At 32.1% G+C, this 242349-nt stretch overlaps 3 protein-coding genes across 4 annotated transcripts; 2 read left to right on the top strand and 1 right to left on the bottom strand.

The window, feature by feature from the left end:
• Positions 1-581: 581 nt before the first annotated feature.
• On the top strand, positions 582-4611 carry LOC111003801 (chromobox protein homolog 1). The gene is made up of 6 exons (XM_022274494.2): positions 582-1167; positions 1445-1628; positions 1938-2035; positions 2334-2475; positions 3090-3183; positions 3339-4611. The coding sequence occupies exons 1-6, from the start codon at positions 947-949 to the stop codon at positions 3413-3415; spliced, it is 816 nt and encodes a 271-aa protein (XP_022130186.1). The 5' UTR covers positions 582-946; the 3' UTR covers positions 3416-4611.
• Positions 4612-14450: 9839 nt separating this feature from the next.
• LOC111003798 (tektin-B1-like) lies at positions 14451-23033 on the bottom strand. Its single transcript, XM_022274485.2, has 7 exons — positions 22875-23033; positions 20270-20394; positions 19518-19734; positions 18710-18924; positions 17854-18076; positions 17184-17407; positions 14451-14647 (listed from the first exon to the last, which is right to left on the bottom strand). Exons 1-7 carry the CDS (start codon positions 22953-22955, stop codon positions 14455-14457), a joined length of 1278 nt encoding a protein of 425 aa, XP_022130177.1. The 5' UTR covers positions 22956-23033; the 3' UTR covers positions 14451-14454.
• Positions 23034-31703: 8670 nt separating this feature from the next.
• On the top strand, positions 31704-160979 carry LOC110993956 (angiotensin-converting enzyme). 2 transcript variants are annotated; one of them, XM_045631884.1, is made up of 13 exons: positions 31704-31965; positions 100109-100133; positions 139424-139619; positions 146577-146744; positions 151393-151477; positions 153869-154009; positions 154777-154953; positions 157206-157303; positions 158020-158308; positions 158630-158786; positions 159120-159296; positions 159507-159620; positions 159815-160979. In XM_045631884.1, exons 3-13 carry the CDS (start codon positions 139428-139430, stop codon positions 160371-160373), a joined length of 2157 nt encoding a protein of 718 aa, XP_045487840.1. In that variant the 5' UTR covers positions 31704-31965; positions 100109-100133; positions 139424-139427; the 3' UTR covers positions 160374-160979. The 2 variants fall into 2 exon arrangements, with proteins under 2 accessions (XP_045487840.1, XP_045487841.1); XM_045631885.1 differs by lacking the exon at positions 100109-100133.
• Positions 160980-242349: the final 81370 nt, after the last annotated feature.

Here is a 242349-nt window from a genome sequence, read left to right as displayed (position 1 = left end):
CGCACTAAAATGTACATACTATATGGTGTAGTATTTTCTATACGATTTTGATGTATGTGGCAATATAAATACAGGACACTTAGAAAAGAAGAAAACAGACGTCACTCAGAACAGACTTTTAAGATGAGTGAGCATGTATTTTTTCCTATGAACTTTTCTATAAGAATATAAATTAATTACCGTTGTTTGTGATGAAATATATCAATTTAACAAAGATAAAAATGGGTTGTGATTTATAAAAATATAGAACATCCCATAAACTCTTCCTAAAATTTAGTGATCCATTAAATCAAATGCCTTGAAATAGTCTACATGTTATTTAGTTTTGTTTAAATGATGACCACTAACAAAAAACATTGTGTGTACTGCCGTTTTACTTTAGCGAGATTATATTTTTTTAAACCTGGCAGATTTGGCAGGCAATCATGAAAAGTGATATTATTACTTAGATAAAGAGTTATAATTGTAGGTGTAATTAATTAGGATCGTAATATTTTTGCTGTGTAGCAGCTTTAATTATATGACCAGTCTATGAGTTGTACGTAGCTGACAGTTGTGAACAAAATTATCTTGTCATAAAGCCGGCCACATAGTCTATGGACCACATAACACTAACAACTAACAACACAATTAGATTTTCTTAAATATTATAGATTTAGTAAAATCGACCTCTGAGCTTAATTGTGTTAATAGTTTTTGTTTTTAGTTCTTATTCCTTACTAAATATAATAATAATTAGCACCACTTACAACAAAAGTCGAAATAGACGTCCACTAATCGCTACATCGGATTCCAGCAAATTTATTATTAATTTCACTTTTATAGATAAAAAGTTTTATTTTCATCCATTCAAATTAACTCGGGTAACTTCTTGAAGTACTGAATTTCTAATACCTATCAAACAAAACGTAGACTCATCAATAAAAATTCACTCAATTCATCAGTCATGGATGTACCTATGGTGTCATTTCCGCAATCTATGGATTTTCCACCAGATCAAATAGCAATGGATACAGCAGAGATTGTTGAGAAACCCACCTCACAACCTCCAGAGATAACAGGACCTCAGAGTGGAAGGCATGAGGAATTTTCAGTTGAAAAGGTTTTAGATAGGAGAGTTAAAAATGGAAAAGTTGAATATCTTCTAAAATGGAAAGGATACTCAAAGTAAGATAAACATTAATATTACTCCAAAAAGAAATTGTCTTTTTTGTTTGTTATGATTTTTATCTAAGGTATTTTATTACTCTTTGCAAAGTATAAATTTATCTTGTCTATTTTTCTGAGATATTTCTTTAAAACATTTAAAATTTTCTTTAATTCATTTTATGCATTTGTTTAGTTTGATTATGTGTCAAATGTGTCTGAGTGAGACACAATTTAATAATGCATTCCTGTTACTCACTATGTTTTGCATAGTTATCATATATTTATATTTCTTCAGTGAAGATAATACATGGGAACCAGAAGATAACTTAGATTGTCCTGAACTGATATCTGCTTATGAAGACGCACGGTTAAAGAGAGAGCGGGAAGCTCCAGCTCCAACAGAGGCTGTTGATGAAGGTCAAACAACAAGAAAGCGGTCAAAGAGAGGTGATAAGAAGACAACAAAAAACAGAGTAGAGGTAATTCCTAGAAATGAAACTTTAATTTAGATTATCACCTGCTTCACAGATCTAGTAATCAGCATGCTTGATATTAGAGATCTCGAGTTTAAACTTCAGGTGGAGTTTGTATTTGTATAAAATTTACAAGAACATATGTAAATTTACTAGAAATGCATGTATAAACCTTGTTTTTAAAATTAAAGTCTAGAATATAAAAAAAAACAGTATTTGACAAAATATTGTTTAGTTTAAATGTCAGTAATTATTAAATAATATTTCAGACTTTGTGTATGTTTCATTTTAACACATATTTCTTGCTAATTCCAGGAGATAGAAAAACCCAGAGGGTTAGCTAGAGGTCTGGCTCCAGAGAAAATCTTGGCTGGACAACTTTTCCATGGAACTCTTTTTTTTTTAGTTCAATGGTGAGTTAAATATAATCAAATCACTGGATTTAAAATTTCAATTCTGGTGTAATGTGGGAGATTTAAAAAATCCAGTATAATCTTTCTAATTTATACTGCCTGTATGTCTTTGTAGTTATACATATGGCATATAATGTTTGGCATACAGTTAATTATTCTCAATCCATGACTTAATATATGAAGCCCTGCTGATTCCAGGTTAGAAGATATGCCATGAACATAAGTTTGTTTACTCACTACACAATATGAAAATGCATAGCTAGCCTTATATTCTAAAAATCATGTATAATTATTTCAGGGAAAACTGTACTGAAGTGGATGTAGTCCCAGGCCATGACCTAGGTCAAGCTTACCCTGACTTTGTGATACGGTATTATGAATCTTGTGCACCATTTAGTGTGAGGCACCCAGTTGGCTTAGTGCCTAGGCCTGCCCCCGAGGTGAGAATTTTTGTCTAATAAATGTAATATCAACATTAAAAATTACTGAAAGTATTAATGAATGTTAGAACATTATGCTATCTCTCAATTTAGTTATAACCAAAGACTTTTGATGTGAAACATCTATAGCCGCACGTAAAACCGATTTCTGGCGTGGCGACGCATGCCGTGGCGACGCGTCGCCACTATCTCTCAATTTAGTTATAACCAAAGACTTTTGATGTGAAACATCTATAGCCGCACGTAAAACCGATTTCTGGCGTGGCGACGCATGCCGTGGCGACGCGTCGCCACGCTAAATGATATACAGTCTGAATGCAGTAGTAAATTTCACATTAAAATTATTTAATGAAAATAATGTTTATTCAACAAATAGTCATCGTTATCTGGAAAAAAATCGTAATATTTTATTTTATCATTATGACATATTTAGTTCCTATCACAGTCTGTTCTTTTCTGCATATTACTTTTACAAAATAATGTCGATGTTTGCCAAGCGTCCCGTGACAGCTCTAATTTTTTTTAATGTTACTCGAGGTGACCATTTTCTGCAGTCTTTAAAATTAATTTCTGCTGTGTTTAAAAAATAATTATTCAAACCACTATTTTTATAGCTTCCAATAGAAGAGCCGGAACCAAATTCTGATGCTCCAATGGAGGTGAATGAACCCTCACAGGAGGTCAATGACCCCGTACCTGAGACTACAGGTAAGTGAAATTGAATTGCCTTATGTATATAATACCAGGAGTGGCAAAATTATAAAAAATGTCCTTACATAATGTCTTTAAAAAAATTAAACGTTTTAAATTATTTTATTTACTTATTCATTAAGTAATTTTATTTATCGTTTATTTTATTTCAGAATTACCCACAGAGACAGAAGAAACACAACCAATTACAGAAAGTGAATCCCAACCGTTAGAAGTTCCTGTTAACTGAGACTTTAGTTTAGACTATTTGTGTCCGTTTTTCGTTGTTGCCTCAGTTTATTTGTGAATGAAAAATGTAATAATTAATCTTAGGTAGACAAGTTTAGTGTCAACATAATAACATTTCATTAAAATATTTGTTTAGCTGCTAAATCAGAGCCTATATGTAACAACAAAACTGTAACTTCATATATCTAACTAATAGTTAACGCAATAATACATGTGCCTATTTGGAACAATATGCATCGCTTTTGAATAGTATTTGTAGGTGAGCGTCCAATACCTATCATATAATATATAGTTCATATTTTACTTCCTATTTGCTTCTTCCTAGGTTTTTCAAATTATTAATAATCATGGAAATAAGATATCGAATAACGTTATCATTATTCCTCCCAACACCTGGTAAAAATATACAGGCAATATTTTGTTAAAAATAGGTTTATAAAGGAAGGTAGGTAGTAACAGAACGCCTAACTGTATGTACTTTATGTTTATCGGTACAAAGTGAAAGAATAACATAATTGATTTTACATTGAGTACAAGAGAAAATGCAAAAAAAAAGAATTGGTACAATACAATTGGGTATTATACCAATACTCATTCATATTAATATTTTAAATTTATTTTATATTATTCCTTTTAACGTATACAATAATGTGTGGAATTAATTGGGAAGTAATTTTTAAATGATATTTCAACGTTCTACACAAATGGTGACCATCCATTCTGACGCTGACTGTAGTACCTATACCCAATGTTGAAAAAAAAAACAAACATGATGAAATTTAGGAATGATTTTATTTTATTTCAACATGATAAAATAAAATAAAATAGATTTTAGTTTGGATAAGTTCCTTTAACATAGCACCAATTTAAAAATTGGCAGAGCTTGCTTGATAATGTGCCAAATAAGGCCATTCTGCTATAGAGGGCGCTATATTCATCTTACAAAGGCTGTTCTGATTTATTTTAGTGTAAATATACAAATTAAGAATTATATTGAACATTTTTAACCGACTTGAAAAAAGTAGACGGTTATTAATTCTATGTATATTTTTTATAAAGGTACTAAGACATTGTGTATAAGAAGACATGTTTTGGGTATAATCAAAATAAATCATTCAATTAAAAGGCTAATTGTGCTATTCAAATAGAAACCAATACAATTATGAGAATCATATTTTTAAGTCTCGGCTCCGTATCGTGTTAAGTGAACCGTTGTTCAAAGCAAAGAAATGGACATTCCTAGTATTAGTTTCTAAAATATTTTTAAGGTTTAGGCTTCAAAATAATTATATATCGAAAAGGAAAGAAATAAAATGTTATTAAATATGCATCGTTTTATTTACACTTAAAAATAATCCCTGTATAAAAACTAAACAATAAAAATATCAATACAATGCTTTGGCATTCGTCATTTTTTATTCTGTAATATGACAAGAAAAGTATTTGTAATGAAAATCAAAAAGATATTTTCTTTTTTATAAATCTAATACTTCTATACAAACACAGTCCATACCGATTACATTGTCCAATTCTCGGTTGTGCTACTGGAGAAGTATCTTAATTTTGTGTGTAGTGCTGACGATAGATGGCGCTGTATCAATTCAACAAAATTAATATTGAATGTTCTACCATGGTAGAACTTAACAGACAATTTATCTTCATAAAAAAAATATTTTTTGCAAGTAGAATTTAATTTAAATTTAAACTTTTATTTTCGTCCTTATCCCATTAAACAGATTTCCCGTGAGGTGATTAACTAAAATCATCTGTGATGATTTCTTGAGTTAACCGCAAAAGTTTCTAAAATTTAGACGAGATGGCGTTGATTTTAAATAAAGTAATCTCTAGTACATATAATAGTTACAAAATACATAACACAACAGCAACGATACCTGTTTGTATTTAAACTTAAGCAGTTAAGTGGGTGTATTCACAACCATCCAGATAGTTTCCTTAATATGTACTTACGTAACCCATATCCTAAAGGCAAGATAAATAAATCTTAAAATAGATCGCATGTATCAATGATTACTTAATGATTAGGTCCATATGAAGCTTAAGTGAGCTTAATCGTTTGACCGTTCGTGCCATAATCTTTATAAAATCTTTGCGATTCATAATCTGTTGATAAATGGCGCGATAGAAGCAAAATTTTCACACTCAGGGATGCGTTTCCCTTTCATTTCAAGACAGGATTCAGCACATAGGTGTCCCTCAAACCAAGCACCGAGCATCTTCTTACATTGTGCACAGTTCTCGATACACACTTCTAAAGGGTCATATCCAGTTGCTGTGAACAAAACTTGTTACATTATTATATAAAAACTTGAAAGTCTAAAAATAAGCTTAAAAAGCTTATTATCTGTAAAAACCAATGACAATAAGTCAAAATATTTATATATATCTTTTCAATGATAGATAAGTAGATGTTTTTCTGCACTTGCTGGCAGTGTAAATGCAGGTAATCATAGTTAGTAAAGCTTTGAAATGTATTACCATTTTTTTTCGTACTTATCCATGTTATAGGTTACGAGAAACAGTTATAAGAAACGAAGAATCGTGTCGTAGAAGCCTTATGAATGGGAACTAAATGAGAAACGTCTCTGATTTTTGTCGAATCATGCATAGATTTTTGATAATTCACTCTCACCTTACTTGCCATTTCCTTATTATAGATAAAACTCGCAACTCTTAGGGTCTATTTCACAATGTATGGATAAGCTATGCAACACATAAATTATTCGGAAGATAAAAGTTCTAAATAAGAAACTTCGCGTTTCATGACGAATAGCGCTATCTGACAGTCGTGAAATGCGACAATATTGTTTACCAATAAGTAATAAATAGCTAATTTGGAACTTATCCGGACATTGTGAAACAGATCCTTAATGTTAGGAAACGGAAGCCAGCAAATTTTGATTTTGTTTTTTGTTTGGTTATAAAAATCAAACTAAGGGTCATTCACCTCTCAGGGTTCATGAAATTAAAACTACTCAGCTACTTATTAGCTATGTAATTTACATCGATGTGTAAGTAATTTTGGTATATATGGAAGTAGGCTATTATATATATATATATATACGATATCGGTATCTACATTATTATAAGTTTATTAATCTACTTAAAAATAAATAAACATGCCGAAATTTTATAACAATTGGGATTTGTTTGTTTATAAATAACTCTACAAAACATCTTAGAAAATTTAACGATTTTAGAGACTATATTATAAGAAGAGAATGAAAATAAAAATAAGGTGAAAGGTTCTAGGATTTGAAGCAAAAAAACAAAGTTTGACAAACCATTGCGTAAATGAATTTATAGATTTCTCGCAAAAATCAAACACCGATCGCACGAGGTCAAGTGCAAGCAATAAGCATTGCGTAAGGATTTCGGTGAAAGTGATGTTATTGGGGTCATTGTCTTTGAACGTCCCTTAAAATTGTGTCTCGGTCGAGAAGCTTAGGACACTGTTTTGCAAGTTTTCGGGGGTAATAGTATATTTCATTACAAGTGCGGAAAGCCTGTCATTGCAAAGAGTTCCGACAAATGTCTACCCGAGCCGAGGCGCAGCCGAAGGTGAGGGTTGACAGTCGGGACAAGTTGCAATGACGGTACCGCACGTGTACTGAACGACTATTTTTAATACAGTTGCGAAAAAATTAAGCAATTTAATTAAACTATTTACTTTTTTTCTCTTCTATCTACGGAATAAATTCATTGCACTTAGATATGTTTCCGGTAAATTGTTCTCCGAAGCATTTTATGCAATTATACTGCGTTCGGGTGGTATTCATTCAAATAAAATATCGTCAAAATTACTCATTTTGTGCAACAAATAACTCAACTCGAAGGAAAATTTTTGGAAAATGGCGCCATTCTGGGTAGGCAAAGGGAACTTGGCCCATACAGCCAATTCTTCAGTAGACTATTTTTATTGAAAGAAAACCAAATCTAACTCATTGAGTCCAATCATTAAATCTGATATTTAAACAAATAGTAGCTTCTTTTTAAAATATTTGCATGAATCATAAAATCTTCTGTGATTTTTTTTAGTAAAAACTTCATGGTTAGTTTTTTCTTTTTAATATATTTTTTATTGATATGAAATATAATAAACCTAACCTAACTTATTGAATCCAATTATTAGTAAACTTTTTAAAAATACGTATTTGCATATATTATAAAATTCTTTTTAATATTTTTTTCATTGATATGAAATGAAAAGAAACCTAACCGAACTTATTGAATCCAATTATTATAATATTTAGAAATCATATATCATTAAAACTTCTATGAATGTTTTTTAATAAAACCTTCGTGATTGGTTTTTTCTTTTTAATACACATTGTTTTGACAGTTGGCAAAGAAAACGCACGAGTGCGGGAATGGCAAAGAAAAAGCACGAGTGTGTAATAGCCCACTTTCCGAACGCTATACCTCCCTGCAATATGCCACTTTTTGAGCAACTGTATTAAAAAATACTTTATACACTTAGACCAATGTAAGATCATTTCACAAGAATTTAATTGCGAAAGATTTGTTTTGAGTGGCAATTAAAAAAATCGACAAGCCCGATCCAAAGATTCAGTAGTTAGAGAAACATTGACTGTACTCCAAGCGAAATACTTAACTCAAAAGATGAATTTTGAAACATGCTAGCAGCTTGTAGCCATTTTAATTTACGGTTATAAATCCTTTTTATTTCCACGTTGATTTGCAGTACTTAAAGTTACAAGAAACAATTTCGCTACAGACCGTAAAGTCGTCCATTCAAGTAATTTAATGGTAGCTTAATAATTATCGTGTTACTAAGGGAATTTGAACAAAGGGCTATATTACACAATAATCAAAGCAGTACGAGTATTAACAAACAATTAAACCTTTCCCTATTAATATTAGTATAAATATTACTTGGTATAATCATAAGCGGGGATTTTTATTAAAATTATACCGACGTATTAATTATTAGATTACTCTTCCGGCATTAGGTTTACATTCTTCCTACATACCATATTTGAATATGGCAAAACTGGATTTTTATTTTTAACTGTTATAACTACTTAATTTTGTGTGTTAAATTTCCTTTTAATTTAATCTCCTAATATTATAGATGCAGAATTGCTTTTAACATTACTTCTAGTTTTCACGCCTTGACGGGAAATTGATTATATTCAATTTCTGTATAGTGACAGATAGAACCGACAAACGTAGGGATATATTTTTTTGTATGAAACATTTTATCGTCCTCCAAATGACCTCAAACTTTGATTATTTGTTTACACTTATATATTCCCGTGAGATATATTTCCATTTGCATGATTTGGAATTAAAAGTTAGTGTATGTGGAAAAAGTAAAAATTCGTGAGCTAGGGGCTTGCAACACTTTATTGCATGTATTATTTGACTTACAATTATACTTCCTACATTCTTTCAGAAGTTAAATTAACTGATTTCTTTACACCGTTTCGGCTTATTGTAAACTTGTGTAATAAAGGTCAGATATTCAGGCGTCGGGAAGCGACTTTGTTTTTACGAAGATTTTTATCGAAAATAAGCGAAAGTTATATTGTAAATTATAATAAACTCACCAATTGCAGGGTTAGCCACGATGTTAATGACGCAGATAATTAAAATTGCAACAAAAGTGAAGAGCGGTGAAATGTGGCCAGTCATTTTTGGTTAGGCTGAAAAATATATTTATTTAGCAACGATTCAAAATCTAGTTTTATTTGACAAAATTATTAATCCCTTTCTTTGGTGGATATGATGAAAGAGAAAACCTCACTCTTGAAATCTGGAAAGAATCAGCATGTGATTGAAGAACGGAGAAAGCTTGGAGCCCCATATGATCTATATGATCCCTAAAGACCTGATATAATATAATATAAAGAAGCTCTCTTAAATGTCTAGTGCAGAAAAACCTTGCTTATTGCTTCGTAATAATCAAAATAACATTCTTACCGATGCGTTGTCCTAAGTATTTGATAAAACAGAAATAAATTAATAATTATTGTATAAGGCACGTGCCTATGTACATTAAACACCTAATCTTATGAATAAAACTCACTGTATTCATGTTTTTATCATTGGAGAAGATACTAGTAATGTTGCGTAAAAATCATAAATCTAGACTTAATCAGAATAGTTCAATAAATAATAAGGTTTAAATAGGAAGCCAAAAAGCTTTTTTTTTTTAAATCACGAAATCATTATTGTAATTATTGTATCGTTTAGTTAGTCTTTAGATTAATTTAGAAAGACTCTGAGTACGGCCGCTAGTTGTATAACCTTATTTTAATAATGGATGATAAAGGTCTAACAGGATTATAGCAGATAAAAGCATAAATAATCGTTGGAACAGAACATACCCCATTCAAGTTATGACAAAGCGACTTCCGCGTTGCACATAGAACGGTTGAGGCATGCGTCTGCGCAAGTTTTCCTACAGCTATTCATTTCCGTACACTACCAAGTTTATCAAGTTCTTTATGTGGAATTTTCTCGTCGTTTATTTTATTTATATTTTAAATTTCGGCACATTGTAGGTATATATGTACTTTCGTATTAAATATAAGAATTCATAACAAAATAACACTATAAACAAGACAGAAAGTATTTGTTTTTAATTTCAATAGTTCCCCAAAATTTAAAAACGAAGACTTTTTTGGGCCATATAAATTTAAACTATCGGACCACACCTGTAATTTAAATCGTTAAATACTTCGACTGTTTAAAAATGGAATAGGTCGAATTTAATGTGCATTAATTAAAATTACTCAAGTAATTAAAATTCCATACTGACCTACATTGAAATCCTGTTACCGGTTTAGAACTAACTCACAATCACTTAGATTTGGTCCAAATAAATAATTCAAATCTGGCAACACAATGAATTTGACCACTACCCACTCGCAGTACATTAGTACTTAAAATTTTCGGAAAATTCGGCTTTATCAACGACCGATCGTAAATGTATCGAGTTTAAATATGAAACAAGTTGACTATCTTACGTTAAGTGGAGGGGCGACATACTCAATATCACAGGAAATGTTTGGTTTTTTTTCACCAAAAGTCAGCAACAACTCACATAGCAGTTTACTACAGCCCATGAATGTTTTTTTCATTTCGCATTTAAAATAAACGACTCGTCTACCAATGCAATAGCTTATATAATGCTCTCACGAGCTTCTATACAATACATACACAAATTCCGACTTAGAGCTTTTCTATCGTATGTGGGAATATGACATTTGTGATTTCGTTTTAATTATATTATTACTTTGGTTTAATTGGTTAATACAATCCACCTACGTAAATAAAATTTGCAAAAAGCTCTTTGTATCTATGATTTACAACTTAGGTTGTTAACTTGGTTCTAAAACTTAGTAATTTAGTGAGACTGTCCATAGCATTCATAAAACACGTGTAGTATACGACTATTAACGACTTACGCCCAAACCCGATAATTAATCCATAATCTTAGATTGAAAACAAACTGAGATCAGACCGTGACAGTCGATCGATCTCCTATATATAACCTCCCAATAACCAAACCATACGAAGACAATCTATTCTTTGCGATAAAATGCATCTCTTCGCTCTTTACACTTATATTTGATAATCAATATAAAGTAAATAAAACCGTACAAATAATATTAAAAAAAACATGCCTATGTGTAAAACATATCAAATAACTTATTATTTTTAAAACTGGTGTAAGTTAAAATCTTAAGATATGATATGGACACAGTTGAACTGTCATTTTCATAAAAAGCTCTATCCACGTACACCGATCCGACCTAACAATGGATAATTGTATCGACAGATGGCTATTACAATCCGTAAATTAGTTAATTTACGTATTTTACGTATAAAATTTATTTATTAATAATCCAACTTCTCACTAAGGTTGTAAAGTGTACAGACAACATTATTGTGTAGTTTGCGTTATTGCAAGCGGTGATAATTTTTTTATTATTTTAACATCGAAACAGAGGCGTAGCAATCCAATCACTTAGATTATTAAATTTTTATTTTATGCTCTTGATTTTTTAATATGTATTTCAGCAGCGTAACATAAATATTGCATCTATGATAACGACCGAACTGGACTTCCTTCGAAGGTTGCCCCCGGGATCTACAATGTATTGATGATATTGTTGGGGCTACTCCATAACAGTGACAAATATCGTAATATATCGTGCCAAAGTTCCTTTGTGCTATATGAAAATAGGTCAGAGTATATTTATCATCGTTTACCAAAAAGCATAAGCTTTCGTTTCGTTGCTTTATTATTCTGTTCGCGTCATATTTTGTGATTTGATTGAATCATTCATCATTGGTTGAATGTTACCTAACATTTCTTGAAAGCATTAGCATCAAAACGTTATGAAACACAAGGATAATATACTCCATAGTTTTGACGAAACACAGAAAAAAGTTTACAATTCAGTATTCCCCTTTTAAACATATTTTGTTCCTAAGGAATTTCGTATGTTCAAAAGTCTACGTATAATATTCACGATCAATGAAATCAGTGTGTTTAATTCAAGGTCGCATCTATAATAGCAATATCTCTTTTTCCGCCGAAGCCTGAATGCGTTATTACGCATCAGTTATTACTGACACACTTATGGAAAAATATTAGCAAGTTTATAATTTAATAAGTTACGCACAAAGCTTTATAGTACTCTATAACATAGGACAAAGGCACCAACTTCCGCACTCCGACAAAAAGTCAAATGTAAATAACCTGTTGATATCGCCTTCTACCACGTGATCAGTCGCGTCAAGATCGTAACACTGCATTATATTACCCGCTTACGACCACTTGTATTACTCTAGAACTGGTTTACACAGGTAATGGTTAATAAAAAGAAACACAATAAATACTCACGCAATGTTTAGACGGCTTATCAGTTAATCTGCTTAAACTTCCTAAAAGATTCTATAGGTGCCGGAAAATAATGCTGTGCTATGATCGATTCGTGTGTTTCCGCATATGAAATCATACATCGAAATACTCGTTACGATACAACGTAAAATTAAAGATAATTTTGGCCTGGGATTGATTTAATTTTATTGCTTCGATGGTTCGTGGTTATTAAAATGCGCTTATTACACAGCTTTATTGAGCGCCTTTGTGCTCGAAAGGTGAAATTAAATTAAGGTGTAGTGTGGTTGATAATTCTGACAGACAATATAATATAAATTATTATTAGTTGCATTTAAAACTAACGATGTTTTCATGGACTTCTATGACGTATATTGCGAACCTGTTTAAATGCGTACATAAAACTTCGTCAGATATCTTAAAACTTTGTATTTTTTATTGGTATTCATTATATTTTTAGAAGCAAATCCTATCTATATATCTGATTTGCTACTATTGTTATATATAACATAGATATTTTTAGTTTATTCACATACATTTAAAATTTTAGCAAATTATATTAACAAACATGTTATAAGATTTTCATTAAAGTGCTTGTGTTGTTTAGCCATGAATGTATACCAGGCTTGCGTAAACGTTTATTAGCGACTTACGCTTATTATTATTATTACATAAATAAATAAATTTATTTATGTATTTATCCTTTATTACCTTATACAAAAACATACACATAACAAAAATAAAAATAAAACGTTCGTTTTTTACGAAATTTTAATCAGTTTTAAACAATTATATCTCAAACTAAACAAACAATCTAACTTTGCACCAAAATAGCACCACGAGAATTTATTATATTAGGAATTATTTTTCGTGAAACAAAAATGCTGTTGCCTTGTGTTATCTAGTAATATTACAATTAAAAATTTATAAAACTGAAATTGGAAATTAGCAACATTATATACTAACAGCTTCTTGTTAGTGCCTTGTAGTCGAAGATTGAATTGTGAGGATGACGGGAATCCCCGAGTTAGTAATCCCGGCTCAGTCTAACAAATGAACCGTGTCTTAAAGCTTCGAGGGTGGCTTTCCGCCCATTATCCACACCAGTGTTTTATTTGTAAATACAGAACGCGTCTTGTTTAATTTTAATCTGTTCAATTTTTTAAACATATACATATATCTATATATATCTCGCTATAAGCTTAATAATCTACGTTCTTCTATTTCACCGTACGCACGGCTAAAAGACGTTGGTTTCCCATTACGCTTCATTCGATGTCAACGGGATGGCGGGTGTTCCACATAGTTCTTTTCGCCCGATTTATGCCCTTCATTTGAGAACTGGTGGTTTATAATTTATATAAATTTAGTTATGCCATGATTTTTAACCTTTATAAGTGTATAAAAGTCGTCTAACAGAATAATATAGTGTGATATTAATTTGAGAAGTAAGACCGCCCTCTTCTCGTTTTTTTTTCGTGTTATATTATAAATAATATTTTGACTATGAATTCCTTTCGCATTTGATTTGGATCATCTTAAATCCAGCGTAATGAAGCCGAGGCAACTTCATGTCCCGAGTTTTATGCAAGTGCTTTAAAAATAATCATTTTAAAAACCTTTATTTAAATGTGGAGAGCTTGTGAACAATATGCACAGATTTCGATTTATTTTGACGGCTGTCGTAAGCTTTTGTCTATATCCGTAGTCATGCCCAAACATATTGAAAGTTTGGAAGTACATAGTTTAGTGATTGTTACACAGTGGTGATGCACGGAAAAAACTGCTTTACGCTTAGTAGCGGAACGACGCACGTTGAGCGACGCACATTTGGAATTTCGCATTCTGCCTTGATTTCCAATGAAGAAACTCAGCTATAGATAAGAATTTATGTACCAATTGGACTTAGAGATAAGTGTATGTGTTCGGCCCTTAAAGATAAGTGTACAAATTCTTAAAAGGCCTGCGGACTAGCGGACCCTTTGATTTTGAGTGTTCATGGGCGGCTGACAAATATCAGAAGAAAAAAAGGGAATTTCAAATAAGCTACTAAGTAAAACAAGTTTTTTTTCCAGAACAATTATAAAAAAACAATTTATAACAAAATAAACATTCCAAACAATACAAATATTTAAAATTGCAATTTAATTTTCCACTTTCGGCACCTCGTCTTCCATACTGGCCAGAATCAGGTTCTTGTCAGTCCCGGTCGGCTTTTTGGGTTCCAGCGCTGCCCTCATTTCCAACGCCCGAGTATCAGTCTCCAGGGACTGTTCCTTATCATTGAGGTCTATCGCAATCTTGATGGAAGCAGCCTCAAGAGCGTTGTATGTGGCTCTGAAACAAAATACAAATAATTTTCTTTGATAGCAGAAAGTAAGTTATACCTTGTATACCTCGCGATTGCGAACACATTTCGAAGAGTTAATGATACTATATGACCCGAGCAGACGTGGTTTGTTTACACACGTAGATATAAAAAATCATCTTGTAGTAAATCTTAAACAATCCAATCACAGCCAAAAAGTCAAAATCGGGCTGGCCATTTAGAAGAAAATCTACATGACGATATTAAAACTTTTAAGAGTAAATTGTATACAGCAAACTTCCCGATAATTTTTATTATTATCTCAAACAAGAATTTTCTTGCTATTTAAATTCAAAGCGCCCGGATGAAGTTTCTGATCAGATTTTTTTTAAATAATGATGAATGAATACTACTTTATGGAACGAGCTGCCATTAACCGAAGGGTTCCGGCCAGGATCACACTTGCAAACCTTTTTTTGTTGCAGGTGTCCATGGCGGCGGTATTCACTTAACTTGTGAGCTTATCGTTTGCCTCCTTTCCCATAATTAAAATATATAATTAAATAATAGTACAATACAGACAATATGTAAAATTTTCGTATGAATATAATAAGTTAAGTCAAAATAACTTTATTCATAACAGGTTAACAGGTAAACAAGTAATGAATGTCAGAAAATAGGTTAATCAATTCTGTTCGCAAGTCAAGGGCGTAGAGCGGGCGAGAAGAACTGGCCAGAAACTCTTCGTCATTCTTTTTAATCGGCAAGTTTCATTCATACAAATTGTTAGAACTTAAGCAATACAAACACTAGAATTATTAGGATCATTTTAAAAATTGTCAAAATTATAAAAAAGCTTTCTTAATTTTTTTTCTTTTAACGAGAGTTTTGAATTTATTTAGTGATCATTCTCTAATTTCGTCTAGAAGTTGTTGTCAAAATGAATACAATTATCATATAAAGGGGGGTTCATCTTTTGGAGCCTGGTTGGTCGGACGCTTAGATTTGTGCTATTTCGAGTATTACTGATGAAAGTCCCCATTTGTTTTAAAATGGTTCAAATTTTTTTGTACATACAAGTATACAAGAACATATTATATCGTAAAAGAAATAATAGAAGAAAGTTTGCATTTGGAACTATTCCAGAAAACACATAGTAACCAGCAACTAAGAAAATTCATGAAAATTGTAAAATTAAACAACCTATAAGAACTTGTTGAGAGTATGTTAACAATGAAGTGAAAATTTTTCCGAACACTCATATAGAGAATTCTCATTGTAGCAAAGTTAAATAGGTTTCTTATAAAGTTGGTGCGACCCAAATAATCTTAAACAGAATGTACATTGTATTAATAAAATTGGCCAAATGGTGAACATTTTTCATCTTAAAATCAAATATTTCAAGGGGACAAAAAGCTACTATTATTCATCTGTTTTATTATTTTTTGACAAAGTGGAATTGGTACACGGTAAAACTTCGAGAAAGTTTATACACATACTCGTATTTAAAAAAATGACCGAGGAAATATTTGAATAGAAAATCTCAGTAATGCCCTTGTAAAGATTTTCCACAAACATATTTGCCTCAATTTTATATGTATTACATATTTACTAGCTATTCTTTTCGCTGCTAGGGAAAATCAACGTTCTTATTAAATTAACTCCAAATATTAGCAGAAGAACTAAATATTATCTAAAACTGATAGTATAAACAAAAACTTCCGTACCAAGAACTAGAAAAAGTAAGGAATTACTTTTTTAAGTTATATGATCTACATCTATTTTATTATGTTGATACGTTATGTTTTACGACGCAATTTCACTATATAAAAGTATAATACTAGTCTTAGAAGCATTTTTCACCAGACGAACAGATTCATCAACAGCTGTTCCAAAATAAAACAAAATGCGGCGATTGTCTTTTGTTTTATCTATTCTAAATCCTCAAATTTTAGCAATTTGAAAGTTGAGTCATTAAGAGCAACGCTTTCAAAGAATGAAACCTCAGGCAGGGCAGCTCTTGTTACTTAGGAGTTTGTGTTTTAATCCGCGTAATTAAAGTATTGAGCGCATCATTTTACAATTATTAAACATGTTATAACTATCTTGATGTTTACGCTTATTTTCTTTATGCTATCGAATTTTAAATAATGACCTTTCATCTCTTTAACTTCATTGAAATATTAATATAAATGTATAAGATTCCTGGACATTGCAAACTGATTTGCGAGCAAATTGTTGTTGCTACGTTTTCATAATTTTTTCATTAAAAAATGTTTAGAACTTCAATAATAAACATTAAATGTTGTCAGTATTTATAGTATTCTGTTAATTTTAAAAATAAAGTAAAGAACACGCATATGCCAGAATTTTCATAAGTTTTCTCTAAAAAGGTATTGTTTAGATTCAATTACACGCTTAAATATGTGAACACCCGTTTCGAGTTGCTAAATAGATTCAGCAAGTTGGTTTAAAACACACCAAATATCTCTGCCCCATGCCCCATTAGGGGCACATAGCAAGGAACTAGAGAAGCAAAGGAGATTTATTTTTTGTGAAGCATACTTAGCGCAATCCTGTTTCTCTTGAAGCTGTCGTATGGTTTCTCTGAGATTGCGAACTTCCTCCTTCATGCCAATATCCGCTTCATCAGAGGCTAGTTCAATCCCTGGTCGGTATCCACGAGTCTCCAGACGGGTTTCTGCTACCTTTAGGGCGTTTACTTTGTCTGCAAACTGTTCGCCTATTGTCTTCAATTCTGTAGCTAGTTTGTCCATGTTCTCTTCCATCTGGAAATATACGAAATATAAGTACCTTATAGAAATGGCACGGGTCAGGTTGGTCAAAGGCAATTTTGAGGCTTCCAAAAAAATACATTAGGTTAGTTCTATTCATTACCAAATGTATATATATGTATATATAATAAACTTAATATTAAATACTATTTAAATTTCAAATATAGATTTCTTAGTTATTTGGTATTATATTACAAACTAAGTCATATTAATTATATATTAAATAAATAAAATAGATTCTGTTTGGTTTATATTATTCGTAACAATTTAGGTCTCCATATATTAAAAACAAATATACTACAGGTAATTTTTAATATTAATTAAATATGGTATACATTGATAGGTCCAAATACAATTTAAAATCCTATATAAAAAGTTATTTTGGATATACACAATAGGTGATAGCCATAAAATACATATTTTTAAGAGTAAAAAATTACCTTCATTTTCTGCCACTGCAATTCATTCCTCGCTCGTTGAGTATCATAGATCCTCCTCCTCATCATATAGTTGGTGACGTCAGTCTGTGCCCTTAGGGCGTTCCTGGCTCGACCACGAGCGACAAACAAAGACTCGCGCAAGCGCAGCGTGTCTTGCAATTCGTCTACTGCCATTTTCTTTGTCGCTTCGCACTTTTGTAGCCATTGGTCGTATGTTATCATTCTGAAAAGGAAAGCAAAGTAATGGTCATGAAATATTATATATTTAACACACATTAGTATTTTAGCTTAGCCATGTGTGTGGTATCATTTCTTTTACTCTATGACAAGTATGACTATGAATTTACTATGACTAATGTATTCAAAAATCGAAACAGATGCAAGGGCATCACGTCTATCTGTATGTACCTAAACCAGATTGTACGGTTTTCTAAATATGTCCTAGCAAGTCCTTGCAAGTCCTTCTAAAATGGAATGTTATATTACAACTACCCTCTATCAAGATGTAGAATTTCTCAGCTGTATATTGGGTATATTATTTTTATCCAGAACTTCAGACGTTTGGCCACAATTCTACCAGATGTAAGTTAACTACAGCCAATCTGAGGAAAGATATGTCCAGAAGGTGCCTATTTAATCATCGTTCAAATGAAGATATCTTAAATTATCTAGGGGAAGATGGATGGTAAGGAGATCAACTCCTTTGCAGTTTTACAAGAAACGACCCATACTGCAGTGTGGCACAAATAGATTTATGTATTTAGCACAGCTAATGATTATTGAAAAGGTCGCCAGAAATTTTAGTAAAATCAAATAGACGCTTCGACTTAAGACGGAAGCTCTGTATAAAGTTTACCGCTTTGGAGTTTTCAGTGAGTCGGTTTTGTATGTAATGTTGGCACAGTCTTTATCTAGGTTGAGCATATCCTTGTCAATCTGTAGACTTTCATTCTTGTCGTTCAAATCGAGCTGTAGCTTAAACTTCACTACTTCCAGCTTGTTGATTTTCTCCCAAGCGGATTGACAGCGGTCAATCAACATTTTCTTATTGCTCTCTGTCACGCAAAGTTCCTGTAATTACACAAAAACATTCGACATGTAGTGTGGGAAGTATGTTTAACAAACGACTCCTTTGTTTAATACGGCGTTCTCACTGTATTGTCCAAAGCTTTATTTTGGAGTGTTAGCCACATGATTTAGGCGTAAGACCCCTTTCAGCCTTCTTTATATCGTGTTAACATTAGCTCATCAAACAGTGATGGCATATGTTAGGCCTGGAATGTTTACCTATTTGCTTAAGACAGAAAAATAAATAATCATGAAAATGATATAGAAATTGGTGGCCAAAACCAAGGGAATCTGTAGCACACAGTTTTTTTTATTTTTGTATCGATGTTTTGTGTGATAGTGTGTAGTTTCTTTCAAATACTATTAATGAAACACTTCAACATTAACTAAAACCAAATACTTCTATATTGGATTATTAAGCCCAATTATTATTAAAATCAGAATACCAAATATTTCAGCGGTATTGGCATATAAACTAGTACATATTTTGTACAGATTCGTTATGATACAAATTAAAATTATAACGTCATTAAAATAAATCATTAGAACGATCCCGGGCTTTTAAGTTATGTGTGTGAAAAATAGTTAAATTGGACCTTTTTTAATTCTGTATCTGCCAGATCATATGTGAGTTCGGAACTCATTCTTCCATCTCTGTTGGAAAGACACTCTGAACAAACAAGGAGAGGCATATTCAGTTGTTCCAACTCTCGCTCTGTAGATGCTTTCTCTTCTTTTAATGCTGCCATTTCTCTGTCTATCCGGTCCAGCAACTCTTGTAATGTAGATTTCCATTGCTCTATTTCATATACTCTGTGAATGGGATACTTTTATTACCATCCTCTCGAATTTCTTTGCTATAGCAAACAAGTAATTATTGACTACTTTATAGTAATAAACTCTCACCCCACAAGTCGTAGGTTCGATCCCCAGATGTGCATCAATGGATGTTGTATACGTACATAAAACTCGCCCGTACAGTGACGGAAACAATCGTAAGGAACCTGGCATACTTTAGACCCTAAAAGGACCACGGCGTTAGGTACAGAAAGATGATCTCCTACTTGTCTATAAGAGAAAACAAATACTACGAAGCAGATGCCGAAATCTGAATTCAGGCCTAAAAATACGGTTGTAGTGCATCTTGCTTTATTATAAAGTAAATTATGTAATCATAATAAAATTTAATTACAAAAGCATTGCTTTGGATCGCTAGCCCCCACACGAATATAAGAAATCAATATGAAAATAAAAATATTGACCATTTAAAATGTATATAAACAAATATAGGACAGATTTGTAAGGCATTACACGTGCACTTATGAGTTAGTAAAAATAGCGTCCTTACCTTGCGCGAAGTCTATTGTTATTATGGTAGCTGTCCCAATCTGTTTTGATTTTCGTTTCATTTCGTAGCTGGTATGAACTGTATCGAAGGTCGAAAGCATCGGCCCGTCTAGTGTCCGCGGTGACCTATAAAAAGTGTTTTCTGCATTTGTTTACATTCCTTTTAAATTCGATCGAGCAACGAGGGGTCACTCACATTTTTCGCAAAAATTTTCTATTATTTACTACGCTGAATTTTTACTGCTTCTTAACTTTAACAATCCATGTGATTATAATACAATAGTATTTTTTGTATAATTAGTATTGATCACTTGTTTTAAATACCAAAGAAATATTCTTTGGTATTTAAAACAAGTGACGAACTATGTGGCCATACGAGTCCACCAAATGGTTCTGCCTAGTGAGAGTTTGTCTCTTGGCTGCAACTCGACTTATTAAAAACTGACCCATTTATTTCAACACCAAAATCATACTTACATTTCTAGGTTCAAGATTACAAAAGCTTTAAAATAAGTATAAAAGAAAAACCTTCAAACATTTTCATTTGTAAGCGTGATAATTTGTGCATTGTCTCTGCTCCAATTATTCCGGAACTAATGAGGGAAAAAAGTGACTTAAGATATTTCACTTTGTGGGCGCGGTGTTTTCTTTAATTACAGCGTTGCAATTGTGAATTAAAAATTCTTTTTAACCGTTAAAGCGGGACAAGCGAAAACAATTATTTAGCCCGAGTGCAAACAGAAGACCCTTTGTATTTGAGGTTGTTTTTATCCTTTGCGTGAATATTTTGTGGAAACATTTTTATTTGGTGTATTTTAAAAGTGCAGGCTTTAAAGGGTATAAAATGAAAGACTACATTTATTTTTTAATAGTATTTTTTCTCTATCTAAGGGCCTCCTTTAGGACGAAAAGTAAACGGCCAGTATAAGATTCTAATAACGGCTAATTAATTCTTTGCTCTTTTTGAATGTCGTTAATTAAAGGTACTCGTAACTTTACCTAAAGGCCCTAAATCTAATATATAAATATATCAAAAAAAGTATTTAATCAGATATTAATTGATATATTTTAAATGTCTTTCTACCTCACCTAGAAAGTGTATGAAACAAATTGAGATCAAAAACGTTTTTACACAGCAATAAATATTCCAGCCAATAACATAGTAAATGTATGTCAACAGTACCACTTCAAGTTTCAGACGAAAAACTTTGGGAATGAATATTTACGACGTATTTGGGTTCGTGCTAAAAGTGATATCTTTTGATCGAAAACGCTACACATCTTCACTGAAGTTACGACGTAGTCTTTGTTATATGAAAATGAGCTTTCAAATGTGAAACTCAAGGGAATCTTCGACATGTTTTCAGTTTCAGTTACAATTGTTAAGTCGCTGCTTAATTAAGTCAATATTTTATATGATTTTTCCATAGGTCACAAGATGTAAAAGCAAAATAAAAAATGAGATAGTGCAATCAATTAAGATTAGATAAATGGATCATAACGTATCCGCGTGTTGAACTAAAGGTGCTATTGACCAATCACAATGAAACGGAACGCACCATTGTTTGGTATTATTATTATTTATAGTTATTATACTTAGGGTCTGTTTCACAATGTCCCGATAAGTTCCAAATAAGCTATTTATTTCTTATTGGTAGGATAAACAGTATTTGTTTTACATCTCACCCCCACACCGTCCTAAAAGGGGCAAGGCATACATTTTTTAAAACAATTGAAAAAATGTATGCTTTGCGAAACCGAACGATCACTAGCTGGGCGTCGAGCCACAAGTCTAGTTTTGCCTTTAAATAATCAACATAATTGTGAATACAAATTTGAGAGTCAAAATAATTAGCGGTTTTCGGATCAGCTGTAATGCGGAACGTTTATCGAAAACCAGCTTTTGTGGCGGCATCTTGTCAAAATAGGCTTAGCAACGCGTCCTGCGAGGGACAGGCAAACTTTTCCAATTTACAAGCAAACTAGGCGGCGTAAAATTATAGTCAATGTTTAAATTTGCCATTTTATCTGAATAAAAGCTTTGTTGTATGTTTAATAGCTTTGTATGCGTTTCAATGCAAGAGCTTCATATTAGTTTGTTTTAGCATGGATTAGATTATATTCTAGTTGACTTTATAAAGTTAGTATAGGAGTTAGCTTGTCGATATATCATATCTAAATTTACATGTTTCTCCTGCGTGTTTCACATGCTTTTAACAATGAAAATAAATAATGTTATAGGGTTTGGGAAATGCAGTGTTATAATTTAAATCGCTATAATTTAAATTTTGCGTTGCGTATTGATAAAAACTACAGTTAAAACCGTTTACGACGATATCGTTTAGAACAATATACCGGTTATATTGCCCAAAAACAAAAGTCTCGGCTGAATTCTATTGTATTAGATACTTAATAACAACATCATCGGCTGTTACGACTATCATTTTTACGATCAAATATGAATACTGATGTCGTTATAACAGGTTTCGACTAGCGGTTAGAGCGAACGGTATTTTGAAGTACAAGCAAAATACATTGTTCTTTCGAAATTGAGTAGTTCCACAAACTATGTTCCTAATAAAATATGATACTCGAACTAGAATTACCTGCAATCCATACAACCTCGCATCCCAATCAGGTAGAGTTAGATGTGGCAAGGGCTTTTCATAAGTCACCACGGACTGCATCCTGATGATTTATTGCACATTAATGCACTGAAAATGTGAATTAAAGTTTTTACGGAAAATGAGTGTCAAAATGACAAATGTGAAGCGCCGACTGACGCGCAGCGCGCTAAATTGTTCGAAATTTAAACATTAGTTTTTCCATCCAGAGACGAAAGAGGTTTTACTGAATTTATAAGTAATATTATAGATTATCTACGATCTTAATGTTGTAAGTTGTAGGCGAACATGAAATTTATGATGATTATTAAGGATATGATGTTAATGATATACAATGCATGTCTTGTTTACCATCAGTAGGTATTTCTTTTATATTTTTCCATACTACTGTTGCTTGGAGAAACGAACGAGATATAAATAAATAAACTTATGGAAATATTGACGAAACAGGAAATCGATAGAAATATAATAATAATTTTCGATGATTTCGATGAAGACACTCGATGACGTGACCTGTAAATGTCAAATTCCAGGCATGTGTAACTGCATACAATAGTCCAAAATAGATACTTCTACGAGATTTAAAAAAAATGTGCTACACTCAAGGGGAATTTCTAAACACAAGACTTATTTAGCTTTATATATATTTATATATAGAAAAATATTCATTAGCCTTATGTAGGCACATTGAAAGAATGACATAAAGAACGACTTCGCGGCGAGGGTCAAAATAGTAAAGTAATATACATGTAACATATTATATATTACATAGTACTTATGTCGTTTGTAGACATGCTCTGTTTACCAAACACGAGCGGCCAAGTTAACTGAACTTCGGAATTATACCAGTAAGACTGACCTAGTTTTTGTTAAGGAAAAAATAGAATATTTATAACGTACGAAAATAATATGGGAATGAAATGGACTGGAAATGCCCTTTGGCATTTTTTGTAATGATTTAATCCCATACGCCCCCGTTTTATTCATTGGGTTTTCAGATGAATGTTCAATTGCAGTTTTTTACAGGCCTTTCTTCGTACCATGATAAATTTTAAATTTATTTGTTTGATACATATTTTGTATGGATATAGAGAAGGAGGTAAATTTGGTTGGTTAGATTGTGCTCGTTCCACACTCACGCTTGCACTTCAAGCCTTAAATGGAACGCCTCAGAACGAGGTAACGCCGCATGCTTCATTTTTATTCGTGCGTGCAGCCGGCTCCATCGAATTTAAGACATAGACACTTCAAAAACTACTTCAGAAAACTCCTAAGAAAGAGTGAAGTTGAAGGTGACTAGTACCCAGAGAGCAATGGAGCGAGAATCCTAAAAATTAATAAAATTTACAAAATACGAAGTGACCACAGTAAGTCGAAATGTCACGTCAAAGGTCACTGACGACTTAGAGCTGAATATGGCTTACAATGGCAGGCTATACTGCAAGGTGTGCCGATAGAACATGGATTTTTGTGCCATATTCTTGCAATAAATTATTAGTGTGGACCGCCGAAGTCACCCGCTGTATGAGACCTCCAGGCAAACCTAATTGTGCAAATGGAAAGTTCATGAGGAGGCCTTTATCCAAAATGCGTCCCTACTGCAGAACACGCACACACATTAATGTAAATTACCATAACTAACGTGGACTACGTAACACTAAAAATAACACCCATTGATTTGAAGATATTTTTATTAAAATAGGGAACTTAAATTAAAACATTAATTAAACTAACATAACCATTTTATGGATTAAACTAATTCTAAATTTAACGACACAAAGCCACAATCGAATCGGGCTTTTTACAAAATTTGGCTTAATAGGTCAATTGAGCCATTGCCATTATGCCCTAAGCTCTGTATCAAATATGAAGTTCGCCTCATAAATTTCCTTGATATTTCTTTCTGGAAGATTGCCAGCTCTTGTAGGCTTCAACGCTGACCATATGAATCAGGAGGAATGCATTAAAACAGTACAACTCGTAAGTAGGGTGATTTATACGCATTAAAACAAGAACGAAATACACGCGTATATTATAAAAATGACGGTAGTTGCTTTGGCAGTTTTCGAGCTTTGCATTTTTGAAAAATTGGCATTAATAATTTGGCTTCTCTTATTTGTTTTCTGGAATAACTCATCAAACAGATACCACAATGAAAATAAATTAACTTAAGTAGAAATGGGCTGCACATGGTAATAGAACAGAAAATTGAAGCAACATAGTAATATACTCGTGCCCAAGTTACAATAAATGTTACACAGGAAGACAATTTAAAAGGGAGTAACACCAGATTGAGGAAACGGCAGGTGGCACATGGTGGAAGATAGGAATAGCGGGATTTGGAGGAGGCCTTTGCGGAAATAGGGCACACAAATATCTAGGAATGAATTATATACCAAAAATATAAATGTATGTTAATGAAAAAGGATTTTGTTATTATTTGTTAAAAAAAAATTGTTTCGTTGTCAGTGAAATACAGAACAGACGGACAATTTGTATTACTATCAAATTGTCTCTATGTCTATTTTATCTGTCTTATTGTGATAATATTAAGTTTATATAAATATATAAAAATAAAAATAATAATAACATATCTTTGTTGTTTTTACACCATACGCCATAAAACAATACTATGAAAAAGTAGGCAAATTTTATTTTTACTATACTTATTAGATTCTAATCAAGTCGTTAGTACGTTTAATTAGGTCTGAAAAAAAATACCACTGAGTTTTTAAACTTTAAATAATAACCTGTCAGTCTTTAGTCTGCGATAATCTAGTTTTGTCAGGTTCTTTAGTTCTTTCTGTTTCTTATAGATTATTACAAATGTCTCTGGTGTGGGCTCACCAAATTCTATTGTATACTTAGAGAATACAATAAATGTAGTTCATAACTATCAATCAACGGGAACTGGCCCAACATAGCTGAGATATAAAATATTCCCATTTATTCCATCTCTATAATAATTTTCCATAAGCGCACAGTAGTGTTTATGATATTAGAAATATTCCGGGCTCTATCTACATTCCAACGACGGAATCCTATTGAGAACGCTGTCTTCGTATTATCTTTATTATGTGCTGGGTTAGCGGAAGCGCAATTTTTAGTATTTTTCTCAGGAATTTCATTAGAGTTGTCAACAACAGGCCAACTACACGAAGTTTCAACTAATTGGGGTAGCTTTCAAAATATCTGGAAATTCGATGTATCGATGTATAATATATTTATATAGCAAATTTTTCCTTTCTACTTTATGAGTCTATCCAAGTCACACAATTTACTTCTAATTAACAATATTGTTCTCGAAAAAAAAACTATTTTCGTGTCTTTTAGATATTATATTAAAATTTTATATTTTTATATACATAGTTTATGCATAATTTCGGTTAACTTAATGTTTGTGCAATTGATTATATTGTCAATCAAATTACAATAAGTATTATTTATTATATCTACTTCAAAATGATACCAATAAATTTGTATACACTATATGTACCTATACCTATATGTATATGGAAATTTTCCATTAATACACATTGTTGCATCTGTTTTAAAGATTATAAGCCGGTACTTTACGGTGTTTCCTTACGGTGTTTTCCTTCACCATTTACCGTTATAGAAAAAAAATCGATTGATGCACAGCCGGGGACCAAACTTACGGGATGAGAGTCGTACGATGCAGCCATTAGCTGCCATTTGCTCTAAGAAGGTCTATCTATAGAAATAAGTCTAAGTTAAGAAAGTATCAACATGGAGTTTTCAAACTAAATCTGAGTAACAAATTGATTGAAGTAATTAATTTGAAGTGTCGAATTTCACTCGCTCCCTTGTTCGTATTAATCTTTATTAATTTGATGTTATGTACTTACTTAAGTGTGACTATAATTTAGTGTGTTAAACCGAGTATTAAACTCATACAGTACGTATAATGACAGCAATATCTTGGTGTAGTTATGTCTGAGTGGCAGTTAAAATAACAAAACATATAAAGAAAAGATCGCTCCTGCATTCTACTGAGCCTCTTTGCTCGCCCTCCTAACTCTAAAATATAGTCTACTTCTTTACTAGCCCTGGAGGGCCTGGCTTTCATAAAATAATTATTTCTTCATCCCTAGGCCGAAGCAATCACGAAACTCTGCTATGAAAAAGAAAATCGATGAGAAAATTATGAAAAATATTTATAATTTTCTCATCCAAGGATCGTCACTGGTATTACTCGTATGGCGTATTTGCCCCTTTTCGCTGTGTTATTTTTAATCTTCAACATGAAAGGTTAATACATGCGATGGTAAGTAAGCAATATAACATATCGTGAGAAATATAATAGATACAAAACGTTGTTGTTATTTCTTTGCTAAAGTCACTAACTGTACTGAACATAAGGCGTAATGGTTAATATAAATTAAATGAAAAACTCTCAAACCTTTTATCAATCATTCACATTATAACAGCCTGATTGGAACTTTATATCTTTAACAGAATTTAATGGTCCTGGATTCAAATCATAGACAATTTCCGTTACAACTAATACGATAGAACGACACAATGATATCTACATCGATAATTCTACAATTAAAATACTTAAAACAAAAGTATATATAGTATATACTAGATCTTATAAACTATTATCACACGTATCGCTCGCGTGAGTGGCGCTTCTTTAACCAGGATGGAATATTCGGGCGTTATATCCAAAAGTTTTGACTCGTGTTCTTGCTTGGATCCCGTGGACCCAGTTTCACAATGCACCCGACTCGATCAAATCGATCAAAAATAAGTACACTAACACAGCAAGCACTCTTCTGTGGCGTTACTGGTCAAAATAGAGAATACCAAGAACGAACGAGTGGGTTAATAAGCGGATACAGTCCATAGGATACTCTTGAAGAGGTAACGGGTTGGCCTCATATGGAGCCCACACCATTGCGTTGCACTTCAAGTGAAACCTGACTTAATTTAATTTTATTCAGAAATATGTCTGCTTTGTACCACAGTTGTGGTACTTAATTAAATTACGCTCACGATTCAAAAAGCTTTATAAAGTAATTGACACAAACCGCAGCCAGAATGTAACCTGATTACTTTGTGATTATGGAATTGGATAATTTGACTCGTTTCAGATAACAAACAACTGTGAAAGTTACATTGTTGAAGTCGACGCTTTTCAACGTCTGCAGTACTCAATTAATACATTAATCTGTTTATATATTTATACTTCGTTACATTTAAAGAAAATCAACATAAAAATTATAAGAGATGCCACAGGTGGCATAACCGATAATAAGCGATCTCTTCCAGGCAACAATAGTAAGAAAAGAAAAAAAAATTGAAATTCCCATCATAATCTAAAAAAAAAAATTAATAAACTAAATCATCCAATAATAATATTTATATATATTATAAAATCTAATAATGCCAATCTCATTAACAGGGATGCAATGCAACAGAATTATTTTGTGTTAAAAGTAATTAAGTTGTAAGATTTTTCTAAATGAATAATTAAAAAGAAACCACGAAGTAAACGTCGAATTAAGTAAATAATTGGATTCGTTTGTATATATTAAAGAAGTTTGTTGTATAGAACTCGCGTAGACCAAAGCTAATACAGTTATTGCGTTGAAACTGTCTTATGTTTGCGGAAAGAGTTACATGTTATGTTCCACTGACGATCTTATAATTAATAAATTTAATAGTGTAGTATACAGTAATAGTAGCAGGCGCAACCAAGTCACAACAATATGGGTCCGCGAGTTTAATTATTTTAAAAATCAGTTTACGAGAGGTTTATAGTTTAAAGTTATATTGACTTGAAGTGAAAAACGTTTGACATCTGTGTAAAACAATATGCAAAATTTTTGGGTGCTTTCCTCAAGATTCTATTTTGACAAGTATTAATTTAAAATGCAAATTAGTTATGTGCAACGTGATTGTATTTAGTAATTCCTGAGTAACTGGAAAATGTTTTGTGTAAAGAACGTTTCTTGAACATTGTAATGTCATCTAATGAAATATTCAAAACATCTAAGTTTTTTTTTATAGAACAGGGTCAAACGGGCAGGAGGCTCACCTGATGTTAAGTGATACCGCCGCCCATGGACACTCAATGCCAGAGGGCTCGCGAGTGCGTTGCCGGCCTTTTAAGAATTGGTACGCTCTTTTCTTTTCTTCAGTGTAGTTAAAATCTTTAAGGAATTTAGTACTGATATCGGCAGTTGTACCAGCATTGTTTCTATACATTTTCAATATAATAAATTTATCATCTTAAGACTGTTCGCTTGCAACTTGTGGTTGTATTTAATTTACAAAGAGTATAACATAAAGCATCTTAATGTTAACGTCTCACTTGGGGACATTCTATCTTGTTTTATTAATCAGTGGAGTTACGCCAAAATCGAAATTAGCGCTGTTGTTGGGGGAATTTAAATAATTTTAGTGCTGGAGCTAATTAATGACAAGCGCGGTTTTGATACTTTTGTTGCACTAAATAACACGATATATTGTACAGTGTACTCATTTTTATAAAGGAAAACATAAAATTTATATGCTGTTTTAATTTTTGTCACAAAGATAGAGATGTCCTATCTCGCACCCACTCCAAGTCTTCGTCAACGTGGCCTTGGCATCTACTGTCCTGTAAAGATCTCTAACGAACAACTTTGGTAGCACAGCCGAGAAACCCTGATCAGCCAACAGATTCCGAAGGATCCCAATGATATTTCCAAGCAGGCGCTTGATTGGGATCTGCAAGGAAATCGGAAGCGTGGCCGTCCCAAGCAAACCTGGCGCCGTACAGTTGCAGACGAGGCAAATAGAGCCGGAATGACTTCAAGCGAGGCTCAAGTTCGAACGCGATGGAGACGCCCTGTGCCCTAAGTAGGGGTTACAGGGCATAAAATCAACCAAAGGGTGTGGGGCGTAGGTCCAACGTTGGGATGACTGGTCTGAAGTAGCCCATAGACACCCACTAAAATGAGTGTCTATGGGCTGCGATGACTGCCTTTTTGGGCGTCCCGCAGGCTCGTTTGCCCCCCTATTACATTAAAAAAAAACAAAGTAATGAAATCTATATCTTATAATTCAGCTTCTCAAATTGTTACTACAAAATTTTTCATAGATCGTAAATTACTTGATAATTAATGTTTTTGATTATAATTTAATAATACCTTGGCAGGTTTCAAGTTACCTTCGTGGTATAACTAGCAAAGTACTCAAGTGAAGTGACCGCAAAGATTGCTTATATGAAGCAAGCAGGAGTATTCAATAAGAATATTAATATTGAAACAAAAGTCTAGAATATCTTTATTAGTAATCACAACAAACAAATATACAGTATTTACAATTTTATGAACCGGCATAGTAATAATAAAAATCATTCAAAATTAATAAAATTATAAACAAATTTAAAAAGTTTGGTCCCAGTGGGAGTGTACCTTTGACGCTGGCAGCATTTTCTCGCTGTATTGCGATACTTATTCGTTGATCCAGGAAAGTGTTAGCTCTGGAGTCACCAGGCGCCAACTTAAATCTTTAATTAGCGCCTCTTCACTTGCACACCACGGCCCAAGAGTCAACTACAAAGGGAACAAAATCGAAGTCGGAGAAAAGACTCTTGTATGGAAAAAATAATAATACATTTATTATTAAAACGAAATATGTTATATTTACTCTAATCCTGTACGCCAATTACTTGTATGTCGAAACTGGCATGGTATGAATAAGTAAACTGTTTCGCGGATTGCGGAGAAAATTACATTTATTAGAAACACAGAATCCACAAAATTAAGCCTTCATCTTATTTAACACTTTTTTTTTTTTTTTTTTTTATAGAACAGGGGGCAAACGGGCAGGAGGCTCACCTGATGTTAAGTGATACCGCCGCCCATGGACACCCTCAATGCCAGAGGGCTCGCGAGTGCGTTGCCGGCCTTTTAAGAATTGGTACGCTCTTTTCTTGAAGGACCCTAAGTCGAATTAACTAAAATAAACTCATTTTCATTATACCTAAAATAGGAATACATAATAAACAAACTGATGTGAAATTTCAAACTCAAGTTACGCGCTCGGCTTGCCTTGGCACGATTGTGAAACAAAAAAATATTCTACTCTTTAGTATTTTTTGTCTTTTCCAGAAAGAAATTCCACCCGTACCACCTCGACGTCCGCCGTTCCACAACTGCGCGTTTTTCAAGGCAGTTTTTCCCGCGCACCACCATTTTTTGGAGCTGTCCACTGAAGTATTTCTGATCCAATTCGACTTAAAGTCCTTCAAGAAAAGAGCGTACCAAATCTTAAAAGGCCGGCAACGCATTCGCGAGCCCTCTGGCATTGAGAGTGTCCATGGGCGGCGGTATCACTTAACATCAGGTGAGCCTCCTGCCCGTTCTATAAAAAGCGATTTTTACTCGTTGCCTTCCTAATTATTTTTTATATTACAGTGTTAATATAAACATTAAATTAATATTCTATATATAATACATTGAAAATAAAATACTCATTCTGTACAGAATGATCAAAGGCAAGTTCTAAATTTTCTGTGCCTGCCAATATGATATTATTACTTTGCTTTTCGCTGGGCATTGAACTTAAGTTGGGCATTGTGCCTAAGTTGTAAGTAATGTGCCACGTGCCGATGCGGTAACCGCTAAGCCACCCAGGAGATTATTCTATATTTCATTGGGTGTGAATAAACTATCATTGTTATATTTTTCTATTCCGATCTGAACTATAATGACTGCTTAGTGGAAATGAAAACTGTTTAACTGGCAACACAATATATTCGCGATTTGAAATTCGAAGGCGAATAGCGAACTATGTAGTCTCAAGTCAGTCCGCGAGAGATCGCCATAGGTGTTGGTTGTGTAAGTGCGCCGTTAGCGATCACGTTTCGATTCGAAATAATTTAAACTTTTCGGAGTGATGATTATCGTTTTTTGTGCAAAATGACTATAATAAGTGGTAATTTTTAGTGTAATATTAGCATAAAGTGCAACTGTTCTGTGTAAATAAAGTTTTATTACATTTACGTCATATCCTTTCGAATTAGTGGATTTCAAGTTACCGGCTTTTAACCATTGTGAGTACACTAATAAGTACCTGTATAAGGCCATTGCTTAATTTATTTAATCATCATTCATCATTCAACATTCCTTAATAGAGGTAAAAAAACGTCTTATCACTTAATTGATCATGGTTTATCAGTGTTTTTATGATCCGGTATCGCTCATGTAAATCAAATCTTGAACTTAGTTTTAAAATTAACAACAATATCTTGAATATCTTATATATTTAATATTAGTTAATGGAATAATGAATTAAACGTCGAATGTTTTGGCATAGTTATTATTATTTTGTAAGATTGACTTTAATCTACTGTTATATAGTACTGTCCCATAATATTGACCTACACAAGATAACCTACAATCTTAACTGCATACTATAGCCCCGAATTGGGGCTATGGGCAAACTTTTGCATCTATTTGGTTGGTAATTTTCCTTTTATCGTAAGTATATCTTGCTGTACCTAAGAATAAGAAATAATTATAAGCCTTCCTGGAATCTATTCCAGGTTTATATGGTATGTACGTTTAGCAACGAGTTCAGTCAGTCACACAATACACTAAAACTTCTATATACATAATATATATGTATATACATTTTCGATAGAAACTACATAGTAAAACATCAGGTTTAAGGCAGGTTTAAGGTATTATTACTGATTGATTATTGTTATATTATTATTATTGAATCCTAAACACGTTTCTAAATAATTGAAAGATTGCGTTAACTAAAATATTTAAAGCACTGTTTAAGGTTACCGTCCATGGAAACCAACCTAAATACTACCTTCCTCTATTGGAATACGTTTCTTAATAAAAGTATTTTCTCCGTCCATATATCTTTTAAATTACGACCTTTTATAAAGATAATGTGTGTGAGAGATTCACAGTCGAAACTTAACCCAAGAACCACTACGTCCCGATTTGACAAACGGGAGTCATACTTAGCGCTATAGTTGTCCCTTATTCTTACCCTAAATTTTGACATTGAATGTGAGGGCATGTATAGATATACCCTCACCGGTAACTATAATTTTTACACATATATTACAAACATGGTATTACTGAAGAGGGAAACATGTTCAAGGTTATGAATTAATATAACAAATGAGTGCGAGATATGAAATTTTACGACAGTCATAAAGAAAACATGCCTAGGCTTCAACGCCAAATCACATAGCGTCTGAAAAATTTCGTACAACGTACGAGAACAATAAACAAGAAATACTTTAAAAAATCGGTTACATTATTAATTTAAATCACTAAGATATAATATGTGTTTAACATCATATTATCAAAGACTAGCGGCCCATCCCAGCGTTGCACGGGCGGACATTTATTTTTTAAATATTTTAGAAAAAACGTGCAGTTTTGCTTAACCACCATACAATTCAAACTTTTTTGATGTAATCTTATGGCGTTTGACATAACATTGACAGAATGCGTGCTGCAAATATCGTTAGATGATGTAAGAAAATTATGTTGATAAATTAATTAAAATAATAGTCAATAAATTTATTTGAAAAAGGTAAAATATGTAATAGACTTTAGTTATATAACTAGATTAGTACACTACATCAAAAAACTTTTAGAAGGAGAGTCAATAAACTGTATGAGCCAATATGTAGGTATATAATATCTTTATATATATATAAGTACATATAATATATAAAGATATTCAAGACAATAAGACAATTCTGCTGAACGCGTGTATGTCACTGAACTCCTTTTAAACGGCTGAATCGATTTGAATGTTTTTTATTGATATGGTTGGATGGTTAAGATTCATAAATTAGGCCGGTAGATGGCACTGCACTTGGTACTCTCATACTTTGTTTGATATGCTAATCGCTTGAAATATCATGCAGGACAACATCTGTCGGGTCTGCTAATATCGAAATAATAATGTATTTAGCAATAGTCTATCGCTGGCTCCTTTTGTGTACGGGACTTATAATTAAATAACAGAATAAATGACATCAACGGATAATTAAATAAATTAAAAAGATTTCACTGAGGTTTAGAATATATAAACTTATTTTTTTCTTGCAATAATAATAGTATTATATAATCAGTGATAATGTGGCAATCAAATGTTGAAAGAATTTTTAAAATCGGTCAAGTAATTTTGAGTCAATTCGTTATAAACGTACTTAAATACAATTCTTAGCTTAGCGAGCAATATTTTAAATATAAAAGCAATTAAAAGTATGACTTTAATTCACAATCATAGAATAATTTCAGCCTAGGTTAGCGTGTGATAAAACCCGAAACACATTTAAGATTTCTTAAAAACGCAATTTTTAAACTAGTCTAAATTCAAATTCTAATTAATCTGTATATATAATTCCAATTATCTTTTATAATAAGTTAATCAGTCTCAGGCTATTAATTAAATGTAAGTACTTAATGATTATTTTCTTCATAATTAAATGCCCTAATTATCGCTACTAACCGTTTTATCTTTATTTATACAGATTATTTCTAATTCAAAGTATTGTATTTATTGGTATTAAAAATGGAGTTTTTAATTATTAATTTCATAAGCGTTTCAAACTCAAATAAACTTTATTTATGTATAGGTAACCAAGTACTCTTGTAAACGTCAACAGAACAGTTAAGTAAATTAAATCAAAATTTACATTTACTACCAGTTCGCAAGTCATACCGCAGGGCGTTGAGCGGGCAAAAAAACTGGCAAGAAATCGCCATGTGTTGAATCATACAAATTGTTTGTAAGGCAGAGGTTTCAACCGATGATTTTGTATTTTGCTATTAAATTAATATAACATATAGATATTATGATTATTGAATATATATATATATATATATATATAAATTCTATAGTTAATAATTTAGCAATTAGTGTAGTTTGAAAGACACCTCAATCTGAGGTAGGACCCCGGATGTACACCAATGGACTTTCTTTCTAGGATCTATTCTAGAATCGTGATGAAAGCGACTTGTCTTAGACTCAAAAAGTCGATGGCATATTTCAGGCACAGAGGCTGATCACCTACTAGCAGACTCGGCCAAGCGTTGCTGTCTGTGGCTAAGGTTTTTGTTATATTACATAGTAATAAACTCTTCAAGGGAAACGGAAGGAGAACTTATGTGAAACGTAGTTGCCTTTAACACAGCGCCATCTGTTAGAATTGTATAAAATAATAAACAAATAATTTCCAATAAAATAAAATTGCGACTATAATTAAAGATCAAAGCTATCATATCTCTTAAGTTAGACCAGACTGCCAATTTAATTTAAAACCGGTAAGAAGTTTAGGAGTCCATCGCGGACAAACATCGTGACAGAGATACACATCGTGACAGATTTATATATATTAAGATAGTCATTTAATGATAAGATAAATTTCGTTTATAACTCTTTTGTTTGCTAACATTGTGCCAAAAGACCTACTTCAGCTGTATAAGAATAAAAAACTCATTAACAAGCACGTTAATTGTCCTTATCCTACGAGCTGGATTAGTGAGTTTCGCTTGAAGTCAAAGCAATTTAGCACGGACAGCTTAAACTAAAAAATGTTTTGTCTCTCTTGTTGGGGTTTTTGACTTTTCAAGTTAATGGCTTGAAGCACGCTTTGACTTCCATTCTCTTTTGCTGGTTAAATGCTCTTATAGTTGTGCTTACTTCATTTTGAAGTTTATTATAAATTGTGGCGTGACCGTTACGGGGATTTACCCATATTGGTTAGCGATATATTTATCGAATGACACACAAAGATATTTTTTTAATTTATCTTTTGTGTATCTGTACAATTAACGTTCGTTTACTAAAATAATAGAAGGTTAGTAAAAGACCATTTTATCATTAATTGTAGATTAATAATTATAGTATTAATGAACAGTGCAACTAACTACAACTACAACTACAAAATATAATATCAAATTATTGGGACATATATTGTAACTTATGAAATAGTTAAACTCTATAAATAAATAAAATAAAAATAAAATAAAAAAAATTATTTATTATCCAGCCAAAAATATAACAATTTTCGTTGTTATATTTTTTTGTTATTGATTTGAACTATTCTAAATATTATACATTTTATGTCATTTTCCTGAACCGGCTTATCAGATAAGATATTGCAAACTAAATTATGTTTACGCTTTCTGTTTCTAGAGATAACAATAACCATATTAACTATATATCAAAAGTATCTTATCAAATGACGTGTGTAATCGACGTAAATTTTTAACTTAATATATATGTTGCAGATTCAACGCGAGTTATAATTAAAATTTGAGTCACTACCGTCGTCCGAAACTTTTACTTTAAATTTTAAACAAACAGAGCACACGTCCCTCGCAGGCGCCGATCTAAGAGCAACCCATACCTACTGACTAATTGACTTTATACATTGACATCTTACAACCTGTATGATGTCTATTTTTTTTTTTGGAGTTTATGGCCTGGTATCTAGACTTTTAGGCCATGTATGATGTCTATGATATTGCGTGGTGTTGCGATTCTAATGAAACAAATGACATCGAGTTATTATTTCTCATTTGTCTGTCTGTGTCATCTGTAAAGTGGTGTAATGTGCTTGTTAATAAAGAAATAATCATGTAAAGAATAAAATCTCGGACCAATACTTTGAAAGGTATCACGGTACATAGAACGTCGCTGCTGCTTCTAATAAGAACTCTCTTGGAAAGTTTATAAATATTTCAGCACCTTTATGTAAAAGTATTAACAACAGGAAATCTTTACAAAGCTTAGATATTCCCCGTTGAGTAAACTTAAAGTAGGTTTACCTTGTCGAAGTTAAGCCGACATATCAGTAGTGCTGTCAGGCACCTGGCCCCTGGGTTATTGATAGACCCAAAGGATTAACCCGTAAGTTCAAAGTTTAGTGATAAGTTGGTGTTGGACTAATCTTAGAAAGATAGGCCTTAATTCAAACAAATCACGGAATTTGAATAAAGCAACTAAATATGTAGTAATCAGTTAGGTTGTGGCCGTAGTCCATAACTTCCAGTAGCCCAAGGATTTTCTGTGCAAGTTGTACGTGCTTGTTTCCTGTTTCATATACATATATTGTTTATCTATGAAATCTGTTTTTCCTTTCTGTATTATCTTATAAAATGTATAAGGTGTAAGATTTCTTATAATTAAATAAATACATAAATAAGTTAGATTTAGTTCTCTCAATAGCGTAGCGCAAACATCGTTCGGCATAAGACGGGTACAGAACCTAAAAACAATATTAATATTAAAAATATTGATTTTATTGTGACTGAGATTTCGTAGTAAGTCTTATTTGCTGTATGTTTTAAAATGCACTAAACATTAAAACTAGGCAATCAGGCTTACTATGAAACCCTATATAAACCTTTAAAATTTTTTTTTTAAAAACTAAAATCCTCCTCTTGTAGTGATTTATAGTTGACGTACCCAGTGATGTTTATGTCTTTCATCGTAACATTGGGAGATAACAAGATGGCATATTGCATTACCTAAATTTTAACTCAATCTATGGCACTGTTCAGTATACTTTTATAAGTAAAAGAAAAACAAATATTGTATTGATTAAAACACAGTATTTAAACGTTCATCTAGAGACAGCTATATTTTTGTAGTGTAATTTGCCAATATTACAAATTAACATAGAATTCCATTTAAAACAAAAGGTAAACACGACCGACACATTTTTGGTATTATTTCATACACTGCTAGTAACTGAACAAAACTATAATACTAGTAGAAATGAACATTGAAGTGTCTTTAATAAAACAACGCCATTTTAATTACATATGACTTCAAACATTGTTGACAGTTTTCGTAAAACAATTGTAGCCTGTTTAATTAAGAATCTTGTGCGTTTGTTAATTTGTTCGTATGTGTCGCAGCTTTGTACATTGGCAAACTCAGTACATTGTATTGTATAAAAGTTTTACTCTATGTAACTGTGTAATGAACATTTCCATTTATTTTGATATGTGCCACTATTGATGTGCCAAGCCTTAGTTTACAAATTTTGCCATATTCATAAAGTTTAATATACCTAAACGCATCATTTCGTAGTTTAGGGGCGACGAGAATCTAGAGAATTGATTGATTGGTGATTGTGATTGGCAACACCGACAGGCAAAATATCGCGTGAACGTTCGCTAACGAGATGGGCAAATTATTCAAAGACTTGTCGTTCTCTAACTTATACATAATATTGTAAAAGAGGTGGAGAATCAAACTTATACAAAAATTATTCGTGTAAAATTTATTTATTCCACTACATTATTATACCTTAACAGTTACAACTAATTCGATAGTACGCCGAAATAATACCCACACCATTAAAAATTATACTTATATGCCTATATTTTATAACTAACAATATAGCAATCTTGTGAACTCAGCCAGTGTACAAACAAATAGGTATACCTCCATAGAAATTTCGTTAATTATTTGTATTGCTCGCGTGAGTGGTGCTTTGCTAACCAAGTTGCAATGTGCGCGCAGATCTTACTATATAATACACCTGACTACGATAGGGAGCGTTCAAGTATGACGTCACGCATTGTTTTGGAGATTCTTCACCCCCCCACCCCCCATTTAACCGTAACGTTATTCATCCAATAATAAAATAAATACACTCATAACTCTTATCTAAAATACTACAAGAATTGCGTGCTTCAAAGTATTTTTAACCTACAAGTCGACATATATTATATTGTAGTGATAAGACTGATTTCATGCATAAGAAACTATTTAGTTCCCTTAGTTTTAGTGTAATACACGTTTTTAGTGATTTTACATGAAATCATAATTTTTAATGTGTTAAAAAAGCAAATTATAGCTCATACAGACGCTAACAATACTGTCAACAATCATATATTCGTGACCCTGACTTTAAAAAAAACATAATAAATATACAAAAACAATGTGATGTAATCACCAATTAGGTTTCGTTCGGTAGAATCCAATAATATGAACATATTAGGCTTGAATTTTTCATTGCTTGCTTTGAATTGCTTATATATCTGCTCAACACAATCGAATTCAAACGGAAGACGATAATTTGAATTGTATCAATAGCGGTATACGAGAGTCAAGTGTTAATGCTCTGTGCGGACTAGACAATAGAGTAACGGTACAGCATCCGTGTTGCAGGAGTATTTGTGCTGATACAATATTGTTACTTTTTGCCAACGGTGTACCAGGACTTAATGCAAATGGCAATTGGAATGACATCTGGTGATCAAGTCTTCGTATTCTGCCAGAATTCGAACTCTTCGTATTCTGCCAGAATTTGAAGTGAAGGCGATGTTAACGTCGACACTAGCCTAAGCTTTCCTTAGTATTTTTCACAAATTGTACAAAAATGCGTTTCGTTATATGTACATGCATTTATGTTTTTAGAACGGGTCCTGTTTTAGTAAAAGACACCTGTGCCGGGGTATAAAGCTCTTTTATTGAAAAGAACATAAATTGTAGGTACTCACAATAATATGTACGTTTTACAAAAATACACTTACAATTTAATTATATTTATACAAAATACTTTATAAGTTACCAATAAAACAATTAAAAATCTATTAATTTTCGTATGTATATCAAACTAAACTTTGTTATGTATAACGAAGTATTTCATTCAAAACTATATATCATAACATTATTGCATTAATTGGAAAATATATTAACATATATACTCCCTTAAAGGCACGCAACGCACCCAGTAAGAATGGATGTCTATGCAATAAGCATAAGCAAGATGTCTAAGCAATGACTGCCCTTTTTGGGCGTCCCGCAGGCTCGCCCCCTATTATATAAAAAAATACAGCCGTAGTCTCCCATAAAGATATGTGCAATGGTAGGTCAATAATGATAATATAATACGAACGGCACTCTCAGCTGCGGAATTGCGACTCTCATCCTTGAGGGCGTAGGTTCGATCGCCGGCTGGGCACCAAAAGACTTTCTGTATGCGCCATTATGCTCGAGCGGTGAATAAAAACATCGCGAGACAACTGGCTTGCCTCTGACCTAAACTTAACGTTGAAATTATCAAGAAACAGATACAAAAACCTGAAGCCCAGAGCTATAAAGGTTTTAGTTCTACTGTTTTTTTCTTTGCTATTGATGAACTAAAAATAACTTTGAAATCGTAATTAAACACGCTATGATTTGATTTTCGATAGTTGAATTGTACTTATAATTCGACACTATTAACACATTCGATGTACTAAGTTGAATAATAGGGCATTTTAATTTATGATAATGAGGTCAATGTTAGTATTATTATACCCTATGTACGGTCATATTATTATGCAACTATTCAGTCGTCAGCATTTTATATATTAAAATTAGAAATGAAAGAAAATTTTATGAAAATATATTCTTAAACTTCTTTTGTTTAGATTCTTTACATAAACTATTTTAGTATATATTTACTTTACTATTATTTAAATAAATAAAAAAACGAAAATTAAACACTATCAATTGAATTGGTTTTGTCCTGAGACCAGAAATACTGAGAAGGCTTCAGACACAAGTAGCATCCATTACGGAAGGACAGAATATGACCTTTGATGTGTAATATAAACTAATATGTTTATGTATCTTATAGAACAAGGTATTCTTTCTTCTTTTTCATGCTTGTTTTTATTATTTACTTAGATATAAATTTTTATCTGTTGTTTTTCCGTAAACTCGCTTAGGTTCGCTTTTCCTATTTACCAACATATTTAAATCGTTTCAGAGATATATACATACCCTCGGCGGTCTCTGTCTTCAAGCTGAAGGATGTTTCGCTAGTATTCGAACCGTAAACTCCCGGTGAATGACTTTCGGTAAACTGTGTGTTATCACGCGGCACACGTCCGCTGAAGGGAAGAAGTACATAAAGCTATTTGTGACAGGACCGCACACGATAATATAGTCGTGTTGAATTTTAATTAGTATACACAATATTTTAAAATGTACAATCAAGGTTCAGTACTAATCGTTCAGTGTATCACAATCAGATAATAATGATGTTGTTCGATAAGAACATTTGACATTAATCTCACGGACATCGATATATTATCGCTACGCAGTCGTTACGTTATAATTTTTCATATGACAGTACGTAAATGAGTTAGGGCTGCGACCAAGCAAGAAATAGACATTTAATGTTTTTTTTTAATAATGACTATTTAAAGCTATGTACGGTTTGAGAATCTAAATAAGTCTGGAATCAATTTGCGAAATCCATCGTTTAAACGGTTTTGAGTTGATGAAAATTATTCTGTTTTTATAACAACTAATTAAACCTGAAACAGTATATGGTACATACTAAATGGTGCTAATTTGTATAATCCCGAGCAATATTATTATCAAATTAATGTTCAGTCGTAAGAAACTTGAGCGTTTCGTTTCCACGAGAATGAGTAATTGATTGAAACAAAATCTTTCTTCTTTATGCTTAATAAGAAGTTCAGTATAGATAAATCCATTTAGCCTTACTTCGAGCTTCGTTCAAGCAATTCAATATCTTATTCATCATTGGGCAAACACGTCTTCTTAGAACTAAGATAAAACAAAATGTTTAGTTAATTTAAGATGCCGTAACCTGATGACCTCCTGTTCCAAGAAAAAATTCCACGAGTTTGCATATAATTATTATTTAACGTGTGTGCGTATAACCCGTACAGGTACGCGATTTTATTTGATAACGTGTTATTCATAGAATTAAGATAAAGATTATCTGTTAAATTTGATTTTCGAAACTTCTTTAAACTATTTAATATTTTTTTAAATAAACAAAAAGAAGGGTATGAATATGTGAGTATTTATTTGTCTCTGTATTATCTCTTTTTAAATAATCAGTGGGCCGAACAATGTTTTGGCCTGTGCTCCAGATTTCTGTAAATATTTCATAATAATATATCAGACCTCAGTCTAAAGCGAGTACGCCTTTTGTGCACACGCCGTCGACAGTCGACATGCTTAGATCCGGCAAGCCGGTTTCCCCACGATGTTATATGAAAAGTCCATTGATGCACAGCTGGGGATCGAACCTATAACCTGAAGCCACTAGGCCAACACTGTGCTGTAATTACCATTAATATTATATAGTTATCGTAGTATATCTATATACTTAACTTTTATAATACAATTACTAAAAAAGTACTAGTTTTTTGTTACTAAAAAAAAAATATTATACATTTACGTCCAAACCCAATAAACATATCACAATCCATTTTTGACCATCCGAGGTAGACATCTTAATCTAAATATTGATAAAAGTGTGCCAATAACTAAACGACCGATTGTAATACCCATCTGTCGATACAAGCTATTCCATGGTAGGTCGGAAATGAAGATCAACTGTGCCAATATCCTAAGATTTTAACTTACACCAGTTTTTAAAATAAGTAATTAAAAAGCTTTTTGATATGTTTCAAACATATGTATATTTTAATATTATTTATACGGTTTTATTTACTTTATTTGGTTTATATTGATTATCAAATATGAGTGTAAAGAGCGAAGAGATTGCATTCTATCTGTCGCCAAAAATGGATTGTTTTTTAGTTAATGTTTGGCTAATGTGATGCAGAAAGGAGATCGTTCGACTGTCACGTTTGGACCTCAGATTGTTTTCAATCTGAGATTGTGGATAAATTATTGGTTTCGGGCGTTAGTTTATTTTCCTAAAATGACTCAATCTCAATTCTGAGTTCGGGCGTTTGACCACCGGCTGTGGATTGCTCAGATTGAAACTGGTATGTGCCTTATGATATGTTTCAAGCAAAACAGGCTCATCGCCTTGTATAGAACATATATCACGGAGCAGAAATGAATAGTTATTACCACAGGTTGTAGCGCTAATGGTTTTTATTGTTTGTAACATAGTTTCGTAATCATCTTAGAACATTATCATGTTAAATACATTATGTTTATGGTTTTACAAAAAGGGAATATTTTAATACTAAACGCGTATTAGCGTCTATTTTATATTCACATAATATTGTCATATCACGTACGTATTTAGATTCAAACTTGTCTAACGGTTCACACTAGTTATTTTTGTAAACATACATACATACAGTGGTCTACAAAGCGAGCGAGTCTTATGGCAATGTGTGGCGGCAGTATCACTAATTAGTAACTACCACTATAACAACTTAAAAACAATTTTATAAGACTCGCGAGTGTGATACCGGCCTTTAAGAATCAGCACACTTTTTCTGAATTATTGACTGAATTGGGCCCTTAGCGGTTTAAACCTATTCATAAACATACAATTATGCTCAAATAGGCAAAAAGTATCTTGACACGTTTTTGCAAAGATATATATCTTTTATTATTTAAAAACATTCAATATACAGTATTGAGGCTTATACTACCTATGTTTGAGATCAGAACAGGGATATTTGTTTGTAGTGAAAAAATGGATTAAACAATTAAGGTATAATAAATAAACTCAGAAATAAACTTTTTTTACACTAATCTAGATCATCTGTTGTTTTTGTTTGTAGTTTTTTTTATTTCAGTGTATGACGCACCCGTTGTCAATTTCGGGGTATCTTTTTTACATCACGACCAAATATTATAAGGAAATCCATTTCCATAATGATGCCATGATCAAAAAAGTACGCTTAACCACTAAAATAACAGAAAACTAACGGTTTATTGTCGTTTTATAAAACGCTGGATTATTATTGGTCGACAATTAAGTGTCCCATTAATATTCGCGTATTCAAATATCCGCTTCCGAAAGTCATAATGTCTATAATTGTTTTAACGTGGAGTATTTTACAATGAGTTCTGTGTATTGTACTTATATTTGGTCAACGTTACGAAGATACTAGAAGTAGATTGAAATCCAACAGTTTTAATCATAAATACCTCTAAAATTGATAATTTTTCACCAGAATTATATGTGAGTGAATAGGTGGTAGGTAATTCGAAATTACCTACCACCGAAATTCAGAGTACATCACTACATAGTATAAAACAAAGTCGCTTTCTCTGTCCCTATGTCCCTTTGTATGCTTAAATCTTTGAAACTACGCAACGGAGTTTGATGCGTTTTTTTTAATAGATAGAGTGATTCAAGAGGAAGGTTTATATGTTACATAATAACATCCATTAAATAGTGGAGAAGTACTGTTATTTTTGAGGTTTCTAATGATGTCGTAAATAATTACATTTTTCCGCTTACATTGCCAACGCAGGCTGAACCCTACAAGTTGTATCAAAATAATGTACTAAGTATTGTACACATTGAAAAGGTCTACAGAAAAGTCCGTGATGGTATATGTCTATCTCTTATGGATAACCCACATTTTATATACAACGTTCACAGATTATCTGTAGAGTATTTTGTATCAGCATTGCACCTGTGCGAAGCCGGGGCGGGTCGCTAGTAATACATATTATACGGTAAAAATGGCGCCAAAACCTAACATCATCGCGCATGCAAAAGTCACTACCACAGATGAAACCAAAACTTTAACCTGTATTTTGTAACAGATTATAAAATCATTTTGCAATTTTTTTTGTAACGTCTTTTTTTAATTTAGGCATATGTCGTTTTCGCATTTTTATAATTTATTTTACCGCTATAGATGCTAGAAATGTATTAACAATTTTTTGTATTTCAGTTACACAATGATACACATAATATACTCTCCGTAGGTTTTACTTTATCTATAGCCACTTTGTCCTGGATTGTGTTTTATAGTGATTAAATCAAAGCCAAAGATTACATACGGATGTGTGTTAATATGAATATCGATAATTTTATGTCCGGCTCATTATCTTATTACTATGTAGAAATAAAACTTGATTGTATTATGAAGTTTTAGATTAGTTGTGTTCTTCGAAATAAAAGAAAATTATTGCAACAAATAGTATTGTCTTTTATTAACATAACTCTTACACATTTAAAGAAAAACACTTTTTTAACGGATTGAAGTTATGTATTATTGTAAACTTATAATTATTTAAACATAATTTGGTGGTCACGGTGACCACGCACGCTGTAAAGCACGCGAAACGTCGGTTAAATTTAAAACAAATTTATTTTAAAATGTGCATTTCAAGACAAAATGAAAAATACAATTAGTATAAATTTATATCAGTTTTTAATTAAATTTTTATTAATCAGCTTTAAGGTTTTATTAAAATTGTGTTTTTATTATAAATAAGTGAATATCTAATTTATAAGCAATTTTAATCAAAATCCGTTTCACACAAGTATCGGGTGTTAAATTTTTTTTTCCATATAATAAACAATTGTATTAATAATTTTCCATTACTTTTTGTTTTGGAATGTTCTCTTTATTAACAACTATGTACCTTTTAAATAAATTATTATACACAAATAAGAGTAAAATAAATTTACAGATAGCGCGGGATATAGATAATTATTATACAGGCCCCCAGCGTAATCATAACCATTAATTATGAATATTTGCTAATGTGTTAGAATTAATTTCAGAGTTAAATATCGTCGGTATATTTTATAAGCGACTGGCTCCAGCTTTGCTTGAAAGTTAAAAAGGTTATTTATGCTTGTTTGGGCTTGTTTGAATCATAAATACACTTTATTATATACATTTATACAGGTTTATATAGGTATTTTTATTTCTATACATTTTGTTTAATTTAAAAATGCATTCACTGGAGGATATAGATTTTCTATCAATAGATTTTATCGCGCGCTTTGAGCGCGGAACCGAATTAAGAAATTCCGTAACGAAAATTTAAATCTAACACACGATACGTAATATAGGTGCAGCCAATACGCGTTAGAGCGGCACAGAACATATACTGCGTCTCACATCGGTCTGGCGTGAACGGTGTCGTAGAGCAGATGTGTTAGAGTGGGACAGAACGCATACTGCGTATTCACATCTCTCTGACGAAATCAGTCACGAAACGTAAGCGCGGCCGGTGCAGCCGGGACGTGTTAGAGTGAGACCAGACTATTTAGGCATGTTAGTATGAGTCTGGTACAGTTGTAGATTAAAGTAATAACTTCATTTTATACTGTGTAATTGGACAGATTTTTTTATGTGGACTACTTCAGAAGTGAGAGAATTTAAAGCAAAGTACTGTGCTATTGGACAACAACGTGCCTAGTCACGTTGACATCATACGTCATGTTACTTAACATGACGTATCATCAATTGTGTACTTACACAATTGAATGCAACGTTTTGCTTTGAGCGTTTCGTTTTGTAGGCTCATGCCAGAACCTACTGATAACGGAGATTCGTTATTGAACTACCAACAAGGTCATGTTCCGCGTGTTCATATCATGTTTGTGTAATAGGATTGGCAAAGTTAGCAGACGAAGCGGTTGACAGGTTTAAGTTAATCTTTATTGAAGTATTTGTGTGAGTTGTCGTAAATGGTATCATTATGGTATTTTGGGACAATTGGCCAACTAAAAGTGTACTCCTTGATTAATATTTCACAACAGACCACATTTAACAACTTCAATTTTAAAGAGAGAATAAAATCTTGTGGCTCTCAAATTGATTATATCGTAACATGTACCAGGAAAGGGTATCTAGTAACCCAAAACACTGGAATGTGGATTCCCATTATACAATAAATAAAAATGAACGCAAAATAATATGTTACTTACAAAACTTTTTTTTTAATTTATTCCTTTAACTGGGGGAATTACTTAATGGGGAGAAAAGAATTTAAAATAGTCCTTGTATTAACCAGTTTTCAGTCTGTAAAGCGAACAGTCTCTATGCTAACCATAGCAAAATGTTCCATATGTTGGTATGTGGCTACTCAAAAGGAATCATCTATCATATCAAGGCGAAACTAACTTCGCGGTTATTCTTATAAGAACATTCTAACCTAAATTCGAAATTCGAAAGATATTCAAATAAGGCTATATTCGAATATCTTTCAATTGATCAAGATAAGTAATGTAAATAGCATATAACCTTTGTTTAGTGAATAATATAGACCTTCACACATTATAAGCCCCTAAAGACCATAGTAAGGATACTAATAGACGCAATTATATCGTTACTAAAAGCCACAATGACGTCACGGTAATCCTATTATACGGCCTTTGGGATCAAAATAATTGCCTCATCATAGAGCTTAATATACTAATCTATACTTGTTAAGACCTTTATGGAACCTTATCAAATTGTTGACGTTTATTGAAGTGGAAATCATCCAATTAGGTTTAAAAATTTATAATTCCAGAAACGTTTGAAAAATTGAGGTTATTTTTCGTCGGTTGATTTGAAATGAAGATGTAAACATGCGCATGCGCAGGAGAAAAATACATGCATAAAGGATATTAATATGCTTGAAAGGCTTTAAAGAAAATATACGAAAACGGTCAGAGCACTTAGAAGCAAACTTAAAAATGAGCCTTTGAAAGCACTTCATAATGATTTAGGAAGAAAGCGATGAGATGAGAGTTCTATAAAAAAAGTGAGATCACAAATTTGAGGAGTAGTTCTTAAAAACTGAAGACCACACAATATATACGTATTACAAAATGCATTATAAACCTCTCGCCTCATTACTTTTATTTATTAACATTTCGTTATATTGAAAGAAAGACAAATAACAGAAAATATAAGGGATGCTATCGCTTACAAGCCTCCTCTTTCAGGCAACCCAAGTAAGGAAAAAACTAAAAAAAATAATACTAAGGGTTCAAAAAGCATAACTAAATTACAAGAAACACAGAAAAAATCCAAGAATCACCTTAATAAAAAATAATACAAATAAAAAAACTAAAAGTGAATCTCACTTATTCATGAATTACAATGCAAATAGGAAATACAAGAATTACAAAAGTCAGTAGCAGCATTATGCAGACTAGGATAAATATGAAAATGAATTGATGATTAAATATGTATTAAATTAGACTATGACCGCTTGATCAATTCAAACAAAAGAAAACAATGAATGACCCCTAGAGGTCGCGTGAATCATACATTTTACAGTTAAAATTAAAATGAAACGGAAACCTAATGCGTCTCTTTCTGTAAAATTGTGTGTGTGCTGTGCTAAATAGAGACAGCTATATAATTAAAGTTAACAGTACAATTGTACTGATTTTTTTTTGTTTAAATATTTAAACGAATAATTAATTTAATAGGTTTTAAAGTATATCATTAATGCATACGTGTATTAATTAAATGTACAAAAACTGTTTAATGTTTCATAAATTATTAAGTAAACTGTCTATCACTCTACTGCGTATGACTGTATATAATTAAAGACTTTGCCAATCTAAATATCATAGAAATAGTCGTGTCGTTGTGTCGTTTGCCCTCTATACTTAAAATAATAGTAATAATAAACAATTACGGTGACTATAAAGGAGAAATATACTTCTACAATTAGGTTCAGCTTGATGGCTGGAATTCTGCCACAGTCCGTTTCACAAGGCATTTTCTTTTGCGAACTAGCGAATAAAATTTCAATCTTGGTGTATTTTTTTAATGTATCATTTATAGCGACGTTTGGAGTGTAAATTATATTTGTTGTGTTCTGTTCTGGGTGTTATAAATTGAATATAATTTTTTTTTAATAAATCTCGTGTAAGTGACACAAGTGACCATAGACATAGGTTCTGCATTAATTTAGGGGGTAGGCATTACTGACTCGTGTGCTAGCCACTCTAAGCTAAAACCGTAGCAAGGTCGCATTTGCAGACCGCAGCCACTCAGGAATTTGAACAGAAAACTTTACAAGTTTTGGCCTGATGCAAAAGCTAAATGACATATATTTAGATCGCAAAACAGGAATTTCATAATTAGTCCATTGAAATGTTACATACGTTTTCAATAAACGAAATTTAACAAAAATCAAGAGGAACGTCTTCAGAAAGAGATCCTCTATAAAATTGTTCTCACATAGTTTTTTGATAAATTATAATAATAATAATAATCTTTATTTCTTCTCTCACATATACATACAAGGTTACAATGATTAAAACTAAGATGATAACATTTGAAAGTGTATGTGAGAGACTGGTCTCTGTAACGGGAGACCTGAGTGACAGATAGCTAGCCTCTCCACCACCGGACCGGAACACGTACAATAGGTCATTGTATATACATTGTATATATACAATAGAAGTAAAAAGTAAACGCTAACATTGCAAACAGAGATGTAAAATTAAATTTAGTGTGTGTGTGCGAATGCGCTTTGTGTGTCTCTATGTGTGTGTATGTGTTGAGGGTAAATGTTAATTTTTCCATTTAATTTATTATATAGGTAACAGCCTAAAAAGTTATTAAGCAAAATAGGAAATGGTTTTCACTTTTTTACTTATAACTTCTTGAATTTTGGATATATGATAAGAATTCACATGGAAATAATAGTAGGCACTGCGATTTGCTACAAAATGTGTCTTTACAAAATACATACGATAGATTAACGTTTATGAGATATTTCCAAAAACGTGTTTTCTCCCCCTTTTCCAAGATGGCGCCGGGGGACAAGCTAAGTTCAGCTTATATTCACCCCTATATATCCAATAAAATAAAATTGCGTCCTCTAACAAATGTTCAGTTCGACCCTCAAATTGTAACATTTCAGTGGACTAAATTGGATTTTTGTTTCTGTGTTTTAACTGGAAAATTAGTTTTTTTGAATATTATATAATAATCATTTGATGAAGTCATAAAATAATATAGGTGATTCAGAGTCGTAATATTTTGACTATAATTTCATTTTAACCACATCTCGTTTTACTCAATTTTTGCGTTCTTGACTAAGAAAATGTTAAACGACACCATCTAATTGATTGATCTCGTGAATTTCTTTCACGCGATATTTCGTTTATTTAGTTTAATATAATTAAGTCTTTTCCGTGGTAATTACAATGAATCTACGTTGCCCCGCCTCAGAATGTCAATTAGTAAAAAACCCAATAATTTTGGGTGAGTTTTCACAGACTTAGCTAGTATAAAGGTAAATATGCAATTTGAAGTGTGCTTTGACGTGTCCGCATGCTGAAGGTAAAGAGGTATACTGTATTTAGAAAATTAATTAATACTCTAATGTACAAATTAATACATTTTTGGCATAGAAGACCATGCAAATATAATATAAAATTATAGAAGAAATGTTAATCATTCAAAATAACTTTCCCACGCGAAAACTGCTGTAAAATTTTAACAGAATAGAAAAATAAGGCCAACGTTTTTATTAATATTCAGATGTATCTAAACAGACGAGCGCAGTACGTTCTTAGCACTATAAACTAACTCCTGTAAGAATAAAACTGTACTATTATTTTTTACAGAAGAATAGACAATAAACATTTTACAGATAGCATAATAGATGATTAAAAAATAGAATAGATGATTGAAAAAGTAGAATAAAAACAAATTGTAAAGCTTTGTAACAGGACCGTTACGGATCGAAATCTCGGCGGGATTATACTGAGTTTATCTGAATACGCAATTGCGTCTAATTCCTCTCACTCCGGCGGGATTACTGCGTGGAAACGAAAACCTTGATTGTTCGTTGATTATTAATTTGGTCAATTCGAATTTCGAATTCCGTTACAGACATTGTGATACAGATTACTCAATAGATTTACAAAAGTTCGAATTTCGAATGAAGTTGCCAGTTGTCATCGGTTTTAATGAGGTCGATTTGTGTATTGAAATAGTTTTTGTAAATTTTGATTTGTGTATTTGGAATAAAACTAAATGTGTTATTTTATCTTAATATATATATTTCTTGTGTGCGTGTGTATGTGACTGAACTCCTCCTAAACGACTGGACCGATTTAGACGAAATTTTTTGTGTGTGTTCAAGGGGATCTGGGAATGGTTTAGATTCACAATTTTGTCCGCTGGACAATGTTTTTTTAATTAATTTTCAATTTATTAGTTGTTGTTGATTTTGGAATGTTTTACATTGGATCCGACATACGGCGCTACCATCGCAGTGTCAAATTTTAAATAATATTCGAATTTTAATTTTAGTCTGTCCCGACAGCGCTGCGATCAAATTAAAAAAAAGTTTTGTTATCATTGTGTTATTGTAGACCATGTGCTGGATCGTTAGATATTGTCATAACATTTGAATAATAATTTTCATCAAAATGGTCCAGAATGTTTTAGCTTATTAAAAAAAGTTTGCAATTTTCAAATTAAAGACGTGTAGACAGGACAACGTCTGTCGGATCCGCTAGTATATATATTTTATTCGATGTCAAAAGTAAACTGAATAATAATTTTTTTAAACTTAAGATATGGACAATGCAACAAGTATGTAGCCTTTAAATTCTGTTAAGCAAATTTACATATGCATAATTACTTGTTCGTTTCAACAGTCACTCTAGTTTTAACCTTAAACACTGCGAGTCTTTTTCTATATTGATATTAATTCAAAGATCATACAAACATTTTTTATCGTTAATATACTAAAAAGATCTATGATTTTTTTAATTAACGAAGATATATAAAATATAAAAAAAATATTATAGGGTAGAATAACTATCTTATATTAAAATCCACTGAATTATCTTATATGAAAAATAACATGCATTTGTTATTATTTATATGTCTATGTTGTTATGACTTAGACTTCTTACATACAAATAAAATACACGCCCAATTCATAAACTCCTTAGCTGTGTTTGAAGCCGGTTAAAAGTATTTTAACTACGTCCTTGTAAAGTTTAATGTAATGTATGTAATAAAATAAATTTAGTGTTTATGTTAATTACTTGTAAAAGTTCTAGGTTATTTAGGTTTCATCCTTAGATGACAAATACAGTTGACGACCACAAAAACTAAAACTATATAAATAATGTATTAATATTATTAGTATTTACTAGATATCTATATTTATTAGATAATCGATAATACTATGGAGGGCCATAGTCTATAAGTTTGACTCCAAATGTCAGTTCCCAATTGACACTTGACACATGAGATCAACTTTATGAATATAGAATGTTTAAGAGAACTTCTATTTTTAAATACATTTTACTTTACGTGATGAATAGTCTAGGGCTGAATAAGATTTTGTGCAACTCCTACATTGCTTGAATACAACATTCAGATGAATACATATTTAATTTTAATTTTATACGTTTCTTAAGATTTTTTTTAAACTAGATAAAGATAAAACTATGAGCTAGGTTATGAATAATTCGGTTGTTTTCATTGAAATACTAATTTTGTTATGTATTACTTAACGTTGTTAATATATAAGAAAGTTATGGTACAATCTTTAAAATCCAGTATATGTGGGTTTTTTAACTCCTGTATAAGTTTTCCTAAGGCTACAAATACTCGTGTAGTATAATGCAAATTATACCCAAACGAGAATATTATTTTATTTCTTGCCTCTATTAAGTAGTAGTCATAGTCTATAAGTTTGGTCGATGATTTCGATCAGAATCTCAAGAGCACCTCGTCTATTGAAAAAACGGCCCAGAGCTAAAAGATTTTTAAATATTTTTATGACATAAGCTGTGTAATATATTGTATGTATTTATGTACGTTTATGACTTCACTGACACACTCGGTACTTGGTACTCGGTACTCAGTACTCGGTACTCGGTAACTCGTATTCTGTTAATTCTGGCAACACTTACATATATATTTTTCATTTGAATTGAATACAACAAAATTGTCTTTTGCTAGTGGGTGATGCATAATGCAATTTTACCTTGAATAGTGAAGGATTTGGCTCCTAAGCTCCAGTCAGTTATTATTTAAAGGTTTACATTCTCGTCCTTCGTACGTTTAAATTACACATAAATTAATGTTGTTATTTCTATTATGTTACTAGCGTTTTGTTTGACAAGAATTGTTGGATGATGTTAAAAAATGTATATGAAGTGCAGTAAATCTAACGGGGCATGGGACATACACTTTTGTGTCTGTGACATTGATGTGGACCGTGCCTGATATATGGCATTGGTTTTTTGACCAAATGCCAGTTTTTAACAATGTTACTTCACCTCACGGGGGATTGTATACAATAAACCCAGTGTAGAAGCATTCTTGTAGAACCGTTTTTTTACAATTTAAATACTAAGAACACGTATTTAATAAAGCTATTTTAAGTTTCTTTTTATAACATCACAATTGAAACGAGTTCAAATTTTAGCAAAACTAATTATGGCGTTATTATAAATTTCACTCTACAGGAATATAACTAAAGAAATATCCGCGTTATACAATGACAAACCGCGTATGTCATATGTTATACGAAATTCTGTTGTTATACGAAAATGCACTATGAGTACTTTCATTAGTATTGATATAAATATAATCCTATTTGTTTCCAAGATTTGACAGCACGGTTAGGAACTGCATGCTACCATATCTGAATGTTGTAAACAAATTAAATGATAAGCATAATCTACCATACCATTTTACGATAAATATCCAAGTTTTTGTATGCCATACTAAGTCTCCCAAAACAATTTATTTTTCTAACGTACCGAGACATGTACATTACATGTACAATTAAAAATTCAGGAAACAAATAGAAAAATTATTTTATTTTATTATTATTGCAGTTACTTAAAAATCTAAGTTTTAAAAGACACCCTTCAGAACTTATCATTTATTGGTTCACTAACTTGCTTAACCTTTACCAATACCACCCAATAACAAAACTTACAAAATACAAGTTACAAAAATGTTGCTAAATAATTTATTCTAAGTTCCTTTTTCAACTGTTTAATAGTTGAATGAAGAAAACTTTTAACTTTAAAGGTTAAGAATAACGAGAAATAGTTTGAAAGTATTATAGATGGCTTGTTGACCTTGTTATGTGTCCTGGTTTTCGAGAGGTGACCCTGTGAAATAGTCGTTGAAAACGCTCTTCCGATGCTGTTACTTCCTTGTATGCCAAGGAACAAGGGCTTTTAGAAAAAAATGTTTACATTCTATATATCTACAAGCTGACCCGGCGAACTTTGTTCCGCCTTAATGGCAATAAATAAGCAGTTTTTTTTTATTGGAACAAAATACAAAAAAATTAAATACCTACATTAATCATTCATTATTATTTCTGTATTTTAGTACATAGGTTACTCTTCACTTAACAAACAACGCAGATGGTCTTCCGACCCGTGAACATGCCACGTATAATTGACCATGGGAAAAACATGAATGTTCTAGATTTAAACCACAAACTTTTAAGGATTGGCCTTGTGATTTGTTGATGGTCATGGCAAATGCAAGACGTATCGGAAATTGAAGTCTTTTAAATTCAAACGGCATATCGGTTGGGATCATCGGGATCCTCGGAATAAGAACTTCCTCACCATTACCGATAGTCAGCAATTGCTCCGAGAAATCTTCAGCAGATGTATCATTAAGCAATGTAACTCTCATGTTTGTTGTCAGCTGCAGTTTCTTCACATAGCGCCATAGATTTGACGATTTGAGGCAAGCGTTTATTTCGTCGGCAGTCGTAGATCTTGGAATTACTGGCAGTATTTAGCAGAAATCGCCAGACAGTAAAATCATTGCTCCTCCAAAACATCTCGAGTCATTGCGTAAATCTGTTAATGTTTTGTTAAGTGCTTCTAATGCACGTTTATGCGCCATTGTGCATTCATCCCAGATGATGATTTTCGATGCCGCTAAAACTTTGGCCATTGCTGAGTGTTTTGCAATATTACACGTTGGTTCTTCAATAGTTTGAAGATTTAACGGTAATTTTAATTCTGAATGAGCCGTACGGCATCCTTCTAACAATGTGGCTGCTATTTCAGAAGAAGCAACTGCAACCGCTATGTTGGATCTCGCCCGAACAGTTGCTAAAACTAATGACATGAGGAATGTCTTGCCAGTTCCACCAAGGGCATCTAGGAAATATAAACCACCATTTTCATCATCGTTTGCCTTCATTAAAGTATCATAAACTTCCTTTTGTTGGTAATTCAACAGGGTTACATTCGTTTGAACTACTAAATCTAATTCCTGGTGATCATATTCACGTTCCCGTTCCAATACTCGATTAAATGCGTCTTTCGACAACAACAACAAATAGAAACATTCATCATTCTTTGGACGAACTATATATTGTATACATACGACCATATCGAGTTTTATAGTTCTCTTCACTGTTTATACGAATGGGCAATGGCACTATCATTACATTTAATTATTTATTTAATAGAAATATTTTGAATATTGATTTCTTACAAATATCAAATTGTCATATATACGTCATTACATAGCTGTCATTATACGTCAATTACATAGCTATCATTTGCGTTTTATTATTCTTTTTTGTTATACCACGTTTTATAGTGACTGACGTTTCATGTCAAGTCCTTCGGGAACGCTGTCGAACGGGATAAAAAGTATCCTATGTCCGTCTCCTGGCTCTAAGCTACCTCCATTCCAATTTTCACCCAAATCTGTTCTTCCGTTCTTGAGTTATAAGTGGTGTAACTAACACGACTTTCTTTTATATATATCTATATTAAAGATTTGATTGTTTGCATTGAATACGTTCCAAAACTACTGGCCCGATTTGGAATATTCTGGCGAGTGGTTTTCAGGTGTAATATATAATATTTTATAATACACACATTTAATATTTTTTATAATATTTGAACTAGGTGATGAACTACAATTTCATAGAACACATCAATATCGCGTATCATATGTAGAAACTTATAGATTTAAATATCATTAAAAATAAATCACAAATAATGTCGTCCAAGACGGCTGGACCAATCCGAGTATATTTTTATTTATTTCTTGACAGTTTTTATGTCAAGGTAAATTTAAAGAAACTTTTCTTTGGTACTTAAGTTTTGTCTGGCAAAGCGAATAGTCACAGATATGTAGCTGTAACTAAAGACGTAGATGAAGTAAGGCGAAACGAAGTTCGCGGGGGCATATAGTAATTATTTAAGTCCGTGCGAAGGCTTAACCGAACGCTAGCGTCTATAAATATTTTGATTCGTCGTTATTTTCGCATGCGATTTATACGTCGATGTATACGTTTCTGATACCATAAAGGCATATTAATGAAATTCAAACGATCTATTATTATATTTCCTTTTCACGGTTCATATTGATTTTTATCAATATTAAGCCAGTATTCAAAACAGAATTTATAGTTTATTTAGACTTTCATATTTATTTTCAATTTACACTTCGCTTTCTAAATTCAGTCACCGTAAGGTATCATTTCAACCATAAATATAATTTTTTTATACATATGTTATTTGATTACCACAATGTAAAAGCGACAAGCACAAAACAAATTCAGCAAGCATACTACGTAATTTTGATTTTAATATTAAGTTTTCGTACCATGCGATAGCTGGGTTAATTGCATTTTCACAGGTTTCTTGTGGTTGGTTCCTTTCTCTTTTCTTCGCACTGGGCCATTCCTAGTAGGGGAATTTTTGCCATACCTGTGTTTAAAAAAAATATCATTAGTCGCCTAAAATATTGACCGAGATTTTATTAATCAAAGAACATACTTCAGTTGTTCTAAATTACTAAGCTTTAAATGTGAATTATTTTAATACATTAATCTTATACAGATGTCTTATATATTTCAGGTGTTGACTTATTATTTGTGCCTTGATATGTTTGCGGGTAGTGCTGAACGCTTGGCGTACGGCCAAAATTTTTATAAACGCTGTCCGAGCAATACAAGGGGCTGTTTCAATATTACCTTTGCTTCAATTGCTTTTATGCAGGTATCGGGGAACGATTTCGATAAATTTTCGTTTGATTGGCCTATTTGAAAGAAAAATATTTAATTGTATAAGAAAAATATAAAACACACTAGCTGCCCCCGCGAACTTCGTTTTTCCTTGATGTGATTTAATAAGCCTATATTTTTAGTACATACCAACATGGAACATTTTGCTATGCAGAGATTGTTCGGTTTTCCTGTGATTTTTTCTCTATATAAACCTCAGAGTTAAGGCATAAGTTTTTAATTAACAAATAAAAACTAAGGTAGAGGACGTAGAGGATTGAACATTTAGGGTTGTATGTATTTTTTAATGCTGTATCTTAAAAAAAAAAATATTTTTTTTTATCTAAAATTGAAAAAAAAATTAGGGGTGGATTAACATTTAGGGGGATGAAAAATAGATGTTGTCCGATTCTCAGACCTATCTAATATGCACAATATGCACAATATGCACAATATGCACACTAAAATTTCATGAGAATCGGGAAAGCCGTTTCGGAGGAGTTTAACCACAAACACCGCGACACGAGAATTTTATATATAAGATTTACTTTGACCAAAAACATATACCAACTAAAAGACGTTCCAACAAAGTTTCGAACACAGCCCACAGCTAGGAATTTAAAATAAATTTCGCAAGATTATTTTTCGTTGATTTAATGATCATCTTCACTATAATACTTGAAGATAAAGGTAAAAAGTAGACTACCGAGCTGGCTGCCTAGTTTAAAATATATTGATTCTAAATTTGAATTTTGTAATTTACTTTTAAGTCGTAATTTTCTATGAATACGTAAACGTAAGCAAATAGGGGACTGGTGTTAAATAAATTAGTGGCGCTACAACCTTTTCAGGTCTGAACCTTAGATTTCTATATCTGTTTGATAATAAGTTATTAATCTAATAAGGCAAGTTGGTAATCAGCCCCCTGTACCTGCGACTCGCCGTCGACTTTTTGGGTCTTAGGCAAGCCTATTTCTTAACTGTTCCTTCACCGTGATTTCGAAAGAAAGTCCATTGGTATATAGCCGGGGATCGAACCTATGATATTAGGGTTGAAGTCACACACTGGCCATTTGTCCAACACTGTTCTAATAAGTATGGTTTCATAGATAGATAGTTATATTGTATACATGGTTATTCGTAATTCTATGCGTTTCATCTCATTCTATCTCATATTAATCACCAATGGATATAGAACAAGTGAACCATTATTTGCTTCAAAATAAGAATAAAAGTAGTTGATAAAAACTGCGAAAAAAGAAAGTACTTCTTTATAGGAATTCAACTTGACGTTTAATAAAATATGTCAGCTAATCTTTGAGCGTTCGTAAGGGCTCAGCATTCTTTTAGCCCAAAATCTTAGGCTTCAAAAGAACTTATCGGCTTTACGAAGATTTATAGTTCGAATAAGGGGATTTATTTGTTAAACAACTTGACACTTTGCAAGGTTTCATTTGGTAAAAAGATTGTCTAATAATCAGACGTCTCGGCTATCAAATTTTCTTGTTCATATTTGATGGCTTAACACGCTTGTGGGGCAGATCGGGTGGCGCAATAGAACGTGCATTTGTTAAGTATAGGCTTAAAAAATAAATAAAAAATGTATAGTTGAAATCATATTATATAGGATGATTATTAAATGTAGTTTATTTAAAAAAAATAACATCATCTAAATATAGTATGTTTGTTGTGTCACCACGAAAAAAAGTCAGGAGGCGCCAAGTCAGGGCTACGTGGGGGCCAAGGGATATTTCCTCTTTTGGAAATCAGTCTTGCAGGAAACATCTGACTCACAACCGCCGTAGAGTCATTTCATGTGTGACATGTCGCTCCCTCTTGTTTGAACCAAATCCTCGTATTCACTATATCTCGCAAGTTCTGGAGTCAAATATCCAGTGTATTTTTTTAATATTATAATTTGGTTAAGTCTTTGGTTAGTAATATTGGACTAGTGGCTACAGCGTGCGACTCGCTGTGCACGAATAGACTTCTATGTAAAACACGAAAAAGGTGGAGGAAAACATCGCGAAGAAATCGGATTGCCTTAGACCCAAAAAGTTGACGCCGTGTTTCAGGTGTACAAATATTCAGTATTCTAGAGTGAGACGCGTAAATCTTCTTGATTCTATTAGGTAACTAAAATGTCGTTAATATAACAACATGAAAGACAGCGGGCATGTGTATTTATCATGAACCAAACAAATGAATACTCGAATCGTGTTGATTATTCTTCCTTTAAATTTTATTAATTAATAAAATTATTTATAAATATCAATTTGTTTAATATCACGTGCTATGAAATATGTAATACGACGCGGGTAATAATGATATCTATCTCTACGGGATCCTTGAACCGCGTAATTGACTCCACAGCTATTCGATTGTATCTTAACTACGAACGATCATGTGATTTAAAATAATGGCATGTGTATAGCCTATATAACTATAAATTGAGTATTATATCAATTATCTCTGATATTACTCTGATAGACTAGAAAAATGTTTGAAAAATGGCTATTTAAATAGAAATGAAAATGTGTTACACTAAAAATATTCCTTCTATTCTTATTTCTCTTAAATATACAGGTTCTTCCACAGATAACGGCACTGAAATTACATAATGCACGTTTGAAGCGACGTTTAATTGTAAATCAATAGAAGCTAAATCACTTTCTCGTGCTTCATTTGCGTAAAAAATATTAAGGAGCAGTGTTAAAATAAATTTCCTTAGACATTCAGTGAAAATTATATCTACACTTGTAAATTTTTTTTGTTCATTTGATGACGCAATTCTTGGTCTTTCTCCTTAGTATTTCGTTTTTGTTCAGATTTACTATTTCTTTACAAGTTGCAGGGCCGATCGTTGCATACTGAACGTTATTTTAATTTGTGATTGAAGCTTAAATACATACACAGACAATGAATTACTGAATATACATGATTACTATATCTGTCTCTCTCTTTTGAAAGTAATTCTTTATAAAGGCTTTTCACATTACGTGACAAGTTCAAACGCCCTTTAGTGTAAGGCACACATAACCTCTGCTCATGGAATGTAATACATTAATATGGATAATCAAACAATGCGTGTTCTAACACGTGGGGAAATACATATATTAATCCTTATTGTTACATAACCAACAGTGACTATTGACAAAATATGCTTCTTTATTTGTTCAAGTGATACAATTTACATTTGATTTGTTAGTTTTTGTTAGTTATTGTTAGATATTGTTAGTTTTGACGTGACAACTCATAATTCGACGGAGCCGACTGCACGCACGACAAAACATAACGCCGTCGGCGTTACCTCGCTTATGACGCATGCTGCGTTACCTCTGTTCAATTTAAGGCTTGAAGTGCAAGCGAGAGCGCGGAACGAGCGACAAGGAGGCACATCGGCAGCGTTCGTTCGTTAAAAAATTGACATAATTGTATTTATGAGTACAAATGAATGAACTTGATCAATTCAATTGTGATTTCCATTTATTCTATCTCTATACATATATGTATATACATACAAAATATATATCAAACAAATAAAATTACAATTTTCTTTTGAAAAATGCAACCATTCTATCAGTATTTTCTTATGACGTTGTCACGTTCACTGACGATATCAGTAAACCGACTTTACAGACAACCGTTTTTTTTTAATTAATTTGATAATTATTTCAGCAATTTGCTCTTATTTTTCTCGTGTACCATTTATGCCCATTGTTGCCCACTGTTGCCCGTCAGTCTTGAAGCGCGTGTGTGGTGAGCTAGAATTTTATTATCAAGACACGAATGACGTATTAAGTAAGCTGTACTTAATACGTTGTGTACTTTTTAAGTACACAGACGCAAGATGATGTAATTTTTACCACACGTTTGACACATTTTGATAAGACAAGGTTTTATGGTTCGTTTACGTAGACTTAAATTGTATCAGCGAAATGTCTGAATAACATGGCTGTTTTATATTAAGGGAAAATTGCATCAGTATCTTTGACATATTTATCTAATACGTAATAACTTTTAATATTTTTAATACTTTTTTATTGTATCCTGTGCATTTTTTTATGTATGATCTAGGTAGTAGTATACTAGTTAGTATAGCATTTTAATTATTCAAAACTATTGGCTCAGGTCTGGATAGCAACAAGTTCGCCCGATTACATCATTTCCTTTACTGTGATATGTAAAGTGTTTGACATTTTAATAAGCTGTATCAGACAGGTGGTAGCTTTTAAAGTAGATATGAGTTCGCTTGAAATCTTCAATATTGTCTGGATATCATAGAAAGTATCCATTCCATGCATCCCAACATTTTCCAATACTGGAAAAGTATACGTTCTTCAATTTGGTTGAGTGTATATGTACACAGACGCCTTTATGTAAAAACTTGATTGCTTGCTAGTTTACTTGATAAGGCAATCCAAGAAAATTAATTTCCTATGCCAATGAGTTGTTCTTGAAATATCGCTATTCAATCAAACAACTGTTTATAATTCAGGCACAGATCCCTCTAGTTTAACTTTCGATTTATTTATAATGCCTAAGTTAAAATAATTGCCTTACCACTCCCTATGTTGAACCAGGTGCCCACTGAAGTTTTTATGAACTAATTCGAGTTGGGGTCCTTCAAGATAAGAGAGTACTATTTTTTAAAAGACCGGGCAACGAGCCTTTTGGCAATGTCCATGGGCGGCGTATCACTTAACATCAGACTAACTGATAATTATATAACAAAAAAATATTTATGGTTGCTGTAGTAGAAATGAGAAATTTTTCTGCCTCATTCCGAAATAATATGGTAAAATCCGTCGATAGATTGAAGCAGCCTCTTGTCTATTAGAATGCCTTATTACCATAGATTTAAGTATCATCTTGAGCTGACTGATCTATTGTGAACCCAATTAAACCGCAGTTTCAAACTAAGCTTGAGAGTTTTTGATTCAGGTTAAGTACCTACATAGGTAATATAGGAATCGTTTTCTATACGTAAAATATTTTGTAAATTGTATTCATTTAAGTAATTGTGTGTATAAATTATAAGCGATTACCAGTTTTATATTTTTTGTTACAAGGTAACCTTTGAACCTTTAAAACGTTTTAAAAAATGTGTTCGGAAAATCTTCATTAATTAAAGCGGTAACCAAAAATATTATAATTACAAATGGAACTTTATTTTAAAGTATAAAAATGATTAAGTTTTTATTATAAGAATTGACGTCTTAGGAATACAGATGAAGAGACGGTGTTACATGACCTGACCGACTGTACAATATATGGATACGATAGGTAAAATCTAAACAAGCTATGGGAATAAAAATGACAGAGTCGAACATAAAATAAATAATATGCATCAAGAGGCATCTTTCAAGGAACAAAAGATGCCTCATGTTAATGTTATACAATAAAATGGTTAAAAGATTTAAGTAGATTAAATTATTTAAAACCTCCTACAACAAAATAGTATATAATTTGTTCGTACTGTCGTGCAGTTTTTTCCATTCGAATACTTAAAAATAATTTACATTTTGCTAAGTTACTAGTCTAAAAAATTAATTATTTTTTTAAAGTAAGGAAATGATCGATTTAAATTTATTAAATTTCGGAGTAAAATTATTATTGCTTAAATATGTATCAGTTGTTGTCTTAATCCATGTTGTTTTGCTGTAAACATCATTTGACACAGTTTCCAGTAAATTAGGAACTCTTGCATCAATCGTCTTGATGACATAATGATAACAACTGATGCATTTTGTAATTGACCTACATTGTTCAATCAATATTTGCTTAATTTGATATGAAAGTAATGAAAAAGACTGTTTGGAAATGAATTTATGTTAAGATGTAACTTTTGTTAAAAATCATAACCTTTCTGTAAATGAGTGCAGAAATATCACAAATTTATTATGCGCCTTTTAAGAGCGTACAAATTCTTAAATGGCCGGCTCCATGGGCGGCGGTATCACCTAACATCAGATGAGCCTCCTTCCCGTTTGCCCCCTGTTCTGTAAAAAAACTCAAAAGCAAACGGGCAGGAGGCTCACCTGATGTTAAGTGATACCGCCTCCCATGGACACTCGATGCCAGAGTGCGTTGCCGGCCTTTTAAGAATTTGTACGCTCTTTTCTTGAAGGACCCGTTCAAGAAAAGATTCTAAACAAAGTAAATACGGAACGCATGTAATAAATATGTTTGTGAATGCATGCAAGTTTATGTTCCTAAATATATTTTAGTTTTTAAGAGTTTCGTAACTCTACTAGAAGCCTCGCAAGGGCGTTCATATCTTATAAAAATTGTGACGCTCTTGTCTTGAACACACTTAGCCGAATTGGTTTTAAAATAGATTTGTACGGCTGCTATTTGTACAAATGAATAAGACAACTGGTAGTCTTTTTGCTATCTAACAAACGTCTAGACAACCAATGGTAAAAAACTTATATAGAAAAATTATAAGACTTAAAGTAAAGTAAAGTGAAAACTGTATTAATTATCTCCTACGGGCTTTATAAGTTTGATAAAAATACAAGGAATATACTTTAAATTAGTGTACAACTATTTACTTAATTAATTAAAGTATGAAGAAAAGGCAATGTGAATTGTTTGAGCAGTAGTATAATTTGTCTTTCCTGACATGGCTGTTGAAATATTATCACATTAAAAAGTAAAATCGAGCACATAAAAAATAAACGAAGCACGTGAAAATAGCCGAAAATGAGATAAAACTTTGTGGCGTCGAGTTTTCCGGCAATGCTCACGGAAAAGTTTAATTTACTTAAAATCTGTTTTATTTGATTTTTTGTGTTTTATGAAGTTAGGTAAATTCTAACGCGTGCCCATGTTTTCATTTCAATAAAGCTTAATAAAAGATTATGTTCGAATACTTAATTGAAAGCAGTAAGGAGTTGGTATTTTATGAAACGTGATGGCTTAGTGGCTTCATGTTCTATTGGGGCTTTTACCTTAGTAATAATTAATTTACAAAGAAGTTTCACTTCTGACATGTGTACTTTGTACGCGCGCATTTTTTTTAAATTTAATTTTATTTACTTTTACAACGACTCCACTCAATATGTATTAAAAACTCAGCTACTTCACAGACGAAGTTCTTTTTGTTGTTGGCTTTTTGTTCTTTATTCAAAAACTCCGAAACCCATCTCTTACAATGAAAAAAACGATGACAGAAAATGACAGTGACATCGACAAATGTTTACAGCGACATAATCAGAAATGACCTCAACGAATAAAGATTATAATTAACACGTAATTATTTGTTTCAGGTAAGTGCTTTTAATTATTATGGCTTCTTAATCAGCAGGTAAGTATCCTTTACAAACATCTTTAAATATCTAAAATAAGAACGATATTAAAACTGAACGAGTCAGAAAATGTATTTCATAAATCGTAATTTGAAAGCGGAATATTATTTTATTAATATTAAAAGACTTATTTCAAAAAACTGGAAAGTTTTAATAGACTTTTCGGAATCACGAAGTATTCAATTAGCTTAATTAATAATCATTGATCGGTCCTAAATATATAGTATTATAATTTGAGGTTGGATCAAGTTTATTATTTACCTCAGAGATTCATTCAAACGTTTTTCATTCATTCGTCAATACTTCTGAGTTATAACCAAAGCGATTTCCAAACTCAATACATAGTAATTAAATGTAGATAATAGTCAATAAGTTGTCGGCACTTATTTAATTATTAAAATGTATTTAGTGTATATTACATAAATCTTGTCCGTGGTTACATAACTGAGCTCTATTTAAAGAACTTTTGGCGCGCTATGTGGAACAAGCAATTCGACTTAGGGTCCTTCAAGATAAGAGCTTACTAATTACTAAAAAGCCGGCAACGCAGCGCAAATTTGCACAAGTTATCTGGCAGTTTAGTGTCTATGAGGTAACATTACAGTTTGTGCACAAAACTTTGATATATAGGATAAATGCATTTCACTGTATGATTGATGTAATATCCAAAGACATGGATAGGTCAAAATAAGTTTTACAATACAAATGAGGTTTACATAATGTCTAGAATCTAAAACGATACCACATAAGATTTCTCTACAAAAACTAACTTTAATAAAGAACTGTAACTCAGAATGTCATCTTCACTATTTGTACGCTTGGTCTATTTGACAAATAGTCTTTGACACCCTAAGACACATAGACGCTCCCCAAACATATACTTTTATTAATCTTTGTGCTTCCTCAAACACGGTGACATGTGAGGGCAGTGGGTCAACTCTTATACAACTGCCTTTTGATAAAAGTCTTTTCATTTTATGATAATCTGTGCCCCTCAGGTGAAACGCGATAATTTAATGGTTACATGAAACTATATGCCATAAATCTCCCGTAATGCATATTAACATATTTTTTTCAAACAATGTGTATTGGTTTGGTCGTTGACGTCATAGATGCTTTATATATAATTAATTGAAAAAAAAAATTAAACAGATATGAAATTTGAAAGTATATTGCAATATAGGTGGTGTACGTATCTTCCCTACTCCTCTTCGAAGGCAATTGAAGAGGAGTGGAAATACGCTTAGCTTGTTTTAAGGGGTTATGAAAACATATCACATTAAAATTATCAATCATTATTCAACAAATTGAAATTAAAATTATAACCCGCGTTTCTCGTGCCTTAGACTTATGCAATATGAAAATAGTAAAGTATGTAATATTCTATATATCAAAGTAATTTGAGTAAATATTACCGTGAAAATTCACGTTAGTCAAAGTCTTATTATATTTTATTAGTAAGGTCAAGTCACTTATAACAGTGTTAATAAACGTCAAAGCGTTAGAAGTGTCCCATGGGCGGGCATACCCAGAAGCAAACATTTTAAACGTATTTGTGAAAATTAGGATGGTTTACTCAATAAACTTAGGTATCAAACGGTATCAAATAAAACAGTTTCGTTATTTACAACATACCTCTAAATGTTTATATGATCGCTCAGTTTATAGGCCCTTCTGTTCGCAGTTTGTCGGGATATTCAGCAATCATTCTGACTATTTTACGATATTTCAAACCGCCGTGAATTTGGAAAAGGTTCTTTGCTCTCTATTATGGGTGTTCTCTTAAAATTCGAAATTTAAATGCGTGTGATTGTTGAGCCGTTAGAGCAGTGTTGGCCTAGTGGCTTCAGATTGTTACTGTCATCGCTGAGGTCGTAGGTTCGATTCCCGGATAATCTTATCCAATCTTAATGAGCGCATTTAACATTCGCTCAAACGGTAAAGAAAATCATTGAAAGCAAACCTGCCTTAGTAACAAAAAGTCGGTTTGTGTCAGGCACAGGAGGCTAATCACATACTTGCGTATTAGATTGACAAATGATCAGGTAAATAAATCTGAGACATGAATGTAGCGCCACTGATTTAAAGTAACTCCACCGTACTCATAAATAATTATAAGGATTTGGCTAACTTGAGTTTTCGCGGTAATCTCTACTCCATTTTTTTGTAATTTAAACTTTGGTTTATTTAGAGTAAAATATGGTTATTTTTCACTTATTCGAGTATATACCGTTTATGTAGGTCAAAACGTAGGTATTAAAGACCCGCGTTTCTAGGTAATAATTTTAAATTCAAATTCTAGAATATTGATTGATAATTTTAATTATTTAAATATTCAATTAATAATTGTCATAGCCGAGTCGTCATGACATCTTGCAGTAAGTAAATTTTGAGATATTATACCTATAATTGTAAAATCAATATATAAATAGTACATAATATATGTAGCGTGGAGATATATTATTTTGTTACTTCGATGTAGTACAATAATATATTTTTGTCAATAACATACAAGCGTAACTTTTGTGTATTGATATTTTTAAAACGTAAAAAAATGTTAAAAAACATTATTAGGTAAGTATATATTTTTTAATACTTTTCAAGGATATTTATATTGAAGTTAAAACTTAGATTAACAGTTAGGTACATCTCTCAAATATGCCGTGTCTTTATTTAAAGTAAGTACGTAAAAGTTGGCACAATTATTGTCAAAGTAAATAATGTATTTATTAGGTATGTATTATACGCCTATATGAATAACTTCGTTTTATATATCCGTCGACAGCTGGCGTTGTGTTCACACTAATTTTAAAACATGATAAAAAAACCTTGCGGTACATTAAGGATGAAATTCGTTGTTAATTGCGAGTCTCGCAAGATATTCCCTCTCGCTAGTCGTTGGGGAGACGCCCATTTCCGGTAGAATCACGATCGCCAAAACAGCCAGAGCTAAGCTGTCAAAGCTTCAGGGCTTCCCTTCCATTAAAAAGTCCTTGTAAAGAATTTTCTAGAAGTTTAGAAATGTTGATAAGCGTCCCTCTCTTAATAAATATTGTATAGAAGTGACTAGTGTGATTATAATGACTAATTCAGTAAGTTAGTATATTTTTTTATTTTAATATATTTTGAATTTGATTTTATTATATTTGTCTTTTATTAACATAACTTTTACACGTTTAAAGAAAATCACTTTTTTAACGGATTGAAGTTATGTATTATTGTTGAAACAATTGAATTATTGAAACGTCGGTTAAATTTAAAATAATGTTTAAATAATTATAAGTTTACAATAATAGATAACTTCAATCCGTTAAAAAAGTGTTTTTCTTTATTATATTTTTTTTATATTTTGAAATGTCATATAATAGTTACGGTTTCAATCGATCTTCGTAATTCGGAAACTTCGCGCGGCAATTTGGCGCGTTGTGTAATAGACAAACTAAATTTTAGGTGATCGAATTTAAGTGGCTATAAAAGATATTATCATACACTTAACTTATTTAGGTTAATGTATCTAGGTGCGGTTTAGAAGTAGGTTATATTTCTATTTATTAATATTATTGTAAGGAATGATTTATAGTGTTTATGCGTTGGTTTCACAATCAATATTATATAATTGTACCATTTACACGACTTAAAGCAATAGACTCTGGCACTCTGGCATTGGGAGTATCCATGGGCACTAATCACTTAAGATCCAGTGAGCCTCCTGCTAGTTTGACAGTTTGACCCTGTTCTATCAAAAAAATGGGGATAATCACTCTACAAAAAAACACCTCTCTTCTTTCTTTGTTTTTCACTGGCATAGAAATAATAATAGGAAATCCTTATATTTCCAAAAATGTAGCAATAAGTCTAATAATACAAATTCTTTTGCGCTTCGACTTTTGCGGTCGATGGACTTACGCCGCGGGCGTCATACGTTAGGTATATATGCGACCTTAAATCAATTGTTTAGTAAGTAAGTCGCATTCTGTATATAATATATCTCTCACATGTAATAAAATGGATTATTATGAGTACGTCTGACATAGATGATACATATTTCCCTTGAGATTTTAGTTCACTTCAGTTACTTTGACCGTTTTTCGCTTTCGGGGCAACCTTGATTTTATTTCTATTTTAATCACAAAGACTTTCGCTTCAAAGGTGACAGTTTGCGAATTAAATCGAGGTTAATATGCAAAGTCGCAATTAAGACAATGGTCTTTGACGCGTTAATATAAGGTCCGTATATCAGAGAAATTTTAAGTAATTTTTTTTTAATACTTTAAATTAATATTAAAATATCATCTACTGAGTGATCCTAATCTATGGAAATGAAAGATAATCTAAGTTCTACCAAGTTTTTTTTTTAAATTGTAACGTTAGCATAAAGTCCATGTGACTAATGTCTATTATGAGAATAAATGTATTTAAACCTAATTTTTGTTTTTCTATGAAAAAACAAGAAAACATTATCCCATTGTGTTCAGTGGTTTTAAATAAGGTTTACCTATTAGTTATTTAATATTCCCACTGGGGGTTGCAAAAATTAAAAATATGCAAAGCAACAAGAGTTCCCTTAAGACTTTTTACCTTATTTATTTAGGCCAAACCTTATTTACCAGCCATTCGGATTCAGGGGCGGTGTGTTTACAATGAGATAGGATTATCTAAGATCGCGTTGGTTAAATATCCACCTTTTTTGCTTACCAATAATCTTGATTTGGGAAAGTACGAGCTGATTTTCGAGGAATAACATAAAAGGAAGATTTTATTCATCTATGTTAGTAAAAATAAATAATGTATTTTAAATTTAGCACGAGAGTATTCTTAGTTATGTATTATATAATTCTATGAATTCGTTCCAGCCGTTTAGAAGTTTCATTACAATAGCACAGAAGATATATTAATTCGTGCCCGATTTTCACATTTGCCACGTTGCGTTTCTTTGATTATAAGGTTATATACCAATTAATTCAATTGGTATGGTTTTGAATCGAATAGGACAATAGATAGATATATTTTTTGTTTTATTTTTAGTTTCTACTCCAGTTTTATTATTATTTTTCCTTTACGGTTCAGATGTTTACTTTTTATATATTTTTTTTGTATTGAAAACGTGTGTACAGAACATCTGGGGCACCTTAAGCGGATGGACTATAATAATAATAGACTGAGTGGAGGAGGACCCGCATCAGCTCAAAGCCAGCAATTAGCGCGAAGTGCACAGCACAGATCAAGGAGACATTCAAACATAAGACCAAGACACTTGTCACAGAGTCAGTGTGTAAAGAATCTATCATTCCAATTATACATTGTATTAATTATTAACGTGTATCTACATTTAAGGGATCACACAAAAGAAATCGCAAATATCACATACACGCCAAAGCTATTCACAAACGATGCAATTCATACGTAATAAAGGTAATTATCTGAATTAATCTATGGTTTAAATTAATTGATTTATCGCGGCTCGTTGAAACGATTTAACCATAATGGTTCTAATAAGCAAATCGCGGTCTAATTATATCTCTAATCAACTTTATTAATGTTATAATCTCTTTAAATGTGGAGCACTGAAACGTAAAGGAATCGGAATATTTTCTTTTCTTTTCTGGTTAACCCTTAATGTTTAATATTCATAGAAAAACAATGAGGTAGATTGCCCTTGATGTCAAACATGGAAATACATTAATGCTACTTAACTAGCTATCTGTGTAGTAACCAATAATATCCAAGAGTGATAGTCTTGGATGTTATTCGTTTCAGATTCAGTCAGTATGAGGCCCTCGGTGATCCTCTCATTACTAGCTGCTTGCGAACAAAAGAACAAAAGAATGTTGTTAAAATGTAGTTGTAGTATTTAAAATTTAAATAGTATGATACCATTAGGGACCTATATTACACTTAATTAAAAACAGAATATTTTAAATGATCGTTGAGATGAGATAAGACTAGTATAGTCTCGATAGACTATACTAGTCTATTCAATATAACTTTTAAGGTTATATGTTTTGCCCAGTATCCACGATAAAGGCCTCAAAGCAGTTGATAGAGCCTTATACTTTGTTTAATTTTTTTCCTTTAAATTGTTTCAGCTTACATTAAGTAAGTTTATGCCTAATTTATTTTTCGTAGCTCTTACAAAGTTTGTAATGGCACTTTAGACTAAATCCAATACAAATTATTACCGGAGCGTCTCAGATGTTTGAACAAATAGAGAAATTCAAATATTAGTTTGGTATATTTGGATTGAAATTCAAGACTTCAGTTGCTTTATGTATTTATTGTAACATTGAGTACTACTTATTGGCTTTACTTGAAATTTAATACGTCAAAATTTAATCGTTAACAATTACATAGAAATTTTAATATAGGTAATGATTACTACATTCAATCAAGCTTCACGTGTTCGTAGGGTTCTGGTCGAACTGCATTCCTTTTAATCAGTAATTTTACTGTTGTTTTGATACCTTGCCTTAATCTGTGTCGAAGTAAGATTTTTAAAAGTTTTCAAACTTTATTCATTACGGGACCAAACAAACACGTACTATACGTGTATCAATCAGATAAACACTGATTATTGAACGAGTGAAAGAAACTTTTGATATCGCTTCTCATGTTTCAAAAATTACTTCTCTCAAACAAAGTAGAAAACTTTACTTTACCTGTGCAGACAAGGTCGCACTGACTTTCACCTTTTAGTGGGTTTAGTGCATTTTAATGAAACAAAAGTAATATTTTCATATGCCTAAATATGGTTTTAGTATGTATGTGTGTAGTTTATGTGCATTTGCAGTACATACACAAACAATATAAAGCTTTTTATAGAACAAACGAATTTTCACTTAATTCTCTTGTTAAATGACAAAACAGCTCGTAGACTATTCAGAATGACAATAAAGACTCGCTCGAGCTGTGCCTTCAAACTTACAGGTTTAAATTAATAATCACTATTTAATTAATAAAATTAAATAAAAATTCAAATAAGAACTGGATTAAACGTGAGCATTTATATACGCACTGTAATTTAATAAAGAAAAGCTTTGAAATTAATGGTTGTTATTAAAATAATCAGAATTATTATAGAGAAGAGCCTTACTCTTAATTACAATTTAATTATGAAATTTCTTTATTTTAGCAATAATGCTTTAGCTATGCGTGATTTTAATGACTACACTGTCGGAACCATCTTCTAGTAATTTCACAATTGACAACAAGATTGACTAAAAACTTAACATCTGTAATACTGTAATTGTATTTCTATTATTAAAATATTGAAGTAAAATTATTTCTGTTCATTAAAAATATTAAAAAAGCTGTAAATTAAAATTTGATTCACAATGCTGGATACAATAATACTTTGTATTACATCCAGAATTAATAAAAAAATGCTAAACTCTTGACCCAGTTGTCCGAAAATAACTCAGGTGCTGAGATTTTCTTGTTATAATTCGTCTTGAAAGGTTTCGCTCGAAAGTAATTGGATGGATGACATTTTATGAATTTCACTTTTGCTTAGTGACATTTTAAGGGGATCTCCCGGACAGGGTGATAACTGGTAAATAATAATTGAGGCAGGTAAAAATACTAAAGCGTCTTATGCATTTCGTGTCTTTAGGTTAACGTTGTGTGCATCCTTTTTTTTAAAATAAATAACTATACATAAACAAGGCCCAATATATATACATTTTTTTTATAGAACAGGAGCAAACGGGCAGGAGGCTCACCTGATGTTAAATGATACGGCCGCCCATGGACACTCAATGCCAGAGGGCTCGCGAGTGCCGGCCTTTTAAGAATTGGTACGCTCTTTTCTTGAAGGACCCTAAGTCGAATTGGTTCGGAAATACTTAACATTCATAATAATTATGTTAAGATAAATAATAAATCGCTAGATCCCTAAATGGATCTTGGCCTCAGAGTGCATTCATTTCCATTATCATTTTTTTATAAGCAAGTAGGTGATCAGCCTTTTGTTCCTCACCCTAACGGTTTGTGGATTAGAGACATGCCAGTTTCATCACATTAGACACCTTCACCTGGAAGGTCTTCAAATTTAACAATAGTGCACAGATCTGATTTAAACAATAACTCAGGGTTATACAGCAATAAGCCAAATACTAATATCATTAAATGCAATTTTTTATAATTTGCATAAAGAGTTCGAAATTCGAAAGAGGAAAATTAGGCATATCCTTTAAAAGGGGGGCTGGAGGTTAATATTTTTGGGTTTTGGACACCTTTTTATTATGAAATTCTCTTTAACTTAGTTTAAATGTTTAGGTTAATTAAACTATTCCATTCATACAAGTTTCACGTTATACCCAAACGTTTGCAATGTAGCACAGCCCTATGCCCGTCCATACATTTGCCAAAATTTCATACTTTATAAATTATTATTATTAAATGCTGCAGGACTTGGGGAATATTATACCTTTAAGTACAGTTTTAATACAGTTGGCTTTCTCAAAGTGCCAGCTGTGTTCCACTTACTAAAACTGATTACACAGCGACTCAAAGTTAAAACAATGGGTAGGGCTGTCAACATCTAATTAAATTTTTATTGTAATATTCAGAGTTCAGCAAAGTTCATGATATTTCTTATACATTCAGATTGAAATCGTTGAATTGGATTGATTTTGATCGATTGAATCGTGGTTATTCAGAAAAATACAATTTCATATCTCCAACGGTTTCAACTGAATTTCATTATGATAATATAGTAACTGAAATAAATCTAAAATACATTAATAGTTCTATTCACTTTTCAGCACAAATCTTGTTAATTTTAATGTCATGTAATTTAAATAGATAGTGAGTTAAATACGTTGTAAGTGGCTTCCTTTGTCTTTGTTATGCTGGCTTATTCTAATTGCATTCTAATATAGTAGCTTCCTTGCTTAATTTTCAGCTTTTATCACAATTCAAACATACCCATACATTGGTATGTGTAAGTTGAACATTACTGAATTGTTTATTTTTCATCCGTAATATGTTTGTCTAAAAGCGACGTTTATAGATAAAAATATGTCGCTACGGAGTCAACGTGTAAAAATCCGATTTGACGGTTGCACTTGTCCTAAAGCCTTTCTAAACAAGACGTTTAGAAGGGATCTGTTTTATGATTTTATGGACATGATGTCATCAAATTAGACATCGAACACATGTTCGATTATCTTTGGTTTAAGTGACCATGGCCCAATCGTTAAATTGAACATTAAGAAGCCATTAATATCAGCTTCCCGTGGTATAACATAAATTTGTTATGGTTTATATTCAAGAGGCATTTCCAACAAAGATATTTTTGTGGTTTATTTTTATGGCGTCTATTCTTTAGTCTATTTATACAAATGTTATGCATATGACCTGTTTAACTGTTTTAATTTATACATTACGAAGATTCTATAGGCTTTTTATTTTCATTTTATTAAGTTTTAATATCCTTACGCAATATAGAAGCAAGTAGCTTAAATCGAAAACATAACTTGGACAATATATAAGAAAACAAGATATGCTGCCATTTATAATAATTATTTCGCCGCTTACCTACTTTGCAAATATGGGGAAATTAATCGATATTTTTTTTTAATCTACTATAAATTAGAATTAAAGTTATTAATTATTCTTTTGATGATTTGGTCTGTAATTGGATATGACGTGTCCAACATTTAATATTTAAGTAATAATCTTTTCTTGAAGGGCCATAAGTCAAATTGGTTCGAAAACACTTCCGCAGGCAGCTGATTCCACATTCTTGTTCACATAATTATGGAATGACGGACGTCGAAATGATACGGGTGGAATTTCGTATTCCGCCTCGACGTCCGATGATGAAACTCAGCAGGCATTTATCCGGACAAATGCTCTGATTGAATTAACAAATACTTTATGGTAAATGCGGTAGAAGATGCAGTAACACATCTCTACGCTAGGGATGAAACCGCCCAGAGGTGAAACCAGTACTCCATGTGGGGCTGGATTTGCGCTTTATACAATTTTAGGGTTGGCCTACAGTGAAGGTTCTTGTATTTTTTTTTATATAGAACCCAGTTCTTGATTGAGGTATCAAACGAATAAGCTCAGCCGCATAATTATGTCACATTTTAATTTATTTCGTGTCCCTAATTTTTTTTATAGAACAAGGGGCAAACGGGCAGGAGGCTCACCTGATGTTAAGTGATACCACCGCCCATGGACTCTCAATGCCAGAGGGCAATTCTTGGATTCTAATTTAACCTTTCTATCCAAATGTCTAGTCTTGTTCTACCAGTCATGATTGTGTGCCTGTAATTGTTTACTCCAAAATTAATGAAGCTATCCTCTAATAAAACAAATTCGTTATCAACGGTGCCAACTCGAACCAATATTTGTTGAAATGATTATTTTTGATTAATGATTCAACTCTGAAAATTGCTTTTTAGTTCCACGTTGAATTAATGAAGTGAGTTTCACAGTTGTTTGCTTTAATTTCAATTTACTTACGAAACAATAAGACCTTATTTGTTAAATTAATGATTTGTACTTCAGTAGACATGAAACCTATTATTTATACGAAATCACCCCTATAACATTGTAGATTGGTTGTGCGTTATATATATGGCATTACGCGTTTGTTCGACCCCATAGAACGCGTTATGTAGATACAAATAATAAACGTTCTACTTTTCTAGATAAAGGGCATTTAAATCGTTTATTAAGAAGAATTGAAATGTGTGTCATCTCATTATAAATTTCACAATACAGAAATGTAACGTTTAATCTGCGCCTTATGCTGCGACTCGTGTTGTGCGAGGTACTGAAATCGCGCAATACGACTACTGCATTATAACGGCGATTAATGTATTAATAAGTTCTTAAGCGGTCAGAACCAGACTTGTAATCTTGCCTCTTATGAAATCAATAAAAAAGGTGCAATTTTATCTAGGAATTTTATTATTTAAAAATAATTGTTATTTAAAAAATAAAATTTTACTCCCGCTTATCAAAAAGGATATAAAAATTTTTTAATAGCCGCATCCACACCGGACGATCATAGCGCGGCGGACAGCGCGCGCTCCACATCGCGTGCGATCCATTTGTTGTCGGTTTTTTGTTCATGCTCAAAGAGGCCTCACTCGGTTGGCGCGCTCGGCTCGCTCGGTTGGCGGTGTGGATATGGAACTTATATGTATTTTTAAGTATTATTATTTCGTTTTCGTAATTTTTGTCTTTAATATATTAGTACAATGTAGCTTGTTGCTGCTACTGCTGTCGGATCACATGTGACTCCATAACCAGACAAAGTTCAACTGAATTAGTATGGATCGGCTGGAGCTGGTTGAAGCAGTCAGGATCGCAAAAAAATTCTGTTTGATCGGCCTAGTGCGATCCACGCTTTACACATCGCGATCTTGGATCGTCCGCTCCGCGACACAGCTGTTGGCATCAGCTGAAAGAACATTGCATGACATTTTTGAATAACTTTAATATGAACGTCCTACAAAGAAAAATTCGCCAGTTTTATTTCAATGCGTGATTAACTCACACACGACTGAATGAATGAAAACTGTACCGCGTAGGTTTCATTGAATGAAGTCCCATTCAGCGTGGAATTTTTCATTTACGTCAATACGCTGCGCTCGATTTAATATGATGCGTTTTTTCTTTAAAGACATTGTAAAGCGTTCCTGTACCCAATAGTAAAACGTTTCGTTAACACTCAGTGACTCATTATACCTAAGAGTTACTATTTATGTGGTGTAAACTATCGTATTAGTCGTATTATCGTATAGTATAAACAATAACGCATAATTCAATCTCCGCTCCGCATCGTACCATGTGCATGTCTATGGGCGCGGTATCAGATTCATTTGTATACACGCGTATGTGCCTACAAATATTAACATTGTATACTTAAATGAAAGATAAGCTTGTCTTTGCTAGTTTAATTTAATTTTAAAGATTATTTTTGCGCAAGGTTTAAGGCCCCATGTAACAGGATATATAGAAAACACCTCAAGGTGTTGTCAGGTTTCTTAAAGCCATGCGGTTTTTCAAGATTTTGATCCCACTTCTATGGTTTCATGGCATATGATACATAGGGTGACTGTACTACATTTTTACACACGGGTTGCGCTATTATTTGTACTTATAGTTTTAAAAAGCACGGACCAAGACAGCCTCCTTAACGTTTAGATAGTGCGATAACGCAACTTTGTATTTCATTTTATAGAACAGGGGGCAAACGGGCAGGAGGCTCACCTGATAATTAATATTGTTTCCTAAATGCTTGTAGCTCGTAGTGAATTTTAACGATTTCCCTCAATCATTTTTATTTATAAATTAAACGATACAAACGTGTGTATATACGGTCATATTCATAATGATGTAAACTTTTTATGACGCTCTTGATGCGAACCACTTACCAAGAAAATCTGTGTACAAATATGTATATATATATATAACAGTGTTGGCCTAGTGGCTCAGCGAAATACTCTCATTCCTGAGGTCATAGTTTCGACCTCCGGCTGTGCACTAATCGACTTTCTTTCTATGTGCGCATTTAAAATTTGCTCAAACGGTGCAGTAAAACATCGTGATTCGTGACAAAGCCGGCTTGCCTTAGACCCAAAAATTCGCCGCCGTATGCATGTGGCACTGGAGACTGATCATCTTCTTGCCTATTGGATAAATAAAAAAAGAGATACAGGAATCTGGGGCCAGATATAAAAAGGTAGTAGTGACACTAATTTTTATATAGTTTATTTAACATGTGTCTACATGCGTAGCTTTGCAAAACAAGCGTATTTTCCTTATCTGTGCCGGTTTTAACCATTCATATCGTGTATCTATAAACCTTATATGTATTGTATGTCTGTGCGTAATCTACATTTTATGTTAACCGGGTTACTGATGTCAAGGATTCGTGAAGTCGTGCAGAAGGAATTTAATTATGAATATGATTAATTGATTATATTACTATCACGTCTGTATATAAGTCTTTAACATGGAATCCGTTCTTTTGCGAACTAGGGAACTGTGGAATCGACTCCCGGTGGGGGTCTTCCCTGAGAGATGCGACTTCCAACTGTTGATGTGAAACATCTATAGCCGCACGTAAAACCGATTTCTGGCGTGGCGACGCATGCCGTGTCGACACGTCGCCACGCTATATGATATTAATTCTAAATGCAGTAGTAAATTTCACATTAAAAATATTTAATGAAAATAATGTTTATTCAACAAATAGTCATCGTTATTTGGAAAAAAAATCGTAATATTTTATTTTATCATTATGACATATTTAGTTCCTATCAGTCTGTTCTTTTCTGCATATTACTTTTACAAAATAATGTCGATGTTTCACATCTACCAGGCGTCCCGTGACGGCTCACATTTTTCAAAATTCGAGTGTACTCCTCCCTCAAAGTCATCGCACCCCATGGCCACCCATTTTAGTGACTGAGTTGTCGGCATTTAAAATAATTGAATTGTATATATATCAAATAGGTTGACATTTGAGACTTATTTGTACAGGTGTTCTTGATTTATTTAATAAATAAGTAAAACTATTCCTTATAAACAACATATTGATTAATACATTAAAGTATACTGTTTAATAAAAAATCAGTATACCGTGTGAATGATACCTTATATTTTTATCGTTAAAAAAGCAGCAAAAGCGTTTCCGTATTTTCTTGTTTAAAATAAAGCACGTGTGTAGTAAAATGTGCGACACTTCCTACACTTCGATTCCTTAATCTACTCTCGTAGTATCTTTGGGATTTTTCGCAGCGTCCGCATCTTGGCATAACTCCAAACGGAGGCCCCTACTGCCTGAATTGCAAACAATATAGGAATATTAAATTTCTTTACATGACATGAAATGGAGTAGGCGGTCTTGCCACTGCGTATGAAAAAAGCTTAAATCTCCTATTTGTTGAATATAATAATAAATACTTTAGATTTATAAATATTATTGAATTACTGCTAAACAGTATTGTAAATGATTAAAATATACACTTTTAAATAAAAGTTCAAATAAAATTAAAAAAAAATATATTTTTATTATTAAAAAAAATAGTACATTTAATATTTTAATATCTAAAATCGTTTATAAAGTTTTCGGCAACGCACTCGCGAGCCCTCTAGCATCGAGAGTGTCCATGGGCGGCGGTATCACTTAACATCAGGTGAGCCTCCTTCTCGTTTGCCCGTTGTATAAAAAAAAACCATCTTACATGTTGGACTAAAAGTCAATAAATGTCCCACTAATTTGTATTTCACTATCTTTAATCGTGATAAAACTACATTTCTTTGGCAGTAAAGAAGAGTTACAGCTCGTCTCCCCTTTGTTTGTCAATTAACGACTTCCTGAAAATATTTAGACCATTAAATTCCAAAAAAGACCATTCCGTGATCATAACAAGAGTAATGTGGAAGAAAAATATCTATTAGCTATGTACGTAGCATTTAGGCGAATTCAACTTCGTTGCGCTTTCAAACTCAAACTCAAAAATATCTTAATTCATATACGTAAACATGTACACTTATGAACGTCAAAAAAAACCAAATTAAATTAATTTTAATTTTACATTTACAACCAGTTCGCAAGTCAAGGGCGCAGAGCGGGTAAGAAGAACTGGCACTTTTGAAACGCGGAGTAGATACCAGTTTTAAGAATTGGTACGCTCTTTTCTTGAAGAAACCTTAGTTGTATTAGTCCAATGGGCAGCTGGTTCCATATAGTGTTGGTAAAAAAACGCAAAAACTGCCTAAAAAAATATTAATAAGTACAATAAAGTACATGGGAACGACGGAAGTCGGGTTCATACGTGGTATGATATATGATATTTGTGTTCTGATGATGAAATTGAGCTGCAGGTATTCCTCCGCTTATATCATAATACATATGTACATGTATATATAATCAACGCAATAAATAAGAAAATGGCATCGCAGTTCCTGAATTTTTCATTTCGTTTATATACTTTATGTCTTTGGTCTTATTACTTAGGTCTTTGTTGGGTTTGAATAAATAAAATATAAATATATATATAATAAGTAGACGACCTTTTATAATACAATTAAAATATCCTCTAAAAATATTGTAAAATATTGTATTCCCAAAATACTGCACAAATATTGACCGATATTAATTTCGAATATTGCAGGCCACCGAACAATAACTGTTAAATTAGAAAAAAACCTAGCAGTAAACTATGAACAATGTGAACGCAGCCAAAAATATCTACACAATGTTGCCATTCAGTTTTATCCCTACAATACATTTCGTTTTTGCTTTTTTATGTCAAATGTTTAGTTCTGACAATGGACGGAGGAATGTCCTGGTTCAGATAAAATAGAACAATTAGTATTTTCACACTTCAAAGCACTTAAATATCGAACTTTACATTTTGAATTCGAAACTGAGCATGGTTTGAATTCAATATCATTATGCTATCGAGTTAACAATGTAACATACTCTGTATTATGGAAAATATTGGTTTAAATTTAGAATTGAAAATAAACGATTACGAAATACAATAGGCGAAAACATTAAGGCGATTTTAAAGTGATTTCAATACTGGTATAGAAACTAACCATCATGAATTTCATATAAAGCTCCTCCGACGTATAAGATTTCTTTCAATATAACATTAGTTTTTTGTGCTAGAAAGAAGGATCGTAAAACTTGATACAGCACCTAGTGCTTTGAATAAGAAATTTTCTTATTCTATAACTTCTATTATGTTTAGTAACATATTATATTATTTATAACTAATTCTCATATGTGTATTGTGACACAAATACTTTGTCTGGTACGCATATACAAAGGGATACATTTTTTTTATAAAGTTGTAATAATCGTTTATCATTTTTTATAACGTTTCATTGATTCTCACAGTCTCACAGTCCAGTGGAATTTTGTATTTTGCCCGTCAAAGCTTAGTAATATGTGCGTGTAAGCACAGTTATATATATATATATATATATGACATTTAGAATTCGTATTCATATCAATTCATTTTTTTTCCATAGTTTTTGATTTAGGTGTTGGTTTTAAAAACAAAAACAATCATTTAAATGGTAGATAGATAGTAAAATGGTCAACCAGTCCAACTACTGACTGACCTGAAGGATTCAATGCCTAAGGTTATCCTAACGCGATCGCTGGATCCGCTCTTGATCATCATCACCATGCTATACGAATCGGTTTCGTTTGATAGAGTTATCAAGATGCTATAAGATATCTTCTGCTGACATAAAATGAAAAAAAAAAATAGCTTTGTAAAGATCAATTGATGTTTGTAAACTAATATGTTCTGCTAGCAGCAGCTGTTGCTCAGCTAATCAATCAATTTGTTCGATGACGGAAATCGAAATTGATGTCATAGGATGATTAGCATTTGTTTTTATTTTTGAATCGCGTATTTAAAAAAATGAATGTGCGATATTATATCTGTTAAAGTATGAATCGTAGCAGTAGTCAGCGGTTATAAAAATATACTATACTATATTTTCTTAAAGTACATTTTTATCCGGTGTCATTGGCCATACTGCTTTACAGCTGATAATGTAGTTTTCTAATATTGTAGTTAAACAAAATCTCGATACCGAAACAATGCAATGCAGAATATCTGTAGCAAAGGTAATACGACTTTATTTCCACAGAATAAACATCGTAGCCCACAGTTTCATTAGTTCATTCCGATTTGGATCCATTTTTTCGAAACAGACCGCTCCAATTTACTACTGAATTCGTGCTATGTAAATTAACGTGCCCTAAATAAACCGAACGTTCACTAAAAGTATTGAGGGACTAAATTTCAATGGATTCAAGACATTTTTAAAGTATTCGGTTTTAACGATGCCTCCAAAGTTTTCGATTCGAATTTCAAAAACAGGTAAAGAATTATTTTTAATCGCTGTTATTATTCGGCGAAAACTTATTTTTGGGCAAATTTTAAAATAGTTTTACGGAATCCAAATGCATAATTTTAAATTTGTCTAATAATTCAAATTATTGTATTAATGTTAATAATAATCTATCTATTATAGTGATTGAGTTACCAAACGGATGAGCTCGGCTACAAAATTATGTCACATGCTATTATTTATTGAGTATTAATTTTAACTGTAGTGAAATTGTAATTGGTCTCTTTTCCCTGAACGGAGTGATTATAATAAAACTTTGAAAGATATAAACACTAAATTATTAATAATAATATAATAAATTCGCGTACCTTAATAACTGTTGGTCATGGGCCAATTTAAGGTACTAAGACCAAATAATATTAAATGACAAGAAGAACTATTCATTATATGGAGGGAGGATGTTGCATAGTTTATCCGACATGCAGAGAAACCACTGGTTAAGGCCGAGAAGTTGTTATCTATATAAATTTTGTACCCTAAGCAGAATAACGTTTGTTAGCGCGTTTCAAGGTCAACTAAGAGATGCTTAAAATACTAATAACAAAGAATATTAAATTACATACATATGTAATTTCTACATAGAAATAACTATTAATGTATTGTGCTTTCCGCGAATTTATCGGTCTGTTTGAACAACATCCGGTCTGAATAATAAATATGTTATCAATATATAACTGGAGATATCACGTTTTGATTGATACGTCATTACGTAGACTTCGTGGAATGTTAATTCGATCAATGAGTTTATTCAAGTTATCGACACAAACCTTGGGGTCAAATCTGTATCAATATAATAGCAGTCGTTCATACAAAACATATACTCACGTATAGTTATAGCGGTTGCATGCTCTTGTAGTCGCTGAGGTGAGACATCAAACCCATCCAAGTAAGAAAGTTGTGGAAAAGACGTCATTGGAGTCTGCACACCCGTCGACTGTAATATTTCAAGGCTCTGCAGCTTATAATAATATACCCTCCGTATTCATAAAAACTAAATCTTTAAGCACTCTAAACTAAAGTAATATTTCGTATCTCGGAATAATATATCTAAAGGAAAGGGTAAAACTTGCCGTCTCATTTAAACGCGATTAAATTGATGGATTGACATTAACCTATTCAACTTAAAACGAATTTGAGTTAAGACCTTTTAATATTTAAAAGCCAGCTTCGCACTCGCCATTTCTCTGGCATTGAGTGTGTTATCGGCTTTACCATTTGGCATTAAAAAATGAATTAAATATCGTTAAATGAGTCTAAAAGTATAAGTATTGATTTCGTTAAATACCATGTGTATAGCGAAAATAACTTCATACTAACAAACTACCAGAGTTTTAGCTAATACTGTAACAATAACCTGTGTCATATTATTAGTGATGTATCGATATTTGCTACTCTATACATAATTACTTGTACTAATTAACTAAATGTATTTCCTAATTATCCAAACTATTTCACATTTAAACCTAATCGGATTGACAATGTACAATTTGTGATGGTCTATTTTGCAATACTCAAAGAGCTGTTACACCAAAAGCACGCTTTCATTTGTAACATTTGTTACAATGTATGAATTAATTTGTATTAAATATTCAATACTATACCTACCCATAAATAGGTTAACACTACGTTAACCCAGTTATTTATACAGGGTGTCTCATAAGGAAGTTCATATTAAGTGGATCGATAAAACGGAAAGTAAGTCGTGTAATTTACTTCTTACAAATAATATCGTACAAATGTAGATCTTCGCGATCGCGACACTCATTGAATCGAAAAATAAAATTAGTTATGTCGGCTCAGCAGGTGGACTCTGTGATGGCTGCCATTTCGTGATGGATATTTTCTTTCAATGGCGCCAGAGAAGTCGGCTTATGGGCGTCGACTTTAGATTTAACCTCATAAGAAAAAATCCATAGTGTCACCTCTCCTGGACATGAATTGGCCTGAAAAAAATTCACGAACTTATGGCCAAGACGTATTGGACGAGTGTGATGTTGCTCCGTCCTGCCGGAACCATGTTCTTTGGTTATAGCCAGAAAAGTTTTGTTCAGGCACGAAGAGGTCGTCTAACATTTTTTCATAACTCTAAATAAATAAATGTAAACTTTCTTTTATATAATTTGACGTAAACACACAAAATGCTGCAATGGCCTGAAAGTAAAATAGTACATAGAGTTTCATGTACTCCAAATAAAAATTACATGCATCTATCGGCATGCATGCATATATTATATCGGGGCATTATTTTGTCCTTCCTTTCCGGAGAAAGCGGTTCGGTCAAAACTCATGATATCCAGATTGAGCAGTCTGATAAACGAGCTGGGCCTGGTAATATGGATTATATTTGCTACCCTCATTTTAAAATCGATTTTCATTAGTTTTAATGGTTTTATTATTTTGTTTAATTTTTTTACTATCTCTTCGTGTATGTTATGTTTGCCTATAGTTGTTTGTGACATTAAATTTGTATTTTATTGTTCTTGTATCATTGTATGTGTGCCTAACGTTAGCTTTTATAAATTAATAAATATTAACAATTAAATAATATAAAATACAATCCAATGTTGGACATGTGATATAAAAAATTACAAAAAACGAATCGTATAAATGAATTTGTGCCCTATTGAGGATCACGGGCCTTTGGTAACAATTTCTTCCTAATAATAATAATAATAATAATAATAATTTATTTATTTTCTCCCTTAAACATTAACAATAATAATTCTTAATATAGTAACAGTATTGGGAGACTGGTTTCCAAACTAGGTAAGAACCTGTAATATGGATAACCAGGCTTCCATTCCATAGCATATACATAACAAAAAGGAAGTTAGTAAGGGATTGTGTATGTGAGTGTGTGTGATAGTGGGGAAGGGTACGCATGCGTGTGTTAGTGAGTGTTAAAGGGTGTTTGACATGACAAGAACATATTATGTGAAAATTATTATTTTATTACTTCTAGAAGAATTTCAGTTTCATCATAGCTCAAAGTAAGTTGTCCCTTATCCGACATTCAGTCAGTATAATGACATCCCAACTTGTGCGTGACCTAACTAACAAAGTTTGCAAACCTGCAAAGTTTGCTGATATACCAGGAATATTCTGATTTAAGACTTTAGTAAAATGATTTGGGTTATGAATTAAACTATGAACGTCCTCAATATTACATTCTACACAGTCAGAATTAGAAAAGGAGTCAATATTGGTTTGTAATTGTAATTGTGAGCAGAGGGTTGAGGAGAATTTTGATGTTTTGTCTATATCATCAGAATATCTATCCATATCTGGGTTTGGGTAGGTCCATGGGGTAGAGAGGTGTATTTAAATATGGCGTTTTCCATAAGCGAGGAACCAGTAGGGAGTAAGGTAGGATGAAGCAGGATAGGGTGTGCATTAGGAATTGGCGATCAAGTAATTTTATTTTGAAGTGTTTATGCAATGGTAGGTATAGAGGCACGATTGTACAAGAGTAAGCAGTTATGTGTTGTGGTTTAAAACTATTTATAGGGAAAGTAAGATAGGAGTGTGAGTTAGTACATAACATAAAAGAGGCAAGTTGACTAGCCAGTACATGTGAGTTATATAAACTTAAGTAACAAATATTAGAAATAATTACAATACCTGAATTCAGCACGCAAGAGAGTGAGATACAATATGGTTTAAATAAAGGTTGGAAATGAACTAATTTAACGATCAGTCAGTCCATGTTCATTAGGCTTTGAACTTGGGCCTCATTTGTTATTTGTATTATGGTAGACGTATCGTCTTTTCGCAGATATACTAGTCCTATGGCCGTCCAGCAATACTTGTAGTTCTTCACTCTTTTCAAGTCCCGAGCTAGGAAGTAAAGCCTGCTTGCCTTTTGCGTTAAAGACTCTGAGATGAAGATCGGTACATCAGGATCCTTTTTAAAACCGAGGTGTTTAGCAGACAGTTTGTTGTTTGGACCAGTATTAAACTTCTTAGCGGCGTGGAGTAATTTGTCTTTTATAACTGTAGAAGTTAGTTCAACAACTACTGTTTTTGTGGAAGATTTTCTCTTTGTTTTGTATATGTCCCTTATGTCCTCTTTGTTAAATTCTGAATTTATATTTTGGGCAAGGTTTGCCATAAGTTTAATGAGGTCCTCTTTAGATTCTTTACCTTCTAGAGGTACATTTCTCATCTCAATGGTTGTCTTCTTTTGTTGTCTGGCGGTATCTTCTAGTTTTTGTTCTAAAATCAAAATTTGCTCATCGCGCTTTTTTAAATCCATTTCCAATGATTCAATTTTATTTTGAAACTCTGCATTTTGTTCTGCCAAGAAAGTAATAGACTTTTCTATATTGGAGTTACTCAGATTAAGGGCTGAAATCATTGGAAATAGCTTGTCCATTTGCTTCTGATGGTTCTCTCCCCACAAAGTAATAATATTTTTCATTTCTTCCCTAAAGTCAGAAATTTCCTCACTGTGAGTTTTTGCAAGGCGTTTACGTTTCTGTCTAGAAGTGACAAAGGTATGCTCTTCCTGTTCCTGTAAGCTAGGCTCTGACGTAGATTTTTCCAGGGAATTATTCATTGAGGTATTCATTGTGTGGTAGTGTTGTTACCTTGATCTTGTACCAAGAGCACAGAAATGGCAAGGAGATATATCTTGGATTTAGTCACCGTTCGGGGGTGTGGCCTTGGTTGACACTCCTTCCTGCAACGTGCGTATGCGCTGGGGGCGTCAACAAGTGGGCAGTGATTTAACAAAGGTAGCTACTCCTACGGCGCACTGTTATCCTAGTACTTGCTAATATTTTAATTATTAGAATTTTGAAACTTTTTCAATTAAATCAAACACGGGTTACACACGACTACTCTCAGCGAGATCCCGGAAGGAAGGGGACATTGGGGGGAAGGGGGAATAACATTGTATCTAAGTAATTAACGCTAGCTTTTATCAAATATATGTTCTATTTAAATTTTATCTTCTAATACTGCCAACACAATATTTTAAGCTGTCCCCTGTTCATCCATTATCTGTGGTATTTGTGATATTTAGCTGGTTCCGTTAGACAGGAATTATTTACAGTTCCTGAACTTGATCGTTTTAATTAAGCTTTTAAGCGGACAAGCTTTTCTATTTGTTTGACATGTTTGCCTGTTCATTTTGATGGTATTGATTAAATTAATAAATGGTTTATTTAATTTCTAAGTAAAGATTTATAAACATGATAACAATCTTCATTACCCCTGCCCAAGGCTCTTTATAAACCACAGCAGATCAGTTCTTGATTCTTGGTAATAATAATTATTACCATTTATTATTGTATCTCACAGAATCGAACATAGGAACTCCAGGTTATACGAGACCGTGGAGATATGTGGCCTCCGTGCGCCGTAATTTATGTTATTGTACACACACATACACAAGTATTGAAATTTAAAATAAAATAGGTAAAGCACGTGTAAGAATAGAACACAACTGATAATTAAATTCTAAAGTATACAGAAATTTAACTCAATGTTTAGTCAGTATCTACGCAGATGACATCGCTCATATTACCTGTGTTATATATGCTCCCGAATGGTATGATATCTTTAGTGAATTTGTATATTTCCTTAAAAAAGCCATTAATTACAATTTAATGAAGCTGTCTCCTTTTTCTTAATTACACTCATAAGAAAAGATTTCACTACGTTTGATGTAACTTACATTTTTCGTACTCCCTCTAAAAGCGCAGTGTTCAGCTGAAAGCTTAACCAGCCTTATTTCTTAGAAAGTCCTTCAATCACGAAATAAATAACGTTAAAAACCACGTTCAACTCGGCCAATTTAAAGTGAATTCTACTAATTGCTTCTCACAAATGATGCACAATCCCATTTTTGCGTCAGCGCTGTGGTCAAATTATATTAAAGTAATTGAATGTCATTGTTTAAATTGCTTTAAAAATACGAAACAGGCTTCATTTGGTTGAATACGATTTTTAAATTTTCGAGAAATTAAATAGTTGCGTTATAAATCAATATACAAGAAACAAATGCAATCTGAGGACCAATAAAAGCCCCGCTAGATTAGTTGTTAGTTTTCTAAACTTATTTTGGAACGAAGTTCCTTAATCAGTTTCGAAAAAGAAGTTTTGTGAAAGGGGGCTAGACGGAAAAAATTCTCACGAAAAAATTTCCCGACACTTTTTGGTATAGTTGTTGTAATACAACGGTTCTTGACCGATCACCGAAGTTAAGCAACGTCGGGTGCGGTCAGTACTTGGATGGGTGACCGCCTGGGAACACCTCGTGATGTTGTCTTTTTTTTCTTTTTCTAGGGATAAGAAATGAAAACAACAAAATATAATACTACCATCGATGCAGTTTTTCCAAGACACAAATAAAATAGAATCCCAAACATATATTTCCTACTTTTACCACACAATTACCACAAGCTAATTATTACTAAAGACTACTGATTAAGTTTAAATAAAAAAATATTATAACTTAAAAAAATAAATTTTATTACAATTCCTTTAATAATTCATCGAAAGGAACTTCGTTCCATCCGGGTGTCCCTAGACACCTCTCAAGTTTTATTTTTAGCATCGATGGGCAGATTTTACTATCATATATTTTGGATTCACAAGCATTGATAGTAGATTTAGCAAGTGAACAGCTTAGTCGTTATTAAAACCAAATAAATAAAAACAATGGTGACAGTGGCGAAACAAGAGACGCCATCTTCACAAAAACAAAGACATCAACTAATCCAATTCCAAAACCTACAATCTTAACAAAAAACTACGTAGAATTAAACATTAATCAGCCTAAGACTTCAGACGCTTCACGAAAGGTCAACGTTAAAGACTTCTATTTTAATATCTTCCAAAGAAATATACTTTGATGTTGAATTTTCTGAGAAATGTTTTTTATTAAGTCCCACGTTTGCCATTTGCAGAAATTACGAAGCATGTATATGAACGATATGAAATGCTCATTTAAAATCTATGATGTCACCTAAATTGGTGGTTTACGTTACTATAAATCATTTTATAGAATTGGAATGAAACTATTATACTTATTAATTACTAACAGACCCGGGAAACGTCATTTTACCATATATATTATTTTTTTAGTTCAATCAAAATAACTATCTACTATAATAAAAAATAGGGGTTGATCGTAGAGGTGTGACAATGAATGGTTGTATTTTTGTATGCTTTATCATAAATTTAAAAATGTAGGGGTGGGACCCCCCATAACATAGGGAAAGAGATCTCGTTCGATAGATGTTGTGCGATTCTCAGAAAAGTTAAGCCGTTTCGGAGGAGTTTAATTACAAACACCGCGACACGAGAATTTTATATATTAAACTAGCGGATCCGACAGACGTTGTCCTGTCTATACGTCTTTATTTATGTAGCGCCGTCTGTCGGATCCAATGTAAAACATTCCAAAATCAACAACTACTAATTAATTAAAAAAAACATTGTCCTGCGGACAAAATTGTGAATCTAAACCATTCTCGAATCTCCACGAACACACAAAAAATTTCATCAAAATTGGTCCAGTCGTTTAGGAGGAGTTCAGTCACATACACACGCACACAAGAAATATATATATATTAAGATATACAAAAGTGGTGCCGTATTTTTTTTTGTGAAGTAGTATTTTTTCTAGTCAAGTATTAAAAAAAATACACCGTTTGCGCCCTGTGCTATAAAAAATCAGAGGAGAGCCTAATCTTTGAACTATCTATGGCCCCATAGATGGTAATAGCGCTCTTTGAATATCATTTTTAAACTCTAATAATAATTTCTAGGTCGCTAGCGTAGAATGTCAGTACTTATTAAATGTTGGATTATAACAAGAAATATGGTCAAGATGTGCAGTAATGAGTCGGCGATTGTTAAAACAAATTGCAATAAGGCGGGCTGTGCGCTCTCTGATGCAAGGGTATAAATCAATTAAAATTCTTAATTACACTTTTTATACATAAGACTCAAGTAAAGAATATTTAAAATATATATACCCTATCCGAGTAGTTACATATTTCTACTCAGATCATGTTTTAATATAAGCTTAGCAACTTCTATTTTATCTTTATAGAATTTTTCGATTGAAGCATTATAACTATATTAAAGAAAATGTTATTCGAAATATCTCCCGAGGTATTCAAGCAATAGGGATAAAATTTTTCGCGAAAGGAAAATTTTCTCTTTTGAATTTGTACGTGAGAATATGTCCTGTATTGTGCTGGTTTTTCAAATATAATTGGGAGTCTAGGTGTACCTATTTCTATGTATTATACAAAATTTCAATGGAATAGATTTTACATATATAACGTCTCGCTAAAACGTTTTTGTCGCAATTTATATATGTATATGGATAAATTTTGTCGTGATATTTTAAATGTTTTTTTTAATATTTTGTTCCATTTTTTTGTTGTGGTGTTGACTAGATATAAAATCATAATAATGTCCACTCTTAAATTAACAAAACAATGAACTTATAAATTACTTTGTTATTTTAATTGAATGTTATATATTTGTTTACATTAAGAATTCACCATGTATTTATTACGTCTAGAATTCAAACGGAACAGTGCCACACAATAACCTAAATTGAACTAGAAAATAGAGAGAAATTACAAAAATAAGTTGTTTTCTTAGGTTTAATCTCCATTGTTTTCTAAGGTAGAAATAGCCTGTAGCTACGCCGTAGTCTTCGTAGAATACGTAGCCCTCGGCACTTACTTCATTTCTTCCATAATGTAGAGCATAATAATTGTTCACAAGAATATATGCCACGTACAACTTACAATGGAAGATAAAATATGCAAATGGACTTGTAAGCTGACCTCATTTTTTTATACCGTGCTTTGTAAAGTAGTAAAGTAGTAAAGAAACAAGCCCGTATTCGTTAATCTCAATTTTAATTTTGTACAAATTTTATTATATTAAGGAAACTAACAAATAGTAAAAAATACAAGTAAAACATAAAATAAATACATTCGACATATCCACAAAAAGTTTCACTCATACAAAATATAATACATAGTAAAGCAATACAAAATTTATAAATTTGGAGAAAGAAAAACATACTACTAACTATAATAAAGAAGAAAGATACAAGTCTTAGGACATTAATAGTTTTAGCTTATTCTTAAATGAAGCAGTAGAGGAGTGCGAAAAATTCGAGTTTCACGGAACCCAATGTTGGTTCTAAGAGTCGGAAGGTTATCAGTTCGAAAAGATGAGTACAAGTTAGCTCATGTACGCATATTTTTTGCATGCATTTGATCCTCTTATAAATGACGTATAATGGTACACTATTTCTTAATAAGACACTTATTTATTTTTATTATTCACACTTCGTTGCACGAAAATGAGGGCAACTGGCGGCCTTATCTCTTGCAGGTAACTAATTATTATGAGAAAATAATCAGATACGGAAAGCAAGAAGTGCAAATATATAATAATACTAAATAAATACATAAACCTAATGGAATAAAACAAAGCAATGAAAACATATGGAAACAAATCAGGATAACATAGAAAAAAAAGAGAACTTACTGCTTGACTAGTCATTAACCGATTCAAGAAACTAAAGAATTAAAAAAACAGCTCTTTTTTTGTTAATTCTATATGAATACTATCTATACTATTTTTTGGTACCGGCTGGATTGAATATTCACTAAATCGCTTAAGTAAATTAACACTAATTAATAACTGACTACGATTTTAATTAGCATTATTAATTAACTAACCAGGTGAAATGTAAATTAAATAATAAAACTTTTTTATAAATTTGACGATTATTTCAATGATAATCCTTGGGATTGATTTGCTCGAGTTGAAACAATTTATATGACTCAAAACTTAGCGATATAGATATATAAATAGAGTGGCGGAGAGTTTCTTGTCAGTTCTTGCCCGTTCTACGCTCTTGACTTGCGAACTGGTAGTAAATGTAAATATAATCAATTTAACATCATTTTAACATCATCTTTCTGTATAATGTTAAATTGTATGCTTGATGAATACTTTTTGTTTATATCATAATGAGTACGTGATATTTATGACGAGTATATGGTATCAATTCATAGCACAAAATCCTTGTATTTTCGTTACTATGTAAATCCGTAGATATTCAAATGTTTGGGGCCACTCGGGGACTGTGTACATTTGTACGAATGCAGTTCAATCTGTGTATATTGTACGGTCTACGGACATGCAGTTTGCGGCTTGTGAGCTTTTACGGTAAGCCGTGATTTGTAAGCTGAGTGCAGTGCTATGAATGTATTAAAATTTTGAAAAACATAAACATAAAAAACATATTTATAACTAACATTTTTTAACAGCAACAATTCTTCTATTCTAATTAATACTTATATTAGTGTTACATTTAAGACAACATCAGTATTATAAAATAAACTTATGATATAATCCAGTGCCGCTACAAGCCTTGAATAATTTTAAAGGCAAGTAGATAAGTCTTATTCACGTAGTGCTTTCTTCACAAATCCTTTGTCAAACGAGCAAGTGTGAATTGCGCTTATAAGAATACTAGCAGACTCGGCCAAGCGTTGCTGTGGCTAAGGTTTTTGTTATATTACATAGTAGTAAATTAATCAAGGGAAACCGTAGGAGAACTTATGTGAAACGTTGGTACCACGACACGGACCTAAACTAAACTACCTTTAACTCAGCGCCATCTGTTAGAATTGTATCAAATAATAAACAAATGTTAATGTTATCGTAATTTTAGTAAGGATGCCTATTTTTTTTGAAAATGAAATATAGCCTATGTCACTCAGGAATGATGTAGCTTTCCAACAGTGAAAGAATTTTTCAAATCTGCCAAGTAGTTTCGGAGCCTATTCAATTCATACAAACAAACAAACAAACAAAAAATCAAACCTTTCCTCTTTATAATATTATAGTATAGAAAATGAAATATAGCCTATGTCACTCAGGAATGATGTAGCTTTCCAACAGTGAAAGAATTTTTCAAATCTGCCAAGTAGTTTCGGAGCCTATTCAATTCATACAAACAAACAAACAAAAAATCAAACCTTTCCTCTTTATAATATTAGTATAGATATAGTATAGATATAAGCCGGGAGTCAAACCCAAAACTGTTGTTAAGAGTTGCTCAACTTGCACTATTTTTTAAATAATAATAAAACATTTTTTTAAAATACTTAACTAAATAACGATCATGGCTTTTTCGCATGGCTGGTCTCTTATTTGTTTCATTTGTCGTAATTAAATGTAAACAATGTTGCTCAAGGATGTTGCAATAGTGAAAGAACATTTGCAAGTATTCCAGTAGTTTTAATATATGCCACAAATTCGATACAAATCTTTCCTCTTTTAAGAAAATCTTTTCGGTGATAGCAACATTATATTTATTTCTGAAATGTATGTCGCAGATTCGAAGCGATTTATATGTGCCAAGTTTTACTATCGTCGTCTGACATTCCTATTTAATTTCTAAAAACAAGGCCAGTCTAGCAGACTGGGGCCGATAGGTGTGCTGAGCTCAACAATCAACCCAACGCACTACTGACATATTGACTATTTATAACCTGTAAGATTTCTATGAATTCATAAATGTTATTGCTTGTGGCGGCGTCCATGCGTCGGGTTGTCTCTCTTCTTAAAATATGGCGACGGGGCCGATGGCTGGCCATGCGTCATACTCGGGAACGGGAACTACTTGTACTGGTTGTACTTGAATTCGTATATGCGGTGATGTTAGTTCTTCGACTATCTACTTGCGACTTGTTCCCACGAGAATATAAGTGCGTGGTCCTATTTCCCCATGCCTCCTGCTGAGAGTGGATCTTTGACAATCTGAGACAAATCATTATTTTTAATTTATATTATTACTTAAGATGTCCTGTGAAACATGGTGTAATGGTTGCAGCTCCTTACAAACATTGTGTAAAAAAAGAACAAAAACTTGTTGTTTTGTGTGTTTCGCACTAATATGTAATGTAATATAAAAATAAATGAAAATGTTTTACATAATTTTGTTAATGTCTGATCAGAACCAAACTTACGTATACAAACAAATAGCTTCTTTTACTTAATCAACTACTTACTTGATTTTCTTGTTTTTTCATGGTTCAATCAGAAGTTATCTCAACCAGCGCAAACAAAACAAGGACGCATATCTTTAAGTTCATTTCATAAAATAGGATAACTTCCAAGGCTTATCCTCAAAAATGTACGTGGAGCCACATTATAAGTGTATGTCTGTATGTATTTGGCATTTCGCCAAAGGGAAACGGTACAAACGCACTGACGTACTACGCTAATGTGTTACGACCGCTGTTTGATGACGTGCGTTCTAACCCTGGCACTAATTAATTTTGTATTTATGCATTTAAATGATTGGTAGAGAAACACATCAGTGTAGTACGATTCCACCGATATTTAGTCATCACAATTTTTAATTAAATTTTTCCATAGACAATCACACACCCACTGACCACTCATGATTAAGTTTTATTTTCGTTTTGTTTGTTACTTTAGTTTGATCATAGGTAGGATATAGGATGTAGGCATCTTTATATATTTTCTGTCTATCACAGGACTTCTATAGTATTATTTAATGCATCAGTCTCTCACAAAGATGTTCAATATTTGCAGCATGTAAACCCGTATAATGCAATATTATGAAGAGGCCAATAAACTTTATTATTATACAATTTTAAATTATTAATGAATTCAAAACCCTCACGTTTCGCGTGCTTTACAGAATGCTGGTCAAGGGTTTACTGATGATCAACTCATAGACAATTACGATGTCACACCATCTTTATTTGTTTGTAAAATTAATGCAATTGAAAAAAATCTAATATAGTGCGAGAAAGTCCAACAGTGCGAATATATCCTTGTACTTTATGAGTCGCAATGACTTCTGCGTGTTGCGTATATTTGTTTCTTGAATGTAATTAATTATATGACGATAACCGCTGTGTATTTTATTCTATCTAATAAATAACAATACTTGGGCCTTTTCTGAATTTCAGTATTGCGTTTTGAGCGCAGTAATTTAATTCGTGAATATTTGTTTCATTTGGTAGAATTGATAATTTCCTTGTCTTTACATCCTACTACTCCTAGGAATGCTTTGGTTACACGAAACATCTTTTTTAATAGAGGACTATGTCACTCACACATGAAGACAATCCAGGACTGAAATCAATGTCTAGCGCTAAGAGAGCACATATTACACATGTAATTTATTTATCGAGTCATAATGTAAATCAGTCCGTTTATCTAACAAAGTACAGTCGTGTGTGCCACCAACGGATTTTTATGTGAAGGAAAGTATTGTGAGCTTTGTTACAAATCACAATAATGGAGAATACTATTAATAATAATAAAGGCACCTACATATATCTAATAAGAGAAAAAGTTACGGTATTATAGTTCAAATAACTTTCATACTACAATTGAAATCCTTACCAAAATCTACGTTAAAACCTCCAACTTCAGAATACAGTAAACAATTAAACTCATTGTTAAGTTCTAATCTATGACACAATTACGCGAGGTCAAAATAAACAGAGCTTCCATGAATATTTCAGAAATGTTCGCATTTATGCAAATGTGCCTCGTTACAACTAGTCACAATGTTCGGGTTTTCTGGGACGCGATATCAAGGACGGAATTTTGTGAAATTTTATTCCGGTATATATATTATTATAAACGCAAGTATAAATATGCTACGGAATAAACAGATTTCTACAGTAGGTATACATATTTTATTTACATGCAAGAATTTATTTATTTATTTAGTAATCTTACAGCTAACATAAATTATATTTCGTTACAAACAAATACACTGAAAATATAGCTAAAGATAGAATACATGATACATTTTACTAGAAAAAGATTTAGAAATGGGAACAAACAAACCAAACGTATTTAATACATTTTACTTATTGTGATTTAATTTGTTTAACTATGCCTAAATTGGTTGTGTTTTGTGATGGTGTATGTGATGGTGTGTATGTGGAGTGTGCTCATGATGTAGGTGATTATGAAACTAACTTAGTTGAAGCTGTGATGTTATACACGACCTTTGCCGACTGGCAAACCGATCCACAAAAAACCAGCAAGATACAAATATTAGAATAGTTTTTTTTTCTTAAACTTCTAATACTTAGTTTAATGTAATCTATGTTTATATGTGTACCTAAAAAGTTGATCTGAATAAAAGGCTATATTATTATAGAGGTCAAAGCTTTTTCGAAAGGCTGTAATATATCCGTGTGTATAGGGCGAATACGAAACTTCAATATTTTTAACGTCCTCAAATTGAGAGAATGACTAGAAGACTCAAACAAAACAAAAAGTAACTAGCGTGACATGAAATTTTCATGTCTTAATCATTAATAAGTAAACGTCTTGTAAAACGCTATATTATGGCATTATGATTCTGCATTCCATTGGAGATTTTATTAATAATTAAAAACCTTCTTCTAGAACATTCCAGGCGTACCTTACGCCACCCGCACAAGTGTTAGTGGTAAATTTTACGCACGTTTAAAATATATCACAATTATATCATGTTTCAAGTTAAATGTAGATCAATATTCTAGAGTCGTGTTTATTGTGCCATGTCCTATACCCTTTCTAAAATTCTTATGCTGTATCTATATATAACATACATAGTAGATTTTAATATTAATAAAATGATAGGTGGTAGGAAGAATTCACTAGGAAATTTTTTATAATGTATAATGTAAAACAGAAATTCAATTTCCAAACTATTTTAATTTAATCAGATCCTTGCGTTTGGTACTTGCGCAAAGATTTTATATTAGCTTCCATTTTGGTCAGTAGATCAGTGTTTCCCAACGGGCCCCATGCCCCACAAGTGGAAATAATCGGATATAACACAACGTGGAGATTTGAGAAGAAGCTATCTTCTCCAGAAGTACTTGCGCTCATTAACCGACAGCAAAATACATAACCAATCCAACGCAAAAACTGTAATATTTACTCCTTTAAAAATAGATCATTACGAAATGTCTTTATTCATCTCAATTAAGTTAAGTTCAACGTATTTTCAGAAGTCCTAGTACTAAACAAGATGCTAACGATGCAAGTAAACATTATAATATGCAAGGAACTACATTGAAGGCAAGCTTGATTAAATTTTCTAATACTTCACACCTATGTAATGAATACGCCAGTTTTCTCATTTTCCTCTTAGAAATGTAATTAGGTCAGTTTTCAAGTGGAATTCTCGGCTAAATTGCATTTTATTAAAATATATCTTCTTGTATTTTAAGAACAGATATAAGTACAAGTTAAATGTTTAAGAATATCTTATATATTATTTTAATTGGTGAAGAGATACTGATAAGAAATAGTTTTGGTATATTAATCAATAATGAGGAACATTTTGTATTATATGTAACGTTCATTGTATTATAAGCTTAGGATCTGTTTCACAATGTCCGGATAATATCTTATTTAGAACTTTTATCTTTCGAATAATTTATAAAGCATAGGTATTTGGCACTTTATTCATACATTGTGAAACAGGCCCTTAAAGTAATAATAATAATGACGTCAGCAACATAACTTGTAAAAACACCGGTCTCATAACTAACTTCTTCTACCGTAGTTAGAGATAGTTAGAGAAGAGATCCATGTAATAATGTAGTCGGTTAATTTATTCAGTCCCTACGTAAGGGACCATATTTTGTCTTTAATTATTACGTAATCAGCCAACCGAATTACATCTTATACTGATCGTATCAGAAAATTAATTTTTATTGTTTAAATATACTAACTTGATAAATTCAGGCTTCTAGTTTGATAGATAACTATTTGTATAGAAAGTGGTACATTGTTGTCGAAATGGGCTAAATACTCTCCCACATTATAAAAGCCTAGATAGATTTCATATCTAATCAAGGCCCGATGAATGCATTACACAACTTGATCTGAAGAACCTTTCGTAATTCGTACGAGTCGTAATTTGTAAATTGAAAGCTATTTCTCACTTTGTTCACCTGTGCATATACAACAGAGGTATACGATTCAAGAAAATATGCATACCTTATAGGCACTTTCGTATCGTTTGTGCCGACTTTTGTTTTTTGCCACCAAAACGAACATTTATTTATCCCTCCATTGTTTATGGGTACTTAAACTTGTCTTCCTAAATGTCGGCGCTTCTCGCTTATATAAGTTCGGGAAGCTTAGGTATTGCAACTTAAGTATTTCTAGCACTATAATAAACTCGGAATGAGTTCCAGGAATCGAAATCTATGAATATTAATACTTTGAATCTTGAAATGAATTTAGTTTTCTTATTTAAATAAGATTTATTATTTTTTTGTCATTACCATACAATATTTAATTACAAGTTACATCCTTCTGAGGGGACTAGATCGATTTGTCACCATATTATAATGGTGAATAAAGTATTTGTTATTTAATAAACTGATTTTTATTAAGTTCAAAATAAACAGTATTTTTGTATAGAAAATAAATAGATAGTAGTATTTGTAGTTCTAGCTATATCTGTACAATTACTTAGTCCGTGGTGCATGGTGCATGTTTAAATAAATTTTTAGGAAAATATCCTTACATAAAATGAAAAAATGTCGTGTGAGACATTTAGTATGCGTGTATGTATGACTTTTTATTTATATATTTGATTGTTAGAGATTAAGATATAGTTTATCTATTTTATTTTTAGACACATTATTATTTGATTTTAGCATAAATTAGATAGAGAATTTGTAATGTGAAACGAACGGATATCGTTCCAATCGTAATCATTGTATCGTATCAATTGTACTGGTTCCTGCTACAGCATCAGTGCGTTAACGTATCGTTAGAGGATTTTTTTATATAATAGGGGGGTAAACTAGCCTGCGGGACGCCCAAAAAGGCAGTCATCATCGCAGCCCATAGACACCCATTTTTAGTATGTGCGATTCCGGCCTCTGAGGGAGGAGTACGCTCAAATTTTGAATTGTTGGAGGTCGTATCTCTCAGGGAAGACTCCCGCCGTTTGTCGATATCGTTCCAGTTTGCTAGTTTTGTCAAAAGGTTTGTTATTTTGGCCTACACCCTCTGTCTTTGCCGATGAGTAGGGATGCCTACAAGTTCGAATTGATTGACGTGGAATAAGTGATACCTAGATGATCTTATGTTCCAAAATAAACGTATTTTATTTTATTTTATTTATTTATTCGTCCATTGCAATTAACATTATAATAATTAAATAAATCAAATAATGAAGCCAGCAAGGGTGGATGCTATAATAGATGAATTACGTCTTCATAATGGCCGGCGGATTTATTGGAGTCAAATTATTCTTTAGTTCCGAACCTTTCATATTTGCAAGCCCAAATATTTGTTAAACTCGTTCACGTGCATATAGATTGAAATCTCATTTCATATATTGAATATTTGTCGAAGATATATGAAAGCGTAGTGTTGGGAATAATGTATGTATTTCTTTTGGTGTAGTTTTGAATAAGGGATGAGATGACTGTTGTCACCTCCCGTGCGTCTTATCAATATAGATTGTAAGGTTGATTCAGTGAACACCTGACTCTTTATTTACGTATTTTAAAAGATTCCTTCATAGATATGTATAGATTAGAAGCGATACTTCACAGAAACTATAGTGCAGTAAAATTTATAGCGTTATTAATCGATTTATCTGGACAGTAAAAACTGTGTCATGTATGTTTCTACGACACTATTGGAAACTTTATTTCTTATTATGTGTGAAATTTAATTTTTTATACTTATAATTATTAAATTGATTTAGTTCCGCGTTTTGTTAAACCATTTTAATTAAAATTATAATCTGTACCTTTTATTTTAGTCTCAAGTTTTCTTTATATATTATTTTGGTAATTGTTAAATTACAATTATTCTTTTAGCTGTTGGAAGAGTGGAGTACCCTGATGTCTCTCTAGACTTAATTCAAGCCATTTCATATCTGATAAAATTGAAGTAAAAATATGTTTTAAATTGTCTTTCGAAATAATTGTTTTAAATTATCTATGCAAACGTTATACCCAAGCCTAAGATAGTATTGGATTCTAAAACAATGTACTATTATAATAATGTATTGATTCACAATATGTTAAAAAATAGACATAACTAGGTGACGACTGATTGAACCGATTTGTGAATAACAAACACGTGTCCTTTTAGTTGTGGTATATTTTTAGAAACCATTGCGTCATCGGGTTATTATAACAGGGATTGTGCGACTTGCTTAACACATTTTTTTTGTTATGCTGTCGGTCTTTGAAGAGTCAGTACGCTCTTTTGTTGATGTTGGATTGGTTCATAAATACTTGGGTGGGCAGACTTGTGCCTTTAAAATCGTTCAGAATGTTTGAAACTTGATATTTTTTTTATTAGGCAAGTTCGATTAGTGCGTAGTCTCTGATCACAAATTAGTTTATTGGCATTATATTTAATGTTGCAACAATAAACGTGCAGTCAGAAAGCTACTCGAACCTTACCTTATCTGTCTCTTTTGATCACACACAGCGTAAATACAATTTCACTGAACGAGACAAAATAGAATTCCAATAGAGTGATTTCGCCAGATTAAAAATGGTATAATTCTATTATATATTGTTTTGTAGTTGAAGAGTTTCAACAGAATACGAAATTTTATTTTTATACAATTTTCGTATTATAATTATTATTATAAGTGAGGCGCCGTGACTTTGATAACTCAATAAAGCATAACATGAAATCAATAAAGTTTGCTTGGAATTTTGATTAATTATTTATCAAAATACAATTTCCGTTTCAATTATTACAACGCCATAGTTCTCCGATGTTACGTCGCTTAGGGAAATTCTAGGAAACCCTAGCTCTTAATTATAATTAACCTTTAATAATTAAAGCTTAACCTAACGTTAATAAACAGAAACCCATTCTAAGCAAAAGTTATTTAAGGTTTTATAATAGTAGGAATATTATCAAAAAATGATATAGTGCTGAAATTATTCTAGTACCCTGAATAAGATCATTTAAAAAAAAATAATATTTAAACATTCGAAAAGGACGTTAAAGTATTAAATAACACAGAATTACTCGTGTGTAATTATATTTCTAGCCTCATATATTAGATATATATTATACTTATAGATAGTAATTTTAATTAAATTGCCGCTGAGATGTAATTTATCTCAGGTCATAGACAAAGTCGCCATGAAACATTATTCCAACTCTGCTTTGATCTTAGTAATTAATAAATTGAGTTAATAACGTAATGTCTCTTTTCAGATCGCGGTCTCAAAGGGCCAATCAGGTAAGTCGACATTACATTGATTAAAGGAAACCCTCTTTTAATTTTAATAGAGTTTCATCGAATTTTATACGTAGAGAAAAAAAAATCAGACAAAACTTACATTATTATAAGTCGCCATGGGAAATAATTTTCAACATCTAAAAATTTAGCATATATAAAACGAATTTTACCGTTTTTTCTTAAATATGACTGCTGTAAATAAGTCGTTTGTTCCAAGCCAAACTATGTTTCGCAAGATCGAATCCTAAATACACAGGTTTCATTCAGGTTACATATTGTGTCTGAGAGACGATGTCTCTAAAATTGTATAAAAACTTTAAGAACCTTTTACTTTCAAATTGCAATAATGATGTCACAACATCTAAATCTATTTGAGGCTTCGATTAAATACAGCCTTAAACATAGTTAAGTCCACCCTAAATACAATAAAAGGCATTTAATTAAATACTCGTAAAAGCTTAGCATATTAATGGCCGCATCATAATTCAATACTCGGCGAGTACTATCGCTGAATCATAATAGAGTTATCCCGAAATTTACGGTGAGAGTAGGTGTAAAAGCTACTTAGTTGACGTCTCAGGGGTTTCATTCGATACTGGTGACCCTAAGACTATGCCAAACAAATGATGCTTAATTTTTATCATGTCGTATTCCTTATAAGTGCAAATTAAGGTATATGTTAATTAAATCAGTAGCGCTACAATCACTTTAGGTCTTGGGCTCAGATTTCTGAATCTGTTTCATGATCATTTTTAAATGTAATAGGCAAGTAGGTGATCAGCCTCCAGTGCATGTCGGTTTCGTCACGATGTATTCCTTCACCGTTCGAGCGAATGTTAAATGCGCACATAGAAAGAAAGTATTGGTGCATAGCCGGGGATTGAACCTACGACCTTAGGTATGAGAGTCGCACGCTGAAGCCACTAGGCCAACACTGCTCTTTTGTTTATTTTTATCAACTTTGAAATTCTTCTTTCCCTTGCATGCTGGATAGACAGGATTTTTCTTGCTGAACCACTTCTGACTTGCGTATGTCAGACAAGATATTTGAATCTATAACTTCTTTTCTCCTGGTGCTGTAGACTTTAGTTTTTCAGTCTTAAGAATTACGATCGCCTAAATAATAGTCTAATAATCCACTTGCTACGGTCCTGACATACCTTTCTCGTTTCATCCATTTTAATGAAATTCACCATCCATGGTCGTCGGTTATGGGTACTATTAACTTGCTCCTTCTCTAGTACCTCCTGGATTTGGTCCAGGTTCATAGCCTAACCAACCAGATTTCACCATTCACAGTGGCCTTGTTTGTCCTACTTATTAACCGCATCGTATTCCTCCGTTCTACATGTCCTCATCACCTTAGCATTCCCATTCGCATCCTTAAATTCCGAGGTCCTTTTTCAAAACACTAGTAATAAAAAGAAATGCATACAAATAAAAAGTAAAATTTATTGATTTCCTTCTATTAATATCTTATGCCATACATTTAATAATGAATAAAGCTTTATATACAATCATCAGCTCTATTGATTAAATAATTTAACCACACTAAAAGTCACTGCGTAGTTTAAAATATCTAAACAACGATGAGTGTTCTATGAAGATATCAGATTTCTTCAACCTATTTTTGTGTACCAAGGCCAGTCAAGTGGCAAGGGCGTGAGTCTAATCAACAGACCATTGGGTATGGACCTTGAGAAGGGTATTAATTACAGAATTGCTCTAATTATACCTCACTTGTGGCGGGCCCTTTGTTTCAATGATCTTGTGATTTTGCCTCTAATTAGGGGAACATTAACGGAATGAGTATTTAACTAGCAATGAACCGTCTATGTAACCCAACTTAACGTTTTCAAGGCTAAACTAATTTATATAATTGATGGATTTTATGTATATATATCTTCTAATGTATAAAATTCTCCTGTCACAACATTCGTTCCCAGAGTCCTCAGAAACGGATCGACAGATTCTTATGAAATTTATTATACATATTCAGTAGGTCTGAGAATCGGCTACTATCTATCTTTCGTACGCCTAAGCGATAAGGGGTGGCTGAACACCCTTTATCGCTAAATATATTTTTAGACAAACATTTTTGTTTTCATTTTTTATGATAAGGCAATAAAATACAGACAACACTTAATTTTGACCCCTTTACAATTAACCTCTATTTTTTATTGGTTAATTAAAATCTTATGACATGTACTCTCAGGTTCATATAGAGAAGAATTGTTCTGAGAAGAACAGGCAATAAACTCAGCTAGATTTACCCCCCTCTACATAACAATAATTCAAAGGAAAATGTCATAATAACACGAGACATATAAAAAGTTGACAGTCTATGTCAGGCAAAGGAGACTGATCACCTGCTTGCCTATTAGATTGACAAATAATCATGAAACATATATAAATCTGAGACCTAGACAGTTGTAGCGCCACAGATTTTTTTATTCCTCTGCTAAATTGGTTTATCAACGTTTACAATCAAACCCAATAAAAACTTTACTATGTTAGTTAGTTGCGATTTGTCTATTTAGTTTGTAAAAAAAATATTCTTTAAGTAATTTACATATAAAATACTTATAAAGTATAGTAATTATTAAAATTACTTTTTTAGATTTGTATTTTAAAACTGTCTCGTGTTATTTTCTGAAAACTTGTTTTCAATTTCTATATTTGTATTCAGTCACCTGTGTGGTGAAATTTGAATGCATTGCGCCGAACGATTCTTATGACACATTCAATATGGTTATATAATAATAATGTTTTCAATCCCATCCGAATGGTCACGACATACTCTAAAAATTATGATGCCATGTCCCAATTTAGTTGTAAAAAGTTAGTTCAACAGGTTAATTATCTACAAATTGCCTATTATGTATATACCAACATACATGTAGGTTAATAGCCACTGCATTTATGTCCCTTCTTGATGTAATAGTTATAACATAATGTGTGTGTGCCGTAATATGTACATTAAAATTTCATGACTGAGGATACACATCAATAAATTGATATTTCAACCTCAAAGATTCATAATTTCAATCGCTCTATAATGAGCCAATCATAATTTTTATTTATTCACAATTTGGTTTCATGTACACAATAAACCGCAAATGAATGCTGTATAATTTCAAATTATAATAGTATACAGTGGTGACTGTAATTTGATATTGTTAATACCTCAAACCTCACTTAACTCTATTTAATACATCCGAGGTTTTAATGTTAATATCATTTTAATTTTTGTTTATAAAAAAACAAATTGTGTAACGTTAGTTAAAATAAAATAAGGTTTACATTTTAATAGTGACTCTGTTATACCATATGAATTTAAGTATATTATCCAAATTAGTAATAAAATTCTTAATTAGGCTATAAGTTTTTCTAGAAGTACTTTGGATCCAAATCTATTATGGATTTAAAATTGAGAAACATCTCAAAATCTACATAACTATATAGCATTATTTTCTGTAATCGAAATATCGCACATGTAAAGGTTTAAAATCAATAATAGTTGATGTAATTACATCATTGATATCAGGCATACACAATGTGTGAAGCTATTTTAATTCATACTGTATAGTGTATATATATAGATATAGTTTCGTAAATGTATACTCCATCAACTGCAGTACTTTTTAACTATTAAAAACTTAAACTCTTAAAGAAAACAAAGTTTACGATGTGCTAGTAATTATTACTTCCTGAGTGCTCTCAATAAATCAAGTTATTTCTGGAGATCATAAAATTGGTTCGTAAATTATAACTTTCATATTAATGGATTACATTGTATCTGTACTGTAGCTGTTATTAACTTGGAACTGAGAAGTGTTTAGCATGTTCGTATTTCGATATATTTAGTAAATAAGAAATCTGTTTTGATTTGTTAACAAATATCTCGTAAATTAAACTTCCATTTTGGATTCAATAACTGATTATGAAATATATATTTCTGATTATTACCACATTATTACCCCATATTATTATGATTTACCCCAACACAAGTGTCTCTTGACTACTTACGGAGGTTGTCTTAAAAAAATATATATTTTTGATTGAAGACATTGATTGCTTTTCCACTTGATGTTTGCAATGGCATAGACTGGAAGGTTCCAGATTTTCTAAATATAACTAATTGTTCCCACTAAGCAAAGTATTCTTTACTGAAAACAGACATAATAACGATGAATAAACACAGGCGATTTAATCCACTAAAAGATGTTTAAACCTGCCCCGGACAGTTCCACATACATTATAAGCCCTCATGATTTATGTTCAAAGCAAACAATTGTTTCTTCCTGAAAAAATGTTATAGTCTAAGGAAATGTATTTGAATGTGAAAAGGTAAACATCACAGGCGAATGTTTGATATTTACTATAGCAATATAAACGATTTTGTTTCTTACTATTTGTATTTGGTACAATATGTTTTTTTTTATTATGGAAAGGACTTTTGAAGAAAGAACGGTGTTTTTGTTTTAGACGACAAGTACCTATCAGTAAGAATCGTGTCAAAAATTTGTTAGTCTTTGACGTGATGATAAAAAAATAGTCAAATTTATTTTATCTCCTTGAAAGCAGTCGTTTAAATTAATGTGTAAACTGAATTCTAGCAATATCAATAAAAACCGATGTACAGTACACGAGCAAACAACTTATCATTTTACACAACGTCAGGCAACTAAATTTCTTTAATTAACTGCAATCGACTAACTACGTACTAAACGTATAATTGTTTAGTTGCCCGTTTTTTTGCAAGAGTTATTTCAGTTAGTTTAATATTTGGTGATTCCATATTTAAAATAAAACACACAATTTTTTATTATATGCACAGGAATAACTTTAAAATATAATATATATAATAGCCTTTTTTTCGGACATAACATTTTTTTTTCGTAGATTGTTCTTTTCTTCCACTTTTGCGTGTCCGTTTGCCAGGTGGCAAAAGCCTCTTCCAATCTTCTCCATTCTGGCCTTTCTATGGCCACTCTACACTCTACTCCAAGTTTAAAATAATTAATGTATAATTGTGAGTTTTATTTGTATATCCAGATTCTGTATTCCGTATTTTATTTTGCGAAATCGCAACTGAAATGGAGAGCAATTTAAGCGACAATCAGTTGGTTGAAAAAGGTCGGGGTTTCATCAACGTCACGCTTTTCCTTTCCGAATATTTAGCCTTAAAGAAGACAAATGACGATCTTATTATCGTGGTACTGGGCTGTTCCATAATTTATGCAGAAATATACCGGTGTCTTTATGTAATACTGAAATTCACAAAATATATTAACGTTGGTGGAAATAAATCTTTTTTGAATATGGATAATTTTTGTCTATACAATTTTAAATGTTCATAATAATTCACCTGTAATTCGGCATTTATATTATTTTATTTGTCTTAATCATTACTTTTTTGATATAATTATATATGAATTACTTAAAGAATAAATGAATATGTATGAGAAAGCTGCTTTGCTGAGAGGCTTCTTTCCGATGCAATTGTTATCCTATCCAAATAAAAGCCAGCATAACTATCCGACCTATAGAGAAAGCCGCTTAAAGTTAGCTACCTTTTCTTTCTTTCAAAGAGTTCTATAAAATACGCAGAGTTTATTTTCAAGTCCAGTTTGTGAAGTAACTTTATGGAAACTTCATGTTTATCGTTAAAATTAAAATAAACTTGATACAAAGATTTTTATCACTTTCTTCCAGAAAAAGACAACATCCCGAGCTGGCAAGAGACTTTTTCAAGGGATAATAATTATAATCAGTAGCTCTAAAACTTCTTTATGTCTTGGCCTCAGATATCTGAATCTGTTTTATGATCATTTTTTAATCTAATAGGCAAGTACATCCTTCAGTGCCTGACACTCGCTGTCGACTTTTTGGGTCTAATATCCGTTTCCTCACGATATTTTCCTTCACCGTTCGAGCGAATGTTAAATGCGCACATAGAAAGAAAGTCCATTGATGCACAGCCAGGGATCAAACCTACGACCTCAGGTATGAGAATCGCACTCTAAAGCCACTAGGCCAATACTGCTCAAGGGATAAATTACAGAAATTATATAACAATAATAAAAAAAAAAACATTCTCACTCTTGCGAATAGAATTTGTACTCGAGTCTTTTCCAACAATAAATAACTTCTATTATACGTAAACTGAAAAAGTATCGCTATTGTTACTTCCTAGTTATTTAGTGTCTTGTAAAGTATGTCGACCCATTTGGCTGTCTTTCAATGTCTAAAATAAATTCTGTTACATTTAGAAAAAATACGAGTATTTATGATAGTCTAGGATACATTAAAAGTTGTAACATTTAAAACTGTATGTTTTTGTATTTTATGTATAAAATGTTAAAATAAATGTGAATGCGATACATTCATTAAAAATGATGAATAAATTTTGGTGTCCATTTTTGAACTAAGGGTAAGAATCAGAAGCGAAATTTGACGAACTTGAGGGAACAATGACACCCGTATGGCTAAACGGGCAGAAAACTCTTGTGCTAATTAATACCGCCTCCCATGGACATTGCAGTATCTCTTTTCTCGAAAAACCCTAATTCGAATTGGGTCGGGAATACTTCAGTGGGAAGTTCCAGAACCAACGCTTAGTTGAAGAGCGAACATCGAGGTGATCAAAGCATTCATTTTGCATAAAGTTAAAAAGTATTGCCATACAATTAAAAAAAACCTTTCATATTTAACACTCGACTCTGCATCATACCCGTATTCAATGTGTACACGAAAGAACCATCGAGTAATGCGTGGTTCTTATAAAACTCACAATGTTAGGATTGAGAGTGCTGTAATAACTACTACTTTCCTATAAACTACTTTCCTATAGTCCTGGCAACTAGAGTGTGGGATTCTGAGATTATGCGTTCGAATCACAGCTGTGTACCAATGGGCTTTGTTTCTATGTGCCCATTAAACTTTCGCTTGTACTAAATAAACATTTGGAGTCTAGAAGACATTTTCACTGCTTATTAGCCCATAAAAATAATTAAAGGTTGGTTATACAAGATTGAGCAGTGTTGGCCTAGTGGCTTCACGACTGTTATACGTGCGACTCTTATACCTGAGGTCGTTAGTTTGATCCACGGCTGTGCACCAATCGAGTTTCTTTCTATGTGCGCATTTAACATTTGCTCGAACGGTGAAGGACAACATCGTGAGGAAACCGAAATGTCTTAGACCCAAAAAGTCGACGACGTGTATCAGGCACTGGAGGCGGATCATCTACTTGCCTATTAGATTTAAAAATGATCATGAAACAGATTCAGAAATCTGAGGCCAATACCTAAAGAGGATGTAGCGCCACTGATCTATTTATTTTTAATACAAGATTAGGGAATATTATTAAAACCTATCGACTAATTCACCCAAACTTCAATTATCGCACACAGTTCGGAAATCACTTCCGCAGCGCCACCGGAAATTTTACGATTCTAGTTTACTACATTCCACTTCCGGCTTATTACTTGTCACCTGTCTATCAGCTGCTGCTGAAATGAGATCACGCTTGGATTATATTCTCAATATAACCCATTCAACGGGATAACTTTATATACGATGCAGATGTGCGTTGAGTATAGAATTATATGATTATACTGGAAACTTTGAAGTTAACTGCATTTATGAGTATATATATATATCATTATATTTACAAGAACATAAACACATTAGTTATCGATTACAATACACAAGTTAACACATACCAAAACCCTTTGTACAATAAAAGTAAGAATAGATATAAGATCAAAATAAGATAAGAATTATACAAAGATGTAATGCGGACTCGTACATAGTATATTATATGTATATATTGTTTTTTTCGTTACTACATCTATTTATAGCAGCCATAATACATAGTTTATAATAATAATCGCGATTTATAGCTATAAATAATCATATTCTAAGATTAAAATGTATTAATATTATGATTTACATTTTAAATATTAAGTTCAAAGTAGCATAACTAATTCATCTAATATTTTCACTTAATACCATTTGTAAACTCGCTCGAGCGAAATGAATTAATGTTTATAAATTTAAAATTCATGGAGTTGTAAATTTGAAAGTTTCTTAAATAAATTTCGAATGTACTACTATATTTTGAAAAGTTCTCAACTAACGGCCCCAGTATAAAAATATGTAAATTGCTTGTATTTCATGATTTATTTTATAGAGGCGACTGAATTATTTTATAGTCAACTTGAATATTCTATTTTGAATTACTTATACAACAAGCTTGCTAGTGTGAAATAGTCCGGATCGAAGGACCAACATTACATACAAAACTTTGAAAAACATCTGCTAACTTAAACAATGTATGACTTATAAGACAACATTTATTTGCGAATGTTATACATAACAACAAATAGATAACTACGATAAGAACTAAAATAATAAGTATTGTGATAATTGTATGAAACGAACAGTATCAGTGTCAATATATAATACGAATTTTATAATGTAAAAATTTATTCCCTTATGATTAAATCATAATAAAGCAGTGAAAAATGTATTAAAATAAAATTCTAAAACTTAGTCTGAAAACAAAGTTTCATTACAGTTTCCTCACTGTTAGATATAAAGTTCTAAGTGTTCCGGGTAAAAATCCGATAGTTATCCGCCCCGGGGTAGTTCGTACGTCAGACCTTGTCAATATGCGTCACTAGCTTTATGCTTGTGAAATTCGAATTCTATGTTAGAAACTATGAAAATGCCTCCATCGTGGTATTAAGCCCTAGAGGGCTGATCAACTATTAAGTATCGAAGTGAATAGAACTGGTGTAAATAAATCTGCAATCTTAAACCATTTAAATATTGTTTTTATGAAAAAAAAAAATGAAATTGAATGAAATTTTGATAATTGGTAATGTGGTTATACAAGTGTGATATATAAAAATGATTATTGATAATTTTAAATATTAATTAGTAATTACTTCTATTAAACAAAAACAAATAAAACTCAATACTTGAAATGTTTTATAAACCTATATAAATCATATAAATGTATGTACCCAAAATATATAAATGGAACAATAAATTAAAAATAAAATGGTCTTATAAAAAATAATTAATATGGACTTCCTATATCAGACTATGCCATCAATGCCACATCTAGTAAAAAACACAAATCGAACATTTTTGTTTTGCTTGGTTAACCGATCGAGTTTATTATGTCTACCTCAGTTTTTGTTGCTGTTTGGTTTTGTAATTTTATATACGAACCTACATCTGTGCGCTCTAATAATAATTAAACTTAGTTCATATTGTTTCTCAGTAAATAAATTATGTATGCAATTCTTATGAGAAATAAAGTTAAGTTTACCAAACCTAAACCTAATGGTTAATACATTAAATTACTGTTATGTCTACGTAATTTCTATTTATATGAATATATGTAGTACGTTACTTAGTATGTACCAAATTAAATATCTTTCTTTGATTAGAAATATCAGATTGCTAAGATATGAGCCAAATTTATGCGAAAATAAGACAACAAAGCACACTTTGATATATCTAAAAGCTTGAAGCTCCTCTTCGCAATTTAATTTTATCTAAATGTAATCACGTACTGAATTTGAAATAAAATCCATTTGTGGAATTCTCTCTCAATCATTTATAATATAATTAATGAAAGCTCATTGTTTGTACGTTCCTAAATAGATTATTTTATTAAACATATACATATAAGTTACATAAATCTTTATCTAAATGTTAATCACATACCGAATTTGAAATAAAATCCATTTGTGGAATTCTCTCTCAATCATTTATAATATTATTAATGAAAACATATTGTTTGTTCGTTCCTAAATAGATATTATATCAACCATCGACTTAGTGTTTGTATTTTTGGAAAAAAAATACTTGACTTATGTCGTTCGACTTCGTTACCACCGTGTGAAATTTACCTCAATAAATAAATAATTGTATAAATATAATTCAAGTGTCTATATTTTATATAATATACTAGCAGACTCGGCTAAGCGTTGCTGTGGCTTTGTTGTTATATTACATGGTAGTAAACTATTCAAGGGAAGCGGTAGGAGAACTTATGTGAAATGTTGGATTTTTTAACACAGCGCCATCTGTTAGAATTGTATCAAATAATAAACAAATAATTTGCAATAAAATGAAATTGCGACTATAATTAAAGATCTAAGCTATCCTATCTCTTATGTTGGACCAGACTGCTCACGGTGTGCCAATTTAATTTAAAATCAGTTAAGTATTTTAAGAGTCCATCGCGGACAAACATCCTGACATGAGATTTATATATGTTAAGATATGATTAATATGGTGACTGTCTAAGGGTTTTAATTAATACATTAATTACCTATAAAAATGAGCTAAATCACTAATACGAGTATAAAAAATATTTTACATCTTACAACAGGTGAAGAATATTGCCATAGTCATAATCAGTCAGACTATTGATTAGTAACAATTTTAAAAACATTAATTTTTTGAACGAATTTTGTTTTCCAGTGTTGTCTTAATCATGTCTTAAATCTTTAAATAGAACTTTTACGGATATGATAACGAATTTATATCATAGTTACAGAATTTAATTTCAATGTACACCCCTATAGTCAAAGTTAAAAATTATTTTTAATGTACACTTATCAACGTCAAAAATATATTTACATTGAATGCTTCTTATTTTACATTTACTGCTAGTTCTCAAATCAAAGCGTAGAACGGAAGAGAAAACTGGCAATAAACTACACCATTATAATAGTAAAACTTTTTACTAATTAGTAAATAAATCCTTTATATATTTGTGGTATAAATTGCATAATACCCAGAGGTAAACGTGCAATATTATGCAATGCTTTAATCCACGTTAGTATTTGAATAGTTGAGTCTAATCTAATATCTCGATCTCTCGTTATCACTGCAACCACAGCCATGTCCTTTACACTTCAGTGTACTTGCAATGTTCTTATATTCGTTCCATTTTTGAAATAACTTATTTCTTTTAATTTCCGCTAACTTTGATAGACTGTCGGTAGACTTATAATAAATACCCATACAGTAGTTTAAAAATAGTATTGGTTTAGATATCTTTATTAAAATTAAATAAATGGGCGTTGTCCTAGCAATAAAACCTTGGAGTAGTTGGGTCACTCCGGGAAGCCTTTAGCCAGGACTTTACGCACAATGGACCAAATGGACGCCTGAGTGCGGAAACTGAGTTCACACTAGTTCACTTTGGTGATTCTTTGATAAAGTAATTTCGTCTGAAATAAACCGTTTTCATCATAGATTATGAAAATAAAAATATATATGTATAATTATTTATCTTATCATGAGGTTTTATTAACATTTGCCAAACCTACCTTTCACAATATATAGGTATTATCTAACATCGTAAAACAAAACTATACGGGTTCGTTAGCAAACGTTTACCTTAACGAATATTAATAAAACATTTTCTGAGCTTGTATTGGAAATTGAAAGATTGAACAATCGTTTGAGGGAATAGCTATTTCTCTCTGTAGTCCAATATTAAAGGATACAAATGATGCGACTAGCATAACAAACGTTGAATCCGCGTACCTTGGGGACTGTTAAAATCGAGCGATGAGCAATTTCAAAGGTAATTCATGCGTTTCTGCTGTACTATGATTTATAAGTAGTTTTAGATGTCATGGTGTGTTTATTTTTGTTGTACTTACTACTAATATTAGAAAATAAGAAAGTTTTTGAAGATGTACTTTTTTTGGCGCGACGGAGAAAAATGATGAGTGTGAATTTTTTGGATGCGCTGCTTTAGGATGTCGAATTAAGGTGTTGGCGTGCGCATCAACACATAAATTCGACATCGTAAAGTTAGGTCTAGGTGGCATGGAAATCGATAACTATGTTCAAGTTGTAGTATTTTTATATTTAGAATATGTGTTTCGTAACAGTACAATTAAACAGTGTGAATAAATAAATATTATTTTTGTGTTTTTAAATCAATTTCATATACGATGGTGATAGTATTTACTAATAATTTATTTATTTAGATAAAATCTTTTTGATTAATTTTAATATTTATCGTTAATCACTACTGCATTTTAGTTTTTTTTCCATACGCCAAAGAAGTATAACTTCTAACGCGTGTACATAAGTACACACACTCTTTTTATTGTGATGAAACAACATGTACTTATAAGTTATTTAATGAGAAACAAGAGGTTTTTTCGTGCGGTTTTTTACTTACCGATTTTTTTTGTATGTATCAGAAGGCAAACAGTCAGGAGGCTCATCTGAATTTAAGTGATACCACCACCGATGGACGCAAGGCCAGAAACGCAAGTGCGTTTCTGGCCTTTTAAAAAGTGCCCTTTTCTTCAAGGAACCTAAGTCGAATTGGTTCAAAAATACTTTATTAAACTAGTTCCACATAAAATTAAATCAAATCAAAATATCAATTCATCTAGGTAAACAACTACACTTATGAACGTCAAAAAATTTAATTAATTGTAAATTTACATTTACTACCAGTTCGCAAGTCAAGGGCGTAGAGCGGGCAAGAAGAAGTGGCAAGAAACTTTCCGCCATTCTTTTAAATCGCCAAGTTTTTAATACAAATTGTATAGATAGTAGTATACTGTAACTAAGTGACTGTATATAATATAGTGCTGGTGCGCAGCAAAAATTGCCTTAAGAATTGCTCAGTCGTAGAACGACAGACGTTTCCAATTATATACTTAATTTAAAATGATTTACGTCTGTTTTACAATATTTACTTTCCAAAGAATATACAATTGAAAAGTCTTGTATGGTACTTGATCGTTCTTGTGTGATTTAGAAGGTGTTAATCTCATAACGTTATTATGGATTAAACTTTGGTTATTAAGATTACGTACTTGTTAATTAATCGTCTGAGAACTTTGAACTAATACCAATTTCGGGTGACCTTTTCCTATGCAACCAAACTGAAGATTTAGTTCAGTTTGAAGTGTTTAGATAATAATAAAAACTAGTTTTATATACTTAATTTTGACAATGTTACTATATTTAAATTAAAGTTATCGAAAATGAAGTAATATCAAGATGCTTTTATTACTGTCTGTAAAAATTTTCAATAGTTGTTAAGTGTTAATTATGAGCGTCTCAATTGAATGTCCTAGGGGCTAGGATCAACCGGTTATCATTTAACATCGGCTAAGCGAGCCTACTGCCTGTTTGCAGCAGAACGGGTTCTTTAAAAACATGACAATTGTACATATATATAAATAGTTCTCTTAAAATACGCCAAAGGATTAGTTGATAAAAATAACATACCCGATAGTATGTTTTCCGTTGCATATGCTACGCAACTTAATGGCATATGCTATACAAAATGGGCATTAAGTAAAGTGCAATTTACTTTTATAACGTCCCAAAGACCTGTGCGACCTTTTTACCAAATTCAAAGAAATGAAACGCAGCAAACGGTAAAGTGAATTTTCATGTTAGCCAGTTAGCAGGGGACGAAGATATGTCTGCGTCAGGGTAACCGATAGTTTTACTTAATCGTAACATGCTTTTTGGGCTAGTGTTTTCCATGGAAAACTGGAATGGAATTTATAGAACGTTTCTTTGTTCAATTGTTTTGCCATAAAAAACTAACTGCACGATCTATTGGATTGCACTATCTTATTATTAATGTGCAAATAAAAAATAATACTACTCAAAGTTTGTTGAATGGTTTCAATTAAAAAGCGGTTCCGATTTCTGCGATATATAGGCCGTTGTTTCTTTCAGCTTTCAGTCACTCCCAAGACCTCTATAAAATATATTTCATGTACCTATTCATATATCTTATATTAGATTTATTCATTAAACTAATACTTGATACAGAATGATACAGAAGTCATACTTACATATATTAAAAATCTAAATTATTCAAGTATTCCAATAACTGGTATTTGGTAGAATCTTTTACAAAGAGTATAAGTTCTAATCACATAAAACGAAAATATATCCAGAGAAAGAGTCTTACAGAAATGATTATCAGAGCCTACGTCATGCCCAATATAATCTAGGACTATTATTACTTACCCTTTTTCCGTCTTTCTTGCCTTTAGAAACCCTTATAAAGCTTTTATCTAAATTGATCCTTCTGTCATAGATTCTTGTAATTAATTGAAAGAGCGTTTCGCTTTGGAGTTGATCCAAGGCATGGCTAGTGTTTGCTTGTGTAGCCCCCAGCTATTGATTAAATTGTGCCAATAAAATATGCCTTGCTCGATTTATCATCAAGATGATATTGCGTTTATAATTTTTCCAATATTAGATAAGAAATATTTAAGTATTGAAGAATGATAGGGAATCAAATGGCAAAATGTTTGAGTTAAAATCGAATGATTTATTAAGAAGTCATATATATAATTAATTATATATTTATATTCTAGTATTATTTTAGCATATAAAAAGAACAGTATTTTCTTACAATAAGACTACCACTTACGGTGATGTAACTCACGTGGTGTAATGTCAATGCAAAGCCTTCTCGATTTATGGACTAAACATGATATTCCAATTTTAAACGACGGCCACAGTTCGAAATCCACGTATCCGGAAATGTTCAATTAGAAAATCAAAATTCGAACGGAAATGCTGAGTTCTGACGTTTTTTAAAAAATATTAGAGTAAATGCGCTTCTTGGAGCGCTTTGCAGAGGTCATGAATCATTTATGGCTAAGAAAAGCTAACTCGGATATCAATAAATCTTGCAGACGCGGCTAGGAAGCTGAACGGAAAAATAATTGAAGAGCCTTGATCTATTGCGAGATATTGATGCGGTTTTAATGACAAGAGCGCTGTTAGCGTCTTAAGATCAGCCTCTTCAAGCTGGCTTATATATTTCATATCCTAAGCTTTAAATGGGATTATGGTAATAGAAGGAAAAAATAGTGTCCGTTATATATTATGTTAATAACAGACCTGTTTAAACTAAAATAGTAAAAATCTAAGTAACATTGGTTCATTTTATTCAAGCTATATATTTTTCGTGCCTAATAAAAAACAATTATGTAAGTTATCTGTGCATGTGACAAAATTAAAAACATTTGATAGATTTATGGCGTTTGTCATATATGTTTTCAATATTTAGCGAATTCGAAATACAAAACGCATTTTTAAACAATGAGTGCGTGACAAATTAGGTATGTTTCATGTAATACTTAAAATAATATTATGGCGTAAATCTGAAATTTCGAACTTACATTCCTCGAATTCGAAATTCAAAAATAATTATGCATATTTATTTAAGTACTACGTACACATGTTAAATTTAATAAACATAGTTGATTTCCTTTGATAGGGTGGAATCTATGTTTCAAGTATAACATACATCGAATTCGAAATTTAAAAAACCATTTAAGAACAAAAACCGGACATGACAGTGTGTTGCAAATTGCAATACTTAAAGAAATAAACAGTATCGTTATACATTCAATATTGCTATACGTGTGAGTGAAAACCAATATAAATAGGCCAACTAGAACAACTTTGACACAGCAATTCAATTTTATGAAGCTCCTGATTTGAATCACATAATGTACCCTAAAAGCAACATTCACTTTAGTGAAAATACGTCAAAATAACCCAAATAAGATAAAAGCGTTCACTGCAACCACTCAGTTTTGAATATTGTCACTTTGACGTGCGTTTTATTTGAGCTGATTTTAAATTTCGTACGTTATTTTGACATTGCGGGTTGCTGCTGTTTATTGCGCAAGCGGGTTTCTTTAAATTAAAACCACAAGCTGGTAATCTCAGCCATATACTCATTTTCTTATATTCTTACGCCGTCTACGCTTTCGTTTATTTTTCAGTTTACGTAACACAGTCGTTTTGTACGTTTTTATACATCACTCATCGAAATTTACCTTATGGTCCAAGAGCCCGTGAGTGCCAGACCTTCGGATTTTAATAAAAGCTGAAAATTTTTCTATGTGTGTCCCTAGTACAGGTAAGAATGATCCCCACGCATGAAGCTGAGGCAGTTGTGGCTTTGGCAGGTAACAGGCAACAAAGGTTGAATGCGTCTGGCAAGATGATAGAACTGTCGAATCTGTCCGGCTCTTATGTATGTCTGGCATTCACGGGCTCTTGCTCTATTACCTAAATTTCGAAAGTCGAATTCTTAAATTGAATTAAACAAATGAAGAACGTTTCAACTAAAAACCACATCAAGCCACTATAACGATTGTCCTTTCAAGTGGTTGGTGACTTATTAGCTCCCTTTGTTCTGTCTTAAGTATATCACTTGAGTACAAAGGGCAAATATGGTGACGCAACTGAGGTTAAGAAGCTTTTGTATTACGATAAGGGATACTTTAGGGAAGACGTTTAGGGTCGTTACTTGTAAGATGAGCTTGAAGTTGAATTTGGAACTGTTACCAATCTTATACGTATACTTGGAGAGCCCTCGTAGTTAAGTTTTTAACTGACTTACAAAACGAGAACCGAAGATTACCTCGTTTTTATTGATCTATTTTATTGGTCACTTGAATCAATACCTATATTTGAATTATTTTTTTGTATGTGTGGCGCCCTGGTTTTCGATTAACAAATCAGCCCGACAGATGGCGCTGCTGTCGGTACCTAAATTATTTATCTATACGGTAAATAAACAGCTGGTATATATCAATCTTCTGTCCATGTGTTCGTTATTAAACTCCTTAACAGATTTTGATAAAACTACGTCTGTCGTATCCGCTAGTACTTATACATTACACATATAATGATTTACATCATAATGATTTTACAATTGTTTACGGATTAATATCTGTTGTTTATGCTTTACGTGCTCCAAAACGAATTATCTTAATCGCTATGCCTCACAATAAATCCAAGAAGAAATTGTCATTGTATTACATGGACTACGATCATTAACCAGTTTAACATTTGCTATTTGATACAGTTCTAGTGTTCTTTTTTCAAATCATTTAAATAACCATACAATTTAAACTCTGATAAATGCTTTATAAATCTGCAAACCAACGGCGGGAAAAACCATAATTTCTCCGCCTTATTACGTTCAGAACGTGACTCTATTACTGTGGTATCGGTAATTGTGAAGCCATAATTCTGCCCTTGCTGTCCAAGCTAAATATTTTATTTCTTATCGCTTTGATAAACGTTTTCTTATAAAACACAAATTGATTTGACTAACAAGGTTAGTTTGATTTCTGGAAATGCAGTATCAAATAGTAAGGTTTCTATCGCATTTTATATGTATAGTTGAAGCATTTAAATTTTAAAAATTGAAATTCAGACCGACGCCGATGTGTATATATATATAAATAAATAAATAAATAAATAAATAAATACCTATGTCGGAGAAATTTCGTCACTCCATAGATATTCATATCGTCATTTAAATTTATTCCTTTAACACCACAAATAACCACAATGTTCCACTCAATACTCAATAAGTACCTACTTTCCCGTATTTCCTCAAGGTACCGACTTCACTTGAAAAATTTTCTTTGCTCTGATTGGTCGTAAGAAACAATTACAAAATATCAAAACAAATCGAATTAAAATGAACTATGATTTTGTAAAGTAATAGAAGATTTAATTGACTCGATCATAACATTTTCTGATAATCCAAGTATTGGCTGACATATATATATATATATATTACTAGCAGACTCGGCCAAGCGTTGCTGTGGCTAAGGTTTTTGTTATATTACATAGTAGTAAATTAATCAAGGGAAACCGTAGGAGAACTTATGTGAAACGTTGGTACCACGACACGGACCTAAACTAAACTACCTTTAACTCAGCGCCATCTGTTAGAATTGTATCAAATAATAAACAAATCATTTGCAATAAAATAAAATTGCGACTATAATTAAAGATGTTACCTATCCTATCTCTCAAGTTGGATCGAACTGCACCTGGTGTGCGAATTTTATTATTTAAGTTAAGGTTAAGTGGTTTAGGAGTCCATTGAGGACAAACATTGTGACACGAGATTTATATATATTAAGATATTTAAAAAGATTAAAAATACTCTTCCCTCAAAGGGTGGCAACGCACCCACTAATCCCGTAGGCACATTTTACCTCTGGTTTTAAAAAAAAACGATTACAAGTAATGGCTTGACTCTTTAGAGATGACATACCGGAAGCTTAAATTCCAATAATTTAATAGAACAAAACACAATCGCAAACTTTTCTCATATATAAGAAAATATGCACCAAACTAATTATATACAAAGTGAAACTTTGTTATCTCTGTACTTTATGCTAGTGCGCAGTACTCGTAAATTGTAACAATAGGTACACGATAAGAAATATATGCAACCGGTAGTTTTATATGCAATAAAGGTAACTTTAAAAATTAAAAATCAGTATCGCTAGAATCAAGTGTGACGTCAGATGCTTAGAAACCTATATATAGATAGATAAAGATAATTGCAAAAACATTAGGCAACCAGTTTAGTTTTTTAATATGACTTTGATGATTTAACAAATAAAAAATAAAGAATTCAGAAATTATTTGCCATATAACCCTGGTATACTCTCCTATATTGCAAGTCTTTATCAAAAAAGTATTGAATTTTTTTTCCATAGACAAGGTGTTCGATATAGTAGGCATGTCTGTTACATATATATAATTATCAAAAGCCAAAAATTCGGAAATCTGAGGTGCTACAACCTTTTTAGGTATCTGATTTCTATATCTGTTTCATGATCATTTGTGAATCTACTAGGTAAGTAGGTGATCTTCCGCCTGTGCCTGACACACGCCGTCGACTTTATCGGTAAGGTAACCCGGTTTCCTAACGATGTTTTACTTCACCGTTCGAGCGATGTTAAATGCGCACATAGAAAGTCCATTGATGCACAGCCGGGGATTGAACCTACGACTTGAGGGATGAGAGTCACACACTGAAGCCACTAAACCAACACTGCTTGCTGTTAAAATAATTATGCTATTTGCAAACCATTGAAATAATTTGTCACGAAATCCGTGCAGGTCTCTAACTCTTTGCGAATAATTTCGACACCATCAAATATACCAATGATGTGTACTTTTATATTCCTGAAATTCTCTGGAATGTTCACTATTTAAACAAACCTCATACATATTTGAAACCCGTAATCTAGCTGCTATTCTGTATGTGAATGGTTTATTTTTTAAAGCTTTAAAATCACCCATTTTAAATGCCTTTTGTAATTGTTTGTAAAATACAACTGACATTTAGATGTACAGTAAATTTTTACAAAGCTAACATGGTACAAAATATTTTATTTAACATACTGCGCGTTGCTTTGATTGCGATAAGGTATTATGTTTAAAAACATGGCGATTTAAAAGAGTTATGGATAGTTAGATCTTCTCCTCCGTTCCACGCCCTTGATTTGAGAACTCAGAAAACATAGTAAATGAAATTTAGAACCATTTACTTTGACTGGTATTTATCAGTGCACCGTAAGTTACCTATATGAATAAATTATATTTTCGTTTTGGTATAGCACAAGTAACTTGGGATACATGCGCTCTGGTGTTGATGAGTCATAGAAAATATATATATTTTTTTATTTCGATATAATTAAATTTGAAATTGAATTAAAATCCTATTTTTGTAACAAGAAAAGACGATGTCTTACTACATACTTAGCAGTTTATATACCACTTGAAAATCTTCTATTACATCCTGAAAGTTAATAATGATTTAAAAACAAAATAGTGTACTCCCGCCTTTTTCGTTTCGTAGTATTACTAGTACGCATAATACTGAACGTTTAAAGAATCATTGGATTCAGGTAGATAATATAAAACATTTTAAAGTCACAATAGAGAACAGTTGTTTTGTCGACCACGATTCAGCTAGCGAGTTTCGTACCGGAAATAAATTAAATTATAGCATCAAATCATCTCGCGACAGTTTCCAAAATTTAATTCGAGTTTAACTCACTGCAACTTCAGAGCACGAAAGTCGAGGAAACAAAATTTATCTAACGTTTTAGTTTTAAAATTCCGTTCGTGTTGGACTAATGTAACGGGAATCGTTACTAACAAGCGGCGTTTGAACGCAAGCTACGTAATTTTATAGGGTTACATAGTTTTCAACTCAATTTCGGTTTGTTCTAAATAACAATTGTAAGGGATAAATGAACCATATAATGTTTAATAATACCCTCAGTACCGTCATATTATAAAAAAATAAAAGAAGAATGACAATTATTTACATACATTAATAAATGGTTGTAACTTATCATGTATGAAGTTTTGTGAAATTTTTGTGAAAAAATAAATAAAGATTATCATATTCATCCTATAGATACTTTTTGTTTTTAATTTTAGACGTACGATAGCATTGACAGTTTATTACTAGTAGGCGTTACAATTAGTGATATATCTTTGTAAAGTAGTTTGCTGAAATTCTTGAAACTAGGTTTTGTGTGCGAATGATTTTTTTAGCTTTGCCGCCAATTCACAAAAACAAATGAATGCAATAAACATAAGTTTACCAAAGAGTTCTAAAATTGAAACTCAAAAAAAGTTTTTGTTAGCAATGTTTCTAACTGGCCTGTTCTAAGCATCTTCAGTGTTACCCTGTTTTTAAGGTCTGGTACCTAAGATTTCGATATAATAACCAAATAGGCTAAAAGGCGAGACTTCTGTCTTAAACATTCTTTTTAACCAGTTTTCTCTCAATATTTTTCTTTACCACACGATCAAGTTTTGGGGATATAGGGTCTGCCGTCTGATATTCAATAAAAAGTGCCTGTCTTTGTCTTAATACATGCATCGTTTTAATAGATGAAATCAATTGATGTCATACACATTTTTATGCTATAAATATTAATATAAATCACTGTCTAAACTAATTATGTTATACAAAAGCAACGTGTTTATCTTTTCAAATCATTGAATACTTTAAAGCTCAGATGTAAGCTCTAAATAATGAATATATAATATATTTAAATTTCCGTGATCATATTTCGCGTCGTGTTGAGTTCATTTATCTGCAACCTAAGCATAAAATTACGGTTTTCCACGTGTGATTGATGCTGCCTATTCATATGACAGTCATTTTCAAGGGCGATACCGAAATCTGAGCTTCACCCCAAAAAGCGTTTATATTGGCATTGTAATTTGTAAACATGTTTACGTGATACAATGCGGAAAGGCGGTGAGAACTTGGAGAAATTTATCGTGGTTGGTAATAGAAGGCAAAAGATCACGTGGTCATTCACCAATTAAATGGAACGATCAAGTGAAAGACTCGTCGTCTTCTAAACTATACACTGTCAGAAGGGAAGCGCTGGACAGAAACCGATGGAAGCAGATAGTCCGCTCTAGATGCTTCGTTGCTGACCACGACGCTCAGACATGAGCTGCTCATTAAAGAGGGAGAGAACCTGATATTCTTTATATGTATAATAGCGTCTAGCAAGCTAGCTAGCAAACAATATAAAAAACTATATACACAGTGATATATAGTTTTTATATTATGGGAATAAATACGGTCTCAAAGCAGTTTTTTGACGAAATATCATTTCAGATTCATTTTACGATAACAGCATAAATATACAACAAAATTAAATTAGTGACATTTAGGGCCTGTTTCACAATGTATGGATAAAGTGCCAAATAGCTATGCAACACATAAATTATTCGAAAGATAAAAGTTCCGAATAAGATACTTGGCATTTAATGACAAATAGCGCTATCTGACAGTCGTGAAACTCAAAAATACTGTTTATCCTACAAATAAGTAACAAATAGCTTATTTGGAACTTATCCGGACATTGTGAAACAGGCCCTTAGCCGTATAATTTATGAACTAACCTTTTTACACAAATAAGTTTTTTTTAGTGTAGGTGCCGAAAAGTAAAAAATATAATTCAATGCATATGTGTTTTTACTTTAATTAGACTTGCCTGGAGAAGATCGCTAAGTGGCGGGTCTAGCATGTCTTGTTTATTGTTAAGTTTATTGTTAATATTATTTAATTATTATGCAACTATACCGACTTCGGATTTGCGCGTCTTACAAAATACTCCTCTCTCTCTCTCTACTCTTCCCCTTTATCATTTGTATCATGTAGGTAAGAAAAAAAAGTTTGTGTACTTATGTACTCGCGGTAGATGTTATACTTTTTTGGCGTAAAAAATAAAAATCTTTAGAAATTTTTCATCTTACACCTTATTATATATTTGTAGGAAAAGCGACACTAACAATATAAAAAACTAAAATATTGAGTAGCTAACATCAGGGTGTCGGTTTTTTTGAGATGATGCGCGCGTATCTCTATCTCAATCTCTCATTATTTTTCCTAACGCGCCAAAAGAAGTATACATTCAAACAAATAAAAAGCATTTAGTATCTTTCCTTTTTATTATTATCTCTATATATATATGAAAAACAAGTATAGTAGAACTTGTTTATCGTTATAGCAGGACAATGGACAAAATGTCCTATTGGACAAAATCTATCTATTGTTGTATTCATAATTAGAAAGTATGTATACGAATAATACCATTTTTATTCTAAACACTTTCTTTGTATGACCTATTACTGGATATAGTCTAGAAAAGTACGCCACATTCAAAGAGAAACAACTAAAACGTAACAAAACGGTAACAAATTGAGCATTTCCCGGACCAGTGAGGATTCCCACTTACTGATTCACGAGAGTTCTTTAAAAGTTTTCCCGGAGTAATACGACCAGGTAGCCTACAGCCTTGAATAATAACGAATTGCGCACAAAACTACTCCATAAATTATGCACGACTGTGAGGAAAATGTATATCTGGTTGAGGTTTTTCAGAAACCTATTGAGTAAGGTGTCAAAATTATTTATAGCATCAGCCTGCCTTATACTATAATCTTTCATATATTAAATTTTTGTTGAATGGTTGACTATATTTAGCCTACTGTAATTCTTTAAAAATTAACCATTAGTACGAAGCGTCATTGTACGCTTCGTACTAATGGTTAATTTTTAAATCTTCTAAATTTAAAATATCTGGGAACGGATAATATTCGAATTTTAAACTTTATAAATTTGCTACTAAATGATTGTAACTTAGATTTCCACAGATTAATTACTCTACTTACAAATATGCATCTGTAATAACCTAGTAATTTTCATGTTAATTGCTTGAGTCATTGTCCCAGCTAATATTAATATTTAACATGCCGTTTGTCATCTCACTGATAATGTAAGCCTTAGAGGAACAACAAATTAGCTCCATAATCCTCTTGAATATTCAATCAGTAGAGCGATTTGTAATTTATTAAACAAGATAGCGTATGCTGTGTCTTATCGGTGTCAGACTGATGTAGGTATTTGTGGAGAAATAATGAAACAATTCAATTAATATTTAAGACTTTGTAACGACAAATCGGCTCACGACTAAGTTTTTAAGAAAAGAAGTTTAATAAAAAGACTGGCTTTTAGAAACATCTTTGTTATGGTCAAAAATTTAGTTAAATCTATATATATTTATACTAGTGGATCCGACAGACGTTGTCCTGTCTACACGTCTTTAATTTCAAAATTTCAATTTTTAATAAGCCATTTTGATGAAAATTATTATTCAAATGTTATGACAATATCTAACGATCCAGCACATGGTCACACACGATATAACACAATGATAACAAAACTTTTTTTAAATTTCGGGACAGACTAAAATTAAAATTCGAATATTATTTGAAATTTGACACTGCGATGGTAGCGCCGTCTGTCGGATCCAATGTAAAACATTCCAAAATCAACAACAACTAATAAATTGAAAATTAATTAAAAAAACATTGTCCAGCGGACAAAATTGTGAATCTAAACCATTCCCAGATCCCCTTGAACACACACAAAAAAATTCGTCTAAATCGGTCCAGTCGTTTAGGAGGAGTTCAGTCACATACACACGCACACAAGAAATATATATATTAAGATATATATAAATTTTGTTAAATCAAAAATAGAAACTGACCAGAATTGAATAACTATTAAATAGTCGATATATCGATCCGCACTCGGAGCCAGCATGACTCAACAATATTGATGTTCTGATGATGTCTGTTCTTGACTTATCTATGGCTTATATAAATTATGTTAGTTGCAAATTACTTATCTTGAACGCATTGAACAAAACCTCTGCTTGACCTCTTGACACATACATCGAAGGGAAATTCGAAATTGAGATTTTATAACATAAAATGCCCATTAATGGTGATCGCGTAGAAGTACCTTATTTTGATTTCCGTTTAAGCATATTAAACGTAATCACAGGATTCCTCGGTTCACGTCTTTTTTGAAATTTCTTTGTGTTTTTATTTAAGAGGCGAATCGCTTAAGGTTCTGTCAATTGATGAATCTATTGTAGGTCCGATTTCGCTATTAAGTATATTGTATAAAATGTTTATTATTTAGCACCTTTATTCCTATATACCTATATACCTATATACCCTTATTATTTATATTAAAGAGCTTTGAGTTTGATTGATTAAAACTGTTGAATAACTGTAGAAATAGTATATAATTTATGTATAAGCTTCTTTTGACTTTTGAATATTGTATGCTTGTATTGTATTGTAATGATTGAATAAGCTTATGACCTTATAATTTTTATAATTATTCTTCCATATTTTTAAGTTAATTTTAGGAACTTTAAATTAGATAGATAAACATATGAATTACATTTAAAAGTCTTGTTAATGGAGTTGGGTCTCAAGCTTAATTGATTAAAACGTTTGAGTAACTGTAGAAATAATGTTATGTATCAGTTTCTTTTGACTTTTGAATATTGTATGCTTGTATTGTATTGTAGTGATTGAATAAGCTGACCTTATAATTTTTATAATTATTCTTCCATATTTTTGACTGAATTTTATGAACTTTAGATTAGATAGATAAACATATGAATTACATTCAAAACAAACCCCTGTCTTTTGTTTATTCTTAAGGGATATATTTAGTATTAAAGCGTTGATAAATAGGCTGTTACCAGCATCTTTAAGAAGATTAGAAAATTAGTCGAACAAAAATTCTAATAATTAAAAGAGCATTTCTTAATTACCAAAGTTGCGATCTCGTCAGGCCTAATTAACTACGAGCTTCCGCTGATTATTTATAAATATTTTAAGCCTTCTTCGCTTTTTGTTTCTCAAACTTTTAACAAGTATTCTACTTTTTAATGAAGTTAATCCAATATAAGTGATCATTGAACAAGCATAATGCAACCTCCAATAAATATTACACCAAAAATGTCTCAAGTGTTTAAGTACAAAGTGTATTTTTCTTATTTTTATCGTATACCTGATCGATACCACATTGGTTCGAAATTCAAATTACCAAACTGTAAATAAATCATAAGATACAAAAGAAACTGGGCGTGAACGGCTTGATTGATGTGTAGGGAGGTGTTTTACCTTACATTAAGTGAGCTTCTATTCACATTGAGTATACCTATAAGTATTTTGTAGAAATGGCATGTGATCATTAAGATATGGCGAGTATATGTCTTTAGAAGGTACTAGAACTCACACTTTATACTTGCGACATTGAGTACCATCCTAATGACCTGTTATGTATTTAAATACAAAGTATATAGGCGCCTAAAATTCATATTTTCATAAATTTAATTTAATAAACGCTGTCAAGGAATTTTATGACAATGTTTATCTGTTGTTGTTGTAATATAAAATGTTTTATATACTTGTTTAATTCATGTAACATTACGTTATTTTTATTCGTAGCTAAAAGTGTTGTTTCCCTTTTGATTAAGAATAATGATAAAATATTATATATCATATGAAATGTTGATCACAAATATAGTTTTAATTAAGAAACACGAAACCAAGTGTCGTCGAAAGTAATAAACTAGAGAAACTTCGTAAATAAGTATTGAGTAAGACCTGATTAGACAAATAAACAAACCCGACACCCATTGTTGAATTAACTTCGCTGAGACGTAACTTGAGCCCAATGAAGAACTAATCTCATTATTGGTAACAAGCTTTTCCCTGTTTACCTAACCACATAATAAATAAACTATTAAAAAAATAACTGATACTAAAGTTTATAAAACAATAACATTTTTTTGCATGGACATCATAAGTAAATAATAAAGAGAAAAAAAATTAAGAAACTAGAGTTTGAGAGTTTTTAAAACAGTTTTTGCCACGCACCAACCAGCCAGTAACCCATTAAAATATTTCCGAACCAATCCGACTTAGGGTTCTTTAAGAAATATCGTACCACTTTCTATAAGCAATGCACTCGCGAGTCCTCTGGCACTAAGTGTCCATAGGCGATGGTATCTCTTATCAGTGAGCACAATCACAATCATCGTGAGCATCCTGCCTGTTTGCCTGTTACGGAAAAAAATATTAAGGGCCTGTTTCACAATGTATGGATAAAGTGCCAAATAGCTATGCAACACATAAATTATTCGAAAGATAAAAGTTTCGAATAAGATACTTGGCATTTCATGACAAATAGCGCTATCTGACAGTCGTGAAACGCAAAAATACTGTTTATCCTACAAATAAGTAACAAATAGCTTATTTGGAACTTATCCGGACATTGTGAAACAGGCCCTAAATATGATTATTTATGATTCGATGCCGCCAGGTCCATGACATACCTATTCTTGAACATGTACGATAAAATTATACTAGTTAAATGAAACACCTTTTTTTTGTCGATTGAAATGGTATTTTTAAAACAATTTACAAAAAAGATAAATCTTATGGTATTACCAAACTTTTTTAAGTAGTCTACGGTATTTTATAAAACTTTTGTTTCATTTCGTCATAATTAATGTTTTAAACATCACAAGATCAATCCCTGGAAACTAGCAATAATGTAATTTAATAAGTTTTGGTGCATTTTGTTGACGATTCAATTTAAAGTTTTTTTTAGTATAGTCTGTCAATTACGGCAGATTGAATGTGCCATAAAATACATCCAAATCACTTTTGCATATTATTAAAGCGATAAATAAGGGGCAAAGGCGTTACTACAATCCTTGCAATTTCTATTGTATTCCTAGCTCTTAACTAGTTTCGAACTATGCAGAGATTCCTAGATCCAGAATTTCAATATCACTTTATTTGTTTTCCTAAAGATATATCGTATCTTAGAATTGTTTGATGGAAAATGTTGTAAAGGATTCCGGTTCAAACTATTATTTGACCCAGTATAAAATTGGAATTTTGCATTACTCAATAACATTTTTGAACAGAGAAAAAATAAAAAAAGAGCATAATAAGATTTATATAGATTATATAGATATGTTATTAAAATAGTAATAATACTATTTTAATAACATATTAATGGAGTTTATATAATCTATGGGTTAACGCCCGAAACCAAAAATTAATCCACAATATCAGTTCTATACATCAAAGTTTGAAAACAATCTGAGATCCGTGACAGTCGATCGATCTGCTATATGCATCCCAATTAGCAAACCCTACGAAAACAATCCATTTTTAGCGTCGGATTGAATGCAATCTCTTCGCTCATTACACTCATATTTGATAGTTAAGATTTTGATTTAAGTAAATAAAACCGTATAAATAATATTAAAATATACATGTCTATGTTTAAAACATATCAAATAGCTTTTTAACTATAATAATAACTAACACCATTTAAAATCTTAAGATATTGGCACAGTTGAACTGTTATTTTCATACAAAAGTATATCCATTTCTTAATTTTTTTATTCATTTATTAAAATACAGAACTTCATCAGTTAAACATAGTTTTAATGATTATGTATACCACATTATTAAAATAAAAATACAAACATACTAAAAATATTAGTACACATATTTTTGTTTAAATATGGAGGCTTTTGAGACTTCATGTTCGTTATTTTCAATAATTAAAATCAATTTTTAACAAAGGCTACATATATATGTAAATGTAGTTTCGATTTAAAGGACTTATAGTTGGCCAAATTTACAATGCAACTGAGAATTATTGCCTTCAATTGAATTTTACGCCGAGCGTCTAGCTGCCTTGTTAGATAGTAATCGAATTTTCCATTAGTCTGTGATAAATATTATAGAATAAATTAATTAATATTGAATTATACGCTAACATTAAATATATAATTGGCTTATTGTTCACTACCTTTTTATATACAGTTGATTACGACTTATGAATTTGATAACAGGCCTTGAAGACGTAAGTTTGCTTTACAATGCGGTATATTATCCGGATTTTAAAATCTCAAATCTGACAGGACCAGTTCGTATTGCTGTGCGCTTGTTAATTTTTTAGCCTCAAATCTTAAAATTACATCCGGAAATTGCAAGAGTACCCAAAGTTAAAGAGTGCAAAATTAAAAGGTATTTTAACCAACCTGGGATGTGATTGCTTGACTTCATAATATTAAGGTAGTTGTAATATTATTTGCAAGGTATAAGACGCTTTTTTCGATTCGTTTGTTTGTTTCGATTTCCTTTTCTTTAACTCTTTAGTTTATAAGGATTTTCAAATTTGTTATGTGGTGGAGCCCTTCAGTCACCAAGTCTCTTAGTAGCTTTTTGGGGTTATCTTCACTTTTATTATATATTAGAAATATCGCGCAACAAACATCTTTTTCTTTTTTATGTGTAATTTGACAAGATTTTAAAAACCATTTCCGATTTTTTTTTATAGAACAGGGGGCAAACTAGCAGGACGTTCGCCTGATGTTAAGTGATACCGCTGTCCATGGACACTTTCATTGCCAAAAGGCTTGAAAGTGCGCTGCCGGCCTTTTAAGAATTAAATCACAAAAGTTTTCAATCCGAGTCTAGAATTGAATTCTAAGACCGTCACATCGTCACGTCCCGGCGAAAGACTATTTAATTTAATATCACGATATTGGAATATTAGAGACTGGTGTTTAGGTATGAAAATAGATTTCGTATGCCAGACACAGAACTTATCATATACCTCACTATAAAGAAAATATCATTGAATTAACAGTTTTACCGTGAGTTGCAGTGCGAATGAGTATGAAGACAAATATAAAATCTTTTTATTTTACGACAGTGAACTCGTATGAATATAAATTATATAATTTTGTTTTACGCTCAAGTTAATTTCCATAAATTTTCCACACAGATTCTGAAATCGCAAATTTTAAAATTAAAATATTTAATACAATTTGTTAACGGTTCAACATCGCCCACGGCATGTTTGCTTTCATATGTAAAGGCCTTAAGCTACAATTTATGAAACTTATTTATCATATAAGCTTTATAGAGACCTAATGGAGGTTAATTAGCCCCTTTTTATACCTAAGTTGAGTTTTAGACCCAATTAATTCAGAACACCGATACTTTAGTTACCTTGTCCTGTAGCAAGCTATTACATTATTTTTATTGGGCCTAGATCACATTGACACAGAGGCATTTATGACTCAATTTCCTCTCTGTTGTCTATGCCTCTTAGTGCTTTACACTAACAGGTCTTTCTACACTAACACTGTTATATTATGTAAACCAGTACGAAAGGAGGTTGTCTACTTGTAATTTAATTAATTGTATTGTATAACTAAGCAATTAATAATATTTATAACGTAATCCTACAGCTAACATAAATTATATATATTTACAAACAAATACACTGAAAATATAGGCAAAGATTGAATACATTACATTTTACTACAAAAAGGTTCAAAGATTAACAAAAGAAAACAAACAAACAAAAAGTATTCAATGCATTTAACTAAGTAGTACCTAATTTGGCCGTGTTGTGTGACGGTGTAAATGTGATGTGTGTGAATGTTTTAACATGGGTATGTTAGTGATGGTGTGTATGTGGTTAAAACCATATATGTATAAAAAAAACAAATGTAGTATTGCGATCACTACATAATTAATATGTACTTTATCAGAACATTTGTTGTAGTTGAGGCTACAGTAAGCAGTTGTTAGTGTCTAAAAAATATATGCAATAAAACATTTTTAAAGTAAATAATGGGTACCCACATGGATTAAAATACACCCTTATGCTGTTCTTATGAATACTTAATATTCCATTAGGTTCTGCTAGCGTTAAGCCATGTTATATATAGTATTCACCTAGAGGCTTCAGCCTGCGACTCTCATTGTGTAGGTTTGAACCCCGAATGTGCACCAATGGACTTTCTATCTATGTGTGTAACTCTCACTTGGAAAGAAAAGTAATCCGAGAAAACTGGCATACCCAAAAAATCGACAGCGTGTGTCAGGCACAGAAAGCTGATCGTTGACAATAAACAATAAACCTCGAAACTGATACGGAAATCTGAGGCGCCGACCTAAAAGCGTGTAGCGCCACTGGCTATGCAATAAATATTTATTTTACTTGCGAATTACATTAATCAATGCAAACACGAATAAAATAATGACTGAATAACTAGCGTATTATTAATGATCTGTGAAAAATCGTTTAATCTTCATTCTCTCGGGTTCTATAACATTATCGCTGACGGTAATACGATACCGCGGCTCATGATAAACAGCCATAGTCCGTAAATTGAGCTTTCGATTTACTATTAGTATCCTATCCGGGTTTATCGCGTTATAGCTAAAACTATTTAGTATGAAATACGCGTCTGCTTTCGTTAAGATAACACTAAGAAGTGGCTTATAAGAACCTATCACTATTTATTATTAAATGATATGCGAAAGATAACTCAAATGACTTTTAGTTTCTGAGTCATTTGGGGCAAACATACTCTTGCGTAATTGAGAATACATGTGGGAGACTATGTACCCACAAATATTATCCAACTCTAACAATATTACATACATTATGGCAAGGCACCTTCGAGCCCTTAGGAAATGTCATCAATGTCAGTGTCTATGGGCTGCGAAAATTTTAATTATCTCTTTAGGCCTGAAATCACTTTGATTAGTGCGAGTGCAAGTGATTAGTAATTGGCATTGATTAGTGCAGGTGTCTAGTGCAAGTAGTGGCAAGTAGCAATGATTGTTTAGTGGCTCTGTTAAGCAAATTCAGTCATATAGTTTGGGAGGTACGCTGAGTGTGAGTGGGAAGGGAAGGCGCACGCGACTTTACTACTCGCAGTTCACTCGCAAAAAATAGAACACGCTTCTTATCACTTTACTACGTAGGCGACTAATCACCTGCACTAATAGCTTGCACTTATTCAGGTGAGCCTCTTGCCCATTAGTCCCGTTACAAAAAACACATCAGAGTTGTAACCGGTTTAAGTCATTTATTTCATTTTGTTTGTCAGTTATTTTATTTTGTCGCAAACTATTTCAAAGAGATATTCAGCCAAATTTTCTTATAAAATTTAATTGTTTAATTGCCTAGGAGGCTTTATAAAAACACAGCATATGTGCTTAACCAGTGTGGGCACTTCACTTCACCTTCGTGCATATTTCTGTAATTATTTAATTATCATAATAATAAATTTCTGTCCTCGCCTGAAATTCATCCACGCCCTTTAATTCAATTCGTAACTTCGCATTTTCCAAAGAAAACTGTAATAAGTTAAAGTGTCTCATTTTACAAAGCGTGAAAATAAATACGCGACATTAATAAGGAGATCAAAAGCAATGCAATTACGTAGAAAAGTGCGTTTGAGAATGGGCAGAATAATGGAATTTTTCTCTTTGAGATGAAACAATAAGGGCTGATTATAAATTGCTAATCTGATTTTATTTCCATTGCTGAGATCTCAGACTTTTATATCACGTCAACACTCAACATTTAATTTACTTTTCAAATAAAGATACTAGTTTTTAGTAAATCTATAAAGAGAAATGTGGGCGTAGATGCTTTTCTGCGTATTTATTTTTAATTAATTTAAATTTAATGTATTGGGCAAGATAAACATAGCAAAGCAAAACTCTTACATAAATATATTATATTAGTCTCTATATTTCATTAGTTAATACAAGTTTTATTGTAGCACTTCGTATAATTGAAGGGCGTTCCTTGGTACTAAGATGTGAGCGTATTTTTTATTAGAATTTTTGATTTACTACTTAGAACATCTGTAAGAATGAGTATGGTTTGAATAAAATATCTTAACTAAATATATTAATATTAATAGCACATTCCTAGATAAGTGAAAACTTGTAGATACGCGTAGGTGGAGTCGATTTAGGTAACACGTGCCGCTATATAAACTAGGTATAAGTCTTATCTTTTAACGTAGAGAATGTGATCATAACATTTAAGTACCGCAAAAAGGACAAACATAAAAGCCTAAATCAGCACTTACAACATTGACGCAAGGGATAAACAAGGATTTATTTTCTGGAGATGTTTTTGCCAGAATATACAATAGGTAGAAATGAGATTGCTTAATAATCCTAAAACGTATATACAACCTCTTTTGTCGCCTGAATGTTAAATGAACAACCTTTGGGCGAATTTTTTTAACATTTGATTCTAATCGTGCTACGCGAGACTATCGCTACGAGATTGCTACGAGGTTGCTACATTTGGTGTAGCGTAGGTTAAAATACTGTAATGATATGAATATGGAGATCGTAACGTAAATTTTGTAATATTATAAGGTTGCAACTAAATTTTTAGTTAATAATTATATTTGTTTATTATATTTCGTATATTAAAAGTCATACAGATTGCTTAGTTGATCTTACATTATTTAGGGATTCCTTTTTAAACAGCTCTGCCTGCGACTAGACCTGAATCTTATCTCTGAGATTAAAGTAATTGTCAGTGTTTATTGTATATTGCATAAATTGTTGATTTAAACAGTGTTTTATCTTAATGTACGCGCTTATCATTAATCACGGCATTATAGCAAGATTGTTTTTAACTGCAGGACAGAAGAGGACTTTTTATTTCGATATCTGAATTCAATTCCGAAAGATATATGTATTCAAAGGGGGTCTCAATCCAGGGCAATAAAACATAATTATTGTGAATAAATTTGCGGTTATTCTTATAAAGGTTATTAAATAAATTAAAAATAAACACCACATTTACATACTGGATATAACATTACCCGCAATTTCATATTAATATCCAATTTCATGTAGCAAAACATAAAAGAAAACAGCTAATTTTATCTGTTCATAAACGCGTCTAATTTCGCTTTATACGGAAAATAAATATGGAAAGGGCTTTAATGTCCCAAGTTTTTATAAATTTAAGGTTGAAAAAATTTAATCTTCCTTTATTACTTTAATGGGAATGTTAACAATACAGGACCAGAATGTTACAGAGTTTACAATTATATTTATGAGAATACAAAAATTTTATGAAGAATGTTTTTACTAAGTGACACAATATATATTCTTGACAAAATAATAAATCATCTAAATACATTTTTACAAAATACATAATTGTAACAATTAAAAATAAAAAGACGTGTGTATACTTTTGTTGTAAAAAAATAAAAATCTTTTCAATAATTTTATGTTTCGCCTTATTGTACGTTTGTAGAAATAAATAAATATCGTAAATATTGTGTAAATAGTGAATAAATTTATCAGTTCTCACGCAAAAATACTTAGATATCCTTACTTTTACTTTGTTAATAACTTAAAAAAAAACTAAAATCTTGACTATAGCTAACTTCAGTGTGTCGGTTTTTCTGACGGTGTGCGTGCGCATCGTAATAATTTACTCTCATCATTTTCCCTAACGCGCAAAGTATTACTTCAAATATTATTTTTAACAATGCAAAATATTTTTTAATAGAACAGGAGGCTCCTCTAATCATAAGTGATAACGCTGCCCATGGACACTAAATGGAAGAGAGTAACCCAATCAATAACAATTTTTTTAAATTGACTTCTACTATCACGTAAATGTTTAGCCAAATAGATGTAAGATAGAGCTTATTAAAGTCGATTCGTAGCGTAATACACCAGTCATGTTAACAAAATTAAGAGAGAAACATCTTTTAAGTTTATTTTAGAATTCTCTTCGTGAACTTTAATTTGTTGAAATCGACTTGAAAGAAAATAGGATAAGATCTAAAGGTAGATTAAGTTCGCGTTCAGTAAAGATTGTATCGTTCTGAGCTCGCGGTTTTAAAATATTTTATTGAGGTTTTATTTACAAAGCTTCAAGTTTTAAAGTTACTTAGTTGATTAAGGATTAATTGGATAGTAAAAGTTTTGTTATTCACACCTGTAAAATTAAATGAAATAATATTTTCCTGCAGGCCGACTCGTTATATCTAGTTGTATACATAGTTGCCATGTACGGAGGAGATATCCATGCTACTCAGTGTGTACATAGAGTCGCAAGCTATTTCATAACTCACATACTAAAATTGTATTGCTGCCCAAAATGAATGCAGTATCAAGAGACTAGGCCCAATTTGTGAGAATCAAGATATATATATCTGTATCTAAATAGAAATAATTTTTTTGTCGTCGGTAAAACAGTTAAGACGCAATATGCGCCCAAACTACATCTATAAGATATTAAATATGCTGCTTATTATTTGCCCTACGCAGAGTTGGATAGGCATCTGAGACATAAAGTTACACATTACACTCAGTCATTCACGCACATGTGTGTGTGTGTGCGCACACACACTCACCCGGACCTACACACTCACTCACTATTACAGTCACGCGTGCTAACTTTTGTTAAAGAAAATGGGAGATGTTTTAAACAGTTCAAAAACATCAATTGTAATTATAATTAAATAAAAAAGTGAATTAACTATAAAGTTTGTTATGGACGAGCTGGGGGTTCCAGGATTTTTTTACTTAAATGGCCTTCACATCTTATTATTATAAATCATTTTTATGAGGACTTCACTCACACAAGCAATAACAATATTCAGGCACCGACACAGTTGACTATGAAGTTTTTTTAAACCTTGCAATATCGCATATATTTAACTTTATAATTAAAACTCTAAATTAAGGTATTCCGGATACATTAATATAATATAAATTAAAGTGTTATTTAAATATTCGCAAACGCATTTAAATCGGTTAAGTGTATGCCAAATATAATTTAATTTGCTCAATTTAATTAATGTGATTATTCATTCAAACGGATTTAGATTATCAACATGTGAACATCAGTTACCATTATAATTTGCAATGTAACTTGTGGCCTCAGTTAAATATTTAAACTTTAATAAAATTATTCAATATAGTTTATATATATAATAAAATAATAAATACTACCGTATCCATAATGGCTAACGTATAAAATAACGGTCACAAACGTACAAGATCAAGTTTGGGGTTATGGGTATGATACCCATAAGTTTGAGTTCTATTAAATACAAATATTAGAGTTCCTATTTAAATCTTTAATACTGTTTTATTAAAATAATCATTGTGATTATTTTATATTTAAGGTGGTAGGTGGTGGCTAATAACCTTGCTTTGCCTTGTGTTGTACAAAAAATGGTTATGCTACAGAAGGAGACAGCACAAGATAGGAAGCGCTTAAGGATAAATCCTAGGGCTAGAAGACTCCCCGTAAATATGAGAAGATATGCCAATCTCCTGCCTACTATGTAGTGTATACTGCACCGGAGGACTTTGAGTGTAACATGCAGTTGAGGTCCAGTGTACCAGTCCCCGGTCCCGAGCCTCTGTAACGCGGTACCACTCGGGGTGGTTTTAGTGGATATTGCTCGCCCAGTCTATGAATTCTAACATATGGCGCTGTGTTAAAAGTAACAACGTTTCAGCAGCTACCTTTTACATGAGTTCTCCTACCGTTTCCCTTGAATAGTTTACTACTATGTAATATAACAAAAACCTTAGCCACAGCAACGCTTGGCCGAATCTGCTAGTACTTGTATATTTATACGAAATAAATACGGTTGTCAAGGCTTAAAAATAAGAGTTCCAATATGTAGTTAATACAAAGACAATGGGTTTTTTACATATAGCCAGGCCTCAATCAAAGTCAAACGATTGTTTCGAAAACGATTTTCTTTTTCGCAGGAACACATTTATTCCTGTGAAATACAAACTATTCTGTCAGCTGTCAATGTGTCAACTTGACAGAAACACGTAATTTGAATCGTGGGCTTTATCGTGTTTGAACTAACAAAGACCTTGCATTATTGATAATATGATTTTTTTGAAACTGCATACCATATCAAATGTATACAGGGGATCTTGCATATGTTGTCTTTAGATATATAAAATGTTTATATTTAAGGTTTTATCATCTTATGTAATTATTTAAAAATCAATTAAGTTTATTAAAGTAAAATGTTTAAATAATGATAAATACGTTCTTTCTAATCGATATAACAGTGAAAATAAAGTTCGAATAAAGTTTTTTTAAATATATTATTCATAAAAAAATCAATTATATTGTATTTAATTTATCTAACAAATGAAAATGCTGATATTGAAGAGAATTAATAGGGATAAAATTTAGATAATATTTTTCTATATTGATTTAGCCAATCAAATTCAAGTCACTGATTCAATAATATAACTTACTTTCGCATTCATTCACACGTCATGGTACTTTAGTTAAACGCGAATCTGAACTGCAAGTGCTGAATTGTGATAAACGACGGGTCACGCTCTTTAATTTTCATTTTGTCTCCTGAAGCCAGTTAAAGTGGCTACAGTGCTCGACCCCTTTCATTAATTTGACTCTGGTTTGTCATTATTACACGCTTTTAAATATCTCAGCGTTTTCTTAACTCCTTAGTACAGTAACAGGGCTTGATTAAATTCAGACGACATTCGCGGTTTCATGGCGACGTTCCTAATACAATAAATTTAGCTAAAATATGGAGTAAAAGTAATTTCAGTTCCATTCAGTGTGCGTATAAATTATTTTAAACATTTCTTTATTATCTGGTGAAATATAGGTTATCTCACGATTAAGGATGCGATTTTGTCTCACTTAGCGGGTTTTTTTTAATGTTATGGTTTCATTATCTTCATCTAGTATAAACGAACTTGTTTCCATTTTACTTTTTACATTTGAAATCTAAAAACCTAAAAATACTATGCAATTTTTGTACGTTACGATATGTATTATATGTACTCATGTACGGCAAATAAAAATCTAAAAAATCGTGTTTTAAAAATCTCAGTCATTCTATTAGCAGCTACTTTTCAAACTTTTTAAAAAGTTGTAAAACCATATTGAATTTGTAGCTGAAACATGTTTGTTACTTTATTACATCGCTCATTTTCAATCTATTGTTATACGTAAGTGGTGAATATAAGGTAATCTACAAATCTTCTATTGTTTCCAATACCTGATGACACAGAAACCGTTCAGGTACAATACGCAGTGGTTCAAATAAACTAACAATTAACTATAGACAATATTAATTATAAATAACCTCGTAAATATAGTTGGTGTCGCCATGTGCTGTGGTTTAATACTGACTTAATCAAATTGTCACTCGTTCCAGATAATAATTAAACGGAGAAACTTTAATTAACGTAATACCATTGTCAATAAATTAAGTTCTTTGCGCAACCCTCAGAAGTCAATTATAAATAAAGCTCGTTCCGCTGCGTTGCGAACTTGTTTCAAAGTAAATAGCTTTGGAATCAGAAATCTTGTGAAATATAACTTTACAGGGTTGTAAGATCAATATGGTAATTCTTGGTTGGGGTAAAAATTTATTTCTAATATCACATGTATTAAAATAATTATTGTAGTTAAAAAGTAAATTTGTTTCAAAATTCGAATGAAAAAATCATATGTATTCCTTCATAACGCTAATAACCATTACCTATGTGAAACCAGTTACAGAGTTAATGTCCAGAAAACATACAAATTCTGAATAAGTCGGCAACGCTCTTGCGAACTTCTTGTTCTATAAGAAAAGTTTAAATATCTTTTATATATTAAAAATATAACATTAACTCTACAACTCATTAATGCTTTAGTTAAAGAATGTTTATAATTTCATGTATATACCGCATAACACCATCCGTAGAACAATTTTGCAAAGTGTGTACAATTACAGTAATAATAATCGAATCAAAGTAGAACCGTTCATACATTTAGATAACACAATGTTCACTTATTTACGTCTATGACGAATGAATGATGATTATTGCTAAATGATAGTACATTTAAGTATATCAATGGCGCCACAACCTTTTAGGTCTTGGCTTCAGGTTTCTGTATCTGGTCCGTGATCATTTTAAATAGGTGGGTATAGAAGGTAACCTGGCACCGTCGATTTTGTGGGTCTGAGGATGCCGGTTTCCTCATGATTCCTTCACCGTACGCGTGAGTGTTACATACGTATACACACAGAAAATCTATTGCACAGCCGGGGATCGATCCTACGACCCAAGAGCAATTACAAATAGATATCAATTCAATTTTAAAAACAAACACAAACATACGTATCTGTGGTTAAAAAGGCTTCAATTAAATGAAATATAATATATGATAACCAAAAAATTAATGACATTTCGACCTATTGATTTTTGCATTAATCTTCTCAACTATTAAATAGTTGAACTAAAGATAAAAAGAACCTTAAAAGTTTTGATTTTAAAACTCCGTATCCATCACGGCCATCAATTAGTTACGAAAAATATTTAAAAGCTTTTTAGGTCAGTGAGTTTATATTTGTTCAAAAACTCTGAAAATGACCTAAACGATGCTATTATCATTATAATAAATGCCACTTTATAAGGTTTATTGCTGTTTAGACTTCTTTATAGCTCAAATTATTTAAGTTCAAATTTAGGTTATACATACTAAGCGCTGCAAAGTTTAAAACTGAAAAAATAAAGCTTATAATTTTTTTGGCCTCTCGATGGCATGTGGGTGTAATATTGTTTACATACGTTTATTACATATGTTTGTTCTTAGACCCAAAAAGTCGACGACGTGTGTCAGGCTCTGGAGGCTGATCATCTACTTGCCTGTTAGATTTAAAAATGATCATGAAACAGATTCAGAAATCTGAGGCCAAGACCTAAAGAGGTTGTAGCGCCACTGATTTATTTAATTATTTATATCTATTACACCCACATGCCTTAGGAAAAACGAACCTATATATCTAACCTGAGTAAGTTTTGACTAGTCTTGTTTAAAATACTTAGAGTATGATTATTAAATAAAGCTTAATACAAAATATATTTCGCGTCTCACTAACCGATCGTCTAACGAACCTACTACTTAACCGATTCCAATCATATTTGCACAACGTGTGCAGTTTGATCTAACTTAATTATATTCAGCTGTTCCTGTTCCATATCCAAATAAATCTTAGTATATAGTATATTAACTCAAAAATATACAGTGTATATTATATCGCTCTAATACAAAACGAATCGTTGATATTCTTAGCAAAGCATTGGTCTAAAATCAAGTTTCTTTCCAGAGCTATGCGGCCGATATTACCCCTTCTCAGCATATGCTTCACTCTCCTCTCGAGCGGTACTTCGAGTGGAGATGATAGAAGATGGCTGGTGTCCTTAATAGACCTGGTAGAGTTGGACTATCAGGACCAATGTGGGCAGCGAGCCACTGCAGCGTGGGACGAACTTACTGGAAGTAGCAAAGGGTTGTCTTTAAAGGTAAATGCACAAAATTCTGATTATTAGGTAACTCTATTACATTTTGTGTTTATTCTGCGTTCGAAGTAGCGATCTTATCCAGATTAAGTAGCTTTAATATAAGTTTCGTTTCTGTTTCATACTTAATGTCTATTAGATAATCAGCTTCCTGTGCTCGACACACGCTGTCAACTTTTTAGATAAAAGGCGTGCCAGCTTCTTGCACCGTACGAGCGTGTTAAACGCGCAGATATACAGAAATTCCATTGGTGCACAGCCGGGGGTCGTACTGAGGACTTTAGGAATAAAAGTCACATGCAACAACACTTACTTGATTTTAGGGATTAATTAACTTATAAAGATTTTAACTTAATACATTAGTATTTTAACTTAATATTAATAATAAAACGTGTTATTTTACTTTATATTTTTACTAATATATCGTATTTTGAATTTCGTGATTTCTGATAGAATTATTGCCAAGAGAGCACTAAGGAAAAGATCAATGGTAACCCAATTCTTATTTTATAAACCAACTTCAAAAATAATGATATCAGTATAACCTTTGTGATTGATATTTGAGTTGAGTATTGGTAATATTATATCTATTGATGTTTTCAAGTTTACTAAACTTCGTAAGTTAATGTATTAAGTATCCACAAATTTCTTGGAAACTAAAACATAAATATCAGCCCAACTTAAGGAACCGTCAATATTCATAATCGAAGATTTATCAAAATCGGGTTTTATGGCATGCATTTGTTAAATAGTAATTTTTATATAGTAAAGTCTTCCCTATCTTTTTTTAAAACTCTTCTATATAAACATTTCCTAACCTTATCATATCCTGATCAATCGTGACCTGTATAATTCTTGTATCTCCTCTTCTTTTGTTATTTGCTATTCTTGAAAACTTAAGATTAGCATTTAAGTTGAAGTTAGTTATTAATTTTTTTTTCTCTTGATTAAGGTTCTATAGATTAATATAAATATTTATTTTATATAACTTCCGGTTATGCACTTCTTGCACTCATAATTTTTATTTATTGTTTTCTTTTCTAAGGCCACCCGTTGCATCCCTTGTAATTTTTATGTATTTGTGTTATTTGTGTGTGAATAAATAAAATAAAAAATAAATAAAGTGAAAAATATAAATCACAACTTTTATTTATTAGTTATATGCATTACAATCAATTATAGACTATTTGCAATTTTCATAAACTACAAAGGAATAATAAAAGTCATAAGAAAATATAGCAATAAAATCAAAGCAAATTTAATATGTTTGGTCACTGTCGCAGTGTACTTTAAAGCTGACAGAAAAAAAAATTAAATTATTTTCATTAATATTAAATATATATGAGAATAACGTTACAATTTACAACGTTATGTTTATGAGGTATTCTGTACTTAATATTATTGCTTTTACTGCTTTGTACATAATAAAGCGAGCAGTATGAAGACTGCAGTAAAGCTATACATATTGTCGTGTTTCGTCATTTTCAAAGTGAGAAGCAGGTTCTTGAATTTATAACTTTTAAAGTGCATACTTGGAGAATTGCAGCGAGACTTTTTAACGCATTGTATAAGGAAATAGTATGTAATTTAGGCAATTTTCAACTTAGATAACTAAGTTGGTATTCAGACTTTTATTCATAACAGGAAAGTTTCTTGAAGACAGACTTGATGTTTGGCCAGTATATCACGTGGTTTTACTAACACACATTGAGAACTTCTTAATTATAATAAATACTAGCGGATCCGACAGACGTTGTCCTGTCTACACGTCTTTAATTTCAAAATTTCAATTTTTAATAAGCCATTTTGATGAAAATTATTATTCAAATGTTATGACAATATCTAACGATCCAGCACATGCTCACACACGATATAACACAATGATAACAAAACTTTTTTTAAATTTCGGGACAGACTAAAATTAAAATTCGAATATTATTTAAAATTTGACACTGCGATGGTAGCGCCGTCTGTCGGATCCAATGTAAAACATTCCAAAATCAACAACAACTAATAAATTGAAAATTAATTAAAAAAACATTGTCCAGCGGACAAAATTGTGAATCTAAACCATTCCCAGATCCCCTTGAACACACACAAAAAATTTCGTCTAAATCGGTCCAGTCGTTTAGGAGGAGTTCAGTCACAAACACACGCACACAAGAAATATATATATTAAGATATAAATGCTTGAGCAATATAAACTATTGCTTAAGTTCTAATGTAATTGATGTGTATGTGTAAGTCTTGTATTTTATTTATTTATATATTAAGTACTCCTACAGCTAACATAAATAAATATATACCTAATTACAAACAAATACACTGAGAATATAGCCAAAGATGGAATACATGATACATTTTACAACAAAAAGATTTATAAAAGGGAACAAACAAAAAAAAACGTGGCATACACATTGTTTTAGAATGTATTAATATATAAATGCTATCCATAGAATTTTCTACAATAACTCTCAAGTTATCGATATCATCTTTCAATACCGATTAAGAGACAAAAGAAGAATAATGTTCTCTTATTCAAGATTCCTTAAAGTGGCAACTATCTCATTGTCATCTCATCCTTCGAAACCAAAAATACTTGATATGCTGTAGTATTTACTACGAAACCAAGCCAAAGGCGCCATCTACTTTCACTACTATCAACAACAATATATATGTATATTAATGACATAAAAGTGTATTTGGGTCAATCGAATCCATCGGGAATTCGACAGAATAAAGACATAAAATGCTTGTCGTATCAAAAATTCTTATACAATAGGAAAATTATTTCCCTGACCTCGATGCTTTATTGAACCTTATATTAGCCTGAGACTTTCGCAATTAGTGTTTAATATATAAACAACTTCGTCGTTTCTCACTGGATATAGAATGTAATCTTGTAATGGCGGAGACCAAGAAAAGGTTGGCCGAGGGGCAAGTGGAATGCGGCGTAAAAAGAAAAGAAATATGGGAAACACCACTCACCTTTAGTCCTCAGGCACTTCACTTGTCTCCGTGGGAGAAGACCACGTATAGAATATTAAGCGGTAAGTACTTGGTACTCTGCAGTAGCGTAAACACAGTAGTAGAAGTGAGCAAGCGTGACCTCGCGACGGCGGTAGTGGCTTCTCTCTGCGGCGCGGGCGCAAGTCTCATAGTCCCCTCCTTCCACACTTTAATATTGAAGAGAGAGAGAGAGTGGTGTTTAAGGAACGGGTGCGGTTGGGACAGAAAATGAGGACAGAGAGGACTAAGGTGATTGGATGGCGTGAACAAATCTAAAGATCAATTGTTCGATTTTCGCTAACAATAGATATTCATATCGGGTGCACTAGACACGCATTTCTTAATAATAATAATATTAAGGAAGTCACTCATGGATCCCAAATATATACCATGTTCGCTGCATCAGGAAAATGGGCTAAAACATTTTCAACGCTTAGGCACTTATGTGAAAAATTTAATTAATTTTATTACTTGACTAAAATTAAACTCTTAAAAATAAGTGTAATGATAGTCACTCACCAGTAATTACAGAGTTTTCTTTTAATTAAACATTTGTGTTCGTAAAAACTAGCGTTCCAAAATTTGTACCCAAAGCAGGTTTATTTATCGATGTTTATTTAGTAGCACTTGTGACTGAAGTTCGATAGAAGTATAAAGGATTTAACTGAAGAAAGAATGTCCGCACTGTGATATTTTACCGCGTGAACATCACTAGCATAAGGTTCGGAACAATGGGCCTGCATAAAGTTAGGATATTGTAGTAACAAGAAAAAAAAATCTAACACATTTAAATGTATTCTTAACATTTGTAAAGAGTTGAAATAAACGGGCATTATTATAATATTGGTAATAACGTATTGGATTTGACGTTAGAGGTTTTGAGGATGCGGTTAGTATAGAACAGAGTTGCCCAAACTTTTTTGTGTCGTAGACCCCTTATCGTGTTGGGTAGACCCCCTACTTACCTGATATTGATTTCCTGTAAATGTCTAACTGTATTTAAGTTTAGTGTTACAAACTTAGAGACCTAATCCTCCTTGCAATAACATAATAATATCTTAATTATTTTGAATTGATAGAGAGTCGGGACGTATTGTCGCAGTGCGGTCGTATCGTAAAAGTAGTCTTATTTCCAAGTCCATTAGAAAACGACGGAACGAGGACTTATTTACAATTTCTTTTGTCTGATATTTACTTGTTTGTTACTGTAGGGTTACCTCATTTGTACATGGAATGTTCATACAGAGATACAAAGAAATTAGGTTAAAGGACTTTTTTTATATTTTTTTTTATGTTTTTTATTTTATATTTTGTGTTTTGTATTGTTTTCTTTTATTTTTTTTTATTGTGCGTTTGTCAACTGTTTTTTATGTGGAATAATGCCCATACCCTCCACATTGACATTTGAAGAGCTAGTCGGTCTTTGTCACCGTATCCAACAAAAAAGATAGTAAACAAAGTGTTTCTATCTTTACTTAAGAATAAAACAGGATTTATCCCGAGGAGTTCCACTACGATAGGAGCAATATCGCCTACTTATTTATTGTATTTATGCCTATCAGAATATTTGGTACAATGTCGGCAACCCTGTTTATATCATGTTTACGATATTAGGTAAATAAAATACTCGGACATGTTACTATTTGCTCAATTGTTTTTCTAGATCACAATACTATGTTTTGTAGACGATATTTATTTAAAATAATAATAATATAACTCATTTCATGTCTTTTACAGTCTAAATAAACAAAAATACAGTTAAAGAAAAACACTTTTTAACGGATTATAGTTATGTATTATTGTATTTAAACTTATAATTATTTGTACATAATTTTAAATTTAAACCGACGTTTCGCGTGCTTTACAGCGTGCGTGGTCACGGTGACTGAAGACAAAGGTGTTAAATGTCAAAAAGTATTACAGCTGCAGTAAATGTTGTGTTATCTGTATTTATTTCCCCGGAGTTGGTATCGACTATAATCCGTTAAAAAGTGTTTTTCTTTAAATGTGTAAAAGTTATGTTAATAAAAGACAATACTAAAAATACAGTTTTTTTTTCAAATTTGTTAAGTTGAATTTTATCCAAAATGTGTGCAAATAATAACAGAATCGCGTTAAAATGAAAACTATTTCCGAGTTTGTAGTAATGAAAGAATAACACGCCTCTTTTCCTCAAAGTAAAAATAGCAAAGCCATTTCAAAGAGGTATTTTATATGCTTTTGTCCGTGACAAATGTACCATTAGACTTATACAAACCATTTAGTATAAAATAATAATTAAAATTAAATAATAAAATATATGAAAATAATAACGAAAACATCCTTGTACTTCTTAGGGACACACATTCTGAAAGAATCTTTTCAAGATTACATCAAATAAATTCATTAGTATAAATAACTGGTCGGTCATGACTATGGAATCATTTAAATGTATTATATGATTTGGACAATCTTTTAAAAACTTCTTAGGAAACTATTTGAATCATTTTCTGGGATTGAAGGCTTTGTTTCACTTAGGGTTTCTTTTCGTCTATCTACCATACTGCTAGATTTGTGAGCAGATGAGAAAAATGTTGGAACACTTGTTAGCTTGCGTACTCCCGATCCGACAAGCGAATAGAGAATGCTTGAATAGAAGATGTTTCTAAACTAATTAACATAGAACATACATTTCAAAGAAGTTTAGAAGATTAGAGGAAATACAGCATGTTAGAATTAAATAAGCTTACATAGAATTCGATTTTATATTAGACGAAAAAATAAAGGTATAGACGAAATATCACCAAAATTTAAAGGCAAAAATATTTATGAACATGACTTATGAATAGGTTACATGCACTAAAATTCTTATTTTAATATAAGATTACTACGGAAACGATATTGTCTTTAATTAGTATAACAATAATAAATAATATCGCCTGACCAAATTCCATTGTAATCAAGAAAAGAAAGCCTAACATGAAAAGGCGTAAATTGGACACAATAATATTAGGGTATTGTGTATTGTTTTCTAGGGCGTACATTTCTATTATACCATACTAGATGAGTGAAAAAAATGTCACAAAAGCTCCGCCCATGTTATGTTCTATGAAATTCGCGTTTAGAATGAAAATTCCATTAAGAGCGCGTAGTCTAGCAAAATTTATGATTTTACACTGATGTCTACCGCTTTAGTGAGAAACGCAATCTCCGCGGCGCAATGGTCGCATCTTTAGTACAAACTCGAGGGCATTTTAAACCGTGCGTGGCATATGCAATTAGATAAAATAAATATATGTAATTTACTTAACAAGTGTCAGATTAACCGTGGAGAGAGTAGCCTACCGAACTAATATTTTTTTAATGAGTTTCTATATAACCAATAAACAGATTCAAAGAACATTTCGATAATAATGATTCCGCCTATGTGTTATTTTATATATGCCAGCAAAACTTATAAGAACTTTAGTAGTTAGTTGATTTTTTTTAAATATTTTATTGGCATCTAACCTTATGTGTTATTAAAATTATAATGACCTAGGTATCACGAAATAAAGTACATTATATATTAAATAAAATCAAATAAAGTAGCATCTGTTTAGTATACATAGCAGTTTAAATTAAAATTTATTGGAACATTCTTAATTTTTACTAATTGTATAAATTGTAATTGTATTTTGTTTTATTTTTTAGTTATAACTAATTATTATTATTAAAAAAGAAACATTAATTATTGTGTACTTGTTTTTTAAAATGCGTTCAGTAATTTAAAAACTTTTTGGAATAATTCATATATTTTTAGTGTTCGTAAAGCCGTCATTGGCCTTAAAACGTGAATTTTGTGATTTTTATTATATTCGTTAATATATTTTATTCCAAACATCGAGAAACGCATGCATACAAAACATCCAATTAAAATCAGTCCAGATAATTTATTTATAAATATATGTCTTAATAGTAACTCTATTTCAGTTGGAACGTGATAAGGCCTTCGGAATCTTCTCACGCCAGCAAAAGACGGATGTAAAATCTGCCTTCAACTCCCACACTTTGACAGCTGATGACGACATCCTACGAAGGAGAGTTAAGCTGCTGCTGCAACCTGGTGATTCTCTTTTGGAACCCGAACAATGGATTCGGGTAAGTTTTTGTTGTTATATAGTATTACAACTATTTAACTTGGAAGAAATGGCTTCTTTTGCTTTGCAAAGATTTCGTGCATTTGTCAAACTGTTTTGCAACCTTAAATAAATATCTGATTCTGTTTATATGACACTATAATCAAACAATATACACACCATAATTTTTGAGATGTCGCCTTATTTCATAGAACTTAGCAAAGCAAACGAAATTATTCCTTGTCTATTTCTGTCAAATAGTGTTCAAGATATGTTAAAATGGCTCTTTTCTGATCAGTAACTGAAAAGTATTAATTCTGATTTTAGTTTGTGAGGAATTATTGTTTTATTTCTATAATAAAAACTCTTCTTTAATTAGTTATCTCTTTGTATATTTTATGACCTAAAACTTCTATTGTAGAATAGTATATATATTGTATCTAATAAAGGCACCACCCTTTAACAAAGATGTTCAAAACCTAAAAAAAAATCTACTCTATTAATATATATATATATATATATGTGATAAATTAATATTAGATGATTTCCCTATTCATAAAATTCTTATTACCATTTAAACTAAAATGTTCTCATCAAACTAAACAAAATAGAAGAAATTTAGGACTTTAGTTTACATTGATACGCAGCCAAATATAGTGCTTTATGCTAGCGCAAAGTTAATTCTCAATCGGCATAGACGGGATATTGCACTTGAATCCAATGATTGGTATAATACGGTATTGACCTATATCCAGCGAAATATCTAATTCTTTATTGTATAAGATAATAGAGAACCTCATGTTAATTGCGGTATTTGATATATATGTTCGTTCAATTATGTACGAAGTTATACAAGGAAAAATGTTCGATCATATTTGTATCTACCCACGTATTTGAGTATTGAATTACTGAATCGTATAAATTGATTTGAACGATTGTATTTTCGGAATATAATGATATCTTTCTTTAATATCTAAATTATCTATGCTGTTTATTTTGATTCTTATTTGATGGTCTTATCAATTATAAATAAATATATGTACAATGTGGTTTCTGGAATGATGTTATAAAAGATTTCTCGGTAGTTAAAACGAAAATTACGTATTAAGTTTGGAGCTCTCAGGAAATATATGAATTTGTAAAATTAGTAAGTTACTCATTTCATGATTAACAATGTTCATACTAAATAGATGTAAGTACATATTGGGTGGAACGGATTTTTACTAGTCGAATCATACCGTATTCCAAATCGTAAATTAGACCCTTTTTCAAATGACATCTACTATAAAAATTGTCAATCCTCACAAAATTCAACGTTGTAACGTAACGTAAAGTTGAAATATTAATTAAATTACACATCAGATCGAAATAAGTAGGTCGTTATAAATATTGGAATTGGAATAACATGCATGGTCTTTATATATTTATATTTCAACTAGAACCTTAGGCTAAATCCCCATTATAATGCCAATCATAGTTCGTCCCCGGTCCGATTTCCGTCCGGTGAATTCATCGTATAGTTTGGTTTTGACTTGAATTTGACTTTTAAAGAAAACACTTTTTACCGGATTGAAGCTATGTATTATTATAAACTTATCACTATTTAACATTATTTTAAATATATCCGACGTTTCGCGTGCTTTACAGCGTGCGTGGTTACGGTGACTGAAGACAAAGGTGTTGAATATCAAAAAAGTATCACAGCTGTAGAAAAAGTTGTATTATATGTCTTCATTTTCCCGGAGTTTGCATTGACTAAAAGATGAAGGGTTTTTGCAGAAATTGCTCACGGTGTCCTCCATTTTCGCGGATTTTTGTATTGACATTTGAAGTTGACTGTTAAGGAACTGAATGCACACATTGATTTTGCTTTAATAATACGACGACAGAAGAAACAGCCAAGAGGGTTGTAATAAAAGAACGTGTTAATATCTTGGCAATAGAGTAAACATTAAGCCGCCTATTCAAAAAGGATTTTACCCTAGTCCGTTATAGTACTAAAGTCCTGGCATAGCAATTATCTCTTGTTTTGCTTAAGTTAACGAGGTTGGTAAGGGTAAAGGGTTCCGCATCCCCAAACCTAACGATTATAAGGAATTATTAATATGTTTTCGTCTATGTTTAGACGTCTATTAGGAACTTGATAAATTCACGCTTCAGTATATAACCTGTTTTGACAACATTGTTACTTCCATTTTGACCCTTGAAATTTAACTAATCTAACAAAATTTAATTAAATAAATTTATAAATTTTTGTATTGTAAATAAGTGTTGACGCTTTTAAACGTATTGACTTTCTTACTATATCTAGTCTAGAGAAGTAGTTAATATACGGATACTAGCGGATCCGACAGACGTTGTCCTGTCTACACGTCTTTAATTTCAAAATTTCAATTTTTAATAAGCCATTTTGATGAAAATTATTATTCAAATGTTATGACAATATCTAACGATCCAGCACATGGTCACACACGATATAACACAATGATAACAAAACTTTTTTTAAATTTCGGGACAGACTAAAATTAAAATTCGAATATTATTTAAAATTTGACACTGCGATGGTAGCGCCGTCTGTCGGATCCAATGTAAAACATTCCAAAATCAATCAATCAACAACTAATAAATTGAAAATTAATTAAAAAAACATTGTCCAGCGGACAAAATTGTGAATCTAAACCATTCCCAGATCCCCTTGAACACACACAAAAAATTTCGTCTAAATCGGTCCAGTCGTTTAGGAGGAGTTCAGTCACATACACACGCACACAAGAAATATATATATTAAGATAACATAAACTATATTATTAACAGTGCACTCACTAGTGTCATTAATATTCATTCATTTATACGTTGTAAAACAATATGAATACTAATAAATATAAAAGAAAATATGTTTTCACAAATTTTACACCTGAATTTTATTATAACATAAAAATTTCAAAGGAAAAACTTAACTCAATTTAGCAAACAATTTCCGAACCAATTTGACTTAGAGTCCTTCAGGTATAGAGAATAATAATTATTACAAGACCGTCAAAGCTCTTGGGAGCCTACTGGCAATGTGAGTGGCATCTGTGAGTATCACTTAACATAGGTGAGCCGCCTGCCCATATGCCTCCTATTGCATAAAAAACAGCCAAATAAAAAACTTAAATTAAATAGAAACTTAAACCTCATTAAGAGCGTGATACACAAAGGAATATTCAACAATTAAATATAGAATAACTAGCGGACTCCGCCAAGCGATGCTGTGACTAAGGTTTTTGTTATATTACATAGCAGTAAACTATTCAAGGGAAACGGTAGGAGAACTTATGCGAAAGGTAGATTAGGTAGGTAGCTTATGTGAGACGTTGGACTTTTAATACGGCGCCATCTGTATGAAATAATAAACAAATATTTGCAATAAAATAATGTTGCGGGTATAAATTGAGATATTAGCTATACTATCTTTTAAGTTAGATCAAACTGCACACGGTGTGCAAATTTGATTGATATCGGTTCGGTAGTTTAAGACTCCATAGCGGACGAACAACATGACACGTAATTTATTAAGATATCATTATAAATGTCACGCGAACATTGTGTTTTCACTTAAATATTAAATCATTAAATTCAATTACGTGTATGAGTAAAAGAAATTCAATATAAGCTAAAAACACATACCCAAAGAACATTGTTTCAAACAAGCTGATTAGCAAGTTTATTCAGCATGTAGCAATGTGCTCCACTTAACTGCGCACGTTGAGAGTCGTTAAACCGTACAATTGCTCCTTGCCTCTGAAATTCAGCGTGTGTTAACCATTTATTGTTTCATACATTGTTAATTTACCTTATGCATATAACTTAGTAGAAATGGAAGCCAAAAGAAATCGACGCGTTTCACGTGACATATACACATATACTTATTTCTTATATATATATATATACGTATACCTTTAACAAAATGTAAAAATTTCGATACTCTATGATCATATCAATTTAAAAGTAAAAGTCAAACCAGGAAATACCAGATATGGATAATATAATATACCAGAAAAAATAATATCTTGTTAAGCTGTCCTATACTGATACAGAAAACATTCTTATCGTACAAAAATAGTATAGGTATAAATTTGTTAAGTAAAATTAATTAATTAAGTAACGTTTAGATGTAAAAGGAAGAGACTGGCTGCCCACAACACAGGGAATCATAGTGTGGGGGCCAGTGCACTCTACTTTATAGAAACATTAATGTATTTTGTGTCTAATAAAGTTATTTCTTTCTTTCTTTCTTTCTTCATGGAATAATCTCTTGGTTTTGGTTCGATTGGTACACACCTGGAGATCGAACCTATAATCTCATTGGGTGAGGCAATGCTTTACTGCTCTGCTTGGAACTGAAAATAGTTAAATTTCAAATTTATCTCGAATACCAGTAACAATTACAGAGGTAATGTTTTGGAATAACTTTATATGTTATCTAACAAGCTTAGTAGATAGTTGCACCGAAAAAAAAAAATATGTCGGTAGGTCTACCCACATTTTATACACAATTATATTAAACAAATTTAGCAATGACCAAGGCATCTAATGAACTTTGAATCTATTAACTCTGTGACTCTAATTTTAAAGGTAATATTAATTCTGTTGTTTGGTTATGTCTTATGCACTATTCTTGTCCACAGCTGGTGACATTTGCAGACACCTCACTCAACCACATCCGATTCGCTCCGGATTACGAATGCGCCACAAATAATTGTACTTTAAGAGGTAATATAATTTTGTTGTTTCCACTTATTCTGTTTGGCTTATTAAAGTGTTAATCCCGTTGTTTCATAAGATAATATTAAGCAATTATGAGATAATAAATTATGTATATATGTTTGATTATTGTGTAGTCATGGGCTAGTATTTTTTTGGGTTATATTAAAAGGCCGCCAACGCACTCGCGAGCCGCGAGGCATTGAGACTGTCCATGGGCGGCGGTATCACTTAACATCAGGTGAGCCTCCTGCCCGTTTGCCCCCTGTTCTATAAAAAAATAGATCAATCTCCCTTGTTTGCCTTGCTGAAAGACTTATTGATTGGCTGGGACTGAAATTCACGACTAACGGATTATCCTATGATATAACCACGCAGCCACTGTTAATTAACACATAAATTAATGTTACGTTATTGCAAAACTTATCTTAGAACTAAATATAATATTTATGTTTTTAAAAAAATACTTTGAAATTGATTATATCAGCACAGCCCTGTGGGTGAAAGGAAAAAATTACCGTACCTTTTCGATCGTATTATAGACTGTCAAAAACTTCCAATCCACCCTTTTGCGCGATTATTTTGCGTTACGCCTCTAACAAATATTGCATACAAATACGAGGATTCGACTTTGCCAATTAGATCCTTTAACTGTAAACAGATATGTGTTGTAACATTGTTATATGTGCACATGCTTGATGATGTAACATTAAATACCCACAGCGAGTCTTTTCTGTATTTGTTTACATAGTAATATTTTTTTGGGAATCTTTCTGAACTGAAAGTCAGCTGATAAATTCTAAAAATGAAATATCATATACATATAATAATATATGTATAGTGGGATACATAATCGCTCAGTGTATATAATGTAACTGTATCAGTGTTTGCTTCGTTGGATAATCAACTAATTAATAAAACTTTTGTACGCTAAGAGTGAAATAAAGTCAAGTCTAGACTTTAGATTCTGAACTTTAAATTAATTTCGTTTTGAGTATTAAGTAACAACTGCACTGTCTACGTTTTAAGTTCTACAATTAGTACATATGTGTAGATTTAATAACTTCATAAGTGGCCAACAATTCCAGAAGTACATAGTAGAAAAAGATAAAATAGCCAACTTAAACAGATTTATTTATATTCAAATGGTGGGCAATATCGTTAAGTCTGGTATAAGGTTTTTAAAACTGTCACTGTTAATAGTTACATAGCTATAAAGTTAAATAAAAAAAGGTTGTGTGTAAAGTCGATTTACGGAAGATAGTTAAACGTGACAATGGCATAACAAAACATTGATGAAATGATTGCATACTTAAGTCCTCGAGAGGAAGAGAGATAGATGAGGTGCAAGAGTACAATAAGTGTACTGCGTTACGGGACAATGGGGAAATGATGTGTGTGCATCTGGCATTTTTAGATTTATTAGACACGTAAAAAAACCTTTGCCATATATATGTCACCGTAAGATTGTAAACATCGTTATATTACAATCTATCTAGTAAGATTGTAAACTATCGATAGATTGTTAACCGTATCATTATGATTGCAATTTAACGCATAATTTTTCGCTATATTGTAATCTACTTTTCGATAGTTTACAATCTTACTGTATAGATTGTAATATAACGATGTTTACAATCTTACGGTGACATATTACTATATACATATGTATATAGTCATCCAAATAAACTCATCTGACTTCCACTAACGATAGCAATAGCAAACGGCATAGAGATGTCTTTCTTGTAACATTCATGTAAAAACTCAATTGGTTTTATAGTGTACTGGTGCTGACATGAACTAAAACAAATTTCCGCGGATTTAATGATGAATAATGTAACAATTTGCTGGCTAGTGAAATATTTTTTGCCCCTAAAGATTATTATTGTAATTTAAGTCAGAAAACGTCAGAAAAATTTAAAGTACGGCGGCGGTTGTTAAAAGGATGTTTAAATAAATCAAACTCTTTGTTTCATTCTAGGTGTCAACTGTCTTTAATCGTTAAAACATACGGCTATAACTAAAGCTAGACTAACATAAAACTAACTTGAAGTATTTAAGGGTTCCTAAAGCTAAGGCACATCTGTTACCTATAAGGAATATGAGTGTAATCGTTGGACATTATTGGAAACGAGACTGTTATGTTACAATTTATGAGTGTATAAATGGCTCATTTATTACTCACAACACATTAACAAAACTCATTGAAATCTTTAAGTGTAAAATGATTGTTGACATTTTCGCTTCTAGTTAATATCTTAAATAATGGTAGGTCGCATAACTTGCGCCACGTGATTTTTTTGTATTAATATATAATAATTATAAAAATAATGTACCAGTTCTGTCATTTCTAGAAAGGGTTGCTTTATATGTGGGCATTCATCTTATTTTATATTGCAGAATTGCAGAACAATCTAGCACGAGAACAAGATGAGCAAATCCTCAAGCGAATGAAAGAGTCATGGGAGAAGAAGCTGCCAGACTTCAACGATTACTTAGATAACATACTACCATTACTAAGGAATGCTTCTAAAGAAAACCGTAAGTGTGATATCAATAATCATGCTTCAACTGTTTAAGTCCCAATTTATAACTAATTTAAGACAAATTTCAGAACTTTCCACTTATCTCAATATATGTTATGGCTATTGGAAATGATTTTGTTGGCGCCCTTTAATGTTTACAAAGCGCGTTTGTGCTATCGGGTACTCTCAAATTATAAATGACCGTTTATTTATGGTTTCGAGTAGTATTGGCCCAGTACGTTTGCGCCTCATAACGGTATGATCGTGGGATTACGGCTGTGGACCAATTTTATTTTCCTTAATTCACAATTCATACTGGTAGTGAAGTGAATATTAAAAAACTAAAAACCTGTCTTAATCCCGAAATTAATGTGCCAGGTACGGAAGGCGTACCTGCTTTTCTATAAAAAGGTTCATATATACTGTCAAATATGAGGCTGTCTTGCTAATTATATAATATACCTTTATCGTAAATAGCTGAAAGGAATGAAAGGAAATAATTTTCATTGTTTTTTATGCAAACAAGAGCCGGCGAAAGTTATTTTAATGCAAATGAAAATATGTTTTCATTCCGCAGCGTTAATTGGTATATACTGGCCGGCCTCCGAATTGCAATATTCTCTTCCGCACGCAACTTTTTTATTGCCTTGTACTTTTTTAAACAGTATATTTTGTAATTATTAGATGGAAACACAGAAATTTTATTTTACGTAACACCTTTTTTCAAGGAATTGTTCTGAATTCAAATTACACAATTTCAATTTATATTTCTTTTTTTTGTAGTTTATAACTCTGTGGAGGAATACTGGGACGCCCTCACAGAGTATGAAGGCGCTACGTTGAAGGCTCGCGAGATCTGGGATCATGTGAAGCCATTATACATGAAGCTGAACAAATATGTCGCTTTAAGACTGAAGGGGGCAGACGCTGTTGGGAAACCATTGCCAATTCATTCACTCAGTAAGTCGCCCAGAGGAAATGTACTAACTTTTTTTATAGAACAAAAGTAAATACATTTCTTTAAAAAAAAAAAAAAAACGGATAAACGGGCAGGAGGCTCACCTGATTTTAAGTGATACCGCCGCCCATGGACACTGTCAATAACTGTCAAATTTCAGTATTCATATTTTCTACGATATCGACGACGGTATTTTGGTGTACGTACTTGTTTCTGTCTAGTAACATCTTTTTTTTAAAATTACTATTAAATATTTTTGTCCTGTTATAGTAATGACTCCTTATGCGATGTTGACTGTCCTGATAGACACGCAAGGAACTACTTAATCATAACATCGCCACATGCATTTAGACCATCTCGGTGATGATCGAATATAATTCTTTTTTTTTTATTCATTTGTACGGTTCTTGTACGACAACATTCAATCGAACACAATATATTTTTTTCCACACAAATGGATAACACTTTATTAAACGTATCTTTATGTTATGTCATACGCCAATATCATAATATAAGCACAGACTAAATATAAGAAATCGATTTTTAACAAAAAAAAATGCTATTATGGCCTCCAAATGTAATGACTGTTTTCATTCTTAGATACTAAAATAACACGAAATAAGTAATTTAAAAAATATACTTATGTAAAGCGTGCTATACAAGATTATCTCCTACATAAAGAGACTTCGATCGAAAATCAAATTACGGCAGATAACACCCAGAGGATGTCAAGACCACGATGTCAAAAATCGTGACCTTTCTATATACTAATTTCAGTATTCTGATAAGATTTTTCATATCTTGAAATGGAATTTAATTGTTGATTATTATAAAAAAAATCACTCATTAACGTGTAAAGTGTAAGAACGAGAACAAGATGAGCAAATCCTCTAGCGAAAAGAAATTGCCCTGAAAATTTTTGACTCAATCATTTTAACAGAGATGTTGATGTTAGAAACGCTTAAAATTGAAACAAATAACGGAACAGTTAAATTATAGTAATTAAGAAGGTCTTTATATTAGAGATGTAATTTTACACAATATTATACAGGTTAAATATATTTATATTATTATTGGTGTTATTTCAGGACAATATTAGACCCAGTTATTCATTGTAAAGCTAGAAAAAACAAGCTCAAAAACACAACAAAGTTTATTTGGTCAGGTTTTGTCCCTCATTTGCTTATTACGTGACATGATTCTGTAGTACCTACTGTTTGCTTTTAAAACAGAGGATTTCTTTCTAAAAAATCTGTTGTCTGTAAAGTCGGTTTATTGACGAATATATATACGGATAGGAGAGAGTATAATAGGAGAATATATATACGGAGAAGGAGGTAAATGGAAATCACAATTGAATTAAGCAAGTTAGATTTATTTGTACCCATAAATACGCTTGAATTTCAATCTTTAAATGGAACGCATCACAGGTAACGACGCGCCGCGACACGGTAACGCTGCATGAGTCATGTTTTTTCGTGCGTGCAGCCGGCATCGAATTATAAGACGATGTCACATCAAAATTTCTAATTTAAAAAAAAACTTAATGTTCCTAGATTAAAACTTATTTTGTTCTATTCCGTGAATCAACGAAGAACGTGAAGTATAAGGCCTGTATCGTGATTAAACAATCATATATCATAGAATTTGCATGTAAAACGAAATGGTGGAGTTTAAACTGCAAGTAGGTACAACGGTACAGTGATATATTTGGCAAAAAGCTTCCTTTTCATTTTTCAATACTTTATCGTGTCGTGTATCATATTTCTTTTCAACCGTATTAAATACTAATGGAGACCATTGAGAGATTAATTTAATAACAGTTTTATTAAATATTTCGTAAGTATATCCAAAGAGATTACAGACTTATATATCCTTTTTTTTATATATTCGAGGTGGAAATGCATTTATGCCCTAAAATCTCTGCTATTCAGAGACTGGCGGAAAGACAAAAAAAAGCTAAGCTTTTACATAAAATACAAATTCAGTGACATGAAAATATTCCCGTTTTTAAAACGTATTTACAGAATTGTAAAGAACCAAATTCGCTGTTAACGTTAATTTCAACGTTTAACATCGCAGACAAAATATTCGTTTCAACTCCGTATAAATCTCACTATTTTACAGCTATAAAAATCCCCTCGAGAAACATATTCCAATGCTTTTCTTATATGCCAATAAAATCTATCGAAATACGGTTATACGATTTTCGACGAGAGGGATTGTAAATAACGATACTTTCAAATCTTTCTAGGGTCCCTGACCGGGGATGACTGGTCAAATTTAATTGAGATGTTACTACCTAAACATTCGGATATTTATCAGAAGCTCTATGCCAATTTGCATGTTATGGTAAGTATTTTTTTATCTTACTGATTACATTGCGTTTGCAATTTTATATTTAATCATTTTAAAAATAAATCAAACAATAAGAGAGAAGATTGATTGGTTTGGAAGGTCTTTTGTTGCTGTTAACTTCATTCAACAAGACCTCCTGGTAGTTTTGCGAACGGATGGCGTAGTTTTGCTCTTTCGCGAATTTTGTAAACGTTTTTGACATTCATAAGCATGCCTTAAGTCGCATCTAAATTGAATAAATAAATTTTGATTTGATTTGATTCAAAATTTTAAATTCGTTATGTCAAGTCTGGGACATGGGACCATACATATATTTAAGTCTGTGTGAGTGATATTTAAGTATTTTTAATATCAAACCCAGGACTGGTTATATGCCGTACTCCGTACGCCGCATTTAACGCAATGCGTTAGTCTGTTATAGTTACTTGGGTATGCATAAAATATATTTTCGCTACATTCCCAAGAGCCATCGTGCATCAACTGCTTACATTTTAAATGTATGAATAAACTAAAAGACTGTGAACGTTTTTTTCATTCACTGCGTAACTAATGTTTATTCTTTTACAATTATTGTAACAGAACTTCTCTGTAGATTTTCCTTCTTGCACTTGATTCTACATGAAAACACACTTTTATTATTTTTGTTTTATATAGATTAAGTCTAGAATGATCTTTACCCTTTGTTATATTGGTTATACACTTTTTTATAGGATATGGGTGGTTTGAACGCATACAAAGAAGCCGAGAAAGTCATAAACCATCTTAACTTCGGTGAAATACCCTCCGAAATAATAAATGAATCAGACTACAACGGTACTTGCCCATCGACAATTGTTGACTGGTGCCAGCCAAATAAACTGAAACTTGTTACTTGCAAGGATGTCAGTATATCAAATTACATGGAGGCTCATGAGATGGCTATGAAATTAAAGTACAAACTGATTGCTGCTACCCACAGTAACAATACATATGCATTAAGAGAAGCGCCCAGATACTCAGGTACTCATAATTTCAACGAAATATTGATTTATGTTCAGCAAATTGAATCCTGTTTACCCACTTAGTTTGTGAAGATCCAGGGTCTGTTTCCCAGCAAATTCCTTTGAAAATCATAAAAATAGTTAAATAACTGTACTATATATGTATAGACATTATATATATTATTGTGAACTGAAATCACACGAATTCACATTTCTTACTAGATCGATAATGTTATTTTATCGTATATAAAATTTATTAGGAATTTTATATTATAAATCTTCAGTTATATATTGGACAGTATATTCATATTTCTCCCTCTTAAATGTTATCTTTTTGCAGCTGTCTACGAGGCTATTCCAGGCTTTGTTTCACTATTGTCAATGACTCCACATACTCTGGACCGCGCTGGATTATATTCTCTGGAAAGATTTAACTACAATCCAAACTACCACCGCCTTGTGCTACAGCTGATTATTGCTCTGCGAGATTTACCTAGGTACTGATGCTATTAATTTACAATGATATGAATTATCAGGAGTATCTCAAGTAGGAGAATAGTTTATTTGGGATAGAGTTTAGGAGTACGTATAGAGTTCGGTTCCGACTTCGCATGACATAAAATTTATTTTATGAAATATGTAGACATTTTATGAAGTATTGGACTGTCTTGTTTTTAATAGTTTCCGCAGTGAAGATGTTGTAGGATTTTTACTAGGATTTTTTCTGATCATCGAAGTTTTTATTTAGATCCCTTTTTTTCAAAATATTCAAGAGGTTCAGCTTAATTCTGTAAAGAGCATTTTCTTAAGTTTTATATTTCTTTTTTCAGATTGAACTTTTACATGGCGGCAGATGAATGGCGTCTCCAGGTATTAACGGGAAAGGTTCCTTATGCCAAAATTGCCAACAGCTGGAGCGAGTTCCGGAAAAACTTCTCTCTTATCGAGTCTTCCAATATTGATATTTTGGGAGATCCTTACGTCCTTATGAATAAACCACATGTAGGGTGCGTTAAAAAAATAATTAATTTTTATACCATTGAAAACGTTTTAGCCAACTATTACAATCAAATGTTTGGTACTTCTTCAACCCGTTCACAGTTCACATTCGAATTGAGATACGCAAATTGATACAATATCGTTACACATATACCTAAGTTATATTATATATATTTATATTATATCACATTGTAATAACATTATTTAAAAATTTGCAGAAAATTCATGGGATTGATTCTGAAGTATCAAGTATATCAATCATTTGCTGAAGAACTGATGTCAGATGACGATGATTTGGTAGAACATGTTGCGGAAAATAACCAACGACTAATGTGAGTTTATTTTAACATTCACACAATAATAACATATTTTATTAAAAATTGAATGTACATAATATACAGAATCAAAAGTGCTCAAAGCGTACCTACTCTGTGTGTCGCGCAATATGAGTTGTAAATCGATTAAAGGAAATATAAAACACATTAGTTTCAACGCAAAAATTTAACGAAAAATTATTTTGTTTCAGTGATACAATGATGCACGGTTACGCCTTTGTCTGGACCGAAATGGTCAGCGATTTACTTGCTAAACGTGAAAATGGTTTAGAGTACACAGGCCTTACAGATTACTTCAGACTTTTAGACGAATATCTTGATAACCAGTTAGATCCAACCAGTGAAAACACTTTTGAAGAATACATAGATCCACCAACAGAGGCTGATAATGAAAACGAAATAATCGATGACAAGAAGGAAAACGAGGCACCAGATTATGAAGATAACGAGGATCAGCAAAAAACACATGATGATATAAATGAAAACATTATCGAAACTGATGATGAGTCTCATGCAAAGTCTGGTAGCGAGGCATCTACGGTTGGAGTGCTCGAAATCAAAAATCCTGTAGCAGCTTCAGATCAGAATGAAAACATCAATCCTAAAGAAGCATCTTACAATGTGTATTGGTGGATAGGCATTGCTGTAGCGATAGCAGTTGTTATTGTACTCGTTGCTATTATAGCAAGAAAACGCCACAACCACAGAAAACAGTTAGAACGCCAAAGACGACAGAACTCGTCCGCCTGATTTGAGGAATATCGGTTCTAGAAACGGAACCGATTTAAGACATTAGTGAATTTGTGCCAATACGGTATATGTGTGAGTCTGAGTACAAATATGTTTCATGTGTATTTAATTTTTATGTGTTTGTCTCTCTCTGGTGCTCTTAACATAATTCCATTTCACCGCATTTAAATTTTATTTTTATCATAGAATCTTCATATACATTAAGTGTAATGTTAAGGAGAAGGAACTATTTTTGTACATATCACAATTTGAGGATAAATGATTGTTACCAAGTGTTTTAAATAGGTGTATTTATACATAGGTGTAATTTCGCTGTGCCTTAAGCGTTTCAATTTCGTGTAAGTACTATTAATAATATAGGGTGATCTTTGTAATAAATACAAAGTAAATTTTATAAATCTTTACTATGGCGTATAATGACCAAATTCCGAAAATGTTCTGTTATATTTTATTTCGTTTCTGTTTATTCGACGTTCAAATTGTAATTAATGAAATACATATTAACTTATTCGATATTTATAATGTTTATTTAACTAGTTATTTATTGTCGAAGCATGAAATACCAAATATTGTCAAAATTTCAAGAAAATAAATGTTTTAAACATATTTTTCTCTTTAATTTCATAATTGTCCTATGAGACATGTTCTGGTATCAATAAATTAATCATTAAACATCGTTTTAAATATATTTTGATTGTTGTTATTTTGAAGTTTCTATAGTAGTTATAATTAATCAGAAAAGTATATCATTAAGTATATCATTACCTTTTTTAAAAGTTTTTGGTTTGATTTATCCCGTTCATCAGGAAGTACTCCTCTACTCAAGGTATTCTAAATATCTAACTTCAATCGAATCCACATCAAACTGCAGACTAACGTAATTATAAAGTTAAAAAGCGTAGTATTTTATTTTATAATCCATTTATCGAGAGAAGCTTCTGTTCGGTTCTGGGTCATCGGGTTACTCAAATAATAGAGAATGTTAGTTTTACTCTTTATTAACCATTCTCGTACAACAATATAATATAAGCGAAATCACTAAAAGTTAATGTCTATGTAAAGAATCAATGCAAAATAACAGTTGAAGACAGTGTTTACGTCTGGCTATACTCTCGGGGCGTATATCCGACGATATAGGAAATCGTCCTCTTAACTAAGAAAGCCTGAGTAAGCAAACTGGCTCGTGCTGCTTCCATAACCAAATTAACGCGGCCGAAACTATGTGGTCGGTATACACCATGTTATAGATATGTTTTTGCCTTCATTGCGACAAGGGTTGGCATATCATTAGAACCGTTGACCGCTTATCGTGATGAACAAATGATTGTTTTGTAAATTAAATAACCCCCTAGGTGGTGGCTTTAGGAAATTGGTTGTTTTAACATATGTATTTAATACATTTTTAATTATTAAGGTATGATTATGGTAGGCATAAAGTTAAATATTCTACAGTTTATGCTACAATATATACAAATTTGTTTTGGGAGTGCTGCTTTCCTCCGAACTAAAGGGAGGATGTTTACAGATCGAAATCTCTTCGGTAAAGTTGGCTTGACTAATCATCAGTATTCTCTTGGGTTGAATGCCTTAGCGAACCCCGAGAGTCCATCTTAAGGCTGGTGTTGATGTGTTTGCAGTGGGTGGTCCCGCTACCACTCTGATTAGCAGAGAGCTTTGAGTGTATACCTAGCCTCACAGTCCCCGCGTCAAGGTCGATATCCGTAGAACGAGAATGTGTAATCACACTTTCAAAAAAACTCTCCATCGGTATAAGTAACATACTTTCTGTAAAGCTTGGAATACTCAGTTCCATTACCGGCGAAACAGACACAGATTTATTTTAAAATACATTGTTATTGGTACAGACAATTAAGACTCCTCATTTCGGGATTTTGAATATATCTCACTATTTTTAATGGAGTACCACAAAGACAGATATTTAGACTACGTCTATTAAATTTCGATTCTAGTATAAATTAAACAACCGAAACTAATGACCTAGTCAAACGAGCTACACAATTTTAAATCTTGTATTTATTTTACATCATGTTGAATCCATTGATTCATGATTATTAATTAAAAAACCTTTTGTGACACGAATAATATGCTACTGTATATGAAAAATACTATCGATGAATAAGTAATCTAGTACCACTTAGAAAGTAGATAACGCCTACTCATATAATAGTTAAGAAATGTTCACCTTATCAGAACGATTTTCCTGTTTACATCCGATTTCCTTAATAGGACGGGCGCTGTTATATTAAAGGTATAATGACGGCCATGGATTAAAACTTGAGCCGTAGAGCATAAAAATATTTAGTGCTCGACCATAAAGCGATATTCATAAATAAAAAAGTTTCGACATTATTAGGGATTGATGCACTTCGAGAAAGTACGACGAAAAAAGGCAACGACGCGTCCATTAGTACTTTAGACTTTTGTTTTACGCTAAAATATTTATTTAAAATATAAGTTCGGACATAATATATACAGGCGCTGCTGTTGAACTTAAAATTAGTGTACTGTGTAGTATTAAGTAAAAGCGAGTTTACACTCGAGGATTCGAATCATAGTTATGACATTACTATTTTTGTGTACGTACTTTGTACATCATGCCATAGACCTAAAAAGGCACACCTAGACTGGCAAGGCAAGACTTAAATTACAAATAAAATTATACAAATATTTGAAGTGATTGTTGAAGCACCGTTGAAGTTTTACTAGGCTCTAATGTTTAATGATGCCGCAATCAGTCCTATCTCATTATTTCTCCATAGAAAATTAATTTTAGTATTGCATGAGATTTGATATGAATTAAACAAGAATATACGATATATAAGACAGAGCAGTGTTGGGTTAGTGGCTTCAGAGGCTCTTATCCCTGAAGTCGACCCCGGCTGTGCGCTAATAGACTTTATATATATGTGCGAATTTAACTTTTTTTGCTCGAACGCTGAAGGAAAACATCGTGAGGAAACTTATACACGTGTGTCTGACTCAGAAGGCTAATCACCTAATTGCCGATTAGATTCACTTATGATCATGCAACAAATACAGAAATCTGAGGTCCAGGCCTAAAAAGGTTATAGCACCACTGATTTATTTTATATCACAGATTTACTATATAATACGTCTTTCTTTTTTTTTTTACATTTGTATACTTAGATAAAATAGTAACGACATCTGTCTGCCGCCACTCGGCAAGGGTTCAACAGGTTCCTACAACCGCTAGGTAAAAAGCATATGCATGACACAGAATATTAAACTTAGTAAAACACTACAGTTTCATTTAAAATTTGTTTACTTTATGGCAATTAATCAAGATGGTTTATGCATTGCTTGACGCTTATTTAACGATCCGTTTCCTATATAGGTAAGTGTAAAAGAATACAATTTTAACTAACGTCACGTTTTTAATTACATTTGAATTCGTGACACGATGCAGTCCACTCGATTAAAGCTAAGAGAATCATTAAATTGAGACAATCAAATGTGTTAAAGTTTAAAATATTCTTCACAATCATGCAATATATATAAACATTATATATAAAATAAAACGCATTAATAACCTTATGCTATCCTGAAAATCTTGTAATTCCTTATCTTGTGTATTGCAACGCCTTTCATGAATCCGTGTGATTAGCTTTTTCTTTATATAACTTGGTTATGCACTTCTTGCACTTTACTCGTAATAATCCTTTTATTAGTTCGCTTTCTAGGGTTGCCTGCAAGACGTCGCTTGTGACCGATAAGACCTCTCGTTTCATCCCTTATAATTTTTATTTATTTAGTAACTGCGCTGGACGTGTGCACTGACTGTGTTAAAAAATCGAATTGAAATTGAATCTGCGATATATATTTTAATAGTAAATATATTTTTAAGCAACCTTTAATCTTAATGTTGAAAAAGTCATAATTAGTTAATTTTTTATACTATAATAAGCCAAAATTTGTCAAAATATATTACGTCGTTAAGTTTAAATTGTTAGTATAAAATGTGTGTTCATAATTCTATTCACAAAGAAGTTTTAACTATAAGGCAAAATAAATTAAAGAGATACCAATTGTAACATATTGTACCAAAGTTAAATTTTAATCACTGGCAGTGAAAAATATATTTCAACATCTGGACCTAATGACTCTTCCATCTAAGAAATACAATTAACTTATCTTTATGAAAGGGCGCAAGTTACGTACTTGGTAAAGTTATTTAGCTTTAAATTAATCAGTTGAGTTTAATCAATGTATACAATCAGACAAGTTAAACGGCTCGAATTGGGTTAAACCACAAAATACCAAAGCGTAATCACACAAAATGACCTCAAATACATATTCCCACACGTCGTATTTAATTCTTAGGTTTCACAGGTCGGGAAATTATGAACCTTCTTTCAAGTAGAAAGAAGTCATGTAGCACCTCTGCCTTGTAGTCATGCCTTTGTAACGACTTCTAAAGGGTTAAGGCTCCTAAGCCTAAAGAATATTTCAACCCGTTTTTGCGTAAAAATATCAACCCATACGTGTTCCCTACAAATTTAACGGATCTGATATCAGATTAGAGTTAAAACCCGCATTCACCGGTTAAGGCGAAACTTACTTCAAAATTTGCTGAATCCTATCCTTCAGGCGATTCTCAAAGATGGCCAAAGCCGGGTTGCGAATCTCGCGCTCCTTGTGCTAGTCGTGCGATATAGAACATTTCCGGTAGAGCTACACTCGCCAAAACAGCCCGGGCTGAGCTGTCAGTCCAACTGAGAAATTCCACAAAATAAATTCACTGGGCCATTAAGGCTAGTTCGTAACTGAGGTTTCCCCTTTGCGAAACGCATAAAATCCTTCCATCACACATTAGAAAGTAATTTAAGAAAGCATAAGTGAGAAAAAGAACAAATTCAGTTTTCAAACTGAAAAATATTGAGCGGATTGCGGCGGATTTTAAATAGTTGTAATTTTTCCAAAATACAAAGGAATTTACTTTTATTTCTATATTTAAAAAAAAAGTAGTAATATATATGTGACAAATCGCACGATATGATCAAAAAACTACGAAAGTCAGAATATAAGAAATACTTATTAGAACTGATTACATAACTACATATTTTATTTATTTATATTATCTTTTACTCTTGTTGTTATAATATAAACATACACCACACAAACATCGATGAGTATCCTCAAAAAACCAAACCGGATTGTTACACGTAATTTTCACTTCGATTAAATTTTTTTTAAAATTGGTATTCTCTTAAAATTATATAAATAATTAGGTGAAATTCGCGATAAATCAGTCAATCATTATCTGTTTTATGATCAAATTAGGTTATCAACATCCTATGACACATGCTGCCTTTTTATACCTAAGGGAAGCTGGTGTTCTTCAATGTTTGAGTGAATGTTAAATGTGTTAAAACCTATCACTTCAGAGATGAAAGTCGCACGGTCAAGGAACTAAGTACAAGGACAACACTGAGCACAAAAACTCAACATTAAAGTCTTCGTTATGTTGTTAACTTTTGCCGCAGCCTGAAGAAACGGACGTCGAAGTAAAATCCAACAATGGCTTCAAGTTTCGACATTTAAATAAAATTGGGTATACAATTCCAAAACATTCTAAATACTAAGCTCTAGAAAATTGCATTTAAAATACACAGATTTCATTTTATATTCATAGTAAAGCGATTTTTAAAAGCTATTGAAAAACGTGACTTTTCCGCGTCGCACATGCGATGCGATACGTTCAGAGTTTATATAAATTCAATGCAACATTAGAATTTCTTGATCTCTTTCTATCTCTTTGAAATATTAATAAAAAAGCATATTTTTGTATGTAGGGTGTGTATGCTATAAATATTAATTACTATAGCTAAATTATATATTTTACAACAAAACGTGTTATAAGTTGTATTGTATTGGAGCTTCCAGTTACATTTTATGTACACACTTTTATGCAGTAAAATAAAATTTTAACTAAAACTTTATCAAAATTTTAATTAAGAATGGGTTAATTTATAATTCTTGTTGTTCTTTGCTTAATCCGTACAACGAAGCAGATTCTTCACTTTGTCATAATTAATGTTAGACTATTGATACCGATATTAATAAGACATAAGCTTTTTAATAACCGTTATGAGCAGTTAAAAATATTCAGTACAAAAGTGGCATTGTACCCGCTGACTGCAACGGAAATATATTATATTATAATTATTTTGAATCAATTAAACAAAAGCAATCACAATAAACAGCTTTAGAGGAAAGATGGTGTTCAATTCCTCCAATCTAAAGGAAGGATCCTTTCCTAGTCTCACCACTGTCTGGCCAAAATCCCCCGTGGTTTAGATCGAGAAGTTGTATATATCCTTAGAGGCCGAAATAACTTCGGTAGCCCGTTTCAAAGTATAACATCTCAGTGATCGTATCCATAGATTTAAACGGACTAAAAACAAGAAAGCGATAAAAAAGAGAATACAAATTTATAGTATTACTAGCTGACCCGACAGACTTCGTCCTGTCAAAAAGATTTGTAATGTGGCAGTTCTTGTGCCTACGTACTTTTAAAAAATCTCCTGAACAGAACCGTCACCCTGGTGATAGGGCGTTGTGAATAAAAAATAATTAAATAAAACATATATAAGGATTTAAAAGTAAGTAATCGCTTTATTGTTAATCATGTGAATCATAATTATTATTGTTATCATTGTAGTGCTTTGTGGTATACGATGTTTTTTGTTAGATTACCTGGCGCATAGATAAACAGATCTGATGGTTTTCCAACACGGGAACAGGCAACATACAATTGACCATGTGAGAAACATGGGTTTTCTAGATTAATACCACAAACACTTAATGATTGCCCCTGGGACTTGTTTATAGTCATAGCAAAAGCAAGCCGCACTGGAAACTGTAGTCGTTTAAACTAAAATGGCACATCAGTCGGAATCATTGGGATGCGCGGTATGAGAACATCTTCTCCTTTATACTTTCCTTTGAGTATAGTTGCTTCTATCACATTGTTTAGTAATTTTTTATCGCTAACCGTGTACCGTTGCAAAGACGCGGTTGGTTGATATTTCGCAACATTATAACCACCGATCCAACCTTTAATTGAAGATTGTGAGGTGGCAATCCTGGCAAATCCAGCGAGTTTAAAAATTCCGGTGGATAGTTGACTACATCATCTTGATTAGTAGCCGAATCAACTGATTTATATATCCTCAATTCGCCTGTAAAAGCAAACTCAGTAGATTAGGTAACAGACAACTTTTTTTTTTTTTTAAATTTGATATGACTTGAAGTCAAATCCTTTTAAGCCGTACGAATTGTTTTATTTATTTAAAATTTGGATATTAAAAATAACAAAATACTGTTGGTAACGCGATTTTTTTTTACTGATGTAATGACGTGGAAACTGATGCATTTTATCTCGCGTGCCGAAATTAATACAAAAGAAACGCGAGTTTCGGAATGCGACATTAAACTCCTCCAACTATGTATTCTGTGCTCCAACGCACACACGCACATTGTTATGATCTTTTACGTTATGAACACACCTACATTGCTTAGACAACAGTGAGTGCTTGTAATTTAATATGAACTTTATACCATAGCAATAAAGCTCAAATTGACTACGTTTTAGTTACAAATCATTTGTATGGGAAAAAGAAAAGGGCTATTTTTAGGATTTTTCAAGCAATAATTCTAATTTTTCTCGCCGTAAAAACCATCCTTGAACTTCAACAAACATTTTAAAAAAAGATTTGGCCAAATTGGTCCAGGCGTTGTTGAGTTATGCGCTTACCAACACATTTTGCGATTCATTTTTATATTATAGATAATGTTTGGAAGATATAAAAACATTCTAATAATGCTGCTAATGAACTTGCTTAAACTGAATCATGATAGATCATTAATCAAAAAGGGTCGAGTTTTAGCTTCTTAAGCAAAAACATCATTATGTTTTGTCCTATAAATATAGTTTTTATTTGCTTACAAAGTTGTGTAATTATTAAATTCAATAAACTAATATTAAGTCATCTTTTACAGCATAAATCATTTTCATTCCTCGTCTATAAAATAAGACCATGACTGCCCGACATATATCACATATATTTCTAAGACATGCCAGTTGCCTCACGTTGTCAAATTTCATAATAAAATTAAAGGATTAAAAGCATGACTTCAGTGATAGTTGCATACTTAACCACTAGGTCTATACTGCTTTAAAGAACCACAACTTAAGCCTCCTGCCCGTTTGCCCCCGGTTCTATAAAAAAAAAAAAAACTTAGCTACGGATTTCGGTATCTGTTTAGTTATCATTTACTTTTCTTAATAGACACGTTGCTAATTCAGTGAGCCGTTACCCTCATGATGTTTTTCTTTACTGTACCAGTGCATAAGCATTGAAAGGGCTTGGTTAGGAAATACGCCTTGCCTCAAACGATTTGCTTTCAATAAAATTGTGGTTGTGAAAAAGAAGAACGTGAAAGAAATTGTGCAAAGTCTACAAAAAAGTGGATCTGAATTGCAAATAAATATTTAATCGACCTATCTATCCTAACCATCGCGATAATAAATACGTACTATATATATTAATATACGTACTATATATATTAATATATAGTACGTAACACCTGAAATCGTGATCTACAGCGAAACTAACTACTTATTTCAACAGAATGCTTATATGAATAAAATAAGTGCAGTTATACAAACAGAACTGCGAAACGAAATCGGTTAGTTCAATTGAAAAACAATTAGCGGAAAAAATGCCGCTCACTTTAACCGTACGTATAACTCGATAGTTTCAAACAGTTTTATGCCTCGCAAAATGGTTTTAAATTGGCTGAAAAATACCTTGAAACTGTATTGAGTGCTTTGCGACTGTGACGACGCGTATTGACTTAATTTATACAAAAGCTATTTGTGGCTGTGACGTTTATTTTACAAACTAAGTTGTTCAATTGGGGTTTAATCTTAATATATATAAATTACGTGTCACGTTGTTTGTCCGCCATGGACTTTTAAACTACCGAACCGGTATCAATCAAATTTGTACACCGTGTGCAGTTTAAGTTAACTGAAAAGATAGGATAGCTTACATCTCAATTTATACCCGTAATATAATTTTATTGCAAATATTTCTTTATATTTGATACAATTCCAATAGATGGCGCTGTGTTAAAAGTAAAAATGTTTCACATAAGTTCTCCCACCGTTTCCCTTGAATAGTTAACTACTATGTAATATAACAAAAACTGCTAGTAGAATCTCGGTGAGATTTCACTACTGTCAACTGACATCATGGTCACACAGCTCATACAGTAATAACATCAAAGCCTAATCAATTAAAAATCGTTAGTACTTGTGGTTTATCCCATTTGCCAATATTAATAGCTCTTCAAATTAACTACCTGATGTTGATGTGATAGCGCCGCCTATGGACACTCTCGATGCTAGAGGGCTCGCGAGTGCGTAGCCGGCCTTTTAAGAATGAAGAAAAGAAGAAATTATACACTCTTTCTGTATGGCTTACAATGATTATTGACTGTTATCTCTTGTAATCTAATAAAGCTCAAAAATGATTTGTTCTTAAAGCTTCGTAAGTTTTCTTATTCCGTATAGTAACATAAAATCCTTGTACGATTTGTAGTTAGAATGTACTTCAGTCTTTTTCGAATGTTTATTTTCAAAGTAAAAGTTCTGTGGAGTTAGTATAGTTTTAAAGTTGGGATGTTTAGACATTTTGTGCGATGCAACTTAACCCTGTATTTACTTGAGACATCTTAAAACTTTACATGTCTTGCTTTCTTTATTGCTTTGAAAATCATTAATTGTTGCGTTCAGAATAAGTTTTCATATAGTGAACGCAACAATTAGTGAAAAAAACGGCCATTCCTTTGTCAAATATACATTGACTGGGTGGTTAATAAAGACAAATAATAGGCCCGTAACACACTTTCGAGCCTTCTGGTAATGTGGCAATTTCCATGGAAGGGTGGTATCATTTAACATCAGATGAGCTTCCTTTTACGTATTTAAAAAAAGAGACCAAATTAAGGATTGAAAAGAGTATCCTATGTATCGGGCATCATTGGTTTAAATTCTAAGAAAAGTTTGAGAACAAACTATCTATAATATACTAACAGACTAGGCCAAGCGTTGCTGTGGCTAAGGTTTTTGTTATACTACATAGTAGAAAACTATTCAAGGGAAACGGTAGGAGAACTTATGTGAAACGTTGGTACTTTTAGTACAGCGACATCTGTTAGAATTGTATCGAATAATAAACAAATAATTTGCAATAAAATAAAATTGCGACTATAATTAAAGATCTAAGATCTCTATCATATCTCTTAAGTTGGACCACACTGCTATGTCCCAATTTAATTTAAAATCAGTTAAGTAGTTTAGGAGTCTGACAGACTGAAGTTAGTTATTTTTAAATAAACCATGTTTAACTAGATAATGCGTTATAATAAAACTTTCAATGTCTTAAATACCTTTTTTCTATTGGTAGTGTCTCTACAAACGTAGAATACATTTTTTGAAATGATTTTAATCTTGTTACGCCAAAGAAGTGTATCTTCTAACGCGTGTACATAAGTAAGATGACGTCATACCCTTAATTGGGCTAACGACGTGCCAACACAAAAAAGGTCTATCAGAAGGTTGAAGGGAAATAAAAATTAATAATGATATTTCGGCTATATCAATTAAGAAAATCGCGAGTGAAATCGCAAAAGTTTCGTTTTTGCGATTCTTAATTAGAGAATAAGGGATAATACATTTTCCCTGATAACCGTATATTTTAATATTGGTTTGAACAAAGTTGTTGAAGAGAATTTTGGTAGATTTATGGAAAAGGGTCAACGCATAAAGTGAATTTATATTGACTTCGAGGCAATATCCGGGAACGATTAGTATAAAAATGTTACTTATGTATAAGTATATGAAACAATTTAGGGATATTAAGGTTGGAAAAATGAATTTAATTATAGAAATTTCAAAATGTAAAATCATTTACGGGATAGAAAGTTTCATTAAAAACCCTTTCGTTTTTTAGAATGTTATTTTCACAAATTAAATTAAATTTTTACGCAACACGTGATATCGAGCATACAAGCCATAAAAGGCCGCAGTCCATTGACAACATACTTAATTGTGGACATGTAACCGGCCTTTAATAATAATAATAATAACCTTTATTCAGATACATTTATCATTATATATTTTATATACATTTAAACAAATTTCCATTTTAATCTAATTCTGGTTTTATGGAACTTCAAAATTTGACTTAGTTAAAAATTAATTAACATCTTTTGTATCACAATTTTAGACAGTTGACAGGCCCATGGTTTTAAAATGTTCACTAACGTTATAGCGAATTAATTAAGAACGCCTTGCCGTAATTTCTCAAAGTCAGAATGTACAAAAGTCTCGAGTTGAAATCTCCTTCCTCAGTTCTCATGCAACACTTTAATCTAGAATTTTCTCCACTTGTCTCGTATTTAAAAAAGGGAAAAAAGAAACAATATAGTGTTCTTTCGTCCACGCCAACCGCCAAGTGTGCTTTAAATGAAAAACCAAGTACAGAGCTTTGATATTATGTTTGTCTTGTTCCTTCCGTTTCACGCTATTGTGCAGCAACTATATGTTCAAAATAAATAAGTTTATAATACTTTTGTGTGAACGATCTCTCGAAAATCACCCTGAAATTCACTATTACTCCTATGTACGTGATATTATGATATTATCATTCCCAATGTCTAATTTTCCTAAATTTTCCGAGCAAATATTCTCATATACGCAAATACGAACCCAGTTTGAATCTTGATTTTGTTATTAAACAACTGTGAAATTAGTATCCATTTATGTACTTCACGTTTGTGTATTGTTTTGAACTAAAGTTTCTCGTAGTTTGTGGTATCATAAATATCGTTATCAAACGTAGCGACACAGAAAATATTAAAAGTATTTCTTATCCTCTTTATCATTTCTAGCCCATTTACTAAATTGTGCATGAAAAAATTGAAGCAATTGAGATGTGGTGCTATCGTAGCATGCTTCGTATAAGCTGGATCCAGAAGGTCTCTAACGAGGAGGTTCTGAAACGAGTTGGAATGGTGAAAAAACTTATGCAAAATATTAAGCAGCGGAAAGTTGCGTACCTGGGCCACGTGTTGCGCCATAACCGCTACCACCTCCTTCAACTAATTATAATGGGTAAAATCCAGGGTAAACGGCGTGTTGGTCGAAGGAAGAGGTCATGGCTTCGCAACGTTAGGCAGTGGACGGGTATTGCAAATGCAGAAGATATGCTACATCTGGCGCAGGACGAGACGCGTTTCAGGAAACTGACGGCCAACCTCCAGTAATGGAGAGGTACTTGAAGAAGAAGAAGCATGAAAAAATCGCCTAAAATATTATAATTCAGTTTGAAATTATGATTTTATTTCTACCTATGTGCACCAATTCAATTGCAATGGCTTTATAATATATATGGATAGTACCGGGTTCCTTATTATCGTTACTTAGTGTAGTGAATATAAGAGTAAATATCTCGGACACATGAATATAGTATGAAAACATTGTCGAACTAAAATTAATTATTTAAAGTAGTTCATGAAAAGTCGAACTCTTTTTTGTGAATGTCAACTTAACTCAACTCAAAATATCTTTATTCATATAGGTAAACATGTACACTTATGAACGTCAAAAAAAAAATACATTTACAACCAGTGTGAATGCAGAAATAGAGGTTATCTTTTACTTTTTTATTGTTATGTAGAGGGAGGGTAAAATTTGCTGAGTTTCTTGCCCGTTCTTCTCAGAACAAGGCCTCCTGGTAGTTTTGCGAACGGATGGCGTAGTTTTACTCTTTCGCGAATTTTGTAAACATTTTTGACATTCATAAGCATGCCCTAAGACGCATCTAAACTGAATAAATGAATTTTGATTTTTATAAGTAAAGACATCGTAACAAAAACATAAGTCTTCAATAGATAACTGCCAGCCCATTTGTTAGATTATTAAGCAAATAGGACGGGTAAGTAAAGAAATCTCGGATTTATATATTAATAAACATTCACAAGTTTTGTCGTTTGTTTTAAAATATAATTTCTTAGAATTTTGTGCACTTAATGGGTGGTAAAATGTGTTGCACAAAGTGACTGCATTTACATGTTAATGAAAACTTTATGGTAACATTATGAAAGAGGTTGATTAAAGTGAAATATTAACATGCTGCATTGCGGATGAGACTAAATTTGTTTTTTATTACAGCAAAAGCTGTACACAAGCAGACCTTTGATTTTAAAAATATGCTATGTTTTACTTAAGCTTTTGTTGTTAAACTTATTCTCATTTTAGATAAAATTATACGTCTTTTAACACATTAAGTGCTCTTTTCTTGGATCCAAGTGTGGCGGGTTTATAGTAGAGGTGCCACCCACTCGGATCCGTGTTAGCGCCCCTTTCATTTTTGTAAAACCATTGCCATCCCTAGCTCTCGGATCCCAGTATTTAACACCCAATGTGCTGTATGCCGACCACTCGGATCCGACAAAATTATTAAAAATAATAATATACATATTTTCAAACATTCATTCTACTTAATCAAAATTTGCCATATTTTTTTTTGGTTTCCAGCTATTACTTTGTATACATTGGTTAAGCAGGTTAAAAGAAAACAAAGGTGTTTTATTTATGTATAATATTTGAATACGTTAATTAATTTCTAATTCCAGGTACGTGATTGAAATTCCGTTATATCAAAGTTAACAAAATTTCTCGGTAACTAAAAGTCTAAATTTCTTAAATTTAAAACTACGCCATTATATTTAAAACTTCATTAAAAATGGTTTAGTACAGACCGGTATTGTAATATGGTCACAGTAATTCAATATACTCATTCTTAATTTAAACATTGAAACATATACTTACAGTGTAGAAACTATAGTCTAAAATTACAATCTACATTGTAACGTACGTTACATTGTAATCTACAGCCCGATTCTTGATTCCCAAGATCTTAAAATAAGTTATTTGCATTTTCCAAAAGTTGTACATTTTAAAATTACATTATTCATGATGTCCTAAATAAGACAATATTTAGTTTAAAGCATACAAACTAAAGTTATTTGAGTTGAAAATACTAGCCATTTTGCCGGTCTTTGTAAAGAAAACTGAATATACTTTGTTCGTATGAGCTTAGTCTCGTCCAGCTTTTGTGTAAAAGAATATTTTAAGAGAATTCAAGATGCAAATCATTCGTTTGTTATTTTATCTTGAGGATTTTTTCGTTAGTTCTATATTTTAAGAAAACTGTAACTACAACGGAAATGCAGATTACAAATGTCAAAAAACATTACGTCGGTAACCGTTTTTGAATTTCAATTTAAGAACTCTTTTGGGAACCTTATGTGTATTGACTAGAAGAATAATATACCTTCATATGCGGAAGAAACATGCTCGGCGATAGGACACAGGCTTGTAGGAACATCGATCGATCCACTTCATAGTGTCTCGGTGAGCCCAAAACCTTTAAGTGCTCTATGTAATTCCGTTTCTAATAAGATTTTGAAAGTTTTAACTTTATATTTGCATCTTGCCTGCGGTGCTCTACTCTCCTTGCTTCTTCTGCTGTATTTATTCACGTCTGTGCAGAATAATTTCTTAGTAAGAATCTTGAATTATGCAACTTACTAAGATTAATGGTTTGACTTCAATCCAAGTTCAATCCAATCGATAAATTATTCAAAAGCTAAACTATAACGGCGACTATCAAACAGAATAATGTAATGAAGCTATACCAATGCTACTAACTAACTTCGATTAACTAGACCTGTTCAGTATTTAGTCCCCGTTAGTCTTTTGAAGCTTGTCTTGTCGTATCAATTGATAGACACGGAATAAATAATCTTATAACATAGTGTCAATTTTTTGTATGTCAAAGAAGCCCTGTTCTTAGAAAATAAGTCTGCCTATTTAAACTCATTGGCATTTGCCAATGTATTTAATTTTAAGTGTCTACATACACCACAAACATTTAACATCATAAAACCAAAATTTGTAAATACAGCTGAAACAAAGATATATAAAATATATATATATATATATAAAAAATAAAATAATAAAAAGATTTATTAGATAATATGTCTCAATATGTATATGACTGCCTGTGGAACTGAAAAATTCAACAATTGATGTTTCAGGTATGTCGCGATGATTATAGCATAGCATATGTTCTAACAAAAGCCTTATATGGATTTGCGAAGCATACTGATCTATGGTATTATGAATATGAATGTGTTAGTTATGCTGATACTTTGGCATTGTAATAGCAGACGGTATTGGATTCACACTGATAACACATTACTATTCCTTTGTAGGTTCAAGGTTTCTAGCATAAGCATAATCTCAATGTCAATGGTAGAGGCTCTATTTTCTGTCGTTTTCATTTTTAAAAAACTTTATATGTTAAACGGTTTTATGTTAAACATACATTGCAATGTTTAAGATAAATGTACTAAAAACCAAAATATAATAAAATAGATACAGTCGTGGGAATTATAAACATATGCATAGACTAGACTAAAATAAAACCGTGGGTATTTTCCATGAGCAAGAAAATAGTAAGTAATTTCCTCACCGTCTGCGGGCCAACTGCCTATTTTAACGATGAATTAAACGATTCTTCTATCGCACATTAAGTCGATAATTTGTAAACAATTGACGTGCCCCACGGTTTTATTTTAGTCTAGTCCGTTTACAACCAATAATTGTGTGAGACCTGACGCTTTGACTGATTTTAACCAACAAAAGTTAGACATTGTCTATCGGTTTGTATGTAATGTTGGAATTGAGTAGTATCTGGGAATGATGATTAGCATAGATTTTGTAAACTGTTTATGAAATGGCGCTAACAAGGTTAATGGTTGGGCCTCAGATTTCTGTATCTGTTCGTGAGCATTTGTTTTTTCAAAAAGTCGAGGCAAGGTATTAGCTTCTTGACCCAGGCACAAACCATTCCATTCCTCACGATGATTTCTTACACCCTAGAAATGCGTGTTATTCAAAATCATTCCATCATTTTCGTGACACATGACAGTTATGAACGTGAATAAATAAATACATTATAAATGTAAATAATAATAAACCGACTAGAAGTGGCAATAAACTCTCCGACACTCTTTTAAATCGCCAAGTTTTTTTTGTTTAACACAATTTTTGTAAGGATCTGCAACCATCACACCATGTTCTATAGGACATCTTAATGAATACTTAATTAATAATACAAAGCAAAGATTTGTCATCTACAGCAGTAGGCATGGTGAAGTAGGAGCGCGCACTTACGTTCTCGTAGGAATTACATTCAAATAAACTGTCGAAATAACTAACCTTACCGCATACACGAATTCATGTCCGACCAGTCACCACAAGTAGCACCCGTTATTCAAGATAATTTGACAATATTGTGCTCATAGACAGAAAGCCCATTGGTGCACAGCCAAGGATCGAACCTACGACCTTAGGATGAGAGTCACACGCTGAAGCCGCGTGGCGAACTCTGCTCTTAGTGATTATTAAGATCAGGTATATTTTTGCTTCATCAAAGTCGACTCAGTGGTTTATGAGACCCACGCATTTCTGAGGAAAATGAAAAAAAATAAATATAATAGTATGTAAATCTTGATATTTTAATTTACGCATTAAATTAAATATCAAGGCTTGATTGCTGATCTGCGAAAATGTAAAATTTAATCTATGACTATGGGAAGAAGACAATTACAATTTGTTATAATAATTGCTGTTTTAATAGTTGTTACTTGTGAATTCATATAATTTCCTTGCACGAAGCCACGCTTTGTTTACAAGTCGACGAGTCTTATTACTTAAATGTTATTGAAAAAAAATGCAATTAATTTTTAGCGAATTAATATTCGTATGTCACTTGTTAATCGAGGCAGGCATCATACAGGAATTAATATTCTAAGAAGACCTTTTAACATAAAAATGTTACCTTTAAGACACTGCCTTTTAATATTACGTAATAACTTTTAGACTTAGGTCCTGTTTTACAATGTCCGGATAAGTTCCAAATAAGCTATTTATTACATATTGGTAGGATAAACAGTATTTTTGCGTTTCACGACTGTCAGTTAGCTATTTGTCATCAAACGCGAAGTATCTTATTCGGAACTTTTATCTTTCGAATAATTTATGTGTTGCATAGCTATTTGTTACTTTATCCATACATTGTTAAACAGGTCCTTAGATTATAGATATATTAGATTTCCAGATCTTAAAATAGGTTTCCTAGGTTATTTCAAAAATGTCGGTTAATTTAAATCGTTTTGAATTTCTTTGCATTTATACTATTATACTTTTAAAAGCACGTATGAAACATTTATCATATTTAATACAAATTGTTCAGATCTTTTATACGCGAAGTAAATGAATATGACTCGCGGCGAGAATTCTAAGACGTAAGAATGATACTTGGACAATATAGCGTAATTCATTTGAAGCGAACAGCTCTGTAAATAATATGAAACTCAGTTCTCATAATAAAACTAGAAAGTACGAAGTTGTACTAAATGAATTTGATTTATAGCTTCATATTTTTGTTAAGTTTTATAAAAGACCTTAAAGACTTAGAGTTTAGAACCAATTCGACTTAGGGTCCTTCAAGAAAAGAGCGCACCAATTCTTAAAAGGCCGGCAACGCACTCGCAAGCCCTCTGGCATTGAGTGTCCATGGGCGGCGGTATCTCTTAACCTACTTAGCCTCCTGCCCGTTTGCCGCCTGTTCTAAAAAAAAGACTTGCTTGTTCTTGGAGCGTCCATCAGTACTCTGTGATTCCAAATAGCGGCAGCGATCACGAATTCAATATTGACTTTTGTACCGCAAAACCTCGCGACATCAGTGCTACGGATACTGAACTATATCGAATGTTCAAAGACATCGGTTATCGCCATTGGAAGTTGAAGAGTATCGGCTCAGGGAGCGTTTTTAAAGATACCACACTTAATATAAATAAGTTTCGCCAGTGTGAAACTCTTTTCAGAGACAAGGAAACAAAAGGTAATGCTTAGGTGGTTTGGCCTTGTAGAACAACGGTACAAGTTACAAAGCCACCATGGATGGTGAAATCAAGTTGGCTTGACAATGTCGCGCATACCTGGCCTGAATTCAGAAGGTACTAGGTATCTAGAAAGGCATATGTCAGGACCATAGAAGATCCGCGGTGTCTGCCTACTTCTTCGGGGAAAAGGCGTGAAAATAAAGTATACTTATAGTTCATTACAATTAATATGCTTGTAAAACAGTGAAAGGTATATTTTTAGTTTAGGAAATTGAAAGTGTATATGACCGTCACAATTCGTCAATCATAAAGCAATCAACGTAATTTAAATATAATACTTAAATAAAGTTGAGCAGTATTGACCTAGTGGCTGTAGCGTGCGACTCTCATACCTGAAGTCGTAGGTTCGGTCCCGGGCTGTGCACCACTGGACTTTCTTTCTATGAGCGTATTTAACATTTGCTCAAACGGTGAAGGAAAACATCGTGAGGAAACCGACATTTCTTAGACCCAAAAAAAAAGTCGACGTGTGTCAGGCACTAGAGGCTGATCACCTACATGCCTATTAGATTTAAAAACGATCGTGAAACAGATTCAGAAATCTGATTTTTATTTACCTAAAGACAGATAAAGGGCAAAAAAACAAAACATAATCAATAAAAAAACAAGACAGAAATTCTTCGGTTCGATACCCTATGCATCAATTTTGTTCCGCACAAATTGGAGGATTATAAATAATAAACAAAATAGTAGAAATGCAAATGTCAACATGTTTTCATGTTACAAATTTAGATGTATGAGCCTTTGTCTTGGTGTTTGTTTATGAGGAATTATGGTAAATTTCACATACCGTTTAATATTGATTACATGAAATCAACACCGTAAAGCCCCGGGCACAGCTAATTAGTTAATATTGGATTATTCTTCAGTATTTCCCACTTTATATAGAACTTTTTTGACTCAGTATCATATTTTACTGTCATATTAATTTATAAAATTATTTTTGCTGTGATTTACAAATATAATGGACTTAAGTAAGGAGTGATTTATATTTGATCCATAAAATGAAAAATTTATAATTACACATATAATAATAAACATAAATTAAAACCGTCAATATTTTATATTATATACCTCACTGTAGTAGGCACCCATCTCTATGATTGCTATACTTACCTGCAGCCAGGTGAGAAAAGGTAAATAAATGTAGTTCAGACACCTACGATGTTTGATACCAATCTTATTATGATTGCATTACATGAGAAGCTGAATAAGTTGAAACTTACTCACTCAGGCGTTAAACAGATCCAAGCATCTGAAACTAGAGAACGCCACCTTGGTTAATCGAGTTTTACTTTATAAAACTGAATTATGTATTTTTTTATGTAATAGGAGGTAAACGGGCAGGAGGCTCATCTGATGTTAAGTAATACCGCCGCCCATGCACACTCATGCCAGAAGGGTCGCAAGTGCGTTGCCGGCCTTTTCAGAATTGATACGCTCTTTTCTTGACCCTAAGTCGAATTGGTTCGAACATACTTCTTAGGGCCGCTCGTTCCACATAGTGGTGTTGCGCGGCAAAAACTGTCTCGGTTGTGGAACGACGGACACTCAAATAACTGATATTTTCTTTTGTTTTATATGTAACATTATTCTACCAGAGATTCAGTCGTACATTCGGAAACTCTTTATCAAGGTAATAAATCCGATTTTCCACAAAAAAACTTTATTTGACATAACTTAACTCCATCAATTTATGCTTCTTACAAAGTTCTAACCCCTAAGTTCGTCGAACTCATATTTTATTTAGTTTGAAACCGATGATACGTAAAGATCGCATTGGGTTTAGCGGAACATTCTTTAGGCGATATGTAAATTTTATACTTAGCAAACTGACATTATAGCAATACTCCCATACATTTATTTATTTTATAATATTCGGACGTGCTGGATACGTATTTTGTATAACGATGTCGCGTATTTTTTATTTTGGAAGGAAGATTTATATACAAGGAATTATATGCTACTATACTTTTTGAAATCATCTTCGTTCCAACAAAAAAAATAGGAATTTTTTACAACTTGGATAACATTATTGTGGTTTGCGTAATAGTAATTTTGTCTAAACAAAGTTAGTCACTAAAAACCTTATTCATAAGTCAATTAGATATTGAAGTTATCTTTATTACGTGCCTGTCACTTCAATGAGTTATTTTTCCATTTCTCTTTGTCTTGAGCAACATGTATGTATACAGTTTTTTTCTACTAGTTCAATTACGTCATCTGTCCATCTTCTCTTTTGTCGTCCTATACATCTCTTTCTAGTAGGTCCAGTCTATTTTCTTATTTCAAGTGTCCATTTTTTACCCGGTGCTCTAGGGAATTTGTTAGTTGCGCTAATAGAATGAACATGCATGAATAGTTTGAATACATTCAAAAATAGTAATTAGTAGTAGTAAAATGCCTACATAAAAAGACTTATTGCATATGCATATAGTTTCTACTAACTGAAAACAGTATAAATAATGAAACCATATTTTCATTTACATTTATTATTTAAAATATTCCTGTATGTTTTACCCTGACATTTGAGTTTATAAAGCCCAATTTACTGATTGAAAAAATATTTTTGGCTTTTTCTTGGAAACAGACAGGTACTCAAATAATAATTATATTTCAATGGAACTTATTTCAATTTCGATGATCACTTTGATCCGAACAAAGCCTCCCACGAGTTTACCTTTAACATTATGATTCCTTAGAACAATGCAACCTGTCTTTGATATAACGAAATTATTAATTCCCAAGAATTGTTTCCACAAAAGGGTTAATAAAATAACTTACATTTCTTTATAAAGGGACTGGGGAATCTCAGAGTAGTAATTCAAAATTCAAACAATTGAAAATTCTTTATTTGTTTAGCAATATGTACAATAGGATTCAGATTGAAGCCTCCCTAGTAAGTTATAGACCTGTGACAGGAAAGCTTCGCTCATTGCAGCAATAATCTTATATAACTTATATTTTAAGAGCTCAACTATTTCGTAACATTTCTATAATTACAACGGAAACGGAAACGAATAAAGTTACGAAAAAATTGACGGTCTTTTCAATAATAAAAATATAGATAAAATACAAGTATACAAAATAAAGATATATTCGTAATAACGTTTAACAGTTGAATTCAAGAGAACCAGCAAATTTTAGACTTAGGGTCTGTTTCACATTGTCCAGATAAGTTTCAAATAACCTATTTATTACATATTGGTAGAATAAACAGTATTTTTGCGTTTCACGACTGTCGTCATGAAACGCGAAGTATCTTATTCGGGATTTTGAATAATTAATGTGTTGCATAGCTATTTGGTACTTTATCCATACATTGTGAAATAGGCCCTAAGATTCAGAGTTGAGGTTAGCGTATGGCTAACGTATCAAATGCAATATAATATTTTTTTTACATACTCTTACTCTTACTTAGGGCCAAATTTTGATGTAATGTTATTTATCAGGGGTAGATCAGGACAGCTGTCTCATGGCGAATCGCTCGTACTTTATATATAATCAAATTATCATTTTGTAAATTTCTTTAAACGTTTTAGAAAACTAACCAACTATCCTTTAAAGGTGATAAATAAACATTGCTATAATTTTTATTGTCGTTAAGTTAATATGTGTATATTGTGTGGTTGATATTTAGAGAACCAGCACTGAAGATGCGACTAAAATGCTTTGTACAGATGTAATTGGATTTCAGTTTTCTGTTTCTGTACCAAAATGAAAAAAAAGTAAAAATAAAAAAAACAGTTAAGTAAACTTTAATTAAAAATACGTTACAAAAAAGCGTAAAATTAATAACAATTGTCGGTCACGTTCGTTGGGAAAAAGTGTTTTTTGCGTATATCTCTTTGACTTTGTATCTGGGTATGAGTATGGAAACATTGCGTACCACTGTCGTTATTGAAACGGACGTAATAACATGACGAGTAACAACGCGTATTTGCTTAAGATATCGTTGACTGTTGATAATGAAATGAAACATTTCGTCTTTTGTTTTACATTCCCTTGGTAGTTCTGTTGATATTAACGAATACTTTTAGCAAAGATCAAAGAAGCTAAATCGTCAATTCGTATAATTTACCAACTTTGGTTCATATTATTGTAATTAAGTGTTGTTGAAATATACTAAAATAAAGGATATTTCACAAATATAACACAGTTTAAACACTTTTAAAGCGTATCGTATATTTAACACTGCAGTAACAAGAAAAGACACACCGGGGAAATTAGTGATTGTAGTTTCACGGAAAACCTAATTTCATGTTAGTTCGTGCACGTACTAAATGCCTCATGTATTTATATGTAGGAAGCACTTTTAGCTTTTTCAGTGCAAAAAATTAAAAAAAAACAATGTTTTAGTTACTATGAGAAACTGAAATAAATACATATAGTTAATTTACAATAAATTAATTTCTAAATAATATATAAAAAATTAGTTTTAATGTTACATTTACCTAACTTGCATGCAATTGCAGAAATGCGTAGAAATTTATCTAAAATTACTAAACTGTTTTAAATTAGCTTTGATATACACTAAGTATATTTTATCGTAATCAAGTATATTTATTAATGTGACTTTTAGTTGTTAAAAATGTATGGATAAACATATAAATAAATAGATTTACACTCATCAATTTTTATTTATAGACCAGCACACGGTTGGTTGTATTTAATTTTTGTATTTGTAATTTAATGTTATATAATATCGCCAGCCACAAAGAATCACACAGCCAGATGCCACGCGAATTGCCTTTTAAGAATTATTACGCACTTTATCGAAGGACCCCAAGTTGAATTGGTTCGGAAATACTTAGTGGGTAACTTGTTCCATATTGTGGTGGTGCACGGACAAAAATGCATTAAAACACGATTAGTGGTGGAACTTCATATTTTTCTTCAATGATAAAACTATGCAGTGGGTATGAAATGAAATGAAATGAAATCGTTTATTTGCTATAACCGTGGTACAATGTGGTAATTACAAAAATCTGCACAATCCGCCAAATATAAAAGGGAATGCAAATGTCATATTTATTTATTTATTTATTTATATTTATTTTAATATTAATTTTATAATGTCATATAATACTAACATTAACCTAATGTCACAATAATAGGTAAATTAAGTTATTTTGAATTGGTGTGTTACAAACTATTTTAGAGTAGGAATTTAGTAAAGAGAAATAAATAAAACAGCTGAGTTAGACAATGGTGCGAACCGCTCAATATCTTGGAACAGACAGGGGCGATATATTTATTATAACAGACAACATTGACAGATACAGATTACATAATATTAAGTGGATGCGTTCAGTTTAACATCCTCCCTTGAACGCAAACCCATAGCGATGAGGAAGTGCTGGTGTTTGGGCTTCGGTAGGGCTTTGGTGAGGCAGTCAGCAACCATCGAATCAGTGCCCACATATTCAATCTTGACATCACCACATTCAACTTTGTTCCTCAGATAGTGGTGACGAACATCAATGTGTTTACTCCTAGCATGATAACTGTAAGTACCTGTAAGTTTAATAGCACTTTGATTATCACAGTACAAAGTAATAGGTGTAACCTTTAAAGAAGGCCACAGTTCACAGTGCAACTGTCTCAGCCACATAGCTTCTTGAGTAGCAGCTGAGAGCGCCATATACTCTGCCTCAGTAGTGGACAAGCCATCTAATTTAGTTTTAAATACCCATCTGCAGGGAATAGCAACCCTTCCATAAGGGAGTTTTGACAGAGTCCATGTATTATTTTCCAATAATGAATTGTATTCATCATCCATGGCACTTATCCATTTTTGTGAGTTTTCACATTGCAAGGCTTGCTCCAATGTTTCAGGATCTGGCTCAATAGATTTCTCAATTTCATTCTGACAGAGGAAGGTAGGCATAGCTCTGTGTTTTCTAGGCCTTAAATTAATTCTGTTTATAGGTGATTCACTCCTGGATATAGAATGCTCCGGGACATAATCATCATCACTTGCACAGACTGCACTATAAATTTCCTTTAAAGTCATGTCAGTAGTATCATCTAAATTATCTTCATTTATAACTACTTGCGATTCAGTAAGTGGTAGAAAAGCAAAATCTTTATTTACACTTTCTTCTAGGAAGATTACATCTCTGCTTCTCATTACTTTTCCTTCAGTTTTGTCAAACAATCTATAACCCTTGGATTCTAAACAATAACCTACAAATATAAGCTCTTTTGACTTACAGTCCCATTTTAACCTCTTCTCCTTTGGCACATGCATCATAGCTCTGCAACCAAACACTTTAATGTTACTGATATTAGGTTTAATGCCGGACCATAATTCCTCAGGAGTTTTATATTGTAAAGACTTTGTTGGTGAGCGATTGATAACATATGCAGCGGTGGCTACTGCCTCAGTCCAAAACTTCTTAGGTAGGCCAGAATTAATAAGCATACATTTAGCACGTTCTGTTAAAGTTCGGTTCATCCTCTCACTCATGCCGTTCTGTTCGGGGGTATAGGGTATAGTGAGTTGACGTTTGATACCAGAATCCCTACAAACCTTATCAAATGCTTCATTGACATACTCCTTTCCATTGTCAGATCTTAGTGTTTTAATTTTAGCATTTAATTGATTCTCTACTAGTAGCTTAAAATCTTTAAACTTTTCGAGTACTTGTGATTTAGAGCTGATAAAGTAAACAAATACCTTTCTAGACCAATCGTCGACAAAAGTGACATAATATCTGGCACCACCGAGAGACTTTTCCTCCATTGGCCCACATACATCTGAATGCACCAACTCCAGGAGGGCGGAAGCCCTTGTGCCAGCATGTTTGAATGGTTGCCTTGTTTGCTTACCTTTTAAGCAAGTATTACATACCACATGCTCCTCTCTACTTGATTCTATATCTGCTCCATCTGTAGACTCATTAAGTTTCTGAAGATCATTATAATTTAGATGACCCATCCTTTGATGCCATAGATGTACAGATGACATCAAAGCATAAGTTTCATTATGAACCACATATAAATTGTTCTTTATATATCCAGTGAGAATTAATTTAGACTCTTTATAAACATTACATGTATTCTTACTAAATTTTACTTGACAGTTATTCTGTGTCATTTGGCGGACTGACAGAAGATTAACAGCCAAATCTGGCACATATAAAACATTTTTTACTTGTATTGTACCAATTTTTAATTCACTTTCACCATCATATGTTTCTATATTTACTTTACCACAGCCTTTTACTGTTAATATTTTGTTGTCTGCAACTTTAATGTTTGTTACTAAAGCAGGTCCGTAGTCATAAAGCCAATCTCTCTTGTTTGTCATGTGCATTGCAGCTCCTGAATCAATGTACCAGCATCCACTCTCTAGGCCTGGTGAGGCTGGAAACGCTGCAACATAGCTAGAAGAAGTATTAATAGTTTCAGACTTATTCTTTTGATTTGAGCTGTTTGAGGCACAAAATTTGGCTAAATGACCATGCCTATTGCACCTAAAGCACCTGGGACCTTTACTATTTGCTTTAGAACCTGAACATTTACTATTCTTTGCCTTGCCTTTGTAGAAATTTGAAAAAAAAACAGATGAGTTGTCCGGAGACTTTACATCCTGTAAAATCTTTGTTTTAACTAAATCAGCAGTGATGGACACACCTGAGCTTTCCATAGCCATAATCATAGGACTATATGACTCTGGTAACCCGGCTAATAATAATGTGCCGAGCCACTCATCATCTACAATGAATTTTATATTACGAAGCTTGTGTGCACATGTGATGATTTTGTTGACATAGTTCTCAACACTACCACAACTTTCCAGATCTGTTGTAATTAGTTCTCGCAGAAGACCTACCTTCCTCAACAAGCCGGAGTCATCAAAAGCCTTTCTCAGGTTATCCCATACCTCCTTAGCCGTGGTGGCATCCTGGATATGAACATAGTTCATAGGGTCAACTAGAAGGACTATTTTTGACCTTGCCTTCGTATCTTGGGTCTTCGTAAAAGCCATGCCCGATGTCTCGACACATTTCCACAAATCTTCATGCTCTAAAAAGGTTTTCACCGCGAAACTCCATGTAGGATAATTATCACGGCCCGCCAAACGATCAATTTGAGCAAAACGGGGGTCCGCCATTGTAAGCTGAAAAGTTAATGACGTCGCGACGTATCACGAAATCAATTTGCATCAACGTGATGCCTATCACTTTATAAATCCTACTTCCCTATTTCTATCCGGGCGTCTGGGCCCATAACCTGTTACAAACTATTTTAGAGTAGGAATTTAGTAAAGAGAAATAAATAAAACAGCTGAGTTAGACAATGGTGCGAACCGCTCAATATCTTGGAACAGACAGGGGCGATATATTTATTATAACAGACTACATTGACAGATACAGATTACATTGACTGATACAGACTACATAATATTAAGTGGATGCGTTCAGTTTAACATCCTCCCTTGAACGCAAACCCATAGCGATGAGGAAGTGCTGGTGTTTGGGCTTCGGTAGGGCTTTGGTGAGGCAGTCAGCAACCATCGAATCAGTGCCCACATATTCAATCTTGACATCACCACATTCAACTTTGTTCCTCAGATAGTGGTGACGAACATCAATGTGTTTACTCCTAGCATGATAACTGTAAGTACCTGTAAGTTTAATAGCACTTTGATTATCACAGTACAAAGTAATAGGTGTAACCTTTAAAGAAGGCCACAGTTCACAGTGCAACTGTCTCAGCCACATAGCTTCTTGAGTAGCAGCTGAGAGCGCCATATACTCTGCCTCAGTAGTGGACAAGGCAACAGTATGCTGCCTTTTTGAATTCCAAGATATCGCTGCACCCTGGAAATTAAAAATGTATCCAGTACATGATTTTCTGTCTTCAGTACAGGAAGCCCAATCAGAGTCTGAGTATCCAGTGATTTCTTCATCAACATTACTTTTGTATACAAGCTGTAGATACTTTGTACCTTGTAAGTATCGAAATAACCTCTTAACAGCATTCCAATGTTTCAGGATCTGGCTCAATAGATTTCTCAATTTCATTCTGACAGAGGAAGGTAGGCATAGCTCTGTGTTTTCTAGGCCTTAAATTAATTCTGTTTATAGGTGATTCACTCCTGGATATAGAATGCTCCGGGACATAATCATCATCACTTGCACAGACTGCACTATCAATTTCCTTTAAAGTCATGTCAGTAGTATCATCTAAATTATCTTCATTTATAACTACTTGCGATTCAGTAAGTGGTAGAAAAGCAAAATCTTTATTTACACTTTCTTCTAGGAAGATTACATCTCTGCTTCTTATTACTTTTCCTTCAGTTTTGTCAAACAATCTATAACCCTTGGACTCTAAACAATAACCTACAAATATAAGCTCTTTTGACTTACAGTCCCATTTTAACCTCTTCTCCTTTGGCACATGCATCATAGCTCTGCAACCAAACACTTTAATGTTACTGATGTTAGGTTTAATGCCGGACCATAATTCCTCAGGAGTTTTATATTGTAAAGACTTTGTTGGTGAGCGATTGATAACATATGCAGCGGTGGCTACTGCCTCAGCCCAAAACTTCTTAGGTAGGCCAGAATTAATAAGCATACATTTAGCATGTTCTGTTAAAGTTCGGTTCATCCTCTCACTCATGCCATTCTGTTCGGGGGTATAGGGTATAGTGAGTTGACGTTTGTTACCAGAATCCCTACAAACCTTATCAAATGCTTCATTGACATACTCCTTTCCATTGTCAGATCTTAGTGTTTTAATTTTAGCATTTAATTGATTCTCTACTAGTAGCTTAAAATCTTTAAACTTTTCGAGTACTTGTGATTTAGAGCTGATAAAGTAAACAAATACCTTTCTAGACCAATCGTCGACAAAAGTGACATAATATCTGGCACCACCGAGAGACTTTTCCTCCATTGGCCCACATACATCTGAATGCACCAACTCCAGGAGGGCGGAAGCCCTTGTGCCAGCATGTTTGAATGGTTGCCTTGTTTGTTTACCTTTTAAGCAAGTATTACATACCACATGCTCCTCTCTACTTGATTCTATATCTGCTCCATCTGTAGACTCATTAAGTTTCTGAAGATCATTATAATTTAGATGACCCATCCTTTGATGCCATAGATGTACAGATGACATCAAAGCATAAGTTTCATTATGAACCACATATAAATTGTTCTTTATATATCCAGTGAGAATTAATTTAGACTCTTTATAAACATTACATGTATTCTTACTAAATTTTACTTGACAGTTATTCTGTGTCATTTGGCGGACTGACAGAAGATTAACAGCCAAATCTGGCACATATAAAACATTTTTTACTTGTATTGTACCAATTTTTAATTCACTTTCACCATCATATGTTTCTATATTTACTTTACCACAGCCTTTTACTGTTAATATTTTGTTGTCTGCAACTTTAATATTTGTTACTAAAGCAGGTCCGTAGTCATAAAGCCAATCTCTCTTGTTTGTCATGTGCATTGCAGCTCCTGAATCAATGTACCAGCATCCACTCTCTAGGCCTGGTGAGGCTGGAAACGCTGCAACATAGCTAGAAGAAGTATTAATAGTTTCAGACTTATTCTTTTGATTTGAGCTGTTTGAGGCACAAAATTTGGCTAAATGACCATGCCTATTGCACCTAAAGCACCTGGGACCTTTACTATTTGCTTTAGAACCTGAACATTTACTATTCTTTGCCTTGCCTTTGTAGAAATTTGAAAAAAAAACAGATGAGTTGTCCGGAGACTTTACATCCTGTAAAATCTTTGTTTTAACTAAATCAGCAGTGATGGACACACCTGAGCTTTCCATAGCCATAATCATAGGACTATATGACTCTAACCCGGCTAATAATAATGTGCCGAGCCACTCATCATCTACAATGAATTTTATATTACGAAGCTTGTGTGCACATGTGATGATTTTGTTGACATAGTTCTCAACACTACCACAACTTTCCAGATCTGTTGTAATTAGTTCTCGCAGAAGACCTACCTTCCTCAACAAGCCGGAGTCATCAAAAGCCTTTCTCAAGTTATCCCATACCTCCTTAGCCGTGGTGGCATCCTGGATATGAACATAGTTCATAGGGTCAACTAGAAGGACTATTTTTGACCTTGCCTTCGTATCTTCGGTCTTCGTAAAAGCCATGCCCGATGTCTCGACACATTTCCACAAATCTTCATGCTCTAAAAAGGTTTTCACCGCGAAACTCCATGTAGGATAATTATCACGGCCCGCCAAACGATCAATTTGAGCAAAACGGGGGTCCGCCATTGTAAGCTGAAAAGTTAATGACGTCGCGACGTATCACGAAATCAATTTGCATCAACGTGATGCCTATCACTTTATAAATCCTACTTCCCTATTTCTATCCGGGCGTCTGGGCCCATAACCTGTTACAAACTATTTTAGAGTAGGAATTTAGTAAAATAAAACAGCTGTTTATGTAACAGCTGTATATAATCATATATCTATGATTTTTTACAGCTGGTTACGCATTTTTTTTCATTTTACTCTGTTTCATGAGGTCGTAAGTAGAAGCCGGAGATTGCTCCGGCTGTCAAAATATGAGGCTAAGACCTAATACGGTTGTAGCGCCATTGATTTATTTTATTTTCGTTACGCATTTTAACCCATAATCAAACCTATCATCTAGTTACTCGCCCTCGCTATAAAAGCACATTGCCTTTAAAATTTTAATCACCTTCCCCTTGAAAGAATTCCGCGTCAGTGATCTATAACTTCTAGGAAGGTAATTAAATAGTTTATTAGTCATGGCGTAACAATTTTTTGCATACATTGCAGTGCAGCATGTAGGTTTTGATCCGAACCACTTTTCTGAACACTCAATGCGAAATATGGAATAATACCCCACATCTATACGCCATGCCAAGGAATCAAGATACTCGGAATGTCGGGCGTCGATGATTCGAATCGCTCTTCGTTGAATAAGGACGATATAATCAAAACGGTCAAATACAAAACCATTGCTAAATTATTTGTATGTATGAAAAAATTAAAATTTTTCGTTTGTAAAATTGTTTAACAATCTTATAGTTCATTTTTAAACATTTCAAAGCTTATAATGTTCAGTAAAGAAAAGACGAAAACGCTTTTCTCTGAAAAAACAAGCTTTATTTACTTTACTCAGAACGTTTTGTCTACATTTTATTATAAGCAAACAATACTTCATCTGAAAAAATAAGAAACAACATGTAATGTATCCTTTCAGGCTTACGTCAAATGAAATGTTTATTTATAACATAACCTCTAATTAAATGTCGCATTGACATTGATCTGACGCAGCAAACTTAAACCAAATAAAAAACTGCAATATTTTTTTTTAATGTTCAATAAATAAAATTCCTTTGATACATGCAGCTTGAAGTTAGATGGATGATAGATTCTTTTGCAATTTGAAAAACCTTTGAAGCCTTACTTATGTCTGCTTATGCCAAACAAAGACATCCATTGCAAAGCCTGCAATGATCACGTAATGCTGAGGTACCAATCACAAAACTTGAGCCTTATTGACAAGTAACAAGTAGGTCGAAAGCTCCAATGGACGTGCTCAAGCGTTCGTAGAGCATATATCTGTCGCAATGATTCAATTACAACTTAAAATTTCTAGGTCTTTTTATATGTATGTAAGCAGTATAGAAACAATTACTGTATGTAACTAGCTAATTGTGTGTGGATACATTCTGCGAAACAAAAGAGGGTTTGCGTACGGGGCGTCAAACGTCAAATAGTCAAGGAGAGTAAAACATAGCTTATTTTTTAAATCGAATATATCTATGATTTTTTACAGCTGGTTACGCATTTTTTTTCATTTTACTCTGTTTCATGAGGTCGTAAGTAGAAGCCGGAGATTGCTCCGGCTGTCAAAATATGAGGCTAAGACCTAATACGGTTGTAGCGCCATTGATTTATTTTATTTTCGTTACGCATTTTAATTTTGGAATTAAGAAAATATAAATTAAACTTGAATTCTGTAACTTCACGTTGTACGAGAGCTACGATGCGCAATTGAGTGAAATACAGATTTTATACGAGAGTTTTTTTCTAATTGTATATCAGTATAATTAGACTATAGTGATTATAACATTATCCTTATAGCCTTCGACAATCAGAATCAGAACGAAGCGAAATCGTGGAAAAGGCTACTTGTTAATCAAGTCAAACAAAATGTATGAACATTAATTCAAATTAGTATTATAAAGATTCATTGTAAGCGTGCTTATTATACCGAAAAAATTCGTAAGAAATATTAATAGCCAGATTGGAAATGGAATGAAGTTACCATTTTTCATTTACATAATTCGCGATTACTCAACCTTATTTTCTTAGCTTTTCCAAGTCCGAAGATAAAAGAATCTAGAGATATTTATGAATAGACGAATAAAGAATTACTGTTTCCTTAGAACCTATTTCTAACTATTTATTTTAGTAACGTGACTTCATTTGCAAGAGTTTTATGTATGCTAGCAATATTAGTTCTATCTTTTAACTGTTTGTGAAATATTAATAAGGTATTTAGTCTAAATGGTGTGCTTAAAGCGGTGTAGTAACAAAAATTCGATATTTTTTCTGAAAATGTGCGAAATATAATTTTAATCACGTCCCATGTTGTTGGGATCTTATAAAAAATTATATAATACTCGCATAAGATTATTTAATAGAAAGGATATAAAATCACAATGGTTTAATTCGTTCGTAGTTACAGTCGCTAAGTGATATAATTTCTAGATATAAACATGCATGCAAAAACTTTATAACCATTAAAAAATATTTATCCGGTATTTTTATGAGTTGCAGTTTAATAATAAAAACAGGAATGCTGCCACCGTCTATTTCTCTTACGCTATTATTTATATATATACTAGCGGATCCGACAGACGTTGTCCTGTCTATACGTCTTTAATTTGAAAATTTCAAACTTTTTTTATTAAGCTAAAACATTCTGGACCATTTTGATGAAAATTATTATTCAAATGTTATGACAATATCTAACGATCCAGCACATGGTCTACAATAACACAATGATAACAAAACTTTTTTTTTATTTGATCGCAGCGCTAACTGTCGGGACAGACTAAAATTAAAATTCTAATATTATTTAAAATTTGACAGTGCGATGGTAGCGCCGTCTGTCGGATCCAATGTAAAACATTCCAAAATCAACAACTACTAATTAATTAAAAAAAACATTGTCCAGCGGACAAAATTGTGAATCTAAACCATTCTCGAATCTCCACGAACACACACAAAAAATTTCATCAAAATTGGTCCAGTCGTTTAGGAGGAGTTCAGTCACATACACACGCACACAAGAAATATATATATTAAGATAGGTAATTAGATACTTCAGAGCTGGACACACACCATTGATTTTTGCCATCGTAGGTACTCCTCTCTTTTCTTTGAACGACTGTTTTGCTCACACAAAGTAAAATATAATAAAAAAATATTTTACTCATGCCATTAAATAACGTCTAAACGTTAAATTAATATAGGATAAGATAAATATTTTCCTCAACCACTATTATTTTTAGCTAACGCCATAGTATCTAGTTTTTGTAAAACATAACGATCATATAAACATTTTTGGAGAAATTCTTAAATTACCCAACATTATGTATCAACACGATTCTAGAACATTCGCCTTGACTTTGGAGAATCGCCAACTACACTTACTCACATTTATTGATAGGCTTTTTTGGGGATTAAATTTATTAGCTATTTGAGTTACATATGAGTACGTATAAGAAACAAATTCTATGTAGTTTTCCAATTTAAGTTAAAACTGAAAATCTTCCTTATTTCGTTAGTGGAGTGAGTTTCTGAGTCCTCACTGAGTTATTACCCCACCAAGTTGTGATACTATTTAAAGCAAGAGCCAATACAAATATAAGACGAACAAAAACTGGCTAAAACAAATGCATCAAATGGAAATAATTTAAATTCCAAATTTAAATAAATCGTTTGCTGTTTACCTATTTTGAATCAGACGCATGGAAAGCAACAATTAATTAAAGCATTTAAAAAAATACCAGTTAAATAAAATCTTTTGTAATACTAAACCCTTTGAATACCACAAATGAATCTTCTATGTGCAGAGGTCAAAGTAATCTGGTCGACCATTCGCGGCTACGAGCAATTAAACGCAGTTAAAACATTTCGAAAGTAGAACTTTCAATTGTTTAAGTTGAAAATTAATTAAATATTTAGGTCTACTGCAAATTTTTTGTTTTAAGAAATAATCTGGATAAATTGTTACATTGATATAGTAATCAGTTGTGATGAGAAAATAGCGGAAAAACTTGGGTTCAGTCCCAGCGAAATAGTAGACAAAGAAAAACTACCCCCAAAATATGACTGACTAAATGAAGCACATTAAGACACATTTTAGAGCAGTGGCTTCAGTGGGTGACTCACATCCCTGAGATCGTACGTTCGATCCCCGGCTGTGCACAAATGGATATATGCGCATTTATCATTCCCTTGAACAGTGATGGAAAAGTCGTAAGGCTTGCCTTTTGCCTGTAATGTCGGTGGCGTGTGTCAGGCACAAGAGGCTGATTACTTATTATATAAAAAAACTGATCATGAAAATTATACCGAAATTTAAATTTAGTCTAATAGGATTGCAGCGGCACTACTTTTCTATTACATATTTTTGGATATAATATAATATTTCTTAATTGTAAATTGTATTGTTTAGTATTTTTATTCTATAATTCTTATGTTGTATTATATACAATACTGTATATTAGTAAATCTATTTCTGTGAGCATTTTTTTCCTTAACTCATAGAAGTAATCGTTGTGGATACATTTTCGTGTCTTTAATATCGTTAGTGTGTTTGAATTAATGAACTACTGTTGCAGTAGAAAAATTAAATTTTCACAAGCTACACACATGTGACACAATTTTAGTGTAAGCACCGCAAATCTGTCACAATTATGAACAAATACTTCATCAGTATAATTTATACATGTAGGAATAAACAGAGATAAACCAAGTTGAGATCTAGGACAGAATTTAATTAACGATGTGTTTCATCTTTATCTAATAGAAAATAATGCCCTTAACCCTGCCGCGTGACATTTTATTAATCAGATTAAATAGATTTATTTATTACTTAAAATTAAATTAAATAGGTTTAATATCTACCTGCTCACCTATGCTTGATTGCTTGGTTAGGCTATGATAATAATAATAATAATAAACACAAGCTTACGTTACGTTTGCTTTGTCTAAAGAAAAAAACTAGGCGATTAAAAAGAATGGCGCAGAGTTTATTGCCAGTTCTTCTCTTCCGTTCTACACCCTTGATTTGAGAACTAGAAGTAAATGTAAAATTAGATGCATTTAATGTATATTTTATTTTTTGACGTTCATAAGTGTACATTATGTTACCTGCATGAATAAATGATTTTTGAGTTTAAATTTCAATTTGAATTTGCAGTGTTAAGCTGCTACTCAGACCTAGTATGTAATTACACACTTTATTTATTTTTATTTGTTGCATTATTAATTACAATGGCAAAGTTTTAATTACCGAACGGTTCTGATTGCTAGGTTATCTTAAACGATATTATATGAATAGTACAGTCAGTGTTTTTTTATTTCTCTGGATTTATTTGGAGGCCCCTATAGCCTCTATCTTACATACCAAAGAGATCGTACGTCATACTACAGTTGTAAAAATCCAATTTCTAAAGACCAACTCAAATATATGACAACCAATTGTCTATTTTGTTAATCCTAAAAAGACAAAAGACATTAGATATTTCCCAGCTTCCATAGTTTTATTGGTAAATTCAATTGTCGTTTTAGATATTTTTCTTTACTTTTGTCCCACCATTTCCCTGTAATTCCACGAATATTTCAAGAACATAAATAGGCAAATCCATCCAGCCATTCAAGTTTATAGGTGAATTAAAAGCCACTAGGGAAAGTGACACACAACTACTTAACACAACAAAACGGATCGTCGATCATTTAATTCTTGTCAGTTATGTAATGTACTCTCTGATAACGACGTACTGATGATTAACAACCCTTCCTAATAGGTATTAATAGCCGGATCTGCGCCCTCTGATTGTATGTGCTGATTAATTTAACGATACGACCAACTAATTGATATTGATCTAGATTGATCACGAATAATTAGGACATGATTGGATAAAAATAACGCATCTAAGAACCATAGGCAATAAAATCGCTGAATCGTCACGCAATTACATGTGCTATCGAAATACCTTAGGTAGAGAGAAGATAAACAATGGTTTATTATAAATTTTAAGGAATCATACGATAAAAATGGGTATTATATAAAAAAACCCTTGGTCTGACTCGTATAATTAAAAAAAACCCTTAAATGTCATGTATTATCTTATAATTTTTCTCAATAAGCAATGCAATGTGCCAAAAACGTGACAAATTTTGAGTCTAATACATCGTGAAGAAACCATGCCGGTTTCTTCCCGATTTAAAACAAACACTTTCTAATACATAAAAAAACGCATTAGCAAGTACTTTTTAAATTATTTGTTACAGAATTTAAAAATCGAATCATTTTATATTATAAATATAAAGACTACATAGAATAACAGTGTAAAGTCGTGATTTGAACGCACGACCCCACGGTTAAGATCGCGCCCCATGTTTGCCCAACTAATGCGGAATGCATAAATAGTTTCTTTAATAAAAAACATATTTGTCTTAATACAAGCGAAATAATACTAGTTATTAGCAAAACTTGCTGAACATATTAGACTAATAGACAGAAAGCGCTATATCATAATTTACACTGCGAAACTAATACATTAATAATAATAAATCAGACTTGATATGCTTAGTAAAATCATTTAGTATTCTCAGATATTTCAATTCATTTGCATAAATCTATGTATTGTTTCATTGAGCTACGAGTTTTCAATTAGTAATATAATATTATAATAATTATAATAATATTAATAATTAATATAATTATAATAAATTATAATTCACTTATAATTGTTAAATCTATAAGTGCAAAATAGCGAATGCGACATATATCCCTTTAAAAGAATTTCTTAGGGTCTGTTTCACAATGTCCGGATAAGTTCCAAATAAGCTATTTATTACATATTGGTAGGATAAACAGTATTTTTGCGTTTCACGACTATCAGATGGCGCTGTTCGTCATGAAACGCGAAGTATCTTATTTGAAACTTTTATCTTTCGCATAATTTATGTATTGCATAGCTATTTGGTACTTTATCCATACATTGTTAAACAGGCCCTTAGGCCTCCAATTTATACTTTAGATTTTTTTTGTCTAGTTTAGGTAGAAACATTGAATTACAGTGATGCCTAATTTTATATATATATAATATATTATCGCTTATCCAAGAGTACAAGAATGAAGCCTAAATTTCGGTCAATATCCAACGATGGATAAACGAATATCCTGGTATTTCCGAGTTATATCATTGGTATAGGGAAGGAACTTTATTAAACTCGCATGCATCTGAAAAATAAGTCCAGTGTTTACATAGTTGCAAGATAGTTTCAACAAGTTAATCCTTGCCGAGGCATTGTCGAGTACTACGGCAGCTTACCCGCATTTCCGTTGGATTAAAGTATAGCTTGGCTTACTAATGATAAACGTTTTAACGTCGGTACTTTTGAAGGTCACGTGCTAACTGTACTGATGGCGTTTAAAATCGTTATAAAGTATTTGTAACGATAAAAAATATATAACTAAAGCTATAGATAGTAGACTGTTTTTTTTTAACAGAACAGGGGGCAAACGGGCAGAAGGCTCACTTGATGTTAAGTGATACCGCCGCCCATGGACACTCTCAAAGACGGCTCGTGAGTGTCGGCCTTTTAAGAATTGGCACGCACTTTTCTTGAAGAACCCTAAGTCGAATTGGTTCGGAAATACTTCAGTGGGTAACTGGTTCCACAGAGTGGTGGTGCGCGGCAAAAACACGCACGCAAGTTGTGGAACGGAGATGAAATAGAAGGCACGAGTATTATCGTGACATGAGTGGTTATTTTATAAAGTTGGTTCTCAAATTATTAATTACGTTTTTTTGTTGTTTTTTGAGTGCATGTGCACTTTTTACTTTTTGTTTTTCACGTATCTCAGTATAAGTTTATTTTGATTTTTTTTGTTCCTGTTTAGTTTCTTCTTAATTAACTATATGTAAAATGTATTTTTGCACTTCTTGAAGAATAAAACACACATTACATTATACATTTTTTTTCTTCACTCACAGTGGAAGAAGAAGAAGCCTGGAAGGGATCGCTCGAAAGCGATATGGCTGCCAATTGCTCTCCTTTACATTTAACTATGTTCAATTTTTATATTGTACTGTAACGAAATGTTAATAAATAAATAAATAAATAATTGCATCCTCCAATTGCTGTTTGATGTTTGGTATTAATATTATATTATTAATATTTGCTCCTATTACTTATGTTTTATGGCTAAATGGGCTATTATTCCATATTTTATAAAGAAGGTAGTCAAAAGAGGTCATTAGGTACAAAAAGCCCTCAACGCTTGTTTGCTAGACTTTTATAGCTTTCACCGCAATAATTCATGGCGAGCTTTAGAAAAAGCTCGCGTTAAATAGAGGAAAATTGCTAAAGTGAATTAAAACTGACGATAAAACTTTAATGAGTATTGGGAAATACACTGTTCATTTCATTAGAGCTTTAGGATCCAGTTCTTGTTCCTGTAGGAAATTAGTTGTACAGCTTTTACTATTTGATTTGGTGCTTTTTTTTTGCCCGACATCGTAAAGTTTTATACGATATTCTTTAGTTATGTATGTCTTTTCTAGTCTTTGAATACATCAGATACGTTAAACTTTTTCTATAGGCAAATTCTTGTCCTCAATCGATGAATCTCTACTTGCGTAGGCAATATAAAATATCAATAAAAGTTGTAGAGACACTAGATTATTATTGCTGATTTTAATGACTAGTTGTTCGGCACGATATTTCAGGCGATAAGGTTATAAAACAAAGTATGAAAGTACTGACTGCAACGCCATTCGCCGGGCTGTTTTATGAATCTAAACCATCCACGGTTCCACACAATTTAGTGCTACACGTACAGTAGAATTACAAATATACACTATTTATTTATCCAAACTATGTAAATGTAGTTACTTAAACATATGACAGCTATAGAATCGTAGCCAAACCTGGTTGTGTGTGTTCCTGAAAATGGATACGTAACGATAGTTAGGTAATATAATACCGACTATGAAATATTGGTACGGGTAAGGAACAGAGGGCCATTCAATTCTATGTCAAAATCTGTCAATAAATCGTACGGACTTCCCCTTAGTGAAGTCTATATAACATGTCTAAATTTGGTTAAGGTAGCTTGTTTTGTTCCAAATTAAGACCGCAGACTCAGACCTGTTGGCCTTATTACGTAAATACTGGAACAGCATAATAAGCTTGCGGTTACAAGACCTTTAGCATTAGTAATAAGGCGACTTATAAATTGAACCGACTTCCAAGAATGACTTCCATGAGTGTCTTCAAACCATAAGATATAATATAATAAGAAATAGTTAATTATATAATGTATACTAATATTATATAATTAACTATTTCTTATTATATAATATATTATTATATTATATATTATTATATTAATATAGGTATATAAGATCAATATTGTGAAACATTATTGTTTAATACTTTTTAGGTATGGTGGCCTAGTGGTTTCAGGTTGGACGTTATACGTATTCGTGAGGTTGAATTCAAATTCAAATTAAAAAAATCATTTATTCATTTAGGTAACATAATGTACAGTTATGAACAATATGCGTACCCAATATGCACACAAAATTTCATGAGAACCGGTAAAGCCGTTTCGGAGGAGTTTAACCACAAACACCGCGACACGAGAATTTTATATACAATAAGATTGTAAAAATGTGAAAGTTGAAGTCCTTTTAATTCGATAAAGTATGAATTATTTAAAATTATTATAAATCTGCTCGTAAAGGATGTCATAAAAACTTCTTAATTAATTTTAAACTACGATCCGCAAACAAATTAAAAGTCAAGAAATTTTAACGACTAGTTATTAGTACTTACAGCGAACTCGGTGCAATACCTGTGAGCACATAAAAACGTGCAGGAACGATGACGTAAATTCTTTACGACCCTTGAAAACTGAGCTGTTCATATTTACTTACGCCAAATCTTAATTTTCTTTAAGCACTTTTCGACATTTTAATTAACGTTAATAGTCATAAAGTTTAATTAAAATTAAAAGCAATTCTCAATATTTTTCGGCGAGTATTTAGATCATAAGAATGACACCAATTCCAAATATCATAACTTATTATTATGACATGATGTTAATGTTTTTAATGTATAAATTAATATGAAATTTGCATGCCTATTAATGGCGGTATCACTTAACATCAGGTGAGCCTCCTGCCCGTTTGCCCCCTGTTCTATATAAAATTAAAAAATAATAATAAATAAATGCCTATTTTTGTATGGCTGATTATGTAGATTTTTATAATCTAATTGTACACTATCTTAGCAAATAAACGATTTCGTTTAATTTCTGACAATCAAGAGTCATGGACGTAGTAGGTACATTCCCATTATGAGTGAAATATTTCTGCTGAAACTAAAAGCTGACGAGCTTTATACACATCGTCGTGAATTGTTGCTAAGAAACACGTCGGTAATTTTAGTTTTCTTTCTTTTACAAACAATACTTTAATATTGATCGGTTCGTTTAGGAGCTTCGAACTTTTAAACATTTTTTTACGTTTAAGATTAATACTGCAATTTTATGAAGATGGGTATTTCGTTTTGATAAGTATTTCACTTATTTTTAATTAATTAAGCCACTCATTTATTTTTAATTCATTACTTTTCACAAATATCTACATTGCTTACACATTACATTACACATAGTGTGTACTAACGTAATATAATTCTTGAGGTTTAGATTACAAAAGTATTTTATAGGAATAACGGTAACAAACATTTATTTATGTAATGGTTGTGTTGAGTTTGGAGTTTTTAGGTATGAATTTCAGCATATGAAATGCATAGACAGTGAGAAGTATCAATATAAATCAAATCAAATCAAAAATATTATTTCATAAAGGTAACATAATGTACACTTATGAACGTCAAAAAAATAAATATACATTAAATGATTCTAATTTTACATTTACTGCCAGTTCTCAAATCAAGGGCGTAGAACAGAAGAGAAGAACTGGCAAAAAACTCTCCGCCACTCATTTTAATCGCCAGACAATCCGACATAAACCAAACAATATTAATATTATACCTGAAGAATGAATCTAACTCAATGTATGAAACATCAAAGATAACACAATCAATTTCAGACTATATAATCTAAAAATAACACATAATCATTCAAGAGATTCCTCCAAACCATTAAGAAACATCAAGTATATATTTTTTTGAACATTATTTCGCTGAAAGGCATCAATTTGTTCTTGAGAAATCCAAGAACGCTGAGACAGTTACGTATTGATTTCAATCATTAGTCACTTTGTTGTTCTTATTAAAGAAAAGCGCTTCTATCTGAGATTTTCCAACGTTCAATAGCTTTGATGTTAACATTTATCAACCGGTGAATTGCTACAAATCAATTACTCGAATAATTCTTTTTATTGTTACTTTGTTTTCACTGGTATTGAACATTATGTACTAAACATATGTTTTGTTTTGGATAACATTTGGAGAGTATATAATAAAAAATGCGACGCTACATCTTTTACAGCTCTAGGCCTCAGATCTCTCTATCTATTTAATGCTCATTTGTCAATCTAAAAGGCAAGTAGGTGATCAGCATCCTGTGTCCTGTCCACGCCGACGACTTTTGGGTTTAAGGCAAGCTGGTTACCTCACGATTTATAAGCACTTATAAAGAAAGTCCATTGGTGCACAGCCGGGAATCGAACCTACGACCCTAGCGATGAGAGGCTTACGCTGAAATTACTCGGCCATCACAGCACACGGCCAATATATACATACATAAGGTTATATGCTTCATTAGATACCTCTGTTGCTATTATTAGGTCTGAGTTAAAATCTGAAAATAAAAATTGTCATTGCAATTTTACATCGAAGAATACTCAACTCAAAATACACATTAACAATTTTAAGAGCTTGGCGATGGATGATGATGATGGCACCTAAAGCTATCAGCCCTAGCTAGTGATATTTATATGACACAAATGACGAATTAATCTGAGATTTTATTTTAAATTCTAATTTCTCTACTTTCTTAAAATATTAATTAAACAATCGCAGGAATGTGTCTCATGCAATGCATGAACATTTTACCTAAAACAATTGAATTAATATATACATAGAATAATACAGTTAATATTAAATGTTATGGATGATTATTTTATTAACCATTCGGACACAGGACACGCCACTCGTTTATCACGTTTAGGGCCCATTGTGTTAGAAAAGATAACTAAGATGTAGACTGTATTTTGCAGCACCCTTATTTATAATAAACATATTTATAAATCAGGCGAGTATGGTATGCCTATACATACTAAATGTATAGTGAGAAGTATTAAATAAGTAATTTTGGCCTTCTACGGAAACCTGAGTTTGAAGAACACTACTTTTGGCGCGATAGGGAAAAATTATGAGAGTAAATTTTTATGATGCATGCACACCGTTACAAAAACGGACACCCAGAAGTTATTACATTATTTTAACTTATCTAGTGGTGTTTAAAAAAACAGAGTAGTTTCAATGCAATTGTTTGAACAATTTTAAGGGATTCATATTCTAACGGCTGTCACCTCTTTTGCGTTAGGTTTGTCATCATTGTTCTTTATTAGTTTATTATTAGTAGTATTTATCTTTTATTTGCGCTTTTAGCTTATGTTACAATAAAAAAAAACATATAAATTGAGGTAAATAAATTTTTAGAAATAGTCAGCAACTATGACAGTGATCAAAACAGTTATTAAGTAAAAAAATGTTAATGTGCAGATTAAATGCAAAACGCATTTAATCTGATAAAGTTAATTTCGTTTGAATATTCCACAACAGTAAATCTCCCTTTGATTTATTCCAAACCCATTTAAGATATAAAACTTTTCTTAAATTTAAATTTCCTTTTCTTTTCCTTTATAGTGAAATTACAATGTTATTACAAGAATTCCGATCAAATTTAGCCTAACCCGAGACTGAAATCGGTTTTTCCGCGTCTCTCTTATTTGGAAATTAATATTCCAACTTTTTCCAATTTTCCTGTGAGAACTTGTTTCGTATCGACGTATTTTAATAGGTTTCTTATTAGGCAATAGTAAAGACCAATACGTGCGCGTATTTTTAAATATTTTTTGGGGTGTACACACGAATAATTAATCTTTCAATAATTATTGAAAAATAAAAAATGAAACAGCCTTTATTCAGATGAACTAAATCAGACTGACTGAAATATTTCAACTCTTTCTTGTCTTACTATTAAATTGTGTTTACACTGTGACGAAAACACATAAATACTTTTGTGAAATCATTACAATTGTCTTATATAAAATAAACTTTTTTAAGATGTCATATAATACAATATTTTGAGCGGTCTACAGATGTATAAACAGGAGAATAAATCTAAAATAAGCAGTCTTCACTCTCTGAGCAGCGCTTTTTAATTCTTTCTTTACTATTATTATTTTCTTGAACTCTTTCCTTGGAGATTCCAGTCAAGTGCCATTGGCAATATTATGATTCCAGAGTATGTGTAGGCGATAAGCCATTATTTGTCGGAGCCATTATAATGTCAGAATTACCCAAAGAATTGAATATAAGGGTGTTAGTATTAATAACCAGTCAATTCTTATGTAATGTAAGAACAATGTGGCAGTCACAGTGGCAGAACGTGTGACGAAGGTATAAACATCAAGAAGTAGGCATGTCGAGCAAAAATTGTTAGAAATAGGAATAAAAGACTGACCTCGTTTTTGGCTATATTATTGCCACATATTTATTTATTTATGTACTATTTATCGTATATTCGGGTGTGGACATAAAATTGCACGGTACATTAATTCTAAAGGATCCCTTAAAATATTCGACAGCCGTCGGCTGATTTTGTGGAAAGCATTTTTTGGCTCATGAATTTAATGAGTTTTACCCGTCTATAAAAGCAAGATTTATAAGTGATATATTCATTGACTTTTAACGATTGGAACTAGTTTTAGAAATTCGTGAATATTTGTAATTTGTAACGAAATACAAAATAGTTTTAGTTCAAATCTTGGACTGTCTTATCGGTAAAATAGGTCGAGGTCATGGGTTCATAGTTGTCGCGAACCGATAGGGACAGAAGGCTAGTCTTTTACTTGAGGTATAGGGGGAGGAACACCTGTATGATTAATTAATAAATAACTCACAATAAACACAAAACTCAATTTTACAATATATTTTAAGGTTATGGATTTAGAAACCATATATATATATAGAACTTTTGTACTCGACTTATCGTATCGGTTTACGAGAGACTTATCTGAAAAACGGTTTTGCCAAATATCCTTTATCTGATCGACCATCGCCAACACGTTTTCTTTTTGTGGTAAATGCAAATAAGTTAATTATAATAAAAATAATGCACGTAACGCAAACAGTAATCAACATTTATATTTATGATATCTTAATATTATAGTATTAATATATCATTAATATAAATGTATATTTTAGTTTTATTTTGGTAATACGCACACATACACCCTCACACCTTACTTCACACTATAATATAACTTCTAGTTAAATATTGTACATTATAAGATATTGGTTTTTCCAATACTTTATGTACTTGACGCTAGAATTTTAGTTCTGATATATCTTAGGGGATAGGAGCTGTATGCTGAAATACAGGTTCACACCTAGTTCAGCGTCAGATAAACCTGACTAAATCTATTTATATAGCTAATAAATTATTATTATTACATAAACCGCAACGTGAACAACGATTATATACTTTTAGCTTTTTAAGCGTTAAGGGATATTATGTAATACATACGACAACTATATTGGCGTTCATCTACTTTCCGGAGGGAACTTGTGCAGTGCAGTAATGAACAACTCGCATAGGCGACGTAGTTTTAATCATAAGCCAAGCGTTTTTAGAATATTTAATGGAAAATCTTTGTGAATGGGCGTTTGACTATATAATTGACTAAAACCTTAATTCACATAACTTGCTAAGAACACTTTTATGTCTACACTTACTAACATCTTGAATGAAGTATTGTCTTATATTAACATAACTTACACATTTAAAGAAAAACACTTTTTTAACGGATTTAAGTTATGTATTATTGTAAACTTATAATTATTTAAACATAATTTTAAATTTCATCGACGAGTCACCGTGACCACGCACGTGTTTTTCTTTAAATCTTGAATGAACATAGATCTTAAATTATTTTCACTTTGTTGTTCCATATACGCTTCAAAAACCAAGGCATCATAGACAAGATCACAAATGACATTCTCATGGTATAATCAAACAATGATTGCCGTGGAATATTTTTGATAGTGATTAAAAACTTCCACTTCAAATAAATATCCTAAAAGTCAATTCAAATTAGTTTACAAAACAAGAAACAAAGGAGTATGGATATTAAAAGACAAACGATAACTATTTTCGCCTGACTCTAATTGGTTGAATAAGAAGACGGATTGCGTATCTGTAATTGGACTAAAGATCCTGCTACCAATAATAATCTGTATGTATAGCATACACACACGTTTAACTATAAAGAACCAGTAAATTAACATTAGGCTTTAATTGATGCTTCGTATGGAATTCCTAGGCACGTCCACCGGATTATTTTCACAAATATGCGTGAGTATTGAATATTCATTATTCCGTTGAAAATAAATTGTTCTATTTATCTGTGAAGATTTTTTATTTATTTTATGTTTTTACTAAAATATAGTAGGTAATGACGCAGTCACAGGAGAAACAATATTCGTTGCGAATTATTTCACAATAATAATAATTTCTGTCTTTTAATAACTGCTTATACTTTGGTTTCATTATTTACTAAAAAATGAAAATATTTTATATTTCTATGATTTCTAATATTTTTCAAGTTAAGGCTCAAAACTATATAAATGATCAGTCTTAGTGGAAGTATTCAAAAATGATCAGTCACTGTAATTGAGTAGATTAGTATATTACTAATCTGCCCAATCTTAATTTAATTATCTTCATATACCTATGAGCTGGCCGCTACGTATCTCTTATAGACCTTATAAGGAATAACTGTATCAGTTTACGCATTGCTTCGTTTGTTTGATTTGATGATTGTAAAATCGTTCAACAATTAACTTTTTTAAGGCGCCAGTGTCGTGTAGATGGAGGAGGCACGAAGGTTGATCGGTGAAAATAATAAGTATGCATAAAAAAAATTGAAATTCGATTGTTAGTTTAAAGACAATTAACTCTATAATAAATATTGACACTTGACAACACGTTGACACGGCGCCAACAAAGCAAAGAGAACAAATATGCGAAGGAATCAACAGTCTTACATAAACAAAGGTTACAGATTTAATTCATGAATATATAAATTTAATTATATAAAATCTCTTAAACCATAACGATTCCATCAACATCTTGAATAACCATCAGTCTCTACATAATAATAATATTTTGCGACGTAGCAAAAGGAGTGAGGTTTGGGGAAAATCAACAGGATTTGTTGTCTTAGACTTGAATTAATAAGCACGGCCGCGGAAACTAAATGCGTTACATGACAGCACTTGGAATTTCAGCTTTATCGATTTAAGAAAAAGATTACATTGCATTGATGGCATTTTCAATGAAAACCACATCGAGTTGCCATTTAGGAGAATACGTTTATGAAGACGTTCTGAATATTTCCTTTTGTTGCTTCTGTGAAGTTGAGCAGATTTATTATTGACATTACCTATATCAGCATGAACCATGTGTTTAAGATATAAGGAAAAATATAAATTTTATTTTTGTTTTAAATCATAAACTTGTTATTTTTTTTTATAAATGTGAACCTTACTTCTCGAAATTGAATAGACTTGAAAGGTAAGCCTAGTTTCTAAATATATATTTAATCAAAAGGTAATTGATTTATAAGAGTTTTAAGTCAACTTGACGTGTTAATTTACCTTATCGTGAGTTCCGCTAGACTACAGAATTTTTAGGGCTACTTAATTAGTATTTAATGTAAGAGTTCCCACCGTAGAATTATAATAAATGAACATAACGAAGATGTTTTATAGTATAAACAAAAATCTGTTTTGTGTGAGTGTTTTTTATTATTATTATTATTTACTATACTCCCCTGCCATCGTATCCAAGGAGTTTTTCTATCTCACATTTTTTTTTCAAAAAAGAAATACATGCTGTATGTGATTTATAGACATTCATTTTTGACAAAACTTTACAATAAAACGAGATGGTGAATAAGTACAAACATGGTAAGGCATCATTATCTGCGATTGTGATTGATTGAGACTCCCACTGAAAATGGGTGTCTATGAGCTGCGACGACTGCCTTTTTTGGGCATCTCGTAGGCTCGTTTGCCCCCCCCCTATTATAAAAAAATCTTGGTCTAGAACGGTCCATATGATATTTCTTACATATATCTTTATTATTATGTATGATATATCGCTAAATAAATTAGTGAAAGCAATCCGGTGTATGTGAAACAGTCGATAGAATTTGTAAAGAAAAATGGATGTTTCCGCATTACCGCAATAGCGTGTATCCTTTAAAAGCTTGCCAAATTGTCGGGTCTTGACCGTTTGGCAGGCGCCGTAATATCTCGATTTCACTTCAGAACAATGTGTAGGATTTTTAAAGCATTTAGAACTCAAATATGGTACATATTAACTTATAGCAAGAACTATAAATATATGTATGATAAAATTAAATCCGCCGGTCTTCTGTATAAATACGATAAACTCAAAAACAAACAAAGATATTTTTGTAGAATCACCATCAATATATAAAAAGTATAAAACCATAACGTTTATGTAAATTGACAAAAATATAACGAACGGACAACAAGAAATCCACACGGGCGAAGCTATATGCGGCTGCTTCTAATAGAAGTCTGATGTCTGAGAGAAGATGTCTATCGGAAAGCTTATACGAGTTAAGCATGGAGAAAAAATAAATGAATTTTTAAGTATGAATTCCAAATCTATATCGCTTCATATGTCTCGGTACATTGCACAGTTAGCGCCGTCTGAGTATCATTTACGATAACTGGGTTATTTATAACAGCTTTTGATAGCTCTTGCCAGCCTTCACCTTAATGGTACCGACGGCTCACTCTCACAGTTCTCTAAACGCTGTAGTGACGATCAAATTGTTAAAACAAAATTTCAAGTTCTTCAACATATAATGTTTTGCGATAAGTTCCCGGCAAAACATTGTTTTCTGCTGGCTGTTTTATATAAAGAACTAGCGAAGCCGACAGACGTTGTCTCGAATGATATTTCAAGTATGGAAGTACCGACTGCAGTGCCATCTGCCGGCCTGATTTGTGAATCTAAACCATCCAAACCATCAAACCAGTACTATAAAAAAATCATTCAGATTGGTCCAGCCGTTTAAGAGGAGTTAAGTGAGATACACGCGTACATTGGAATTATATATGTATATGTATGTAAGGTATCAAACTGCACACGGTATGCAAATTTCATTGAAATCGGTTAAGTAGTTTAGGAGTGAATAGCGTACAAATAACTTAACGCGTAATTTATATATATTAAGATTATATCCATCTAACACTTAAAGATAGAAACAAGATTTATTTATTTACCAAATGATTACATAGCATCCTAAAGTAACACGATATGAGACAGACTAAGCGAAATTGGTGAATTGTTTAATAAGTTGTGCGCGTAATTTCCCAAGGGATACAAGCGTATGATAAGTATGACAATTGTTACCATACATTTCTCCTGTCGTTTGTAAACTTCACTAATTAAAAAATATCTACTACTATATATGTTAAAATTCGTAATTAATAAATAATGCCATCAGAAATTTTACTACGTCTATTGACGGCATTTTTAAACATGGTCGTTGTTATTGTAATGGTTACATAAGGAATAGTAATTAGGTCTACAACCTGCATGAATAAGAATAATTTAACTTTGCCTCTATGCCTACAAAAATATATTTAAAAGTTTTTTTCTATAATAACCTTTACATTACATTTATATTTACATTACCATTACATTTATTAATTATATGGGGTGTATTGAAAATAATATTAAGTTTTACGAAATATATTATTTAAACCTTTTGTTAACTTCATACCCTACTGTGAAAAAAGCACTCTACTGAAAAGTGACTTTCCAAGTTTTACAGAGTTACAGGTTTTAACGTATTTAATAGGGATTCTGAAAAGGTATTACATATGGCTCTAATATCTTTGTAGGAAGTACTTGAGAGTTGAGTTGCTCTCCGATCGACGCGTGCGCCGCGGGACGACTGACTGTGTTGAAATATTAAGTAATAATGTCGGATGACGGTTGTGAAATCAATTTTTTAACTATTAATCGCGTTAGATTTGCGACAGCAGCATTGGGATCGATACAAAATTCATCATCCTGCGTGCCTACCGCAATGCCTGCTACCGGAATCAAATATTACACACCTAATTATGAAGAAATCGACTACATCGAATATTCCACCGGACCGATAGAAACAGGTTGTGATGAGTCCATAAAATTACGGTCATAATCACCAGCATCACGGATTTACTCAAAAATACCCCGACGAGTTTTGTGTCACATTTAAATACGTACCCTGACATTAAAAAGACATTCAGACAAGGTCCATAGTGCATATAAATCTTCTAATTACCCTAAAATAAGCAAGTTACTACAGATCGTTGTTACCTATTTTTTCGTAATAAAATAGATAATGAGGCTACTCACCCTCGCACGTCTGTTGATAAATCTACTGAACAGCCAATACTTATTTTACAAAGCAACAAGAACAAAAACTAAAAGATTCTAAGTTACAATCAAGAAATCGCAAATTATTTACCAGATAGGAAAGAAACATTCGTTTACCCGTCTCACAGTTATTGGTTTCGTACTATGTTTTCTTTTTTGTGTCCGATTTTGATGCCATACATAACGTCTGTGATTATTGATTCACATTTGCTTTAGTATGACATAATCTTAGGCATAGAGATGGTTAAAACACCTGGTTTGATGTTCACCCTTAAAAGCGACGGCGTTAAGATTTGTTTTATGAGAGTCGATGCTGAAAGCTGGGAAGCTTTGTGATGTGTTTAAATATTAAGTAATAATGTCGGACAACGGTAGTGACCAATTTTGTAATTATTAATCGCGTTAAATCTGCGATATATATGCATACTATATAACTTCTTGAAAAGAAATCTTTTTAAGAATGTAATTTATTTGGTTTCGTAACTCAACGCATTCCATTACACGCATGTCTTGGACAGATTAATTTCTTCTCTCTTTGTATTTAATATTTTTTGTAGAATTTTATTAATCTTTAATATGTATATATTTTTGTTTTATATCTGTCGTAGAGTTGTTTTTATAAGTTTAAATAACATCAGCATTTTATTTAAACTTATTTAAAATTAAATTGTATTCAAACCTTGATGGCTGGAAGTCTTCCACAGTCCGTTTCACAAAGCATTTTCTTTGCGAATTAGTGAACTGTGGAATCGACTCCCGGTGGGGGTTTTCTTTGAAGGAAACGACCTTCAACTATTTAAAATTCGAGTGTAATCCTCCACCAAAGGCCTGCAACGCACCCATTAAAAAAGAGTGACCAAGGGCTGCGATGAATGCCCTTCTTGGGCGTCTCGTAGGTTCTTTGGCCCATTATATATAAAAAAACTAGTTTTTCATGAAAATCTTCGACTTTATATATAAAGCTTTATATACGTATGGGTAGTGTACGTAGTACTGTTTGTGTTAAAATATTAGATAAGGTTTTAAAATGCTTCCAATTTATTAAATCGATATAAAGTAAAAAAGATCTAACTCCAATTAACAATTTACTCAAGCGAGATTATAAAAATAACAAAAGCATTGTCAGCGAAACTTTAGGCGTAAAAATGTAAACGTAGCAGTACGTGCTAGGTGGGCTTTTCAAAGCTCCTACCTATGACATCGTCCACTTATATTATCTAAGATCAACATTTTTAAAAGGGTAACTTTTTCATACTTTTGTTCCTATTTACTTTGCATGTTTTTGTACTAAGTTTCTTCTAGCTGTTATGTACTTCTCTTCTTCTTTCTTGTATGATCGTCTACGTGTTTTATATGTGATACTAATTAACTTAAAACTAATAATCTATGCTTTATTAAAACAATTTACAGATAAATTAAAAACTTTTCTTCACATAGTAGACATTTAACTAAAAACTTTTGGAATAATATTCCAATAAGTGTATAAAAATCGCTTTATCAATCTTAATTTTATACTTGGAAAATTGGAATGATAATGGAAAATTAATAAAAGTAGACTAAGTCCCCAACTAATATTTTTATTGAACTCTGTGTCTAGAGACTAAATAATTATTTAGATTATATACACATATTAAAAATAGTCTATAGTTACACTACACGGTCTGCTGCTGTGAACTATAGGCCGCTATATTGGCCTTGGCGGCTATGACGAGCGCCTTTCACTTTATCCCTACTCCGCGGCCGACCGTCACACGACATGCAACACACAGACGAAAAAGTTTGAGACGATGTAATAAAAGTTTCACTTTAAAATACCACTCTAATATTATCTGTCTCGGGCCCAGACATTTGTTTTCATTCTATTCGAATAAAATCTCATAACTTTGCTTGGCTGTCGAAATGCAATTGTGTGAATCGCTTCGAGATATCTTATTTGCATACAGCAATATCTTTGAGGTTTTACTATTAGGAGGAATTTTTAAAGTGCATTTGAATTGGGAAAATTATAAATAGCAAGAATGTGTTCTATTTTATCATTATTTTATATTTATATTTAAAAAAAAATACATTACACATCACTTACAACTACAATACCTGTATCAAGGGAAGTTACAAAATTTTGTATTTTTAAAAGGTAAATAAAGTATGATGAAGACAAACAAATTTATGTTGGAGAGTAAAAACTCCACTGAAATACTAAATTATAAATAATAAAAGCATACAATATATCTATCTGACTATGCCGCTACTATCAGCTCCCATTGTCATTATAATAATATAAATAAATCTGATGCTAAAATAATGCGAATGTATTAATTATATAGTTATTAAAAGCTTAATTAATAATGACTAAATCATGATAATGGAAGCGCTGTTCTTATTTCCAAAGCAATTTATCACTTGTAATGTAATAGCCAATATTCGTATACAACCTATTATTCCAGAGATAACGTTATTTGAGATAAAATCGGGTTATATGGACACGGGGGTTATATTATGCTTATAATATACGACACGACACGTCTATAAATCATCCGTGAACTGATTTGCAAGTAATATTTATGTGTAATAGTATATTTAGACTAACAGGCCGTTATCCTATAACGTGTTGCCATAGCAACAAGCAATATACTTCCGTATGGTCATGTTCCCAATAAGTTAATGCAACTAAATGTAGCTGTGTTAACTCGTCCGTACGAATTTGAAATTTCTGTTCGACGCCTCAGTCATTTGACGTCATTTGAATTTTCTTTTTAAAAAGAATACGCAAGTAACAAAGGAGTTTTAGAGTAAATCTTGAAAGTTATATATATACTAGCGGATCCGACAGACGTTGTCCTGTCTACACGTCTTTAATTTCAAAATTTCAATTTTTAATAAGCCATTTTGATGAAAATTATTATTCAAATGTTATGACAATATCTAACGATCCAGCACATGGTCACACACGATATAACACAATGATAACAAAACTTTTTTTAAATTTCGGGACAGACTAAAATTAAAATTCGAATATTATTTAAAATTTGACACTGCGATGGTAGCGCCGTCTGTCGGATCCAATGTAAAACATTCCAAAATCAACAACAACTAATAAATTGAAAATTAATTAAAAAAACATTGTCCAGCGGACAAAATTGTGAATCTAAACCATTCCCAGATCCCCTTGAACACACACAAAAAATTTCGTCTAAATCGGTCCAGTCGTTTAGGAGGAGTTCAGTCACATACACACGCACACAAGAAATATATATATTAAGATAAACTTGTGGAGGAATGATAGTTTTGTTCTCCAACCCAAAGGGAAGCCTCTCGAACCACTGACAGACCGGTCCGAAGGCCCCAGTTGCTAAGTTCGAGATGTTGTATAGCCTTATCCTTAGCGGCCGGAATAAGTTTGTTAGAGCATTACAGGGTGTGACGTCATCGCAGTAACTTGTCTGTACTACTATAAAGAGTCTAGATATATGTCCGCCTCATGTCAAATGTCAAAATCGAACTCGTTTTTGACATATAGAATACAAGTGCTAGGTCGTCTCAATCTCATTAATTTAGTAATAATGGTTTAAAGAGTGATATTTATCCACATGAATACATTTGGTTCTAATGCAACTTTTCAATTGGGCTAAGTAAAGTTGTTAGCTAAGTTCATCTAGCTTAAAGTGAAATCCGACAAAACATCGTACGCTATAAATGTCATTAAAATAGATTAGTTAGAGCGAACTTTTCGAGTGGTCCAGATCCCAGTTATAAACAAGTTTTGTGTCGTCTTGGTTCAATTTACTGTCACTCGACACGGCTAAAACTACGTGCAGAAATATAATGGTATATAGTTCAATAGTTTTGTTATAATATACTTAATGAATTGACTCTTGCGGACAGACCACTATACACAGCAGTCGTACCGTATACCATGTAGGTACGTACCGTATCAATGTAATAAATTCAATTCAATTCAATTCAAAAAAAATCGTCTCTCGACACTTCGTTACAAACGCTTCCTAGTTATTTGGACATGTAACACGCCATCCAGTAAATAAAATGAAAAGCCTTTTTATTGCTGGAAAAAGAACAAAGCAATCTTATAACTATTTATTACATACGTATATTTTTAAGAACATAAATAACACTATTTTTTTTTCTATTTCCCTATTAATTTGTTTCCGATGTAAACAGAATTATTTCTATATTTCAGTATTTCTCTATCGACCGATATTATCTGTTCTATACTCTTGGTCATTGTGAGATACATCTCTAGACCTACCTTCTTGCTAGCCGCATTTGATTATTGAATCAGTAAGATTAGAAAAACTTAAAGTGACTGGCAGATTGAACATCACTAGACCTCGATTTTTTTAATATGACAGTTAGATGCTCATTTTTTTATGTTTGATTATATAATACCATTTTTTGCAAATAAATTGTTATTATTAATATAAGCCAGATGAGTTCAATAAATATTGGTTGAATAATTGCTTTTTTTTACTTTCTATGCCTTCCTTTGCTACGCGTGAAAACAGCGTTGTAACCTGTTTTCGTAGCTTCGTAGAGCACTTTTGAGCCACTGTTGTATAATACAAAACACTGTTGTAAATACAAAAAAATTTCAATATACCATGCATTAAACTATATCAAACTATAAAAACCATTTTTAAAAGAATTATCTGTTAAAATCCTTTGAACGTTTAGATTTCTATAACATTTTGAATAATAAAAACTTTTTTATTTACTACCTTGGTTGTAGACCGGTTGCATTCGAATATAAACGTTGATCAAGAAGGTTGTTAAAACCAGCTTTTCTTATAAAATTGAACTTTGTCGTCTTTCTCGGGATATTTTCATAGAAAATGCAGTTTGCGTCGTCCGCATTAGAGATAAGCACAACGTCAATTTGCATCAAATTTTATAATACATCTTTTATTATTTATTTATAAAATTTAACTTTCACTCCTCTTTTGTGTTTAATCTAACAGTATTCAAAAATTCTTATCCCATTCTTAGACAATATTTTGGACAAAACACCAAATCATTCAGAACGCGGCATCCAAAATTAAAGTAGTCACGATGATCGCCAACCTCCGAATGAGCTGGCGCATGGATGAATCCTTATGCTGATCTCCAAGATGACAGCATATCTTAGGAGAAATACTTTTGAAATTGTTTCAAGAAATTGAGCAAAGTCTCTCTCCTTAGTCCACATAAATCTGAAGATTCATTATAAAAGCACTCATGAGGAACAGAAAACTTTTAACAGATATAAAAACTACCTTACTTCAAGGCAATTAATTCTTACTATTAATTCTTATCCTTTAAAAAAATCAAATACACAACGACACGCAATACTCGTCGAGCGATTGCTTATCTTGCCGAAGCCATGTACAAATTATTTGAAGAAATTTATTAGTTATGAGGTTGTGTATTTATTTAATCAATTCCCATGTTAAATTCGCAATATTGGAGTGTTGTGTATGTGTTTGACACATTCAAAAAGGCAGCAAAGATGCATGTAAGAATGAACACAGTTAACTTAAATTAAGACGGCTTATGGCGACGTGTATCTCGCTCGTATATATACATATTAATATTAAGTTTCTCGTTAAAATATTTTTTTTTGTATTGAGAAATAAATGAGAATATAGTAAATACGACAATATGAAAGTCGTTAACGAACACAAATCCCCGTCTAAGACGAGATTCGGATAATTACATCTTCGTTGGGAGGTGTTTGAAAGCGGCCATTAGAGATGTTCAGTTGTAGTAGTTTGATGAAGGAGCGTCTATTTATATGGGGCCTCAATGTTTGATTTTTTTGATTGCATTTTTTTTATAGAACAGGGAGCAAACGGGCAGGAGGCTCACCTGATGTTAAGTGATACCGCCGCCCATATAATACTAGATTAGTCATGCCAGTCTTTAATCAGTAAGGGTCGGTTAAGTTATAATTATTTTCAATTGAAGGCACAAAAACCTGATAATTAATCAATGCCAGCGGAGATATTAATCTTTTAGTAACTGCACAACTAGAAATTGTTTGTATATTGGTACTATATTTTTATCATAATTAATTTGTCTAATGTATTTTAACATGTTTATGTACATTTTGTTTCAGGGTTACTGTGAAACGGCAAACGTATATTTATATTCAAACTAATTTTTGCTAATACATCTTCGCCAAATAAAACATAAGACAATCAAAGTCATAATAACTACAATAACTGAATAAAATTAAAAACACAACAATATTGGAATATTACAACTCACAATCCATGTGTGATAAAGTCAAAATAAAGAAACAAAAAACGGCACTGTAGTCATAATTTATCTGTAGCCTCGCAGAAATTCAATCCATCTCCTGCGACGTCCGAAACTTGCCAAAAGTTAGTGGAACCGAATAGAATCGTAACTAAGGGTCCATTCCGCTTCGATAGCTGTATTGTTAGTTGCATTTAATGGCCTTTGAATCGAAATACGTCAACTGTTAAATTACCATTTAGCGCTCTTCGGCACTTTAGGTCGGCATAGAATTATAATGCTTTAAGAATTTCTTCTACTTTTGGTTATTGTATTATAACTATTTTTGTTCAGATTTCATTTTGAACATTATCTCACTTCTGACACGGCCCATGTTGTTCCAAATCTTACAGCTTTTTTATATATAATTGGAGGGCAAACGAGCCTGCGAGACGCCCAAAATGGGCAGTCAACCATTTTTGTGGGTGCGTTGCCGGCTTTTGACTACTAAATTAATAATAATAATAATTAATGTTAACAACTAAAGACGCCCAATACACCAACAGAAAACTATATTGTATTTATGAATAGATGATAGTAGTATTTAAGATAATGTCTTTGAACAATAAATCAGATTTAATTGCCCTGCCTTATTCAATTCTCGCTTCCTCTCAAAGTGGCGAAGACTACTTCAAGCCCTTAATGATCGTGGTGAGCCTGCCCGATAGCTTAATGCATACATCCCGTACTTATATATTAACCTTTTATGTGTTACGGTACTTCTGTAGGCCTTATATATTATCCACAGTGTTGTTAGGACGTGACATATAAGAACTTCCCACTCTCATAATATATTTAGTTATATTGTCCAGCTTGTGCAGCTTGCTCATACATAAACTACATATACATTATACAGATACTCATATTATACATTTAATACATATTAATTTAAACACATTTCACAGTTTTAGGCTGGAAGCTGTATAATATATTTCATTCATTTTGTTTCGACAATGTTTTCGACAGCAAAGAAAACACAAAACGCTGTCTTTTAATTTATTTTCAATGTTTGGAAGGATTTTAACTGATAAGTGCAAATACAGTTAAGTGCAATATAAATTAGTTATTAGGGTACTGCAAAGAGCAAAAACATGTTTGAAATCCGTATTAAGTTCTTTAAATAATGTTTACACAAAATAAAAATTTATGTAAAATTACACATTACTTTTATAAACTATTGTAATAAAAGTTACGCTATCTTCGTTGAAAAATACCTTCCGAGATTGTATAGAAAGGAAAATCTTTTATACCTAAAGATCTTATCTAAGTGAAGTTCAAACGTCGTTTTTACAGAATTGGCAAGTAATATTCTTAGCTATCTGAGATTTTCTTGTAATAATAAAATGGGCCAATTTATATTTATTTTTGAGGACTTCAAAGTCTTTGTATATTTTTATTTATTTATAATATTTTACTTTATTGGTTTTAACCTGCGAGGACGACTCGCACGTTAAAACCAATAAGGTCGTAGGTACGATCCCCGGCTGTGCACCACGTAATGATTACGGAACATAAACATATATCTTCCAGATATAAAGTCTGGTAGCACCATTGATATAATATTATTTATAAATCTTATGTCCCACTTTTTCGTACGTATTAAGATATATGAAACTGAATGCATTTTTTTATACTGAACGTCTTGCACGTACGTGAATTATATATTTATATTTAAAAATATATCCATTAACTAGCGGATCCGACAGACGTTGTCCTGTCTACACGTCTTTAATTTCAAAATTTCAATTTTTAATAAGCCATTTTGATGAAAATTATTATTCAAATGTTATGACAATATCTAACGATCCAGCACATGGTCACACACGATATAACACAATGATAACAAAACTTTTTTTAAATTTCGGGACAGACTAAAATTAAAATTCGAATATTATTTAAAATGTGACACTGCGATGGTAGCGCCGTCTGTCGGATCCAATGTAAAACATTCCAAAATTAACAACTACTAATTAATTAAAAAAAACAACAACAGCGGACAAAATTGTGAATCTAAACCATTCTCGAATCTCCACGAACACACACAAAAAATTTCATCAAAATTGGTCCAGTCGTTTAGGAGGAGTTCAGTCACATACACACGCACTCAAGAATTATATATTAAGATTTTTAAAATGTCTTTTATTGACGTTTATATAAACCGTATAAAAGTATGTATTAACTGTGTTAATATATGTGGTCATTTTAAACTAAACTTTACGTTAAGTTTTAATAACGTTGTCGTTTTTGTTAATATTTGCCAAGAAATAGATCTAAATGAGAGATATTTCACTCCCTTATATACACTTAATTAATTAGGGACAACTGAAAGGACTTCGAGAACGGCATTATAAATAGCGAAAGGGAAGAAAATTGGCGCCGGAAGACTCTTGAGCGTCGACAAATATAAAATTATCATTAAAAATGCATATTTTTCAGGTACATGTGTATGAGCATACAGAATTGAACAACAAAAGTTATGACCCGTTCCTTACCTGCATTACGAGATTAAAGTGTGAATTTTTTAGCGATATCGCCTTTTTAAGAGCGCGTATTTTTCAAGACCAGCTGTAATTAGATCTAAAAGTATAGGAAGAAGGACTAAAGATTTCAAACACTGGAAACGATTGAATATTATAAAGCCACCATAACTATAATAATAATTTAATTAACCGTTCCTTTCTCATACTCCTGAAGGTTCTTTGCTATGCTATACTTGAGCCTACATAAAATATACATATACATCGTTTTCTTAGCCTCCTTCGTTATATATAGGTCAACGTATCCGATATGAAAATTTACAAATTCAACAAACCATTATTAAAAACTCGAATAACGACGTTTTAATGCCCGAATTTACAATTGTAATCAAAAATTGATTAAGAAAAGTGAAGGGATGATTCGGTCTCGGGTCACTGCCATTTGCCGATGTCACGAGAGAACGACCATTGAATTTATTTACCTGCCTTGTGTATTTTTAAGATACTTTTACCAGAGAATTTTCGAAGACTTTTCGATTGCTATACATTATCGCAAACCGTTATGTTTACAATATTAAGGGCCTGTTTCACAATGTCGGGATAAGTTCCAAATAAGCTATTTGTTACTTATTGGTATGATAAATAGTATTTTTTGCGTTTCACGACTGTCAGATAGCGCTATACGTCATGAAATTCGAAGTATCTTATTTGAAACTTTTATCTTTCGAATAATTTATGCGTTGCATAGCTATTTGGCACTTTGTCCATACATTGTGAAACAGGCCCTAAGTCGTATAACATAATTCTCAACTGTTTTTGGTTCATATAATTTTAGAACTATTTGTTATATCGAATACGAGATACCTACATTACTGAGGTCTATTTAAAGATATTAGATATTCAACTTTGCAACAAAAGTTGCCTGTTAACTGTATTACAAAAACAAACTATTTCAACATGGGGTTCTTTGGTTTCGCCTCAGATGTATGTTTCTTTATGTTTTTTCTTTCTTGATTGACCGGTTAGTGTTCAGTCTTTTGTTTGAGACACACATGGATTTTTGGATTTAAGGCATGCCTCAAGATGATTTCCTTTACCAGCCAGTTTTACCAGCACTCCTAATTACTATTAACTCAAAATTGCCTAAAGAAAAAAATCAACAGAGTATATTCAACTTATCAACACTTCAAACGTAATGGTGGTAATCAAAGATTAAAATATATAGATCAAAGTTCATATCAATTTGTGGTCACGTTTCTCGCGACACATGGCCTGCTCATAAAAACTTTACGCTTTATCTGTGGCGTTCAAGTAACGTTATTTTTTATCTATGACACATTTAGAAGTAATTTCATTTTGAAGAGACTTTCCCTTACATAAGAGGGCAATTATTAGACTTTTGAAATAAGAACCTTTTTTACCATTTTCGACTTTTCAAATTTACTCTGCTTGAATGGAATGTTCACTTAAAGTTTACTTAAACATATTTTAATGGTCTATATTTTTAAACAATAAAATTCAATTATACTTTCTATCTACTTACTTTCCAGTTATTAGTAAATTTATTTAAATTGTAAAATATTTGAATTCTATCCGCAATTACGAGCTATTTTATATAATACTAGCGGACCCGGCAGACGTTTTCCTGCATGATATTTCGAGTGATTAGGATATTAAACAAAGTATAAAAAGTACCAACTGCATCGCCATCTATCGGGATGATTTGTAAATCTTTTTATTTAATTAAAAATGCTCATTCAAGTCGGTCCAGCCGTTTAAGAGATGTTCAGTGACAAACACGCGTATAGTATAGAATTATATATACTTATATATGTAAGTTATCCTATATTTTAAGATAGATCAAACTGCACACGGTGTGCAAATTTGATTGAAATCGGTTTAGTAGTTTAGTAGTCCATAGCGGACAAATAACGTGACGCGTAATTAATATTTATTAATATTAGTCGATTTTCAAAGTATACAGTAGTAAAAAATTATTATAAAAATTCCATTTCTTCAACGCAGAATGCGTTTTTATCACACAATATGCAACGAACCAAAAAGGTGGTGGGTTTTTTTATTATACGTACTTAATCCTTCTTAAAGCTCTCTTTAACTAAATATACCAAGTTGTTGTAATTAATCACCTTGACATTTCCAGACCTACTTTAAATAATATGAGGAGGCATGTGCTCATATTACGGGGCACGCTCATGAATACATTCATTGGGATCTTAAATTAGGTAATACTACTTATGTATGAAATTTTATCCGTAGATGGCGGAGGGTCATAATACAAATTGAGCCATATTAATTCGTCCCTTTCGGATAATTACTGTGACTCTAATCCTATGTTGTAAAGGCTATTCATTATTTATGAAAGTAATGAGTTATTTATATGTATATATTTATTTACCAGTGAAAATAATGTGTTTAACCCTACATCTTTTAGTCGATGCCAACTCCGGGGAAATAAATACAGAGAATACAACTTTTTCTAGAGCTGTGATACTGTTTTGACATTCAACACCTTTTGTCTTCAGTCACCGTGACCACGCACGCTGTAAAGCACGCGAAACCTCGGTTAAATTTAAAATTATGTTTAAATAATTATTATAACATTACTATACATAACTTCAAGGCGTTAAAAAAGTGATTTTCTTTAAATGTGTAAAAGTTATGTTAATAAAAGACAATACAATAATGTGTTTCAAAACTTTTCTTCTACAGAAGCTAGTAAGCCGTAGCACTACCAATAATACCATAGAAAATATTTTCTCTACGACTTGTGGTGTGATTATGATTGTGTTAAATAAGATCCGCTGATAAATAAATAAAATATCATATTATATATATATATATATATTAACGAGCGTACGAATACTTATGAGGACAGCAAATGGTTTTTGGTAGTGTGAGCGTTCATGGACAGTATTACTCATACACTAAAGAGGCACTGTCCTGTTAAAAAGCCAAAAACCGCGAATACTTTTAAGCTAATGAAAATTATACTATTTGCTAAATCCGGAAAGTCGAACCTGTATGTTTGCTGTTTCTCTCATTTGTTTTCGTTATATAACCTGAAATTTTTATGTAGTTTTTGTATTATATATTAGCAAGTAAACAAAACAACAGAACATAACTAAATTTCATAAATATACTAGCTGCCCCCGCGAATTTCGTTACTCCTTAATGCCTAAATCCTTCACTATTATTACCCTCCTGCCCGATTGCCCCCTGTTCTATAAAAAAACTCTCAAATAAAAGTAGGGGTTAATTGTAAAGGGTTGAAAATTCAGGGTTATATGTATTTAGTAATGCTGAAGCATAAAAAAATATTTTTTTTAAATCTAAAATTGAAAAAGAAAAAAAAGTTAGGAGTGGATTATCCTTTTACATTTAAGAGGATGAAAAATAGATGTTGTCCGATTCTCAGACCTACCCAATATGCACACAAAATTTCATGAGAATCGGGAAAGCCGTTTCGGAGGAGTTTCCTTAACTGGTGTCACTTAAGATGATTTGACGGTTGACAGGAGAGAACCTAACATGCTGACGACCTCACTTGCTCTCGAGTGCGTGCATACATATTCGCTGAGTGCTATAAATTAAATATCTTTCTGACGGTCAAGAATATAGAAGCAATAATGTCAAGGACAATTGGATGTCTGTAACACGACTATAGCTGTGGGTTCTGGATTCATCCTTGTTATATGGATCAAATTTGATATTATAGCAATGGATAATGCAACAATAATATTACATTTATTATTAAATTCCTAAGCCAAATAGAACATTGTCGAGGAAGGTACTGCTTCTGCGACCGAAGTAAGGATACAATCTCACCACTGTCAGGTTATGTATACGTATGTACGTTAGCGCCTTTCATGATATGTTGTATTCTACGCTACAACGCTTTAAATAAACGCACCCATTCCCTGAAATGTGGACCAGACACTCGCTAGCCCGCGGCGATGCAAGTATCTATGAGGGGGGGGGGGGGTGTTTATTACTTTCTTCTAATCCATAAAAAAACTATTTTCGTTTATAACAAATAAAATACTACGTTCATTTACAGCTATTTTAAAAAACTAATTACTATTAACGTGACTGTTTTGTCTATATAGATTAGAAATTTTGTTTGTATGATGTCTTTGAAAAAAACTTAAATAAAAAATTAAAACTGACATTAATTTATTTCAAAAATGGAGTCAATTCCTAATTAAGAATTTGCAGCAAAAAACAGCGAGTTCCCAAAAAAATTATGAGATATCAAAATAAATAATTTATCTCTTTTTGCGGACACCCATTTCCCTAGAGTGAATTCTATTCTACCGAATTAAGCACAATTAATTGAAGAAATACTCAATGTTAGTAGTTTTTTTAAAACGAAAAACTTTCGAATAATACTTAAACTATTAACATACGATTGACGACGTTACAAGACGTTAATTTGCCTTTCTAATTGTATCGTTAAAAAGTAACTGAAAACAATACGCCAGTACAACGCGTGGTACATGGGGCGAGGCATCGCCAAGGATGCCATGGATATCAAACCGCTACAGGTATAAATTGCTATATTGCTTAAATAAAATTGGAGAAAAAATTTCATAACAAACACCCATGGAAATTACTGATGAAAGATATTTCTATATAAATTTTATATATAAAGAGCTCTCTCAATTACAATGAATTGAATAAAAACTAAATATTCTCTCAATTATCGTTGAACTTTAACGGAAATGGAATATCAAAAATTCACCCCAAACTTCCTTTTACTTAAATAAGGCCTTTTATGAGAGGAAATTATCTGTAGTCACGCGTACAAGCCCAGAAGCCAGTTCTAAATGAACAAAGGCCACGTTTGCTATCGCAATAAATTGATGGTGTGGTTTTGAGCAAATAGTTCCGAACATGAAACAAAGTAAAGCAATTTAGTTGGGAAAATCCTGTTATCGGGGCGCGTGTAGAAAATGAAAAGTAAACAATTGGCAAACTGTTTTTCACGTGTTTGATTATGATAACAAACTTGCGACTGGAATACTTTTAATCTATACTAAAAGGGGAAAGATTTATTTGATTTTTAGACTTTTGAATTTTAATGCAATGATTATGTATTTGTTCACACGTAGATTTATTTCAAAAATATTTCAAATACATGTCACCGCAGATTACTCAATTTCTGCATTTGATGATCATTACATTTTTATTTTATTTATACATTTAGGTACAAAAACAGAAAACAGATTGATTACATACATACAGTTATTACACACTAAACAACATTTGAAAATCTGATATCCAATTATATCTGTACATTTTACACTGAATATCAACCAAACAACATACACATATTAAACTGAATGACAAAAAAGAAAAAAATATTTACATTAATTAATTCAAATTAGTAATTAAGGTTGCAAGTATTCACCATGAACTATCTTTATGACGGTTTAACTTTCGCTTAATATATTTGGTTTGAATGTATGCAGTAATCTCGGTTTTATATTTATATTTATCAAAACAAAGGCCGTTAAACTACCCCTATAAACCACGTCCTGCCATAAAACAAAGTTACGTTATAAGATACAATAATTTTTATTTCGGCTCTAAGGCCTTCTTTGAAAATTATTACATGCCAATAAAAAGGTTTGGGATTTAATATTTTTAGTACCCGTATAACACATTAGAGTTGATATATTTTAAAGTAATATTTTATGACAACACATTTGACTTAAAATAAGTATCAAGTATTTAATCTTAATAAAGCTTTTTAAGTGAAACTTCTTTAGAATCGTTGCACTTTTTTTTCATATATTTTATCAATTTTCATATCGTCTTACTGTTGAATTATACTATGATGTCTATCATCAAATTATGTTACCAACTAATTGCTGGAATATTCCTCGCCACTGTATGTGTTAATTTTAAGCGTAATTAATTTCGTAGTTCCAGTTAAAGGTTGTCTAGTACAAAAAAAAATCATTATACAAAATATGAAATACGTTATATTGTAGCCATGGACACTGCAACCACAAAAATGCTGCTGAAACACTCACAAAAATTAATCATAAATTGATGCCCAAAATACATAATATATAAAGTATTTCTTTAGTAATCCGAGATCCGAGTCGATTTTTCCAAGAGACGTCCTTATGCTTGTCGTGTTGTGGGAAAAAGCCCATTTCCGGAAAAGTCACGCCCGCCAAAACTACCGGAGCTAAGCTGAAATCCCTTCAGGTCAACAGCGAGATTACAATAAAAAAGTATGAGCTTTCATAAATTAAAGTCTAATTTTAGTCGCAGCTATAAAATTAATATATTAATTCAACCAAAATCCCACGAAATCTAGTTTTTATTCCGTCCAAAAAAAATCTAATTCTTAACAATTATTCTTATTTTTAACCTTTAATTTTATTTTATTTACTTCACACTATATTACAGAAGACTTCGTTACCGATAGTGCTACTTTCACTAACATTATTATTATTATTTCCTACTAAGGGCTAATATATTCTTCTTTTGCGACTGAGGCGCAAACTAGCTGATGTGGTCTCTGGCAGAATGACCAGCGCTGGAACATTCTGCTCCTCAGCATAATACTGAGCTAGAGCCATTTACAGCCACAGCACACACACATTATATGCTTGAGACGAACCGAATGGGAAAAGGAAAAAAAACACATATAAGATATAATGAGAGGTATACCTCTTGATTGATTTGTTTTATTTTTTTCTCTTTGATTACTGCTATTTTGTGTGTTTATGTGTGTGTGTTTTGTTTGTAATAAATAATATGTCTATGTCTATCAAAATGTTTAATTTCCTATCTTGTTTCGCGGACTCCCATGTCCCTAGAGAGTGTAGAAAGTAATTGTTATTCGACCGAATAAAACACCATGAATACTTTATTTGACCAAAACACTTAAAGTAAGAAGTAAGCATACATCAGAAATCTTATGCATTTTTCAATACGAAAGTCCGTTGAATTCAGCAATTTAAATCGTAGTTGTTGTGAATTGTACCTATCAATGGAGTGTCAAAGACAGGTGTCGAGTTATTTATGGGATTCTTGTTCACTCGATTCTGGGTTAACCGTTTTTATTTACGATTGCTGCACGTACAATTGTTACATTGATAAGTTATTTGATTACTAAGCCGGTCTCTCTACTAAATAACCGTATAAAAAATGCCTAACAAGTTATTTAAAAACCTTTGAACAATAATTTCGTACCAATTCTTAAAAGGCCGGCTCGCGAGTGTCCAATGGCGGCGCTATCACTTAACATCAGGTGAGCCCATTTGCCGCATGTTCTATTAAAAAAAAATTCACAAAAATGTAAAAAATATAACAGGTCTTTTAGAATAACACACATTTTAAATTTCACCCATTTTATGACCCATTTTATAATTAATCTTATTTTAATAAATAATGCTGCATTAATTTCCCACTACTGCTGGGGTATTGTCTCGAAATTGGTTTTCAAATTTGAACAGTTTTATAGAGAATTTTAAACATCGTTTATGTTTCTTAGACAAGATGTAGCAACGCCTAAGGCTGCAGCGATAATTAGTAGTTTCTCGTCATAAGCTTTGCGCTGTTTCTGACCGCTGAATAATGCAATATCAGCCACTGGGGTTTTTGGGCCTTACCCATTGTAAACACTGGGTTTACAATGGTCGAGGAGCATACATGCATGAGACCAACGCATTAAACACTAAATAACACAACGTACACGGTACAAAGATACAAGAAATTAAAGTGACTTATATACAGTGTTCTGATGATTTAATTGCTACTTGTCTTGATAATCAACAATATGATTACTAGTTTAAAAGTATTGTAAGGTTCATTTATAACTATCGCGTAACCTTTTTACAGATTGATATTTTTATGTAACTTATAATAAAAATACAGCGTGCCAATATGAGTTAGGAATTTTTGATAAAATAAACAAAAACTCGAATAAAAAATCAGTTCATTAATCACACATATCAAAGTGATTAATGTTTGCCAATCGCTTTAATATAAATAAATGTTAGGTTAAAGCGTGAAAAATAATTTTAAATCATTTAAAATACGGGTTACAATTGCTATAACTGATATTCTGTTTTGAAAATCTTGAAATCTGGTTTTCATTCTAAAAAAACTAACGCTGGCCATCTCAGCCTCTACAGGCCGGCCTCAACAGCAGTCAAAACCGACTGCTTGGAGCTGTTATATTCGACCGAAAAATAATACTGAGTATACAAGATGGCTTTCGATGAAGAAACACTGCTTCTTGTTCTACTATTACTCAAGCGTAGGCGTAGAAGACACCATAGTATGTGGGTGCGTCGAATACTACAATCAAGTTAACTATAGCATACTTTGTCTCCTCAGCTGAGAGAAGACACTAAAAACTTTGGTCTCCTGTTGACCTGCCTGACACACGCGTCTGACTTTTTGGGTCCAAGGCAAGCCGGTTTCCTCAAGATGCTTTCCTTCACTAATCGAACGAATGTTAAATGCGCACTTAGAAAGAAAGCCCATTGGTGCGCAACCGGGCAATGAACTTACAACTTTGGGGAAGAGAGTACCAATGTGTGACTTCAGTAAGCCACTAGGCCAAAATTGATATTTCACAATGGTCTTAGGTAGAAAAATATCAATTTTTGAATCACGTTGTGTTAATTAAATTATTGGATAAACCTGAAAAAATAGTTTAAAATTATATGAACGTTTCAATAAGTCGTTAAAAGTTAAAAATCTCTCCTGAAGCGAAACGACAACTTCTCTAACTTAATTCAGTTTTATTCTAATTAACACAACAAAATGGGAATTTCAAATGTTACATAATATTTCAGTAACATACCAAAATTAGTTTATAACTAGATATATTCACTCATTCGTTATACACTATAAGCCAAAGTTAATACAAAGCGATTCTTTGTTTTCGATTCTTGATTTTAATTTCCTTGTAACTAATACAGTAATATTTGTCAACGCTTTGGCTGTGTGTTCTACCACTGCCTCATAGATTGATTCTCTTTTATCATAAGAATCTGGATAACCGATTAATATTTTTTATAAATTGTGTTTTTTGAAAATTTTATTTAAGTACGAATAAGAATACTAATAAAATGATGAAATATGAATATAATTATTGAATAAAGATAATTATATTCATTCATATATAAGTTTTTATTTGACTGACATCTTTAAACGAGCAATTCTATGTTTAAGTTGATAAAACACGAATAGAATGACATGTTCTAAAAATGATTCCTAGCTAGATCGATCTATCGCCACCGAAACCACACGTATACTAAATTCCAATATACATATATACAAGAATGGCTCGTTTAAAGATATAAGATAAGAATAAGTTTAATTTCTTGTTTCGTTAACAATAACAACTACAAAGAAGATATATATTTATTCGCATATTTGTATTTTGTAATCTAATTCATGATAGTTCATTTTTACTGCCTAAGTGTCTTTGTGTTTCGTTAATGTGCTTTTGGAATATACAAAATAAGTAATTAAAGGTTGAACTTATTTGGACAAACCCCGGTCTTGTGTGACGTTAATTTCATTAACTTATGACGATGTCAAATACAGCTTTTGAGGCTAACTAACATTTGGCGACACTAGTATATGCAACGGTGTTTCTGGTCGTCGGTTAAAGTATGGGGAACCCATCTGGTACAAAGCTCCCTGATGCCTATTTGTTCCTGTATTATTTTTTAAAGTTAACTCATACTAATGCCTAGGCTTACCCATATCTGCTGATGGATCACTTCTGTATCTTCCTCTATCATGCGTCGCACAGCACTGATGTTATCTTCCACACTTAACTCGATAAACCAATTGTAAAATAATATATTTGACATTACAATATCATTTGACATTATTGTAATTTGAAATTAGAACATGTGGCACAGAAAGCCAAGACCAGAGATTAGAAACTTTTACTTAAATGTTTTACAATTACATAATATCTGTCTGCCTCTCGAGAAGTTATATAGATAATTAATAGTAAAAGAAATACATTTCTTGTTGCTTACACTGTAATACAATATACACTAATTGTTACTGTATTAACAACGGCTCTTCGTTAATTACTCGGTTTGAGGTTGAGGAAATAGGTTGAAATAATTCCGTAATGCAAAGTAGCAGAAGATTTTACTAATTATTTTCACGGTGAAATAAATTTAGGCCGCGTTTACAGCTTGTGTATACAAAACATATTTTGGATATTTTTTTGTTATTTACATATGAGATCAGTATTTTATATGATCCAATGAACACTATCAGATAATGTCAATTTTTTCCCTTCGGTGTCAGACATTTCACTTGATGTATGTTCTCGGTCTCAGATTTCTGTAAATATCTTGTTGTCCCGTTGTAAATTTGAGCAGCAGAATATAAAAACATTTTTTTTATATAAAACAAAATATAAACAAGAGTTTAATCCTTATTTGAAATCGTCGCCAGCTATATTAAAACAAATTTGTTCTTCTGAAACTAACTTAACATTTTCGGTAACCATATTTTGTTATTCGTAACTTTTAACCCAACAATTTTTTTCTATATAAATAACTATAAAAAAGTGTTGTTTCCTTGTCCTAAATTAAACGAATGTCGTGTTTTGAGTCAAATATATGGTCACTTTAGATATCATTTAGTACGTAAAGCTTTTTCGAGGAATGAAAAATGATATATGAGCCTCAGTAATAGTTCGTTAAAATGCAAACAAAGAAATATAGAGTTAATTTGATATTGTTTTAAGATGTCAACTCCACAAAGAGAAATAAATTGGCCGCGTCTTTAGTCGGGTGACACTCTGTTCTCCGGGGGCTACTTCACGTATAGCACTCTTCTTTATATTTATGTGACGTTTTAGAACAAAGCAATCTTTCATATTATGTTTCATTTAGTTTACTTACTTATATAATTGTGGTAGACCAATTTCCACTTTTCTTAGGTGAACAAATCTAATCATAATTAGAAACTTCTGGTTAAACTCTTGTTCGTAATAGTAATACCTTTTTTAAGTTCACAAAAAACTTATATTTGAAAGTGTAACAAAATCTGATGTATTTCTATCATCGCGACAGCAAAGCATTTTTCAGAGTGCCTGCTCCTTATCCCGGATATTGCACAGGCTTAGATAACAAATGTGACTTTCAGGTCTTGAAAATAATATTCTATCACAGGACGGAAGCTTTATTCTTTTGTAGTTCTAAAAAAAGTTAACGTAATATTCTTGGGGCGAAACATCGCTAATAATCACGTCAATTTTTCACGTATCTTATTATTTACATTTGGTCCTTCAGTTTTAATTCCTTCTAAGATGTACAACGCAATAAATTTCATAGTATCAAGTCCCTAGTTCATATACCTATTGCAATTTTTAAAATAAAAATATTGTAGGTAGTTCCCGTATTAAATTTAATGGCATCATAAATCTTTCGAATTCGATCAATTATTAAATATAAAAACTAAACTTTTTAAATCTATTTAATAACGCTGAAATGGTTCATAACATGTTCGAATTTTAAAATGTCAGCGATAATTTAAATTTGATTTTAGAACAAAAACCGAGACGTTTTATTGCAACAGAATATAACGATGTTTCATAATATACGATATAAAAAAAATACTTTTTAATTCATTAAACTGTATTTTAGTAACGAAATTGAAACCGCAAACGACTGAACAAATCCTTTTACAAATAGTCATTGAATACCTAAGTGCATTGAAATTGCTGCTACTAAATTAATGTTTGGTTTAATCTGCGCCAATTTTCTGTATATTTTTTTGCTTATCGTTTAGTTACATCAACATAATAAAACTGACTACTACCATAAATACTAAATTGTTGGATGGTCAAGTAAGTGAAATAACTCTTAACCACTTTTAGCTGAACTTATAACTAACAAATGATGAAGGGTGGGCTGCGCGATTCACAAACACTTTTTGTGTTTGATTTACGGGAGAACTATAAAAACATTAACTGTATTAGTTTTTTAAAAGACACTTCAATCTGGAAGGTTTTATCTATATATTTATGGTGTTGTTTCTCACGTCATTTTCCAGTAATTCTAGAAAATCTGTACTTGACATCAGTCTTATTAGGTTTCGGATTTACCGTTTCCTCACGATCTTAAATATTCCGCCAGGGTCCGAATGCTCTATAGATAATTGTACTTTTGCCTCAATCTACACTGAACTCTAATAAAGCAATAAATAACAACTTCGAAGTCCACACCTAAGAGGGAATAAATCATAAGAATAAAAAGCTCTCGAATAAATCTCACTTCATACAGCCTCTGGTGAGCTTTGACTTTGACAAACAACGCGTCATTTGATACAATTTTGGGGCTATCTATGAAGCTGTTTCACCGCTTCTTCTTTGTGACTATCGCTAATGTAAGAAATTGAAATGAAAAGCAACATTTTTTCTTCCCACACAGGTTGTCTTTGGTTATTTCAGATAGTGTTAAAATTAGTTGGTAAGTTTACTCTTTGCTTTTATTCAAACTTAAGTACTAATTAAGAACTTTATTCTACGTACAATACTCGATTATTTTAAATAAATATTACGGCTTAAATGTAAGCAAATATATTTTGTTTTACCAAATAGTATTTAAGGTTCAAGTTTTTGATGTACAATACATCAAAAACTTATTAAAATTAAAAAAGAAATAAGTCAAAGTCGATTCCACTTCAAGGCCTCAGATTTCTGAATCTGTTTCATGATCATTTGTCAATTTAATAGGCGAGTAGGTGATCAGACTCCTGTGCCAACACGCCGTCGATTTTTACGGTGTAAGGCAAGCCATAGAAAGAAATTCCATTGGTGCTGCAGCCAGGGATCAAACATATCGCTGATTAGGGATATAGTATCTCGCTGAACTCATAAAGCCAACATTGCTCTCAGCTTTTTGATGCATTGTTATTATTGAATCTAATTATGAAGTAAAAAGGCAAATAAACAAAAAAAGTGATTACAAAAAGTGACTTTGTTTTCATAATTCTCACTACTGTTAGTAAACAGTTATCACCATAATGACTATAATGTTTTAACAAATACCGTTTCAAGGAACTCGTGAAATTCTTTCAATTCCGCTAAATGTTAGCAATGTCTTGTAAACTTAAACGCAATTATTTCTCAGTGTCGTCTGAACGTGGCCAGCAAAGTTGTTGACTTCTTAATTCGTTGCCAAGAAGCTGGTAATTGGCGGCATACCGACGCCTTGCAATACAAATATTTGGGCATAATGAAAATATATTCATTAATAATTTAAGAAATTTATATTTTTAATATAACCTTTGGCCGTTTCTAAAGCAAGTAAAACACGCTCATACAGTGACATAAAATATATAAAATGACGCAAAAATATGCCTTATACGTCACGGGATTTTACGCTCTCTTAATTTGGTTACATTAGCCGCCACGAACCGTTTTTAACACGGCCCGGGTTTTCGCCGGCGCCGTGTATAAACCGTCTGACTTTGCACACAAGACGGTTTGTACACGACGCGGTTTCACACGGCCATACTCCACTGAGCACCGTGCTCGGTTGCGCGGAGAGACGGCATCACGTGGATGATGTCATAGTGTCCCATACAGGACTGTCGCGTCGACAGGAAGTAGACGGTATTTCGCCGCAGATAGGCCCTGCGAAAAACCGTCTTGTGGGCATGAGCCGCTACTCAAATGATTAAATTATTTATGTAATTAGACTGTCCAAGCCCACTTATATCATCCCAAATATAGTATCATTTAGTATCATTCGTCTTAGGGTGGAAATCTCGGGGTTTTAAAAATTCAAGCAACCGTTGAAATTGCTGAAGCGGTTCTACGTGTTGACACACCGATGCTCCGGATGAGAAATTTTGCAATTTACGATCGAAGCGGTATTTTATTCCATGTCGAAACTACAGAGTCAGTTACGATTAAGCAACAGATCAAATCAAATCAAATAATTTATTGATTATTAGAACACCTACAATGGCACTTTTGAACGTTAAATAAAATATAAAGATGATTCTAGTTGCCCCTTCCAAAAGTTAATTCGTGTGGAAAAGAATGAGAAAGAAACTCCACACTTACTATTTTAAAATAGAATTTACAATATTTATATTTGTATACAAACTTTCTGGATACAAGTCCCTATATCAATAAATGATTTTTTAATTTTTTATTTGATTTGAACAGTCACCAAATTGTGACCTGACCAACAAAACCTGCCAAAGCGTTATTTAATTTGAATTTAAGGAGCAATGTGTATACAGTAAATTTCGAGACTGTTGAAATAAGACTCGGAAATTCTTCGCCGTTAACTTAATTTTTATTGTATACTCAGGTAAACCTATTCAGTGTCTTCGCGTTTGTACATTAAATTGTAAAAATTATCTTAAAATGTTATCTATTTATTTCGACTCCTTAATATAACTTTGTTTTAAAATGTACAAATTTATTATATATATTCTTTTATTTATCAGTAAAATACTTGATGTCTCTAAATATGATAATACTTTTATATATTTGGTTTCATTTTAAATCGTGATAATTATATTTTTTTTTTACTGAAATTAAAGTTATTATACATATATAGTTTTGTATATATATTAGGGGCTACGCGCCTGATATTTCTGGTTTTAATTATTAATAATCTAAATGGGAAATTAATTTATGTTTTATGTAAAAAAAAATCTCTCAGGGGTTGAATTTTACCACTTAAAAGATCTCCAACAGATTTCTACATTTTTATAGTTTGGTACGATTATGGGTGACGGAAACCTTCCAACTGCAACTTTTGTAGCTCTGCGATCGTCTGTCGTGAAGTGTGAATCTAACTTTTCAATGTCAAGCAAGTGCAATTTCTAAAAATCTAAAAAACATCTAAAATCAACAATACAATAACAATCTACTAAATGAAACTAACGAGGTTTTCGAATAGACTCAAAACAATAAATAATCAAATTTGTAATGAAGGCATTAAAATATTAAAGAATTTCATCCATACATTTTCCATTTACAGTTTAACCTTTACAAGTGCGCTCGCAATATTCTAATGTTATCCTTTCACGTGGTTCAATAGGCCATAACATAAATTTCTATTGTGTTCTAGCCTTTGTAAAAGCTATGCCAACACATTTTATGCAGCTTTTAACATTTCAAATATTTTACAGTTATTAACAAAAAACAGGCCGATTATATCCTTTTTTTTATTTTAATGTCAGTTTTAAGATTTGAGACATGCCGGTTTACCTCACCACACCCGCGAGAATTACATACGAAGGGTAGACGGAGGCGAATCGGATAACTTTTTCTTTGAGGTTGACCAAATCATACTTAAGTCTTATATAATGTTATTTTCATTAATAAAATCGTAAGAAGTAACAATTAGCTATTAAATAAACATTTAAAAACTTAAATCATACATATATTCTCTTAATTAACTACCAAAAACTACCGACGAATCGCCCCTATTTTCCTTGGCTTTATTGTCTATGAGTATGTGGGTGAGTGAGAGAGTGAGTTTTGAACCGTGGGTGAAGAACAACTCTGAGTTGGACTTTTAAATCTCCAAGATTATTTTACGATATGCAAGAAGCTCCTATCTTACTACAAGGAAGTGATATCTCGAAGAAACTGAATATTTAATGTACAAAAATAGGTATAAGAAGCTTGAGAATAAACTTGAGAAAACATGGTGAGCCTCCTGTATCTTACTCAAAGCAAATTGGTGAATAGCTAAGAATGTTGGAGGGACTGCATCTTTAAGGTTTAAGACACAAACACACGAAACATGGAACCTCCTTTGGGAAATCCAGCAAAATCGTATGAAACATCGAGTCATAAATAAAAATGTCCGCTGGATTCGAAACTTCACTTTATATTATGTGTGTCATGATACGAGTATGAAGAATTTATCATTAAATTATGTTGGGTAGTTTCCAACGAACAGTAAGCAGCTTACAGCACTATACAAAAACATATAGTCTGTACAAACAGCTCTTCCGTTCTATATTTGAGATTGCATTTGAACAAACTGGTCCTTGAGTGGGAAAACTTACGGAGAAACTAAATTTTCCAGGTGAATATTATGATTACTTTAATCTTTAAACTTGGATCAAAAGCCACTTCATAATATAACATTTTCTCCGTAGCAAATATCTCAAAACATTCGTTTTATATTTAAAATTCAAATAAAGAATGCCACTTGTTTAAATATCATTATCGTTACAAAGGTTCTTAATTCAAAATACAATATAAAAATCACAATGGAATCGAATTAACTACTTAGCGATAACTTTGGTATAAAAGAATTATAAGCAATGTTTCTGATTTAGTTTGAACAATAGCGAGCTAAATCATGAAATCAAATAAACGGAGCATTCAACAAATAAAATGGACGACGCTAAAGATGAATTGCTTTCTATATATCTTCGCTTTTATTCATAAACGTACTATACGACGCAAATAGATATGTTTTGTTTCGTTTATTTATACAAAACTGTAAGAATATCTATTTTAGAACGCGAACAATTTTTAGTTCCTAATTTTTCCCGTTAATAACTACTACTTTTGCAAAAACGTAGTTCGTGTTCAGTCTCATAAAGCATTGTATTCATTGAATTTTCCCTTTGTTATTACAACATCCACCTTCTTAGTGACAATTCATTGTATATTATGTCTTTAATACACCTTGGTTTGTTATGTTTAAGATTACATGCATAATATGCCTTTTGTGATCGGCAGATGGTATATTATTGAACACATCGAAACCCCGTAAATCCTATTTAACATATATTATAGTTCATATATCAAATATAATGTCTGATAATAGTTCAAATTGTAAACAATCAAATTTTAATTCAAGTTATTTAATACAAATAAATAAAGTTTGAAAAAAGAACATTTTGCATTGTGCATACAATTTGAGTATATTAAAATAAATACACTTAAAACCAAACCTCTGACTTTATTAAAGAAACAAGTTTATGTCAACGGCGCGGAACAAGTCTCAGTTTACAAAGGGCCCTAGAGACGACTTCGAGAGGATTTTCTCGAGGATATTTGTGAAGGTGTCCGATACTCTATTTGACTTACACGGTCTAACAGTTACGCTTGTCTAGCGAACCGCAAATCCTACTAATACATGCCTTTATTCCGAAAGGCTGGAAGCGCTTTCCATTGTACTCATACATATTCTCTCTGAAGTAAGCCTCTTTCTATGTAAATATGTCTTATTTGAAAATTTGTAGGATGTAGGTACAGGATTGTTAAAGGAAAAGTTCTTTCAACAACGCCGTTTGTTGGAACGAGAAATTGCGATTATCATGTATTAAGTCTGTGCTAAGCAGGTCTCCGACAAAACCTTGCCTAATCTGTTTAAAATAAAGGCAATAATTAAATAGATTTCGACAATAAACATGGATGGCAAGTACGTCAGATATATGTATAAGAATATAAAAGCAACAAAATATTTACTTTCAAAAAGGTTTTATACAATTTTAAATATAGTGCGTCAAATTTAAGAAAAATACCAGTGATGTTTCAGTATTTAAAGTGAGTTGAGTATATAGGGCTTTAGATTTTTGTATCTGTTTCGTGGTAGATTATTAATGGATAAGTATGTGATCAGCAGGTGTGCTTGACATACCCCATCGACTTTTTGGGTCTAAGTCATCCCGCGAGTCCATTAGTCTTCAAATATGAGCGTCATTTTCCGAATACCTCGGGACAAAACTGCTAAGACCAAAATATATTCTTGTACAAAAAAAAACTTTTTATTTTATTAACAACATACTTAATTATCCAAAAAACATATTTTATTCATCTAATTGCCACCGTTTTCCCCGTCTCTGAGGAACGTTGTTTGATTACAAAAAGATTGCGTCTGTCCAATACAAAACTTACTCAAAGAAATAAAAGCAATAGCACGAGTTTTATTTAGTTTGTCAGTCTCTACGGGTTTCTGTCTTACGGTGTGGGGTTAAATTAAGTTTATACTCACGTCTCGAGTATTAATAGAGGGGTAACAAGCCCCCTGGGACCTGACCCGCCTTGCCCTTTGAATTAAGAAGTTAAATAGTCTTTCTCTAAGAGAGTGGACTGTTAGTTATGGAATGCTTCCGGCATTTTAGTTGCAGTATAAACTTTAAACCTCGCGTTCTGTAGCATTATAATTGTAACAGTTCAGTCTTTGAATAAGTCGTACCGATTTTTTTTATCATATTGTATATTATCTAATTCTGTTTCCGTTTCATTGTCATTAGTCAAGCCAGTCAGCCACCTATACTTGACACACGCTGTCGACTTTTTGTGTCTAAAGCAAGCCGGTTGCCTCTCGATGTTTTTCCTTAGCGAATTTTAAATACGCTCATAAAACGAAAGAGCATTGTTGTAGTGCCGGGGATCAGACCTATGACCTCAGTTATGAGAGTAACTAATATAGCTCTTAAATTACCTAATTAGGTATAAAATGATATGGATATTAGATCCCTGCCGAATATGATATTGATAAATCTAACAGAATTAACTTTCAGCCTATTTAGTTACCTTGTAATGATTTCACGTCTGCTCAAGCGATACTAGCGATAATTGGACATCAAATTAAAATACGAAATCGAGATTTCAGAAAACGATAATCGTGTTTATATGAAGACACTCCTAGCGTATTGAAATAGATGCAGATATAATTCTGTGCCTGTTTCAATTTTCATTATTTTTATATGCATGGTGTGGACTGGAGAAGAAATAGTTTGCAAATAAATTATAGAGTTGCGTGTTATTAAATTACTTCTAATGATTGATTGTTTATATGTATTATTTTATTTTGTTTTGTTTTGTTGTGTAATTGTGCAAACATTTGTAATTACTGTGTTTTTATCTAATAAGTGTTCTTTTTCTTGCTTGCCTAATTAATAACTGTAATGTATTAATATATTTTTTCATATAAATAAATGTTTTAATGAGAAATAAATATCTTAAACCGTAATAGAATAATTAGAACACAGAAAGTTATTGTAACCCCAGCTGCACTAACTCAGGTAATTGTAACAAAGAAAATGGTCACACTAAAGTTGTATTAAACTTTAGAAGTGCAAAACCGGTCATCTTAAAATGAATATCAAGTCTCCTTCAAATGGCAAGAATTGCCACCCTACTTTTCTCCTCTGCCAAATCTGTCCAAAAGAATATCTTTAAACCTTGACCTTTAACGCTCAAACCCAATAACCTATCCCAACCATTTTTTATCATCTGTGATAGAAAATAATAATCCATCTTAATCCTAATATGGAGTAGTGTGCCAATAACGAATCTACAGATTGTAATAGCCAAAGCTAACATGGATAGCCATCCATGTTAGCTTACGAAAATGACAGTTCATCTGTGCCAATAACCTATCTTAATATTTAAACTCACAACACCTATTTCTATTACCCAAATAAAATAATTTATATGGGAAAAAAACATTAGACTATATTATTCCAAATTTAATAAACTCACTACCAGCTACATTATTTACGAATATAACTAGAAACAATATTAAATTTATATTAAAAAATTATTACATAAAGCAAACAATTATAAATTACGCATAACAAAAATCAGACATCGTCATTTAATTCATATTTGAATATTAGAACACATCCTGTAATCGATTGAGAATTCTCGTCAAGAACAGGTTTCTTGCACCGGCTATGTATGAAGCGGCAATGTTTCAATTGGTTTATTACGTTGTTTGTGCAATTTTTGATGGTTTGATGGTAAAAATGTTTTATTGTATATTATGTCACTGGCCTTAGTATGTATATAAGTTGATTATCTAAATATTTTCGATGTCCTGGTGGATAGAAAAACTGTGTCCAGTTTGTGTTTCCACCACACCATACAAGATTATGTATACAATCAATAAAAAAATAAAAAAAAACAGTTTTAAAAATATGTACTTAAAAGGCTATGTATGATACATTTATTTTATATTTCAGTTCTTTTAAGGCTGACAACGCACTTGAGGGATTTCAGGTGTTGTCCAGTTTGTTTCTCATGAGCGCTACGGGTAGTGAGACAACTATATCGAACTATTATACAAAAACATAGCAAAGCAATTTTAAACCCGTTATAAGGTTTAGAAACAATAAATGATGCTTCATTTAGTTTATATATTGCATATAAACGCTTAAATGTTTTATAGAATTAATATTCAATTCATATATTTCGAGTTTATATATTATAGCTCCGTGTATGTAATTATAATTACCATACTAAAACAAAGTCAGGTCCCATAAAGTTGGTTACGTTGAGAATAGACGTCCCTTAGTTAGGAAAGGACCCAAGACGAGTGCGAGATGAAATTATCTAGATATCTGCACTGTACGTTTAATTTATGAAGGTACCACGTCAAAAGTTATTATATTAAAGTTGTGAGCATTTTTCCATTTTATTTTAGGATACTAGGATGGTTATAGATTTATATGTATAAGATATATTGGTCGAAGTATGACGTTATGACAAGGATTCTAAAGGGAATGCTCAGGTGGATGTAGAAGGGTTGAATGAGAAGCGGTTAACGGTAGGATAGGTAAGCCTTGACATAGGGACCTGGAGTAAATCCAGGAGGTACCTAATAGAGAAGTTAAAAGTACCCATAACCGCCAAGCAAGGCTTTCCGGTAGCTTCGAATGCATCGTAGCTACTGGAAAGCCGCGATCTCTTACTTCCCCGGAAAAGGTAGATTAAATAAATAAACCAATAACAATTTACAAAGATAAACATTTATTCTACATATACACTTTGAACTTCAATTATATTTTTCAGAATTATACAAATAAATCACTGCGATGAATTATGAAAAAAATATATTTATCGAAGATATTGTTCTTTCAAACGTCATTAAAAAACTCTTGACATCCAATTTGTGTATATGTTTTAATATATTTGTTTATTAATAAGCTAGTATGTCAACCTGCTATGACTGACACATCTCCATTGACATTAATTTTGGCCATTAATTTTTAGGCATGCGGCAATTCGTTTCTCTCCTGATATTTTCACATAGAAATTAAAGTCCATTACAGCGGTGATCGAACCCACGGCTTCACTTGAGAAGCGTACGCCGAATGACTCTTTGAAATATCATATCTGATAATCCTTTGTAAAGTGGCAATTGTCAAACAAAATGTGTCATATATGAAACATAAACCAGTGTTATCTTCCGTAATTATTACCTTCGAACAATTTGACAGAAATCTAAAGGTTAATCAAAGGTTATATGGCCTATTCATGGCCGTCTAGTGAGGCAAACAAGGCGCTTGATTGAAGCAAGATTGTTGTTTGATTATAGGACGAACTTAATGGATTAAGTCAAGGCAATAATTACCGAAAATCATCTACATTTATATGACTATGTGATATGTGAACAAGTATATATTATTTTAGCATATTATGTGATATTCAAATCTAAATGTTCAATATCGAACTAAACATACAGGGTTGATATTCCTTTGAAAGTCAATGTGTGGAAATTTCTTTTCAATTTATTATAAGCTGATTTTATACAGATAGAACGCAAATAAGTGATATATTTGACTTGCGAAATGGTAGTAAATGTAAATTTACAATAAAATTTTTTTGACGTTCATAAGTGTACTTGTTTACCTAGATGAATAAAGATATTTTGTTGTTGTTGTTGTTGTTGTTGTATATCAAAATTCTAAAGATTGTACTCTACTGTGATTGTACAGTATTTGTTATCGTGATTATTATAGTGGTATTAAGTCCACATTTATCAAACGTTAAAACTTCAATCCATGTAACAATTATTCCACACCTAACAACAATGAGCGTTTTTAGGCACGTTTTTCCACTCACCACGTGGTCAGCTGCCCACTTAACAAAACATTTAGGTATGAACCAATTAGACATTTGGTTCTTCAAGAAAATGGGGTAACAATCCTATAAAGCTGGCAACGCACTTGCAACGGTTCTGTTATTCTTTGTGTCTATTGGTTAGGGCAACAGTAGGGTGCACCACAGTTTTGTATCTAAATTTATTTATCCATAAATGTGTAATCTGAAAGATTTTATAAAAAATAATTGTAAAAACCATTGTTACCCTACAGCTACGTTTCGACGTGGTTTCAACAGGACAATGTAATGCAGTGTAGTATAAAAGTATAAAATGAAAGTCCTTGTCCTAGCAATATTAATATCGTATACTTTTAAAATAATTACAACGTTGACATCAACGAAGTAAATTAACTTCAATGAGGCGTGCGGGTTACAAGAGTTTTATTATGGACTGAATGGATCGAGATGTACCATAAAAAGCATTTTAGGGGGTAGGTAGGAAATAAATGTTGGCCTAACAGTGAACGACGATTTAACGGTGCAAGTAGGTATATGGTGGCTGAAATCTCTAAATATGGGGTTCAATCTATCTATATTTATGTTATTTATGTTGGAATGCGCAAAACTCTAAGGAAGGAAGGTTTTCTATGGACTATCACAAAGGATTATATCAACAAACGGATAGTCTCAATGTAGGCTAAGTAAAATCTCACAAAAAGGCGAAAAGAATCTTAATCTATTTGCGGGGGCAGATAGATTAAGTTAATATAAATTAATAACATTACTAAAATATACTGATAATGTAAACTATTATTACTAACAAATTACATCGGAGCTTTATTTTAAGTATTGTTGCTATTTGGAATCTTCTATTTAACACCAGGTTTAATACTAAATGAAACACGCTTTTTATATGAAGATAATGAAGTTTGGCACTGGCAGTAATGACCAAACTTGTATAAATTGCGCTTTACGAATAAATAAAAAAAATCGAAATATAATTTATTCACTTATATATGAAATTAAAAATAATTTAACATTTACATATATTGCCAGTTATCCAATAAAGTACGTGGATTCTACGCAATGGAATATACATAAGGAAACTGTCTTTGTTTTAGTATTAAATGTATATAAATAAGCAACTATTTTTTTGTACAAATTATTTGTAAGGTGCTCTATAAGATACAAATGAATTGCTGAGTATCACAAAGCTACATATGGATCAGAATATAATTGTAAGACAGCGACTATTCCGTTTCCACAATCTACATTGTCGTAAGCACTCTCACAATCAGGCGATAGTTTACTTGTACAAGTTAGTCGGAGTTCCGTTCTGTGAATTACTAACAAATCTAACTTCCTCTTCGCGTTGCTGTAATTGATTTTAAATTGACCAGTTTTTTGATGGAATATTATATATATATATATATATTGAGTTTTTAATCACTATCGACACACGACAGAATACTTTTTCGGAGTAATACATGCAGCGGAGTTTCATCGTTCAGCCATCCCACAACTGAGCTTTTTGTTAAAGCAGGTTTTGAGGCGCACTACCAGTATCTGGAACCAGCCGCCAATTGAAGTATTTACGAACTTGGCTCCTTCAAGAAAAGAGAGAAAAGCCGGCGGCGGTATCATTTAACATTAGACGAGCCTCTTGCTCCGTTATATAAATAAAATAGATCCCCGAAAGAAGATAATAGAGTTTACTAAAATATAGCCAAATTTCCCGGAGACAATGATATATGAGTCACAGTTTTGTTGTTCAATGTTTCGTTTACTTGTTAATTAGTAAACCTAATATCAGATAGCGATGAAATTTAATTTAGACATTATAGTGAAATTTAATTAATATGGAGCAAGTTTACTGTTTAAATACAACATGTCATTTATAATGGTCAGAAATAAACGATGTACTTATTTTTATTAATTAATTCTTATATGTATACAATATAATTAATGAATAATATATATGTGTATATCTTTTGAGCCGTAGTACGGGTTCAGCACGTGCTAGGCTTTTGGCCGTGGGTACGCATGAGGCCGGCTATTGGCTTCACGCTTACCCTTCGTCTAATACAGGAACATTTCTTGAACCTGACACGCTCCGAATCGCAACCTGTCTGCGGCTTGGGGTACCGGTCTGCGCTCCTCATACTTGTCCCTGTG

The sequence above is a fragment of the Pieris rapae genome, chromosome 17 (genome assembly GCF_905147795.1).
Source record: "Pieris rapae chromosome 17, ilPieRapa1.1, whole genome shotgun sequence".
NCBI classification, from domain to species: Eukaryota; Metazoa; Arthropoda; class Insecta; order Lepidoptera; family Pieridae; genus Pieris; species Pieris rapae.
The sequence above is the reverse complement of the archived record's forward strand: the minus strand, read 5'-3'. Positions and strand labels throughout refer to the sequence as shown.

What these genes read in the sequence shown, in the direction of transcription:
- LOC111003801 (XM_022274494.2), top strand. Translation starts at nt 947, where the DNA reads ATGGATGTACCTATGGTGTCATTTCCGCAATCTATGGATTTTCCACCA. An exon ending in AAATGGAAAGGATACTCAAA is followed by an intron (nt 1,168 to 1,444) that starts GTAAGATAAACA and finishes ATATTTCTTCAG; the next exon opens with TGAAGATAATACATGGGAAC. An exon ending in CAACAAAAAACAGAGTAGAG is followed by an intron (nt 1,629 to 1,937) that starts GTAATTCCTAGA and finishes TGCTAATTCCAG; the next exon opens with GAGATAGAAAAACCCAGAGG.
- LOC111003798 (XM_022274485.2), bottom strand. Translation starts at nt 22,955, where the DNA reads ATGCAGTCCGTGGTGACTTATGAAAAGCCCTTGCCACATCTAACTCTA. An exon ending in CAGATACAGAATTAAAAAAG is followed by an intron (nt 18,925 to 19,517) that starts GTCCAATTTAAC and finishes GTGTAATTACAG; the next exon opens with GAACTTTGCGTGACAGAGAG. An exon ending in TCACTGAAAACTCCAAAGCG is followed by an intron (nt 18,077 to 18,709) that starts GTAAACTTTATA and finishes TTTCCTTTTCAG; the next exon opens with AATGATAACATACGACCAAT.
- LOC110993956 (XM_045631885.1), top strand. Translation starts at nt 139,428, where the DNA reads ATGCGGCCGATATTACCCCTTCTCAGCATATGCTTCACTCTCCTCTCG. An exon ending in ATTGCCAATTCATTCACTCA is followed by an intron (nt 154,954 to 157,205) that starts GTAAGTCGCCCA and finishes AAATCTTTCTAG; the next exon opens with GGTCCCTGACCGGGGATGAC. An exon ending in GCTCTGCGAGATTTACCTAG is followed by an intron (nt 158,787 to 159,119) that starts GTACTGATGCTA and finishes TTCTTTTTTCAG; the next exon opens with ATTGAACTTTTACATGGCGG.